This window comes from Suncus etruscus, chromosome 12 (genome assembly GCF_024139225.1).
Source record: "Suncus etruscus isolate mSunEtr1 chromosome 12, mSunEtr1.pri.cur, whole genome shotgun sequence".
In the NCBI taxonomy this organism is placed as follows: domain Eukaryota; kingdom Metazoa; phylum Chordata; class Mammalia; order Eulipotyphla; family Soricidae; genus Suncus; species Suncus etruscus.
In genome coordinates this window covers 25,154,508-25,442,865 of record NC_064859.1, presented here as the reverse complement: position 1 = coordinate 25,442,865, position 288,358 = coordinate 25,154,508, and the positions used below count along the sequence as shown (strand labels likewise).

General features: G+C 41.4%; 4 protein-coding genes, 1 non-coding gene and 1 pseudogene across 7 annotated transcripts in view; 1 reads left to right on the top strand and 5 right to left on the bottom strand.

Annotated features, from left to right (window-relative positions):
• Window positions 1-2,713, bottom strand: part of GFPT1 (glutamine--fructose-6-phosphate transaminase 1) — a 51,851-nt gene extending 49,138 nt beyond the window's left edge. For both annotated transcript variants that reach the window (XM_049785049.1, XM_049785048.1), the window contains exon 1: window positions 2,678-2,713. In XM_049785049.1, the coding sequence (XP_049641006.1) occupies window positions 2,678-2,684 (7 nt within the window). In that variant the 5' untranslated portion in view covers window positions 2,685-2,713. The remainder of the gene's footprint in view (window positions 1-2,677) is intronic.
• An 8,290-nt stretch (window positions 2,714-11,003) lies between these two features.
• Window positions 11,004-37,866, bottom strand: NFU1 (NFU1 iron-sulfur cluster scaffold). 2 transcript variants are annotated; one of them, XM_049785100.1, is made up of 8 exons: window positions 37,795-37,866; window positions 34,457-34,557; window positions 24,674-24,809; window positions 21,926-21,992; window positions 21,446-21,560; window positions 18,426-18,486; window positions 16,266-16,440; window positions 11,004-11,353 (listed from the first exon to the last, which is right to left on the bottom strand). In XM_049785100.1, the coding sequence occupies exons 1-8, from the start codon at window positions 37,854-37,856 to the stop codon at window positions 11,309-11,311; spliced, it is 762 nt and encodes a 253-aa protein (XP_049641057.1). In that variant the 5' UTR covers window positions 37,857-37,866; the 3' UTR covers window positions 11,004-11,308. The 2 variants fall into 2 exon arrangements, with proteins under 2 accessions (XP_049641057.1, XP_049641058.1); XM_049785101.1 differs by lacking the exons at window positions 24,674-24,809; window positions 37,795-37,866 and having other exon boundaries at window positions 34,457-34,466.
• On the top strand, window positions 28,944-29,847 carry LOC126024558 (SAP domain-containing ribonucleoprotein-like; annotated as a pseudogene).
• Window positions 37,867-58,585: 20,719 nt separating the features above from the next.
• Window positions 58,586-63,265, bottom strand: LOC126024642 (uncharacterized protein FLJ45252-like). The gene is made up of 2 exons (XM_049785083.1): window positions 61,450-63,265; window positions 58,586-60,609 (listed from the first exon to the last, which is right to left on the bottom strand). The coding sequence occupies exon 2, from the start codon at window positions 60,497-60,499 to the stop codon at window positions 59,477-59,479; it is 1,023 nt and encodes a 340-aa protein (XP_049641040.1). The 5' UTR covers window positions 60,500-60,609; window positions 61,450-63,265; the 3' UTR covers window positions 58,586-59,476.
• Window positions 63,266-69,214: 5,949 nt separating this feature from the next.
• Window positions 69,215-255,402, bottom strand: AAK1 (AP2 associated kinase 1). Its single transcript, XM_049785043.1, is given in 22 exon segments — window positions 69,215-70,703; window positions 71,587-71,697; window positions 74,069-74,179; window positions 76,041-76,142; window positions 76,858-76,959; window positions 88,220-88,315; window positions 95,192-95,296; window positions 98,976-99,133; window positions 100,546-100,775; window positions 111,169-111,366; window positions 115,983-116,315; window positions 116,317-116,351; window positions 117,962-118,116; window positions 122,786-122,865; window positions 125,534-125,637; window positions 130,711-130,843; window positions 131,502-131,583; window positions 132,452-132,573; window positions 141,639-141,781; window positions 143,773-143,881; window positions 160,621-160,739; window positions 255,240-255,402. Coding segments are annotated over 22 exon segments (2,886 nt in total). The 3' UTR covers window positions 69,215-70,608.
• A 23,814-nt stretch (window positions 255,403-279,216) lies between these two features.
• Window positions 279,217-279,345, bottom strand: LOC126024905 (small nucleolar RNA SNORA17). The gene has a single exon (XR_007500984.1). It is a non-coding gene; the product is annotated as a small nucleolar RNA SNORA17 (small nucleolar RNA).
• Window positions 279,346-288,358: the final 9,013 nt, after the last annotated feature.

The window sequence follows — 288,358 nt, the reverse complement described above, 5'->3', positions numbered from 1 at the left end:
CCTATTTGGTCCCTGAACACTAACTAGAGCAGCACCCAGCACACAGCCTAGAGAGTTGTCATCGAGCCCAGCACCTTTGTTTGGCTCAGTCACCTCACAAAAAAATAAATAAATAAAAGATATGGGAAGGAAATAAAGATGAACCTAGATACTGGGAATAACTCAGTGGTTAAAAAAAAACAAGCGAACAAAAACCCAACATGCTTGTAAGTAAGCTCTCAGATTCTTAAGTATCATCCCACTTGCTTCAAGCACAATACCCCACACACACACACACACACACACACAAGAGAAAGTATGCAATTTCTGGCACACAGTTACCATGTGTGTAAGGATACTATAAACTAAGTGTGTGAGCATAATAAGCAAGCTTGTATCCCCAGGGAGCTCAACTAATGAATACAACTCCTGGCAAGAATATGTGCAACAAAACCAAGTATGCAGGCCTTCACAAATAGCACTATCAAGTGTGTGCCTAACAGTAACAAAAGAGGGGGCCTGGAAAGGGGAATGAATATTTTTCTTAAAGAGCAGAGAGGCTAACAACTTGTGTTGCAAGCAGCTGATCTTGGTTCAATCCCCAAACACTTTCAGGAGTGATCTCTAAGCAGAGAGTCAAGAGTAAGTCCTCAGTACTGCCAAGAGCAGGCCAAAACAAACAAACAAAAAGCAACTACAATTCTGGCCTGACTTAAATAAGCAAGTCCTTAGAAATGCCCTCAATACCAATACTTCATTTATTCTTTATCAACTGTTTCCTGAGCAATAAAATGTGGAATGGGGATGCTGGCTGTGCAGAAACTCTTAATAATCTCCACCCTAAAAATAAAAGCCTTGTATAAATGTTGACTCCCCATTTTTCCTGGAACAGGATGAAGAAATGACCAGCAACCAAAATCCCACACACCTGAATGGGCTACACCTCTTTTTTTTTTTTTTTTTTTTTGGTTTTGGGTCCACACCCAGCGGTGCTCACGGGTTACTCCTGGCTCTGCGCTCAGAAGTCGCTCCTGGAAGGCTCAGGGGACCATATGGGATGCTTCGGTTTGAACATAGGTCCATCAGGGGTGGGACACATGCAAGGCAAATGCTCTACCACTGTCCTATTGATCTGGCCCTGGAAATTGGGTCAAGAACAGTTAATTACCACGGGTGGCTCTCTGGGGATTAACCTATTTGCAAATTCTCTAGCACATAGCTTCAAACTCAATTCTGTGTTTTGCAAAACCACTCTACTCACTAGACATAGCAAAAGCATAACTGATTCTAAAATCTGCTCCATTCTAATAATTTCAATAAGCTATTTATAAGTGTTTGTATTTGTGTGTGTTTTCTAATCTACTCTAAATTTAAACCTGCTCCTCAATTTCAAAAGATAAAATCTACATAAAGTTAAATACAAGGAAAATAAACACTAATGAATACAGCCAACTCTTGCTCTATCTGATCTTCTTGCAAAAAACTACAGAGAAGTTTCTCAAATAGCTCCAATTCTCATTATCATAGTTCCCCTTTAGGATTTGCCTTCCAGAGGTAATGTCGTTAACAAAATTTCAATGAACTAAAAATACAAGTCTTTTTTTTTATTGGTAATGGGCAAATATATCAGCTCTGAAACAGTAATATGATCCCTTTTACTAACTTGGTTTTGTCTGTTTTGGGGGGGTGGGTGTCAAAATTTGGCTGTGCTGACGTCTTCCTCTTGATTTTTCCACTCTGGGATCACCCCTGACAGTGCTGAGGGGACTATATGGGGTACCCGGGATTGATCCTGGTTCTTTGCATGAAAATCAAGTGCCCTATGGGCTGGTATTATGATTCCATGTAAAACATGTTTAAGTAATACTGAAACAACCAAGTCTCATGCCATAATAAATAAATAAGTAAATAAAAAAAAAAAACTCTAGGCATTAACTGTTATAGAGCTTGGAACAGTTTGATTCAATGGGATGTAATCAAGTTAATTGAATCGAATCAATTTCTCATAGCTAATATTATGTGAATGCACGAGCATGAAAGGATTTACTGTCTGTCCAAAATCAGGGTCACTTCTGGGCCTCTTTCACTAGAGAATCAGTCCAATTGCCAAGTTATTGATCAAACCCTCAGGTTATGGTGGCATGTCCATTCTCAAGGCACTGCCGAAGCCTTACCAATGATGATTTTGCTATTGGGCCTGCTTTTAATAAATAAAAAAAGAAGCCAAATAAGAATAAATATTTCTAGAAAAGAAGAATCCAGCCGATGCCAAAGTACAAGTGGGTACTTGCAATGCTTTGCAATGCAGCTGACCTGAGTTCAATGCCCAGCACCTTATAGAACCCCGGGATCCCTGAGTGCAGAGCAAGGTGTAGTGAAAAAATAAATAAATAAATAAAACCCTTAGTACCATCAGATGCAGGCCCCCCGAAAGAACCACCACAACAAAGGAAAATCCGAGGTCAGTTCCAGGGGGGTCCCACCCCTTGTTCTACAGGTTGTCTGTCTCACTATGCCGGAGGGGGGGGGGAACCCAGCCTCTGCACTGCACCCCCGATTTCCCTGAGCCCTGGATCCATTTTCCCTCCTTTTGCTTCCCTTCTGGGCGCAGAGCAGACCCCTGGACCCTCCGATCGCCCCAGGGGCCAGACTCCCATCCCGCTGCACCTCGCAAAGGCCCGCCCCGCGCTCCCCTTACCGCACATGATGCAGAGGGCACGTCTGAAGAGCAGGAGTCGAGGTTGCAAGCACGCACACCCGTGAGCTGGGAGACAACCTGAGCGCTTGCGTGGGGTCGGGATTGGAGGCGCGCCGAGCCTGGCGATTGACTCCCTAGGGATGCGACCGACGGCCACGCCAAGGACTGTCTGCTCAGCCTCCGGGGCTCGCCAGCAACGGCCTCTCGGCCCCGCCCCTCGGCGCTCACCGCGCCGCCGCTGCCGCCCTGCGCCGTTCCATTGGTCCAGCTCCACGTCGCTCAAGCTATAATCCCGCCTTTCTCTCGTAGTTACGCCCCGGTGTCACCACGCCCATCGCGTCGCCCCGCCCACGACCACGCCCCCGAGCCCGCGCGTGCGCGGTTCGGCTGGCCTGCTGGCGGCGGAGACGTGGCACCGGTTGGTGGCCGCACGCATCCGCTTCAGGTTCCTGGAGGAGCCGCCCCGGCCCTCCTCCTTGGGCGAGCCCGGAGAGGCGCCGCGGGGCAGGAAGGAACCTAGTGACCCCCCTGGGAGTGACGTCAAGATGAGGGAAGAGGAGAATGGATAGAGGGGGGACTGTTTGCCAGGTAAATAGGAGGAGGCCTATTGACTTAAGGCCTGCAGCTCCCCACCGGAAGTGGCGCTCGGAGGTAAACTCAAGCAGGAGGAAGAAATTCCTTGGAACAAGCATTTGAGTGAAGGACAGTCGCACCACATCGACCTGACTGAATGGATTGGGGTACCCAAGCCCTGCACCCTCTGCACCGCGCCCTTCAGCTTCAGCCTGCATTTTTTCATTTATTAAGGGAGACATTTCAGTTCCCAAGTTAGATCTGCTTGGCCTCTCTCAAAAGTCCTGGATATCTCTGCTCCATCTCGCTGTGGACTCCACAACCCTCAGGAGGACGGAAAGGAGGGGCCACTAATGCTCAGGCATTCAGCATTCGTGCACCAGAGCCCTGCATGCATGGCTCAGTGGGTTCACCACAAAGAGCTTGAGGGGCACTGGAATTGCCTGGAACTGACAGACATGACAGTCTGCCATGTGACTCACAAGGGGATGACTTCGAAGAATGAATGCGCCCTTCCTGCCAAGGCACTTCATCCCAGGGAGGATGTTTCTGAGAATCTGAGAGTTTTTAAGAAGACTGAAATATAATGCCTTTAGTCAAACATAGATGGTTATCAGCACCCTCTTCTGGACTCGAGCCTAGAATGAAGGAAAAACTTGAGAACGGGTTTTCTGGAAAACTTCACAGCTTGAAATGAACTTCTGACCCCAGGTTCTGAGGTTCTGTCTCCACTCCCAGAAATCTGTAGTTTCTTTCTCTATTGCATTTTGCTAAACATGTGGCTCTTTGTGGAGTTGTCACTCAACTCTGAGTTAAATGCAGCCTCCTCCAGGATGACTCTTGCTTTCTCCATAAGTACTAAAAGGCAAACAATAGCCTTCTTTCAGCTACCTTCTCGAAAGCTGTGTGCTTGGATATTATTACTACTACTTTAGGGACAGTGGCCCAGTCAAGTCAGATCCAACTCCGGCCATGTGGTACTCAGGCCCTATGGAGCTGGGAGCCTGTCAGCATTCCAGAGCCACTGTGGTACACCAGGGTAGATAGAGAGTGGGGACACATAGAAGGGGAACTCATGGCCTAGAACATGCTAAGCATGTGCTCTACCCTTTTTATATTTCTCTACGAGAATTTCTTGAATAAGTCTTTGCATACCCAGCACAAAGTAAAGATCAAAATGGTTTTCCTGAGGTTTACAGATAATAAAGCAGGTAGGGAACTTGCCTTGCCTACCAACACAGGTTAGATCCCTGGTTCCCCATATGATCCCAAATCCTGACAAGGGTGATCACTGAGCACAGTGCCAGAGTAGCCCTGAGCATCATTGGGTATGATTTAAAGCAAAAGATTTTCAGTGACTGAAAAAAGGCATATTGGACGGGCTGAAGAGATAATACAGAAGTTAAGACACTTGTCTTCTGTGCAGCCATCTCCAGTTCCATATGATCTCTGACCACAACCAAGAGTGGCCCCACTGGGGTTAGCCCAAACAATCCCCAAATCAAAAGCTATACTTGAGGCCAGGGATGTAGCTCACTAGAAGAATGCATGTCTTGTACAAGTAACACCCTGGGTTTGGCCCCTGGTTTCCCCCATGCCCCCAAAATAAATCTGTGTGTTTGTGGGGTTGGAGAGATCATATAGTGGATTAGGTGCTTGCTTTCCTTGCACACAGAGGTTCAATCCCTGCTTCTGCGTACGATCCCCAGAGAACTGTTAGGAGTGATCTCTGAGTACAGCCAGGTGTGACCCACAAACCAAAAAATAACATATTTTTAGCAGATTTAATTTTTTTATGCCTCGTTAAATGAACAGGTGAACAAAGATCTTTTTAAGGTTTTTCTTTAGTTAGAGGGGAAAATGTGTTTTTAATTACTGACCTCAAAGATTTAAAAATGTATTTTCCTCCTGTAAGTCCTTTGATATCTTAAGTCCCCAACATATCCATAGTAAAGTTAAAATACAGGCTGTTCATTAGTAGACACATTCTTCAGTTGTATAATGCCCTGGGTTAATCCCTGACATCACTCTTAAAAAAAATAAAGAGGGGCCGGGAAGGTGGCGCTAGAGGTAAGGTGTCTGCCTTACAAGCGCTAGCGTAGGATGGACTGCGGTTCGATCCCCCGGCGTCCCATATGGTCTCCCCAAGCCAGGGGCGATTTCTGAGCTCATAGCCAGGAGTAACCCCTGAGCGTCAAACGGGTGTGGCCCAAAAAACAAAAAATAAAAAAAAAATAAAGAAGAACCCTTTCTTCAAGAAACTGAATTCTTAGTGGCTGTACCTTTTAGCCTCAAAATCTTCATCTGGTAAGTCCTTAGTGATCTTACCAAGAAGTCCCAAGGTATGATTTCAATGCTTGAATGACACCTTTGTGCATTGTCAGGAAACCTAATTTGATAAAGTAATAATAATAATAATAATAATAATAATGGTACACCAAAGTGCTCCTGCTTAAACTCTAACCATCTGTGTACCCCTTACTTTCCTGCTTGCCTCTCATCACAAAGACCGATTTATCTTACCCGTCTGCTATTTCCAGCTATATTGAAAGGTACATTTAAACCAACTAAGAGGAAACTTTGAAAATCAATATTTTCCCAGACCAGCCTTGACCAACATCGCTAACTCCTACAAACAAAGAGCCCTCTGTGTGGAGGCGGTTGTCAAGATATTGATACAGAAGACTCTTGTTAGTCTAGTTCCCGTGGACATGGAGTTTAGCTTTAGCTGGACTTTTGTACAGGATTAGTATTGTCAGAGCCTGTGACTCAGCCTCTGCCTAGCCAATGGGCCTTTTCAGTTGCCTTTTCTAAAGAAACAAACCCACGATTGAAATGGCTTTATAAGATTTTTCCCCTCTTTTCCCTTGTTGTTGCCATGACCAGAGGGTCACACATGTGTGCTGCTAGCACTCTTGGTGTTGGTGCTTGCTCCAGTTGCTTTGGAGTTCACACCCCTCCTCGTTAGTGTCACAGTTTGGAGCACAGTGCTCACTGGGGGCCATACCTCTTAGTTGTTGTGCTTGTCCCCAATGGGCTGTGCACCAGAGCTCACAAAGTCAGTGACGCCAGAAGTCCCAGATGACAGAGCCACAGGCACTTGGCTGGGTTCATGGAATCATCATGGGATCAGGCTGATACCTTTGCATTTCCAAGTTCAGTACTGCTAGCCACTGAGCCATGTTCAGTTCCCCTATTCACATAACGATCTGGGGTTTTTTTGTTACATTTTTTCTGTTTTAGGTGCCTGAGATGGAACCCAGGGCCCCATTCATGCAAAGTCAATAATTGTTCTTTCATTGGCCACAACCCCAGTCCAACCATAATTTCTACCAGGTGTTGGTTTTTGACTTTTACATTTTTTTAGTAGCGCTAGATGTTAAACTAAGTAAACGTGTGAGGCATGCACTGTTCACTACTGAACCATATCCGCAGCCCTGTTGCCTTATTTGTCATTTTTCTTACCTCTATCTGAATATATAACAAATAGTAATATGGATATTACAGTTTTAAAAATCAGGATCAGGTCACAAATACATGTAGGCATAGAAATGTTGACCTGGTTGAAATCCCAACCTCACAACCATTGAGAACTGTAGCCTTGAAGACCGCCCCGGTACCCAGCAGGGCCTGAGCAGTACCACATCCTCAGGCCCTAACACTGAACCACTGACCCATTTGGCTGAATATAATGGGGAGTTGTCCATACATACTTCCTTAGCACTGTTTTCAGGTTTTGATGGGGAGAGACTCAGAAGCAGGCAGATCTGGAAAGTTTCCTTGGCTGATGATAGCAGACAAGAAAGGGCCAATTTAAGCATGTGGAACGGAAGACGGTAATGCAGAAACAAGGTATAACGGTTGAGACAGCACTCAGATATTTGTAATCATTCTGGATGTTTCTCAGAGGATGAAATTTTTTGTTTTTGTTTTCTTTTTGAACCACAGCTGGCTATGCTCCTCCTGCACTCAGGAATCGGATCAGGCGATACTCACACCTGGTGTTCAGGTGACCATATGAGATGCCAGGGAGCAAACAATCCATGTTCAAGGCAAGTAAGTACAAGGCAAATGCCCTACTGGCTGCAGGCCTCTCCACCAATTTTGACTAAAGCAGATGGCCCTCCAAGTGAGGGTGGATTTTTCAGTCTGAAGAAGTTAGATGGCAACACACTCTTGGGAATGCTCATCTCCACCTACAGGTAGAAACACTTAGGAGAGGGATGTGGACTCAATTCCCTTACAGCAGAGTATAACCACATCAGAAGGCTCTGTGCAGGGTTGGGCCTTACCGCCCTGGTTTCCACTTTAGCTGTGTGTATGGAACAAGTACTTTTCCACCCTGTGCCCCATGAGACCAGTGATAGGATTCAATTACTACATAACGACAGTCCTCAGAGTGGGGTTTGTCACCTAGGGAGAGCTGTGTAAGTTTGCTAGTTTATGTATTTTGTTCCTCATCATCCAGTACAGTTTCATCCTAATTTTGCTTTGAAAAATTTCCTCTGAGTCTCAGCTTACTCTCAATTATCTTAGTGTCAAATACCAATTAAAATGTCCCATATTTTTAAAGTGTTTTCAAGTCTATTTCATGTTAAAATGCTATACATTAAAAAATGTTATACATTTTGAGGTTTAATATTTTTTGGTTCTGCTAAACTCAACTAAATGTGAACGATCTTTTCCTTTCTTTGGAACTGTAGAAGAGAAAGTTTAATAGGATTTAAATAATCAGAATTTAAATAATATTAACTATTAAACTATACCTACTAAATGGTTCAATTAATTTTTATTTATTTTGGTTTTGGAGCCACACCTAGCTGTGTTCAGGACTTACTCCTGGCTCTATGCTCAGGGATGATTCCAGGCAGTGGTCAGGGGGACCTGATGGGGTGCCAGGAATCAAAGCCGATCAGTGTCATGTAAGGCAAACTTTACCTGCTGTACTATGTCTTGGGTTCCTCAATTAATTTTCAAATGTTTGTTTTTATTTGGGGGTGGGGTGGGGCCACACCAGTGACACTCAGGGGTTACTCCTAGCTTTGCACTCAGAAATCGCTCCTGGCTTGGGGGGCCATATGGGGTGCCGGGGGGGATCGAACCGTGTCCTAGGCTAGTGCTTGCAAGGCAGACATCTTACCTCTAGCACCACCGCTCCAGCCCCTAGTTTTTGTTTTTAAATTGGCATTTAGTGTGCTAAACTCCAAGTATAGTGGTTAAGGCTTTGCATGTGGCAGATACAATTTCCATTCCTAGCACCGCACGGGTGTCCCAAGCTTCACGTAGATCAAAACCCTGATCAGAAATGGAGAAACCCCCAAACACCAACAAGTGTGGTCCCCAAACTCCAAAATAATTTAATTGGTATTTGGTACTGTTTACCACATATAAAAACATAACCAAACTATTTACCCAGTCCTCTACAATTTACTAGGTTCTTTGTTGGTTGTCAGAAGGCAATTTAATAAGGCACTCCCTAAGATGACGGAATAACTGACTGTTGTCAGAATAACTGACCGTTGCCAGGTGGAAACAGGGAAACCTTTTCTGAAACAGTATCCTCAGGATATGGGTTATTCCTGAGCCTGTTCAAAGGCTAATAATGTCTAAAAGGATCCAGGCCTTTTTTCCCCTTCTCCTCTGCCACACAGTGGACAGGCTTTTCATCAGAATTACAAGATGACTGTCATGGCATTGAACATCTGTCTTCATTCAGTGTACAAAGCACAAAAAAAAAAGGATTGAGAGCAGAGCCCCCCACAATCCCACAAGTCTTCCTGAGAAACTGGCAAAGAGAAATGGGGTAATTTGCCAGTGGCTGGTGTCACTTCATTATAAATCTTTTCCTGAAACAGGTTTATCTGCCTAGCTTCAAAAGGCACTTCACAACTGAGAATTAAGAGGAACACTCTTAATTCTCTTAGGTCTGTCCTGGGTCAGCCCAACACCCTACCACTGTGCCATCGTGGTCTGATCCCACTATTCATTTTTCTGATGTTGTCTATAAACTGTTACCTCAGATATGATACAAAAAAATGAGGGAGAAGTCTTATTTGCCATATGGGTTCTCTAAAAAGGCAAAATCCCTCATGGAGGAAGTGGAAAAAGAACCAAAACAGTCTTTCATCTATTTTCCCAGATTTTGTTTCATAAGGTAAAGCCTGAGCATGCTGAGATAGTTTTTCTCAATTTAGCATGCTGTCTCTGCATTCTAGAATTTGTTTCTTTTATGTTTTGGGGGGCCAGATTTGGAACTGGTCAGAGGTTATTACCTGGCTATTACCTATCTGTGCTCAGGGAACTGTGCAGTGCAGAGACTGAACTTGGTCCAGTTTTCACCATGCAAAGCATGCACTCAACCCAATAAACTCTCTCTGGCCTTGAAACGTAATTTTTAAATTTTTTTTATTCAAACCATTATGATTTACAAATTTATTCAATGTTGGGTTTTATTTATTTTTGTTTTTGGGTCACACCCAGCAGTGCTCAGGAGTTACTCCTGGCTCTACACTCAGAAATCGCTCCTGGCAGGCTCAGGGGACTATATGGGATACTGGGATTCAAACCACCATCCTTCTGCAAGCAAAGCAAACACTCTGAGACAGATTAATCTACCTAGCTTTGAAAGGCACCTCCATGCTCTCTCTCCGGCCCCTAATGTTGGGTTTTAGACATACAATGTTGCAGGACCAAACCTACCACCAGTGTCAACCTCAAGATTTCATTGTTGAATCTGTGGCCTGGATATTTAGGGGGGTTTTTTTGTTTTTGTTTTTTGTTTTGAATTTTGGGCCACACCCAGTGGTCAGGGATTACTCCTGGCTAAGAGCTCATAAATCGCTCCTGGCTTGGGGGACCAATTGGGACACCAGGGGATCGAACCGCTGTCCATCTTAGGTTAGTGTGTGCAAGGCAAGTACCCTACCACTTGCGCTGCCACTCCAGTACCTGGGTAAGGTGTTTGTTTTCATTGGTTTTTTTTTTGTTTGTTTGTTTTGTTTTTGGGCTTCTGTCCTTTCTTAACACCTCCAATGCACCTTGGCCCCTGTACCCTGTCATTTCATATTTGTCTTCCTCTTCTTTCAGTTTCTTTCCTTCTCTTCACTATACTTGGGCCTAGAATGTTCTTGACAACCTCATTTAAACCACTGCATTTTTTTTTGTTTTGTTTTTTGTTTTTGGGCCACACCCGGTGACGCTCAGGGGTTACTCCTGGCTATGCGCTCAGAAGTCACTCCTGGCTTGGGGGACCATATGGGATGCCGGGGGATCGAACCACCGTCCGTCCTAGGCTAGCGCAGGTAAGGCAGGCACCTTACCTTTAGCGCCACCGCCCGGCCCCTCCACTGCATTTTTTGATGCAGAAACTTGTTTTTTTCTTTTACTAATTCTTTTTTTGTTTGTTTGTTTTTGTTTTTGGGTCACACCCAGCAGTGCTCAGGAGTTACTCCTGACTTTATGCTCAGAAATTATTCCTGGCGGGCTTGGGAGACCATATGGGATGCTGGGATTCGAACCACTGACCTTCTGCATGTAAGGTAAACGCCATGCTATCTCTCCGGCCCCTCTTTTACTAATTCTTACCATTATAATTTTTTTCTGTTAGTGAAAACGTGTAAGCTATTATACTTGAAACTTAAAGAAAGATAGCATTTTTAACTAGAAATGTTTAAATTGTTTTGCTTTTAAACAAGGTGAAAATAATTTCAAACAGTGCATAAAAAGCTAGGCCATTTTTAAATATTTTTGGAAGTATTATTATATATAAAGAACATAGATGGGAGAGAGTCTATTTTAAACTGCTTCACACATTATGCAAAGAAGAACCCATGAGAAATGAAGAACAAACATAAAAATATCTCTGGATAATATCCACGTGCACAGATGATTCAGGTTGTTATAAATAACTCATAGGAGGTAAAGCAAACATGCAATTTTTATACATCAGCCTGAAGTAAAGTGCATATTTTATTAATCCTCACGTTCTTTACAGACTAATAATAAAAGTTGGTATATATTATCAAGTCCAATGCTGAGCTCAAGGAAAGTCAAATGATTTTAAGATGAATTTGCTTCTTTTTCAGTTGATTCATCATCCATAACCTAAAGCACCCAATAAAGAACAAAAAGAATTTAAAATAAAGAGATTAACTCTGACTTTCCTTATTTTAACATTATTTGCTTATGTGATATATTCTCTAATACTGCAACACATATCAAGCCAATAAAAATAAATGTCAGCAGTTCTCAAAATATAAAGTTTATATCATACTTGATATCTTTTTTTTTTTTTTGGATTTTGGGTCACACCCAGCAGCACTAAGGGGTTACTCCTGGCTCTATGCTCAGAAATCGCTCCTGGCAGGCTCGGGGACCATATGGGCTGCCAGGATTCGAACCACTGTCCTTGTGCATGCAAGGCAAATGCCTTACCTCCATGATATCTCTCCGGCCCCACTTGGTATCTATCTTAACAGTGTAAAAAAACTGATAAAAATACTGGGACCAGGGCTGGAAAGATAGCATGGAGGTAAAACGTTTGCCTTTCATGCAGAAGGATGGTGGTTCAAATCCCAGCATCCCATAAGGTCCCCCCGTGCCTGCCAGGGGCTATTTCTGAGCATAGAGTCAGGAGTAACCTCTGAGTGCTGCCGGTGTGACCCAAAAAAACAACAACAACAAAAAATACTGGGACCGGAGAGACATCATGGAGGTAGGGCGTTTGCCTTGCATGCAGGACGGTGGTTTGAATCCCAGCATCCCATATGGTCCCCCGAGGTTGCCTGGAGTGATTTCTGTGCGTAGAGCCAGGAGTAACCTCTGAGTGCTGCTGGGTGTGACCCCAAAACCAAAATAAATAAATAAATAAAAATAAAAAAACTGATCTCTCTCTCTCTTTTTATTATTTTGGGAGTGACACAGACACAGACAGGCTACCATTTGAGCCACATTCTTTGCAAAGCATTTAGGGTTTTGTTTGTAGCTTTTTTTTTTTTTAGTTTTTGGGCCACCCCTGGCAGTGGTCAGGGGCTACTCCTGGCTCTGCATTCAGGAATCACTTCTGGCAAGCTCTTGGGACTTTATGGGATGCTGGGGACTGAACCCAGGTTGGCTGTGTGCAAGGCAAACACTCTACCCACTGTATTATTGCTCCAGTCCCATAGTTCTTTTGATATGTCACAAAAGAAGCTTCTAAGAGCAGAGTTAGCTAGACAGAAAAAAAGACAGTAAGTTCAATAATCTGAATCCATAAATAAACAGAATCTGTAATTTTATCTTCTCAAATAAAAACTAATTTTAATAATTAGAAAAATATGAAGACTTTTACCCCAATAAGTTAAAAAAAATACTCTCAAGAGGAAATAGCTCAAAGGACTGGAGTGCATGCTTTGCCACATGGTGGATGCCTAGGTTCAGTTACAGATGGTCCCTGAGTACTGTCAGTTATAAAACCCTTTCCCTAAAAAAAGAATACTTAAGAAAGAGCAATTATGGGGCTGGAGAGATAGCATGGAGGTAGGCATTTGCCTTGCATACAGAAGGATGGTGGTTTGAATCCCAGCATCCCATATGGTCCTCTGAGTCTGACTGGAGCGATTTCTGAGCGTAGAGCCAGTAGTAACCCCTGAGTGCTGCCGGGTATGACCCAAAAAACAAAAAAAACAAAAAACAAAAAAAAAAAAAAACAAAGGAAGATTAATTATGTTTCTCCATCATATCTGCTACAGTGAAATATCAACTCAAATTTGCAATCTGACTGCACAAATTTGCATCAGCTCTTCTACCCCAAAATGGAAAAATGGCTCAATGGGTTGACCCATTGAGTCCCAGGTTCTATCTCTATTACCACATGTTTTTGAGCACTTGGAGGAGAGTACTAATGAGTAGGCCCCTAAAACAAAATTTAAAAAAATAATACTCTGAGTAAGTGGATAAAAATGTCAATTCAGGGGCTGGAGAGATAGCACAGTGACAGGGCATTTATCTTGTACATGGCTGACCCGGATGGACCCGGGTTCTATCCCCGGCATTCCATATGGTCCCCCAAGCCCTCACAAAAATACTAATGAACTAATCATAACTCTTGTGTTCAGGGGACAACATGGGATACTAGAGATCGAATTCAGGTTCAGCTGCATGCAAAGCAAGGGTCCTACCAGCTGTACTATCTCTCTGGCCCCTAATCCTAATTTTTAAAGGGGATATTTACTTTTTTATTTTATTTTATTTTTGGTTTTTGGGTCACACCGGCAGCACTGAGGGGTTACTACAGGCTTTATGCTCAGAAATCGCTCCTGACAGGCTCAGGGGACCATATGGGATGCCGGGATTCAAACCACCGTCCTTCTGCATGCAAAGCAAATGCCCTACCTCCATACTATCTCTCCAGCTCTACTTTTTATGAAATTGTCACTTAATATCCAATCTTGGCAACATCTAATCTAAATTTTGTCAATTCATAATTTAGGAAGACTATCCTCAAATTTGGAAAAATATTTTTTAATTTATTTATTTAGGTTTTTGGACCACACCCGGTGGGTTCAGGGGTTACTCCTGGTTCTGTACTCAGAAATCGCTCCTGGTAGGTTCAGGAGACCATGTGGGGTGCCAGGGAATGCCAGGGAATGCCAGGGTCTGTCTCGGGTCGGACTTGCAAGGTAGGTGGCCCTACAGCTGTATACTCGGGCCTCTGGACAAATATTTCTAAATATTATGCAATACAATACTATTTATTATATGCAAACTATTGCAAACAATACTATAAAACAAGACCAAGTACACACAAAGATTAAGTACTAAGAATCATAAAGCTAAAAGAGAAACACCCAAATTATTTTGGTCAAAGTATAAGTCTTAGTTCCAAACAAGGGACAAAGATCTCAAAGAGAAGATAATATATTGTACCAAAAGGATACATTTTAATACTATCCAGATAGAAATGAGTGATTTTTCAAAGGACCTATGAGATGTCATCCTTAAAGGCAAATAATCACCTGTTTTTATTTTATTTTTTTCAATTTTCTAATTTTAATGTATTCTTTGCTCCATACTACTCAGTTAAGAGTCACTACAGTTGGGGCTGGAGAGACTACAACTAGTAGGGTACCTGCCTTGTATGTGGCCAACCTGGGTATGATCAATATATGGTTCCCTAAACCCCACCAGAAATAATCCCTGAGGACATAGCCAGGAGGAAACCCTTGTCTCCCCTTTCAACCCTCCCCTCAAAACAAATAAATCACTGCAATTAGAGTAATTATTATAGAAAAAGTGCCGTGCTATATCTGTTGCAGAATATAGCAAGGAATCTTGAGGCAGAAAAATGTTGACAACAATTCAGTACTCTGCTGTATAAAAAGTGATTTCTCATGAATTGCTTATCTGCATGGGAGGGGCCAGAGAGATAGTATAGCAGGTAGGATGCTTGCCTTACATGCAGCCAACCCAAGTTTGATCCCCAGCATCCCATATGGTCCCCTAAGCACCACCAGGAGTAATTCCTGAGTGCAGAGGCAGGAGTAAGCTCATTATGTCCCCAAAACAAATAAAAACAAAACATACAAAAATAGAGCATGGGAATAGGGCCAAGAAATGTGGCTCCAAGGTAGAATACATACATAGATTACAGGGGGGAGGGACTGGACTCACTTCTCAGCATCACATGACCCCTATCCCCTAACATTGCTAGGGTATAAGTCAGGCAGCCCTATATACCAGCATGCAGGAATGGCCACTCAAAATAAAATAAAGTAAAATAAATTAAGAGTAAGTAGGGCCCGGAGAGATAGCACAGCGGCGTTTGCCTTGCAAGCAGCCGATCCAGGACCAAAGGTGGTTGGTTCAAATCCCGGTGTCCCATATGGTCCCCCGTGCCTGCCAGGAGCTATATCTGAGCAGACAGCCAGGAGTAACCCCTGAGCACCGCCGGGTGTGGCCCAAAAACTAAAAAAAAAAAAAAAAAAAAAAAAGAGTAAGTAATAATGATATAGGAGAGCTCTTTCATTATAAACCTAACTGGTCTATAAAAGTGCACAAAATCTTGGCTTTCATAAATTTTCTACAACAGCAATAATATTCTTTTTTTTTTTTTTTTTTTTGGTTTTTGGGCCACACCCGGCGGTGCTCAGGCGTTACTCCTGGCTGTCTGCTCAGAAATAGCTCCTGGCAGGCATGGGGAACCATATGGGATACCGGGATTCGAACCAACCACCTTTGGTCCTGGATCGGCTACTTGCAAGGCAAACGCCGTTGTGCTATCTCTCCGGGCCCACAATATTCTTAATTTCACTTGCATGAAAATGTACAAAGTGGGGAGAACTTGGTATACTGTGTTTATGAAGATTAAATGATTAAAAAAAAAAGATTAAATGAGTAGATACTTGTATAAATGTCTCACAGGTTTTATTTCACTGTTTTTGTTTTGTTTTGTTTTTGTTTTTGGGTCACACCTGGCAGCACTCAGGGATTTCTCCTGGCTCTATGCTCAGAAATCGAGGTTTGATCCCCCAACGTCCCATATGGTCCCCCAAGCCAGGAGAGATTTCTGAGTGAATAGCCAGGAGTAACTCCTGAGCATCACTGGCTATGGCCAAAACAACAACAACAAAAATTTACTTACTGTAAGAGAAGAGAAAGAAAGAAATACATGTTTGGTTTTCTTGGGTTTTTTTTTTTTGGGGGGGGGGTCACACCGTAGGTCACACTCAGCACCGCTCAGGGGCTACTCCCAGCTCTATTCTCAGAAATCACCCCCGGCAGGCTTGGGGGACCATATGCTGGGATTCTAACAACCGTCCTTCTGCATGCAAGCAAACACCTTACCTCCATGCTATCTCTCCAGCCCCAGAAATACATGTTTGAGAGAGAAAACATAGCCTTCTCCAAAAGAAGCCTCAAATATGTAATAACTTTATAATTATTATATAATAATTTATTTATCGTTATAAAATAATATAATTTATAATAATTTAGTTATTTTAATATTAAATCAAACTGTCATATAATTATGATATACCTGTTGTACGCCTTCTACTTCCGGAATATAAAACTGCAGCATGTTCTGAATGCCATTTTTCAGAGTGATGATTGAACTAGGACAGCTGGTACATGAACCCTGGAGTTTCAGTTGTACAATACCATCTTCAAAGCCTTTGAAGATGACATCTCCTCCATCTTCCTGCACAGTTGGTCTGCAGTGATATGGATATTTGTGATGGACTTAACAATTTTATTGAAACTGTTTAATACAGCTTATATTCCATATTGGTAAAATTGGAAGTTAGAGCTCTTTTTACAATAGTGAAAGTATTTTAATTTTATTTATGTTGAGATAAAGTTCTAAAATTTACTCATACAAATATTTTTTCTCTTATTATTCATTTTGGTTTGGGGACCATTCCTGGCAGTGTTCATACTTCTGGCTCTATGCTCAGGGATCACTCTTAAGCCATCTGAGGCATCTCTCTTCAGTCCTTCATATATATATATATATATATATATATATATATATATATATATATATATATATATATATATATATATATATATATATATATATTTGGTTTTTGGGCCACATCCAGCGATGCTTAGGTGTTACTCCTGGCTATCTGCTCAGAAATAGCTCCTGGCAGGTCAGGGGACCATATGGGATGCCAGGATTTGAACCAATCACCTTAGGTCCTGGGCCGCCTGCTTGTAAGGCAAACGCCACTGTGCTATCTCTCCGGCCCTGTGTCCTTCATATTTTTAAATCACAGTGATTACCAGTGATATCTATTCATTTACTTGTTTGGCTGCGCTTAAAGAAGATAGACACATACTGGTATTCTTCCAGGCAAACTTTGCAATGAAAAGTTTCACTACATTATTGGGGCCAGAAATTGTACAGCAGGTAGAGTGCCTGCCTTGCACAGTAGCAGACCCAGGTTCAATCTGCAGCATCCCACCCCCAGCATCCTATATGGTCTGCCAAGAGTGATCCCTGAGTGCAGAGCCAGAAGTAGCCCTAGCATAGCGGCCGGGTGTAGCCACAAAACAACAAAAAAGTTTCACTTTGAACTATAGTGTCAATGTAGAGAAATACATAAATCACATATATAATCAATTCTATAAATTTCACCAAGTGCAGATATTTGTTCTGGACTAAGAACTAAACACTAGCATTCCATGAGTCTCTCCAATGCTTTCTTCTATTTATTCCTGTCAATCATCAGTTCCCATTATTCTGATTTCTGTAATCATGGGTAATTTTTAATTAATTTTTAAACTTTTTTTGGGGGGGGGGAGGTCATACGCGGCAGCACTCAGGGGTTGCTCCTGGCTCTATGCTCAGAAATCGCTCCCGGCAGGCTCGAGGGACCATATGGGATGCCGGGATTCGAACCACTGTCCTTCTTCATGCAAGGCAAATGCCCTACCTCCATAGTATCTCTCCACCCCTTAATTTTTATAATAACTTATAACAAACTTTTGAGAAACAGTATGAGTTGTGGGTTTGCTCAAAGAAGTGGATGGAGCATGTGTTTCACATACTTGTGGTCCAAGTTCAATCTCTAGTGCCACACGGTTCTTCAAGAATACCGTCAGAAGTAGATATTAATAACAGCCAAGCTGGTCCCCCACAATGCACATGAACAAACCCAGAGTATTTATTCTTGATTCTTGTTTCTTTTGTTTTGGGGTCACAAAGCATTTTAAAATACTGAACAGAGCAGAGATAACTGAATAGGATGAGCACAAACTGTCAAGTAAGAGGCCCAGCTTTGTTCGCCTATTACCACAGGAATAACAAGCACAGTAGTGAATGTCCCCCTGAAAAAAGTCCCAAAACAAAAAAAATATATTAAATGACTGTAGGGAATGTTAAATTCCAACTAGACATGGTTAACTCTTAAGGGTTAATTTATCCTTTTTGTTTTGGGGCTATATCCAGCTTGCTCAGGCGTATTCCTGGCTCTGCTCTCAGGAATTTCTCCTGGTGGTGCTGGTGAACCATGTCGGATGCTTGGGATTGAACTTGTGTCAGCTGCATGCAACAAAAGCATATAATACATAACCCATTTGTACTAGCTCACCAGCCCCAACTTACCTTATTTTGGAATGTCACTGTAATTTCACAAACAATCAAAAGTTTACTTCTATTGACTCTTTATTTTTAGAAAGGATTAATACATACCGTATTCTAGTATCTAATAATTCCTTAATCATTGCTACAACTTCATCATCCTCTTCAGATGCTAGAAAAAAATTGTAAATAAAATATATCAATAGTAGAAATAGTGTAAGCCATGCAGGCACAATAAAAGATAATGATATTAAAAATGTTTAATAACCCAGAAAATTAGACAAAGAAGATATTAACTAAAATCTCAAAAATATATACAACACAGGGCCAGACATAGTACAGGGGTTAAAGCCCTTGTCTTGACAGTGGCTGATTCTATTTGATCCCCAGCACCAGGAATGACCCTTGAGTAGAGGGTAGGAAAAAGTCCTAAATACACTCAGTGTATGACCCCAAAATCAAAAAAAAAAAAAAAAATCATTTTGACTGGTATGATGGGGGCTCTGGGCAGGACAGCTAGCCATAGGACCCCTGGGCTGACCACTTAGTCCAGGCGAGCATGATTTCCCCCACACCAGGCGGGTCTTCAGGGCCACGCCTGGTTAATCGGGCCCTGGGGGGAGGGGGGGAGAAATTCCTCCCTAGGCATCCAGAAACTACAGAACCGCTCGAGGGCTCACGCCCCCGCGCGTACTTCATGTACTTCATGTATTCAGAATATTCCTTATTCTTATGTTATGTTTTCCGTATACAGAATGTTTATTTTGTATTCTCCCCTTTCCCATACCCGTACAAAGCTCTTTTTTACTCCTTAACTCTCTAACCCCCTCTCAAACATCACTAACCTAGTTACTCTTTTTAACTTCAGTAGTGTACAATCCTAATCACAGTCCAAAGCTGTGCATTGTGTGTGACAACCCCAAACTTTTTTAAGATACATAAAATGGACACGTATTTCTTTAGAATATTTTGTGTTTTTTCTCTGACAGATATAATTCTTACTAAATGTTGTCTTATACAGTGATGATTCTAACCACTTTTTATCTTCTCTTTTTGAGCTGTTTAACAAGGAATTTTGGTGGAAGAGTCCCCCAGTTTAATGCTTATGATTGAACCATGTCATGGGAATCATTGTAATTGTTCTTATGGCCCCCATATGCGCCAATAACAGCATGTGGCATTGCTTCTTATTTGCATAGGCACATTAAAATGGGAAAATAGTATAAATACAAATAAGATCCTATCTAATAGAGATTGGAACACACAAATCTTGTAGTGCAAATGGACCTTACACCCTGAACATTGACATAACGACCTGGCACAGACCTCAGAAGAAAGGACATATTCCATTCTCCCCTGAACCAGGAAAGCCATCCACGAAACATCCAGGCTGGTCTATAACATCACCTGGAAGCAATCCTCTACCAAGGAAGACCTACACTGCTCAGACTTCGACCTGCTCAAAAGAGACTTCCCTTAACACTGAGAAGACTTAACAACAACAATGACCTGCTTACAGGACAGGGCTCCCTGCATTGCCCTTTGATTGTGAGGTGAAAGGAGAGGATGCTCCACATCCTGACTTCAATGTAAGATATGCAGATTCCAGGATCTTTAATACAGAAACATGATACCAACAACAGAGACTGTGTGAAAAATAAAAGTGTGTTGGCACTACAGACAATGTCTTGGATTGGACGATCTAGCTTGCCTGGAGCCTAGACTTGGTCTTGTGCCAGGAAACTTCAGGGGTCTGGTCTCTTTGTACTTAGGCCAACGTTATTTCTTTCCATGTCCCTCATATTTTGGTGGGCCTATGCAAACAACAATTGCCACTCTAACACCATTTTTACTGTGCTCCTTTGACTCTAATCCTTAAAAAGAACTCACTTAAAATTTGAGGTTAACTTAAGCTAATATGCATGTATATGGAAATGTAAGAAAATACTATGCCTGTAATGTTTAAGGAGTTACGTAAGTTTTATGGCTTTAGATTGCCATGTGTACTGTTAAGAAATATTATAATGTGTTACAATCTGGGGACTTGAGGGACAAAGTAATTGTACATGGATTCTGTCTTATTTATCTTAATGTTCTTTGGCTGAAATTTCAAAGTTAAGATATCAGCAAGGGGACTTCTGAGAATTATGTTATGGGTGATTGTCCTTCCACTGTAACTTTACCTTGTCCTCTTTCTTTGCACCCTTGTTCTCATAATTAAAAATAAAAATTAAAAAAAAAAAATCAAAAAAAAAACCCAGAAGGGGCTGGAGTTTTCAACCCAGAGATCCATCTACCAACTTGGCATCCTATTCAATTCTATGGCTTTTAAGAGACAATCACACTAAAGATACTGAGAGGAAGGTTAATAGGTGATGATCCTATTATTTTCTATATGCTTGACAACCTATTTTTATAGTAAATTTTAGTTTTCTATAATAGTTTATATCTTGATTTACCCCAATTGCTGGGTAAAAATAATACCTATGAAGTTTGGTCCTCTGATCAGTGCCAAGGCCAAATACGGATTACTTTGTTTTACTGTGTCCCACACTACAGTGCTTTGTGAATAGCACTTATCTGTACAAGCTGAAAGAGTACAATGTGAACTCCTGCATCAAGCAAGTCTACAAGTGCCAGTTTGCCAGAATGTTCTGACATTTCTACCACAGTTAATTAGGTAGTTAGTGTCATCACACATTTAATAGCATACAGAATATACAAATACAACTTTCATATGTATCAGGAAACCAAGAAATTCATATAATTTGCTTGACTGCAATAATCATTTTATTGTGGTCTAGTAATATCCAAGATGTGGATATCCAATATCTTTAGCAATAGCTAAGATTTTTATCATAATTGATAAAAATTATGTATTTCAAGACTTCTAAAATCAAGACTATATGAAGAAAATAAAAAGAGGGGCCAGAGAGATAGCATGGAGGTAAGGTTGTTTGCCTTGCATGCAGAAGGACGATGGTTCGAATCCCATATGGTCTCCGGAGCTTGCCAGGAGAAACCCCCTGAGCACCGCAGGGTATGACCCAAAAACCAAAAAAAAAAAAAAAGTAAAAAGATAGTTAAAAAAAAGATAATTAAAGATTAAATAAATATTAATTACTTAATACCTGCATCTCCTGAAGATGTTTCCTCAGTTACCAAGGGTAATCCAGATGCAAAAAAGTCCATGATTGTTGCATAAATATCTGGTTTCAGTAAGTTCCAGTCTAGTTCTTCACTTTCCTGTAAATATTGGAAGGAAAATGCTGCATTTTCTACCCAACAAAAACAAACAAAAAGTATTTTTTATCCTTCTACTCTGTATATTTTGCACTGTTCCATATTTTGCTTTTACTAGACATCTAGAATCATTTCGAAAAACATGCATCAATACCAATCATTCAAGAACTTGGCTACTTTCAGAAGGTACAAATGTTCATTTCAGCTTGAAAATTCTATTAAATAAATCACATTGAGAACTACTGAGAAGCAAACTTAATTGAGGTTCTTTGTAACTGTGTATGGGAAATACATAAAAGTAAAATTTGGAACCCAGGATTCAGAATTAGAAGTATTTCATGTCTTATTTTAAATAATCTTATGAATACCTTTGTGACAGTGATGAAATCTGGTCCAAAGAAAACACTTTTTACTCCTTCAATCCTAAATAACTGCCTGTAAGTAAGAAATGAGATAATAAAATACCTTATTATAGAAAAGTGTGACCATAAACAAAAGTAAAGAAGAAAAGAAGTCATTTTCCCATGTTTATCTCTAGTTCCAACAGTTATTGCATACTAAGCACTGCACTACAGACCCAATGAACAAGACAGACTGACTTTCTTTTTTGTTTCTTTGTTTGTTTTGGGGTTGGTTTTTTTTTTTTTTTTGGATTTTTCTTTTTGGGTCACACCCCAAAGCACTCAGGGGTTACTCCTGGCTCTATGCTCAGAAATCGCTCCTAGTGGGTTCGGGGGAACATATGGGATGCCGGGATTTGAACCACCGACCTTCTGCATGCAAGGCAAATGCCTTACCTCCATGCTATCTCTCCGGCCCCGAAGCTGACTTTCATTTAGCTCAGTGGTTTTTATACCAGTGGACTGGTGAAACTAGATATATTTCACAGATCATTACTACTGTTGTAAAAAAAAAAAAAAAAGCACTGTTGTAGAAAAAAATTTTTTCTGTCAAAAAACTCGTTTTGTTTAGTTGAAGATGAATTCTGTGAAAACAGGAAATGGTTTACTTTCAAATGACTAACTTGACTAAATTACTTTTAAATAACTACCGTATTTTTCATACTATAAGAAGCACTTATCCTCCCATAACCCCCAAAAGATGGGGAAAATATCTGTGTGCCTTATGGAGCGAATGCCGCCTGTAGCTGAAGCCTTAGTGCAGGGGAGGAGAGCAGATAAAACCACTTGACATCCGCAATGTTATGCCCCCTTTATTGCGCAGACATACCACATAATAAGAGCAATCAGGTTAATGCACTTTCACCATTACATATAGAGTTTTGGGGGCCGGGGAGATATCATGGAGGTAAGGCATTTGCCTTTCATGCAGAAGATCATTGGTTCGAGTCCCGGCATCCCATATGGTCCCCCGAGCCTGCCAGGAGCGAACCCCCCCCCCCACTCAAAAAAAAAAAAGCACATATAGAGTTTTCGTTTAAGACTATTGATTGCTGCTGCGACTTTATTTTATATTAATGAGAAAAAATATTTTAAAATGTTTTTTTTATATTCTGATATTTAAAAAAAGTTAGGTAAATGTATTTAACCAGCTGTGAACTGGTGTACTGTAAATATACTTCAGCCTTGCAGGCTGGTTGTTCCCAGCTGCCATCTCCTGATGTCTCATGTTGCACCGTTTGCTTTAGAATATTTTTTTCTTGTTTTCCTCATCCAAAAACTATGTGTCTTATGGTCAGGCACATCTTACAGTGGTAAAAAAACAGTAACTTGACTAAATTGTGTAAACTTTTAAGTTTAGAGGAGAAGGAAACTGGCTCAGAAACCTTGGGAATGGTCAAGATGAAACTGTATAGTTAAACTCTCTTGCTTATTATAACTGCTACAACAAGGGGCTAGAGCAGAGCTCAACTAATCAAGCATGTGTGAGACCCTAAATTTAATCCCCAGCAGGACTAAGCATAGACACTAGATGTTCTAAGTACTCCTAGGGATGATGTATATTTCTGGAAAAAGAAAAACAAAACAAAAAAACAAACAAACAAAAAAAACCCTGCCACTGGTAGGAGATTTTGCAACTGAACACCTGACCATATTAATATCCAACTAGTTAAGTGAATTTCTTTTTGTTTTACATTTTTATTATAAAATATATGAACTCAGTTCATTGAGGTAAACAAACTACACATATAAAGTAAAAATGCCGACTACAGAAATAATTACTAATAACAGAAAGATTACAAAAAAGCATACCTAAACACAACCTAAATACATACATATGAATATTCCCTAGACTATTAAATTTTTGGGGTTTTTTTGTTTTTGAAGGAATGCACATTAGGCCACACACACCAGTACTGAGAGGTTGTTCGTGGCTGTGTGGTCTAGAATGACCCCAGGTGGTGCTAAAGAAAGTAGGAAGCAGAATCTGAGCCAGCCACATGCTACTCAAGTGTTCTACCTCTTGTACTCTCTTTCTGGCCTCTAAAGTAGTGTTTTCAAAGCCACAAATAAATTCTAAAATAATTTATAATGTAACCAGGCCTTTCTCTACTAAAACAAAATAGAATATAAGTAAAGAATAAAGAAAGCATTAATATGGATCCTGAGCGATAACACAGTGGTTAGGGCATTTGCCTTCCACATGGCTGACCCAGGCTCGATCCCCAATATCGCATATGTTTCCTAAGCCTCCAGGAATAACCCAAGTGCACCAGATGGCCCAAATATATTATACATTATAAAGGTAAAAACTGTCCCATAAAACATATGTGTAATACTTGCATATATGTTTATTGGGTGGTAATATAAGAAATTTTGCTGTGGCTTATATTAAGCAATATCAAAAGCAAATGTCCTAAGGTATATTCTCAGAAGTGGCACATTTAGATCAAAAGAAATGTGTTTTTATTAATTACAAATTTTAAAACGATGTGCCAGAGATCTCTCAAATACAACATGTTTTAGAAGTTTCCTAATATTGGCTTTCATTTTTTTTCTCTCTTAAAAAAGATAAAGTATTTCTTATATTGAAAACAAAACAAAACTAAGCCCAGGAGTCATAAAAAATGTAAGATCTAACTATGGCTACCTTAATCCTAAAGTCAATTATTTATTTTTCTTGGTAAAAGCAAATGATAAATATTAGCAATATACCTAGCCAGAGGGGAGCGAAATGATGCAGCTGGGGTGGGGAAATCCATGGTCCTTGTCTCAAGAACTGGTTTTCCAGGAATAAACTTCAAGCTGTTGGGATTTGGGGTGTCTTGTGTTTGAATAAACATGCATCTCACTAAAAGAGAAAAAAAATAAAGTTATTCCAGAAAAAAATAGTACTTGGAAGTTTATAAGCTATGAAGTATGCATTTTTGGAGAACCAAAATCTGAAAAATTTGAATAAAAGAAAAATAAGGCATGACTGTCCAAGTAAAGTAAAGCACTCAGGGGTAATTCTTGGCTCTATGCTCAGAAATCACTCCTGGCAGGCTCCGGGGACCATATGGGATGACGGGATTCAAACCACCAACTTTCTGCATGCAAGGCAAATGCCTTACCTCCATGTTATCTCTCCAGCCCCTAAAGTAAAATAATTTTACTTTAAAGTAAAGAATTTTTAAAGCAAGCAATTTATCAGAATATCTAAATTATGTTGAATGGTGTATTGGCATACATTAAAGAGAAATATTTTAAGTAATGACAGTAAAAATCACTGATAGTCATAAATTATCATTGTGATATTAATATAGTAAAATGTCATCTTTCCAAAGAGGTAACATTCTTTAAAGAAAATTAATAATGATAATGTTTATTATCTGCTTAATTATTATAATCCAAGTACCAGTGAAGTGCTTTAAATGTGCTAGCCTTTAACCAGCCTATGAAGATACTATTATTCCTAATTTATAAACAAAGAACTTGGCCTAGAAAGCTACTGAATAAGGGCCTATTAACAAACATTAAAAAATAATGTGACTGACCAAAAAATATTTTTCCTATTTTAGAGAAGTATACAGAAATGCATCGACAGCTGCACATGTATAACTAAAATAACTAAAATCGGAGTACCACAAGTCCTAGAACATTATTTCACTGTAATTTTGTTGAGAAAAAAAATTATATTCAAAATGAGGGTCCTCTGAAGCTATAGCCAGCCACAAAAAGCCTATAGAAGCTTGTAAGTTTATTCACTCCTCCCACCTTGCATTCTTGGGCCATTCCGAGAAAATAAAATGTCAGTTTGTACTGTAAAGTGGTCAAGGCCTCCCTGTTATGAAGGCCATTCTGTTTTTCAGCCCAAATGGTATCAGACCTGATAAGGGGTGGGAGGACAGGAGTTAGGACGTCTTTGAGACATCACTGTGTAAGGGATTGACGCAAGGAATGAAAATGAAATTGAACCAATCATATATACTGTGGAAGTTAAACTGTTTGTGTTAGCCAATGAAATGCTTAGCCTGCTAAAGCCTGTTAACCCTATATAAACTGCTGTTAGTTAAAAAAAAATGAGGATCCTGTCTGTATGAAGTCACACCTACTCCCCACATGCATAAGTCTCCTCCAAGGATTCTGGTTCCCACCCACACCCAAAACATGCTTTCAGGAGCATCATAATTGGCCCAGGCTGTGAGCGAGGGTGTGTATGTTCTCTACAAGGGATGGGCTTCCTGTCCAGGCCTTGGGTTCTGAACCACTAAGATAGAAGAGGCTGAGTTGGAAATGAATGAGTGAACACAAATTGTTTAATATTAGAATTGAGGAGAGGGGGATCGGAAAGATAGCACAGTGGTAGGGTGTTTGCCTTAGATGCAGAAGGACGGTGGTTCAAATCCCGGCATCCCATATGGTCCCCCGAGCCTGCTAGGAGCGATTTCTGAGTGTAGAGCCAAGAGTAACCCCTGAGCACTGACAGGTGTGACCCAAAAAACAAAAAACAACAACAACAACAAAAAAGAATTGGGGGAGGGTGTTATTTAGTAATTTGCTGATGCTTTTACCAGTAAAAATACTGATGAAATATTTTTATCAATTAGGATACGGTGAAACTGGTTTCATCTTTTTTATAGATTATTTCATTTAAAGTCAGTTTCCAAGATCCTACTGATAAAGTGAACTGTAATTAGCATACACTGTTATATGGTGCTGAGTATTCTATATGAATTACATTATTTAATCCTTACATTCTTCCAAGGAGACACTGTTTTTAATATCATAAAGGAAAAACTAAAGTTCAAAGTTAAGTGAGGGAGCCAGAAAGATAGTACAAAGGGAAAGGTGTTTGCCTTGCACATGGCCAAATTGGGTTTGATCCAACCACCCCTATCTGATCCCCTGAGCAATGCCAGGAGTAAAAACCCCCGAGCACTGCCAGGTATGGCCCAAAATTTAAGAGAAAAAGAAAATTCAAGTGATAAGAGTCAAGATTCAGATTCAAGCACAATCAGTTTTTCAGAGCTGACTTGCTTAACCACCACAGATTGAGTAAATGTCAAAAGGCAATAATTTTACAGATTACATTTGCAAAGCATAGCATGAAAGTGTTTTTCTTTTTCTTTTTTAAATTCCTGTTGTTAGTTGTGGAGTCACTCCCAGTGGTATTATATGGTCACTGGAGCTAATCCTACCAGTGTTTTCAGGACCACAAAGTGCTGGGGACCAAACCCAGGAACTCACACCTGCTGAGTATGTACCCTACCACTAAGCCACATCCTAAACCCTGGAAGTACTCCCCCTCCCCTTGGCCGGTAGAGATTTGGGCCATACCTGGAAGTGTTCAGGAGCTACTCCTAGTTCTGAGCTTGGAAGTGATCCTTGGCAGTGCTTGGGACAACATCCGCTATGCCTGGAATTAAACCAGGGTCATAGCATTTAAGGTCAGCATCTGAACTTCTGCACCATAGCTTCACCCAAGATGCTTTCCTTAAAAATTAGTAAGAATTTGTCATTTGACAATTGAGCCTTGTTAGTTTTTTTTGGTGTTTTTTTTTTTTTTGCACCTCACCAAGTAATTTCAAGTAACATGTTGAGTGATTTCCTTGGTGAAGTGGAAACTAAACTCCCAGATATTTTACTGAAATTCTTGTCCTAGTAACTTTAGATTTGATTCCGGCACTTCATGGCCCCAATAACCAAGTTCATTTTTTTTTGGTTTTTGGGTCACACCCAGCAGTGCTCAGGGGTTACTCCTGACTCTACACTCAGAAATCGCCCGGGCAGGCTCGGGGGACCATATGGGATGCCAAGATTTGAACCACCGTCCTTCTGCATGCAAGGCAAATGCCCTACCTCCATGCTATCTCTCCGGCACCTAACCAAGTTCTTGATTAGAAATATTTTTACCTACACCCAAAGAATTCTTTTTAAAATCTGTATTGCAGGGGCCGGAGCTATAGCACAGTTGTAAGGCATTTGCCTTGCATGTAGCCAACACAGGATAGACCCTGGCTTGAATCTCAGTATCCTATATGGTCCCCAGAGCCTGCCAGGAGTGACTTTTGAGCACAGAACCAGGAGTAACCCCTGAGTGCCACCGGGTGTGACCCAAAAAACAAACAAAAAATCTGTATCACCAATTTTTTAAAAAAAAAAAAGGACCATCACTACTTTTAGTAAATGAGGTTCTCTTGAGCCCAGTTAAACCAACTATTTCTATGACCTAACAAAATCCCTGTACACGTTTTACATTCTATCAGTATCTGAAGAATTAAATGTGGCCTTTTCCTTCTCAATCCATTTGAATAAAACTATACACGCATAAAGAAAACTTTTCAGGGGCCAGAGAGATAGCATGGAGGTAAGGATTTGCCTTGCATACAGAAGGTCGATGGTTCGAATCCCAGCAACCCATATGGTCCCCGAGCCTGCCAAGAGCGATTTCTGAGCATAGAGACAGGAGTAACCCCTTGAGTGCTGCCGGGTGTAAACCAAAAACCAAAAAAAACAAAACAAAACAAAACAAAACAAACAAAAAAAACAACTTTTCAGAAATACTTAAAAGTAGGGGCTGGAGAGATGGTATAGTAGGGTGCTGACATAGAGCCAGGAAAAGCACTGAGAACAGCTAGGTATAGCCCTCAAACAAAGAAAAATACTTGAAGGCATAAGTGTTATTAATTAATTAATTAATAAAGCAGCAGTTACCATGTCTGCACCCGGCCAGCTCCACAGAACTCACTCTGTTCTTGAAAGAGATATAAATCAAGCCGTGAAAAATCATGGGTACGGGGCCAGAGAGATAGCATGGAGATAGGGTGTTTGCCTTGCATGCAGAAGGATGGTGGTTCAAATCGCAGCATCCCATGTGGTCCCCCGAGCCTGCCAGGAGCGGTTTCTGAGAGTAGGGCCAGGAGTAGCTCTTGAGCACTGACAGGTGTGACCCAAAAAAAAAAAAAAAAAAAAGAAAAAAGAAAGAAAGAAAAATCATGGGTACATGGCCATGTATCTGAAAACTGGCAATCTTGAGAGGGTGTGCCAAGTCCCTACCCTGCCAAAGTCACTCCTGCTGCTCCCATCAACCTTAATCACTGCTTTGTCTACGGCCCTGCTTCACCACTCCTCTAGGTTTCTCTGCAAAGACATCTATCTGACCAAAATCTGGGTCTGGGGTAACAAGATAGTGATGGAAATGGTGGAGCTCCATAAATTAAAGAGGTTACTTCTGGCTCTTCATTAAGGAATTACTCCTGGTGGTGCTTTGGGGGTCATATGAAATGGTAAAAATCAAACACTGGTTGGCCACCTGCAAAGCTTGCTGAGCTGAAGTAGGAATGTTCTGCTCGTGGGCTGGAGACCAAAGGAATGAAACAAGATTTTATTAACAGTCTCTAGGCATATCTTGAGAAGCATGCTAAAGAGGAGGCAAATGAAGAAGATGTACTGGGAGATGAAACAGAGGAAGAAGAACCAAAGCCTTAAAACTCCCAGTTAAAAAGGAAGACCTCTGAAAAATGAGCTGAAGTGGCAGCAGAGAAGAAAGTGGTGAAAATTACATCTGAAATAACACAGACTGAGAGAATGCAGAAGAGAGCTGAACGATTTAATGTACCTGTGAGTTTAGAAGGTACGAAAGCTGCCCAAGCAGCTAGACTTGGGATTTCTACAGTTTCATCTAAAGGACTATCATCTGACTCCAAACCTCTGGTTAACCTGGATAAGCTAAAGGAACAAGCACCAAGATTTGGTTTGAATGTTTCTTTAATCTCCAGAAAGTCTGAAGATGATGAGAAGCTGAAAAAGAGGAAGGAGCAGTTTAGGACTGTCACAGTTCTGCTGGAACCACAGAAGATAGAGAGGCAAAGAAGAAACAAAGAGCAGAGTGCTTTGGAATTGGCTAATGAAAAGCTTTTGCTTTATATTCTCCAGTGTTTTCCTCTCTGATTCTTCTTGGTCATGTGCCTAGGTCCTGCCTCATAGTGCGGGAATGTGTACCCCAGGTACATCTGTGAACTTAGGCAGCAATTTAACTTACTGCTGTTTCAACTTTCAGTTTGTTATTATTTTTAGAAAAAAAATTATTTTGCTTGTTAATAAAAAAAACCTGGTATTTGATATCAACATTTGGGTTGATATCACCAGGACTTTTTTTAGAGTTAGTGTCGGTACCCCATGCCCTCGCCTTCTTGTACTTCCAGACGACCTGACATCAGAAAATATGCCCCACAACAACTGTAGAAACTGTATTAGAATTACTGGATAGACTAAAAGGAACCTTTCTCACTATAGTTAAGGCCATCTACCACAAGTCAATGGCAAATATTATTCTCAATGGAGAAAAACTAAAAGCCTTCCCTCTAAATTCTGGTACAAGACAAGGCTGTCCTCTCTCACCATTCCTATTCAACATAGTACTGGAAGTACTTGCTATAGCGATTAGGCAAGAAAAAGATAGCAAGGGAATCCAGAAAGGAAAGGAAAAAGTCAAGCTCTCCCTGTTTGCAGATGATATGATACTCTACTTAGAAAACCCTAAAGACTCTACCAAAAAGCTTCTAGAAATAATAGATTCATATAGCAAAGTGGCAGGCTACAAAATTAACACACAAAAATCAATGGCCTTTTTATACACTAATAATGATAGGGAAGAAATGGACATTAAGAGAACAATCCCATTCACATTAGCGCCACACAAACTCAAATATCTTGGAGTCAACCTGACTAAAGATGTGAAGGATCTATACAAAGAAAACTATAAAACACTGCTCCAAGAAATAAGAGAGGACACACGGAAATGGAAACACATACCCTGCTCACGGATTGGCAGGATCAACATCATTAAAATGGCAATACTTCCAAAAGAATTGTACAAATTTAACGTGATTCCTCTAAAGATACCCATCACATTCTTCAGAGAAGTGGATCAAATACTTCTGAAATTCATTTGGAACAATAAACACCCTCAAATAGCTAAAGCACTCCTTGGGAAAAGGAATATGGGAGGCATTACTTTCCTCAATTTTAAGCTGTATTACAAAGCAATACTTATAAAAACAGCATGGTATTGGAATAAAGATAGACCCTCAGATCAGTGGAATAGGCTTAAGTACTCAGAGAATGTTCCTCAGACATATAACCACCTAGTTTTTGATAAAGGAGCAAGAAATCCTAAATGGAGCAAAGAAAGCCTATTCAACAAGTAGTGTTGGCACAACTGGTTAGCCACTTGCAAAAAAGCGAACTCAGACCCCCAGCTAACACCATGTACGAAGGTAAAATCCAAATGGATTAAAGACTTTGATATCAGATCTGAAACTATAAGGTATATAGATCAACATGTAGGTAAAACACTCTATGACATTGAGACTAAAGGCATCTTTGAGGAGGAAACAGCACTCTCCAAACAAGTGGAAGAAGAGATAAACAGATGGGACTATATTAAGCTGAGAAGCTTCTGCATCTCAAAGGAGATAGTGCCCAGAATACAAAAGCCACCCACTGAGTGGGAGAAATTATTCACCCAATACTCATCAGATAAAGAACTAATATCCAAAATATACAAGGTACTGACAGAACTATACAAGAAAAAAAATCTAACCCCATCAAAAAATGGAGAGAAGAAATGAACAGACACTTTGTAAAAGAAGAAATGCAAATGGCCAAAAGGCACATGAAAAGATGCTCAACATCACTAATCGGCAGGGAGATGCAAATCAAAACTACTATGAGGTACCACCTCATGCCACTGAGATTGGCACACATCACGAAGAAGGAAAACAAGGAGTGCTGGCAGGGATGTGGAGAGAAAGGAACTCTTTTTTCACTGCTGGTAGGAATGCCGTCTAGTCCAACCTTTATGGAAAGTGATATGATGGAGATTCCTCCACAAACTGGAAATTGAGCTCCCATACGATCCAGCTATACCATTCCTAGGAATATACCCAAGGAACACAAAAATGCAATACAAAAATCCCTTCCTCACACCTACTATATTCATTGCAGCTCTATTTACAAAAGCCAGACTCTGGAAACAACCAAGATGCCCTTCAACAGATGAGTGGCTAAAGAAACTGTGGTACATATACACAATGGAATACTATGCAGCCGTCCAGAGAGATGAAGTCATGAAATTTTCCTATACATGAATGTACATGGAATCTATTATGCTGAGTGAAGTAAGTCAGAGGGAGAGAGAAAAACACAGAATGGTTTCATTCTTCTATGGGTTTTAAGAAAAATGAAAGACATTTTTTACAGTATTTCAGAGACAAGAGAGATGAGGGCTCGTAGGTACAGCTCATGACATGAAGCTCACCACATAGAGTGATGAGTGCAGTTAGAGAAATAACTACACTGAAAACTATCATAACAATGTGAATAAATGAGGGAAGTAGAAAGCCTGTCTTGAGTACAGGTGTGAGTGGGGTGGGGAGGAGGGAGATCTGGGAAATTGGTGGTGGGAATGTTGCACTGGTGAAGGGGGTGTTCTTTTCATGACTGTAATCATAGAACTATAATCATATTTGTAATCACGGTGTTTAAATAAAGATAATTAAAAAAAAAGAATTCCTGGACAATGAGGCCCTGAATATCGCTGTGACTTATTTCATTTAATACTGTCATCCCAAAAGGAATATAACAATTAGATGTCAACATGAAGCTGAAGTCACTTAATGTTCAGAAACAAATAAAATAACAGAACAGTGAGCTAGCAACAAGAGCTTACTAACCTGACAATGACTTAACCACCCCAATTTTTCAAAAATTTGCTTATTACTGTTCCTTTATTTTTTTGTTTTTGGATCACACCCGGCAGCGCTCAGGGGCTACTCCTGGCTCTACACTCAGAAATCGCCCCCGGCAGGCTCAAGGGGTCCATATGGGATGCTGGGATTTGAACCACCATCCTTCTGCACGCCTTACCTCCATGCTATCCCTCCGGCCCTGTTGCAAGTCAGCTCCTGAAGAGGTTTACTGATGAAGGGATGGAGGATGAGGTCTTTCCCCTCCAGCTCGGAGCACGCATCTGCAACCCTGTCCAGCCGATGGTTCTGAGGTGAAACGGTGGCGGGTAAACAGCTCGCAGACAGTCAGGCTTGTGGAAATATTAGCTTTATTTGGTGGACAAGACTGAAGTCCAAAGTCTCAGCCTCAGTTCCAGCAAAAAGCCCCTCACCTTCCACAGACCCTTGTTTTTATCCCCCAGAATCAGGTACCACCCAATGGTGGGATCAGATACCACCCAATGGTGGAAGCAGAATCAGGTACCACCCTAGGGTGGGGGCAGAATGTCAAGTCACACTCTAGGGTAGGGCACAACCACTGATCAGGGTAGGGTCAGTAACATAATAATCCCATAAAATGTTTACATACACAACATGGCCCTACTGTTCCTTTCTTCCTTTTTTCTTTCTATTTTTTTACTGAAAATATTTTATTGTCATTTATTAGCAAACAAGAGAATACTTAAATAATACTAGGTACTAGGTTTAGAATACCTCATTCTATTTCTAAAACTGATCTTTTTTTTTGACATTTATTTTAAATTTTTTATTTTTAATTATGAGACTAATGATGCAAAAAAAGAGGACAAGATAAAGTTACAGTGGAAGGACAATCACCCATAAACAGAGTTCTCAGAAGAAATCCCCTTGCTGATGCCTAAATTTGGAACTTACAGTCAAAGAATATTATTTTTCTTTCTATTCTTTTTTAAATAATTCACCTCTCACTTACCAGGAAACAAATGTATTATACTCAACTATGTCAACTATGTGATATATACTCTTTTTTTTTTTTTTGGTTTTTGGATCACACCCAGCAGCGCTCAGGGTTTACTCCTGGCTCTATGTTCAGAAATCAGTCCTGACAGGCACAGGGTACCATATGGGATGCTGGGATTCGAACCACCATCCTTCTGCATGAAAGGCAAACACTTTACCTCCACGTTATCTCTCTGGCCCCACAATATATACTCTTTAAATAAATTTTATTTTTATTATTATTTTTTGTTTGTTTGGTTTTGGTTTTTTGGGTCACACTCGACAGGGCAGCGCTCAAGGGTTACTCCTGGCTCTATGCTCAGAAATCGCTCCAGCAGGCTTGGGGAACCATATAGAATGCCAGGATTTGAACCACCATCCTTCTGCGTCTAAGGCAAAAGCCCTACCGCTGTGCAATCTCTCTGGCCTAGCCCCTTATTTTTATTTTTTTGAACTTTCTCCAACGTTCTTATGAAGGACATGTACAAGTCACAATACTCAGAATGACCAACGAGACTGTTTGCTGCTGCAGTCCTTAAATAATGACAATAATAAAAAAAAGAACAAGATGGAAGTAATTATTCATCAAAAATAATTTCAGCTAAGTGTGATGGTTTAAGAAGAAAAGTTGTTTTTATAGGCATCTGAATAGAAATTCATCTTTCATAACACATACAATTTCATGTTAAATATTTTCATAAGCTCGTAAAATAATTTTCTCTAAAATTAAAAGAAAAAGAAATGCTACCTGTGTGGCGTATGGCTTCAGGTCGTGGGAAAAGTGGCCTTTGTACAAACTGATGCAGAGACTGTTTCCTAATGGTGTTTAGATTCATCATATGACAGAATCTACATTAAAAAAGAAACAGAAAGGACACTAAATGATAACATTTTAAGCTCATGTCTCAGATGTAAAATATATAATAATAACTTTCTTTTTTTTGTTTGTTTTTGGGTCACACACAGCAGCGCTCAGGGGTTACTCCTGGCTCCATACTCAGAAATTGCTCCTTGCAGGCTCAGGGGATCGTATGGGGTACCGGGATTCGAACTACCGTCCTTCCCATGCAAGGCAAACGCCTTACCTCCATGCTATCTCTCCAGCCCCATAATACCTTTCAAACTTTCATTTTCCATCCACAGAGCTGCTTCTACTTCCTTAAGGCCAACAATATATACAAACCATTAGACTGTGCTTGTGGTCAAACCTAGTAGTGCTACTTCTGGCCCGGTGCTCAGGAGAGTGTCCTGCCCATTGCAGGGTGGTATCTAATATGTGAAGCAGGAATTCAAACCAGAGTAAACAGGATGTAAAGTAAACACCATAACCCCTTAATCTCGTCTGCCCAGCAAACAATTAATTAAAAAAAAAAAAACTGTGTTCAGGTAGAAATTAAAGCCTAATGACGAAGGGTACAGAGAACAGTACAATGTAATAAATTTACATTAGTTATTAATAATCTTGGGGTCGGAGCAGTAGTACTAGAGGTAAGGGTTCTGCTTTGCAAGCACTAGCCTAGGACGGACCACAGTTCGATCCCCCAGCATCCCATATGGTAACCCCAAGCCAGGAACGATTTCTGAGCATACAGCCAAGAGTAACACCTGAGCTTCAACAGGTATGGCCCAAAAACAAAACAAAACGAAACAAAAATAATAACATAGATTCTAAGATTTCCATCAAGGAAACAAAGCACTACAACTTTACCCACCCTAAAAAAAATAATGTTCAGGGGCTGGAGAGATAGCATGGAGGTAATGTGTTTGCCTTGCATGCAGAAGGACGGTGGTTCGAATTCCAGCATCCCATATGGTCCCCCAAGCCTGCCGGGGGCGATTTCTGAGCACAGAGCTAGGAGTAGCCTGAGCGCTGCCAGGTGTAACGCAAAAACCAAAAACAAACAAACAATAATAATAATAATAATAATAATAATAATGTTCTTTTTAAACTAGGCAAGAGTCATAAGGTTCAAAATTCAAAAGAAAAAATAAATACAATGGAAAAACTCCCCATTTTCTGTCTTACCAGTAACTGTTTCCTTGAGAAAAGATAATCTCCATTATTTGTTTTGACTATTACCAGAATATATCAAAACTTTGAACAGTTTACCTAGTCTCCAAAGTACTAAATACATCAACAATATATGGAAACTTTTCGATTGGAAATTGGGCGAAGGCTTAATCTAGGCCACTCCCAGCTATAGACTCAGTCATGGTGAAGCCCTCCACTCCCTTCCAGCCCCAATGTTCTCAAACCCCAGGGTCAACCTAGTAGCTGGGCCTGGCAGCCACAATGTCACCCACAGCCCCAGGAGATAATGGGATCAAGGATGTGCATTCACAGGGCACCCCCTCCACCCCACCTCAACCTTTACTCCAAAGGTGCTCCAAGCCCCAGGATCACACTCTGGCCTCAATAGCTTAGCCCCTTAAGCTCTCTCTCCAGAAGATCCTTGATTAGAAATATATTCCTCCAGTATTGGACTCCCCACCACCTCTTTTGTCCCCTAGTATCTCTCCTCAGCACTTAGCCAAGACTGCTTTGCTGGGCCCTAGTTTTGAACTGTCATACCTGCTCCCTGAACTTGGGGCTGAGGAGTCTTTGGAGTGTCCCCCAGGTCCCAAGAGCTGCTCAGTAGCAATTTACCCACAATCAATACATAAAAAAAGGACAAGACATATGCCCTATGTCCCTTCCACGGATCCAATCAAAAGTGCATAGCAAAAGAGAAAAACCGAAAATCAGAAACAAAAATACAACGAAGAAATGTGCTCAACTAACCCATGTAAAGTGCCTAAAACAAGGCCAAGCTATGCAGTCATTCAATAAATGCTGGTTACCAGCGTTATGTAATAAGTGCCTCTTCGTTATCATTGTGATTGAATGTTGTTTATGGTTTGCTTGATACATGGAAAGTGCTTAGCTACAGTCTGAAAACATTTTTATCTGTAGCTCAACTGCCGAAATTTTGTCTACCCAGGAATGCACACGGACTGGGGTTAATTCCAATGAAAAGGATGCAGGATCCTTTCAAATTATACTCTGGGAGAGGGCTCTTTAGGCTGGGCTGTGGACCACAATAGGGCAGACCCAGGATCCAGCCTCTTAGCACCTCACAGTGTGGCTCAAACACCAACAAAAGCCATTCTGGCAGAGATGCACTAACCTTCTAGAATAACCTTTATAATAGTAAAGATGAATTAAATTATTCAAGGAAGAGATGGAAAAATAGTACAGCAGGTAGGGCAGATGCCTTGCACATGGCTGATCCAGATTCGATCCCTACCACCCCTTGTGATCCTCAGTCAAGAGAGATTCCTCCTGGTGGAATCACTCAGAGGGAGTAACAACTGAGCACCGGTGGGTGTGGCCAAAAAATTAACATCCCCCCCCAAAAATAGTGTAAAAGATTATTCAAAGAAGACTACTCAACTCAAGACATTAAAGGGAGACATAACAAAACAAAGTCCTCTGTAATTATAATCTATTGTAGAACTATCTTTACATTTCATGTGCATCATTGGCATGAAGAGATCTAACGGTTCATGCCCTTTTCTCCCCTAGTTGCATAAACGATGTGGGAGTAGCACAAAAAAGTCCTCTGCAATTATAATCTATTGAGAAACTATATCTTTACATTTCAGGTGCATCGTTAGCATGAAGAGATCTAATGGTTCATGCCCTTGTCTCCCCAGGTTGCAGAAGATGTGTGGGGGTAGCACTACCCTCCAGTCTCAGGGCCCAAGCAGCTGAACTTGAGGGACACTTGTCACTTGGGGTCCATACTGAAATGGGGTGTGTGTGTCTTGGGTGGCTGAAATCTCAGGATGGGGAGCCTCAGAGCAGTTCCATCCACAGGGTGCTGGGACCCCAAGTGTCACTGCCCCCGCCTGGATAGGGAGCTACCTGGCCTAGTTGCCCACCTGGGGGCTACCACCCCACCTACGACGCCAGGGCCAGCTCGAGCTCCATCGGAGGAGCACTCGGGCTCTCCACTCGAGTTGAGCAGGATCGGCGAGGCGGCCACCACCTTGCAGGCTAAGCCCACTGGCACCCCACTTTGGAGCTCCAGCGTCGACACCTACCGCCTGCGCAGCCCCCGGGCCGCGGCCGCAGCTCCCCAGCCCAGCCGGGACACCGCCGCCATGTTGGTCAGAGTGCGCAGACGCGGGAGCGCACCCAGGTTCAGAGCGCTCGAAGGCTCGCGCAAGCGCAGTCTGGCTGGCCCTACGGACAGCGCCCCCTACCTGCCTAGATGGGAGCTGCTGTGGGTGAATAGGGCTGCCTTGGATCTGGCTCTTAATTTTATCCTTCCAAATACTTTTAAATTTGGGGAGGTTAGGGAGCAGGAGTCAGGGGGTCTCCGGTATATTTGTAATGTGAGAAAGTGTGTAGCTATTCCAAACCACAGACTGAAGACTGAAAACGTGAGATCCACAAACTACAGCCACCAAACTTTAGATTTGTTTATTTATTTATGTATTTATTTATGTATCTATTTATTTATTTATTGCTTGGCTTTTGGGGGGAGCCTCACCCCATGATGCTCAGGGGTAACTCCTGGCTCGGTGCTCAGAAATCGCTCCTGGCAAACTCGGAGGACCATATGGGATGGCAAATGCCTTACCACTGTGCTATCTATCTCTCTTGCCCCACAGCCACCAAATTTTTATTGTGCTTGGCAAGGTGGCTGGCTTCCAGGGAGGGCAGAAGGGAACTTGACATGGATAGTGGGATTGGGTGTTAGAACAGTATATGTCTGAAATTCAACTCCTAACGTTGTAAATCTTGGTAGCGCCACCGCTTGGCACGCAGGACTCAGCATAGATGTTTTGGGTTCTCTCATTGCATGACTGAGCCTGGGTTAGGATGCTTTTCCTTCCTCCTAAACTTGCGCCTTCTTCTCTTTTAGGTTTCTGTTGTGCCTTCTGGGCTCAGTCTCTGTGGGTTTCTAGAAAGGAATCCTCATTGTCTCCGCTGGGTTGGGGTGGACCTGTAAAAATCTCATCATAGAATGGGCTTGGGACTGAAACCATCTTTTACCAGCCTAGGGTGATACTCCCCTTCATGCAGTCATGATCAGTCTGCAGTGGTCAGCATTGATCAGCGATGTTGACCAGTTTCTAGACCAGAGTTATAAAAGCCCCTTGACTACTCTTTTGAACATTCGTGGGGTGTTCGGCTTTCTTTGGGACGGCTGTTGTCTAAGTGTGGGCTGGGACTGTGACAGTAACTGGTAAGGGCCGGAGGCTGCTAAGCAGTGTCTACTCAAGGGACTAATCAACCGAGAGGGGAGAAGGGTGCAGAAAGAGCTTTATTATCAACAAGCCAGCTAGTACAAAAACCATTGGTGAATTTGACTCCTAGAGAACCATCTTGCCTGCAGAGTCGCAAGAAGTAGCTATGTAGGAAAAGAACAGAAAAGGGTATGTTTAGAAGGAGTGGTTTTTAGGCTGCTAGGTGCCAGGAGAGGGCAAGAGTCCTAGATGCTTACTGCATATATCTGCAAACACAAACAAATTGTTTCTTGTTTTGTTTTTGAGGGGGCCACACCCGGTAATTCTCCTAGCTCTGTGCTCAGAAATCATTCCTGGCAGGCTCGGAGAACCACATGGGGTGCTGGGGAGCAAGGCAAACACCCTACCCACTGAGCTATCATTCCAGCCCCAAACAAAGCTTTCTGATTAAGAATTGAGTCTGCAGTTGTCTTCCTGCTTTGAAGAAAATCACTGCTTTGGGATTTTTATTTATTTACTTTTTTGGGGTGGAGAGAAGGTATGATGAAAGAAACTTTTCCTTCCTTTCTTCCTTTCCCTTCCTTCCTTCCTTCCTTCCTTCCTTCCTTCCTTCCTTCCTTCCTTCCTTCCTTCCTTCCTTCCTTTCCTTTCCTTTCCTTCCTTCCTTCCCTCCCTCCCTCCCTCCCTCCTTCCCTCTCTCCCTCTCTCCCTCTCTCCTTCTCTCCTTCCCACATCTGGTGGTGCTCAGGAATTACTCCTTGCTCAGTACTCAGGAATTATACCTGATGGGCTTTGGGAATCAAATGGGATGCTAGGAATCAATCCCAGTGGGTTGCAAGGCAAGCACCTCACTTGCTGTTCTATCTCTGCAGCCCCCCCAAACCTATACATTTTCAACAACCCCAATGCTGAAGATTATTGCCGACTTTTAATTTCGACTGTAGCTCTTAATTTGGGGGGGGGCTGGTTTGAACAATATGAGAATATTGGGAAATGAATTCTCATATCCCACTGAAAATAGTCCACTGAAGATAGGCCAGGCATCTAAAGGGGAGGCTGGGGGGGGGGCAAGCTGGGGAGCACAGTGGTAGGACATTTGCCTTACATTTGGCCAACCTGGAGCAGATCCCGGTTTGATTCCTGGTATCCCATATGGTCCCCTCCACAGCCTGCCAGGAGCAAAGAGGAAGAGGAGGAGGAGGAGGAGGAACAGGAAGAGGAGGAGGAAGAGAAGGAAGAGGATTTTCCAACCATCATTCTGTTTCTACCCCCACCCCCAGAATGTATACACCTTCCTTATAGTTTTAGTTTTTTGCCTTACTCACTTTAAGATTGTAGAACCAGGCTTCCTGTGTCCCACTGAGCGCAGGGACTGCTCTGACCATGACCATCCACAATGACTATGTTGCTGAACTTAACCCTTTATGGTTTTGACCTTTCCTAGCCTCTAAAAGCACCCATATTGACGAGCTCTTCTTCCCTCTAATCTCTTCTTCCTTGGCTTTTCTGATACAACACTGGCATGTTTTGTTTTTTTTTTTTTTTTTTTTTTTTTTTGGTGATGCTTTTCAAATTATTCTTCCTGTTTCCTTTCAGGTGAAATTTATTTCACTGGAGCCATAAACCCTGAAAATGCTTGGGCAGATAAGATATGATTTGACATCAAATGATTGCACTCATATGCAGGAGGTCAAGAAAAACATAATGTGGGGCCGGAGAGATAGTACAGTAGCGTTTGCCTTGCAAGCAGCCAATCCAGGACCTAAGGTGGTTCGTTGGAATCCCGGCGTCCCATATGGCCCCCTCTATGCTCAGAAATCGCTCCTGGCACGCTCGGGAGACCATATGGGATGCAGGGATTTGAACCACCATCCTTCTGCATGCAAGGCAAACGCTTTACCTCCATGCTATCTCTCCAGCCCAACCCCCCCCAAAAAAAACAAAAAAGAAAAAAAAGAAAAGAAAAACATAATGTGAGAATATTCAATTACAACAGAAATGAAGGCCAAGAAAGTTTTCCATAAAGGAGGGAGTGAAGTTAGGACAGAGAAGGGACTATTATGATAATAACAATTAAAAATGAACACTGGGGGGTCGGGGGCATGAAAAAAAATGAACACTGGACAAAAAATGGATGCTGAAAGAAGATAAAGTGATATGCATGATATTCTTTAAGCAGCAGTATTGCAAATCACAGTGCCTAAAAGGGAAAGAGAAGAGAGAGAGAGAGAGAGAGAGAGAGAGAGAGAGAGAGAGAGAGAGAGAAGTGCCATCCCATAGAGGCAAGATGGGATAGTGGGTGTATGAGGGAAACTGGGACACTGGATGTAAAAAGTGTACACTGGCAAAGGATGGTAGTTGGAACACTGTATGACTGAAAAGCAACCATCAACAACTTTGTAAGTGCATCTCTCATGGTGGTTAATTTAAAAAAAATAGTTAAAAAAAGAAAACATGGTCTAAAAAGAAGTAATCCTGCCAGCCAAAGGCAAGACTTGAAAATGAGATGTCAGCTCAATACCCTCAAGAGAATTGAGAGCTAGAGAGTTAGCTCAAAAAGATTTTAAGCATGGAGTGGCCGGAGAGATAGCATGGAGGTAGGGCATTTGACTTGAGTACAGAACAATTAGTGATTCAAATCCTGGCATCCTATATGGTTCCCTGAGCCTGCCAGGAGTGATTTCTGAGCAGAAGGACAGGAGTAACCTCTGAGCACTGCCAGGTGTGATCCAGAAATAAAAAAAAAATTTTTTTTTAAGCATGTAGAGGCTTGGGTTCAATCCCTGGCACCATGTGGTACACACACACACACAACTGGGTGCACCTCTGGCTATAGCCCAAATTTCCCATGCTCCCCAGGTGTGGGGAAGAGAATTCATTAGAAAAATGAATGAGAAAGACCACCTAAATTCAAAGTCATGTCTCAATATGTACAGCAAACCCCAAGTCAAGGTAGCCACATGAGATTCTGTGTAGAATAGTATGTACAAGATAATGTCTTACCACCTCTGGCATTTTCCAAATTCTAAAGAATTGGTGAATGTGAATTCAATTTCTACCCAAGACTGCACCAAACCAAATCCCTCATCCCTAGCTCTGGCAGTTCACGAGACACAAGTTGACATGGAGAAAACCTATCAAGATCAATGGATGAGGGGCTGGAGAGATAGCACAGCAATAGAGCGTTTGCCTTGCACGCTGCTGAACTGGGGCAGATCGGGGTTCAATCCCTGACATTGCCATATGGTCCCCCAGCCTGCCAGGAGCGATTTCTGAGCACAGAGCCAGGAGTGACCCCTGAGTGCCACTGGGTGTGGCCCAAAAACAAACAAACAAGAAAGAAAAGCTCTCATAAACCACAGTGTCTAAAAAAATAAAGATTAATAGATGAAAACAAGACTTTTAAGGTGTGGGGTGTTATTGGAGCAGCTAGTGAGAAGAGTGCAGGCACTAACAGAGAAGCAGAGACTGGATCCTCCTGAAGCATTTGCAGCAGCGCCATCTAGAGGGCATATGAGGAAGACCATGCCACTTGGCTTTCTTGGCCTAATTCGGCAGCAGGCAACAGAAGCAGTTACTAGAGAGCAGTAAGGAATGATGCAAACATGCAATTCGCTGCAACATAGATAGAATTGGAAAATATATTAAATAAAGTCATCCAGAATAAGGATATTACATGATGATATCACTTATATGTGGTATTTAGAATAACTGCATGAACAAATGCAATGGTTTAAATGGGGGTTGTCAAGGGTAGAATAAAAATAAAGTCCACGAGTTCGGTGAGACTTCCCCAGGCACCGTGTTTCTAACTCCTCAGGAAGATGGGTCTTATAAAACAGGGTACAGAGAAATAACACGCCAAGCAGTCAGAAAAAATATTCATTAGAGTCGGCTCACTTTATTTTCTCATGGCCTTTCTCTGTCATGTGCAGCCTACCTGCCATGTGTTTTCTCTCTTGAGCCCCAAAGCCAGATTCTTTCTTTATTATCCAAAACCTCAACCACTAGGGTTGGGGAAGGCCCTTAATCCAGGTGGACTTCTATATACCAAAATAAGAGGTTAGGGAAACAGGAATTTGGGAGGAAGAGCTACAGTTGAGAACACTATAGGTCCCAGAATACAGTGAGGAGAAGGAAAGAAATTGAGTGGAGGAGGAGAAAGACAAAAATGTAATGACAGGGGACAGGATATCCAAAACCAGAGTCAACCACAATGAAATCATGAGCCCTAAATTTTAACAATCAACTTTAAAAAGGTGCATGTTATGATGGTAGACTGGGGAGGGGATTGGTGGCATGGCATAGTCTCTGGGAACAGGAGAGAGGTTAGAGGTGAAGTGGAGGGAGGTTGACTTGGTAGTGAGATTGGTCCTGAAACATTATATGTCTAAAGCACAACTATGAATAATTTTTAAAATCACAATGGCTGGGGCCGGAGAGATAGCATGGAGGTAAAGCATTTGCCTTTCATGCAGGAGGTCATAGGTTCAAATCCCGGTGTCCCATATGGTCCCCCATGCCTGCCAGGAGCAATTTCTGAGCCTGGAGCCAGGAATAACCCCTGAGCACTGCCGGGTGTGATCCAAAATTCACACACACAAAAAATAAATAAAATACAATAAAATAAAACCACAATGGTTTAAATTAAAAAAAAACTTTAAGTTTAAAAGGTAAATGATTGTCAAACAGGATCTACCTCAAATGTTGGTGGGAGCTAGTTCAGGTATTTTGTAGAATGCCCTTCATTGGGATTTGTCTGATGTTATGTTCTGGCTTTGAATAAGGCAAAGCAATGGTAGTCAGTGTTCTTTTCATCACACTGAACCATATAAAGAGCCCACACTACTGGGACTGGAGAGATAGCATGGAGGTAGTAAAGCTTTGGCCTTCCGTGTAGAAGGTTGGTGGTTAGAAAATCCCATATGGTCCCCTGAGCATAGAGCCGGGAGTAACCCCTGAGTGCTGTTGGGTATGACTCAAAAACCAAAAAAAAAAAAAAAAAAAAAAAGAGCCCACACTACTGAGGGGACTTTCACTGTTGATGGCATGATGGCAGCCATGGTCATTGAACTGGATATTGTTGCCACATGCTTCTGCTGTGGCCTGACTCCCCTTCACATTCCCCTATGCATTGCCCTTGGTTTATTAAGATCCAGAAATCAAAGGACGAGACCACACAAATTGGAGTAAAGTTTAAACTTTATTCCGCCTGCCAACAGCTCCTAACTGATCGGTCAGAGTTCTCTCCCATGAGGGATGAAAGAACCCCACCCAAGGTCACAAATGGGATTATATAGAATAGGGATAATAGGGAGGTTCTAGTTTTCTGATGATCTTTAAAATAATTGGCTCTTGTCTAGGGGTGCCTTCCTACTGCTCCCTTGTCCTTCTCTGGTAGGCTACCTGGGATGGCCAGGTAGATTGAGGTGGGATCTATGGAAATAGGTTTCTGGAGCTCCAGTATGTGGCTCATACCATGTGGTCCTTACAAAATGTTGTTTCTCCATGCTCAGAAGAAGCCTGCCATGTGGCTTTTACAAAATGGCATCCCTCCTTGTTCAGAATTCAGGTCCCATCAGGTTCAGTGTGTGAATTCCTTGAGAACTGGTCTACAGAATTGACTTTTTCATGGTGGGGGAATGGGGTGGAGGTTTTGGGGGTACACATTTGGGTGAAGAGTATGGTGTTGGAACATTGCATGCATAAAACTCTGTCCTTAAGTTTTGTAAATCATGATGCCTAAAATTTAAAAAAGTTTAAAAAGAAGCAAATTGTGGAACCAAGTTCTATTACTTTTGGGATAGGAGGAACTACACAGTGAGATTTATTGCAGGATATAGGTCTTTTCCCCATTTATTCAGTTATTTATTTTTTTTTTTTGATTTTTGGGCCACACCCGGTAACGCTCAGGGGTTACTCCTGGCTATGTGCTCAGAAGTTGCTCCTGGCTTGGGGGACCATATGGGACGCCGGGGATCGAACTGTGGTCCGTCCAAGGCTAGTGCAGGCAAGGCAGGCACCTTACCTCTTGCGCCACCGCCCGGCCCCTTATTCAGTTATTTTTAAGGGGCATTCTCAGCAGTGCTGCAGGATGCTGGGCTACTCTGGGCATATCTCAGAAGTGAGACTTTGATGGTCTAATGAGCAGTCCAAATACGGTCATATTTCATATGAACTGAAAGTGCCATTAAATTATTAAGAAAATAACTTAGGGCCAGAACAATAGTACAGTAGGTAGGGCATCTGCCTTGCCTGCACTAGCCTAGGACAGACATTGGTTCGATCCTCCAGCATCTCATATGGTCCCCCAACCCAGGAACAATTTCTGAGCACATAGCCAGGAATAATCCCTGAGAGTGATCTGGTATGGCCCAAAAACCAAAAATAAATAAATTAAATAAAAAATAAAAAGATAACATGGGGACTGGAGTGATACTACAACAGGTAGGCTCTTGCCTTGCATGCAGTTGATCCAAGTTTGATCCCCAACATTCCATATGGTCCCCGAGCCTGCCAAGAGTTATGTCTTGAGCACAGTTGAGTATGACCCCAAAACAAAAACAAAAAAAAAAAGAAAAGTAACATTAAAAATCATCAGGGGCACCAAAAGATAGTAAAGGGGAGTAAGATACTTGCTTTACATATAGCTAATTCTAATTTGATCCCCAGCATCACAGATGGTCCCACAGCACCATTAGAAGTGATTACCCCCCCCCAGGGCCCGGAGAGATAGCACAGTGGCGTTTGCCTTGCAAGCAGCCGATCCAGGACCAAAGGTGGTTGGTTCGAATCCCAGTGTCCCATATGGTCCCCCGTGCCTGCCAGGAGCTATTTCTTAGCAGACAGCCAGGAGTAACCCCTGAGCACTGTCGGGTGTGGCCCAAAAACCAAATAAAAGAAGTGATCCCCACGGGGTCAGAGTGGTGGCACAAGTGGTAAGGCATTTGCCTTGCAGGTGTCTAACCTAGGATGGACCACGGTTAGATGCCCCTGCACCTCATATGGTCCCCCAGTCTGCCAGGGGCAATTTCTGAGCACATAGTCAGGAGTAACCACTGAGCATAACTGGGTGTGGCCCAAAAACCAAAAAAAAAGTGATCCCCGAGCAGAACCAGGAGTAGTCTCTTAACACCCTATGTCCCTAAACCCTGCTGTGACACACCCCCCCACCACCACACATACACACCAAATCATCAGGTAAAGTACAGTTTCTAGGGAAGGACTGTGTGCCATGCCACAGATAACCCAATTGCTAATGAGTCAAGTCATTAAGATTGGCTGTCTAGGGGCCAGAGAGATAGTACAACAGTAGGCTGTTTGCCTTGCATGAGGCCAACCCAGGAGAGACCTGGTTCGATTCCCGGTATCTCATATGGTTCCCCAGCCTACCAGGGGCAATTTCTGATAGCAGAGCCAGGAGTAATCCTAGAGTGCCACTGGGTGTGGCCCAAAAACCAATCATCAATCCAAAAAAAAAAATTTGGCTGTGTAGGTTTATAAGGAAACCTCAGAACAATCTGGAATGGCATTTAATGTTCTCATTTTATTGATGAAGAAACTAAGACTCAAAGAGGCAGCCAAGACATCTATAAGTTCAGGAAAAATTCATACAGCTTGGAAATTATAGAAAAGGGATTTAAACCTAAGCAGTTTTGCTTTGCTTTATTAGTACATTAGATCTGGTGCAAAGAAGTCATGCACTTTGCTACCAAACTCCATCTCCACCCAATCCTAACCCGGGTTGTTCACCACCTGTCGTCAACATCAGGCATCCATTGCCTTTTGTTGCTATTGTTAGATCTATTCTCAGAAATCTGATTTCTTTCATTTTTCTATACCTCCTCCCAAGAAAAAACCCACATTGGTGAATCCAGGATTTCATATATGTGTGCAAGGCAAGTGCTATACTGCAGAGCCACATCTCTTGGCCCCTTGTCTTAGAATTTTGAAGTGTAACTTTTAGTTTCTGGATTCGCTTCCTATTGCTGCTGTAACAAGTTCTCACCAATGTGGCTTATGGGCTGGAGGGGTACCTATTTGTAATTCTGTATGTCAGCTTTCTATTCTGTACAATGGAGACTTATAAAATAGGACTATCAGCAGAATCACTTCCCTGTTATGTTTGAAGGTTTGTCAACTAGAGCAGAATTAGACAATGGTTCCAAACTTATCTGAGAAGTCATAGCCTTTAGGGCTGGAGAGCTAGTCAGGCACTTGCTTTGCAAACAGCTGACCTGGGTTTGATTCCCAGTATCTCATATGGTCCTCAGCACAGCTCCAAGAGTAATTCCTAGGTGCAAATCCAGAAGTAACCCCAGAAAACAGCTGGTGTGGTGGTACCTGATTCTGGGGGATAAAAACAAGGGTCTGTGGAAGGCGAGGGGCTTTTTGGCAGGAACTGATGCTGAGGCTTTGGACTTCAGTCTTGTCCTCCGAATAAAGCTAATATTTCCACAAGCCTGACTGTCTGCGAGCTGTTTACCCGCCGTTTCACCTCAGAACCATCGGCTAGACAGGGTGGCAGACGCGTGCTCCGAGCTGAAAGGGAAAGACCTTATCCTCCATCCCTCCATCAGTCAACCTAATCAGGGGCTGATTTGCAACAGTCCCCCGAGCCTGCCAGGAGCGATTTCTGAGCCTAGAGCCTGGAGTAACCCTTGAGTGTTGCCAGGTGTGACCCAAAACCAAAAAAAAAAAAAAAAAAAAAAAATCCTTAAATCACATCTGCTAAATCCATTTTCTACAGATTGTCATCCATGGGGACAAGAGTGTAATGACATAAACATATTGAGGGGTAGGTATATTTTAGCTTTCCATAAAGACTGTTGGTTGTATATACTTGTGTTTCTAATTTTTAACACTATAGTGCAATTTCAGGTGGAAATTGGGCCACATCCAGTGGCACTCAGGGCTACTTCCTGATCTGTGCTTGAAGGTCAATGCTGCAATGCATTGGGGATCATGTAGTGCTAGAGAGGGAACCTCTGCCTTCTGTATTCAAAGTCTGTGCACTAACCCATTAAGTAATGACTCTGGTCAAGTACGATTCCTTTTTGTGCAGTAGTGGAGAAGGACAAGCAGTGCTCAGGAGGCCCAGGGATCACTTCTAGTAATAAGTGGCCAGTTGAATGGATGATTTAGTGCTGGGGCCTGAGAATGTTATAGTGCAATTCTTTTTTTTTTTTTTTTTTTTGGTTTTTGAGTCACATCCGGCAGCACTTAGGGGTTCCTCCTGGCTCTACGCTCAGAAATCACTCCTGGCAGGCTCAGGGGACCATATGGGATGCCGGGATTCGAACCACAGTCCTTCTGCATGCAAACACATGACTTCCATGCTATCTCTTCAGCCCCATATAGTGCAATTCTTTACCATCCTAAATATGTCATCAAAACATTTACTTGAGGGTCAAAGCAATAATAGAGGGTAGAGTGTTTGCCTTGCACAGCCAATCTGGGCTCAATTCCCATCATCCCATTTGGTATCCCAAGCACCACCAAGAATGATTTTTGGGTGTAGAACTAGGAGTGAGCATTGCCAAGTATGGCCCCCAAAACAAAAAAAGCAAACCACAAAATTTATTTGATGTTTTATATTAGTTTGATACCTTGGGGTTAAAAGCACATCCAAATAATATTGGAAAACAATAGTAGCATCTAAGATAGGAAGTCTGCTTAGTAAGTGATATCTCTTAGAAAAAGAGGTTCAGTAGTCAAGTGTGTGCCTCATCTGTACATACTGAATTTGATCCTCAGGATTGCAAAAAAAAAAAAAAAAAGAGTATATAAGATGACCCTCCAAATTGAGTTCTGGTCCTTTAAAAGGATCAATGAAGCTGGATTATTCAAGGACTTTATCTGGCATGGAATCACTCGGTTCTTTCAAATGTAGGGGTCAGAGTGACAGCACAGAGGTAAGGCAAATGTTGCCTTGCAGGCGGCCAATCTAGGACCAACCCAGGTTCGATCCTGGCATCCCATATGGTCCTGCCAGGAGCGATTTATGAGCTCAGAGCCAGGAGTAACCCCTGAGCATGGCTGGGGATGGTCCCCAAACCAAAACCAAAAGTCTCCTCTATCCTTCACTGCTCACTCAGCACACTGACTGCATTTGTTCTTCTTCCAAGGTTCTACTGCTGAGCCAGTCAATGCTTGACCTTTTTCTCCCCCATTTAACCTCTGGGTAGCATTAACACTACTGACCCGTGGGCCACAGCTTTTTGTGTTGTTCTTTGGGCCACATGTAGCTGTACTCGGGACTCTGCACTTAGGGACCATCCCTGATGAACTCGGGACAATCTGGGGTGCTGGAGATAGAACCAGGCAGGCTGTATGCAAGGTTGTACGGTCTCTAGTCCCTTATTTTAACCTGCCCTTTACAGTGGATATTGGTCTTCCTTTTTTTTAAACCATTTCAAATTTTAGCAATATCTTTTTATTTCTTGTAAAGCTCTCTACATACAAAAATATGAATTTCTAAAAACCAACTTTTTTTTTTTTTTGGTTTTTGGGCCACACCCGGCGGTGCTCAGGGGTTACTCCTGGCTGTCTGCTCAGAAATAGCTCCTGGCAGGCACGGGGGACCATATGGGACACTGGGATTCGAACCAACCACCTTTGGTCCTGAATCAGCTGCTTGCAAGGCAAACGCCGCTGCGCTATCTCTCCAGGCCCCAAAAACCAACTTTTAACTTAAACTTTCACTAATCTTTTTTGGGGGAGGGGTGAGGCCATACTTGGCGGTACTCAGAGTTTATTCCTGGCTCTGTTCTTAGAAATTACTCCTGGCAAGCTTGGGGGACCATATGGGATGCGGGGGAACAAACTTGGGTCTGTCCTGAGTCAGCTGTGTGCAAGGCAAATGCCCAACCACTGTACTATCACCCTGGCCCTATAACTAATCTCATAATTTTTTTAATTTTTTACTTTGAGTCACACCTGGCAGTGCTCAGGGGTTACTCCTGGCTCTATGCTCAGAAATCGCTCCTGGCAGGCTTGGGGGACCATATGGTATGCAACAATTCCAACCACCATTCTTCTGCATGCAAGGCAAACACCCTACCTCCATGCTATCTCTCTGGCCCAATAATCTCTTAATTTTTCTAACTCTGTGCAGTTAGCTATTTTGAATTTTACTGAACTTACTAAAAAAAGGTAGTATTTGTTATAAACTGAATGAAGGTTTAGTGTTTACGTTTTAATTTTGGTTAATCTCTAACAAAACTGTGATGAATTCCCCTCAGATTTCTCTAAAGAAGTATGTCTTGGAAGATAGGTCAAAAGGTCCTCTTCAAAGTTTCTACCTTAACTGTATCTCACTTTGGGAATTTTGAAAGGTATGTTTTACTCCAAACACCTTCACACTGGAGAACTGGGAATGCTTGGGGAATACTCTGAAGAAAAAAGGGCTCCTTCCATGGGAGATGACACATTAACTTATGCCTTTAGAACTCAAGACAAAATGGGAAGGATTGTGCCTCACTAAACTATATACTTGGGACTGGGTAGTGCATTTGCCTTGCATCTGGCTGACTCGAGTTTGATTCCCAGCATCCAAATGGTGGTTTCCTCAAACCTTCCAGAAGTGATTCCTGAGCAAAGTCAGGAGTAAGCCCTAAGTATCATTTGGGTGTAGCCCCAAACAAAATCAACCAACCAAATGAAAATCCCAAACAAAACTAAAACTGTATGCTTAATGACTTTTCCCTGGGTTCAACTGAGTGATTCCTCCATCAGGCAATTCTATAAAGGTGAAGTGAACAACAGAGAGGGAGACTTGCAAAGGAGAGGCAGCCCAGGGAGCTGAAACTCCCAACTCTGACTGTCCAGGGAAGAGGGAGGGGATGCATAGTGGGTGAGCCCTGAGCACCTCTGTGTGGGGCTGAGGCCTGTATCTTCTGAGCATTCTAGGAGGAAGTATTTCCCCACAGCAGCTCATTCCAGGTAAGACTGAACTTTTGGTTCATGGTAATTTGAAACAGACAAAGCAAAAGAACTCCAGTTGTTAGAACTAGGAAAGCTATATATTTAAAGATAAATAAATGTGATTTTAAATCTCGAGAAAATGTGGGCAGGGCCAGAGAAATAGCACAGTCGTAGGGTGTTTGCCTTGCACTTGGACGTCGAGGGATGGACCAGGTCTGATCCCCAGCATCGCACCTGAGCATGCCAGGAGCAATTTCTGAGTACAGAGACAGGAGTAGCCCGAGTGCCTCCAGGTGTGACTCAAAAACAAAGGGAGGAGGGGGGAGAGAGAAGGGAGGGAGAGGGGAGAGAGAGAGAGGGAGGAGAGAGAGGAGAGGAAAGAGAGAGAGAGAGAGAGGGAGAGAGGAGAAGGAGAGAGAGAGAGAGAGAGAGAGAGAGAGAGAGAGAGAGAGAGAGAGAGAGAAGAGAGGAGGAGAGAGAGAGAGAGAGAGAGAGAGAGAGAATGTGGGCAATCTTGACTTTTTTTTTTAACTCATACTAAACCAGAACCCTGGATAGTATAGTCTCTGTTGAACATTATCCCTGTGAATTTGATACATTAACAATTCTTGGGGTCTGAGAGATAGCACACCAGTAGGGTATTTTGCACGTGGCCAACACAGGATGGATGGTGGTTCGAATCCCGGCAACCCATATGGTCCACCCATGCCTGCCAGGAGTGATTTCTGAGCATAGAGTCAGGAGTAACCCCTGAGCACTGCTGGGTGTGACCCCAAAACCAAAAAAACAAATATTTTCCATGAATCATGAATGGTTAGCTCATTAAAACTCAAAAATTACTATTTGTTATTGTATCAAATTTGGAGGTAATAAGTGGATAGGTTCTTGTTAAGTATAACCTACTTTCCCCAAATTTCTATTTTGTTGCATATGCTAACAATAACTTATTTTCAGGGATTAAAAAATAAACACTGTGGGCCCGAAGAGATAGCACAGTGGTGTTTGCCTTGCAAGCAGCCGATCCAGGACCAAAGGTGGTTGGTTCGAATCCCGGTGTCCCACATGGTCCCCCGTGCCTGCCAGGAGCTATTTCTGAGCAGACAGCCAGGAGTAACCCCTGAGCACCGCCGGGTGTGGCCCAAAAACAAAACAAACAAACAAACAAAACAAAACAAAAAAATAAACACTGTGGGACCAGAGAGATAGCATGGAGGTAATGCATTTGCCTTGCATGCAGAAGGTCGGTAGTTCAAATCCCGGCATCCCATATGGTCCCCCGACCCTGCCAGGAGTGATTTCTGAGCATAGAGCCAGGAGTAATCCCTGAGCGTTGCCGGTGTGACCAAAAAAAAAATAAATAAATAAATAAATAAAATAAACACTGCATTTTCATGTGAAACCCATTCAGGTAACAGAGTTCACAGGCAAATTTACATAGCATGGAACACTGTGCTTTTTCTCAGATCAAGCCTCATGGCACCATTATCTTGTATTATTTAATTTATTTCTACACATAACATCTGGAATGAAAAAGATGTCTCAGGGAATAACACCAGCAGTGGAAATCAACTGTTAGATGTTCCTTAAAACTTAAAAAATATAAAACTCAGCTTTTTATTAAGACAAAGATGCTTATGGAATTCTTCAATCCTAGAAAGGTGTAAAAAATACGAATTCATTTACTTTTAATTAGGTCCATTTTAATGAAGTGTACAGTTTACAACTCAAATCATTATTCATAAAAACTATCAGATACATAAGAGAGATCACACAGAGTGCAATAACAAAAAATCCAATAGTTTGCAGATAAGAGGTATTGCAAAAAACATTAAGATTGACTTTATAAATGTCTTTTTTCCTTTATCTCTATGTTCACAGGCCTTGAGATTGTGTGCACATACTGCTATATGAGATCTGATGACCTCACTATTTCTTATAGTTGGGTCAACTTCTTCATTCAGTCAACTCAAAATAGTCAGTAGAGGGAGTTTATTTCTTTTCCATGGAATGAACATGGTTCTTGGTCTTTCATTGGTTTCTCCCCCTACAAATCAATCTGGAAGTTTCTTCTTTCAAAGTAACATCGTTTAGGCCTTGTGATAGTCTGGTTACTTCTGGTTTCCCAATACTACATGAGCCAAGGGTTCAAGACAAGCCCCACCTTTTTGAATGAGAAGAATGAGCTTCTTATAGAAACTAAGCAATGGCCAATTTCTTACCTTTGTCTAGGACAACTCTGGTTCTTATTCATAGTTGTTAGCAAAGGGAACTGAATGGATCCATGCCAAAAATCTACTGTCACCTCTTGGTGGTCTTTGGATGCCATTATTAGATCTAAAAGTATACTATGGCAAGAAAACAAGGACACAGACACACAGATCCACACCACATGCACATAATTCCTATTCCTCAGAAGTGAATCTCTGGAAGACTCAGAGAACACAACTGATCTGCTATTTTAGAGCAAAAGAGCTACATTTTCTTTGAGCATTCCCAAAGGCTCATGATTGGCAAGAACCATTTCCACTATTTCTTGCCCAAAGGATTCAAACTGATCCCTTTAATTTGTGCAAATGATTCTATTACAAGGCAATGCAGGTAGCATGATTTAATTTCAAGAGTAAATATTATGAGTTGATAGAAATCAATTCAAAAGTGTCATACATATTGAGACTATCGGGTCAGAGTGAATTTCTTATAGGATTTATGGAAATATACAATTAAGCCTTCAGTGATCTAGTTGGGTTTTTTTTTTCTTTTTTCCTTTCTCTTCTTTTTCTTTTTTCTTTTTTTTATGGGGGGAGGTGGGGCCACACCGGCATTGCTCAGGAGTTACTCCTGGTTCTTTGCTCAGAAATCACTCCTGGCAGGCTGGGGGACCATATGGGATGCTGGGAATTAAACCTGTGTTTGTCCTGGATCAGCTGCATGCAAAGCAAACACCCTACCGCTGTGCTATCACTCTGACTCCACTCGTTTTGTTTTCCCTTTGTGGTACTGGGTTTAAACTAGGGTGTCACTGTGTGCAAGCTTTGCATGCCACAATTCCATCACACATAAAACTGCCTCTGCATTCTGGTAAACTCTGGGGTCAATAAAGCTACACCTGGTGCTATTCAATGATGTTATGATACTGGGGACTCACGGCTCTATCAAGGATACACTCTATTACTTGAGCTAACATCTTAATTCCAATTCGTTTCTTATTGTCCCTTAGAAATACATAAGTTAAACCATTTCATTCTTATTTGGAATTATTCCAAGATGATGAAGTTACCTAGAACTGAAATGAAAGAAATTCTTTATAGCAATATAGAAAGCATATAAAAACATCAATCGTTTGATCAGACTTCTCCTAAACCACTTTTTGGTGTGGTTGTAACATGGGAATGTCAGGTAAGGATATGAAATGGGCACAGAATAAGAAAGGTGAGTCAGGAGGACTTGAAAGATTAGGAAAAAGGTTGGAAAGAACTATCATTATTATAATGATTTGATCTTGGGCACCACATATCAGAGGTCTATTTCCTAATAAAGACCATGGTGCAAGGAATCAGGTAACACCAGAAAGTCAAAAAGCAAGTTGGCAGCAAGACATTGCAGTAGGAAATTCTACTCCTGAGCAGTAGTTGCTTTTAAATATCTATAGATTTGTTTCTAGCAAAAAACAAAACAAAAAAAAACGAAGGACTGAAGATATATTTCAAAGGACTGAGCACATGCTTTTCATCGAGGAAACTCGGACTCTGACCCAGGTCCCCTGAAGACTGTCAGGAGCAATCCTCAAGGATATAGTCAGGAGTAAGACCCTGAACATGAATGGGTGTGCCCTCTCCCCACAAGAAAGTAATAAAAACCACAATTCCCAACCAGAACATACTATTTGTTTTTCAAGTATTTTGAAATGCTTCCTTAAGTGATCTTCACAAGTCACAGGCTTGCAAATGTTCTGGTGGGTTAAAGTAAGACAAAACTACAAGTAGTAGTTGACAGACTTTGGAAAAACATGAACTCAATGACATTATTCCATTTACAATTGCAACTTTAATTCCATCTTGAAGGAGATAAAAAAGGGGCTTAAAACTGCTACTTTAGCTTCCACCTGGAAGATGAGGACTTTAGTAGTATCTATGGGCATTTACAAGGCACTCCTGCATCCTCAGTAGCTATGATTTTTTTAGTGGGCTTCATATATACCTTTCATAAAAAAATACTATGGGTTCCACACTGTGCAGATAAAGACATGGCAGGGAATAACATCTTTTATAAAGAGACCCAGATGACTTAATTTTCAGTGTACCCTTCCTTCTGAAGAGTAAACTGGATTTTAGGCTTTACTCTTAGGGATCATTCTTAGTGGTCTTAGTGGACCATATAAGGTGCCAAGGATCTAACCCTGTTTGGCTTCATGCAAGGCAAGCACCATATCCATTATATTATAGCTCTGATCCCGTTTTCTACTTTATATAATGCATATATATTATATGATCTGTTTCCTTTATGAAATCTAATATAACATGACTGAATTTATATTGTCTATATAATGACACTAATGATCATACATATTTTAAACAAGGCTGCAGTAAGTTACTTTCAGCAAAATGTCCAAAGAGCTGAGAACACTGATATCCATATATCTTTTAAAACTTACTGAATAAGGGATCAATAAGATACTGGTATTTTTTTTTTTTTTCGAAAAGTTTATAAGTCTCCTTGGTCAGGTTAAACTCAGGCCTAATATGGACTTGTAAATACATATGTACCTGCCTTCACACATGAGATGTTTAATGCATCAATGAGTGGGGAGAAATGATCAGCTTTATGGTTGAAATTCCCTTAGGTCCTGAGGTCCAGGATTTGCCTCAGCGTCCAATTTTGCTCATTCCATTCACCAACATAAGTATTTGAAGACTGGGAAATGGGATGAAAATGGGTGTGGGCCTCAGACATAGATCAAATACGTTTTTGACTCACATTAATTCATCATTAATTCAGTAGTGCCTATTTGGTAATCAATGTAGAAGCTTTAAGAATTCATCGGTGCATGTTGTGGTCGTGTATTTTATGTCTAAACATAATGCACCACTGAAATAAGTTCTTGCAGTTCCTTACAAAGATGTAAAACAAATAATGCATAAATGAGAGTTAAAACAGTGCCATAGAGATAGAACAATGGATATCGTGCTTGCTTTGCATGCAGTCCACCCAAGTTCAATCCCTGTCATCTCATGTGGTCCCCTGTGCACTGCCAGAAGTAATTCTTGAGTGCAGAGCCAGGTGTAACCCCCTTGTGTATCATGAGGTGTAGCTTCAAAACAACAAAAATATTTAAAAAATTCTTTTTAAAAAAGAATCTAAAAAGATAAAAAAAAGAGCAGCATTTTGTTCATTATGTATTTTCTTTTTTTGTTATTAACCTATTGTAGTTGTTGAAAACATACTTACCACTAATTCAAAACATTCTGAGAAACCCTGATTCCCTTGAAACTTAAAGTTCCAGATTTCCACATTCAAGATGGCCTCTGACAAGAATGTTATTTCATTAAATGATGCATTTACACTACATGATCAAAAGGAGATAGGTACAGAATTGGCTATTAGTAGTTAATAAAATCCAAAGGTCAAGAAATTTTCATACTTCACTTAGCACGTGTTTTATACATTTGCTATTCAAAGAAGATATCTGGAATCTCCTAGGAGAATTTTTAAAAATGGGTCAAACCTATTTTTGCCAAATGATTCCATTATGTAATAAAATCATGATTTTCATTGATCTACCATTAAAGAACTAAAATGATTTATAAGAAGGATTTATAAGGATAAGAAGGCTCAAATAATCAATGGAAGGACAGATGGGGGCTAATTCAGAGGCACTCTTGAAGACATGAAAGAGTAAATTAGAATAAACTTCCACCTTAAAATTTTTTTTCGGGGGGGGGGGGCCGGAGAGATAGCACAGCGGCGTTTGCCCTGCAAATAGTCAATCCAGGACCAAAGGTGGTTGGTTCGAATCCCGGCGTCCCATATGGTCCCCCTTGCCTGCCAGGAGCTATTTCTGAACAGATAGCCAGGAGTAACCCCTGAGTATGGCCAGGTGTGGCCCAAAACACAACAACAAAAAAATTTTTTCTGGGGGTCAGAGTGATAGCACTTTGCCTTGCAAATGACTGACCCAGGACATCCCATATGGTCAGCTCAGCCTGCCAGGAGTAATTTCTGAGTGCAGAGCCAGGAGTAACCCCTAAGCGTTGCCAGGTGTGGCCCAAGTACAAAAAAATAAAACAAAACATAGAATTTCTGGTTTAGGTAAGAATTTTCTCATAATGTTCCTATAACTGCAGCTCAGGACTTTAGGAGCCTTAATTGTAATTTTCAACCTTTTATACACCTGCAAGAGCAGTGAAAATACATGGAAATAATTCTCAGACAGGTAAGGCAGAAATAAGCAACACTGTTTATACTGAAGACCAGTATATGATTTAAGAATCATTGGAAATCTGTCCTAAAATCAAACCTGGAAACAAGATAGGAGTACCAAGGTCCATATGCCTTAACCAAATTATTCATTCCATTGTAAGAGATGATTTTGCATACACAGTTACACAGAAAAATAAGAAGTAATAACTTATCTTAGAATAAACACTCATCAACCAAAGTGAAACACTGGTTCAGAGATAAACTAAAAAAAATCACTGTTGGCAGCTCTTGTGCCAATTAAGTTTACTTTTCAGGCACTGCTCAGGGGTTACTCCTGATTCTGTGTTCAAGGGATCATATGGAATGCCGGGACTGAAACTGGGGCAGCAGTATGCAAGGCTAATGCCCTACCTGCTGTACTATCTCTCTAGTCCCTTAAGTTTTAACTTTTTAACCTGGACATTCAAAAGAGAAAAAAGTGAAAAAAATCTTGAGAAGACAAAGGCTACATTTTATAGCCTGAGAACTCTGAACTTCAAATTTAAAGACAACTAGAACTCACCAAGTGTACTACAGTTTGGCATTCAGGCTTGATTCTTGGATGTATTTCCAATAATTCTTAAATCATGAATCTGGTTTGATAAGCAGCTTTCTCAACTTTTCCAGCTAATGAAGAAATCATTAACATTTGTTACAAAGCACAGCCAGCTTTCAAATTGAAACTCTGTGCAGCAACTCTTTTTATTAAGAGGTACTTCTCAGCCAGAAATCTTCTCATTGAGAAGTTTCCGTTTAAGGCACTAATAATAAAGGGTATGAAAACAGGTAGGAATAAGTCAGATATTTCCACAAACAGAAGACACTTCAAGAACACAAATCAGTCCTCTAATCTGGCCAACTCTAACAAGTAAAGAGAATAGAGGTTTTTCATGGCTAGCAGATTCAACTCTTCCATTTCCCCAAACTTATTTACATGTCTTCTACTTAATTCCCTTGAGGCAACAAAGAATGATGGTTTGTTTGAAAAACAAACAAACCAAATAAATCTAGTTTAGGACCTGGTCTTATGATTAATTCCATAAAGATGGTATATAGCATGATCAGATCTAAGATTATTGAGTACTTCTTAAAATGAGTCAGAGCCAGTGGGATTGAACTGTAATGAGGTGCTCTTCTATACTGGATAGAGGGAAAAATGCAAAAGGGTAATCAATTTTTTCACGACCAGGCATATGAAATATATTAAATACAAAATCTAGAGGAAAAATATTTACTTTGAATCCTCATTTTCAGTAAGGTTTTCCTACAGCTTCCAATGAGTTCACTTTTGCTGTCACATTGAATAAAATCAGGTTCAAGTCATGAGATAAATGCCAGTAAGTGAGTGATTGTGGAGGTAGGCATGGTAGGACAGGGTTTACTGAACGGGAAAAGGCTCCCTAGGCATGAGTGCAAGTGAACATGGGAACACTCATGTGTGGACACAGACACACATCATCTGTGCACAGACTGATTTTCAAAGCATGGATGTAGGGAAGGTTCAACACTATTAGACATGAATACACACATCACAACTGTTTGCAGTTATCTGTAGGAAAGGATTTGAAATACACTGCACCCCACAGACACTCATGTACGAGGACCAATCTTGCCAATACAGACTTAGAAATGAACCCAGAGAATCCTTCCAAGACTGCTGGTTTTACAGGAATGATTCAGAGTTGCAGGATTACACACCTCCTAGTGATGTGCAGGACTTTAACCTTGCACTTTGTTCCAGACACATCATCCCCTTTTCAAAGTTTTAAACCAAGTCCTAGATTCATCAATCTTAATTCATCAATAGGCATGACTTAACACAGCTTCAGGAATTAAAATAGCCCCTTTGGGGTTTGAAGTATTTCTGGATTTTAACATTATGTGGGGGTGAGAGGGGAATGCAGGAAGGAAAGGATTCTGGATAAAGGTGCAGATGGAAATGCCCAAAAGTTTAAAAATCAATATAAACAACAAAAAATGAGTTTAACTGAAAGGGATTCAACCAAAGAGAACTGAGTTTGTGACAGACAAGGTTTTGCTCTGATTCAGGGTATTAAAAATAATTGATCTACTTCTTCTAAGGAAGGCTCAGCTGGGAGTGGTACTAAGGACAGAGTAGGAACAGAGGACTAAGGCTCAGGTGTTGCTCCTAAGGTTTCTGCTTGCCTGATTTGGAAGGGAAGGGTGCCAAAGCAAAAGGATCAGCAGCTGGCAGCTCCGTAGTCCGGGAAGAAAGGGATGTGATGGAAACAGAGCCAGCTATTGACTGCTTGTTGGTTTGCGAGACAATTTTGTAGGCAGCAATGGGCTGGGCTTCTGGACTTGGCTCATCTTCTGGGCTATAGTGACGGGAATATTTGGATAAAGACTGGGGGAGGAATGGTTTGCCCATCATAGGGCCTGATGCAGCTTCTTTCTGGGGCTGAGGTCCTTTGTTTCTGTCATTCAGATGGCCTGCAGATTCTAAGGAGGGGCCCCGGGAAGAGATGTTGTCAAGATGGTCTGCTGTCTGGTGGGAATGGGAGGGGACATTAGACGGTTGGACAAAGCCAGCCACGGAATACTGAGCTCGGGCTGCAGTGAACGCAGCTCTCTCAAGGTCTGACAGCAGTGGGGCATCATCTGTCTGGCTGAGGCGGCTGGCCTGCACCAGCAGCTCTTGAGGGATGCTCTGGGCAATGCCAAACTCCTCAACACTTTTCTTCTTGGTAAAAGGTGCTCGCAAAAACACATCGGCCTCCTCTGGCTGGGAAGCAGCCACACTGCCCTTGGTGACAAATGGGGCTTTGGAGAATATGTCCATATCATCAGCTGGAATCCGTGTGCTCCTAAATGGAGCAGTGGCAAACACATCAGGCTCACCAAGCCCATCAGTGGAGAGTGGTGTGAGGGTCAGGAACTGATTCTTTCCGTCACCTTGGCCTCCCTTGGCTGACTCAATGGAGACTTCTGGATGTGAGAATGGGGTGATGCCTTCAGGCTTCCCCTGCACAGGAGGCCTGCAGCTCTCCTCCTCTTCTTCAGACTCCATGAGGAGAGGTCGAGAGCCGCTGCAGTCTAGCATGTCCCCCTCTAGGTCAGTGCCTTCCTCTTCACTGCTATGAAATGAGCTGTTGCCTGAAGGGTCATCTCGGGCCAAGTAGTCGGATTCAGAATTGTTCTGGGTTTTCATGTCAGATACTCTGGATGGGTCTGGATACAGGGCAAGGCCTTTAATGCTTGCTGATTCTTTAAAGTGCTTTACAGTTATTACAGGACAGGGGTTGGGTTCTCTCTGGAGACCTAGAAAAGCACAAAATGCAGAATTAATGGCTGAGTCAGCACGACTCTCCTTGGCACATGTAATGGTCAATCCATGGCAGAGACATTGTGGGGTCAAATGATAAGATGTTGAAACACGGAGAAGGGGACAAACAGAAAAATAAAAGTCAGGCAAGAAAACTGACACAAAGTGGAACACAACCAATCACTGGAACATGAGAGCACAATGTGAAAGAAAGGCGATGAAGATGTTAAGCATACAGACATTCAGCAGAACTAGGGAATACTCCTACTTGCGGGGCCAGGCACTGACACCTGCTCTACCTGGCACTGGCTTGTGATGGAATGAAAACAAACCCACTCATCTCCATAGAGAGCACAACAAGTCTGGATTATGTAGAAATGCCATCTGGGGACAAACTCAATTCAGTGCCCAACTTGTGGTCATCTGCTCCACACGGCCCGTGTCTGAGAACAGACCTGCTCCCTACCCCTTGAGAAGCAGCAGAATGTGGTCGGGTCGCTTGATACATGCATACTGACTTGATGATGCACATCATAAGCACTGCTCAGAGAGTGCAAGAGTGCCCCAATTTCAAGTGCTGAAGGCACTTTCTAAGTATCAGATCACCTTCATCTGGAGTTGTCCTGGAATTGTTTTCAATCTTCTAAGGTAGCAAAGCTCTCCTCTGCTTAAATGAATCCTTTATACATTTCTTTAAGCAGTAGGAGTACATGGCATGGGTAATTACAGAAGTATTTGCAAATTCTAATAGGTTAAACTATTTCTAGGTAGAGGGGCCTCAGGTTGCACTGGCTTTAAAATCAAATAGACAATTATCAGAATGCAAGAGAGCTTACCTTCCAAGAAATATTAGCAGGTTAGAAGTATGTCATTGGGCACATGTTAGCAAGAGGGCAGGAAAAAGGCATATGTAACTAAGCAAGAAGAATCCAGAGAGAGGGTGGTTGGGGAAGAGGAATAATTTCATCTTGGGTTTCCCAACCCACCACAGTCTGAGAACTAGGTGCAATGATTGGGAGTCTAGAGTTCTCTCGAGCCCCTCCCCATCTTATTCTCTCCCCTCCTAACCATTAGCTAATAGAAACATCGGTTAAAAAATTATCCCCTGCTAACATTTTACGTTTGAATTAAGCACGCAGCACACAACAGAGGCAGCATCAAAATCAGTTTATTGGGAAACCAGTCACTTTTAGAGACATTACATTGTAAAGAGATGTAGAGAGAGCTGAACATTTTAGAAGATACTGTACAAAAATACTATGTTTCTCTGAATCCTATAACTTTTTAGCAGTGCTTTTCTTTTAGACAGTTCTGACCTTAAATATTGTTTTTAGAACAAAAAAAAGGTGGGTTTCCCCTCATTTTATTTCATTCATTAATACTCTGGATGCATTCAGTGAATTCCAAATTAAGAGTCTTTAAGTTAAATTCTGTACTAATGCCAAAGGCCTTCTGAATAGTATGTGAAGATATGATTTTGAAGAGGATACATTTTTCCTTGCAATACATCTTTAATATACACACCTATGTGGTGGTTAATAAATTATTAGTTTGCTGAAAGGAAATAAATAGAACACCTTCTCCCTTGCAAAATCTGTGCGAAGACATAATCCTAATCTTTCAGGTAAGCATTAGATCTGTCACAGTGATTCTAGGAGAAAACAAAGTGAAACAGGGGCAGGGGGTGCAGGAGGGAGAGTTTTCCAAAATAAGATTTGCCAAGCAAAGCAGTAGGTAAGATCTTCTGGGCTCTTTTCTAACACAGCAGCAGTTGAACGGAGTTTTCAGTTGCCAAATCTAAGGCACAATTTCTTGTCTTCCAAAACTATCTCAAAAGTTGAAGTTATTCAAGCTGGTTCCATGGGAGAGGAAAACATCTCACGAGAACAAAGTAGTGGTAATTTTAAGTCAAACCAATGACCAACTCTGGCATTATATAAATAAATAATGAAATGAGCACTAGTTTGACAGAAGCATTAAAGTGTTGGGGAGGGGATTTAATTTAATTCGTCAAACCAATTCATGTGTATAGCCTGCCAAAAAGCAGCTGCCTACAGAACCAGGGCACCTTAGATGCCAGTAGTTAGATTACATTTCAAGAAATGCAAAGTAGCAAGTAGGGGGTGCCATCATCAGAGCTGGACAGGATGGAGAAACATGCTTAACCTATCAAAATTATTATTGTGAAAAAGTGGGTTCTTGATCAAGTCAACTGGAAATCTGTCAACTCAGAACATATCTATGACCTGGGTGGGGGATGGGATGGGAAAATCATACTTGAAATTCCAACAACTTTTAAAATTCACAAAGTCACAAAGATACTATAACATCAAGTTTGAAGGGAAAACGTGTCTCCTGTCCTTCAAAACAAGGCCAGACCTATTTCAGATCTCTTTCAGCAGGAATCTGCTTTGCAGGATTGGAAAAGTACATTTAAAGGATTCTCCTGAGATGGCCAAGTCTCTCAACCTTTCCATTCTTTTTAGAGGAAGTGCTGTGTGACCGAGGCAGAGAACAACCACCCTGTGCAACTCTCCAAGACTGGCACTCTGGAGACCAAAGGAATGCCGGTGGAATATGGGGAAAGCGCAGACATCCACTTTCCTCTCAGGAAATTTGGTGGTGGCAGCACAAGAAACAAAGTAGTCAAGAGAAGGACGAAGATTCTAAATAACTAGTAAACAGAAGATAGACATTAAATCGTTGTTTGGCAGTTAGACGTCTTATACTTTTCTCCTTTTGGGGGTAGGTGCGGTGAGAAATAGACTGTGTTCAAGTAGGGAAAAACATGAGTATTTTTTAGGGTTGAATATCTTTCATATAACACAGAGATGTACGAGGCTTGTATTTGTCAAAGAACATGTTTCCTGCTTACCTAGTAATGAAGGGTTTTAGCTGTCTATTTCATCTGCCCTTTGGCCTAGTTTCTTTGGTAACCAATGCCCATGAAAGGAAGATGCCTTGCGGACCTCAGAGCTCAGTCAAGTTACTCCTAGCATGGGGGAGATTTTGTGGAGGAGGCTTAAGCCTTGGGACCAGGCCAAGTAGGTCTTTTTCCTTATTGTGAAGCATATCTTATTCTAATTCCCTCATGGGTTCTCTTTGTTTTGATGGTAACATGCAATGTCAATGAGGAAGCTGAAAACACAGTTCTTCTTTCTCTAGCTGATCTTGGACTATGTGACAATTCTAACTAGGGATCATTCCATTTTTGGTCTATTTTGAGGCTCCATATAATGTAGTATAGAGCTCACGTGCTTCAGGGAAAAAAAAAGTTGCAAAAATGTATACAATAACTTGGGCAACTAACTATTTTAACTTTAAAAGCAACCAAAAGTGCTAAATGATTTAAAATAGGTTTTACTCTGGAAATTTTATCCAATATTAAGAGCAGAGCTCATCAGTGTGCTTTAAAAAAAAAAAATCAAAGTCTAAAGATGTTGAATAGATATCAAAAAAATTGGAATTTTTAATTCCCCACAACAAAAGCTTGGATAACAACCACAGAGAATATTGAGGACATAATGCTTATCAAAAAGTAACTGCAATGTAGATTTGGGGAGTATTAAGAAATCTCAGAGTTAGGAAATAGAAAGGCAAACATCTTTCTTTCTTTTCTTTTTTTTTGGGGGGGGGGGGAAGGGCCACACCCATTTGATGCTCAGGGGTTACTCCTGGCTACGTTGCTCTCAGAAATTGCCCCTGGCTTGGGGGGAACCCATATGGGACACCGGGGGATCAAACCATGGTCTTTTTTGGCTAGCGCTTGCAAGGCAGACACCTTACCTCTAGCGCCACCTCTCAGGCCCCAGCAAACATCTTTTCATAAGAAATCCAAAAATTCTGGAGCCGAAGAGATAGTTAACATGAATAGGATTTGCCTTGTTAATTGGGCTGACCGGGATCTATCCCCAGCATCTCATTATGGTCTCTTGACTGCCACGAGTGATTTCTGAGTGCAGGGCCAGGGATTAACAGTATTAACACCTGAGCACTATTGGGTATGGCCTCCCAAAAATATACCTCCAGAAATTCAGCACCACCCAAAATCCATATATTCTTGGAGCCAAATCGAGGTATCAAGAAATAGTATGTCCATACTAATAACTTCGCATGACATTTTTGTTTGGATTATCAAGCTTAAGTTCTACCATATATTGTACAGTTGCATTAAAACTCCATGACTGGAGGAATATAGGGATTAATTGATGGGAGCCAACACACACTAATGATGCGGTGCCTCTCCAGCCAATGGGACAAGCAAATGAGAGCTCTGAGTAAAAAATGCTGTTCCAGGAGCTGGAGCAGTCTGCCTTTCAAAGCACTAGCCTAGGATGGACTGCAATTTCAGTCCCCTAGCGTCCCTATGATCCCCAAGCCACAAGTGATTTCTGAGCACATTGCCAGGAGTAACCGTGAGAGTCACCGAATGTGGCCAAAAAAAAAAAAAAGTGCTATTCTAGGGGCCAGAGAGGGTCTTACAGGGGGGAAGGTGTTTCGCCTTACACATAGCCAGCTCGAGTTTAATAATTCCTTCACAGATCCAGAAGTAAACCCTGAGCACTGCAGTGTCTTCAAAAAAACAAGCAAACAAATAAAACAAAACCTGCTGCTGCCAAAACATTTAAAAAACCTTTAATCAAATTGTCCTAGGCATAGTAAAGATGAATTATAGAGGGTAGCTGCAAATTAAGGGTCCCTTTTATAACCTGTTTCTAGTTATAGTGAATATAGGTTCACAGAGTTTTGCTCTCTCTGTCAGGTGAAACCAGGGTAGCTGTGACTCAATAAAATGTCCTGAGTGTGTTGTTCGTGTTCCTGCACTATCCTCTGAATAAGTACTTCTTGTCACTCTACAATGTGTTTAAATGCTTTGGGCAAAAATGAGCTTTCAATTTAAGAAAATAGTGACTACTTAAGTTAGTTACATCTCTGAACATCAGTCATGCTCCTGTTTGAACAGACAAGTCTTTATTCCTTTGTACGTTCACAGAAGAAATTTGCTTACAGGTTTGTTTTTTATACAATATTGTGTAGCAAGGTTCAAATTTCACATTTTTTTATTCTGAATAAGATAGCCTATGGATCTCTCTTTGCTTTCTCTTATGGGGACAATAGGAAAAAAGACCTGGGACAAATAGACATTCCTGTGACAGGGGCTGTGCAATATGGCAAAATGAGCTACTGACAGGAAAAGGGCAAGAAACTACAGCCAAGTGGGAACCCCAAGAAATATATTTCATCCTAGAAACGACCACAATTTTGATAACTGCACAAGTTCAGCATTACCCACAGAACCTCCTGCCTCCACCTCAGCAAAAAGAAACCCAGGAGAAACAAAATAGTATCTTATTACAGTCGATCTGAACTGGAAACCATCTGGGATTCATTTTGAAGGAAGAAACCCAAGCATATCCAAATTCAGAAACATGAGTAGTGTAGAGAAGAAAACAGCTAACTTTGTATTAGCAAAATTACAGTCTCAAAAGAGAAAAATATAACTTTTCTAGCAGTATCTAGACTCTTTCAATGAAGGTTCCATTTTAAATATCCTCATGAGCATTTTTAAGTTCTATCTAGCAGTCTTTAATTTGCTTAAGTCAATACTGTGGACAATCCTGTCATTTTTATCCCTAAGCTCTAAGTTAGTGGCTAAAGGATCATGATAATCATATACAGAACATGAAAATAAAGGCTCTATAAGACATAGATAAATATCATGAGATCTTAGCTTTGGTCCAAGGTACTTATAGTGTATATTTATTCAACTCAACTCTGAGATTAGACCCCAAAGTCTCCTTCTTCCCACAGCAATGTTAAAGGGAAGTTAGGATCCTGATCTGGTATATGTTAGTTTGAGGCAAAATGATCAATTTTCTGTTGGAACAGTAGGAAAAATATTTAAAGCAAAAGTGATATTTCATCCTGAGAAAAGCAAGGTCTTTTCTTGGATTGGCTCTCATTAATGGTAATTTTAGTTCTGTGATACAAATTCAGGAAGAGCCAACTCCAATATTAAGTGACATCAGATATGTGACAGTCTCTTTCAGAGGTATTTTTAAATCCGTATTTTTCAGTTTTCAATAATGTTTAAGAGATTAAAATCACAGAAATTCCCTTATTGAAAGCAATAAGGAAATTATGGCTAATCATTGCCACTTTCCATCGCAGGGCTCTGTCAATTATTCTTTCTATCATCTTAAAAAGTAACTGCTTTCATTTTAGGAGAGTGATTTTGGATTTTTTAAAACAACTAAATATTACTCAGACCCATAAGAAATAGAAAAAATATAACAAAAAGAGAAAATAAAAATATATTTTCAGATGCATATGATTTTCATATACCTTATCATTTCCTTAATGTTATTTCCAGGCAGAAGAGTTTCAAAAGGAACTTAAATAGTGGCAGCATCATTAGAGTAAGTATTAGCGTTCCAAGTAAAACCAGATGCCTTCGAAGGAAATAACACTCAGCTGAATGTCAAAATTCGGATATGACAGCTAAAGGACTCATTATTCATAATCAGATTTAGAATAGTCCATTTAAGCCTTATCTTCTCTGGGCCTCTGTTTTTAAAAAAATATTGGGATTCAAATTTGATGATCTAGTTGACCAAATATGCAAAGGAGGGAAATGCCTGCTCTGTATTGTTTTCTGTTATAGCCATATAGTTGAAACAAAAGAATAGTAGGAGCATATGCTTACATTTGCCAATTTTTAAAATGGCAGATCGTTGATTATGCATTTTAAGGAAGTCTTATGTATCTGAAGAAATCTAAAATCTGCTGTTGTTTTTTTAAGGGAGTTATAAAATAGAATTCAAAACAAAAGAACATGTTGGGTGGGGGGGCGTGAGGGAGAGAGTAAAAGAAGAAAAATCTTTATCTGAACTTTTGCAATAATTTAAGCTCCCACTTAATCTAGAAAGAGTAACTTGGTTAGTAAAAGCCACTATAACTCTCTAAAAATTCTCAGAATACTGCTACAATAATACTAAGAACTAAAGAAAATAAATGAAGAACATCAGGATTACCTAAATCCCTCATAGTCCTTCCTAGGCATAATATATATGTTAATATATATTTATTAACTGAAAAACTCTATAAATATTAAAGATGATCTATTCCAAACACTTCCTTAAATAAATAAGGAGTATTTGCTATGAGGTGTAACTTGGCCATGGCTGGCCATGGTCAAAATGGAATTCCTGGTGGCCCCTCTCAAGGACCTCTTCTCTAACCACCTTTCCCCAGGCCACCTCTTGAAAAGTTAAGCAAATGGAGTAGAAATGGATCTGGAGGATCCCTCTTGGAACTCAATGACTAGTTTCATAGATCTAAACCTTATCAGCACACCACACTCATCTCAAGCAAATAAGGGGAAAATGCTATACACCAAGTCTCTCAGCACACATTGCTCAATTGTATCCCATCACAGAAAAGTATCTTTCCCCTTTGAGGAACTACTGCTGAAGAATTAACCCAATAAACTCATGTCATTATCTCTCCTCCAGCTTCTATCCAGTATCTGGCTACTATTTCATTAACTAACTCCATTTAGATTTATCGGGAAAGAAGACTAGATGATATATCTCAATGTATTTAGAGACAACTATTTTCTAAACTGTAGTTTCATGGTTTTAATTAAAGAAACTAAATATTTCATTATATTTTTAACACTTATGAAAAAATTAAAATGGAAAACATAGGCATAAATATTATTTTAAAAATAAATATTTTCTCCATTAGTTAATACATTCTTTTGGTGTGCAGGAAAGAATACAATTCTACTCAGTAATTTTCCTGTCCATAAAGGGGTAAACAAGTCCATTTTACTTCTATTCAATTGCATGGAAAAAATTGTTCATGGCTTTTTTTTTTTTTAATCTTCTGCAAGATGGTCATGTTTCCTTTTTTTTTTTTTTTTTTTGGTCTTTGGGTCACACCCGGCAGCACTCAGGTGTTACTCCTGGCTCTCCGTTCAGAAATCACTCCTGGCAGACTCAGGGGACCATATGGGATGCCAGAACTACCATCCTTCTGCATGCAAGGCAAACGCCCTACCTCCATGCTATCTCTCCGGCCCCTGTGTTTCCCTTAATTCTGGAAATGATCTATTATCCTAAGAGAAGACTTTCCCTAGCTCATCTAGTTCCAGTTGGCACAGGAAATATTTAAAGTAAGAAGGAAGACTTTGAGACTTATATTTTATCAGTGATGCTTTTCAAAATCTGCTCTCATATTGCAGGGGTCAAAATATGACCTCTCAAGTGCAGTGTGTTGCAAGTGGTTGTTGTTCAATTTTCCTTTACCCACCCCCCTAAAGTGCAAATAGTAAAGAAGAAGAAATAAAGGTGTTTAGATAGAGATACAAGTATGCAAATGGACTTGGAAGTGTTTTGGTTTTTTTTGGTACAAATCTGATCAACTAAGAATTTCCCTTCTGCTCACGGAAAATAACACTAAAGGAAGAGAACAACAATGGGGTTCTCTATGTCCACCACTTCAAAAGGGTGACTTTTATAAAACTGTTTTCCATGTAAGAAAGAAAAATTACACTTCAGTGAGTAAGTACATATAGAGAGGGGTGACCATGAGGCATATTGTCACATCAGTGCAGGGTCCTTTATTTATTTTATGAACAATAGACTAAGTTTAATAAGGAACTATGCTCTGTTTGATTTTTTTAATCTAAGAAGCCAAGGAAAACCAGTGGACAAATTTCATTGGCTGCAGCTTTCAATTCAAACATCCGAGAAAGGTTAAGTAGCCACAGTCAAATTGGGCCTAGTTTGTCAGCACACTTATTTCGAATTATCTGAAAATAAACAACATGCTTATTCTACAAGACAAAGGACCTGCTGAAAGCGTATAGCAACACACAAGTCTACTCAAAATGATTCCATATGTTACACTGTAGGATCGTTGTGTAGTTATACAAGGGAAAGAGTTCAAAACCCTGTACAGACACCTGATATCAGACTTGAAACGCCAAGTGGAAACAGAACTATTCAGCGTCTTCATTTATACACAATTTACAATATTTGATTCAAAATAAAAATCACAAGAAAAATACATCTGTTTCTGCTACAATTCCTTCCCCTTTCCCATCCACCCCCCCACCCCCAGTGAAAAGTCTTCTAATAAAAGGTATCATATTACCACCATTGTCTTGTTTTGGTCTAATTCTGAGTTCCCAGCTTGGGGTAGTTAACATGAAAGGAATGGCAATAGTTGGGATTTATATAATATACACATTTTATCCAGGGATCTCAAGTACTTGCAGTCATGTCTCCAGATCTGAGAAATCACAGTTCAATGGAAGCCAAAATGCTGGACGAATGCTGGGCAGGTGGTTGCATGGGGCGTAATATCCCTTGGCTAAGTCAAGGTCAAAGTTTGGTTCGCTACAGCTGGGCTCCATTTCTCCTTTCAAATATATACCATCAGTCACGTTTTACCCTCTCTTAAACCACCCACCTAGCTCCAGGCTACTGCCTAGAGTTAAGACCAACTGAAGAAGCCACGTCCTGATGATAATGCAACAGGATATAAGCAAAAACAGAGAAATACATTCATCAGCATCTGGCCAAAGGAGACTAGGGTAGGCAGGACTGATTAGGGAGGCCATTCCTAGCAAGAATGAGACAATGGTCAATTCACTAGTTTTAGTTACAGTTAAGCTTTTGGTGGAGTTGATTCCAGCAGAGGTGAAGCTCATGGCATCTAGCGCTTGATTTAAGATAATGCTATTGAAGAAGGGTAATGGAAAACACAGTAAACTAACAGGAGGACTGGCCAAGAAATATCTGGAGGGCCATAGTGATTTTCTTTCCTTATCATTTCTACAGGAGAAGGCAAGGGGTAGGAGATAAGGGTTAGAGGGCCCCTTATTTGCAGATTTTTAAATCATTTTTTTCTGATAATTCCGTAATGAAAATGTGTATTACGGTATGAAGGTTACAGAACTGCATCTGCTACTGGGTCACGTGAGGCTACAGGTCTATGAGCTGATCCACCAGCAGTAAAGACCTGGCTAGGTTGGGAAGACTGGACTCAGAGCTCCCACTGCTGTTTCTAGAATGCCCACCTGGAAGCGGAGAGATAGGAATTCAGTACAAAACACAGAGGGTTAAGGTTTAGATGTGCAGAGCAAGCAAAGGAGATAAAACAAACAATCCCCTAGAGAAGCAACAATTTACAATATGCAAACTCTTACATGTTGGTTCTTACATTTATCAGTTAGCTTTCCACCACCACCACCCCCAAAGTTCAAACACTGAGTGCATACTAACTAAGGCAGGGCCCCTGAGAAGAGGATGTTATTTTCAAATTCCTACGTTTTAGATCTGAAATGCTGACTATAAACTAGCTTCCTGGTAACACTGAGTTATTTCCTCAAACGAGTAAAAGAAAACAAATCTGTCATTTTGCTTTGGGGAAGATTTTCAGTTCACTATGATTAATAAAAAAAACCTTTTAAAATACAGATAGGTAGTCCTACAACTGCTCAGGCAAGTTTGAATGGTTTTAAACCATTATTGGAAAAAAGTATGCCCACAATTGTCCAAAAGATGCAAATGTTATAAAAGCACCACAATTTATCTATTTGGGGAAAATATTTCATACAGATTGTAATAATCATGATTTAAAAAATATTTAACACTCTTCCAATACCTATGCCTTCAGTTTTTCATTGATTTAAGAACACTATTTTCTTGATACTTCATAAAAAAAAACAGCTTTAGTCAAAGCTAATTTCTGTTCTAATAAACCCCATAGGAAAGCCTTCCAATATCTAAATCAATATTTTAGCTGTATCAGTCTCTCTTTTCCTGTGCTCAGAGAGCTGTCCAGTATCTCTAATTTCTTCATTAAATATTGATGCCTCCACACCCTTGTAGATTAGGTACATTACTAATTTTATGAAAACTGATGTCAAGCTCATCTGTTTTCCCCGTTCTCTTTCTTACCTTGTGGGTTTTTGGTTATCAATACAGGAATAGGATCAAACTCATCTTCTGCCACCTTGTCCGAGCCCTCAGGGATATCAAAACCTGAGATGAGATTACTATCTTCTGCAGCTTAATACAGAATGCAAGTACATAGGCAGAAACAATAGAAGGAGAGATTAGCAAATCAGAGAATAAGAAAGAAGCACCAGAGTTCCAAATGTACAATCATGAAGTTTTTTTAAAGGTGTAATTGCATATTTTTGTGACTTGATATAAAAGCAGCAAAACTGGAAAATTTAGGAAAACAGAAAGAAAATGTTTTTAGAGCTGGCATTTTTGGACTATAAATGACTAGGGAGGGGGTTACTGAAAGCAAGATACACAGGCGGTAAGACAACTGACAATAGTAACTGTGAGGATTCTCTAATGGAGTAATCCATGAAAGTCAATTTTATTCTATTTTTATTCTATTTTGAGCAAAGGCCCTGATAAATAATATTCACAAAATTAAAAAATCAGGGAGAATAGGGAAATAATCAGTTGCTTTTTATAAAGTAATTACTATATATGAAGCAAACAGAACATTTTAGAAAGATGTCACTTCTCTGAACAAGAACTTCCAATAAACCCAGATGCCTCTGAGATCACTGGGTCCTAAGATCACAGGCACTAGATTTCAAACTGAAGTCTGACAGAATTCTTCTCCATTCTAATTAAAGTCTACCAACCAGCAAGTGCTAGCTGAGTACCTATTTTTTTAAGTATTGCTTCTCTGTAATTACACATTACTGCTGGCATATTCCTGCCAGACATAATTGGCTAAACAGGTATTTTCCCCTTAATATACTTGACAAAACATAATCATTTTAATGCCACTGGAGGCAAAAACAACTTCGCCATTACCACTGCAAACCACAAAAGATTTTTAGTCATCTCTGAGAGGGTTCCTTCTCAAATTTCCCTTAGATAGGCTTTCCTACTCTGCATTCTTACACCCTCCAGAAAATCACTCTGACTAGCAAGAACAGAGCAACAAGTGCCTATGTACAGTAAGCCAGGCACTGTACCCAGCTGTCACAAACTCTCTAGACAGCCGACTTTCCAACCACTATTAATCCAAAATATAGTTGATGAGGCAGAGAAATCCAATCCTCAGTCATGACTTCAAGGTTAAAATCTGCAACATTCACAAGTTTAATTTTCAAGGACTAACTTCTGAGGAATGAAGTCTGCTTGTTTACTCTAGCAATCACGAACTAAAAACTGTAAGTCAGATTTGATGAAACAATTTTTAGCTCTAAGGCCAACAAGACTGATATTATAAGCTAGTGAATAACTTAAGCACTGACTTGAACTGATTGCCAAGACATGAAACTCTGGCTTTTTTTTTTTTTTTTGGGCCATACCCTGTGATGCTCAAGGGTTACTCCTGGCTATGTGTTCAGAAATTGCTCCTGGCTCAGAGGACCATACAGGATACTGGGGGATGAACCAAAGTCCATCCTGGATCTTCTGTGTGCAAGGTAAAAACGCCCTACTGCTGTGCTATGGCGATAGCCCCAACTCTGGCTTTAAATAAGATAACAAAATATGGGCCCGGAGAGATAGCACAGTGGTGTTTGCCTTGCAAGCAGCCGATCCAGGACCAAAGGTGGTTGGTTCAAATCCGGTGTTCCATATGGTCCCCCGTGCCTGCCAGGAGCTATTTCTGAGCAGACAGCCAGGAGTAACCCCTGAGCACTGCCGGGTGTGACCCAAAAACCAAAAAAAAAAAAAAAAAAACCAAAGATAACAAAATAGCTGCACTCCAGGTGACTGCCAGAAAGCACAACACAAACAACCTGTGCTCTAAACTCTACTAAAGATTCAATGCTCAGGGAGCCTAGGGCTACTAGTGTCACTACACTGTTAGAGTTTATGGGGATTATGTCATGGTAGGATTTGAATCCAGGACTTCCACATGTCATACATATGTTCCAGTCCTTTGAATGATCTTGGCCCTTATTAAAGACCATACCTGGTGGCACTCAAGCATTATTCCTGGCTCTACACACTCAGAAATCACTTCTGGAGATTTGGGGGACCATATGTGATGCTAGGGATTGAACCTGGTTGTGTGCAAGGCAAATGCCCTACCTGTTGTGCTTTCTCGGGCACCCTTTATTAAAGATTCTTAATGGGAGCCAGAGAGATAGCTCAAAGGGCTGGAGGCTGTACTTCACAGTGAGAGCAACAGGCTTGATCCCTAGCACTACATGACTCTCCAAGCACCAGAAAAGTGAACCCCAAGTACTACCTTGTGTAGTGCAAAAGCAAAACGGAACAAAAAGAATTCTCAGAGGAAATATAACCCAAGGATAAAAGTAACAACTCAAATTTTCCACATAAAAAGGTGGTTAAATAATTTTTCATTAGCAAAGAATCTGGTAAGAAAATTCTCTGGAGTTGTTCAAATCTCTTGTAATGATACATGTAGGTCACAGAAGAGGAAAGCATTTACCTTGATGGGCTGGAGCAGAGATTGCTATGGGGGCAAACTCTTCCAGAAGATCAGTGGTAGGATTAGAAAGCAGAGAACAATCAATCAGGGAATCTTCCCCGGTGAGAGAATCTGAGTCCAGATTGACAGCATCCCAGGTCAAGGACGGCATTAAATGGCACATACAACAATATCACAAGATTAGATCTTAGCCTTTGAGCTACTGCATATTTATATTATACAAACAAGTCACAGCGAGAGAAAGAAAAACCAAGAGAAATGCATTAATATTCTTCTGGATTTCCATCTATAGATACATCTATTTTAATATTGATCTTATATTAATACACAAATATGATTGAATTTTGAGTTCAACATTGCTGGAATGTACCTGGATACCAATAAAACTTTAACAACTCAGTTTCCCTTTGTGAGTAAGGGGAAAGGAATCACAGTTAAAGAGTTCCACTTAAACTTTTGTATGTTCATGGAAAACAAGTTATGCGTAATGATAGCCCTGTCCCTGGCATATTTGCAGAATATGGTGTGATTAATCAGTAGTTTCTAGAACTCGACCAAAGTCCCCTACAATGCAGAATCTACAATGCAGAATAAATTTGTCTCTTGATAATATTCTTTAAATCTAAGTTGTTCCTTCACATACTTAGTTTGCTTTTAAGCACAGAGGAAAGGCAATATTCAGACCTCTAGCATTTTAACACGATTTGTTTTCTGGTAAGTTTTCTAGTTAATATTCATCAGGAGAAGAAACTGTATTGTAAAAAAAAAAAAAAAACTGTATTGTGGTGGCCAGAGTGACAGCACAGTAGGTAGGGCATTTGCCTTTGCACATAGCTGACCCAGGTTCAAGGCCCAGCATCCTTATGGTCCTCGAAACATGCCAAGAGTAACTTTTGAGCACAGAATCAGGAGTAACCCCTAAGCACTTCCAGGTATGGCCCCCAAAACAAAAAACAAACAAACAAACAAACTGCATTGTCTTCTATGTTCTTTATAAAACCCTGGATGATCCTATTTACTTATTTTTTTATATTTTGGGGGAGAGATCTATATCAAGTAGTGTTCAGGGCTTACATCTATACATCTATCTCTATGCTCGGGGATCACTTTAGGCTGTAATTGGGGAGCCATATGTGATGCCAGAGCTCAAAGTGTGGTGAGCTGTATGCCAGGCAAGTGTTTTACCTCCTACACAATGTATCACTCTGGCAGGAAGGATTTTATGTTTTCATACTTTCTAGACTTTCTATTGTTTCTGTCCCAAATTAGAAATTCAGAGGCTTTAATCATTATAGAATTAATAAAAGTAAAGGTTATCCAACCTGTACTTCTAGGTACTCATCAAGGGAATCTAGAAATAAAGGTGGAAGCAATACCGTACCCTGGGAAGATTTCAACTTTGCTACTTAATAGTGTGTGTGTGTGTGTGTGTGAGAGAGAGAGAGAGAGAGAGAGAGAGAGAGAGAGAGCCTGGTGTGTGTGTGAGAGAGAGAGAGAGAAAGAGAGAGAGGGCAGCCACCAGGGTGGTGTGTGGTGTGTGTGTGGTGTGGTGTGTGTGTGTGTGTGTGTGTGTGTGTGTGTGTGTGTGTGTGTGTGTGAGAGAGAGAGAGAGAGAGATGAGAGAGGAGAGAGAGAGAGAGAGAGAGAGAAGAGTGAGAAGAGGGGAGGGAGAGAGAGCGAGAGAGAGAGCCAGACAGCCACCAAGGAAAGAATTTTAAATAAAGAAACAGGAAATTTCACTTCATAAAGAGCACGGTTTGAAAGAGTACTCTGTCTCTGGGGAGGAAACACTTCATACCTAGAAGCCAGACTGTACCAATACAAAGTCCCCATCGGACAGAGAACTAACTTGTTCTGGCTGTAAAGCAAGCTTACCCAGGAATCCTCCACACAGTGGAAAGACTAGCCTGGAGCGGGGAGGGGCTCACCACACTGACCAATCCATGTGGCTTGCCAAGAACCCCCAACTGACCTGTCCGGTTCGAGGTCACAGATTCCGTCTGAGATGGGAGGCGCTGGGGCACTGGAGGCTCCAGTCCTGGTATGAGACTCTCAACAGCAATATCAGCTTTTTCTTTTGTAACCCAGCGTGAACCGAGCAGAGCGTGAAGAAAGGAGAGCAAAGGTAAGGGAGAGGGAGTCAGAAGGTCCCTTAGACAATTCTGGAAAGAGTTTCTGACTGCTGATTTCTAAACACCAGTCTCAGGGGGAGAAGGAAAGTCAGTAAAGATACTTCATGTCCCGCCGCTCTGAGTGTCAGGGCCTCACCCGCTGAGCATGCATGTGCCATCTAAACCAGAGGCTTGTCTTGTGATTCTGTTTTCAAAGGTGAAAACAGAATGTGAACCTCCCAGCAAAGCTCCAAAAAAAGACACAGGGCTGAAAGGTCGCTTAAATATCTCCTCGTAATTTTGCTTTCCTTAAGACATAAACTTGGGGGTAGACATCCTTGGTGCCTTACAAAGGCCACTACTCCAACTAAAAAGCCCATCCCACAGAGCAATTACCTTAAATTCTCCTGGGAATCTCAGAATATCAAGAAAAGCAAAATAAACAGTGTTGGACCTCTGGAAGGTAGTGGAAAACACTGCCTTCCAGAGGTGCATTTGGGGTTATTAACAAACACGATTAAAAAGTGTTGGGTTTTTGGATTGGTACAAGGCACTGTTGCAACACCAGGAAGCCTTGTAGCATTGCTGCTCCTCAAAAGGGAAATTTCCTAGGGAATCTATTATTTGAAAAAGAACATAAAGATCATGCATGACTGAAGAAACATATGATGACTTTACCGATTACAGCATCGGAAGTGCTACCAAAAGGATCTGTCATAGGCAAGAGGTCGGGGAGCAGAAGAGAAGTATCAGGAGATTTGAGTCCCTCAATTAGTTTTTCTAGGTTGGGCAGAGAGGTAAAAAGAAAGCAAAAATGCAATGAGATATTAAAGCATGATGATTACTTTTTTGATATAAACACATTTTAGAGGTCAAAAATTTGCATAGATCCATCATAAAAATATTAGTATTTTGTTTAAAATGGGCTTTTAAAGTCTATAATTTTAAAATTATCATTTCCCCCACTGAAGTAGTTATTTTGTAAGGCATTCAAGAAGCTACCCTAGGTTTATTTGTTTTAAATTTCAGGTATAATTTACATGGAATGAAAACCACCAATTTCAAGTGTTCAATTTGAAGAATTCCTACAAATATATGTATATATTCACCAGAGAGGCTGCACAGATTAATGTAGTATATATTCATCATCTCAAAAAAAGGTACCTGTCAAAGTCATCCTCTAAACCCGAGACCCACTCAACAATTTTCTCTTTATAGCTTTGCCTTTTCTAGAATTTTCTATAAACAGATTCATATAATAAGTGCATTTTCTTTCTACTACCCTTCACTTAACATGGTGCTTTTGACATATTTGTAACTTGTTTTGGTTTATTGTTGAGCAGTGTTATCTTTTATGAATGTAACAGAATTGATTCCTTCAGTTGATGAACACTAGTTCCAATTTTAGCTGTAGAATAGGAGCTGATATAAACATTTGTGAACAACTCTGTGTACTCATATTTCTCCCTGTGCTTAGTCTTGAACCTGCTTTTTGAACTTATATTATAAATGACTTATGACTCAACAAGAGAATCAATTAAACACCATCTAAACTTGAATAATCCATTAACCTTAACAATCACTTTTTGTTTTGTTTTGTTTTGGGGCCACACATGGCAGTGCTCAGGGATTACTCTTTGTTCTGCATTCAGGAATCACTATTAACAATGCTCAAGGGAACACATGGGATGCTCAGGATTGAATCATGCTTGGCCAATGTGCAAGACAAGCACAATAATCACTGTGCTATCATTCTGACCCCTCAACAATCACTTTTTAATCTGCCACTAGAGCCCTGTAATATAATTCTAAAGTTCACTCCCACCACCAGGACTTCTGGGGGGCTGCCTAGACCTTAGAAACACTAGCAAAACCCCAGTTGTCAAATGTACCATGATCTTGGCTACAGGCTCAGGCCCCAAAATCTCTCCTGCCTAGGATCATAGAGGAAAGAGGAAGAGCCTGTGGCCAACATGGAACCTGTACTTCAGGACTGGAAGCCTCTGCCTGTTAAGTGCAAGCTCCCTCACCAGGTTCTGAGGAGTTAGTACCTGAGATCCCAAACCACAGGGTCAGGGGTGGAGTGTGCACAGGTAGCCTGCCTTTTCCACTGTCACCAGCATGTTCTAAGCAGGAGAAAATGGGAGAGAACAAGATGGGAGTGGGAGGTGGGGTGCCAGGAAGACAAATGTGTTGTTTCTGTGTCAATAAACTTATTTGAAGTTGAAAAACTAACCAGGATATATATATATATATATATATATATATATATATATATATATATATATATATATATATACACACACACACACACACACACACCACACACACACACACACACACACACACACACACACACACACACACACACATGCTTTGGAGCAATTCACACACTGCAGGAAAAGCCTTTTTTTTTTTTTTTTTTTTTTTTTGGTTTTTGGGCCACACCCAGCGTTGCTCAGGGGTTACTCCTGGCTGTCTGCTCAGAAATAGCTCCTGGCAGGTATGGGGGACCATACGGGACACCGGAATTCGAACCAACCACCTTTGGTCCTGGATCGGCTGCTTGCAAGGCAAACGCGCTGTGCTATTCTCTGGGCCCTTCTTTTTTTTTTTTTTTCTTTTTGTTTTGTTTTGTTTTGTTTTTATTTTTGGGCCTCACCCGGCGGGTGCTCAGGGGTTACTCCTGGCTGTCTGCTCAGAAATAGCTCCTGGCAGGCATAGGGAGACCATATGGGACACCAGGATTCGAACCATCCACCTTTGGTCCTGGATCAGCTGCTTGAAAGGCAAATGCTGCTGTGCTATCTCTCCAGGCCAGGAAAAGCCGTTTTTATATTTGAAATCAATTTAGCAGTTTTTGAAATACATAGTATATAAATGATCGAAATTACCATATGATAAATTTTTCATTTTTTGGGAGGGTCACACCTGGCAGCACTCAGGGATTACTCCTGGCTCTACGCTCAAAAATCGCCCCTGGCAGGCACGAGGGACCATATGGGATGCCAGGATTCAAACCACCGTCCTTCTGCATGGAAGGCAAACGCCTTACCTCCATGCTATCTTGCTGGTCCCATGATGAATTTCTTACCTAAAAAATTTGGGAAAGTAATATGGGTCACACTTAGGATTTATTCCTGGCCCCTTGTTTCAGAGGTCACTCTTTTTTTTTTTTTTTTGGTTTTTGGTTTTTGGGCCACACCCAGTGGTGCTCAGGGGTTACTCCTGGCTGTCTGCTTAGAAATAGCTCCTGGCAGGCACGGGGGGACCATATGGGACACCGAGATTCGAACCAACCACCTTTGGTCCTGGTTCGGCTGCTTGCAAGGCAAACACCGCTGTGCTATCTCTCAGGGCCTTCAGAGGTCACTCTTAATGTTGCTCAGGGGAACCATATGGAGAGCTGAGGAATATAAAACTGGCCACAAGCATAGCAAGTACCTTAATCTCTCTTCATCTTCTTAATACTTATTTTATACCTGTTTTCTACTGAAGGAAGGAGAAAAAAATGAAGTTTTCAATGACAGGGAAATAAACAGGGTGCTAACCCTGTTTTATAGTATCTGACAACTTTCTGCACACTTACAAAAATAAAACGGTATTTCCCAAATGCCTATTTATTTTATTATTCTGAATAGTTTTTTTTCTCCCAAATAAACTTTCACTTAAAAAATGTAATTATTGGGGCCGGAGAGATAGCATGGAGTTAAGGCATTTGCCTTTCATGCAGAAGGACAGTAGTTCGAATCCCGGCATCCCATATGGTCCTCTGTGCCTGCTATCGGTGATTTCTTTTTTTTTTTGGGGGGGGGGGGGTCACAACCGGCGGTGCTCAGGGGTTACTCCTGGCTGTCTGCTCAGAAATAGCTCCTGGCAGGCATGGGAGACCATATGGGACACTGGGATTCGAACCAACCACCTTTGGTCCTGGATCGGCTGCTTGCAAGGCAAACACCGCTGTGCTATCTCTCCGGCAATTTCAGAGCATAGAGCAACGCGTAACCCCTGAGCGCTGCTGGGTGTACCCCCCCAAAAAAAGTAATTATTTGATTTATTTAATTTACTTTTAGTAAATTTTAATAAAATTTTTATTTAATAAATTTAATAAAATAAAACTTTTAATAATTTGTAATCCTGAGAAACAATGGATTAAATAGATTCCAAACTACTTGTTTTGCCTTTGCAGGGTTTTTTTCTGTTGTTACTGTTTTGTTTTTTTAATTTTGGGAGGCATATCTGGCATTGTTCAGGAGCTACTACTGGTTATGTGCCTCATAGGTCCTTTTTGGCAGTACTTGGGGGGATTATGTAGAGCCACAAATTGAAATCCATAGCTTACTGCATGCAAAGCATAGACATCGCTTGACTGAGCTATGTCTCTGGCCCCATAAAACAGTTTTAATTTAGTGTAAAATCTTAGACCAGGCCAAGACAATGGCTCAAAGCACTGTGAGCATGCTTTGCAAGAGGGAACTTGGGTTACATCACTGATACCACCTGGTTCTCTCGAAGCAACCTGAATAGCCTCCAAATAATGGTGGGTACAGTAACTTCGTACAAGACCACATTAGAGTAACACTGCTATAAGCACATTATCTGATCCATATATAATTTACACATAGAATATATACCAAACCACCGGAGAGATAGCACAGCGGTGTTTGCCTTGCAAGCAGCCGATCCAGGACCAAAGGTGGGTTGGTTCAAATCCCGGTGTCCCATATGGTCCCCCGTGCCTGCCAGGAGCTATTTCTGAGCAGACAGCCAGGAGTAACCCCTGAGCACCACTGGGGTGTGACCCAAAAAGCTAAAAAAAAAAAAAAAAAAAGATATATTACCAAAACCCAACAAAACAAAATCTTTCTGAACCAAAACCTTGTTCATGCTCAACTCACTGGTGGCATCTAAACATATTTTTTGGGGGGTCACCACCCCGTGACACTCAGGGGGTTATTCCTGGCTATACGCTCAGAAATCACTCTTGGCTTGGGGACCATATGAGATGCTGGGGGATAGAACCGTGGTCTCCATCCTAGGTTAGCGCATGCACAGGTGCCTGCGCCACCACGCCAGCCCCATGAAGATAATTTAACTTTAAAAATACCCAACTTTTTTTTTAATTCAATCCCCCCGCCAGAATGTTGTAAAATGGCTACAAAGTATTAATATGTCTGTAGAAATAAAGTTACTGAATATTTTTAGTCACCAAGTGACTAGTTCTCATCTTACTTTAACCAGCCTTTCTTCCCCAGCACCTACTGCTAGAGTAATCCCAATTCTGAACAACATTTTATAATTGTACACAAATCATGGGAATTAGATTTTGTGGAAGTGATAGCAAAACTTTCAGGGGATCTGGGCTAGAGCAACAGCACATCAGGTAGGGCATTTGTCTTCCACGCGACCAACCCAGGTTCATTCCAGCATTCCATATGATCTTCCAAACCTGCCAGGAATGATTTCCTAGCACAGAGCCGAAGTAACCCTTGAGCAATGACTGTTATGGCCCCCAAAAATTACAAACAAGCAAACAAAAATATTTCTGAGATCATTCTGCCTAAACTATACAAATCCTCAACTACAACAAACTGACATAGTTATGAGACCCAGTTCCTAATTTTGTAATGGTTTCTTCCTCCTAAAAAACATTTTAAGTTAGCTAAGTCAATGATCTTTTCTAAGCATCATTTTTTTTATCACATGTAAATAAAGTACTACTTCAATATATTGTCAGATTAAGTGATGTTATTTATCAGAACCTAACAGCGTGTGTGGTGTATGTATGTATGTACCGTATTTGCTGGCATTATAAGACAACTGGGCGTATAAGAACGACCCCCTAATTTTGCAGTAAAACATAGGTTTAGGCCTATATTCGCTGTATCAGACAGACGTCCCTGTGCTGCATGGTGCTGCATGTGTTCCTGTGCTCATGTACCACAGTGAGGCCATCACAACAAGCAAAGGTTCAAAGGTTCTACTGTAATAGGACTTCCTCTCTGACTCTGGCCAATCTGAGCAGGCTTTTGACAGTGTAGATTCGGGTCCAGAACATTGTCTATTTGCAATGCATAAAAAGCCTGCTTGGATTGGCTGAGTTAGAGAGGTGGCTCCGAACAGCCTTGCAGTGATTGGTGCAGGATTCGAGTTGGAAAATTTGTTTTGTGGCAATATTCAGAGCAATTTTTGTTTAGCGGCATAGTTGAAACATTTTCGAGATATACTCGGCGTATAAGATGACCCCCCGATTTTCAGGTGACTTTTTTTTGTTTCAAAAGTCGCTTACACGCCGGAAAATACGGTGTATATATATGTATGTATGTCTGTCTGTCTGTATATGTATGTATATGTCTAAATGCTTGACACATAAAAAGATAATTATTTAAGTAGAACACTATGGGGTGTCCAAAACCACTGATGATCTTAATTATAATAGAAAAGATAGCATTCCATATTTTACTCAGAAACCCTGGTATGATACCAGAATAAATCGAACATTGGGGGGGGGGGTGGCTATACCCTGCAGTGTTCAGAGGTTATGCCTGGCAAGCTCAGGGGACCATATGTGATGCTGGAGATTGAAACAGAGTTCGGCTGTATTCAAGGCAAATGCCCTACCTTCTTATTATTGGTTGGACCCCTAAACAGAACTTCTTGAGTGAAGTGTGAAAGAAAAGGCAGCATGATCTAATAGGAAAGAAAATATATTAGGAGACAGGAACACTGGGTTCTGTCAAATTTTGTATAGAACTTTTGGAATACCAAAGAAGTTTTCTTACTAATAAGATCAAAGTCTTATCTATCTTGATAAAGAGTAATTAAAGGCTGAATGATAAAAATTAATCATTCATGAATGAAAAGATAGTACAAAAGTTAAGGCACTTAAGTTATGGGCAAACTCAATTTGAATCCTAACTGAATCTGAACATCCAAACACCTGTTAGCCCTTGAGCACTGCAGAGTGATCCTCACCAAAACAAAGGCTAGTCACCCAAACAAATGAGAAAAGCAGGCTGTAAAAAACTTTGTGCCTTATTATATATTACAAACTTTGATACCACAAATATCTATATATCTATTCCTAATGTGAGCAAAAGGAAAACTAAAGAAACATAAAGCATATGAGCACCAATAAGACTCAACAAAGCTATTACTTCATTTGGCAGCCTTGTAAGCATACAAATATTCATAGCTATGATGGTTCTTATTTTTCGCAGATTCTAAGAAAATTCATGATGCTACAGAAACAAAAAAGTGTTCCTTAAAAAAGAAAACCAATGTTTAACTAGCAGATAATTATAGATTTCATCCATCATTGAACAATCATTTTGTTAAGAACATCTACTTTAGTGGTTTTCAGCTATGCAAAGATTCAAACTTTATAAAAGAAGAAATTGTCATTGTGTTCAAGGGCTGTCAAAATCAGGACTGTCCACTGGGAATAAAGATCCAATGCAGCTGAAACATTTTCTATCTTTATCTCATTTATTAATTTACTAGGAATTCTCAATCCACGATTTCATCTCAATCCACGATTTTATCTATCCCATGAGTTGCTCCACTGAATAGGCCTTAACATCGCCAAGTTTGAAAAGAACACAACTCAAAATCACCTATTAGTAAGAGGCTAGCATCTTCAAATCTTCACAATCATTTATCATTTATATAACTAATATAGTTATACTAATAGTGCTAAGGCCTTATTGCTTATGCATGGAGTGATTAGCACTAGATATACCCACCAGTCAGTATGATTTACAGGCTCAAAAGAAATACATGTAAAAGACATTTTAAAAGCATAACAATGTGGGGGGAAGGCATAACAATTTGAAGTAATTAAGGCATAGAACACAGAAGAAAGAATTTTCATGATTCTTAGTAAAATAGAGGGCACAGTGTGAAAGTGAATATTCATGCGACATAAACCGGATTTGAATGTAAGTAGAAGTGGGAGTGTTACCATGCCACTTGCTTTGCAGTTCATTGGGAGGAGACGCATTGGCAATTTACTGAGATATCAGAAAACTTTTGGCCTTCAACACACTAAAGAAGGCCATTATGATTTCTTGAATAATAAAGGTGCTGTGTATCTGAGTGTGCTATATCTGAATATTAAAATAAATGACTGAAAATATACCACACTTGGTCTAGAGTCTGCAGGGTACACACCATGGAAGGCTGGGATGGAGCTAGAGAGCCTGCCAAATCTGGCTGCTTTCTGGCTGCAAATCCCAGGCTTTGGCAGCTTTTGGCCACGGTGAGTAGTTCATTCATTTAGGTGAATGAAGAGAGCATGACGGTTTAGCTGAGGGCTGGCTCACATGGAAGGGGATCAGGAGAGTAGTTCAGAAGCAAGGGAAAGAAATGGAAGGTTTAGAGCCTTCCAAAGCCTTCAGCCTCATTTTTTCACATCAATCATTCCTATCCAGTCTGCAGATAAGGACGTTGACTAAGTGCTCTCATCTGGAGAATACCGTGGTGAATGAGAAAAGACTGTCATTCCCTCTGAAAACTGACATTCTGATGGGAGAAAGATGAGCACAATTATGGTATGTGCTATGAAGAAAAAAGCCAAGCGGGTCTGAGATGTGATATGCATGCCTCAAATACGCTGGGCTCTGGATTCCATCCCTGGCCTTAAACTCATCTAAAAGTTTAGAGTATAATTGACTGGACCACAGGGACCTCTCTGAGAAGGATCCTTTAACTGAGGCTAACTTTAAATGACAAGGAACAAAAATTTGTCTGGAAGAAAAGCACTCCAAGACAGAGAGCAAATAAATGCAAAGGCTCTGAGTAGAAATAAGTTTAGCATCTTAGAAAGAGAGACATGGGGAAAATGCCATGATTTCAGATTAGAGAGGGTGCTCAGGGCCAGATAAGTGAGTCCTTTTAAGGTTATGATAAAAAATAACTTGGCAATGTTGCAGCTAGAGAGATAGCAATTAATCTAGGCTTGATCCCTGGCATCAGATAGGGAATTGCCAGAGCTCACCAGTAGTGATTCCTTAGTGCAGAGCCAGGAATAACCTCTGAGCATCATTGGGTATGCCCCTCAGAATGTGCATTTTATGCTAAATGATTAGGGAATTTATGAGAGCAAACATATTTGAGTAGTTTCAACAGGTGAATAAAGGCCTGAATGATCAGAAATATGGTAAGACAACACCTGGAATCCTAAATGGCCCACTTTAATAGAATGTTTCCTATTAAAATTAAAAATGCATCATTTCACTGGTATAAAAGTATGTGCCAGCCAGTAAAATACTATGCAGACCATTAAAAATGGAAGTCATGGGGGCCGGGCGGTGGCGCTAGAGGTAAGGTGCCTGCCTTGCCTGCGCTAGCCTAGGACGGACCGCTGGTTCGATCCCCCGGCATCCCATATGGTCCCCCAAGCCAGGAGCGACTTCTGAGCGCATAGCCAGGAGTAACCCCTGAGCGTCACCGGGTGTGACCCAAAAAACCAAAACAAAACAAAACAAAACAAAACAAAAATGAAGTCATAATTTTTTGCTTATACATGGATGAGATGGGGGAATATTATGCTTGAGTGAAATGAGTAAGAGAGAGGGAATAGTATGAATAATCTCATCATCGCTGGGATTTAAGAAAAATTAAAAGACAGTTTGGGGATGATATCCAGAGACAATAGAAATGAAAATCAGGAGGACCATTCCATGGTAGGAAGCTTGCCTCAAAGAGCAGAGAATACAGTTAGAGTTAGAAAAGTTCTAATATAGAAAAGACATTCCTAGCACCCCTTCATTTACAGTAGTACAACCCACAATGTCACACACAAAAAAAGAAGGGGAGGGGAAGGGGGGCAAGTGAGACAGAGTGTGAGAGGGAGAGAGGGAGAGAGGGGGAGAGAGAGAGAGAGAGAGAGAGAGAGAGAGAGAGAGAGAGAGAGAGAGAGAGAGAGAGAGAGAGAGAGAGAGAGAGAGAGAGAGAGAGAGAAAAGAAAAAGCCTATCCCAGAGGCAGACAGGGGATGGGAGAGAAGAGGGCATAAACACAAGGGAGGGTGAGAGGGAAATTGTTGACATTGGCGGGAAATGGGCACTGGTGAAGGTTGTTAGACATTGTATGCCTGTAACTTAATCATGAACAATTTTATCTGTGGGAAAGAAAAACTGTATTATGAACAACCTTAAAAAAAATAGTGTGTGCCAGGAACACTAGAAGGAATCTGCTAGAAGGAGAGAAATATGGAGGACTAGGCGATAGTAAAGATGGTAATGAGGAAGACAGGATGGCTTGAACCCTCTACAAGTCCCATGTAACCAGTGGTGGAATCTGGAAGGATCTGGTGCATATCACTGGATCCCTACCCCAAGACCACAGAGCTCCTGTTTTAGCTGCACAGCCATTTGTTTTATCTTCTGGCCTATGTGAGAAGGTCCCTTTTCCAGCAACTTCGAACAGTTCATAGACTAGCTGTTTGTCCAAGAGTCAGAAAAGAACCTGACAAGGGCTATCAAATGGAGAATTCCTCACTGATCCTAAAACTGCCCCAATAGGAAGGGAAAAGGTCAAGGCCTGAGCTTCCAGCCCATGCCACCTGCCAATCATCACTCAAAGGTTGTGGGGGGTGGGTTAAGTCACAGGCAGCTGTGTTCTCCTGGGGAACATATAGGGTGGCAGAGATTAAAATGGGGGGCACCTGTGTGCAAGGCAAGAATGCCTTAACATTATAGTGCCTCTCAACCCTATTGTTTAACATACTGATTTTTTTTAGTTTACTTATATCTATATAAAATAACATGGATACTACTTTGATTCAGCTAAGTGTTTTACTTCCCCTTAAAAGAGATCAACAGATTGTCTAAAGAAAATGACTGTGTACAGCTTGTAACAGTTTGTCTTGGAATGTAGAGAGTGAAACATCACTTGCCACTCACAGTCCTTCAGGCATCTTGAACATCTTGGGAAAAGAAAAACCTTAAGACCAAGACTAGTATGAACAAGATGACTGCCCTTTCTCTCGCTCCTTCTCCCTCTCTCTCTCCCTTCCCTCCTCCCTTCTATCTCTTTCTTTCTCTCTCACTCATAAAAGTGGTTTCTTTACATCTCATCTTGCTATGCTGCCCCCCAAAAAGAATGGGGAGAAACAGAAAGAAAAAAATCTTCAAGCGTTTTTGAATTCCAAATGATAAGTATAGAGTAGGGCCGGAACAGTGGTACAAGCCGTAGGGTGTTTGCCTTGCAAGCATCTAACCTAGAACAGACTGTTGTTCAACCCCCCTTCGTCCCATGTGGTTCCCCAAGCCAGGAGTGATTTCTGAGCGCATAGCCTGGAGTAACCCCTGAGCATCACCAGGTGTGGCCACAAAACAGACAAAAAAGAGTGCTTTAAAACCTGTTCCAATAGGAATACCTTTTTTTTTTCTTCTCATTTTAAATTTGTTGAATGGCCTACTTAAAACGCAGGGTGGGGAAACCAGTAGAGATTTTTCAATGCATATAGTCCAACTTGCTCCAGGTTTTCAGAAAGTAGTTAAGCCGAAAAGGGAACCCAAGTCTCCTGATTCACATTCCCTATCAACTTTTATTATATATTTTCACCTAACAAAATAAAAGCTTAATTCAGGAAAGTAAGAATTGGACCGGAAGTTATTCATAATCTATTTCTACTATCACAACTATTAGCATCTTATTTCTTCTATCACATGCTTATAGTCCCCCTCCACACCACACAGTCAGAATTGTATTGCAATAATGTTCTTTGAAAACACAGGCCCTTCACATTAGTATAATATAGATAAGTATATTTAAAAAAAAACCCTGTACATTGATATAATGTGGTATACAATTCACTATAACCTAATCTGATTTATTTTTCTCTGCTAAGGACTCATATTCTCAAAGAAAAATTCCCCCATCTTACTGACCAGCAATACAAGTACCCAATAGCACCTATTACTAGGGCCTTGGGTTCAGATCCTGTTGAAAGTCTTAATACAGAAGCTCTCAAAAAAGCTGCAGTATATAAGAATCAAGCTGTGCTTAACCTCAGATCCATTCTATTTACCTACCTGGTGCATCAGGTACTTGAAGAGGAATGAAAGGATCAGATACGCTTAAAAGTGGAAGGCTAGAATCCACAGTCTGCCCACCCTTCCTTTTTTCAGCTGGAGATGGTAGAAAGGAAAGGAAAGGTCAAGGAAAAAAGAAAAGAGAAAAACAGAAAACATCAAGTAAATCTAGAGGAATTGATCATTGACTCAACAGCTCAAATTTAAATCTTAACACAGAAGCAAAAATCAGAGGGATGTGTGGCTATGATCCAGTATTCCAGCAAAATAGCTGAGATATACAGCTTGCTGCCTACAACATATTCTGTGAGGCAACTTATGATAAATTTAGGCTATTCATACATAAGAAGTGTGACTTCTCCCCTGGGTACTGTGGCCTATAGTCATATGCTCCAGAACCTTGACAGCCATTGCCATACATAACACAGATTTTGGCATGTAAATAAAAACCACCTATTTTGTAATCAAGCCTATATACACAAATATATATATATACATACATGTATGTATGTCAATGTAACATTATCTTCTTGATCCTTAAGTTATTACTCCTATTATATTAGTCCTATTTTATCACCAAATGTTGAATCTAGGGCTAAGGAGACAGACAGGAAGAAAGAGAAATAGATATCTTGCCAACAGCAAGATTAAACAAACCCTAACCTTTGGACTTCATTAAACATACGCATGGCATTTACTGGATACTTAGAAAACATATATTTACAGAAATCACATATTATTAGAGTATAAAAATATCTAATCAATCTTTCTTATTATTAAGGAAAGAAAGAAAAATAACCTAGAAGTTAACAGAGCAGGCAAAGGTCCACCAGCAGCTGAGAACACAAGTCGACTGGTTTCTACTTAATTATTTTTGAATTGCATTTGGTATTTTCTTCATTTGCTCACTAGTTAAAATATATTCTTCAGCCATATTAAAGTGGCTTAAAGTTTTGAATATTCTGAAAGAAATTATGGGATCTTCTGAACACAGAATCCTGTTGAATATACTCTAAGCAATCACCCTACCTGGTGAGATCTCTTACAGCTCAAGTACAAAATCATGGATACTGATAGAATTCTGTAACCAGACTTTTAGTAATAACTTGACAGGTTTGCACACATATTCATTTCTGTGTGTACATCCAGTTCCTTGCAATTCGCTCCTAGGTAGAGATCAAGAAGGAGCACCAGCACAGTGACACCCAACCTACTGATGCCTCCTATCCCTGACCCTTAGAAAGCACGCACCTCTTTCCCAGTTGCTATCATTTTACCATAGAGAAATTATGAAAATGAACTTTTAGCTAAGGTTCTTTAAGGGCAGACTGAGGAAGAAAAGGGTGAAATCACTATTCTTTTGGGAGGAAAAAGAGGGACTTCGAAAGTGACACTCTGGGAAATCACACTCTTTAAATCTAAAATATTTTTAATGATACAATGAAATACATTAAAATAAATTATAAGACTATACATAATAAAATAAATTATAAGACTATAAAGTACACTTCTAAAAAAATGCAGAAATAAAGCCACAAGTGGCTAAAAACATATTGTGAAGTTTCAGCAATGCTTGGCTCTTGAGATGGGGTCTTTATTTTTAAAAAATTTCTGTGGCTTTTAGTTATATATACACAATTTCACAAATGAGAATAACTTAGAATCAGAAAAATGATTTAAATAAAGACATGTGTCAAAATAATTTTCATCAAAAATTTTTTTTGTGTGTTTTTTTTGGGTCACACCTGGCATCATTCAGGGTTTACTCCTGGCTCCATGCTCAGAAATTGCTCCTGGCAGGCTCGGGGGACCATAAGGATTCGAACACCATCCTTCTGCATGGAAGACAAATGCCCTACCTCCATAGTATCTCTCTGGCCCCTCATCAACATTTTTATCAGCTTTTACAATAAAAGGTTTGAAATAAAAAAACCAAGGGAATATAAATAGCTGTCCCCCTGAACTTTGTACTTATTAAGAACACACACACACACACACACACACACACACAACACACACACACACACAGAACACAGTAATTTGGGGAATTTACAGATAATGCTTTCATTTCTAAAGAATTGAGGTGTCAAAAATAACAAATACCACAGGGGCCAGTGAGGTGGCACTAGAGGTAAGGTATCTGCCTTGCAAGCGCTAGCCAAGGAAGGACTGCGGTTCGATCCCCCTGGCGTCCCATATGGTCCCCCCATGCCAGGGGCAATTTCTGAGCGCTTAGCCAGGAGTAACCCCTGAGCATCAAACGGGTGTGGCTGAAAACAAACAAACAAACAAACAAACAAAAAAAACAAATACCACAAACCAGAAAAACATAGCGAATATGAAAATACTGAAAATGCTGAATACAATTAAGAAATTGTGAAGGCATTTTTCAGTATCTGTAAAACTTCCTATGATATGGTTATGACAATGCTTATGGACCTTTGCCATTTACATTGGTAAAACCAAATTTCTATCCTTAGTTACACATCAATCCTTCTCATACATTCAACCAATCTGTACTGAGCCAAATATTGTACAAAATGTCATGACTCCCTTTCCAGAAAACTATATCCTACTTAGGATAATGGTTTATCATCAGTATCTACATAAAGTTAATGTTTTGCATATCAATGCATATCAAATTTCAAGTATCATGAGCTTGTCTGGAAAAACTAGAGTTTAAGAATTATAAGTCAGGCACCAACAACAGCTAAAGTGCAAAGAAGTTTCACCAAATCATGGAGAATGACTCAGGGGTTGGACGGACTGGTATGCCTGGAGCCTAGAGTCGGTCTTATGCCATTAAACTTCTGGGGTGAGGCCTTCTGTAATCAGGCCAAGGATTTTTTTTTCCCGTTTTCCCTATATTTTGCTGGGCCTCTGCAAACAACAATGATTGCCACTTTTACACCTTTACTACTGTATTTTTTAAACACTGGCCTTTAAGAAAGAAAAGAAAAGCAGCTTACTAAACTTAAAAAAAAAATAACTGTAGGGGCCAGCGAGGTGGCGCTAGAGGTAAGGTGTCTGCCTTGCAAGCGCTAGCCAAGGAAGGACCGCGGTTCGATCCCCCGGTGTCCCATATGGTTCTCCCCCAGCCAGGGGCAATTTCTGAGCACTTAGCCAGGAGTAACCCCTGAGCATCAAATGGGTGTGGCCCAAACCCCCCCCCCAAAAAATAATAATAATAACTGTAGTAGAATGCCTATCTCGAATACAGGCAGGGGATGGGAAAGAGGTATTGCGGGTGGGAGGGAATGTTGCACTAGTGAAGGGGGGTGTTCTGTTTGTGACTAAAACCTAACTATAATCATGTTTGTAATCATGGTGTTTAAATAAAAATTTAAAAAAAGAGAGAAGAATTATAAGTCAGAAAGAGAAATTCTGCAAATCTAAAAAACTGTCTTTGAAAGATAATTAAAAACTCTGGCATAAGCAAAAAAAAAACCCTCATGAATGCATACAATTAAAATCTATATATCCAAAGAAAATATAAATGTATTACTCTATTTTATAAAATCATTTTAATTCTTCAGATGACTTTCTAGGAAAGTATCACTGGTTTTGTGTTACGAGTCGCAGAAAGTCTGAAACATGAAATTCTTGAACCAGAGGATGAATGTCCCAGCTCTGTGGTTTACCAGCTACATGGCTTGGGAAAGGCACTGTTTATTGTTTTTCGTTTTTGTTTTGAGGCCACACCTGCTGGCACTCAGAGGTTACTTCTGGCTCTGAACTCAGGAATCGTATGGGATGCCTCGCATCAAACCTCAGTTCTTTCTCTTGCACAATATATGATCCTCTGAGTACCACTAGGACTCACCACCAGGAGTACAGAGCCAGGAGTAGCACTGAGCACTGCCAGGTCTGATCCCCAAACTCCAAACTTCTTACCGACCCCATCCCTCAGGCCAATTTAGAAAATGGTGAATGAGGGAAGTAGAAAGCCTGTCTCGAGTACAGGTGTAGGGGGGTGGGGAGGAGGGAGATCTGGGAAATTGGTGGTGGAAATGTTGCACTGGTGAAGGGGGGTGCTCTTTACATGACTGTAATCATACAACTATAATCATGTTTGTAATCACGGTGTTTAAATAAAGATAATTATAAAAAAAAAGAAAATGGTTGAGAAAGTGCTAATCAAAAACAACTAATTAGATTAGAAAAAACACTAACATTCCTAAAGAAAGCAAGTAAAAAATACAAATAAAGTTACTGGTATGACTTGTGCCAGATTCAGTGGAAAAATTAAAATGAAAGATATGGCTATAAAGAAGTCCTAAGCTGAGAGTGAAAACCAGGGTTATTTGGTATTTGGGTGAGAGAGATAGGTAATGAAGCTTATTAGAACCTCAAAAGTATAAAAAGGCTACAACGTGGATAGATCTGGAAAAAAAAATTTTAGGGCCACACCCAGTGGCACTTGGGCTTTATTCTTGGCTCTGCGCTCTGAAATCACTCCTGGATCCAAACAAGTGAAAGCAGAGATTAACAGATAGGAATATATTAAGCTAAGAAGCTTCTGCACCTCAAAGGAAATAGTGCCCAGGATACAAGAGCCACCCACCGAGTGGGAGAAAGTATTCACCCAATACCCATCAGATAAGGGGCTAATCTCCAAAATATACAAGGCACTGACAGAACTTCATAAGAAAAAAAATATAATCCCATCAAAAAATAGAAGAAATGGACAGACACTTTGACTAAGAAGAAATACAAATGGCCAAAAGGCACATGAAAAAAATGCTCCACATCACTAATCATTAGGGAGATGCAAGTCAAAACAACTATGCGGTACCACCTCACACCACAGAGATTGGCACACATCACAAAGAATGAGAACAAGCAGTGTTGGCAGGGATGTGGAGAGAAAGGAACTCTTATCCACTGCTGGTAGGAATGCCACCTAGTTTAACCTTTATGGAAAGCAATATGGAGATTCCTCCAAAAATTGGAAATTGAGCTCCCATACGATCCAGCTATACCACTCCTAGGAATATACCCTAGGAACACAAAAATACAATGCAAAAATCCCTTCCTTATACCTATATTCATTGCAGCACTATTTACCATAGCAAGACTCTGGAAACAACCAAGATACCCTTCAACAGATGAATGGCTAAAGAAACTGTGGTACATATACACAATGAAATATTATGCAGCCGTCAGGAGAGGTGAAGTCATGAAATTTTCCTATACATGGATGTACATGGAATCTATTATGCTGAGTGAAATAAGTCAGAGAGAGAGACGCAGAATAGTCTCATTCATCTATGGGTTTTAAGAAAAATGAAAGACATTCTTGCAATAATAATTTTCAGAGACAAAAGAGAGGAGGCCTGAAAGTTATACCTCACCTCATGAAGCTCACTACAAAGAGGGATGAGTTTAGTTAGAGAAATAACTACATTGTGAACTAGCCTAACAATGAGAATGTATGAGGGAAATAGAAAGCCTGTGTAGAGTACAGGCAGGGATAGGGTGGGGAGGAGGGAGATTTGGGACACTAGTGATGGGAATGTTACACTGGTGATGGGTGGTGCTCTTTACATGACTGAAACCCAAACATAATCATGTATGTAATCAAGGTGTTTAAATAAAATAAAAAAATTAAAATTAAAAAAAAAAGAAATCACTCCTGGAGAGGTTGGAGCAATAGCACAGTGGTAGGGTGTTTACCTTGCATGCAGGCAACACAGGACAGACCCTGGTTCGATTCCCTGGCATCCCATATGGTCCCCCTGAGCCTGCCAGAGCAATTTCTGAACACAAAGCCAGGAGTAACCCCTGAGCACTGCCAGGTGTGACCCATACCCCCAAAACCAAAAAAAAAAAAATTGCTCCTGGCAGGCTTGGGGGACTATATGGAATGTCAGGAATCGAGCCCAGGTCCACCCTGGGTCAGGCATGTGCAAGGCAAACACCCTACCACTGTGCTATCTCTCTGGCCCCTGGAACTGGAAAATATTATGTTAAATGAAGTAAGTGGAAGAAGGATAAATACAGAATGATATCTCTTATTTGTGGTATTTAAAATGACTGCATGAAGAAATGCAATGGTTTAAATGGAGTTGTTGAGAATACTCTAGACCCCAGAGTATAGCAGGAAGGAAAGAAATTGAGTGGAGGAGGAGAAACACAAATATGAAGAGATGTGGGAGAGGGGTCAAGAGGTCTCAGGTAAATTGATGATGTTAAGAAAGTCCAGAACTAAATATTCAAGCCAAAGTCAACGACAATAAAATCATGAAACCCAAACTTTAACAATCAAAACTTAAAATGGTACTATTATGCAGGCAGGCTGGGGGCAAGGTTGGTGGAATGGGATGTACTTGGGAACATTAGTGGCACGAGGTTGAACTGGTGGTAGGATTGTCCCTGAAATATTGTATGTCTGAAACCCAATAAAATATTGAAAACAATAAGAAGGTTAAATGCTACTAACAGCATACAGTATCCCTGTGTTATTTCTTAGTGAAAAGACCAGGGGGATGTCCTTTTGTATAAATTACTAGGATGCATTTTCTTACTAGTGCTTTTTAAAGGTTTCATATAAAAAGATAACCCCCTCCTGTAAATGCACACACACACACACACACACACACACACACACACACACACACAGAGCGCTTAGTAGCATCTAATTCTTATTCTTATTATCAAGTCATTCCAATGAACCTGCACAATTAGAAGAGATTAACAGAACACGGTTCTTCTCATTTAGAAATATTTTCTCAAAACATGTTCTGTATATCACTGGCAGGTTCTGCTATCATTTTAATTTTAATTTTAATTCAAAGTCACTGAAATTTTTCTTGATGACTGGATTTTCTATAGAAAATCTTTTGAATAAAAGATGATGTATGAAACCACCATGATCTGGGGCTTACCGAAATGCTTACGTTAGCTGTGGAGTGGAAACAATGCAGAGGTTAGTAAGAGTGAGTTCTGAGTATTAGTGTTTGCCATACTAACCAGTTCCAGCAGGAAATGAGGAAGGAGCAAAAGCATCACCTTGGGTTGTCTGAAAGCCAGGAATCAAACTCTCAGCTGAGCCACCAAGCTTATCAGAGTGTTTGCCTGGAGGAAAAAAAAAAACAACACTCAGCTTATTTCAGCAGAACTTAGAGAGCATGCATGCACAATGAGGATGAAAGGCATCTCTAGCATTGACTTTCAAACTTGGGTCCCATTACTGTACCAAGACAACAGCTCTAAGCCTGCATCTAGTTATCACAGAAAGTGAGAGAATGGCTGACAAAACAAAGTTGTTTTGTTTTGGAGGTCATACCCAGTAATGTTCAGGGTTCACTCCTGTATCACTGCACTCAGGAATCATTCCTGGAAGGTGCAGGGGACCATAAGGGATGCAGAGAATCACAACTGGGTTGGCTGCATGCAAGACAAATGCCCCGCTCACTGTACTATTTATTACGCAGGCTCTAAAAAAGTTTTAAGAACCAAAAAAGAAAGTCCAACTAGGTAAATAAACCTAATGTTTATTAAATTGTACAATAAAAATAGTTAAAAGGTTCTGGAGGATAGTTTAGGTGGCAAAGAGATGATACTGCCTTGCAGGCATAAGGTTGAGAGTTTGATCTCTTGGGTACGGCGAACAGGTTTTGAACTGAAATAGAGGTATATATAAATTACTCCCAAAATTTGAGACTTTTTTAGAGATGATCTTCCAATGGCTCTGTAGCCAGATACTTGTGAGCACTAATGCTGAAGTGAAAACATGGAGAAAGCCAGAAACAATCCCTGTCCCAACTAGTACAATTATGCTTGAGTCCCAATGAGCACCTCAGCCAAGTGTGTGAGCTGCACAGCCAAGGGTACTTGGCTCAAAAAGAGCAACATAAAAGGGAAACATAGCTTAGAAAAAAAAACAGTAAATTAAAAATGTTAAAATAAAGGACTTTAGAAATAGGCTAAGATGATAATTTTTAATGTGTATATCTTTTTTTTTTTTTTTCGGGCCACACCCATTTGATGCTCAGGGTTTTCTCCTGGCTAAGCGCTCAGAAATTGCACCTGGCTTGGGAGGACCGTATGGGACGCTGGGAGATCGAACCACAGTCCTTCCTTGGCTAGCGCTTGCAAGGCAGACACCTTACCTCTAGCGCCACCTTGTCGGCCCCTAGTGTGTATATCTTATAATTAAAGGCATTAAAAAAACTTTTCTGAGGCTCTTTGATTTACAATACTGTTAACAGTGGTTTCACATGTACATAATTCCAACACCATCCCCCTCACTGGGTACCCACTTCACTCTCCCAAGTCTCCTATTTTCCCTCTTTCACATGCCACCCTGAATAACTCAGTTTATGTGGATTAGTTTTCTTGCTGTGTTGCCAGTGACCCTTTATTGCCACCTGGCTGTGTATCTTTAAGGTCCACATGAGAGAAATGATTTGGATCTATCCCTTTCCTTCTGTCTGGTGTCACTCAGCATATCTTATAGTTCTGTCCATTTCATGGCAAACTGAAAAATTTTTTTCTTTCTTAGAAACAATAAACTAATTAAATCAATAAAAGTGATGCCAGAGCTGAAGCCCAAAAGTGCAGGAGTAGGAGCACATCTCAGAGTAGATGCCCCAAACCCTTCCTCTGTTTGTTTCTTCTAATTCTAAAGCATTTGGTGAGTTCTTTTCCATATGGGAAATAGTTTTGGAGGGCACATGAGCAGAGGGTGGTGATGGCAGCATGAGATACTATGAAGTGCAGCCCCAAAGAGAAACTGAACGTGAAAGTCAGCAACTGAATGAGGAGAAACAAAATCATCAAAATAGACTCAAGAATTAAGACTTGGAAGTCATTAAACTGAACCCCAAAATTCTAGCATTAAATATAGCCTGTGAAACTCCTTTGTTTATATAGGGCTCTCTTTACTTTGTCCTTGAGAAATTTTGCTCAGAAAATTCCCTTTGTAGGGGCCCGAGTGGTGGCGCAGTGGTAAGGCATTTTTGCCTTGCATGTGACTGACCTAGGACAGACCATGGTTTGATCCCTGGCGTCCCATATGGTCCCCCAAGCCAGGAGCGATTTCTGAGCAAATAGCCAGGAATAACCCCTGAGCGTCACTGGGTGTGGCCCCAAAACAAACAAACAAACAAACAAAAAAAAAACAAAAACAAAAACAAAAAATTCCCTTTCCTTTGCAAATCAATCTTGTAATTGTGCCACTGGTAAGAGCCTGCAGAGAGTTCCAGTGCCACCAGGTGGCGATAGGGCCCACTCTGGTAATGGGTTTGGTAAACAAATAACACAATTTGACAACTGGTTGTCAAAGTTAAATCCTCTGCCTTCTCATCAGTTTAAAAAGACAAAAAAATGAAAATAATAAATAATAAATAAATAAACAAACAAACAAACAAATAAATAAAATAAAAATCTGGCTCAAAGGGCCAGATTTAGGGGCATATGCAGGACTCCCAGGCTTTGTTACCAGCACAGATATGTGGGCCTACTCACCCCACAGGCAATAAAGTAATGAACATAGTGAAAATATTAACTAGGGGGCTGGAGAAATAGCTTGGAGGTAAGGTGTTTGTTTGCCTTGCATGCAGAAGGATGGTGGTTCAAATCCCAGCATCCCATATGGTGCCTCAAGCCTGCCAGGAGCAATTTCTGAGATTTCTCAGCATAGATAGAGCCAGGAGTAATCCCTGAGTGCTGCCGGGTGTGACCAAAAAAAGTGTGTGTGTGTGTGTGTGTGTGTGTGTGTGTGTTAGCTAGGGGTCGGAGAGATAGCATGGAGGTAAGGTGTGTGTGTGTGTGTGTGTGTGTGTGTGTGTGTGTGTGTGTGTGTGTGTGTGTGTGTGTGTGTGTTAGCTAGGGGTCGGAGAGACAGCATGGAGGTAAGGTGTTTGCCTCACCTGCAGAAGGATGGTGATTTGAATCCCAGCATCCGGTAAGGGTAGAGCCAGGAATAACCCCTGAGCCAGTGGTGCTGGGTGTGACCCAAAAACCAATTAAATAAATAAATAAATAAATAAATAAATAAATAAATAAATAGCTAAAATGCCCCAAATACCATTTTCTCAGTTTGATATTCCTCTTGTTTGATAAAGTTCTTGTTTTATTCTGGGGTACTTTTTTGAACTGTATCATATTGCTGAATTTTTCCCAGGGTGCCTGCTATTTTTAAGAATGTGTGTTTGTGCAATTGTGTGTGCATGAGTATGTGTATATGTGTTGTGTGTGTTGTGTGTGTGTTTTCTGTTTTCAAAATTAGACTGAAAGTGTAAGGGTAGAAATGACAACACCATTTCTTTCCTTTTTCCCATCTGTGGTCACTCAACATCACTATACAACTCTCATTATAGGGGCCGGAGTGATAACACAGTGGTAGGGCATTTGCCTTGCATGCAGCCGACCCGGGATAGAGCAGGGTTCAATCCCTGGAATACCCTAGGGTCCCCCAAGCCTAGCAGGAGAGATTTCTGAGTGCAGAGCCAGGAGTAACCCCTGAGCGCCACCAGGTGTGGTCCAGAAACAAACAAACAACAACAAAATAAAAACAACCTCTGATCACAGTGAAGGAGATTCAGAATCTGGTAAAGGCAACTCAAACAGACCAGCAGCTATGACTTTCTGAAATAATAAGGCTGATGAGACATTACTGTGAAAAATGCCTTTTGATTTGTATTCACAGTTCCAAATCAAGCCTTTGAAGGAAAGTCTGATCCAGGCCTGCATTTACCATGTACCATCCCTCCCTAGTTGGAGAATTACAAAAAAGACATCAATTACGCACCTTCCCCCAGCTTGGCAAAGTCCTTATTTAGCAGTTCTTCAGCTGTCAGTTTGGAGAAATTATCGTCATCAAATGGATTCCACGTAGAACTCTCTGATGGATTATAAACATTTTGCTGAGAGGTCCGAGGGGAACCCGAAGGAGTGGTGGTTGCTGACCTAGGTAGATTCCCACCCCCACGAGATAAAAACAAAAACATAAAAGTTGAACAGAGTCAACCTCTTTTTTTATTTCATGAGCAAATTATTTTCTGAGTCAAACTATTATTTTCCATAGCATTTTCCTAAAAATGCTTTCCACAGTAATGGAACACTTTCCAGATACTCTTTCCCACTGAGTGAAATAAATGCCACCCTTTTCTTCATGACTCACTATTGCCCACTACTTTAATCTCTTGTCTCTCCTGAAGAACCTTTCCATGCATAACCCCAAAGTAATCTGCTGTTAGGCTTGTCTTTCCTGTGATAACCATTGTCACTTCCACACAAACTGATGCCTAATCAGACTGCCGCCCATCTGTCAGGATCTAGCACTCACAGAATTAAAGGTCACCATTAGTGGTCAGCATTATAACTAAAGAGAAACAGATCATTAGGTGATGTATTATTACCTAATATCTTCTGAATTCTCTCTTAGCATTTCCCTAATGACTTAAAGATTTTTCAAGCATTAAAGTGCATGATTCCAGGAAAGTTAAGGTCTGAAAATGACTTACTCTGTGTTCCCTGAATTCTACTTTATGACGGGCACAGAGTTAGATACTGGGTTTTCAAAGATTAAGATATGATTTTCCATTTCCACACTCTTGGAAGTACTCATAGCTAGGACAGTTATATATACAAGCAAATATTATTACAGCATGTTATATATATATATATATATATATATATATATATATATATATATATATTAAAAGTTCCAGAAAAATTTATACAAACTACCAGAAGGAAGATCAGAAAAAAGGTAACCTCTGGCATACATTTTAATGAAAAAAAAATTTTTTTTTTTGGGTCTTTGGGCCACACTCCTCGCTATGCGCTCAGAAATCGCTCCTGGCTTGGGGGACCATATGGGATGCCGGGGGATTGAACCACAGTCCATCCTAGGTTAGCACTTGCAAGGCAGACACCTTACTGCTAGCGCCACCGCTCCAACCCCCAAAAATACTATTTCTTAGATGCACAACAAGGACAGTAGCAGTTACGGACATGTCAGCAGCAAAGACACTCAAAAACGAACACTGGTAAGTCCATCAGTATGATCCAATGGGTCTTTGTGTAAAAACCAGTGATTTTAGATATTACCCCACAGTCACAGGGAAACCAAATGAAGACTGTCAATATAGATAGACTAGGCCAAACCAAGAATCTAGTAAACATTCTATAGAGCAAAGACTTAATAAGAAAATAGAAACAGTGAGGCACAAGGAAAATTATGTCTTTGAATCAGAATGGCCTCAGATTCACACATGTCTACATACAGCTACATTCACAGGCAAAGGCTCACACAGGAAAGGCGATAGCAGCCCTGGGCACAAATATATGAAGAATAAAGGGGAAGCACCACATACTTGGACTTATTGAGACTGGCTTCAGCTGCAGCTGCCTGGAGCAGCTGGGTGGATTTGCTGGCAGGTACCCCAAAGACTGCACTGTGAGTTACGTCACTGAGAATCCGCCTGTGCCCAGTGCGCTGAGTCTTCGGGGATGATGGAGGCGTGAGAGATCCAGATTTCTGCCCTTGGACAGCAGGGGGTGGAGTAGTTTGAACCTTTGGCTGTTGTAGTACTGGGGCTTGAATCTGCAAAGAAGAGAGAGAAAAAGGGGAGGGGAAAACATAAATAGGCAAGCATCACCAAAACATCACGTGCATGCTAAAATGGAACTCTAATAATAGATTTTCTCAATACTAAGTGGAAAGGAAAAATCAGCTTTGGCTATATGAGCTGAAATTCTGAGACTGATACCAACATGGTATTTTGCTAATACTTTTGTGTAAATGTCAATCTTCACAAGAATGATAGACAGGATATCTATAAGCAATTCAACCCAGAACTCATGACTGAAGAAGCTAATCCCTATCTCTAAAGACCTAGAATGTCTTCAAAGGGACCCTATCTGCTTCTGGGGTCACAGAATGTGTCTGTGTTCATTGAGAATGCCTCTGAAAAGTGTTATACTTCTCTCCTACAATCAGAAGTCAATGAAAACACACTTCCAGATAAACACCTTTGAGCTGAATGATTGCTAAGAGATCCTGGATACTTTAACAGACATCTAACCACTAGTTTGCAATAAATTAGACTAATGGCAGAGCATTTTCTTCCATTAAGACTCTTTAGTGTGGCAATCCTCAAGAAAATGCCTAATACTGGGCCGGAGAAATTAACATTTCATTTTCTCATTTTAGAAATGATGTCGAAGAATTCAGTAACCAGAGTAAAATCATAGTAAGTCTTTGGTGATGGACTGATCTAATAACATAGAGACTTGAGATGTGGGCCATTTTCCAAGGTAGAACAAGCTGATACCACAGAAAAAAAAAAGAGGAAAATGAGCACAAGTAACATTTAGGCCATTGATCTTTCCCCCGATTTTGTCAAACCAGAGATACCACAATTTAAGACCATTACATTCCTGAGGTATATAACTTTCCACTATCTAGGCCCTCATTTCTGATTAAATCAGCTGCTCTCCAAACTGCAGCTCAGCACCCCTATTCTGTATCAAGTAAGGAATGGTCCTGTTCAGAAATCAGAATGTCCAGCTGCCTACATCAGGATACTGACGGTTGGTAATTTTCTTATACTAACTCAGACTTTGAGTTTTACTGAGATGGGCTACATGCATGAGTGAGTATATAGTCACTCACCAATTCAGGGACACAATAGAAGGTACAAACAACAATAGAACTTGGATCCTAGGTAGCAGCAGCCAGCAGCATGCTCTGACCAGTGTGCCAGGGCCACAATGTCCTGTAGGCTCCCAGGCCATTGCAGCTGCAGTCAATCTAATCAACACACAGGAACTGGAAAGGCTTTAAGGGCAGGACTGTAATTGCTCATGGAGTTTATGACAGTCATTATAAGGATGCTACAAGGGCGAGAACATTTCTTTGAAATATCTTTTTTTTTCTTTTTGGTTTTTGGCCCACAGCCAGTGATGCTCAGGGGTTACTCCTGGCTATATGCTCAGAGGACCATATGGGATGCCGGGGATCCATCCTGGGTCAGCCGCATGCAAGGCAAATGCCCTACCGTTGCACTGTCACTCCAGCCCTCTTTGAAATATCTTAATCAGTGGTTTTTAGTCTTTTAGTCCCTGCAGACAGAAACGAGTCCACAAACTCATGCTCAGGGTTTACTCCTTGCACTGCACTCAAGAATCATTCCTGCAAGTGCTCAGTGGGATATAAGTGATGCCAGGTATTGAAGTTGCCTCAACACATGCGAGGCAAGTGCCCTACCAGCTGTACTATTGCTGTGACTCCCTTTCTTAGGTTATTTCAGGCAGTTAAAATCTCAATGGTAAGGGTCATTTTCCCTTTACAGATGACTAAGATGCTGTAGGGTGAAAAAAATTAGGCAGACAAACAGGCCATCGGTCTTCTTTTGAACTCTGAAGAGTCATTTTCACCACAGGTCAGTGCACCCTGAGATGAGTGTGGCTGCTCTGTTTCACTTTGCATCTGCATATTTCTTCTAGTCAACGAGCCACACCACAATATGTAAAAAAACAACACACCACCCTACAAAAGTCACAATGAGAAAGCAATCCAGAATTCATCCTTAGTGAATGAAGATAGTCATTCTGAAGATCCAACTAGTATAAGCCATTTATATAACTTATCTGATAGACACTTTAGAGAAGAAATGTTTAGTTTGAGGAACTCAAAAAAAAAACCATGAAATGGACAGCCAGTAAGACGTAATAGGATATGAGAGTAGACTAGAATAGAAACGACAAACTGAAAAACTTGGTAGATAAAATAAAAAACTCATTAAAAGGCCTCACTAGCAGAGTAACAGCTGATGAAGAAAGAATCAGTGAGCTTGACAAAAGCAGAAGATGGAAAAGAGTCTTCAAATAAATAAAAAAGAAAATAGAAAATATGCTCAAAATAAGTGATAACAAAAAAGATGACAATAGAACTTTGGAATAAATTCAACAGAAATAACATAATAATCATTGGGATACAAGAGAGCCAGGAAGAAAACCCCCATGAAGAAGCAACAGTCAAAGACTTCATTGCTGAGAAGTTCCCAGAACTGAAGAATGCATGCACCCACATACTGTATGTCCAAAGAATACCAGCAAACAGAGACCCAAATAAAAACACTCCAAGGCACATTCTAGTTACAATGATGAAAACTATAGAGATAAAATACTGAAAGCAGAAAGATCAAAGAAGAAAATTACAAAGGAACATCCTTAAGATTTATAGCAAATTTGGGGCCAGGAAGGTGGTGCAAGAGGTAAGGTGTCTGCCTTGCAAGCGCTAGCAAGGACGGACTGCGGTTCAATCCCCTGGCATCCCATATGGTCCCCCCAAGCCAGGGGCGACTTCTGAGCGTGTAGCCAGGAGTAACCCCTGAGCATCAAACGGGTGTGGCCCAAAAACCAAAAAAAAAAAAAAAAAAAAAAAGATTTATAGCAAATTTATCACAAGCAACCCTTAAGATCCGAAGTCAGGGCCGGGCGGTGGCGCTGAAGGTAAGGTGCCTGCCTTGCCTGCGCTAGCCTTGGACGGACCGCGGTTCGATCCCCCGGTGTCCCATATGGTCCCCCAAGCCAGGAGCAACTTCTGAGCACATAGCCAGGAGTAACCCCTGAGCGTTACTGGGTGTGGCCCAAACCCCCCCCCCAAAAAAAAAAAGATCCGAAGTCAGTGGTGGGATATTGTGAAAAATTAACTAAACGAATACCTCAATAAGAATACTTCACCCAGTCAATCTCATTCTGGTTTGAAGCTTCATAGATAAGCAACTTCATGGATAAACAGCAGCTAAGGAACTTTACAAAACCAATTTTAAAAGAAGATGTGATAGAGGTACTTTTAGGCGAGACAAACTCTACAAACACACCAAACTTCTACAAAATGATGGCACAATAATTTCTCTCAATACACCAATTAAAAGACACAGAGTAATAAAATGAGTAAGAAAATTGAATCCAACTGTCTGTTGCCTACAAAGAAACACATTTGAATAGTCAGAGGAAATACAGACTCAAAGTCAAAGGATGTTAAGTAAATAACTCCCTTAAAAAGGCTGAACCAACAAAAAAGAAAATAAAAGTGGGCGGGGGGGGGGAGAAGGAGAGCTGGTATGGCAAAGTTTTGTGGCCCCCTCCCTTTTGCATAGGCACAGTAAGGATTGCAGAAATTAGAAAGGGAATTCCCTTGGTCTGAGATACAGGGTTTCTCAGCTCTTGAAGCATACTGTCATGGGAGCAACTTCAGGCTGCAGACATGCTTATTGACAAACCCCAAAGTCTTTCTATGATGCCTGGAACTGTTCTGCTCAGTTGGGATGACAAAACCATTCTTCTGTAATGAGATCTTGGTATTTGCAGAGATCATAAGATGAAATCTAGGATAGACTCTTTATGGTTCTAGAAGTTCTGTTCCATCACGGTTGTTGTAGTCAGTCTTCTGTAATTAGTCATTTTGATTTTTGCAGAGATCCTAGGATGAAGGCTATGATATAGACTTTCCTTATGGTTCCAGAAGTCCTGCTTCTTCACAGTTGTCAAAGTCAGACCTCTGGAATTAGAGATCGTGGTTTTTGTGAGAATCCTAGGCCGAAACCTAGGCTAGGGTCTTTCTTATTAATATCAGGAAAAGTTCTGCCCAGTTATGGTTGTCAGAGTTAGTCTTCTGTAATTAGTGATCCTGGTTTTTACACATATCAAAGGACGGAGTGTCTTCTGATTTCATCTTACCATTAGGTGATGAGGTAGGGCATCTTAGATCAAGTTGTTGCTGTTTCCTCATTGTCAGAATGTCATATAAAAAAAATGGCTAGACCATATTAATATCAGAAGACTACACTTAAGGCTTCAAAAGTTTATGAGACAGAGAAGGTCATTTCTTAATAATCAAGGAATATGTATATTAGGAAGAAATAACACTCATAAATGTATATACCCACAGTGAGGGGCCAGCAAAAATACTTAAAATAGGGCCCGGAGAGATAGCACAGCAGCGTTTGCCTTGCAAGCAGCCGATCCAGGACCAAAGGTGTTGGTTCGAATCCCGGTGTCCCATATGGTCCCCTATGCTTGCCAGGAGCTATTTCTGAGCAGACAGCCAGGAGTAACCCCTGAGCAACGCCGGGTGTGACCCAAAAAACAAAAAACAAACAAAAAAAAAACTTTAAAATAATTGCTAATAGTCTAGAAGAAAAGATATCAATAGCAACACAATAGTAGTCGGAGACTTCAACACTGCTCTGTCACCTCTTGCTAGATCAACCAGGCTACAACTACAACAAGGAGAGGCTGGAGTGACAGTACAGTGTGTAGGACATTTACCTTGCATGCTGCAGACCTGGGTTCAATCCCTGGTATCTCATATGGTCCTCTGAGTAACCGCTGGGAACCACCAGGTATGGCCTAACCCCACCCCTCAAAAAATACAAAACAAAAAACAACAAAAATGTAAACAAGGATATATTGGTTTTGAAGGAAAAAAAATAGGAGAGGAGCTTAGTGTATATATACCTATGTACATATTTATAGTTTCATATCAAAAGCTGAATACACATTCTTCTTCAATGCACATGGAAAATTCTCCAAGGTAGACTACATGCTTGGCCACAAAACATACCTTCATAGAATCAAGAGAATAGAAATTGTATCAACTATCTTCTCAGACCATGATACACTGAAAATAGAAGTAAATTACAAACAAAAATAGAGAAACAAATTTAACACATGGAAATTAAACAGCTCACTACTAAACAACCAGTGAAACAGAAAGGAAATCAAGATTCCTGAAAACAAATGAGAATGAGAACACAAATTATCAGAATTTGTGGGACACAGTAAAAGCAGTGTAAAAAAGAAAATTTATAGCTTTGCAAGTATTCAACGGGAAGGATGAAAGAACCTATATAAATACTTATTAGCAAAGCTTAAGAAATTGAAATATGAACCTACATAAATAGTTATCAGCAAAGCTTAAGAAATTGAAAAAAAATGAAATAGTTATCAAACCTTAAAATTAAAATAACCTACATAAATAGTTATGAGCAAAGCTTAAGAAATGGAAAAGTGGGGCCGAAGAGATAGCATGGAGGTAAGGTGTTTGCCTTGCATGCAGAAGGAGAGTAGTTCGAATCTCGGCATCCCATATGGTCTGGATAAGAACTGGGTGCTGAAAGAAGATAAAGTGATATGCACAATACCCCTTCAGTAAAAATATTGCAAATCACATTGTCTAAAAAAAAAAATAGAGAAAGGCGAGAAGGAAATGTCTGCCATAGAGGAAGGCAGTGGGGAGGTTTGTGGGGGGGGGCAGGAGGGAAACTGGGGACATCAGTGGTATAAAATGTGCACTGATGAAGGATGTAGCACACTTTATGACTGAAATTCAATCATGAACAACTTTGTAACTGTGAAAAAAATTGTACTGTAAACAAAATTGTAAATGACGGTATTTAAATAAAATAATTTGTAAAAGTAAAAAAAAAAAGAGAGAGAGAGAGAGAGATTGCAGGGCATCCTTTACTTTCCCTCATTTGCTTCTTTATGCAAGTCTTAGCACAGGTCTTTGGGTCCCTGAGAAAGGAGTAAAGTCAAAGCTAGAAGGTGTCTGCCTCATGACCTGAAGCATGTTCTGCTCCTATTCACTCTGTCCTTTAACTGACTATTCCTGAACTAAGGGGATTCAAGTAGTTTTCTGTCCAAGTGACAAGAAGAAAGTTCCTAGTTCATTCCAGAGAGAAGGGCACTTTTCCTTTTTCCAATGTTTATGGAGCCTAGGATTGAACCTAGGGTGTTATAAGGCAAGTGGAGAGTGGAGAATTTTGTTGAGGGACAGTGGAGGAGAAGCTCTAGTAGTGGACAGCAGCTGGTCACTGTCACCTTGAATCTACAACAGGAATTTTAGGTCCTTAGCCTAGCCAGCAATCTGTGTATCCTGGGTAATCACTCTTTAGCTAGGACCTCAGATCCCAATTATACTAAAGTGATGACAGCTGGGGCCGGAGAGATAGCGTGGAGGTAGGGCATTTGCCTTGCATGCAGAAGGTAGGTGGTTCGAATCCCGGCATCCCATATGGTTCCCTGAGCCTGCCAGGAGCGATTTCTGAACATAGGCAGGGGTCTCAAACTCAATTTACCTTGGGGCCGCAGGAGGCAAAGTCGGGGTGATCCTTGAGTGCAAAGTCAGTAGTAGGCCTTGAACATTGGGGGATGTGACCCAAACAACTAAAACAAGCAAAACAAAAAAAGATTCCTCTAGGGCAGGGCCACAAAATGTTGTACGGAGAGCCGCAAACGGCCCACGGACCACGAGTTTGAGACCCCTGGCATAGAGCCAGGAGGAATCCCTGAGCGCTGCCAGGTGTGACCCAAAAAAAAATTAAAAAAAATTAAAAAAAAAGAGAGATGACAGTTGTGTCACCCAGAATTTTTAAATTTTTAAATTTTTGAATATCCTCATATAGTGACAATTTTGCCTCACTGGATTTGTTATTTGACTGTTTGATTTCCCCCCTTTGAGATCTGTTTTATTAGCAATACTGGTAGAAGAATAAGAATATCAATGTATAGGTTTCATGTTTGTACCAAGTTACGGAGAATGTTGTACTTTATTCGTCAGCCCCCAGATGCATCAACAATATCTTGTGGCATTGCTTCTCTTTTGCATAGGCACATTAAAATGGGGAAATAATACATACGCAAACAAGTTCTTATCTAATAGAGATGGGAACATAAATTTGGTAATGTAATTAGGCCTTTTACCCTGAATACTGGCATAATGATTTGGCTCAGGTCTCAGAAGAATGGGCATCGCCCATACACACCTGAACAATGGATACCATCTATGGAAACAACCACAATTGTCTTTAACATTACCAGGATCCAAGCCTCTACCAGGGAAGACCTACCACTGCTTTGGCATTGACTTACTCCAAAGAGTGCTCCCAACACCCAGACAACTCAGCAACAGTCTGCATGCAGGGCAGATCGCTCCGCATTTAATGGTATGCTGAAACTAGAGGATGCTCCACATCAGCCTGACATCGATGAAAGTAATGTACAGAATCCAGAGTCTTTAAATATAAGAATCTGATACCAACAACAGCTAAAGTGTGAAAAAGTTTCACCGGGACCTTGAGAATAACTGGAGTTGGACGGACTGGTTTGCCTGGAACCCAGAGTCTGTCTTATGCCAATAAACTGAGGTGAGGCCTTTTTAATAATCAGGTCAAGGATTTTTTTTCCATTTTCCCCATTTTTCTGGACCTATGCAAACAACGGCGATTGCTACTATCACACCTTTACTTTTTTTTTTTTTTTTTTTTTTACTTTTTTCCTTTAAGAAAAAAAAAGTACAACTTATTGAACTTAAAAACAATTGTAGTAGAATGCCTGTCTCGAATACAGGCAGGGGATGAGAAGGGGGAAGGGGGTAATGTTACACTGGTGAAGGGGGGTGTTCTGGTTATGACTGTAATCCAAATATGATCATGTTACTTAAAAATATATATTAAAAAAATGAATGAGGGGACTGAAAAACCTGTCTAGAGTACAGGTGGGGGGGTGGGATGGAGGGAGATTTGGGACATTGGTGGTGGGAATGTTGCACTGGAGATGGGAGGTGTTATTTACATGACTGAAACCTAATCACAATCATATTTGTAATCAAGATGTGTTTTTTTGTTTGTTTGTTTGTTTTTTGTTTTGTTTTGTTTTGTTTTTTGTGTCACACCCGGTGGTACTCAGGGGTTACTCCTGGTTGTCTGCTCAGAAATAGCTCCTGGCAGGCATGGAGACCAAATGGGACACCGGGATTCGAACCAACCACCTTTGGTCCTGGATTGGCTGCTTGCACGGCAAACACCGCTGTGCTATCTCTCTGGGCCCGTAATCAAGATGTTTAAATTAAAAAAAAAAAAAAAAAGACTCCTTTTCCACTCACAGCAGAAAATCACCTCGTTAAAAATACAGAGTGGTAGTCTATCACACACCTGCAGACTGAGTTGTTTCCTAAAGGTGCAAAGACATCAAACACACCCTTAGCTGAGTCTTACAATCTATTTACATCCCCTGTTCTACTCTGAAGAAATGTAGGTTCATCTTGGTTAAAGAAAAGTGACAAACGCTAGTAGAAGTCAATCCACAGAAACCAGAATAAAAGTACATTAGGTAGGGACACTTGCCTTGCACATAGCCAACTCAGGTTCAATCCCAGGTACCCCATCTTGCTCCCTGAGCACCACCAGGAGTGATTGATTCCCAGGCAGTCAGGCTTAATCTCTCAGTGTTTATTTGAGTGTTGCACAAACAAGCAAACCAAAAAGAAAGAAAAACAAGAAGAAAAGAAAAAAATCTGCAGAAATGCATTGCCTTCCTTTTCCTCCCTTCATCTAAAGATTGTATTTCCCTGAGCAGTAGAGTAGCTATGACACTATCTAAATGCCTTTTCTGGGGGCTGGAGAGATAAGCACAGCAATGGGTATCTGCCTTGCATGCGCCCGACCTGAAAGGAATCTGGTTCGGTTCCCGGCATTCCATGTGGTCCTCCAGCCTGCCAGGGGCAATTTCTGAGTACAGAGCCAGGATTAATCTCTGAGCGCCACTGGGTGTGGCCCAGAAACCAATCAATCAATGAATCAATAAATAAAAGTTTAAAAAATATAGGGCCCGGAGAGATGACACAGCGGCGTTTGCCTTGCAAGTAGCCGATCCAGGACCAAAGGTGGTTGGTTCGAATCCCAGTGTCCCATATGGTCCCCCGTGCCTGCCAGGAGCTATTTCTGAGCAGACACCAGGAGTAACCCCTGAGCAACGCCGGGTGTGGCCCAAAAACCAAAAAAAAAAAAAAAAAAAAAAAAAAAAAAACCAAAGCCAAAACAAAAAACCATATATATATATATATATATAAAAATGCCTTTTCTATTACTATACAGAAAAAAAAAAACTCTAGGAATAGAATCAAAGGTACTTATCAGGTCAAATGTATAATGTCCCTAAAGATGCTGACACTGATGAGGCCTATCAGGAGATATGGACATCGAATGCTGGGTGCTACCCACAGCCAGCAGACAAAAGTGGACATACCCATTATTTATATTGATAAGATGGTTCAGACACAATAGGGCTCTCCAGTGCCAGGAAGATTAGGCCATACAAACTGTCGCAGGCAAGCAAGTCCTAAAGGATACTACTATGCAGCAGACATAATGAGGTGACAGCAGTGTCCCACACACAGCACTTTCAAGACTTAGGTTAAAAGTGGGAATTAAAAAAAAAAAAAAAAAAGTGGGAATTCACAGGGACCGGAAAGATAAGGCACTTGCCTTGCAGGCTGCCAAATCCACTTCAATCCCTGGCATAGCATATGGTCCCCTGAGCACCAAGAGTAATTCGTGAGCACAGAGCCAAGGCAGGAAAGGCCTTAATGGCTAAATTAGCCCTGGCAGAAAAAAGACTGAGCTCTACTCTGCCTTATCTCTTTGTCCAAGCAAAACTGGCACAGATCGAGACAAGAACTCTCCTGTCATTCCAATTTTAGAGCAACAGATAAGAATATCCACCTTTAACAATAGTCTAGAACCATCTTCGTAAGAAAAATTTTTGTTTGTTACTACAAATTGGACAATCTGCAATGATGCCCAGGGGTTTTACTCATGGCTTGGTGCTTGGAAGACCAGGTGCCAGGGAAAAAAATCTGAGCTCCTGCAAGCAAACCATGTGTTCCAGCCCTTGGAGCTCTCTCTCTCTCCAATTCTAGAATGAGCTTAAAATAGAAAAAAGAAAAATCTTCCTTTAATAGAATCTCTAATGCTGTGCTTCAGAGCTCAAGGAAAGATGAAATATTGAAAGGGCCATAGTGGGGAAGTGGCTTCGTCTATCCACAATTATCCAAACCAGCTGCTACATTTCCCCTCTTGCCCTTTCCTTGGTCCTCGCTGCTGTGCTTCTCTTTAGTTTTTCTGCACCAAGCCCTGACTCCTTCTTACCGCTGACTCCTGGCCTGGAGTGGGCTGTGGGACTGTGGTGGGCTGTGCTTGGGGCTGCTGTGTTGCGGCCGCTGAGGTCTTCTGCTGCTGCTGCTGCTGCTGGTGCTGCTGGTAGAAGTTTTGAATCATCTGCTGCTGACAACTTCCTTGGGACACCACAGGGAACTGAGCAATCGCTGGTTGTTGGGCTGCCTGAAACTGCAGGAGAAAGTGTTTAGAAATGAGAGGGTCAGCAAAAGCCTATTTCAGAACAATATTCCATAAAAGGTCAGTCTCTGGGCAGAACTTTATGGGCAGAACTTATCCTAGGATCAATAAAAAAGACCCTAGTCTAGGCTTTGGTCTATGATCTGTACAACAACCAAGATCTCTAATTCCAGAGGTCTGACTGAGACAATTGCAACTGAGCAGATCTTCTGGAAACATAATAAACTCTATAAAACTCTATCTTAGGCTTCGTCCTAGGATTGGTGCAAAAGCCAAGATCACCAACTACAGAAGACTTGCTTAAAACAACAGTGATGAATAGAATTTCTAGAAACGTAAAGAAAGACTCCATCCTAGGCTCCATCCTATGATCTGTGCAAATACCAAGATCTCTAGCTACAGATGCCTGATTTTATCATCCACGATGGGAGTGGAAAGTTTCCAGACACCACTAATGGACCTAGGGGGAGAGTAAAAGAACATGTATTGGAGCCTGTAGTTGTATTCCCATGACAGTATACTTCAAGGGCGAAGAAACCCTGTATCTCTTAGGCCAAGGGAATTCCCTTTCTAATCTCCCCAATATTTACTGTGTCTATGAAATAATGAATAATAAAAAGAAGCACAAATTAATTTTATTTTTGGGGGTTTTCATTGTTTTAGTTGTTGTTTTTGTGCTATTGTTTTGTTTTTATTTCAGGACCGTTGTATTCTGTGATTGTTGTCTTTATTGGTATGGTGCTTTTCTTGGTTTTTTGTTTGATTTTTTTTTTTTGTAATGTTATGTTTTTCTTCCTTTTTCCCCTTTCTTCTCTTAAATTGATATTTTATAGCCTTAAGACTTTCTCCTGGTTTTTTGCTTATTTGATTTTTTTTGCCCCATTTTATTTTTCTTCCTTCAAACAGAACCCACCATAACTTGAACCATCTTGTTCCACCTCACAAACTGATGGGGAATAATCGAGGGTATCAAGGCCAAACAGTTGTATGAATATTGAGTAGAAATAAAAATGATCAGACTTAAACACCAAATCCAAAGCCAAACGATAACAGAATCCATACCCAATCTACAACAAGCTAGACACAGAATGGGACTTACTTATACTAGCAGCCTAAGGGGTGGCAAAAAAGGGTCAATATGGGATGCATGCTGGGATCAGGGGGTGGAGGAAGGACAACATTGGTGCGGGAATGCCCCTGATTCAATGTCACATATGTACCAAAAAATATTACTGTGAAAGATTTGTAATCCACTTTGGACAAAATAAAACTTAAAAAAAAAAAAGGTCAGTGTCTCGGTAGCAACTGAATAGAAATCTGCAGCCAGATGCAAGGGGCAGGTGACAGTCTTTCAGCCTGGCTGGAGATGTCAAGGTTACAAGCATCCCGCACTGCCAGGCTTCCTCACTGTGCCAGGTTGCACAGTAGACAAGGCTCCCAGGTGAGCTCTTGAGGGCATCTAGCTTATGGGATACTGTGCCATCCACATAGCTGAGTACTAATAAATAACTGTATTTATATCTTATTTATGATAGTCTTACCTTATCATTTTTATATAAATATCTGCTAAGCAGGTGAATAAAAGATTTACCCTCTATAAAGGGATTTGGAAAGTAATCAAGACTAAAATGCTTCCCTACATGAACAGAACGAAGCAATGGAGACACAGAAGAGAAAAATTGAATTGGGAGCCTAGCTATAGTCACGGGAAAACCTTTCTGAAAATTATTTCCCAATCATTTCTATTTAAACCATATTGGGCTTATTAAACTCTTCCATCTTTTTTTTTAACTAAAAAAAAGTATGGGGGGGGGGGCTGTGTTGAGCCTTCCACCTCACTGTGTGGACTGGGTAGTTTCATGCTTGGACCTGGTGATATGTGCTGCTCAGTCAAGTAGTGTTGGGATCAGCAGAGGCACACCAAAGGGTTGCATTTGGAACCGTGTGGTACCATGGATCAAATTGGGGGTCTCTACATGCCGGGCATACGTTTCAACCCTTTGCACTGTCTGGCCTCCAACCTCTTGTATTATTTAAACACTCAATATATTTCAGTATATTTCACAATTACTAATATTTATCTTATACTAGGTAATTGTTTTATTTATGTTCTCTTAGAAAGTTTCCAAGGAAACACTGGTAGAGGGAAGTTGATACTGGTGGCAGGATCTGTGCTGGAACATTGTATTCTAAAGCCCAACTATGAAGAACTTTGTAAATTACAGTGATTAATAAAATAAAATCTTAGACAGTTTCCAAGGTAGAGGTACTTCTTATGTCTCTCTATTACCCACTACTAAGGATTTTATGCTAGATAAAGCTCAAAAGGGCCTATCGTTTTTGTTACGAAGAGTTAGCTGAGAAGATAGTTTGCCCCTGGGGGGAAGTTAAAGGGATAGCAAAGAATTAAATATAGCTGCCTATTTATAAAAATAATGATAGAAGAAATCCAATGCCTTAATACGAGGAGAACAGATTGAATAAAACAGGTAATACCTCTTTAAAAGAGAATGCCTTTGAGTTGTAACAGGAAATGAAGGATGCCACAACAATTGGAATAGAAGCTATAGAATTTTTGCAGATTTAATTTGGAACTATACAAATGCTTTAAACCCTTCCCAAAGCAAAAACCAAACCAAGATTTGAAAATAAAAAGCACTTGAAAAACAAAGCAAGATGTATCAAGATAGCAAGCAAATTCCCTATAAAACAAAGTACGGTATCTTCTTCTAAGTAACAGTTAAAAAGGCAAAGAAAATATTAAGCTGGTTTCATTAATCACATTGTTATGGTTATCCTGAACTCTGAGTCAACTTACGTAATTATGTTCACTGTTAGAAATCTCGATTTTTAGGTGAGAAAAAAAACCCCACAAAACCCAGAAGTTAAACAAAAATTCTCAAGACCAGCCTGAATAGGAATATAAATATAAATTCATGATAGACTATTAACAAAATACATTCCTGTTTTTCTTAAGAAACATAGAAAATCATTTGAAAGTAAATATGTTTAGCAACTAGACTATCATCTCTATGTATCATTTCCATAACAAAGAAAAGAGAGCTCCATCCATGGAGAAATGGCTGATTCCAAGTGAAAGCAGAAAGAGTCTAGACTGGCTTGTTACACTAATGAGAGAAAATGTGAAACAACTGATATTACAATCAAAGAACCCAGGAAACAAGAGAAGAGGAATCCTACTGGCCAGGCTGGGAAAACATGAGCATCAAAATATGCAATTCTGGGGCAGAGCTCAAAGGACTAGAGCGCATGTTTGCCTGTGGGAACCCTGGGTTCTGTCCTCAGTACTATGTATTCCCCAAATACTGCTGGCAGCAACTAGCAAGCACTGAGACAGGATCAGCTTGAATACTGCTGACTGAAGTCCTAAAACCAAACTAAAAGAAATCAAAACAAGCAATTAAAAAACAAATAAAGGGGCCAATGAAGTGGCGCTAGAGGTAAGCTAGAGGTAAGCCTTGCAAGCGCTACCCAAGGAAGGACCGTGGTTCGATCCCCCGACATCCCATATGGTCCCCCCAAGCCAGGGGCAATTTCTGAGCCTTAGCCAGGAGTAACCCCTGAGCATCAAATGGGTATGGCCCAAAAAACCAAAAACAAATAAAATAAAATAAAAAAACAAAAAGTAATGTCTGGAAATATATTCAGCATGTTAAAAAAAACCACTATGGATTCAAAACTGGATGCAAAATAATATTCCATCCAAAAATGGAAAGAAGAGATTAACAGAAACTTCCTCAAAGAAGAAATATAGATGGCCAGAAGGTACATAAAAAAGTGCTCCACATCATTAATCATCAGGAAGATGGAAATCCAAACATCAATGAGATTATCTCACATCACAGACACTGGCACACATCACAAAGAACAAGAACAACTAGTGCTGGCAGGGATGCAGGGAGAAAAGAACTCTTATTCTCTGCTACTGGGAATGCTGACTGGTCCAGGCTTTTGGAAAACAAAATGGACATACCTCTAAAAAGTAAAACTTCCATATGACCTAGCAATACCACTTTTAGGATTATGATCTAGGGGCCCAAAACACAATGCAGAAAAGGTATCTGAACTCCTATGTTCATTGCAGCACTACTCACAATAACCAGAATCTGGAAAACCCAAGTGACTCAGAACAAATTAGTGGATTAAAAAAAAAAAAGTAGCACATCTACACAATGGAATACTATATGGCTGTTAGAAAATGGAAGTCATGAAACTTGCTTATACATGGATGGATATAGAGAGTATTATGCTGAGTGAAATGAATCAGAAGGAAAGGGATAGACACAGAGTGATCACACTCATCTATGGGACAATAAAAATAGATAGTATGCTAATAATATCCAAAGACAATAGACACAAGTGCATCTATCTGTTCATGGTAGGAAGACTGCCACAAAGAACAGGGAAGTACTGTTAGAGTAGAGAAGGACCACTTGACAATGGTAGTTGGAAATGATCACTCTGGATAAGAACTGGGGTCTGAAAGGAGATAAGTGATATGCATGATACCCCTTCATACAAACCACTGTACTTAGTGGGGCTCTGTCATAGAGAAGGCTCAGAAAAGCCCATCACAAACCACCCACCTGCTGAGCCTGGGCCTGCTGTGGCTGTTGCTGGTAAAACGTGCCCGCTGGCTGCTGGGGCGGCTGTTGCTGTGGCTGTGGCTGCGGCTGCGGTTGTTGCTGTTGCTGCTGCTGTTGTTGTTGTTGCTGCTGCTGCTGCTGCTGTTGCTGCTGTTGCTGCTGCTGCTGCTGCTGCTGCTGCTGCTTAAGGAAAAGTTGCTGCTGGTGCTGGGGAGTGGCCTGGGCCTGGGTGGGCAAACCCTGGACCTGCGAGGAAGGTGGCTGTGGAGTGGGCGGAACCTGCGACTGCTTGGGCTGAGGTTGGCTGGCTGCGGGCTGTGTTTTAGATGGGGGGGGCGCTAGGTAAAAGGCCAGGCTGACTGGTGGAGCCTGCAAAGAAAATAAATGTCCATAAGGGCTCGAGAGAGAGAGCAATAAAAAGAGGGACAGATGTGGCTATTTAACCCCAAGATCCCTGAATTCCTGTCTCTGAATCCGAAAGTATCTTCTCGTTTAGATATGAGTTTTTGTAGTCTTCAAAAAGTTTCAGTACTGGGCCAAAGTGATAGCACAGCAGTAGGGCATTTGCCTTGCATGTAGCAGGTCCCAGATGGACCCAGGCTCAATTCCCGGCATCCCATATGGCCCCCCAAGACTGCTAGGAGTGATTTCTGAGTGCAGAGCCAGGAATAACTCTTGAGCACCGCCAGGTGTTGCCCAAAAATTACAGAATGAACAACAACAACAACAAAAAAAGCTTCAGGACTAAGAAGGAAGCACAAAGGGGTGGGTTGCACTAGATCTTGCATTACAGAAGGGTCTCACTTTGATCTTTGGCACAACATGGCCCTCTGAACACCGCAGATGTTGGCTTGGTGACCACTAAGGCTACATCACCAGGGCAAGGCATTGCACTATCATGCCTGCATAGCCAGGTAAGTATTATGCATTCTCAAGTAAGCATTACTTGAGAAGCTGAGAGCCTCTTCATCTTAAATATATATGTGGACATACTGTGGTTTAATACTTGCCTCTTTCAGAAAGACTTCCTTAATTCACCAATTCAGTTCATTACTCAGCATTCAATTTAAGTCAAAGTACTTTAAATCAGCCTTCTGAGTATTTGCACCTAATGGGCCTCTGATGGTGCCATATATGAACACAATTTCTGCACTCTGAGGAATATTGCAGGACAAAGGCATTCATTAAAATTGTTTTGTTTGGGGGCCACACTCTTAAGTCCTTAGAGGTTACTCCAGACTCTGCACTCAGGCTCTGGGGACCATATGGGTTGCAGGGACTCAAAGGTAGGCTGTATGCAGAACAAACACCGAACCAGGCCCTGCATTCTTAAAAGTGATACATGTAAGTCATACAATCCCAGTCTAAATATCTGGCTGTAAGTTGTTGGCTACTAAATTCACCCAGAATCAGCATCTTGTTAGTGGCTGAAACTGAAGGTTGAACTTACCTACTTGGTAATTTAGATATATCCACTTTAGAAAGCTAAATATAGTCCTCTCATTCAAACAGAATACCCAAGTTAAGTGATGACTGACCCTTTAAGGGAGAATTATGAAAGGTACAATTCTTGGGCCCAGGACACAACCTAAGTGGCAAAGCACATGCCTAGCATGAGTAGGGCTGAGTTCAATCCCGAGTGCTTCATGGCCCCTGAGCACCAGTGTACAGTCCTGGTGGCTCCAAAGCACCGAATTTCCCTGTGCTCACCAACAGGCTAAGCATCACTGGCTATGGTGCCTAGTCAAAAGGAAAAAGAAAACAATTCTGTGTCAAAAAGGTGAATCTTGAGGGCTGGAGAGAGAGTACATACTAGTGATAGGTCAGCACACAACCGACCAGGGTTCGATCCCCACCATCCCATAGGTTCCCAGCGTCACTAGGAGTGATCCTTGAGTACAGATTCAGAAGTAACCCCTGAGCATTTTATTTACGCTTAAAAGAGAAGGTGCAAGCTCTAAGCCAATCCAATTACTGACCTGCAACCTGTGGTGGGGGCTGAACAGTGGCCCTCTTTCGAGGTGTCAGGGCAGGCTGAATGGGAAGGATTCCTGGGTTTGGCTGAGTCTGCCCAGCCTTAGGTCTCTGACGAGGTGCAATTGAAGTCTCTGTGGTGGGAATGGGATCTGTCAGTCTATAAAAGAAAAAGAAACAGAAAAGATTCATGTGTAAGGATGGAATAAGTAGACCAAGTGGGTTAATTTTCCTCTCATGCTAAATTTTCAGATCTATTTAATTGATAATTCCCAAAGGATATTCCACAGGATATTATATATCAATGATGTTACAAGTAAGATTACCCAGGCAAATACATTTCAATACAGAAAAATTCTTTTGGGCAGTAATTATGTCCTAAAATCCCATCTAATTTAGCATGATCTACTACAAGGTTTCATCTTTTCTTTTATTTTTTAAATTTTATTTTACTGAATCCACTATTACCTACAAAATCCTTCTCAGCTGAATTTCATATATACAGTGAATCAGAGCCATTCCTACCACCAGCATTGACCTCCCTCCACCAGTGATCCCAGAGTACATCCTATACCACCATCTTTTGTCCCCTGGCCTGCCAGTATAACAGGCCCGTTAAGAGTTTAGATTGTTAAAATTTAGGTCTCAATTCTATTGTTGTTGACTCTGGCTGGGATATTTAGTTCTGACCATTTTTTCTCCATCAATGCACCTGAGACCACTTGATCCCTGGCCCCCATCCTTTCTTAAGGTTTCATCTTTTCTTACTGTTGCATAACATTCCATTATGTACACATAGCAGTTTCTTTATCCATTCACCTGTCATTGGACATTTAGCAAGCTTTAATATGTCATTCTAACACTTATAGCCATATCTAACCCAATTTAATACAGAGTGGATTAGTATGTGGTCTCTTTGCTTTACATAAGCAAGGAGCATCTGCTGATGGCACTAAAGCCCAGGTGTAATTTCACTCATTTACAGCCATTCAGGTAGTTGTGTTACTTTGCAAATCACATCAGTGCATCCTTTGAAAACTGTACATCAGGGAGCATGGCAGAGATTAAGGCCAGAATAATCCAGCTTCATAAATACTTCCAGATTATATCTAACATGAACACCATGAAATAAAAAACAGGAAGCAGGGCAATGGCTGCATCCAAGTTATGTCCACTGTGTACTTTGAGCTTTTTTCACATGCACCCCGAATGGATGCTCTTGAGCCGAGTGAAGAGCTTAAAATTAAAAAAAGCTGTCATATTTGGGGAAGGCTACAGTATGGAGGAGGGAGGTGGGCTGGGAAATAAAGTTATTAAGAAAGGGGTAAAAACTATAAAAACCGAGGGTGAGGACATGACAGGCTTACATAAAAGTCAATCTACATGAAATACAAAATGATATGTGTGGTTTTTTCCCCTCAGAGTAGCATTTTAAAAGCAGTTGGGTTTGGGATTCTACTAGATTTGAGCTCTAGCTCTCTTTGAATAAACTAGATATTGCACATTGCCTCTTTCAGCCTTGAGTACCCTGTGTATAAATAAAAGAAAATAATCTGCTTCTGAAAGCAAATACAAATGTCAAAGGCATTGATGACAGACTAAAGCACCATTGAATATTGGCTGGAGAGTGCTCAGAATGTTTGTTTGCATAGACCTCAATTAGCCACAAGAAAATCCAGAGGACTTGGCTCTCACTTGTCCTATTAGCGTGATCTTGGGCAAATCACTAAATACGTAGAGGAGATAAGAGAATAGACAACAGAATCCTGGTGGTTTTACTAATCACAGGTCAGCTAACTTTTCCAATACAAATTCGATTCTAAGTCTCTCATTGTTTCTATGTAAAATGAGAACAATAACTTTATGATCTTATTTTAAGGGGGGAAGTGATCTTATGTATAGTGCATTCCTAGGACAGTATCTGGTACATAGGATACCTCAATTCACAGTGATTCCTTTAAAAATAGAATTAAGGAGACCAAGGCAATAGTGTAGAGATTAAGGTACTTGCTTTGTAGGAGGCAGACCTAGATCTGATCCCTGGCACTACGAGTGGTCCCCTAAACCCCACCAGATGACATTGTGCCAGGTGTAAGCCCTGAGTACCACCAGATGTGGCCTCCGAACAAAACAAACAAACAATTAACAACTGGAGACCAGGCCCAAGAAATAAGAGGAAAAGTCTTACAGGTGAGAGGCCCAGGGTTCAATCTGGGCACTGCATTGTACTTAACACCACCAGGCCTGAGCACAGGTGGCCAGAGTACGGTACTGATGAGAGTGACACCAGATCCTGGAGCAGCCTTCCAAAATAAACAAATAAGATAAAAATATAAGGACAAACCTAAATCTTAGAATCATGGAGCAAATGTGGTAATGCAAATGAAATAGTTGTACATTATAGAGAGGACAGATGGGACACAGTCTCTTGCTTGTAAAGTCAGTATTTCTCATAGCAATACTGAAGTCCATGCAAACCAAGAGTTTAGACACTACAGTTGATAACAATTTCATCTTCACTGAATATTTAATGTTCACATTTGTCTTTCCCATACTACACAACAAAGTATAGTTCAAATGTTAGTTTTTTTCTTTTTTTGGTTTAGTTGTTTTTTTATTCTAACTTTTATAAATGTGTGTGCATTGTTAGAATAGGGATAGGAATTCTGACCATGTCTCAGCCTAGTTCAAGATGATCATTAACCCAAAAGACTAAGTTAATTAAATCAACCCCTAGAGGTGAGCATGGGAAATGGAAGCAAAAAAATCAACCTACTACAAAGTAACATGGGTAGTTTAGGAGTCAGTCTCTCTCTCTCTCTCCTCTCTCTCTCTCCTCTTTCTCTCCTCTCTCTCTCTCCTCTCTCTCCCAGAGGTGAGCATGGGAAATGGAAGCAAAAAAATCAACCTACTACAAAGTAACATGGGTAGTTTAAGAGTCAGTCTCTCTCCTCTCTCTCTCTCTTTCTCTCCTCTCTCCTCTCTCTCTCCTCTCTCTCTCTCTCCTCTCTCTCTTCTCTCCTCTCTCTCTTCTCTCTTCTCCTCTCTCTCTCTCCTCTCTCTCTCTCTCTCTCTCGTCCCCAAAACCAAAATCACATTACTTTTATTTATTTATTTTTTTTGGTTTTTGGTGATGCTCAGGGGTTACTCCAGCTATGCACTAAGAAACTGCTCCTGGCTTGGGGGACCATATGGGATGCTGGGGATCGAACCCAGGTCTGTCCTGGGTCAGCTGTGTGAAAGGCAAATGCCCCACCACTCTGTTATCGCTCTGGCCCCAAAATCACATTACTTGAGATATGCATCTGAAAATGTTCTATGCATGCAACATTCTTTAAATATTAGGAAATTAGATGTAAAAGTTATTTTACTGTTTCATTCAAATTCACGCACTCCTATCTAGTATACTGTGATATTTGCTGATAACTTTCCTTGCTATGGGAGTGTGGTAGAAAAGGGGCACGAGCATCTCTTGAACAATCCTTTGAGGTTCACTGGGAAGACTTGGCAAGCCTGAGAAAAGACCATGGAGATCTTCAACTACAAAGAGTAAGAAAGATCAAGTTTGGGCCAGAGAAATAGTAAAGTGGTAGGGCTTTTGCCTTGCATGCAGTCGACTCGGGAGGGACCCGGTTTGATTTCAGATGTCCCATATGATCCCCCAGTTTTTCAGGAGTGGTTTTTGAGTGCAGAGCCAGTAGTAACCCCTGAGTGCCCCTGGATGTGGCCCAACAACCAATTAATCAATAATAAATGAAGTTTAAAAAAAAAAAAAAAAGATCAAGTGCATTGGTCCTGTGCTTCTGAAATCCATAGCCAGGGCCACCCTGTGGCCACATTCTCTGTAAATTGCTCCCAGTTCTCACATCCCAGATATAGGGAGATGAAGGGATGCAGTTTCTTTCGATTAAGGGTTCCCCTTTCTCCCTGGTGGTGACTCTGTCTCCTGGACATCTCTGGTAAACCCTCTTCAAACTATGTAGCACTTTCTTTTTCTCTCTTTTTTTGGGGAATAGTGGTGGTGGTTTGGGCCACACCTGACACAGTTATTTCTAGGGCAACTCCTGGCTCTTTTGTAAGGGGTGATCCCTGGTAGTGCTCAGGGAATCATATGATCTGGGTAAGACACATGCAAGGCAAGTGCCTTACCCGGTACCATCTCTCCAGACCATTGGAGTTTCCAGGTCATTTCTACCCAACCTTCTCTTCCTTCTGGAAGGGTGATATTTACTCACTGCCATTTCTCACTTTAATTTCTTTCTTTCACAGAGATATTTCCCCAAACACAATCCTAACTGCTTTCATCCTCTCCTGATATCTGCTTTTTGAAGAGGTTAGGTCTTCTTGGAAGACCCTCAGAAACCACACAATATAATTAGCAAGAGCTAGCACAGAAATGTCTCTTTGCTTCATTGACTTGGTGCTTTGACCTGTACTTTTAACCTACGATGGCTAGTCAGGGAAAGTAAGAACCAAAATGAGGTAGAGGCTTAGGGTGGTGAGTGAGGCTGAACAAAGGCCAAGACATAGGCTTAGGCCAATTTATTAATCACACTACAGCATCCTCTCTGAATATCCCTGCACCTGCTCCCAAGCAAAAGAAGCAGCTGTGGAATTCTTGAGACTCTTTCAAATGTAGATCACTGTATTTCATTATAATCCTCCTTCCACTCCCAAAGAACAGCTTATGCATAGAAAGACAGAGCTGGCTTTCCTTCTCTGTGCAGCCTCTAGTTATGGCTATTTAAATAATCAAGAAATACAAGGCACTCTTGCTTGCTACTCAGACAGCCAAAACGAGGAAGTGAGCTCACAATGGTACTTCTTACCTGGCCTTTGGCTGGGTCTTTTTTGCAGCTGCCTCACTGGCTTTCACTGGTTCAGGAAGCTTTGCAGGAATGGGAGAGTTCTACACAATTAAAAGAAAGTTTTTAAAAAGGAATTCACACATCTCTTTGAGAAAGACTAACTAGCATGACTGATCTGATAGAAATATATACTGGAAGCTTCAGAAGTCATTTCCAGGCTCAGAGATAAGTTAAATGTCTCACACTAAACTCAGACCCTTGGGGAGGGGAAGTACTGAGAGTAAAAATGAGCCACCTGCACAGCACACGCTCCATCATCTCAGCCCATACCAGGCAACAGTATACCCTGTGGAATTTTGGTGCCCTTCATCCTAGCATGGCTGTGCTGTTTGGAAAGAATGGGAAGAGATGCCTGTAATCTGTACTACTAATCAAGCTCTCAGCTAGCTCTTTGGGAAGCCAGAGCACACTAATGTGCCAAACCAATGTATGTTCGATCTTCCAGTCAGAAGCTGGGAGATCCACAGCCATAATGTGTCTGGTTGCTGAGTCAACACCTCATTCCAGGCAGGCGAGACATGCTGCAACCCAGAAGATGAGCAGGGCTCCTTCCTGTAGTTTTCCCCACCACACCCCTATCACCACCTCCTGGGGTAGCACTGGCTGCCACAAGACCACTGCTCCCCAGTACTGAGAGCAAGAAGTCAAATGACCAGGACTTGTGACTTTTGTTCCTAGTAACCAGTTACCTGTACAAATGCCTCCCTCTGCCCCCATTTTTTAGTTTTTAGGCCACACCTGGCATCACTCAGGGGTTATTCATGACTCTGAGCTTATAAATTACTCCTTGCAGGCTCGGGGGAACATATAGAGTGCTGGAGATGGAATCCGGGTCAGTTGCACGCAAGGCAAATGCCCTACTTGCTGTGCTCTGGCCCCCATTCAAAAGCTTTGAATTAAAATTCATGGTACCTAAATTGATGTTGGGAAAGTGAGGTAGGCAAAGAAAATGCAGCTCTGTTAGGTTATCATCCAGTAGTCATGCTTTTAATGTGGAAAAACCGGTAAGTGAAATACTACTAACAAAAATTACTTTTAGAACTGGAGAGATAGCATGGAGCTAGGACGTTTGCCTTGCATGCAGAAGGATGGTGGTTTGAATCCCAGCATCCTATATGGTCTCCCAGCCTGCCAGGAGTGATTTCTGAACACAGAGCCAGGAGTAGCCTGAGTGTTGCCGGTGTGACCAAAAATAAACAACAAAAGACAAACAAACAAACAAAAAAGTACTTCCAGGAGGTATCTCCCATTTCCTTTACGTTTCCAGGGCTGAGATACTGCCTAGCTCCTCTCACCCCTTTTAGCATTCTTCCCTTGGATGGGATAAAAAGTAACTCATTTCACTGATAAGACAGGGAGGAAAAAGTGAGTTTCTCTGGTTTTGCATTTACCCTCCTTCCCTTTGGGAAGAGCTTCCTCTCAGGACTCAGGCATTCACTGCCCAGTCAAGAGGATCTAACATTGGGGAGCAGGATTGGTCTGGCTCCATTCTCTCAATCAATGTGATCCACAACAATGGAACATTCTGAGCTCCATCAGACTAATTAGCACAGCTGATTCTGTGGGAGTGGAAAAGGCATATTATTTATCAGGACCCAGGTCCCAATCGTGGTATCCAAAGTTCAACACGAGAAGAATATAGTTAGAGAACTCCAGATAAGAACATAGTACCTTTTTTTTTGGTTTTTGGGCCACACGCGGCGTTGCTCAGGGGTTACTCCTGGCTGTCTGCTCAGAAATAGCTCCTGGTAGGTACGGGGGATCATATGGGACACCGGGATTCGAACCAACCACCCTGGTCCTGGATCGGCTACTTGCAAGGCAAACACCGCTGTGCTATCTCTCTGAGCCCAACTTAGTACTTATTACAGAACCATAACATCAGTAAAGAATTCTTCAAGAGCTGGATCATTTCAAGGTATGACTATAAAAACATGCTAACTATAAAAAGGATCTTTCCAACTATTATGTTCTGAAAACTGTGAATGCAGAGTTTAGGATTACTTAAGTGTAGAAACATTCTAGTGTTCTAACATACACATATAAGTGGGAGACTAAAGAGAAGGAACACAAGTTACTGTTGAACAACAGCAGAAGCAAATATCAAGAAAGCTCTGCTATACTGAAGGGGGCAAAGAGCATGGAGCTCATGGTCCAGGAGGCATGGAGAAAACTCCTAGGTCCTACTCCAGAAAAAAACACCTATGTTCATCCAAGAGGCATGTGGCTTGGTGAACTGTCAACAAGGTAAGAGACCGGTGAATCTCCACTCAGAAGTGTTCAACTCGGGGCCGGAGAGATAGCATGGAGGTAAGGCGTTTGCCTTTCATGCAGAGGGTCATTGGTTCGAATCCCAGCGTCCCATATGATCCCCCGAGCCTGCCAGGAGCGATTTCTGAGCATGGAGCCAGGAGTAACCCCTGAGCACTGCCGGGTGTGACCCAAAATCCAAAAAAAGAAGAAAAAAAAAAAGTGTTCAACTCAATCTCTAAGGCACATTTCCTACAGTGTTAGGGCCTCTTTTAGAACTGAACAGCACAGGAAAATGGGATTCTCATTCCAGAAATATTTTCAGTTTTAGCTCTGCTTGAGTGTCCTAACCAGTTAAAGGGAACATCATAAAGGTATAAACAGCTGGTTAACAGCCTCAAAGATTCTAAATGACAAGTTGATTATGTTTACTTCCCCTAATAAACCTCTTTCACGTACCTGTACATTGGGAACTGGGCATTCTTTCTTGAGTAGTTTAAATGAGAAGTAGGAGACTTGGTAAATATCTGGCCTTTTGTCGGGGTCTGGTTCCAACATATATCCTAAGACAAATGTGTAAACTTATTTAATAATGCCCTAACAGTTATCACATTAAGTAGGAAGAATATCATCTCTATGATCAGATTTCTTGTTTTAAAATGTGTAGTAGTTTTATTTAAATTTCCCATAAAAGTCAATACAATTTGGCATACATATTTAATCCTTTAAGTTCTCTTACCCAGAAGCAACAAAGTTTTAAAAACTTTAGCAAAAATATAATGAATCCTATACACCATGCATTACACAACTCTAATGCAAGATCTCTATAGCACCTTTATTGTCAGTTACTTAGAAGTTACTAGAGTCCTTAGCTTTAGCTATTTTGCCAAAAAGAAGTTTATTCTTTTTAATAAAAAGATGTGGTTTTTGGATCACAACAGGTGGTATTCAGGGGTTAATCCTAGCTCAGTGCTAAGGTCACTCCTAGCAGAGCTTGGGGTACCATACAGTAATGGATATCAAATATAGGGCTCCCACGTGCAACATGCTCTTTGAGCTATCTCGCTGGCCCAACCCAAGAATTTATTCTTGACTATAAAAATAAAACTTAGGGCTGAAGAGAGAGTACAGCACGTAAGGTATTTGCTTTACATACTGACAACCTGGGCTCAATCCCTGACATCCTATATGGTTTACCAGGAGTGATCCTGGAGCACAGAGGCAGAAGGAATACCTGAGCACTACAAGGTGTGATCCCTCCCAAAAAAACAAACCACAAAAAAAAAAAAAAAACCAAAAACAAAACAACAAAAAAACAAGAAAAAAAAACACTCACATTTTATTAACTTATTTATTCTCTTGATTTTTTTCAATCTGGAAAAACTATGACGTAAAAGTACATCTCTGTCTTTACCATAAACTATGAATTGGCCCTTTAAACTTCTGCCTATTCTCAAGGATACAGAGAGAACAGGACTCTCATTCACTCCTGGTGGGAATGCAAACTGATCCAAACTTTTTGGAAAACAATATGGATATTCCTAAAAAAAAAAAAAAAAAACCCTAAAAATTGGGGCAGGAGCAGTGTCGCAAGCAATAGGGCATCTGCCTTGCATGCGCTAAACTAGGATGGAACGCAGTTTGATCCCCTGGTGTTCCATATGGTCCCCCAAATCAGGAGCAATTTCTGAGCACAAAGCCAGGAGTAAACCCTGAACATCACTGGGTCTGCCAAAAAATAAAAACAAAAACAAAACAAAACAAAAACAAAACTTAGAAATTGAGCTCCCATTTGACCCAGCAATGTCGTTCCTGGGAATATGTACCCTATGGATCCAAAAACACAAAGCAGAAAAGGCATCTCCACTCCTATGTTCATTACAGCACTATTCAAAATAGGCAGAACCTGAAAACAACCCAAGTGCCTGAGAACAGAAGAGTGGATAAAGAAACTATGGAACACTTATACTATAGAATGTCATGCAGCTATTAGGAAAAATAGAAGTCATGAAATTTGCTTATACAAGGATGAATATAGAGTACTATGCTAAATGAAATAAGTCAGAAGGAGAGGAATAGACATAGAATGATGGTGCTCATCCATGGGATATTAAAAATTAGTGTAATAATACCCAAAGACAATAGAGACAAGGGCCAGGAAGTCAAGTCCATGGTAGGAAGCTTGCTACAAAAAGCGGAAAAGTGTAGTTGGGACAGAGAAAGGTCCACTATGACAATATAGTTGGAAATGATCACTCTGGAGAAGTACTGGGTGCTGAAACAACGTAAAGTGGTATGTAGGATACCTCTTCAGTAACAATACTATAAACCACAGTGCCTAAAAGGAGAGGAGGAGGAAGAGAAGAAGGGCATTGGTGTCAGGCAAAGTACACTGGTGAAGGGGTGTTGTGTGACTAAAAATCAACCATGAACAACTTTGTAACTCTATCTCACAGTGACTACATTACATCAAAATTTTATTTTAAAAACATCTGCCCTTTCTGAAGCAGAGGGAAAAGTCTTTTATAAGTTACATAAATATAAAATAAATCCCATGTTGTGAAATCATCCCACATGCCATATTTCCACCTTCAGGCAGATGGGTCTAAAGAAGCAGGGTAATGGCAAAGGATTAATAAGCCAAGCCAGGCAGGAGAGAATCATGGAGTCAGCTTGCTTCTCATTTCATGGTCTCTGTGCACCAAGTCAAACTGACTTTTCTTTATTCTCCCAGTACAAATTTAACCTGGCAGGGTAGGGTAGAGTCAGAGACAAAAGTACCTATCCAGGTGGAGTTTTACAAGTCAAAGGGCTTAGTGAAAAGGAAGTTGGGGGAATGCCTTTGTTTCGGTTTAATAGCTGGGTGTCATCTTATAATTTCACCCTTTCTGTTCAAACAAAAAAAAAATGAGAGAAAAGCTACAAAAGTTTTGTTCTACTGTTTTCCTCCAGAGGTGCGAACCCCAGATCAGACAAGAATATGGAAAAAGATGACTGTACTGAAATGATGTATGCACAATCTAATGATGCTTTTTACAGCTCACCACCTCTCTACTGCTAAAAGAATTTTTTTCTTTTTATTTCCCCAACTTTTACTGTGCCTATGTGAAATAGCAGCCACTTTTATAAGTTCTGATCTGGGGTTCCCACCTTTGGCAGAGAATAGAACAAAACTTTTGTAGCCTTTCTCCATTTTTGTTTTGAACAGAAAGGGTGAAACTGTAAGATGACACCCAGCTATTAACCCAAAACAAAGGCGTATCCCCTAACTTCCTCTTTCCTTTAAATTTATTCCTTTGACTTGTAAAAGTCCATCTGTATAGGTACTTTTGTCTCTCTCTTGACCTTCCCCCCTCTTGGTGAATTTGGACTGGTTTGGGTTGGCATGCAAAGACCATGAGGTGAGAGGCAAACTGTCTCCATGATTCTCTCCTGACTGGTTTAATAATTCTTTACAGCTACCTTGCTTCTTCAGACCCATCTGCCCGAAGATGGAAATACAGCATGTGGGGTGATTTCACAATGTGAGATTTATTTTACTTACAAACACACAGGTACACATAAAAACAGCAAAGAAGAAAACTTATTACTTAAAGGACCAAATGAACAGTTTGGACACAAAATTTGGAAAGGATCCATGTGAAGAAGCAGCAGAACTTGAGCTGGTCCTTGAAGTCAGGATAAAAAAAATTAGTCAGTGTAGCAGAGAAAACAACAATCCAGGTGAATGAATAATCTAAGCAAGCTGGGACTGGGAAAAAGGCAATAGAATGCCTTGCTGCCAGGAAACGGGAGTCAGAAGGATAGGGCAGAGTTTTGTTAGTGAGTCGGGAAATTAGGCTGGCTGGTTGGATAGAATCAGAATAGAAGGATCTTACATGCCGTGCCAAGAATTTGGGTCCTACTGTAGGGCAGTGAGGATGACTGAGCAGGGACAAGGATAGAGTGGCATTTTATAAGATTAATCATGTGCTGAAGAGGTGCAGGATAATTTAAAGAGAGAGAGGGGATGGAATAGTATAGGCATGAGCTGAGAGCCTGTAGGAACTATGGAGGCAGAGAAAGGAAACTGAAGAGAAGACTAAAGAAACTAATGCCCCTCAGTAAATGACAGACTCCTCTTTCTTGCCAGCTATATATGAAGAGATCTTAAATGCCAGTAACCCAGGGCTTGAATGGTAACATCACTGATAGAAAAGGAAAAGCAAGGAGATTCTTGAATTGGGAATAAAAGAGACAGGAAGGGCAGAGACAATGTATTTTTAGACCTGTAAGTTTAATTTAGAGGGACAGTAGATTTTTCAGAGTTTGCAGAATCAGTGTTAGAGAGTTGTTTTTCCTAAAGTCAATGTGCTGCACAAATTTCACCAATTTTGCCATATTTTCTTCCAATTTAATTTGAATAGCTGCAATTCTAGAATAGGTTTTAATTCCTCCAAAATTCAATAATTATTGCATGCCATATTCCATCCCTTTAAACCCTTTAAACTCTCCTCCCTTTTTAAAACAAATATATAAGGAACTGACTGATAAAAGTGGCAATTATGTCAGTAATGGTATGCTACCTATCAATTCTTAGTCCCAGTGTCCTCATTTGGATAAACTATTAAGGATTTTGAGAATTAAATGGGGTACAAGTAGCACCTCAACATACGTCAGATACTCTGCACCACATCTGCTGCTTCTATTTTCTCCCCGTCCCTCACTGAGAACCCAGTAAGGAGCAGGGGAGTTGTTTGGATTTATAATTCATAATGTTTAAAACTTGGATGTGCCATGTCTTGGCCAATACAAAAAGAAAAGTCTGTTTTTCATTTGTTGGGCCACAACCAGCAGTGCTCAGGGGTTACTCCTGGCTCTGCACTCAGAAATTGCTCCTGGCAGGCTTGAGACCATATGGGATGCCAGGGATTGAACTGGGTCAGTCCAGGGTCATCTGTGTGCAAGGCAAACATCATACCGCTATCGCTCTGGCCCCAAGAAAGTCAAGTCTGTACTGTAGAGTCTTAAGACATGGATTTGTGCAAAGATAACTTACTCTACCATTTGTTATCTGGTTAGTGAATATTAGTACATTTGCTTGCTACAATGTACAAAAGAATAAGGACTCTTTAAAACATTTAAAACAAAGCACTGAGTTTAGATGCTTGTTATCAAATCCAGTGATTAACCCTAATGAGAGGAAAACCTACTTCCAGAGAGTTATATGGTCTTAATTATGTATTCATTCTAGCCAACGCATCGCAATCATTTTAATTTAAGTTTCTTCCAGTTTTGCAAAGATGAATATTTTTTATCACTTGATATGAGTCAGCTGGGCTCCTCTGGTACCACAGCTTTCAGCGACTTCAAGAAAAAAGAATGGTATGCTAGTGCTCAAAAGACAACCAGGATTTTGGCTTATGTCTGATTCAGGTGTGAAAACAGTTTCAAATTCCAGCAAAAAGACCCTTCCTCTTACTAGACAAGGTTACATAACTTTTAAATGACCAACAATTATCAATTGATTTCTTTTAGCTTTACATTCAGCCCATTAACTTCTGGAATCTAATTTCTTTATTCTCCTGTTCATCACAAAAATTAGAATTTTTTTTTAAAGAAACCACAACATAAGACTAGGAACTTTATATACTTACTAATCAGGCAGTGCATGTCTTGGGAATATCGAGAATTATCAGGAATCGTGAAGTTTCCATCACAAATTGCCACCTGACTTTCTCCAAATGGCAAAGTAAAGTAACATAATTTATACAATAAGCATCCAAGAGCCTAAAAAAAAATGCAGAATGTTACTTGTAGTTCATCTAGTCTAATTGTAAAGAGAAAAGTACTGCTATCATTTCACTTGCAGGAGATACTAAAAAAACAGATAAATAATATAAATACAAACTTGAACTTGGAAACAATAGCACAATTTAGTTATTTACACTACTTCTTACACTATTTCTACATCAATACTAAACTGTGCTCCAATAAAGAACAAGTATTTCGGGGCTGGAGAGATAACATGGAGGTAAGGTGCCTTCCATGCAGAAGGACAGTAGTTCAAATCCCAGCATCCCAGATGGTCTCCCGAGCCTGCCAGGAGCAATTTCTGAGCGTAGAGTCAGGACTAACCCCTGAGCGCTGCTGGGCGTGACCCTCCCCGCCCCCCCCCCAAAAAAAAAGAACAAGTATTTTCAGCTGTTAAATTCTAACAAACTAGTAACATGTGAAAATTGTCTAAATAATGGGCAGTCACCAGAGTAATTTTCACAGAAATCTACAGTAATTTTCTTTGACATGCTTCAAGCAGTGATGGTCCAGAATAACCTTAAGAGATAAGTAGATAATGATACAGTGGCCTCTTGTGTTTTTATTGGATTAAATTTGGGATTTTCTGTTAAAGGTTGGTATCTAAGATGTGGATAAGTTAATTGACACCTACCCAAATGTCTGCCTTCGTAGTGATGACTTTGCCACTGTACAGGTTGACCATTTCTGGTGAGCGATAGGACAACGTTGTGTATCTACAATCAAGAGATTCATTTTTTTCATTAAATATATGTCAGTGCTATAATAATAAATGAGGGGCAAAAGAAATATTTTTTAAAATTTAATGTAATATAGTTGCTTGGGAGCAATCTATATGAGAGAGTATTAAGTATTAGTGCAGGTCAAGAGCGAAGCTGTCCTTGGCCACACATATCTCTGGTTCTGCAGCATCTTCCTATCCAAAGGAATGTGGGGCACCCAGGCAAAGGCATTAAATAAGTCCTACAACTTGGTGTGAATCCTCAAACAATTCTGCTTCGTATTATCTGACATTATGTTTTGTTATTTTTTTTAATGCAATAACCCATTTCAACATGACTCAACAGAGATGTAATTCTGGCTTAAATGCTCTGTGGACTAGAATGAAAAATGAAAAGATTTGCTGTTAGAATAAAGCCAGAACAACAGTCCTCTTAACTTTGGCTACTGAACAGAACATGGTATAAATAATCACATGTTCAGACAGGAGTAGCTGGATGTCACAAGTATGAGACTTGTGCTAAAACATCTCCTGAGCCAAAGGGCTCTGTGGCTTAGGCATCCATCAGGGCAGTGCAGAACTTGCACAGGGTTGCAGAGCTCAGCTTTTTAAGGTTCCATGACATAACTCAAAGCATCTATTTACAATCAGTCCTGAACACTGTCAGAGAACTTATAAGATTCTTCCATTGTACTTTGCTGATCAATGATTATGAGTAGTCTATCTTATCCTTCACTTAAAATCCACTGTTAATAGGATGATTTGAGATGAGGGTAATATCCATTGACATCCTCATTCACAGAGGAAAGTAAAGATACAGGTCTGATAAAGGACAAAAATCCAAGAAAGGATGCAAAGCTTACTTCTTAATCTCATCTTCCACTGCATTCACTCCTTCAGCCTGAGGATTCTGGAACTTGTTAGTGGCACTTCCAAAGTCACACAGGACATAGTGGCCTCGGTCATGCAGGAGGATATTTTCAACCTGTAAAAAGTCATTTCAAAATAATGCACAGGAAAGTTTGGTTTTCAATTCCATAAATAAAACATTTTAATTATATTAATGTGCACAGGAAAGTGATTCTCCACATATCTGTCTATGTCATCCTGTAGAATAGATAGAGGTACCCAAATAGGAGTAATGTAAGAGGGGTATGCAAAACAAAACCCCACAAAGACAGCAAGATTCACATGCTCCTGAATTTCCAGCCAGTCATATCTCTCACCTCTGAAGAAAAAAAACAAAAACAAGGGCCGGGTGGTGGCGCTAAAGGTAAGGTGCCTGCCTTGCCTGCGCTAGCCTTGGACGGACCTCGGTTCGATCCCCCGGTGTCCCATATGGTCCCCCAAGCCAGGAGCAACTTCTGAGCACATAGCCAGGAGTAACCCCTGAGCGTTACCGGGTGTGGCCCAAAAACCAAAAGAACAAAAACAAAAACAAAAACAAAACAACCACCAAAGATATTTCTGACCTTTTCAAGCTATTGCAGCTTTGCACATGGCCTTCTTTCAGTTTAGTTAGATCCTGCCCTGTGACCACTGAGGCTCCTAAAAAAATTCCCTTTTTTTTGTTGTTTTGTTTTGTTTTGGTTTTGTTTTTTGGGCCACACTTGGCTATACTCAGGAGTTACTCCAGGCTCTGTGCTCAGAAATCACTTCTTGCAGGCTTAGGGGGACCATATGGGATGCTGGGAATAGAACTACCATCAGTCTTGGGTCAACTGCATGCAAGGAAAATGCCCAAAGGCTGTGCTCTTTCTCTGGCCTCTCCAGTTCTTATCTTCCAAAGTACTCTTTAGGTCCCCTTCAGATGCATGCCACCCCGTTTCCATGTTCCCTAACAATCTAATTTTTCTATGATGCCAATTATTTGACTAGTCATCCTAGGTGCATGGATGATTTCTTTACTACACAAGGTTAAGATTTTCAAAATTGATAAACATTTACTGTGTTTTAGTTACTTCTCAAAGTGATAAAGGACCCATAGACAAACAGATAGTTTTTCTGCTAATGGTTGTTTATACAAACTAATACTTAATAAATGAAGTTGAGTAGTAGTATGTACTAGAGAAATCCTGGTATCAGAGAACAGTGAAATAATCCCAAAGTAGCAGGCAATGGTGTATTGCGAATGACTCAACATTTGGTATGACATACAATGCTATGCTGGAGTAAAATGGCAATTCATGGGTCAGAGAGAGTGCAAGGTGTAAGCCATTTGCCTTGCATAAAGTGGACCCTGGTTTGATTCCCCAAAATGATATGGTCCTCCCTGACCCTCCTCGTCTCCCTTCCCCACCATGCCAGGAGCATGCCAGCACAGATCTATGAATAACTCTGAGCACCAATGTGTGTGACCTAAAGTCCCCCTCAACAAAAATACAACCCCAAACTCTTCTAAGATCAGTAAGTTCATCATTTCCGATGTCTTTTGTCTTTGGCCTTCCAGAGACTTAGTAGGCCCTACTATTATTACTACACCAATTCTTTTCAAAAACCATCTGACAAGCCACCATAGTCTCTCATTTCATTTATTTCTACACATTCTACTAATTCTTCTGGAAATTACATTATATGGGCTGGAGAGATAGTAAAGCAGGGAAGATGCTGGCCTTGCACATAGCTGACCCAGGTTCGATTCCTGGCAACCCAGGATCCCTGAGCCAGGAATAATCCCTGAGTACTGGCAGGTGTGATGCTCCCCCCACTACCAAAAAAGAAAAAGAATACTATGTTATATATTTGATAATCTCTGCTAAATCAAATAATTACACCTTTGCTCCAAGTAGTTACCTAGTTTACAGTTTCTTATTATTACTTAGAGTCTCATGAGTGTCATTGGGCAAGAAGGTGCTGCTAGTTAATTTATAACCCTGGAATTCATCTGTAGAAGACCTGAGGTTAAAGTTTATTTTTTTCCCTTTTATTTGGCTTTTGAGCTGCCATGCTTGACTGTGCTCAGGATTACTCCTGGTTCTGTTCTCAGGGATCATTCCTGGCAGAGTTCAGAGGACCACATGAATTATGTGCAATTCCAGGAACTGAGGCAGCTCAACTATATGCATGCATCTTCATCCCTGTACTATCTCCCCACCCACACTATTATTTTTATAGACAGAACATGCTTTATACACAGGCATTAGTAAATAATAATGATTTTTAATACTTTATTAAGGAGTTAGAGAGAGGTAAGGTACTTGCCTTGATATGGCTGACTTGGTTTGATCCCTGGTTAGGTTTCAGCTATGCAGTACTCAAGAGTTATACTATATCTAAGCTGGTTCCCTTCCTCAACTTGCCTTTTTCACTCCCACAAAGAACTTAAACACCATAAAGAACTAAGAAAAGTGAAGAAAAATAAAAGAAAGGGTATGTAAAAAAGTAGACAGAAGAATGAAAACATCAATACAGGGAAATCTTTACTAAGCAATAAAAAAAAAAAATCAATGTAAATGAGAACAAAAATCCCTCACTGGTGACCTTGCAAATCTGCTTACGGGAGCCAATGAAATTACATAAGTGAAATCACTTGGCATTAGCCACTTCCAGGTGTTGCATGCTCTACCACTGTCCCTGACATAAACAAACAAGCAAACAAACAACAACAACAACAAAACAGTGAAAATCAAGGCCTAGCTGGCCACTGTAGCCACCTTCTGGGTATATTTGTCTGCCCATCTATATGTCTGTGTGTCTACTTGCACACACGCACCTTCTTGCCTCTCAGGAATCATCTCAAATGCATGACTTAAAACCAACATCATAATAAAATTGCTGGGAATATATTTGCTGAGCTTATTGCTCATCTTCCAGGTAAAGCTGACACTATTTCTGTCATTGCTGTTAAGAAGCAAGTAAAGCATGAAAGTCCAACTGCATTTCTGACACCAACAGAACATGGCATTGGCACTCATTTATTTTAAAAAGTACAACTGAGGGACTGGAGAGATAGTACAGGTGTTAAGGTACTGGCCTTGGACATCTGACTGGTTCAATGCCTGGCATCATATATGGTACCCCTCGAGCACTGCACAGTGTGATCCCTGAGCCAAGGGGAAGTCCTGAGTACTGTTGTGTGTGTTCCATGCCAAAGGGGGGAAAACCAAATACATGTGAACATCTACTATAGCCAATGTACTAGGTAACATTAAACAAGAAATATATGGGGCCAGAGAGATAGCATGGAGGAAGGGTGTTTTTGCCTTGCATGCAAGACAGTGGTTCGAATCCCAGCATCCCATATGGTCCCCCGAGCCTACCAGGAGCGATTTCTGAGCGCAGAGCCAGGAGTAACTCCTGAGCACTGTCAGGTGTGACCCCCCAAAAAAAATTGAAATAAAAAATAAATAAAACAAGAAATATAAAAAGGGCCAAAGAGATGACTCAAATGGTTAGAATACATGCTTGTATGTGTTATGGATTCCATGATCCCTGAGCATTGCTGGATGTAGCCCCAAAACTAAGAAAAGTAACTGCTTGGTAGTATAAACATTGTAGGGGAAAAAATAGACAAGTTAAGAGAGGAAAGGCTGAGGAGGGTTGTATTCATGGACAGCACGGCCTGGTGAACAGAGCAGCTAGGGCTCTGTGTGGGAGCAGGTTGTTGAAGACCCCGAGAGGGAACTTGCCAGCAATGCCCAAGGCACAAGGACAGGCCACAGGGTTAGAACAATACTATCCTAGGCACAGACCACCCCCCAAGGAAAACTGAAATCCTACGACCGGACATTTATACTAGTGTGTTCATGAATGAGGCCAGGAGCTCATGGAAGCTTCTTCCTTTGGAAGAAGTGAAAAACTTAGATAAGTGAAATTCTAATAGGAACAAAGGCATATAGATGGGGTAGAGGAAAAAGAAATGGAATTAGCACATACTGTGTGCTGGATATTGTCCTGTGCACTTTTCTTTTTGTTTTCCATTTGTAAAGGAGCCCACCAAGTAGTGCTCAGGATTTACTCCTGGTGGGACCACATGGGGTGCTGAGGATCAAACCCAGGTCAGTTGCATGCAAGGTTCCTGTACTATCTATCACCCAGCCCTTCAGTGCACCCATGGGAAACCATGTCACTCTTACTATCTTGTATTCTTCATATTATCTCCACTTAACTAGTTATCAAGTTTGCCAAAGGTTGAAGGTACGTAGGGCAGGATTTGGATGAGGGGGTATGCCTGCTAGGATGACCCCATCACCCACTGCACTAATATGGGCAGTTAGAGACCAGGCACAATTCCAAGAGCCCCCCCCCCCCTCAAAAAAAAAGCAAGCAGGAAAGAGAGCAGAGAAGCTTATAGTGGAAAGCCACAAGGGGGTGGTCATTGCAGGTACAAAGATAAGTTTAGCCTGAGATGGAGGAGAGAGAATAGGAACAGGAAGTGTGTAGACAATTGTGCAGGTGTGAGAGTCTGGCGCCAAGAGGCATTAAGCAAGATTAGGATGGTGGATGCCCACTTCTGATTGCAGAATTTGCATAATGACTTTGGCTTTGGCAGGCAAATGCTGAATGCTGCTACCAGTGCTTCCAGTCTTTGCATCCTTGAGCTCTGTGACAGCTCCATGCCACTGACCTTATTTCCTAGCCTGCCAGCTTATATGGGTTATTAGAGTTGTCACTCCCAAACTCAGCTTATAGCGTCAGCTAAAAGGTTAAAAAGCTACCTCTTCCTGACCTCTTCATCTTGATATTATTCCAAACAGTCAGGGCTTTGAGACAGAGCAGCCACAGAGTTTATTACCACCAGGGATTTGGGAGGATTAGATGAATACAGGTTTTCAACCCTGTGTTTCTAAAAAAGGGGACAGCATCTTCATGCCATTGTACTTCATGAGATCAAAATACCTCTTATGACAAAGGGAGGCAATAATAATTATTTTCTATTTCACTACATTTAATCCTTTCTCCTCCTTTAGCATGTCATAATGCAGCAAAACCAACCAACTAACAAAACTGGAGTGGGACTAGAGCACCAAGACTTTTAGCTCTGATTTGGTCCTTTATTTGGTCCCTGTAGCATGTTTCAGCCTTGAGTTCAATCCTGGCATGGCTGATTCAAAGTATTGTGCCAGGAAAGATCCCTGAGCACCACTGAGAAGGGCATACTCCATTATGAACAGTCATCTTCAAAAGAAATAAATGAGGCTTATGATTAAAATATTAAAATCAGAGGCCAGAACGATAGCACAGCAATAGGGCATTTGCCTTGCACGTGGCTACCTATGATGGACCTCAGTTCAATCCCCACTATCCCATATGGTTCCCTATGCCTGCCAGGAGCAATTTCTGAGCACACAGCCAGGAGTAACCAGAGTGTCACCGGGTATGGCCCAAACCCACCTCCAAAAAAAAGTTAAAATGATGTATCTGAGGACAGACTATCAATATAGTTTGCATTAAGTTCCTTTTAGAACACCAGCTACCAGCAGATAGGGCCAATTCTCAGTATTGCCCATAGGCCATCTGAAAGAAAGGCCAAGCTTGCAAGGAAAAGGGCAAGAGGGACCTTCCTCTGTTTCCCCTGGAACTGTACACCCTCTACACAGGGCAGCGCTGGGTCACAAGGGGCCCCACAGCTGGCCTGGCCAATCCCTGCATCCCACTGACTTGTTCACTATGCTGCCTCTGAACAATATGAAAATCCTGCTACAGAAAAGCTAAGAGAAACCAGCAATCAGCCTGCACACTCTCTAGTCAGCAGAGTAAAGGGCTTCCTGGTGCCAGCTTCCTCGAGACAGTGGTGGCAGCTTCCAGCATGAGCTTGTCTAAGAATTGCTGAGGTCTGGCCTGCAAAGATGGAGCCACAGCACAAGGAAGGTACATGGACTTTCTGCTCAGGCCTCAGTAAGTGGGAGCACAGCAGGAACAATGAGCACATGATCCTGGTGATCTATTCACAGTGAGCTGTGACTATGTTGATGACAGCACAGGGATAGCACAAAGTGGAGACTTGGAGTGTTTGGGTAGTTTTCAATTCAGACAAGTAGAAGTCAATAGGATAAAGGCAACGACTTCTCTGTCAATCATAATTTACACCCCGATTCTCTGGTCAGGGTCTGAGAGAGATGGGCAAAGAAAGGCTCCTGAACCACTGCTGGCAAACAGGCCACATGATGACCTGATGCCGTTGGCCAGAGAATGCAACACTGAAGAGGAGAGGGGGGTCTGGGGAAGCCAGGTTGGGGAGGGGAGCAGAGCTTGATGGCCTCTTGTTCATGCTGAGCCCTCCCTGTCACACTTATCTCCTCCAAGTTCACTTGCTAAAACAGCTCCCAGCCAAGTCAGTTAGTAAAGAAGGGCCTCGAGCGCCTGCTGTGTAAGCTGTCTACTACTCCTTATCCCAGGTCAGAAGCTGAGGTCTTCACAGCTAACTCCTGCCATCCACCACCTCACAGCAGCACTAGGAACATCACAGGGCTTTATAACTAGGAATGAGTCCACTGGAGAGATACAATTTGCAGTTATGAAACATTGGTCCTTGGAGCCTCAGGTAAACCCATACAAGTGTCTTTAAAGGGATGTTTTGAATGAGAACATGGAGAGGCCTTTCTGAAAAAATGCTCAGGGGCCTGCTCTGCCTTAGCAGCTCCTTGCTCCATCAAGACCCCCTCTGGACATCATGTACCTGCAAGGGGCCTGTGGACTGAGAGGGAGACACCCTGTTCAACTGAACAAGAGCCCCTAATACCACTGGTGCTGTAGTTTCTACACCACAGTGGCTGAGGCTGAATAGAGGAACAAGCTATAGAAGAATCAGGAGGTGGCATGAGGTCAAGAAAGGGGAGGCTGGGGCTGGCGAGATAGCATGAAGGTAAGGCGTTTGCCTTTCATGCAGAAGGACAGTGGTTCAAATCCCAGCATCCCATATGGTCCCTCGTGCCTGCCAGGAGTGATTTCTGAGCATGGAGCCAGGAGTGACCCCTGAGCACTGCCAGGTGTGACCCAAATCCCCCCCCCCCACAAAAAAAATAGAAAAGAAAAGAAAAAAGAAAGGGGAGGCTCCTCCAACAGAAAAAGGCCACAGGGACAAGAATAAGACAGGAGTTGACAGGGGCAGGTGATTGCCCTTTGTATCTGACAAGACGGAGGACAGTATCTGAGCCCATCTCACACGCTGCTGACAACAACACTGGCTCGAGTCACACCGTGAGTTCTCTGGGGCTCAAGTGCCAATAGGAAATCCAGAACCCACTGGCTCCGGGTGAGCAGAGGGCCCAGAGCCCACAGTCACAAAGCACTGAAGCAGTGCAGCTCACAGACTAGCGCTGAGCACACTTCTCCCACATTTCTTCACCTCCCGTAAATTTCTCCAAGGTGGGCTGGGAGTAAAGAGGGCAAAGAGGGTAGGTTCAAAAATGTCAGTGGCATTGCTTATTTAGAAAGATAAGAAAGTCCAAGAATTTCACCCACTGTTCCAGGCACCTAGGACTGAAGTGACATTCACACTCTAGCAGTAGCCTGCAATCCTTCTGGTCCAGTCCGTGGCTGGTCTTAAAGGCCAGCCCTTATCTCCTTCCCTTTCCTCATACTGCTGGTTCCCTTCAATATCTGAAATATCCTTCCTCTTCTTAGTGAGCCTCCATACTCCCACCTGTCCCATCAAAGCCTATTTTTCTTACTTTTCATTATTATTTTTGGGTTTTGGGTCACACGGCAGAACTCAGGAGTTACTCCAAACTCTGTGCTCAAAAATCACTCCTGGCAGTGCTTGGGCACTACATGGGATGCTGGGGACCAAACCCAAGTCAGCCTCGTGCAAGGCAAATGCCCTAACTGCAGTACTATCACAAGGGAGGGCCCTGAAATCCTACTTTCAAGATTCCAACCATCACTATTTGATCCCAAATAAAAAATGTTCTATACACCACCACCACCACCACCAAAAATGAAAAACAAAAAAAAAGTAGTTCTATATTATAGCATCCCTTCATTAGAAGTAGTACAAGCCACAATGTCAAAAAAGGAGAGGGAGGGGGGGTAGGGGGAGAGAGAGAGAGAGAGACAGACAGACAGACAGACAGACAGACAGACAGACAAGACAGACAGACAGAGAGAGACAGAGAGAGAGAGACAGAGAGAGACAGAGAAACAGAGACAGAGACAGAGACAGAGAGAAGTAAAATATCTGTCCCAGAAACAGGAGGGGGAAGGAGGGTGGGAGGGAAGAGGGCATGGAATCATGGAGGGTGAGAGGGAAACTGTTGACATTGGCAGAAAATGCGCACTGCTGAAGACTGTTATATATTGATATTGTATGGCTGTAACTGAATCATGAACAACTTTATCTGTGGGGAAAAATAGTATAAACAACTTGTAACCAGGATGTTTAAAAAAAAGTTCTAGAATTGGATACTGGCGATAGCTAAATAGCCTTGTTAGTACTAAAAGTCACTGAACTGTACATTTTAACAGGGCATACTTTTTGGTACTTAAAAAAAAAAGAGCTAAATAACCACCCACAACTGCCACTTCATCAATGGTCCAGTTTTACCACTCAAACATGGAATCAGTAGAAATGTCAAACTGACCAAAACTCCAGATATGCCAGTATTTGGGTTGACATCTCCAGGATTTTTTTTGAAGTGAGTGCGAGATCCTCCCTCTGCCTTCTCACACTTCCAGAAGACCTGACAGCCAAAATTATGCCCCACAAAAGCCGCAGTATCGGCCACATTGCTTGGATCTGCTGGACCATGTGACAACTAATTGTTTTCACTACTTTCACCCCAGCAGGAACACACCTATTTAGATATCAATGTGGATTCAAAGCCACCTAATGTTCAGAAACATGCAAGGTAATTCCCTACTCACTGTGCTATTGCTCTAGCCCTGTGTTCTAGCATTTGATGATTATAAAAAATTATAAAGGCTATTAATGAAATTAATATGTTATTATATTATTATTTTCTTTTTTCCTTTGTATTTTCTCTTCCAAGTGGAACTCTCTATCCACATAGAATTCTGGAGTATGTCTTACACCTACAGCCCTAGCCCATTCCAGGAATACAGAGAATATAGGATGTGAGGATGCACTTATGAAAGCAGTGGGCTCTCTACCTTCAGATCACGATGGATGATGGGAGTTTTGCACTGATGCAGGCGGGCAACAGCTTCACAGGTGTCACAGAATATCTGAAGCACTTCATTCTCTGTGAAACCCGTCTGTAGGCGCTGGTTCATCAAGTTGACCACCTGGCCTCCTGAGAGAGGGGAACAAAAGTTATAAATACTCAGACTCATCAATGACCCAAGAATAAATGTTTAAGGGCCAGAAAGATAGTGTAGTGGGTATGGTACTTCCCATGCATGAGGCCAACCCTGGTTCAGTCCCTGGGACCCCATACAGTTAGTTCCCCAGCTACTGCCAGGAGTAAGCTCTGAGCATACCAAGTGTGCCCCAAAACAAAAATTAAAAAAAAAAATAAATGGATGTCCAAAGGATCAGTGATCCAAGTTGATCTAGGATTAAAACCCTGGAGCTTTGGTTCCAGTCTAAGCATTGTTTTCTTACAGCCCTATAGAAGTCTCCTCTAAAATATAAAATGTGGTTCTTTTACTTCACAGAGCATCCCAGGAGATAACCCTCATTATATTTCCATTAGTTACTAGCAAAATAGACAATATGGTCTTTTAAAGTGGTTGTTTGCACAGTCCATACTGTATCTGAGACAAGACCCTGGTTTTAATATGCTAAATCTTTTATTAAGACTCAGAAAGGACACCAGGATCAGGAAGAGGATCCATTTCTAGTCTTTAGGACCATCTGTACCTCTTGGTCTGCATATGTTTAATATTATATATATATATATATATATATGTTAATATAACATTTAATATTTAGGACCAAAAGGCTGATAACCTTACTTACAAATTATCCAACCCTAGGATACTCCTAAATTGTCTTTCTATAACCATCTCACTATCCAATGAGAAGGAGCAGGAGGAAATAAACTGTCAAGTTCAAATATGGTTGTATTTAAAAAAAATAAGGGCATCTCTATTATTACATATGTAACTTACAGTGTTTCTCCACAAGGAATGATATTAGTGCAAGGGTCTCAAACTCGTGGCCCGCAGGCAGTTTGCGGCCCTCCGTACAACATTTTGTGGCCCTGCCCTTGAGGAATCTTTTTTTGATTTGTTTTGTTTTAGTTGTTTGGGTCACACCCCCCAATGTTCAAGGCTTACTACTGACTTTGTACTCAAGGATCACCCCGACTTTGCTCATGCGGCCCCCAGGTAAATTGAGTTTGAGACCCCTGTATTAGTGGAACTAAGGGTGATTACAAACCAAGGAACCAAACAGAAAAACAAGCTTATAAGTGGCAGCTCCTTAGGCCCCAAAAGCCAAACCCAAACAATAGTTGTATGAATGGCGTACAACTCTGAATAAATCTATGCGGCTGTCTTGATTTCCTAAGAAAAATGTTGTTTGAAACTTGAAGCTGTCAAGTACCTAACTTCACTGTTCACAGTAGAACCATTTCAACATAGTCTTACTAGGAATCACCACTCTCTGACAAGGAGAGGAAGAACATTTCCACTGGATAAAAAAAGACTCTTTTACCCATAACACAAGGATGGAAGGAACATAGGCAGGAGGAAGAGAGAGAGGAAGTGGTATTGTTTTCGTAGGCCATCTAGACTTGGGGCTTTATTATGTGCCTTCATCATTTGTTTGTTTTGTTTTGTTTTGTTTTGTTTTTTTGAGCCACACCCAGCAGTACTCAGGGGTTACTCCTGGCTATCTGCTCAGAAATAGCTCCTGGCAGGCACGGGGGACCATATGGGACACCGGGATTCGAACCAATCACCTTAGGTCATGTGTTGGCTGCTTGCAAGGCAAACGCCACTGTGCTATCTCTCCGGCCCCTCATCATTTGTTTTAAAGCATCACAACGAACACATTTATTTTCATTTTCATTTGTATACATGCAACAAATCCTAAAACTAACGGGAAAAAAGTCAAGTTTCATCTTATCTATCAGTTGGAATTGCTTGTGCCATCAGTTCTTTACACTGTAGTAATAATAATCAAAAGATAACTGACTTTGTATTTTTAACCTCTGCTGAAAACAAAAGTTTCACGTCAAAAATAAATGTACAGCACACAAAGGCACATGGTCTCCATGTCCGTAACAATCCAAGCACTCAATAAGTGAGTGCCAGAGGGTCTGGTTCCTGAACTCACCTCTGCAAAAGTCCATCAGAATGAGAACTTCCCAGACATCGCCACTACTCACATTGTTGATACTGGAGTCGATGTAACCCACAATATTTTTGTGCCCTGACAGGTCTCTCTGGAAAGAAGAAATGAGAAATCTATGATCAGTATTTTAGACATCAATAGCCAATCAGTTGCAATTGCACTGAGAGTTAAATACACCAAGTTGGCATGAAGAATGTTGAGAGGTAAAACTAGGAGGAGAGGTCAAGAGCAGGTTTCCAGAGGCCTCTGTGATTCATGATGGGATCATCAACAGTGAGTGTACAAGTGCATCAGACCACTACACCCTCCTGGACGAAGTTTTAGAGCCAAAAGCATGTTGGGTGCCTAATGGCTCTTCACAACCGTGTTTCATGTAAACTCAAAGCAAGGAGTCCCAGCTCCAAATAAGCTGAGATGGGGTAACAACAGTCACAGCATGAATTATTTCAATGTGTAAATTCTCAATTCAGAAAAGTGAAAGTAGCTTTCTAGGTTATGAAAGAGAACATAGGTGAATTCAACTTGCCTTCTAAATTATTCTTTTGTTTCTCTCCCTATAGGACATATCTGAAAAGGGTGTAAGTGTGTGAGTTAGAGAAAACAGACCCGACTTTCTCCACAGGAAAGCAAAGATGAGCCAGACAAGCTGGTGATGTCTGCCCACTTACCATTCATATATGATTATTAAAACTACAAAAGCAAGGGGCCAGAGAGGTGGCGCAGTGGTAAGGCATCTGCCTTGCCCGTGCTACCCTAGGATGGACCGCGACTTGATCCCCTGGTGTCCCATATGGTCCCCCAAGCCAGGAGCAATTTCTGAGCGCATAGCCAGGAGTAACCCCTAAGCATCACCAAGTGTGGCCCCAAAACCAAAAAAACAAACAAACAAACAAACAAAAAAAACTAAACAAAAACTACAAAAGCAAATCATAATATCTTAGAAGAAAAATAAAAGAGAAAAGAATGGGTCAGAGAGAAAGCAAAGGGATAAGATCTTGCCTTGCACATTGCCGACCCCAATTCCATCCCTCACATCTTATTAGGTATTGGTAGCTATTGTGAAGGAAGAGCTGGGAGCAAATGCTGAGAACTGCTGGGAGATAGGAAGAAAAAAGAAAAAAATGAAGGAGAGAAAAGGAGGAAGGTAGGAGGAGAGTGAATGAGGGAGAGGGAGGAGAAACTAGAGGAAGAAAAGAGGAGGAAGAAGAGAAGGAGGAGAAGGAGAAGAGGGAAGAGGAGAAGCTTCTAGAATTCTCAAATTTTATATTTCACATATCACCCAGATCTATGCATCTGAAAAAATAAGCTGTCTAAGCCAACCAACTGTGATGTGAAACTTGTCATGTTCCCAGCTCTCTGGTGGGAACAGCACATGAACTCTCAGGCTGCTTGTGGAATTCATTTAGTCAACAAATATTTACTGAGTACCTCCTATGTGTCAGGACACATTAGGCACTGGCAATGTCCTCACATCTCAAACCTCTGTAGTTACTTCAAAATCTACACAGGTAAATTCTGTAACAGTGGCCTTCAAGTTCAAGGCCATAAAGACTTAGGAGAAGAAAAGGCAATAAAACTGAGTAATAGAATTTTTGCACAAATCCAAGGCAATACTTTAGATGATGATGAATATCCTTTTTTTGGGGGGGGGGTCACACTCGGCAGCATTCAGGGGTTACACCTGGCTCTATGCTCAAAAATCGCTCCTGGCAGGCTTGGGGGACCATATGGGATGCTGGGATTCGAACCACCGTCCGTCTGAGCAAACGCCTTTCTTTCATGCTATTCCTCCGACCCCGATGATGAATATCTTAAGCCATACTCAAGGATCCACTCCAGGTCCTGGACTCAGAGTCCACTCCTGATGATACTTAGTGATCTGGGTGAGATGATTTAAAACTTAAGAGTCCTGCAGTGAAGGGAGCCATGAGAGCAACATCTGGTAGTTCTGGGAGTGCAATCAATGTTAGGAATTAAATGTCAGGCCATCACGCATATAAAGCATGTGCTCAAACCTTGAGCCAGTTCAACTGCTCCAACTGTATTTTTATGTTTAATTAATAAGCATGTTGATGCATATTTAATCTATATTCTTTTAATTTTAATATCTTATTTATACAATTTGATTACAAACATAATAGTAGTTGGGTGTCAGTCATATAAAACACACACCCCTTCACCAGTGCAACATTCCTATCACCAATGCCCCAAATCTCCCATCTCCCTACCCGCCCCCTGCCTGTACTTGAGACAGGCTTTCTACTTCCCTCATTTATTCACATTGTTATGTTAGTTGTCAGTATAGTAATTTCTCTAACTATACTCACCACTCTTTGTGGTGAGCTTCATATTGTGAACTGGACCTACCAGCCCTCATCTCTATTGTCTCTGAGAATTATTACAAAAATGTCATCTATTTTCTTAAAACCCATAGATGAGTCATACTACTCTGTGTCTATCTCTCTCCCTCAGACTTAATTTCACTCAGCATAATAGATTCCATGTATATCCAAGTACAGTAAAATTCCATGACTTATCTCTCCTGACGGCTGCTTAATAGTCCATTATGTATATGTTTAATTATGATGTTATATTATTTTAGTTTAAATCAATTGTCTTTTTTTTTTTCGTTTTAAGGAATTATGTGTGGATTATCACTGCCATGTAAATGACCCAGCTTCAGAGCTTCATGACTAATTTCAAAAGAGTTGCCAAGCCCAGATGATGAAACTCACAGGTACACCAGTCTTTGGGTTTGAAAACTCTGAAGTAGCCTTGGGGCTAATTCCTGGCAGTCACACCAACAATCCACAAGTTCCACCATAAAAATGTCCCAACTTCACAATTAATCTCTGAAGAGATGCTGAGCAGACAAAATTCCCAGGTATATCTGTTTGGGGACTGAAAACTCTGGTGTCATCTCATAGAGGAGATGGACAGCTTCTCTCCACACCACTCATGCTGTACTTTGGGAAGGGGTTGGGCCAAGATTGTCCCCATTTTACATTGGCCCTGGAGCACAAGGCTACAGATGCAGCTATATAACACTTCCCAATTCCACAATACTGACAGTCCAGTAGGAGCACAGCAAATTAGATAGGAATATAGCACAGAAGTCAACTAAGTCAAAAAACCTAAAAAAAAATTCAACTGGCAACTGTTGATTCAACTGCTCAGTAAATCCTCAATGACTTTAGTAAGCCATTTGTGAGATATAACAATTTTCACAAACATTCTTTTATTGAATAATTCTTTATAATCCACTTACCATTTTGGTGTAACAAACAATATAAAATAAATTGTTTTGTGACTGCCATTATTTTATGCAGTGGGAGGGAAACTGGGAGAATGGTGGCGGTAAGAACATGCTGGTGGTGGGATTGATGTTGGAATATTAAATACTGAAAACAACTGTTAAGTACAACTTTGGGTTTTCTTTTTGTTTATCTTGTTTAGGGATCACACCCACACAGGGCTTACTCCTAGCTCTGTATTCAGGGTTTACTCCTGGCAGAGTTTGGGGGCCCATAGAGTGCAGATGGGTTGGTTGTGTGCAGGGTAAATCACTCGTGTTCCCTTATGAACTACTCTGTAAACCAAAGTGTTTTCATAAAGCTTTAAAAATAAGTAGGTGGGTAGGTTAGAAAACAGGTGGTGATTTAATGGTTGCCAAAGAAAATGCAGCAGTTTGAATCACAAGAATCACCATCATACTAATTGGAGATTGGACTGTTTAAAGTAAGAGTGTAGGGGCCTTAGTGACAAGCACAGCAGGTAGGATGTTTGCCTTGCACATGGTCAATCCGGGTCCAATCCCCAGCATCCCATATGGTTCCCGAGACTGCAAAGAGTAATTCCTGAGTGCAGAACCTGAAGAAACCTCTGAGAGCTATCGGGTGTGGCCACAAAACAAAAGATAAAATAAAATGAAATGAAATGAAATAAAAATAAATTAATAGTGTAGGGCCAGGTGGTAAAACAATGGTCTTGCATGTTTTGCAAGACCTGGGTTTGATGGCAAGCAGAAAGAAAATAGAAATGGAAAATGTGTTCGGACTGGAGAAAAGGCAATTTGATCTGTTAAGATCTACTAGCTTGTTTTAATAGAAAGCAAGATCAGGACAGAACAATAGTACAGCAAGTAGGATACTTGTCTTGCATGCAACCAACCTAGGTTCAATCCCTGGCATCACATATTGTCCCATGAAGCTGGCCAGTATGACTAAGCACAGAGTTAGGAGTAATCTCTGAACATTGCCAGGTATGGCCCCCAAACAGAAAAAGGCTAGATCATCTTTGAAGTAGAAGGTAATGAGAAATAAGCTTGATGAGAGAAATAAGTCTTAAAGCAATTGCACTGGATAACAGACCAGAGAGATGACAAAGCAGAAAAGCAGCCTCTTGAGTTGCAAGTTTCTCCAAAATAGAAAATGATTGCAGTGCTTTAAAGTCCTATCCTTCCCTCTGCTTTTCAGTCTCATCAACTCTTGAAGGGCTGAAGCAGAAAGAACTGGAGAGGTTTTGAAAAGCAAATGAGCAGATCATAATCATATAAATGTCAAGAAGTGATAAAAAAGACTAATGATTCTTTTCTTTTTGAGCCACATCTGGCAGTGCTCATGGATAAACCCTGTTAGTACTTAGAGGACTACATTGTGTGTTGGGGACTGAATCATGGTTAGCCACATACATGGTGTACCTTAACCCCTATACTTATCTCCCAGGCTATTAAAACAGATGAAACTGCTGAGTTGGAACAAATAAATGGAATCAGAGATGACTGTACAAAGCAAATAAGTAGGGAAGTGAAAGACCAGTACTGGATGGATCCGCTTCTATGTGAATAATTATATCTTAAGTAAATATAAATAACTAACGCAGTTAAGTTGGCCAAAACTAACAAAACTCACTCCAAGACTTGGTGAAAATGGTAATAGTTGCCAGAGAGAAAAAAGAGAAAGGGAGGAGGAAGGAATGTTAGAGTGTCTTTCTGGTAGTGAAAGGGTACCAGAACTTTTGTGGCAGATGCCAAGAATCCTCTGAACAACCTGGAAATTCTGTGATACTGTTAACTATACTCTGAAAAAATAAATAAACTAATATTCCTACACTGAACCATTTGGAAAAGAATCAGCAAGGCTAGAGAAAAAAACAAAGAATGTACCAAAACACTTGGAGGAGAGTCACCAGAGGACCCAACCTCAGTACTGACTCCTGTAGCCATGACACATGTGTGCCATGGTACCCTGGTGCCATGGTTTGGCAGGGAGAATTTGGTGGGGCCATAACAATCAGGGCTCAGGGCTTAATCCTGATTCTGTGCTCAGAGATTACTCCTGATTTTTGGAAAAAGTTTTTGTGATCACCCTTTGGAGCTGGAAGGAAATGGGCCCCAAATCCTCTACCATTGATTTATTCCTTCAAGTGTGGGCCAAAGAGGGCTTAGCTATTAATAAGGGTGTTGCTCTCAGGTCAGCTACCATTGGGCTGCCAGGATTACTACAATGGTGCTGGGAGGAGTGTGATCATGTAGTGTAAGGAAATACAGCCGGGTCTTCTTCCCTATTGTTCTGGCCCTTTGAACTCTTTCTCTCTATCGTCCTCTTCAGGGGCTTAACATTCTCTACACTGGGGGGCTGGACCAATAGCACAGAGGTAGGGCCTTTGCATTGCATGCGCAAACTCAGAATGGACATCCCATATGGTCCTCCTGAGCCTATCAGGAGTGATTTCTGAGTGCATAGCCAGGGGTAACCCTGAGCATCACCGGGTGTGGCCCAAAAATAAAAAATAAAAAACAAACAAAAAAGCTCTACACTGAGCCCAATAAATAGTACAGTGACTAGGATGTTTACCTTGCAAACAGTCCATCCTGAGTTCAATCCCTGAGCATCTAACCTAGATTTCGTATTTTGTTCACACATTTCTAGAAAGTATCCTCATACAAAAAATAAAATCTAGAAACTGGATATATTGAACTCCACCAAATTTCCTATTCAGAAGCCTTCCCAAAAGAAAACATGATGCTGATATGACATGGCTAGTTCTTACTCAACCTCAGATTTATGGGATCCTTTATCAATTCATCCAACTAACTACAAAACAGCTTACATTCTAATCTTGCATTTTAAAGTAATAGGAATAATATTACAGAAGAATATTAGCTAATTTTTCTAATCCAATCCTCATCCCCTATCTTTCACCCTAATTTACCCCTGCTTTCTTCCTTCCTCTCATTCTTTCAATGTTTCTTTCCAAGCAAATTCAGACAATACATATTATGCAAATGCAAACCCTACTCCAATCCCCTACTCTTTCCTACAAACCATCATTTTCAATCTGTCTAGTTTCTTACTCCTGATCAATCCTGAAGTCTCTACTCTGCTTTAGCTCCCTTCTTTTCTGAGGATTTCATCAAAGACCAGGCAGCTCAAGCAGAGGATGGAATCCATTAGGGCCAAAAGATGTAAACATAGAACAGTCCACACATCCAGCGCCTGAGTTCTTGCTTGTCACAGTTCTTGCCTGCCTTCAGGCAAACTTCAAAAGCCACCTTCCAACTTGTCTATCAGAAACCAGAATTGCTTTGGATTCAACAGGCTACATGCCCCAGTGGTATCAGACAGGCAAATAATGTAGAGCATTCCAGAGTTTGGGCAGCAGAAACTCATCTTTCCTCTACTGGAAGTACAGAAGGAAATCTGCTTCTTTGATTACTAACATATGACAGCATATTATAAAGAAAGTCCAGTGCATTTTCCAATTCCTTTCTCAATTCTTTTAGTTTTGTTTTAGACTGTGCTTATAATACTGTTAATAGTAATGTATGAGGAATACAATGTTCTAACCTCACAGCCACCACCAGAGTGCCAGGCTCCCTCCATCACAATCCTTAAGTTCTTTGACCTCCTCCATCCAACATCTCAGCAAGCTCAGTTTACAGGGACTGTAACCACTGGCAACTTTTTATTACCTTACTATGTTTCCTTATATTCCGCATATGAGAGAGTTCATTACAAAGGGTGCTCAAAGCTTACTCCTGGCTCTGTATTCAGGGATCACTCTCAGTGGGGCTCACGGGACCATATGTAGTGTTAAGGATAAAAGCAAGTACTATACTTGCTCCACTATCTCTCTAGCCCCAACTAACATTAGATAAAAATATTCAATGAAGGTCTTTCAATAAATGGTGCGTTAAAGACCCCAAGAGATAACAAATTAAGATCACACTGAATCAACTAAATCCCCAGTGCTATATGGTATCAAACTTTAAGATGACAAAAATATATTTTTCATACATAATTTTTATTCATAGTCCTTTTCAGGAATGACTAGTCTAGTCTAGGAAGTTCCTAGCAAATGAATAGTAACCACTCATCCTATGTTTTGTTAATAATATCTTTATTTAAGCACCATGATTACAAACATATTTGTAGTTGAGTTCAGTTATTAAAAAGAACACACCCCTCCACTAGTGCAACTGTCCCACCAATGCCCGCCAACTCCCTCTTCCTCCACCCCTTGCCTGTATTCGAGACAGGCATTCTATTTCTCTCACTCATTACATTGTCATGACGGTTATTAGTGTAGTTATTTCTCTAACTGCACTCATCACTCTTTGTGGTAAGCTTTATATTGTGGGCTGATCCTTCTAGCCCTCATCTCCCCCCCCATCATCTTTATAGTCTCTGGATATTATTACAATGATGTATTTTATTTTTCTTAGATCCCATAGATGAGTGAGACTATTCTGTATCTATCTCACTCCCTCTAACTTATTTCACTCAGCATAATAGTTTCCATGTCCATCCGTGTATAGAAAAATTTCATGACTTCATCTCTCTGATGGCTGCCTTCTGCATGAAAGGCAAACGCCTTACATCCATGCTATCTCTCCGGCCCCATCTCCCCATTTTTTGATGGGGTTAAATGTTTTTTCTTAAGTTCTGTCAGTACTTTGTGTATCTTAGATATTAACCCCTTATCTGATGGGTACTGAGTGAATAGTTTCTCCCACTCTGTGGTGGCCTTTCTATCTAGTCACTATTTCCTTTGAGGAGCAGAAGCTTCTCAGCTTAATATAGTCCCATTTATCTGTTTCTACTTGTTTGCACAATGATGTTTCTTCCTTGAAGATGGATTTAGTGTCAATATCATGCAGAAGGTCATTGGTTCGAATCCCGGCGTCCCATATGGTCCCCTGAGGCTGCCAGGAGCAGCTGGGTGTGACCCAAAAACAAACAAACAAACAAAAAATGGGGAGAAGATATAAACATGTTCTTCTATATACTTTATGGTTTTCGGGTCTGATATCAAGGTCTGTTTGTTTGTTTGGGGGCCACACCTGGTAACGCTCAGTACTCCTGGCTATGTGTCCAGAAATCGCTCCTGGCTTTGGGGACCATATGGGATGCCAGGGATCTATCCCAGGCCAACCTCGAGCAAGGCAAATGCCCTACAGCTGCACCACCAACCGCTCCAGCCCCAATATCAAAGTCTTTAATCCATTTGAATTTGACCCTTATGCGTGGTGTTAGATTGAGATCCAAGTTCGCTTTTTTGCATATAGCTGACCAGTTGTCCCAGCACCACTTGTTGAAGAGGCTTTCCTTGCTCCATTTTGCTCCATGTTTCTTGACTCTTTATCAAAGGTTAATTGATTGTATGTCTGGGAACATTCTCTGAATACTCAAGTCTATTGCACTGAGGATCTATCTTTATTCCAATACTATGCTGTTTTAATGACTACTGCTTTGTTCATTTTATGTTAATAAAGGCAATTTACAAGAAACACCAGAATGAACATCTTATCATAAAAGGGAGTTGGGTGTAACTTCCAGTCATACCAGCCCTCAACTCCAGAGAAGGTAGAAGGTCTAGAAGTGGTCCTCAAACTATGGCCCGAAGGCCACATATTGTATTTGTATCTGTTTTGTTTCTTCATTGCAAAATAAGATATATACACTGTGCATAAGAATTCGTTCATAAGTTTTGTTTTTACTATAGTCAGACCCTCCAATGGTCTGAGGGACAGTGAACTGGCCCCGTTTAAAAAGTTTGAGGACCCCTAGAGAGGTTGCGTCTCAATTGTCAATAGGCAATTAATCAATTATGCTATGTAATAAAGGTCTCCAAAAAAGTCCAAGAGAGAGGGTCTGAGGACTTTTTGGACTGGAGACCTAATAGGTATGTAGGGAAAATAGTGTGATTGGGTAGAATGTGGAATATCCATAAATTTTCATATAATTTGTAATAAATTCGTATCTAGTAGTAAATTCATTTCCTGAGTTCCTTGTACTTCTCTAGCAAATGAATAAAACTGAGGAGAGTGTTCTGGGAATGCCTGACTGAGAGCCAACTGATTAGAGGCACAAATTATAGTATGGTTTTGCCAAGAGCCCCTGAAATCTGAATTGGGAACATGGGAACCTCCAATCTGTAGCTAGTGAGTCAGAAATCCAGGTGGCAGCTCAGGCCTATTGCCTGTCTCTGGACGTCTCTGGACAGTTTGGGGAAACTGTCATCTGTAGGCAGCCAAGTAGGAGGACCCTGGGCAATGAACTACACAGAACCTGTCCAGGAACTGTCACAGAGCCAGTCCCAGGTGGAGATGACTCAAACTATCAGCTAACAGCCAAAAAAGCTAGAACCTATCAGGAGATAGTTAAGCAGGAACAGGTCTGATAAGACCCAGAAAAAGATCATTAGAGATGAAAGCCCTTTTTTTCTAGACAAGATCCCAGCAAAGGCTTTTGGCAGCACAGTGAGCCCTAAGCTAAACAAAGGCAGTCTAGGAAAAACAACAACAAGGGCCTAAGCAATAGAACATCATGTAGGGTGTTTCTCTTGGATGTAGCCAACCCAGGTTTGATCCCCAGCATATCATATGGTCCCCCGAACATTGCCAGGTATGACCTCTGAGTACTGCCAGGTAAAAAAGAAAAAACACACATTTCTATCTCATTCAGTCTTCTCCTGAAATTCTTTTCTACAATAAAATTCAAGAAACTTGGAACCCAAGTGGAGGTTGGAATTGAATTCTTTGAAAAGCAGGAACTTCCTAGACCTAGGAACCACAGCTCCTGGGACAGAGACCAGCAGCACCTCCAGCAGGCTCAGGGGTATTTTACAGCTGTCTTAAGCAAGGCTAGTAGGATCTGATCAACTGTAGTAAAAGATGAGCAGATGTATTGATCCCAACTTCCCTCAGTGCTCAGTTCTCGGAAACAATCTGATGCTCTCTCAAAATGGAAAGTGCAAGAATGGAGCTGAGTTTCTGGACACCCAGCAAGTGTCTGAGAATTGTGCAGTATGAAAGAAAAATACCCACAGACCCAAATTAGAAACTGAAGTACAGAATGCCTGTCTTATATAAAAATGAACTAAAAGTGTATGGCAGGCTTAAGTGTAAGATATGCAACTACAAAACTTCTCAAAAATTAGGGGAAAAAGATCTTCAGAATCAAACATTAGGGAAGGAATTCTTACAACTGCCACCAAAAATAAGGTCAAATTAAATACTCAAATGAAAACAGCTGTACAGGAAAGGCCTGATCAGTCATCACAGTCCACTGGGAGCTTCAGCAGGAAGAGTGAGTTCTTAAATAATCCTCTGAAAGCTAATACTAATATAACTAACATATTGCCAAAAACTTACTGCCATTTTGGAAGAGGGGAGGTTAAGAACAATGTGAGTATCAGAGGTGAAGAGCATTCAAGGAAGAAAAACTGAAACATTAATTTCCATAGTATATAATGTTTAACAAGGAGAAAATGATCAAGAACTAGAAATACCAGCATGTTACTTAGAAATACATCAAATGAATATATCAAACATGTCAAATGAATCAACTAAAAATTATTACTTCTGGGGTTGCTTAGGAAATAGCACAAGAGATCATACTCAGGGAATTACTTGACATTTTTCTAACAAGCTCCACTCACTATTTGAGTATGTAAGTGAAAAAAGAAAAAGAAAAAAAAATAACACAACACACCCCAAAAACCTGTCTCCCAATTAGTGCACGGTGAACTTGAAGCCATCTAATTTAATGTCCAATCAGTTTCATTCACATGTGAGCTCCAAGGGTTGTCTTTTTTTTTTTTTTTTTTTTTTTTGGTCACACCCAGCAGCACTCAGGGGTTACTCTATGCTCTACTCTATGCTCAGAAATTGCTTCTGGCAGGCTCGGGGGAACATATGGGATGCTGGGGTTCAAACCACCATCCTTCTGCATGCAAGACAAATGCCCTACTTCATGCTATCTCTCCAGCCCCTCCAAGGGTTGTCTTAGTTCACCTAATCCCATGCCCACCTACCATAAAGTGAGCAAAGCTTCTGTTTGTGATCTAATTAGTGAGTGGGGCTGCCTTTACCACCGGAAAGTGAATGTCCTAGGCAATTCAGGAATATGAATCAGCAGAAGCAAAGACAGGAAATGAAGTTAAACACTGGGCATAAAAGGGAGAAGCTGTCATAAGAAATATCCAGAAAAACCCTTGGGTGAATAGACAGTGTTGTTAAGTCTATGCCATATGACAGGAGTGGGAGGACACTATCTCACTGCAGACAGATTCACATGACCATGACTAGATGCACAGGAGTCCGGGGGTTTTGTGGCTACAATACTTTTTCCTATTTATTTATTTATTTATTGGTTTTTGGGCCACACCCGGTAACGCTCAGGGGTTACTCCTGGCTATGCGCTCAGAAGTTGCTCCTGGCTTGGGGGACCATATGGGACGCCGGGGGATCAAACCGTGGTCCATCCAAGGCTAGCGCAGGCAAGGCAGGCACCTTATCTCTAGCGCCACCGCCTGGCCACTTTCCTATTTATTTTTATTATAAAAAATAAATTTATAAGATTTACAATATTGTTCATGATAAGGTGTTGTGCAGACATCATTCTAATAACACACCCTCAACCTCCATTAGTGTCCTCTTCCCACCACCAATGTCACGAAGACTTTCCCCTCCTTGTACACAACCCAAGCAAGCTGAGTTCTACAGACCAACTCCCATTCCTGTTGCCTTTGGTCATTTGTTGCTCCCTTACTACTTTTCTTTATATCCCACATATGCAGAAGTTCATTCGTCTGTCCCTTTTCTTCTCGCTTTACTCAGGATGACACTCTCCAGATCCACCCATCTAGCAACAAACTGAATGATTTAGTTTTTCTTATAGCCACATAGTAATATTGTGTGTGTGTATGTATATATATATATATATCACAGATTCTTTATCCAGTCATCTTCCTGGACACTTGAGTTGTTTCCAGGCCTTGGCTATTGTGAATAGTGCTGCAATGAATATAGAAGCGTGTCTTTTCAAAATTGTATTATTGGGACCTTGAGACAGATGTCAAAACGTGGAATTGCTGGGTTGCATGGAAACTCAAATCTTAGTGTTGTTTTTGTTTTATTTAAGCACTGTGATTTGCAATGCTGTTCATTATTACAGTGTGTCCACCATTGAATGTTCCTCGCCAATCAATGTGACCTCCACCACTAGTCCCAATTTCCACCACCACCCTGCTACCTATCCTGCCCCGTAGCAGGCACAAAATAATCTAGTTTATATTGCATTTGTTACAACAAATGGCTAATAGAATTATCAAAAAAATACTTAAAGTAAAAGAAAGTTTGTAAAAATTGTTATATCTCACAATGGGTTTATTAAAGTTATTGAGGGTTTACTGGACTGTTTGTTGCAAGCTGGACCTACTGTTTTTTTGTTTTTATTTACTGTGTTTCATTGATTTGTTTCTATGCTACTTTTTTCCATCTAATTTAATGTCCTCCTATTGGGCTATCAGTATTGTGGAATCTGGAGGTGTTATGTGGCTATATTTATGGCCGTGTGCTCCAGGAGCTTCCAGACTGGGAACAGTTCTTGGCCTGGCCCCCTCCAGAGGGGGACTCAGTTTTCTGCCTTATGTTTCAATGACCACTGTACCCATGTTTCAATGGACTTATTCCTCACATCTAAAATCAGTTAAGCTGTGAAGCAGGGCTGTTGTTTACATGGCAGCAATGGTAGGGTGGCATTTCTTATTTTTTTGATAAGTGTCCATTTGTTTATAAACAACTTGAACCAATCAACATTCCTGTCAGCAATGTTGACTAAGGATTCCTTTTCTCTAAAATCCACACCACCAGTTATTTTCATTCTATTTTATGTGTCTTTATGTGTCTCACTGCTATTAAGTGGTAACTATTTGTTTTGAGTTGCATTTTCCCGATGATAAGCTATGAAGGGCATTATTTTATGGTTTTTTGTTTTTTTTTACTGGCTATTAGTATGTCTTCTTTAAGGAAGTTTCTATTAGTGTTCTCTCCCCATTTTGGAATGCAGTTGTTCTCTGGCTGTTAAATTTTATAAATGTTTTATAATCTCAGATAATAACTGTCAAATGAATGATGAATAATTTCTTCTAGTCTGTGTAGTACCTTTTTATTTCAGTTATTGTTTCTATTGTGATACAGAAGCTTCTTAGTCTGATGTAGTCACTTTTATTTCTTTGCTTCCATTTATTTGGCCAATGGCACTGAGTCATTAAACTCTAAATCCAATGTTATGGAGGGTTCTGCCTATGTTTTTCTCAATACAATTTATGGACTCAAGGCCTTTAATCCATTTTGAACTAATTTTTGTGATTGGTGTGAGACAGGACTGTGCTCATTATTTTTTACAATATTTTTGACATTTTTGGGACAGATTTCCCATCATGACTTATTAAAGAAGCTTTCCTGTTCCATTTTATACTCTTTGCTTCATTGTTGAAGATCTGCTGTCCACATAACTGAAGATCTATCTTTACGTTCTCAAATCTATTCCAATTGTCTGAATCTGTCTTTTAGTTCCCCAGTAACACAGTGTTTTATTTACTCTAACCTTATAAAGTAAATTAAAATTGAGGAAGGAGAAGCCTTTCATTTTGTTTTTCCCTAGGATAGCTCTGGTTATTTGGGAAGTGATTTAATACTCCATATAAATTTCAACAGCATTTGTTCTATGTCTCTTAGACATTTGTTCTTATGTCTCATGGGGGATCATATGGGATGCTGGGGTTTGATCCACCGCTTGTCCTGGATCAGTTGCGTGCAAGGCAAATGCCCTACTGCTATGCTATCTTTTCGGCCCTAGAATAGTCTCCCATCCAAATACTAACCAGACCAGACCCTGCTTAGCTTTCTGAGATCAGACAAGAATGGGAACATTCAGGGTGGTATGGCCATACGATAAAAATTCTTAGTAAAAATGCAATAGAATGACTTTTCTCAGTATAATTCAGCCAGGAGCTGAAGCCTGAATGTAGGGGAAGAGAGCAGATAAAACCACTTGACATCCACAGTGTTACGCCCCCTTTATTGCACAGACATACCACATAGTATGAGCTATCAGGTTAACAAACTTTCACCTTTCACCATCACATATAGAGCTTTCGTTTAAGACTATTTGATCGCTGCTACGACTTTTTTTTATATTAATGAAACATTATTTAAAGATATTATTTTCCAAAAACCAAAAAAAAAAAAAAAAAAAAAAAGGGCCCGGAGAGATAGCACAGCGGCGTTTGCCTTGCAAGCAGCCGATCCAGGACCAAAGGTGGTTGGTTCGAATCCCGGTGTCCCATATGGTCCCCCGTGCCTGCCAGGAGCTATTTCTGAGCAGACAGCCAGGAGTAACCCCTGAGCACTGCCGGGTGTGGCCCAAAAACCAAAAAAAAAAAAAAAAAAAATATATATATATATTATTTTATTTTCTGATGTAAAAAAAGAGTTAGGTAAATGTGTTTAACCAGCTGTGGACCTGTATTTTAAATATACATTAGCCATGCAAGTTGGTTGTTCCCAGCCACCATCTCCTGACAGCTTCTCGTGTTGCATTTATTCAATATTTTAGTACACCACTTGCTTTAGAATTATTTCTTGTTTTCCTTATCTAAACACTATGTGTGTCGGGGCTGGAGAGATAGCACAGTGGTGTGGCTTTTGCCTTGCATGTGGCCAACTCCAGAAGGATCCGGTTCAATTTCTGGCATCCCCTATAGTGTCACAGCCAGTTAGACGTGATTTCTGAGTGCAGAGCCAGGAGTAACCTCTGAGTACTGCTGAGTGTGATCCAAAACCAATCAACAAATTAATAAATAAGTAAAATTAAAAAAAAAATTTTTTTTGGCCACACCTGGTGATGCTTAGGGGCTACTAGGGATCAAATCACAGTCCTTCCTAGACTAGTGCGCACAAGGCAGACACTTTACTGCTTGCACCACCACTCTGGCCCCAAGTTTCAAATTTTTTAAATATAAAAAAAAAATAAAAGCTATGTGTGTCTTATGGTCAGGCGCATCTTAATAGCGCAAAAATATGTTAGTTTGCTCTAAAAATTTAATACACTACCCATCTCTTCTTCAGTCATGATCAACTTTTTGTTTTGTTTTGTTTTGTTTTGGGATCATACCTGGTGGTGCTCAGGGGATTTGCCTGGCTTTGCACTCAGAAATCACTCCTAGCAGACTTGGGACCATACAGGATGCCGGGGATCCAACCTCGGTCTGTCCAGGTTGGCTGTGTGCAAGGGTGTTTACCCTACTACTGTGCTATCACTCCAGCCCCAACATAATCAACTCTTAAGTATAATCTTATTTCTTTTTGAAATTACTCATTAACTTAAAAAGAAAACTGGCTTGAAAAAAAAAAAAAAAGAAGAAGAAGAAACTGGCTAGCCTGTCTGGAGTACAGGTGGGGGTGGGGTGGGCTGGAGGGAGATTTGGGACATTGGTGGTGGGAATGTTGCACTGGTGAAGGGGGGTGTTCTTTACATGACTGAAACCTAATCACAATCATTTATGTAATCAAGATGTTCAAATAAAGAAGGAAAAATAATAATAAAAAAAAGAACTTGTGATCTAAAAAAAATAACAAAACTGGCTTGTTTTTGTACCATGCCAGTGGTATTCCTGGCTGTGTTCGCGGGTTCTGCTTGTGGCGCATTATGTGGTGATGGAATTCAAACTGGGTGCTGGTCAAATGCAAACCAAGCATGTAATACCCTGTACTGTCACTCAAACCCCTAAAACTTTATCCATACATATTTCAGCACGTTTCTAAATTGCAGAAACTATTAAAATAACCTTAATCTTGAAACCTAAATTACCATACTTCTAAGGATTCAAGTTATAATTAATATGTAATAAAACATACAGATCTTAAAATGTTAAGATTCGTCTTGGTTTTGTGCTTAGAAGTTGCTTCCAGCAGTGTTCAGGGCAACATGCAGGGCTGGGGACTGAACCTGGACCTCCTGTATGCAAAGCATGTGCTCCATCTTCTGAGCTTTCTTTTCAGTCCTGAATTGGATTCTGAAATTATATAGTCACTACCCACAAAGTTATTACAAGTCTCCTTTTTAGTTTCCACACTCAGATAACTATTTTTTGCAGCAACCTGCAGGTAGCAGGTTGATCTAATTTTTCTTTTTTGAGGGAGCCACACCCAGAGGTGCTCAGGGGTTACTCCTGGCTCTGCCCTTAGGAACCACTCCTGGAGGACTCGGGACTATATGGGATGCCAGGGACTAGAATCTAGGCCAGCTGTGTATAAGGTAAATGCCCTATTTACTCTGGTGATCTGGTCTTTGTTTTAAAGGGGCACTCCTGGCAATGCTCTGAACCCCAGCAAAAACTCCAGTCCTCTGAACTATCTCCCTGCTCTAATAAGTATATTCTGAGTTCTGTTGTCACAGATCATACTTACCTGTTACTGGACTTTTATAAATGATTTGTACCCCCAACCTCACTTTAAACAAGTCTGAAGAACAGTCTTACCATGATCTGGATTTCCCGCTTGCACACCTGGAGATCATGCTCATTGTTGACAAACATGCGTTTCAAGGCACATTTCATTCCATTGCTGGTCCTCACCAGAAATACGATAGCAAATCCACCTGCAGAAGAAGCACATAAACCAGCTCTTTTAAATTAGGTTCAGAAAGTCAACCATATGACTAAGATGGCTGCAGGTTGCTACTGTCATTGTCAATGGTCCAGATGTCATCATCAGCCAGTCACTGGGCTGGGCTGGAGTAGAAAGCAATCTTAGATTCTGAAATTCAAAGCACTTATAGACCCTGAGGGGCAAGAGTAGAAAAACTATCTCTACACAAATTATCTCAGGAAAAAAGAAGAATATTAATTGCCTGGCAAGGAACCTAGAGAGACAAAGAGACAGTGGTTAGGAGGATCAACTCCACCTCAATCACTGTCTGATGTACTTCCAGCTCTTGCTGAATTCTTCCTACAAGAAGTCCTGCAAAGCCAGGTGTTATATTCCCTGTTCAGAGAGTAATTGTGAGCTGAAGGAACAGAGGCTCAAGGAGATTAGATTCCACCAATAACTTTAATTGTAGGTCCAAACTTTAAACAGACAAACCTGGAAATTACTTCAATAATTGTTCTAAGAATAGTTGTAATTAATTTTTTAAATCTCCACCTCTTCCTTTTATCTTAGCCATTCCTACTTACCCCCATCTCCCAATTTAAATCCAATAATTAGACCTCATGGACTCCTTTCTGCCTTCTTTACCTTATTGGTTGTTATGAAGACACAAGAAACATAGATATGAAAATGCCTCTCTGAACAGAATACATGCATGACTCCATTATCAGGCAGACTTTTTAAGGTTCAAGCTAATGTCCTTCTGTAAAAAGGCAGTTCATGATTCAGTAAAAGAATTTCTATAATTCTTTTTTTGTTTGTTTTTGTTTTTTGGGCCACACCCATTTGATGCTCAGGGGTTGTTCCTGGCTAAGCACTCGGAAATTGCCCCTGGCGTGGGGGGGCCATATGGGATGCCAGGGGATAGAACCACAGCCCGTCCTACGCTAGCGCTTGCAAGGTAGACACCTTACCTCTAGCGCCACCTCGCCGGCCCCTGAATTTCTATAATTCTAACAGAAATTCTTTAACAGCTCTGGATTTGTTATACCATAAATGCTCCAAAAAATATCTTAGAATTCCTAATCTTGCCCTTCTTGCTCACTCTAGGAGATATTCAGTGGCACTGTTAATGAGGGTTACAAAGATAAGTGGTTTGGCACAAAATTGAAGGCTTTAGAACAAGCAGCATTCATATCTGATACTTAGACATCTGCCTCTGTGTACACCTGCACATCTAAAATTATACTGTCCTGGATACTGACTTCGTGTGGCAACAACAACAACAACAAATTGCTGGGTATTCTTCAGCTGGACAGAGGAAAACACAGAGGAGAATCATTAATGCATGGCTGGAGTTGATATTATTGCACCATATGGAGGCTAGCAGCCATATACAAAACGGACAGAGGTAGCCCAATAAGCAGAGGATTCTGGCCTTTTCTGAAAATTAAGACTTGGTTTAGTCCTTTATAAACCTTTAAGCCCAAGGGTACTTGTCAGAACTTGTCAATCTCTTGCATCTCTGCTATAATTATCCCTTTCCAAGCAGGTTTCTATTTCCTCTAACCAACAAGGTCTTAATCATAAAGCACTATTACATGCTTCCACTAAAACAATTCTGTTGTAAGAAATCTTTATGGTCTCAAAATATCCCAAATCTTTGTTTTAATGATTTATGAGATTCTATATATTTCCAGTCACTGTGCTGCTCAGTATTCATATAAGCAACTAAATGCCCCCAATATTTAATTTTAACTATCTCGTCAACTTCAGTATCTCACTTACAACTCACTCTTTTTTTGTTTGTTTTTGGGTCACACCCAGTGGCTCTCAGGGGTTACTCCTGGCTCTGCACTCAGAAATAACTTTTTTTTTTTTTTTTTTGGTTTTTGGGTCACACCTGCCAGCACTCAGAGATTACTCTTGGCTCTATCCTCAGAAATCACTCCTGGCAGGCTCGGGGGACCATATGGGGTGCCGGGATTCGAACCAATGACCTTCTACATGAAAGGCAAACACTTTACCTCCATGCTATCTCTCCGGCCCCCAGGAATAGCTCTTGGCAGGCTCCGGAGACCATATGGGATGCTGAAATTCGAACCACAGATCAACTGCATGCAAGGCAAACACCCTCCTGCTGTGTATCTCTATGGCTCTCCCTCTAATTTTTTTTTCTTTTGGTTTTGAGGTCACACTTGGTGGCTCGGGGGACCACATGAGATGTCAGGGATCAAATCTGGACTGGCATGTCAAGGTAAATGCCCTACCCACTGTACTATTGCTCTGGCCCACAACTTCCATTTTCTTGTAATATAGTAAAGCTAATTATAATGTTCAGTTATCAGTTTTAACTCTAAAATTCTGAACATTTACTATAATATTTTTATACTAGCATACACTGATAAGCAGAAACCTTATCATATACATAATTATAAGATGCCTGTTTTTCAAACTTTAGTTTATAGGTAATCAGTGTTTCTTATCATATACGTTCAATAAAGTATCATTTATCTTAATTTTCTTTCCTCAAATGGCTAAAACTACAATATTTTGTTCTTCCTTAAATAAGACACCATAGTATAAATGGTAAGATTTCTGTATATACTGATCACTGGTCCATGTATTCATTTTATAAATATTCTAAATTTTCTAAAAATCACAACACTACAGAATCTACAACAGCAGTGCTCCCCAAAAGAGCATGTTTTCGACAAAAGTGCAAAATCTGGGGACGAAGTGATAGCACAGTGGTAGGGTATTTACCTTGCATACAGACGACCTGGGACACACCTGGGTTTGATCCCCAGAATCCCATATGGTCCCCAGTACCTACCAGGAGCAATTTCTGAATGAAGAGCAAAGAGTAGCACCTGAACCTCAAAACAAAAACAAACAAACAAGTGCAGAATCCAAGCACTTCATACTAGAGGTGAAGAACTGAGCTAGGAGTCGGGCATCACTTGTCTTCCTGTTGGAAAAATAAGTGCTTTCCTTACCCCTCACATAGAGAAAAACTGTGCAAGAGAAAACTGTGTCCTCTGGACAACAAGGAGATAGCTGTTGGCAGGACAGATGCAACTTCCCCAGAAAAAATGTCTGTCTCCTTGTGTTGTGGACAAGGCACCTAAAAAAAAAAAAGCTAGGTGGCCTGGCAACAGGTGGCTGTTGTGGTAGTTTGAGACATCTGCCACCAGAGGGGAGCAGAGCCTTTCTCACCAGGTAACAAGCTGACCTTCCAATCCTGGACTGAAGAAATGGGTCAGAGGCCTCCTACTTCATGCTGGCAAGCACAAGTGGATAAAAAGAATCAGCCCAGATTCTAAAGGCCTATGATCACCATAAATCTAAAGGCGAATCAGTGAGTCACTGGGCCTGAAGAGGGCAGACATGCTTTATTAAACATGCATGACAAAGAGAAGCACTGTTTGCAGGTAAAAAACTCTTCAATTTGGTGTCCCTGATCAAGAGATCAAAATCAAAGCCTGGATAGACTTGTCTTCTTAAAGATGTTGGCTACTAATCCTATATAGCTGAACAAATGGAGATAGAAACTTCTGGGTTAGGATGGAGATGGGAGATTGCACTCTGCAAGACACAGGCTGGAGTATCGCTGACCATATAAATGGAGAAGAGTCTAAGTCACAACTAACCAAGATGCAAGCAACTATAAAATGACTGCATTTAGCTACACAATCCTTGCAGTTGTAGTAAACTCTTTTGCAGAAATGTGCAGTGCGACCATTATGATACTTTCTTTATAAACAGCAGATATTACTTTTTTTAAAAAGAGGGTAAGTTGCTTGTACAGTGGCGAGAATTATTGTGTGAACTATGCTAAATAGTGATGCTTCTTACAAATCAGAATGCCTACCAACATTTTGATTAAATAAAAAGCTAAAGCTGGAGCTGGAGCGATAGCACAGCAGTAGGGCGTTTGCCTTGCATGCGGCCCACCCGGGACAGACCTGGGTTCTACTCCCACCATTCCATATGGTCCCCTGAGCCTGCTGGGAGCAATTTCTGAGTACAGAGCCAGGAGTAACCCTTGAGTACCGCTAGGTGTGGCAAAAATAAGTAAAATAAATAAATAAATAAATAAATAAATAAATAAATAAATAAATAAATAAAAAAACTAAAGACATCTATATCTATACTGGATGTTTCCAAACTTTATTTGACCTATATATCCCTTGTCAGAAAGTAAAAAAAATTACTCGATGCAAACTGAAAAATCTACCTTCTTTAAGCAAACAGAAAATACATCCAAGGCTAATAATAACTCCTCTGAATTGTTCTAGAGCAGTGATGGCTAATCTTTTTTGAGCCTGAGTGTCCAAACTGCGGCACAATGCCCGGTCCTCCCAATGGCTCTATTTTACAGGGCACTGCACACTGCACTGTTTAACATTAATTCTGAAAAAGAGGCCATGGGGAAAAATGGCGAGGAAGATACCTTCAAGGAAGAGAAAAAATTACTTTAAAAAATAAAAAACAGGGGCCGGAGAGATAGCATGGAGGTAAGGTGTTTGCCTTGCATGCAGGACGGTGCCTTGCATGCAGGACGGTGGTTCGAATCACGGCATCCCATAAGGTCCCTCAAGCCTGCCAGGAGCAATTTCTGAGCATGGAGCCAGGAGTAACCCCTGAGCACTGCCAAGTGTGATCCAAAAAAACAAAAATAAAATAAAAAAATAAAATAAAAAAATAAAATAAAATAAAATAAAGTAAACTTTTTTTTTCGGGGGTGGAGTGTCACACCAGCTGCACTCAGGGTTAATCCTGGCTCTGTGCTCAGAAATCGCTCCTGGCAGGCTTGGGGGACCACATGGGATTCAAACCACTGTCCATGCTGGATCTACCTACTGCTGTGCTATCTCTCTGGCCCCTAATGGAAACTTTTTTTTGGGGGGGGGGGGGTGTCACACCCGGCAGCGCTCAGGGGTTACTCCTGGCTCTACGCTCAGAAATCGCTCCTGGCAGGCTCGGGGGACCACATGGGATGCCGGGATTTGAATCACTTCCTTCTGCATGCAAGGTAAACACCCTACCTCCATGCGATTTCTCCAGCCCCTAATGGAAACTATTTTTAAAGAAAAAGAAAAATAATCTGTGGCTTTAAGTTGTTTTTCCGTTCATTTGTTTGTTTTATATGGTCCTATCACTGTGAGTCATACAATGAAACTTAAGCCACACATACAAATGCAGGCAGGCAGTTTGTGTGAAGGGCCAGGTCTGTGCAAGTCTTGCATCTTCTGGACAGAGGGACACAGCTGAGGGTGACATTACCTTAGAGCACAGCAGGCCAACTCCAGCCTGAGCTCAGGGAAGCACCTCTCCCAGAACCTGTCCTCTCATTGATCAAGGCCAAGAGACACCCTGCACCCCCCTTTACCATCTGGGGGAGGATTAAATGACGGGCACAAAACCTAGCAACACAAGGAAGGTGTGATGCATGTGGGTGTTCCCTGCTGCCCCTCCCCCACAAGAGCCCTGCGCTTTTAAAACATACCTGACAGCATCAAGTTCTGGATCTGGACTAACTTTCTGAGGTCAAAGACACAAACCCAGTATCTATTGTAAGAGCCAGGTAGATCACCTCAAGGAGAGAATTGGTTCAGATGTAACAAAAAATATAAGACGGGTGCTGATGACACATATTCACTAATGAGAAGCTTGTGGGGAAGGTTGGGGACCAGAAAGTAAGAACCCCAATTCACAGGCCAACTACTGCTCAACTCAGTTCTAATTACCGAGGAACAAGCTGCTGAGTTTTCCCTTTTCAGAGTAAAGCTGAATTAAAAATAAAAATAATAATAATAATAATAATAATAATAATAATTGGCAAGGACAATAACCAGGGTTACTCCTGGCTCTGCACTCAAGAATTACTCCTGACAATACTTGGGGGAATCAAATGATACACTGGTGATGGAACCTGGGTTGACCAAGTGCAATGCAAAGATATATACTGCTCCAGCCCTGATGCTGAATTTTCAAGTGAAATCTTCTCAGTATTAAATCCAGACAGCCTCTCCTGCCTCCCCCCTCAAAAAAATAAAAAACAACCTTTAAAAATGTCTTAATTTCTGTACAAGTTCAAGAAACCCATTTCTAGGCTAAGGATGAACCAAGCAGCTCCATTCCAGTCTTTATTTGATTTCTGTTGATATTACTGTCTCCGCTTGAGCATCTAGGAAACTGAGGCATAGAAGAGTACCTATGTGGCATCTCAAGTACTGCCATGTGGGCAGGACCAGGGCTAGCATCTGCCAGGTCAACTCAAGACCACCCTACAGTCCATCCTCTCTTGCCACGATCTGTCCCTTCAAAGGCAACTGCCATGTAAGGGCATCTCCATAACCAACCAAGGAGAAGAGAGAGGGCAACTGGCACAGACAAAATCCTGGTGGTAAAGCTAACACATACCGGGCAGAGAGGGCAAGCCCTCTTCCTGAGGCACTACTTCCTGTAGGAACTAACCATCGGCCTTATTTTACAAGGCTGGTGAGCTCCCAGAGAAAGAAGACCAAGATTGATGACAAACACCCACCTAGGGTTCATATACAGCAAAGGCAGCTTTGCCAAAGGTTTCTGAAGGAACAAAAACTTCCAAAACTCTAGAACAGATGGCAGGGAGCACAACAAAGATTTCACAGGAAAAAAAAAAAAAAAAGGTCAATCTGAAGCATTTGTCAACATTAATTTCAGTGGGGATTTGGGGTTTGTTTTTTTAACGTCAATCGCCCCTCACTTGCTCAAATTAAAAATCATCATGTGCTAATTCCTTCTGGGGAACATGCCGAAGCAGTCCTTTCCCTAGGCAGAAAGAACACCCAGATTTGAGGGGAGGGGAGGAGTGACTTGAGGTCTTCAGCTTCCCACTTTCCCATTGGGAGCTGTGAGCACAAACTCTATCAGTGGCAAAAACATTAACAGAACCTAGAGCCTGGGATGGATATGGGGCAGAAGAGGAAGGACTGGAGAGGCCTGGGAGGAGGACTGATAATTGGTTCTTCTTTCCCAGAACAACTGGTGGGTCATCTGACTCTCTAGGCGGGATTGGCAAGAGTGTTCCTCAAAAGACATATCCATGTACCTGGATGTACCCCCACACCAACAATGAGAATAACTATACCCAGAACAGGAGGAGCACATGGGTCGGTCTGGCCTACCTCTGTCTCCAGGACCACTGCCCCAGTATTGTGACTATTGGGAATGAAGGATGGGGGTTTCGGGTTTGGTGGTGGGGCTCCCTGGCACAGAGAAAGCCCAGTAGACAGGTATCTATAGACTCAATCTCTGCTCCCTAAGATCCATGACACAACTCTCCCAGGTCACACTGTGAGATTTTCTGTTCTGTAGCTCATAGGGTGATCTTTCAGAAACAAAAACTGAGCTTCACACAGCAGTATGCACTGTCTCAGTGGCTTGCATGCTCAATTTCTAGTTGTGCGTACACACGCGTGCGCGCGCACACACACACACACACACACACACACACACACACACACACACACACACACGAGACTTCCCAGGGCTCTCTGTTTCAATCATGATAGTCTTTATCGTCTACAGTGGTGCTGCCTGGGCTGCTATATCTCACGGATTTTGTGCTCTTCTCCTTTTGTCTCTGGCAGTTGCTTCAATTTAGGTTTCAGGCTGTTAATCCCATGAAGGCGCCTTTCTGTTGGGTCTTGAGCCCCAGTTCTTTATTTAATTTTATTTGGGGCCTCTTAAGCTGTGTACAAGGGATTGTAGGGCTATTCCAGTACTGTTCAGGTCCTGAGGTGTCATGAACATAGGGGCTACTTGGGTGGTACTCAGGCTCTCCAGGGCTCTACCTGGAGAACTTGGGGAACCTTGTGCAGTATCAAGATTCAATCAGGGTCTGTGCTTGTAAAGCACCATCTCTTGGCTCTCCCAAGGCCACCCCAGTCCTTGTGATTAGTAGAATCTCTCGTTACTTAGACCACCCACCCTTTTCCTTCGGGATGAAGCACAAGTATGATGCAATATCTAGGCAGGTGAGTCTTTGTTTGACACCTTGAGCCCTGTTAAGGCGCAGGGACAATGACTCACTCACTGTGACCTCTGTCACCCGGCACTATGACATAAAACATTCAAGCATTTGTTACACAATGCATTCACCTGGTGCCATAAAGAATACCTCAAACCCAAAACAAAACAATGAAAACTGCTCACCAGTTCAGCCCTTTAAGAAGGCAAGAAGTGATTGGGATGGAGGGTTATTGAGATAAAAGCCATTTGATGACTAGGCTGTCAGCCACACAGAGAACATTCCTGAGGGCTCAGCCCAGCAAAGCTGAGCCAGGCCAGCTAAGACTAGAGCCCACTGGACATAATATGCTCAAGGTGCAACTTTAAGAGGCACTTGCCAGAAATCCCTGTGCAGTCAGAGTGATACTTGTCCTACATGTGATCCCTTCTTCCAAACATAACACTTGAGCTGGAAATGAAAAAGCCTCTCCAGATAAGAAGGAAAAGAAATCAACATGCCGTGCTCAACCCTGCACCTGCCCTTACCTGAAGGAGTGCAGAACCTGTTGGCCATGAACTAAACTGGTCCCTATGCTACTGGTACCAGCAGCCTCTTAGCAGGAATCTACACCCCATTCCAGCACCTGTAGACACTTCAGCTCTGGCTCTGGTCACTTTCAAGACTTGATATGTATGACAAGTCTACACACTCCAAGGGAGAATTATGGTTTTATTTGTTGTTGTTTGTTTGGGGGCCACACCCCTAGGCACTCAGGGGTTATTCCTGGTTCTGTACTTGGAATCACTGCTAGCATGCTTGAGGGACCGTATGGGATGCCAAGGATAAACTCGGGTCGGCTGTGTACAAGGCAAACACTACCTGCTGTGCTCCGGCCCTGAGAATTGAGGTTTTAGCAGAGCTAAAGTCTGACAGTTTTTCCTCTCAGCTCACAACTGTTCATTTCAGACCACTCCAGTTTAACTTCATGCTTCAAAGCATAGTACATTGTTTTCTGAATTTACTGTTTTTGTAGCAAAATCAGATTAACTCAGCTGCAGAAAGAAAAACTTTTTCCTCTGGCATGGTGACTTGAGCACAGCAGCGTCTTCTGTCCTAGCCATGCTTTTATAATATATATGATTGATACATAATACAAATGGTTTTTGTTTGTTTGGTTGGTTGGTTGGTTTTTGGGTCACACCCGGCAGCGCTCAGTGGTTACTCCTGGCTCTACGCTCAGAAATCGCTCCTGGCAAGCTTGGGGGACCATATGGGATGCTGGGATTTGAACCACGACCTCCTGCATGCAAGGCAAACGCCTTACCTCCATGCTATCTCTCCAGCCCCAATACAAGTTTTTTTAATTCTTATGTTTCACTAGATATGGCATCAAAACATCACTGTTTTATTCAGGTCAGCCTGATTTGCCTTAAGCCTCCTTGTTGTGAAAGAAGCTGAACTCTAATCCTAGATCACAAGATGGCATTTTCTCGATTCTCAGCAGTGAATTCCAGATCATTCCAATTTCACTTCAGGCTTTAATCTTGCCTGGCGTCCAAGATCTCTCACCTGTACTGCCTAGACCCATCACTCACCAGGCACTACATCCTCGTCTTCACCCCGTTCTGTGCACCAGTGTCAATCTCTTCCCCACTGCAACTACTGCATCAACTCCCTACCCCCTTTACAGTCCTATCCCCTAATCACCTCTACAAAACTCATCCTGGCTACTCAATCCTTACACTCCTCTTACACTCTTAGATACAGAGTCCTAAATTTCTGTAGTCTGGATCTCTTTCCTAAAATTCATATCTCGTAATTCCTTAAAAGCGTTTAATTTACACAAATCCCTAACATACAGAACACCAAATATTTGTATTTGCCCCATTTTATTATGAAAAGTTTCAAAGATCTGGTAAAGTTGAAAAGATCATACTGTAAATATTTGAGACTTATTATCTAATCACAGGTTCCCAGAGTTACTCGATTTACTATCCCCTTCCCCCCCCCTCAAAAAAACCTACCTTCTTTAAGCAAGCAGTCAGTGTTCCTTCACCATTGCAACAGTGCACTAGAGGCTCCACCCCTACCCCTTCAAATATTCCAATGCCACTGAAGGTAGAAACACTAATCCCAAAGTTTCAGGAGAATATATGGAGGTGGGTAGTGATTTTAGGTGCAAGTAGGAGGTTACTTTCATTTTATTTGCTTAAAGAAGATCGATTTCCAGGGAAGTAGTATTGAGTGGGTTTGCTTCTGAAATGGGGTGGTATGCCAAGTTTGGGAATCTCAACATTAGAACCTACAGTTGTTAACATATTTACTATACTTGTCTTAATATATATTAAATCCTCTTTTTTTAATATTATAACATTTGTCCACCCACCCCCACCCCCTTCCAATATTATAACATTTCTTTTTCTTTTTTTGGTTTTGGGGCCACACCCGGCAGTGCTCAGGGGTTACTCCTCGCTGTCTGCTCAGAAATAGCTCCTGGCAGGCACGGGGGACCATATGGGACACCGGGATTCGAACCAACCACCTTTGGCCCTGGATCGGCTGCTTACAAGGCAAATGCTGCTGTGCTATCTCTCCGGGCCCTATTATAACATTTTTTTAAATTTTATTTAGTCACTGTACTATTAATGTCCCATTCTTACAGTGTTTCTACTATACACCCTTCACCAGTGTCTATTTCCCTCTACCACTGTCTCAGGGTCTCTCCGCTGAGCACCCCCTCAGCTCTCAGCCCTTCTTGCTACCACAATGAACTCGAAAGACCAGTTCAAAGATCTTGTTGCTGATAGACATTTGTTATTTCCTTGCTATGCTCTAAATGTCATATGTGAGAGATTTTTCTGTGTCTGTCCCTCTCCCTCTAGCTAAGTTTACTCAGCATACCACTCTTCAGATCCATCCACATAGCAGCAAATTGCATGATTTCATCTTTCTTATAACCAAGTAGTATTCTATTGTGTATCTCTCTATTTGGACACTAGGACTGTTACCAGATTTTGGTTACTATGAATAGAGCTGCAAGGAACATAGAAGCACAAATGGCTTTTCTGAATAATTTTCGGGTTCTTGGTGTAGAGGTCAAGAAGTGGAATTGCTGTGTCAATGGAAGCTCACTTCTTAGTTTTTTGAGAAGCAAAGATATTTTATTCCAAAAGGGATGCCAGACGATAGTCCCACTAATAATGGATGAGGGTCCCTTTTCCCAACATCCTCACTAACACTGGTTGCTTTTGTTCTGTTAAATGTGTGCCGATCTCACTGCCAGGGAGTAGTATCTCATTGCACTGAATTGCATTTCTTTGATGATCAGTGATGCAGAGCATATTTCCATGTTTCTATTGGTCATCTGTATGTCTTGCTTGAGGAAGCTTCTTTTTATGTCCTCTCCACATTTTTGGATGAGGTTGATTATGATTAATCGCTTTATATGACTTGGATGCTACTAAGCCTTTTTTTCAAATGAATGAAGGGCAAATATTTTCTCCCAGGGTGTGGGGTATCTCTTTATTCTGGTCATGTCTTTTGCTATGCAGAAGCTTTATAACTTCTGATGGATTCCAGTTGTCTACCTTTGCTTCCCACCCATCTTTGTGACCATCAATTCATCTTATTTGGGATAAATTTCCAAGTAAGTTGAAGCCTTTATTTATGCATAGCACCCTAAATCTCTCTCACTCTCTCTCTTTCTCTTTCTCTCTCTCTCTCTCTCTCTCTCTCTCTCTCTCTCTCTCTCGGTTTTTGTAGGGTAGAAATAAAACTCATTTACAGAAAAATACAAAAATAAGTATATATTCAGATAAATTTGGACCCATGCTTATATATTCATGTAACATAAACCAAAACCCTCAGTGGCTTTTAATCCCACCCTCCTCACTTCCATAGAGGCAACATTTTAGATTTTTTTAAATCTATTACTAGTTTGTCACCTTTACAACGTTGTGTAAATGGATTGTGCCATTTGTGCTTTCCTTTTTTGTCTTTCATTCATCTAATAGTTATACTATTCAATATATCATCAGTTTGTTATTTGTACAGCTGACCTGTTTTTATTTGCTCTAACACATAGACATTTAGAATCTAAAGCTACTGAGAAGAAAATTCACAGTCTATACAAGTACTTTAGTCTCAGATGATTTTACTTCTCTTGGATAAATACCTAATACCCACTAACATACTGTGAGCACACCAGGACCCCCATCCCTGATCTCCTGGACAAGAGCAGCCTTAGTAAAACCTGGAGTCAGAACAGGCTGGCCGTGCCAAGTGCAGCAGTGTCTTCAAGAAGTTAATCTCTGCTATCTGAAGAGCCTGTGAAAAGAGATCCAAACAACAGAAAATAGTAGGATCTAGTCAAAAAGCAGGGTAAGAATTAGGAACTCTCCTCTGCATAGATACATACCATTAACTTTTCTTGGGAAAAAAAAAGTTGTGCTCAGAGGGCCTGGGGCCACCTCTGGTCAACTGTGTCAGCAGTTCAATGATGCAGTACTTCTCAGGATGCCAGGGACCACCAGGGTTAAATCTATAATCTGGGTCAACAGGCAAGGCTTGAGAGGCCACATGGTGACAGGATTGACCCTCTGTACTCTGACCCTTACCATCCACAGTTGTTGTTAACATAAGAAATTGTAGAATTGGGGCTGGCGAGATAACATGGAAGTATGGCGTTTGCCTTGCATGCAGAAGGACGGTGGTTCGAATCCTGGCATCCCATATGGTCCCCTGTGCCTGCCAGGGGCGATTTCTGAGCGTAGAACCAGGAGTAACCCCTGAGTGCTGGCAGGTGTGACCCAAAAATCAAAAAAGAAAGAAAAGAAATTGTAGAATTTGGTCAGAGTAATAATATATAAGGTAGGATAGGGTGTTTGTCTTGCATGTGGTAGACACCGGTTCTATCCTTGATAATCCCATATGCTCCCCTGTGCCTACCAGGAGTAATTCACGAGTGCAGAATACTAAGTACTGTTGGGTGTGGCTCCAAAACAAAAACAAAAAAAGAAACTAACATTATTCACAACAGCCAAAATCTGGAAACAACCTAAGTGTCCAAGAACAGGTGACTAAAGAAAGTTGGTACATATACAAAATGGAGTATTACTCAGCCATAAGAAAAGGTAAAGTCACGCAATTTGCTGCTATGTGGATAGCTATACTATTGCCAGTTGCTTAGTTGTCCTTCAGACAATGACATAAAACCCCACTGCGAGATATGATTATTTTTACAAAATTTTAATGCAGTTTTTTGTTTTCTATACTCTGTTATCATTTAGTTTTCATACCTGCTGAAAGGCAGTTTTGGGGAGAATGGGAATCTGATTAGCTAGAATGGAGGAAATATTGGTAAAAAATATTTCATTGGTAGTGGGATTGGTGTTAGAATAATTAATGACAGAAATAACTATTATGAACAACTCTGTAAACCACCATCAGTGTCTAAAATAAATTTAATTAAAAAATATAAAAGAGGGGGCCGGGCGGTGGCGCTGGAGGTAAGGTGCCTGCCTTACCTGCGCTAGCCTAGGAGACGGACCGCGGTTCGATCCCCCGGCGTCCCATATGGTCCCCCAAGCCAGGAGCGACTTCTGAGCGCATAGCCAGGAGTAACCCCTGAGCGTTACCGGGTGTGGCCCAAAAACCAAAAAAAAAAAAAATTATAAAAGAATTGGGGCCGGAGCGGTGGCGCAGGACATAAGGCATTTGAATTGCGCACGCTAGACTAGGACAGACCACGGGTGGATTCACCCAGTGTCCCATATGGTGGTCCCCAAAGCCAGAAGCAATTTCTGAGCGCATAGGCAGGAGTAACCCCTGAGGGTCACCGGCCAAAAATGGCCAAAAATATACAAAAAATAACTAAGTAAATAAATAAATGAAGATCAGGAGAACTGCTCTTCATTCATACCCGGCAACGCTCAGGGGTTACTCCTGGCTCTGCGTTCAGAAATTGCTCCTGGTAGGATCAGGAAACCATATGGGATGCCAGGAATCAAACCAGGGTCTGTTCTGGGTTGGCCTTGTGCAAGGCAAATGCCCTATCACTATGCCATCACTCTAGCCCCAATTTTTTTTCTTGTTTTTTTGGGCCACACCTACTGGCCCTCAGGGGTCACTCCAGGCTCTGAGCTCAGAAATTGCTCCTGGCAGGCTTGGGGGACCATATGGGATGCTGGAGAGTGAACTTGTGTCGGTCCTGGGTTGGCCACGAGCTAGGCAGGCACATGAAAGTCAAACACCCTACCTCAAGCTAGGTGAACTGTTCTTGAACAGAAAGCTTGTCAGTGGGGTGGGAGTTGGGGTGATAAGTTAGGGAAGGGAACACTAGGACAATGGTAGGGGCAGAAGGCCTGAAGGCAGGTTGTGGGGAAGATAGGAGGGAAACTGGGGACACTGGTGGAGGGAAGTATACACTGATGAAAAAATTGGGACTGAAACATTGTATGCCTGAAACATACAACCTGAATGCCTGAATTACTTTGTAAAGCTGTAACTATGGTGATTCAAGAAAAATTTTAAGTCATAGCAAAACTGAGGAAGGGAGGGAGGGAGTAAGAGGGGGAGGAAAGAAAGGAAGAAAGGAGGGAAGGAGGGAGGGAGCGAGGAAGAAAAGAGGTCAAAGCATGTAGATGAGAGCTGGAGAGAGAGGGCTGGAGCACATGTTTTGCAGGCAGGAGGCCACGGTCTGATGCCCAACACCTCAGGGTCCTGAGCACCAGAAGGAGAAAGCCCTGAGGACCACACTGGGAAAGGCCCCTGAACACCACCATGTCTGACACAAAATCCAAATAGGAAACAAAAATACAAACAAACTGTGGGTGGAAAAACAGAAGGTGGGTCCAGAGAAATGGCCCAAAGGGCTGAAGTACATGCCTTGCATGTGAGAGCCTTGGGTTGGATCCCCAGCACTGCACTAGAAGCAAATCCCAGTAATGCCAATAAACCAACCAAATCAAAACAATGTGACCTCAAAACAAAAACCATAAAGAACTATTTAGGGTCCCATCAGCTGTTTTTGCACACATACTACTTTCGAAAGTATATAAGATGGACTTGGATCAAATCTGTAGAAGCAGGAGCAGCTGTCACAGTCAGGCCTACTGGACAATTTCCTGGGTTTCAATTCTCATTTTATTAGTTTGTAACTCTCTGCCTAACTATCACTGGGTCCTTTGTATTCCGTTGACAGTTTCAGTGATCATTTGCAGTATCCAAATGATCTGATACTTAGGGTGGGATTTTGGGGGGCGGGGGGCTTTGGGGTGATCTCAGAGCTTACTTTTGAAACTGTATGCAAGGACCACTCCTGGTGGTGCCTAAGGAACCATAAAAGGGTGACTGAGATTGAACAAGGGTCAGCTGTTTGCAAGGAAAGTGCTGTTCCCCTGAATGATCTCTCCAGCAGGATCTAATACTTTAAAGCACCAGCAGGGACCAGTAAGTGCATCCAGGTGCTCTGAGCTTCTATTGCACAGAGTCCTTCCAGTACCTCAATTCCTCTACTGAATGGCTGGTGGCTCGCAAATGTTTATAGTATAACTGCTGGTCATTTGACAGGTTATTCCTTGCTTTTCTAAAAAAGGAATTCCAAACGTATGTGTTCTGATTCTCCTCATGGTTGAACCAGAAGATGAAGGACCAAAAGTCTGCAATTCAAACCAGTGCTTTCCCATTCAAACATTTAAATTGAAGAGAATGGTTGAAATAACCAAAATAAAATCAACTGTGAATAAGTACCAGCTTTTACTGATTCTGGAGACAAAGGATCCTTGCTGCTCTGACTGGCATTGCCAGCTTCCCTAAAAGATTAGAGACCAAGAAGAGGTATTCCACGTCAACTCTAAAAGCCTGCTTCCGTCCTCTAGGCAATTCCAAGCCACATAATGGAGAGCTATAAAGTTGATCACCAGGACTTCAAGCCCCTGAAGCTCTTAAACAGCTGTCAGAAGAAGCTGAGACTCATAAAAGGCAGAACTGATTCAGATAAAATCCTATTGGGTGAGGCCATAGGAATACATAAAAATGATCTAACCTGGGGCCGGAGAGATAGCATGGAGGTAAGGTGTTTGCCTTTCATGCAGGAGGTCATCGGTTCGAATCCCGGCGTCCCATATGGTCCCCCGTGCCTGCCAGGAGCAATTTCTGAGCCTGGAGCCAGGAATAACCCCTGAGCACTGCCGGGTGTGACCCAAAAACCAAAAAAAAAAAAAAAATGATCTAACCTACAGGCCCCTCGTTTGACTTGTTGAGCCAGTATGGAGAACAAAGCATCCATGTCTGAAACCTAAGGGTCATCTGGTGACCAGCAACCTACTAATACTCCAGCATGATTCACACACAAAACTTGAAGAATGCGGGAGTTAGGAGATATCCCAGACTGCTGGAGCACAGGAGAAAACAAAACAAAAAAACTCAGGGAACATATTACTAGCAAAGTTCAAAAATTCCAAAGTTGAATTCCAAAATTCCAAATTTACCTAAACTTGTGTATACTAGTATGATCAGAAATACCCACTCCAAGATTAAGCAACCAGGCCAGGAATGTAGCTCAGTGGCAGAGCATTTGCCTTTCATGTATGAAGCTCTGAGTTCAATTCCTGGCACCGCAAAATTAAACAAGCAGACTGGGATGCATATTTTTATTGGTACCTAAAAAGCTCAATAAAGAAAATGACTCAACTTTCTACTGGAATCTGTTTCAGTATTAAAGAAAATGACTGAGGTGATAATAATTACTAGTTGATAGAACCTTCAACAGCTCCTCTACTCTGTGAACTGCTAGGCCCCAATATTGCCTCACTGCCTCTACCGCACACAAACCTAAACAAAAGGAGGTGGGCACCCAATCATTGTGGTCCTTTTCTAAGAAACAACAAGTAGGGACAAAGACAAAACTGTGCTGTTCTCTCAGTTTCCCCAAGAACTAAACCAGCACTTAAGTTCTAACCTTGCAGTTCCCAGACTTATTTCAGAAATTGGAAGGCTTCACTAAAGAATGTAAATTATTAACTGATTCTCATACTTATTTCTAAATGTAAGGTTAAAGAATAAATTGAAAAAGCACGGGCCGAAAAATCCTACAAATGACAATGAAATAAAAAGCAAGAGGCGAAAAACTAGAAGAGGACTGTTAAGTCCAGAAATCAGGATTCAGCACCCAAAAGACAGGCAGTAATGTAAATGCAAGGGGCTTTATTCCAGCATGCTGGGGTCCAACCTCTCCTAAGAAATGAGGACCTGAGAATGGCTCACAGGTCAAATATAAAGGGTACATGCGGCTCAGTTCAGGGGATTCCCACCTCTGGTTATTGATCTTTTAAAATTATTGGTCCTTAGTACAAGGTTGAGCTAGGATTGGTTGTAGTTCAAATGTAGCATCAGACAGACAGCTGGGTGGGCTGCGCGCACCCAGATCCAGGGTGTGGTGTCATCTGGCTATCTGTCCATTGCTGCAGACCCAGGGTGCCATTGTCATCTGGCCATCTGTCAGCTGCTGTTTAGCTTTTATGGGTGTATTTCCTGGCATTTACCCCTAGGATCTGGTTCCAGGAGCTGGCTGTTCTGAGCCTAGTCTTTATGCCTTAGAACTGCAGCCTAGGGGTGGGAGTGGTGGCACAGGCAGTAAGGCGGTTGCCTTATACATACTAACCTAGGATGGACAGCGGTTGGATCCCCCATATGGTCCCCCAAGCCAGGAGTGATTTCTGAGTGCATAGCCAGGAGTAATCCTTGAGCACCACAGAGTGTGGGCCCCAGAAAAAGAACTGCAGCATATCATGGCTGCATTTAAGCTAACAGCAAAACCAGGTTTACAGTAGTTAACTTCCTCAAGCAAGCAAAATACAGAAGCCAAAGTAATGTTATCTCTAAAGGTATACCAGATCTTAACATCAACATTTAGATTACAGTTAATTCTAAATCTTAAGATACTAACAGGACCTTCTTAGAGTCATCTCAGAACTATTTCCAAAGATTAATATGAGGATTAAGGCACAACAATTAAGCACAGACCTGAAAAATCAATCCCAGATTCTTATGAAAACCGTGGATAAGACTTTGAAGCAATATTCAGGCTTGGTTCCTAAAACCAGAAAAATTCTTTACTTCGTTCAGTATTTCTAGGCCACAGAAGAGCAGCATGAATTGGTTTGATTCACTTCAAATCCCTACAAATGTGCTGGTGACAATGGATGACCAATGATCTAATGTCATTAAAAAGCAACACTGAAGCATATATCAGAAGTCTACACTGAAGACAAGTCAGGCAGGAATGAGAGGCCTCTCAAGGAATGTCATAAGACCAGGAGTCACGTAAGAGTCAGGACTTTGTTTCTACTAAAAGAACTTGAGCATGACAGAAAAGTCTGCTGGAAAAGAAAAGAAGGACTTTGATTACATGAACAAACAATATAAAGACAAGCAAGAGTGAGAGGTGCTTTGAGGATATGATAGGAAAAGAAAGAAGACAATTAAGAAAACAGCACAAGCAGCTCTACTGGACACTGGAAATTTAACAGCTCTTGACCCTTACCCAATTTTCAGTGTCCTTCCCTGGAGTAATATAGTGATACAGATGGTGACGTTTGTAGCAGACTCATCTATCACAGCATCTAAATCTGCTCCCACTGATTTCCAAAGAAGAGAAAATGAAAGAAAATGTTCTTTCCTCTTAGTTAAAATGGTGCTTCTACCAATTAAATTATATACATATCTATATGTGCATACGTAGATATATATATTTACGATTGGTAGAAACAGCATTTAATTTGGTACTTTTACCAATTAAATTATATTTTTATGTATATAATTGGTATAAGTCCATTTACCCCAAAGGTAAATTTTAGATTAGATTGAACAGAAATGCCAGCCTAGAAACATCCATAGGCAAAGAACTGGAGAGAGGCCAAACCTGGCAGGGTTTAGGGGTTTAATCCTAGCTCTGTGCCCAGAGGTCACACCTGGTAGTGCTCAGGTAACCATGCTGTAACCAAAGCAACTGGGATCAGTCTCAAGTGAGGGAAGCATCTTCTACTTTCTCACCAGCCTCCGGCATTTTTGATCCAAGCAGATACTCAAGATAATGATGAAATTTTAGTTTGAGAGGAAGGGGGTTTAAGGCTACACCAGGAAGTGCTTGGTGACATCGCCCATCTCCGTGCTTCGGGGAGGGGAGGAACACCCCTAGGAGTGATAAGATGATCATGTGCAACCTGGGATAAAACCCAGGCCTCCTATGGAAAAATATGCATTCAACCCTTTGCGTTAAGGCCCCAGTCTCCCAATGATCAAACTTTTTTTTATTAATTGATTTAAGCACCGTGGTTACAAAATTGTTCCTTGTTGGGTTTCAGTCATAAAATATACACCATCCTTCACCAATGCCATCCTGCCACAGATGTCTCCCATTTCCCTCCCACCCACTCACCCCCACTCCAGCCTGTATCTCTCTCTCTCTCTCTCTCTCTCTCTCTCTCTCTCTCTCTCTCTCTCTCTCTCCCCTTCCTTCCATCCCTCCTTCCTTCCCTCTCTTTTTGGTCTTTTTTTTTTTTTTAGATCATTGTGAAACCATTGTGAGACAAGTCTTTCACAGTTGTATTTCAGGCATTTAATGACAGTGAATTAGGGCCATTCCCACCACTAGTGTTGACCTCCCTCCACCGTGGTTCATGGTTCCCCTCATGCGTCCCATACCTGACTCCAAGCTCCCAGGACTACTAATGTAACAGGTCCATTTTGTGGTTAGCTTGTTGTAGTTTGGGTCTCTTGATTCTATTGTCATTATATCTCTCCCTTTTGACACTGTGGTTTGCACTATTGTTAATGGAGGCTGCCTTAATGATGAAATTCTTTTTTTTTTTTTTTTTTTTTTTTTGGTTTTTTGGGCCACACCTGTTTGATGCTCAGGGGTTACTCCTGGCTAAGCACTCAGAAATTGACCCTGGCTTGGGGGGACCATATGGGACGTTGGGGGATCAAACCGCGGTCCTTCCTTGGCTAGCGCTTGCAAGGCAGACACCTTACCTCTAGCGCAACCTCACCAGCCCCTGCAATGATGAAATTCTTAAACAAGTTATTCAGAATTGATGGCTTCCATATCCACAGGTAAAAAGAGAAATTCATTCAATGAAACTTATTAAAATTTCACTGGATCCAAAGAAACAAATCATTACCAACATTTGACAATATCTATTGAGAATAGAAGCTTGGGACTGGAGCAATAGAACAGTGGATAGGGTGCTTGCCATGCATGTGGCTTCAGTCCCCAGCATCCCATATAATGCCCTTGCACCACCACTCTGGCCCAAAGAGCATAAAAATCTGACACAAACTTATTTAGAAAAATAACTCATTAGACCATGTACAAATTCTTATTCCCCCATATTCCCTATAAAGGTAAAATTAATAATAATAATAATTATAATAATAATAATAATAATAATAATAATAATAATAATAATGAGAAACCAAGAAGGGAAAGCTGGAGATCTGTCCAAGATCTCAAGGTCATAAATGTTGTGGTCACCCCATGTTACCGTGTGGTTCCTAACACACTCATATTGCTATAGTTCATTAGCTGGGCAGTGCTCAGTTCTCAGTATCTCCTCTATGAAGTGCTTTCTTCAGCATATTAACCTACCCTGAAGCAATATTTGTTGGCTTTTACCTGGGAACAATATCAAGTTACAAAAACCATGGTGTCTCAAGAGTACACAGAAAGCCCTACTTATTTCTCTCAAGGCCTCAAAATTTACCTCGATTACCTTGAACGTCCTGAGAAGTTAACTTCAATTCAATATGTGGATGATGAAGTCCTTTGTTCCAAGCCTGAGATTCTTGACAAGACACAGAATATATCCTCCAGCAACTTACATTTGAAAGGCAAAACATGTCCAAAGAAAACCTATAATTCTATTTAACATAAGTTAAAAACCCAGAACATATCATTTCAAAATGAGGTCTTTTAATACAGAATGGTCATCAGGATCTTAGATCTCCTGACACAAAAACATAAGAGAAAACCAGAATTTTCCAAATTTGTGTGCTACTGTAAACACTAGATTCCCTAGTTCTCAATGTTAGCTCAACCTTTACCTTAGCTATGAAACTAAAAGAATAAGAACAGTCAGAACCCCCCCCCCCCAAAAAAAAGAACTGGAAAGATAGCATGGGGGTAAGACGTTTGCCTGGCATGCAGAAGGACGATGGTTCAAATCCCAGGATCCTGGTGCCCCCCCCCCCCCCGAGCCTGCCAGGAGTGATTTCTGAGCATAGAGCTAAGAGTAACCCCTGAGCGCTGCCGGGTGTGACCCAAAAACAAAAAACAAAAAACAAACAAACAATAAAAAAAGAACAGTCAGAGCCTTTAAACTGAACCCAACAACATTAAAAAATGAATATGGGGGGCCCGGAGAGGTGGCGCTAGAAGTAAGGTATCTGCCTTCCAAGCACTAGTTCGATCCCCCCAGCGTCCCGTATGGTCCCCCCAAGCCAGGAACGATTTCTGAGCGCTTAGCCAGGAGTAACCCCTGAGCATCAAATGGGTGTGGCCCAAAAACCAAAAAAAAAAAAAAATTAATATGGGGGCCGGTGAGATAGCATGAAGGTAAGGTGCTTGCCTTGCATGCAGAAGGGCAGTGGTTTGAATCCCGGCATCCCATATGGTCCCCGAGCTGGCCAGGAGCAATTTCTGAGCATAGAGCCAGGAGTAACCCCTGAGCACTGCCAGGTATGACCCAAAAACCAAAAAACACAAAAACAAAAACAAAAAATGAATATGGAAACTAAAGAAAACTAACCTGTCAGCAATTAAGGCATCCCAGCTTATCATCTGCTCTTGTCCTTTTATCTTATTTTCTTCTAGGATTTTCCTGTCTCTTTTCTTTCCTTAACTTAGATGCAATAGGTCAAGCCTGGCTCTTCTACTTCCAGATCAGACAGACCCAAAGGAATTCACTGTATAAAATTAACTGACTTACTCTAGATCCCTAGAGAAAATTTCTCCTATACCTAATGTTGACTTTATAATACCTATAAAGAATTTTTATTTACTAAAACCCAAAGTAAACTGATATACTAAAATCTCTTCAGTGTCCATTCTTGAATGTATTCCTTTCCTTGAAACTCACTAAGTAGCACACATCACATTGACATTTCAGAAAACAAAAACAAGCGGCAAACACCTACACTGACAGCAGATATAAATTTGAAGTGACATGATCTTCAAATTCTCTGGAAGCAAAGAGGATTTGGAGGTGGGAGGGTGCAGTCACCATCCAGTGATGCTCAGAAAACCATGCCATGCCAGGAATCAAACCTGGCTTTCCAATGCAGATTATCATCTCTAGTTCTTTGAGCTATCTCCTTGGCCCTAGAAAGAAGATGTTGAATTCTGCTGGATCATCTATTAAAAATGGAAAACAAAGGCCAGGGAGATGGCTCAAAAGTTGGACTGCATTTCCAGTATGCATGAGGCTCCAAGTTCCTGTACCACATGACAAGAACTACCAAGGTCGAACCCAGCACTACCAAGACCAAACACCAGATCTATATAATCCTATACTATTGAACCAAGTACAACTAGGAGTGAATTTCAGTCTCAGAGCTCTGAAGAAAAATAAGCAGCTGCCTTGCTATAAATCATTTTGATCCCAATAAATTGTCAAGTCTAAGAAAATGGGGCAAACCTAGGCAAACATCTTAGAAGCAAAAGGAAATAAGTGAGCAGACAAAGCAGTAATTCAAGTAACAGTTACCTCAATCCTAACATTCTTTTTCTCTTCCATAATAATTTGACTAAGACTTTGCTTAATTTTCAGAATACAGTTAGAGAAAAAAAATTAAAACTCCAAGGGGCAGGGGCTATTTTTTTTTCATTGTCACAGAAATTTATGGATCAGACCTAATCAATGTTTAACCGTTTCCCTGCCTTTTCTGCAGCACAAGATATAAACGACTGGATCCCAGAAGAAATATTCCAGGGAAAACAATATTTTTGGAAACATTTTTATGGTTGCACAAAAGGGGTATTCCATTGTTGAATGTGGCCTAAATATAACTTCTTGCAAAGGCCTCTTCAAAGGCCATTTCAAGTTTGACAAGTTGATTTTACACAAATGCCTCCTCCCTCAAGGTTACAAGATGGATTTGTTTTGATTTGTATGTTTCTCCAATGGGTAGAAACATTCCCAGGCAGAAGAGCAATTAGGGGGCTGGAGAGATAGCATGGAGGTAGGGTGTTTGCCTTGCATGCAGAAGGATGGTGGTTCAAATTCCGGCATCCCACATGGCCCCCGAGCCTGCCAGGAGCGATTTCTGAGCGTAGAGCCAGGAGTAACCCCTGAACGCCACCGGGTGTGACCCCAAAACCCCCCCCCCAAAAGACAGCAATTATGAATGCATGATCAAACTGAATTTTCTAATTAGAAACAATCTAATGTTTTATATAGAAAATTCTAGGAATTAAGAACTTAGATACTGGGGGCTGGAGAGACAGCATGGAGGTAAAGCATTTGCCTTTCATGCAGGAGGTCATCGGTTCGAATCCCGGCACCCCATATGGTCCCCCGTGCCTGCCAAGAGCAATTTCTGAGCCTGGAGCCAGGAATAATCCCTGAGCACTGCCGGGTGTGACCCAAAAAAAACACACACACACACAAAAAAAAAAGAACTCAGAAACTCTTAAACTCATGTTACAGTGCTCATAAAATCAGATTAATATAAATTATAATAACCTAAACTATCAAATTGCAATTTAAAATTTAATAGTTGCTCTATGTGTTCAGAAAATTTGACAAAACTTTGGCTCTTTTCTTTTCTTGGCATCTCCAGTATGTTTTTTAGTTATTGTGATACTTAATGGCTGTATTAGTTTGCATATATACAGACAGGAAGCTCTCTAGGCAGTGCGGATTAATCCTCATGCAGAGAGTGAAATTTAAGCCAACTAAGGGACCTCACAGCCATCAGTGGGTGTCCCAAAAAGATTTCTCCAATCTTACTAACTTTATGCTAAAGAGCATAATGTAAAATTATTCAGCTATCTGGAAATAAAATTTAAATTTAAGATGTGAAGTGCAACTAACTTTCTGTACTTTACTGAATTAAATACATTTTAGAGGACTTAAATCCCAATCCTCTTGAGTATGTGGAAGCTACTTACTTGTAACAGACTGGTCATGAGTAACTGATAGTTTAAATACAATCACTAATATGACTTGAATCTTACCAAGAAAATCTTACCCTGAAATAAAGTGAGAAAATAACAGTAAAGTCAACTCAGCTGTGTTTTCTCCCTGCATAGCAACACCTGTATAGCATTAAAAAACTTTAAGGCCAGCTCTTCCCAGGTATGGGGTTAGGGGACACCCCATGCCGGTGGCATTCTCCTTAGCTTGGGGGGTGCTGGGAGGCTTGGCAGGCCTCCAGCCGTTCTCCTATTTCCCCCTGGACTCTAGGCCTTTCCTGGGGCCAGCTCAGGTGGCCTGGCCTGAAGTGGATTCCAGGTGGACTCTTTTAGGGGTCCTCAGGCTTCCCCCCCTCCCTACTCTATGGGGGAGAAGCATGGGGAGGGGCCGGGCAGATATCTGGCTTCCGGTTCCTTGATCCTGAAGGCCAGGTATGGGGTTAGGGGATACCCCATGCTGTTGGCATTCTCCCTAGCTTGGGGGGTGCTGGGAGGCTTGGCAGGCCTACAGCCATTCCCCTATTTCTCCCCTTTTCTCCAGGCCTTCCCTGGTTGCCAGCCCAGGTGGACTCTATAGTGGTCCTCAGGCTTTCCCCCTTTCTCTCCCTACACTAAGGGGTGGACACATGGGGAGGAGGATGGGCTGATGCAGCACTGGTGTATGTCGGGACATTCACTGGTAATTTTTTCCCCCATTGGTCTCCATTTCAAAAACCATATATATTCAAACTAAAAATGAGAGGATGGACTCTCAGGCTGGGAAGAGATAAGTACTCTTCTCCTACTTGTTTACTCTTGGCGGCCTCTTGGTCTCTACCTTCTTTCATTTTGTAACTGTGTTTGCTACCCTACTAAGTTTCTGATTAGTTCCCACTCAAATGCATTTCCCTATATTGAACTGCGGGGAGTTATTTTGCAGACTCCAAAAGGCTGAATCACAGACCAAAGTGGTGTCCAAGGTTCAGCACGACTATTTCTTTTTTTTTTTTTTCAGGCCACACCCGTTTGATGCTCAGGGGTTATTCCTGGCTACGCGCTCAGAAATTGCCCCTGGTTTGGGGGGACCATATGGGATGCTAGGGGATAGAACTGTGGTCCTTTCCTTGGCTAGTGCTTGCAAGGCAGACACCTTACCTCTAGCACCACCTCGCCGGCCCCAGCACGACTATTTCTAATGACATAAAAGGAACATGCATATCTCCTTTGAATATTGTAGATATATTCCCTCAACCGCTATAACTATTATTGAATATCCCCTTAAACGGTGACAGTTGTGTCCACTGTCTTAAGTTAGATTGTTTATTTTCCCCAGTTTGTATCTTTTTTTCTCTTTGTGAACTGTTCAATAAGGAATTTTGGTGAAAGAGTCCCTCAGTTTAATGCCTATGTTTGAACCAGGTCAAGGGGATTGTTGGACTTGTTCTTGTGGCCCCCTTATGCACTGAAAACGCCACGTGGCATTATTCCTTGTTTGCATAGGCACATTAAAATGGAAAATACTATACATACAAATAAGTTCTTATCTAATAGAGATAGGAACACACAAATCTTGTGGTGCAATGGGATCTTACACTCTGAACATTGGCATGATGACCTGGCACAGGCCTCAGAGGTTTGGGCATTCTCCATTCACCCCTGAACCAGGGAAGCCATCTATGAAACATCCAAAGTTGTCTATGACATCACCTGGAAGCAATCCTCTACCAGGGAAGACTCTACTGCTGCTCTGATATCGATTTACTCAAGAGTCTTCCCTTAACACTGAGAAGATTTAAACAACAACAACCTGTGTACTGGGCAGGGTTTTCTGCATTGCCCTTTAATTGTGAGTTGAAATTAGACGACACTCAGCACCATCCTGACTTCAATGTAGGATATACAGATTCCAGGATCTTCAATACAGAAACATGATACCAATAACAGAGACTGTGTGAAAAATAAAACTGTATTGGAACTACAGACAATGACCTGGATTGGACAAACTAGTTTGCCTGGAACCTAGAACTGGTCTTATGTCAAGAAACTTCAGGGGTAGGGTCTTCTTGTATTTAGGCCAAGGTTTTTCCTTTCCATGTCCTCATACTTTGGTGGGCCTATGCAAATGATAATTGCCACTCTAACACCGTTTTTACTGTGCTCCTTTGACTCTAAACCTTTATTGTTATTTTTTTTTTTTTTTTTTTTTTGGTTTTTGAGTCACACCCGGCGGTGCTCAGGGGTTACTCCTGGCTGTCTGCTCAGAAATAGCTCCTGGCAGGCACGGGGGACCATGTGGGACACCGGGATTCGAACCAACCACCTTTGGTCCTGGATCGGCTGCTTGCAAGGCAAACACCGCTGTGCTATCTCTCCGGGCCCGACTCTAAACCTTTAAAAAAAAAATCCCACTTAAACTTTTGAGGTTGACTTGAACTGTAAAGAAGGAGTGCTATTTGCACACACCTAGTGTTTAGGGACCAAAAGTAGGAGATAAAGTATAAAAATATAGAGGCTTTTTGTTTCCTTAAAAAAGAAAAAAAACTTTTCCAGGGAGCTGGAGAGATAGCATAGAGGTAAGGTGTTTGTCTTTCATGCAGAAGGTCGGTGGCTCGAATCCCAGCATCTCATATGGTCCCCTGAGCCTTCCAGGAGCGATTTCTGAGCATAGAGCCAGGAGTAACCCCTGAGTGCTGCTGGGTGTAACCCAAAAAAACAAAAACAAAGCAAAAAACAAAACAAAACAAAAAAAAAAAACAGGGAAAAGAAATATTTTCCTAAGAAAGACTGGCAGTGTGTGTTCACACAAATGCCACGTAACAAGTATAAACTTCTACATTAATAATTTTCAAATATTAACTCTTTCCATTTTATTTAAATAAAAACCTTTTAAGTATAGAATAATTATTTTATAATCTTATGCATAGCTAAATTCAATTAAAACTTGCAATTATGAGAACCGGAGAGCTAGCATGGAGGTAGGGCATTTGCCTCGCATGCTGAAGGAAGGTAGTTAGAATCCCGGTGTCCCTTATGGTCCCCCGAGCCTGCCAGGAGCAATTTCTGAGCATAGGGCCAGGAGTGACCCCTGAGCACTGCTGGGTGTGACCCAAAAACCGAAATTAAAAAAAAAAACAACTTGCAATTATGGCAAAAATTTTGCTTCTTTTATTTTTCTTATTATATTTCCCAGTCTCAAATGACTATACCTACCACTCCTTTATTAATTACTTATAAAATACATTCAAATATTATGACTATAAGAAATTTACCTTGCTTCATAATAAGTTTGAAATAAAAAATGCTATCATGCTTTGACTTAATTTTTGTGTTATCATTTCAGAGAGAATTCTATCCTCCCAAAGAGAGAGGACCACTTGCAACAAGTAATGATGCTCTCAGGAGAGAAATTACTAGAAAGTTTCTTTCCAGTATTAGGAACTCCCACCCACTATGTAGAGACCATCTAACTCACTTCTGTGATTTAAATTAAAAAACAAATATGTAAAATCAAACCTTCACGTCAGACACCTTTGCTGTGCTTATCACTTGCAACCATCAGGTGTAGTTGAACAAACAAATGGGATTTAGACCTAAAAGGCAACAATTGTAGGTGCCTTTTCTCAGCCATAATGAAATGCTCTTCAGGGGTACTACTCACCTAAGATACTCATCTTCTGATAAATACTAGTTGCCCCCCTTGAATGATGATTCTGTATATCTCAAGAAGAACTGGAAGAACCCTTGTTGCAAATCAACATGCTTCACTACTAAGTATTAAAAGAACATGTCAACATATCTTAAGTGGTTGACACTAAAGATATTTTATTTGGAGATGAAGTGAAAATTTCATAATTTACAACTAGATGATTGTGTTTATTGAAGTTGTAGCCACCTAAAAAATCCCCTCCTGCCTTAATAGAGGGAACCCCATCAGGCTGCAGAGAAGATAGAGCGAGGTTCAGAATGTACAATGAAATTTAATCCCAGCACTGCCTGACTCCCAAGTACCTCAAGGTAACCCTGGTGCCCCCCAGTACCAAGCACTAAACCTAGTTGACCCAGTATCACTGAGAGTAGCCCCTGGTTCCCTTGAGCACTGATCCTCAAACTTTTTAAACAGGGGGTCAGTTCACTGTCCCTCAGACCATTGGAGGGTCTGACTATAGTAAAAACAAAACTTATGAATGAATTCTTATGCACAGTGCATATATCTTATTTTGCAATGAAGAAACAAAACAGATACAAATACAATATGTGGCCTGCGGGCCATAGTTTGAGGACCACTGGTAGAATCTCCCTATAACCTCCAAAGAAAGTGGCCTATCACATTCTTGAGCAGCAAAACTATAGGGATCTGAATCTTGGTTCCAAATTTCTCATTTAAAGGATACCAGGGTTGGCGAGATAGTACAGAAACTTGGGCATTTGCCTTGCAAGCAGCAGTTTGATCACAGGTATCAAACAATGGTCCCTCGAGTAGAGAGAGATGATCCTTTAGTACAGAGCCAGGACTAAGCTCTGAGCACAACCAGCTGTGGCCCAATCCTTCAGCCCCTGAAAAATGTACTTAACCTAGAGGGGATATGTGCAGTCAGGGGATAAGACTCATTGTTATTGATAAGGGAAATCCTCTCTATTTTAGAAAGGTGCAGGTTCAGTTAGAGAGATAGCTCAAGAGGGTTGGAACATGTACTTTAAATGCAGAAGACTAAGGTTTGATTTCCAAGTATCATGCTGGGAGAAGTCTCCAAGCGCTACTGGGTGTGACCCAAAAAACAAAAGAACTATACAAGTCTAGCATGCTTCTCCCAATAATGAGTTCTTCCTTCTGTGGATGGAGTTCAGTAATAAAGACAATAGTTCTGAATAGACACCTATGCTGTAAACAGGGCAATATAGTGGACAGACTTAACCATGAAAGGTACCACAACTTTAGGACCTGGCCGGTTATTGGAGGCTCTGTGGAAGTCAATGGAAAGTTCTACAGAATATCTACCGAGATCTGTTTGGGATGACATCTACACACTTCACTATGGTCAGGGTAATTCAACATGTCTGAGTTCAAACTCATTTTCATTCCATAATAAACCCAACAGCCACAGATCTGGTGGGTTCACAAGGTCTTGTCATCCAAGGCAAGCAACAGCACTTTAGAGAAAACAGGAGTAGGACTCAGGGTCCTAAATCCATTTAAATTTGAATTTGATGAGGAAAGACATTTGAATGAAAAATAATTCTTGTCTCAACAAAACATTTAGAAGGATTGTTATTTAAAAAAAAAAAAGGCAAGGGATAGGAAACAGCTTAGAAAACTAATGACACTTTGTGGGGCTGGAGAGATAGAATGGAGGTAAAGCATTTGCCTTGCATGCAGAAGGTCAGCAGTTCAAATCCTGGCATCCTATATGGTCCCCTGAGCCTACCAGGAGCGATTTCTGAGCATAGAGCCAGGAGTAACTCCTCAGCGCTGCCAGGTGTGACCCAAAAAACAATAAATAAATAAATAAATAAATAAATAAATAAATAAATAAATAAATAAATAAATAAATAAAAAGGTAAAAACTAATGACACTTTGGTTAACTGGCAGATCTGACCTGATAAATCATGACAAATAATAATAGGACCTAACTGTGGGTTTGTTAATCATGCCAATTGCACTGGAAACTTAAGACAGACAAAAAATGGGAGGGGGGCACTATATCTGCTATTGAGGCACAAAGCATCCACATGTGAAATACACTGGTTCCTCCAAGTATCTGTAGCTATTTTGATATTGGATGAAACTTTCACTGCTAAACTTTGAAAGCTCTGAGCCCTAGACTTCAATTTCCAGTAGAGCAACTGTCCAGTTGAACCATACTCCATGGTATTTGAAGTCTCCCAATGGTGAGTCAATAGACTGCATTTTTAAAAATATATATTAACTGGAAGCCCACTTCCTAGAGAACCAAGGGTTAATGGTTATGCCTTTATCTTAACATGGTGCATTTTCATATTGTCTGAAACAAATAATCATATAAGTAAAAGATTATATTGCTTAGAAGGGAAAGAATTTTTTTACCACTAAAATAATAAATGTGGGGCTGGAGAGATAATACAGCAGGTAAGGCACTTGGCTTGCACACAGATGACCTAGATAGGACTCAAGCACCTGATATGGTCCCAGGAGTAATTCCTGAATACAGAGCCAGGAGTAAGCCCTAAGCACAACCAGGTGAAACACCAAAAATAAAATAATAATAGACTTCTGCTGAGGGATATGGCTCAGTGGTAAGATCATCTGCTTTGCAGATATGAGGCTGTGAGTTTGGTCTCTGGCACTGCCTTATATGGTACTAGTGACACCACTATGACTTCTAGTGCCACAAGAAGTATGCAGAGCAAAGTATATATGAATATTGCTATTAAAAGTGTACAAGCACAGAGAGCACCATGGCTCTTGTGTGCAGGCATCAAAACCAAATGTACAGCCCAGACATCACAATCATCACAAAGGAAAGGGAAGGGTGGAGAAAAAACAATGGCTCTGCAGTGGAAGGATATAATATTTAAAAAGTTGAAAGAGGGGACAGAGCGGTGGCACAAGTGATAGGGCATTTACCTTACATGTGTTAACCTAGGACGGACTGTGGTTTGATTCCCTGGTGTCTCATCTGGTTCCCAAGCCAGGAGCGATTTCTGAGTGCATAGCCAGAAGTAACTCCTGAGTATCACCAGGTGTGGCCCAAAAACCAAAACCAAAAACAAACAAACAAAAAAGACTGAAAGCAAAGGACTAATAGTACAATAGGTAAGTACTTGTTTTGCATGTGCCAGCCTTGGTTTGATCCCTAGAATTCCCTAAGGTCCTAAGCCTGAGCCTGCCAGGAGTGATCCCTGAGGACAGATCCTGGAACAAGACCTAAGCATTGCCAGGTGTGGAGCCCTCCCCAAACAACAAAAAAATTAAATAAAATCAAGTATATACTAGTTCAGGTAGATGTAATCTCACTTCCCCTTTGGTTTTAAGATCAGAAATGATGTGGAAAGTGCCCCAGTAAGGAACAGGTGACCAATGATGATAAGCCATAATGATCAACAAGAGCAGGCATAAATGCAACTAGGGATTGGTTATGACTGAGGTGATAATTGTCACAAAAAAACAACAACAACAAAAAAAAAACCGGATCCCCTACCTGGTCAAGTAGACAGAACAACCTGAGCTTCAGCACAGACCTAAAGTCAGGGCAGGTTTGCCTTGCCCAGTACCTGTGGTAAGCTATCCTCTACTATAGTCAACCAGGCTGGCCAAGGATGTCAGCAAAAGGACAACTAGACAAAGAATACTTTTCCCTCTCATCTCCAAGACATTCTTTAGGACACAGGATGGTGATCTACAGCATCACTGACATTTCTTCAATTAAGAGAATTCAGCTATCTAGTGTAACATACAGAGATCTGTTTTTGCAGAGAAAAGCCAGAAATCCCTGTCAAACAACTATTTTTTCAACCCTTATTTTCTTTTTTTTTTTTTTTTTTAACAAGGGATATAGGATTCTATCAGTTCTCACAAAGAAAAATCTGTTGGGTTGTTCCTATGTTTGAAATCTCATTCTGATTAGCTAATAAACAAACTCCTTGTCTACTTCCCCACTGGTTCCTTTTTTCTTTTAGTTAAAAGAATTAAGAACATATATGCTAGACCACTGAAGAGGTGCACAACAGAGGAGTTAGACCAGGTATCAGCATCCATGTGATCTTTCCACTTGGCTCGGAAAAGACCTAAGAGTCAAGACATTGCTCCGGAAAACAAGTTCAGTGAATGACAGCAAAAGAAGTTGGGGCTGGGAAGCAGAAAAGGAACTACAATAGTGGAATCCATATCTGGGTCTTTCTGAGAACTGTAGTGATGGCCTCTCCCAAGTTTCTTGATCATAGTGAGATCAGACCTGACCCAGAAGTCAAAGAATTGAAACTTCACTAAAGCAGAGATCATGCATCTCCAGCCTGGATGTCAAATGAATATAAGCTCATCAATTAGCAAGGACAAAAAAATATGTACCACCCAAAACAAAACCAAGAAATGTAGGCTCAAGAGAAGGGTGACTCTTTCAACAACCTGAGGGGGTTAAGGGGTACCTCAAGAAAAGCCTGAGAATGAAGCTACACAGGGACAATCCAAAGTTGCTTCTAGCAATATATCTGAAGATCAAGAAAGTGCATACTCACTCAGGAACCAGACTGGGGCACAGAGGAAACCACGATGTTGAGGGTAATTAAGAGGCTTATGCCAAATAAGGACAGGAGGTAGATCTTCCAACTGGGAAAGAAGAGGCCAGTACTAACCAAGCATCCACTAAAACTCTTGTTGGATGTTTTGGGGCTACACCCAGCAGTGCTCAGGGGTTATTCCTGGTTCTGCGATCAGGAATTACTCCTGTGGTACTTGGGGACCATACAGAATGCCAGGGATTGAATCCAGGTCAACTGCATATAAGGCAAGTGCCCTACGCACTGTGCTAGCGCTCCTCTACTAAAATTCTTAAAAACTGTGTTCAAATAAAAATAAAATGAGGGAAGAAAAAGGAACAAGAGACATTCCATAAGCCCTATCAGCAAATAGTCCATTTTATGACTACCCATATCTTCTGGAAAGAATGGTAGTTGGCACATGCTGGAAAGCAACAAGATAATACATATAAAAGGACCCCAAAATATTCTGACCGTCAAATTTCTCTTCTGGAAATTATCTTAAGAAAATCATCTGATATACCGTATTTCAACCAAAAATCGGGGGTCGTCTTATACGCCGAGTACATCCCGAAAAATGTTTCAATATGCCGCTAAACAAAAATTGTCTGAATATTGCCACAAAACGAGTTTTCCAACTCAATCCTGCACCAATCACTGCAAGGCTGTTCGGACCGCCTCTCTAACTCAGTCGATCCAAGCAGGCTTTTTATGCATGTAATTAGACAATGTTCTGGACCCGAATTTACACTGTTAAAAGCCTGCTCAGATTGGCCAGAGTCAGAGAGGAAGTCTATTACAGTATAACCTTTGAACCTTTGCTTGTTGTGATTGGCTCACTATGGTACATGAGCACAGGAATATATGCAGCACATGCAGCACAGGAACGTTCTGTCTGATACAGCGAATATAGGCCTAAACCTATGTTTTAACTGCAAAATTAGGGGGTCATCTTATACGTCGGCAAATACAGTATTTGCAAAATGCATAACAAAATGCTCAGGACAGGAATAAAAAGCTATAAATAGCCAGGGATGTAGATCAGTGGTAGGACACTCATCTTACAGGCATGAGGAGGTGGGTTTGAGTCCCAGCCCTGCAGGATTCCATGAGCTGTACCAGGTACAACACCCAGAGTTCCCAAGCTCTGTGAGAAGTACTCAGGAAACAAAACAAGTTATAAGCTTGAAATGACAACTACTCAAATGTTAATGAAAGCTGATCATTAATATAAAGTGATAGAGTGCAAAAGAAAAGCTGGAGCAATAATGCAGCAGGCAGGGGCTTGCCTTGCATGCAGCCATGGACCTGTTTCTAATCCCCATCCCTGGCACCACATATGGTGGTACCTGGAGCCCCACCAGGAGAGAAACCTGAACACAGAGCAAAGAGTAAGCCATGAGCACAATGGGTCTGGTCCTAAAACAAACAAAAAAAGAGTGCAAGAGAGACCCTGTATTTGGTCCTGATACTAAAAACAAAGATTCACTTCGCCCCCAAAATTACCATTTGTTCATACAAAAGAATATGATAGGGTTGAAGAGATGGCTCAATGGGTGTGAGTTACATGCATTGCATATAGGAGGTTCCTTAAACACAACTGGGAGTGACCCTTGAGCACAAAACTGAGAATAATCCAGGGGCACTGCTGGGTATAGCCCAAAAGAGAATATTACATAGCCACTTATCTATTTAATATTTTAAACATTAAAATGTACACGGCATATTAAATAAAAAGAATGAGGCAAAGTTCCAGGTTCATTAAAAACACAAATACATAAAAACACATATGTACAACAAGACTAAAAGAAAATATAAAAAAAATGCAGACTTAAAAAAAATCTAATGGTTAAGATACCTTTCAATAGTGGGATTACAAATCATTACTGTCTTCGTCCTTTATCTATTTTGCAATTTTTCTTTAATTACCATATTATTATTTAGCAGGAAGTTAAATTTTGGAGCCATACCCAACTATGCCCAGGGTTGATTCCTGGCTTTAAGTTGAAGGATCACTCCTGGAAGGCTCAGGGGACCATTATGGGATGCCCAGGATCAAACCTGGGTCAGCTGTGTGCAAGGCAAGCGCCTTACTCACTGTATTATTGCTCTAGCCCCCCTTATATTTAAAAACAAGCCAAAACAACAAAAAGAACCTCCTGTAGTTATTTTTGTTTGTCCTGTACTTATTTGTTTTTTTCACTATAGGGATCGTCCCATCAATGCTTGAGGATATGGAGGCTATACCTGGCGTGCCTGAGGGGACATGTGGTACCAGGGAACAAACTCAGGTCCTCACACATGTTTGGCATTTGCTCTTACCACTTGAGCAATCTCCCAGGGACCCTAGTTGTTCCTTTCAAAGAAAAACCTGCCCTTCAAGCTTGGAAAAGTATGTGAAAAAGAGAAGTTCCCTGTGTCCGGACAATGGCACCACTAGGAGAGTGGACCTTAGGGGAAAAATAGAAAATAAAAACAAAAAAGGAGTCTCAAAAAGTCCAGGAGTACAGTCACACACACAGCCCCACAATTATACACAGGTAGAACCTGTTCTACCTTTAGTGCAGAACTAAAAGAGGATGCATTCTAATATGGAAAGTAAGACCTCAACATGTAAGAAGAAAACCAGTTTAGCAATCAAGATAAATATTGGGAGTTGGAGAGAGTTCAATGGGATGAGACCATATTTTGATTACAAGAGACCAAGTTTGATACTTGGAATAGTAGCCCCCATGCACTGACTGATATGGCCCAAAAGAAATAAAAAAGGTAGATAATATTTAGGGAGAAGAGATTAAACTTTAACAAAAAAAAAAAAAAAATGGGCCAGAGTGGTGGCGCAAGGAGTAAGGCTTGCCCACACTAGCCTAGGATGGACCGTGGTTTGATCCCCCGATATCCCCCAAGCCAGGAGCGATATCTGAGCGCATAGCCAGGAGTAACCCCTGAGTATTACCAGGTGTGGCCCAAAAACAAACAAACAAACAAAAATTTTTAAAAATGATTAAAATCTGGAGATTAAGCCCTGAGCCCCATATATGCAAAGCACATACTCTTATTACTGAGCTATATTTCCCAGCCCCATAAATATTATTTTAATAAAATGTTATAAATAAAAATTCATGTAAAAAATCTATAATGAACAATTTCCCAAAAAATTTTCTGGCCTCCAAGTGGTGTTCAGAAGGTCAAGCGAGAGGAGAGGCTTAAAGGCACACTGCCAGTGCGCTCGACCATGCTTGGGGGACCAAGCTGTGCTAACCCCAGGTCATGCTTAACCCCTGTACTATGTCTCCAGTCCCAAAGTTTCAACTTTTTAAAGATAAGATCAATATTGCTTTTCCTTTTACCCCCAGGCTCCAATATGGCAGGACACAGCACTGTTACTGACCCTCTATTTAAAAGTCTGGCATTTTGTTCCTCGTAGATCTTTTGCGTTAACTTGCTTTTCTGTTTACTGTAATTCAGACTGGGTAATTTCCTGGAAAATTTTTCTACCCTTCTATTATGGTTAGAGCAGTGAGGTGAACTAGTGCTTGTCTAGTCTGAGGGCAGTTCTGAGCAGGAATCAAAGAATGATGATGAGAGGGGAGCAGTCAATTCAACACACACCCAGCTCCTCCACTACTTGAGCCCAGTCTCTCTCCCCAAGGATTTTCCAGGGTTAACACACAAAGATCCTTTCAATCAGGAACTATACAATTTACGATGACTGACAACCCAACCACTCAGCCATGACAAAGCATCAGTCAACAGAATTGCTTTTTCAAAATTCTCGTGATAATACAGCAGGCAAGATAAAGTCTAGTGGGTAAGAACCAGGTTCAATTCCTGGTACCAGATATGGTCCCCCATGCCTGCCAGAAGTGAACCCTGAACACAGAGTCAGAATTAAGCCCTAAACACCACTGGGTGTGGCCTCAAAAACAGAAAAGCAAAAAATTCTCATGGTAACAACTATGCTTGAGCTTATTGGCAGTATAAATACATGATATCCAAAAAAAAAAAAAATATATATATATATATATAAGACAAGTGACAGGGCCTGAGAGACAATGCAGGGATTAATAGGCATATCTATCCTGGACTCAATCCCTAGCATCACATGGATCCCCAAACATACCTGGAAGTCCCTGGTACCCAACATTGCAGGGCCTGAGCAGCATTGAGTCTTTAGTCCCTAGCACTGAACCCCTAACTTGTTAACTGAGTATTGTCAAGAAAAGGCCCCTCCCAAAAAAAAAAAAGCAATGAAGGAAAATGAGTAATTAGCAAAAAAATTTTATCAAGGCTTGGCTCTGCCCAGTGACCTACATGCCATAAAAGTCCAATGCCTAGGAAAAATGCTTTCTTGAATCAAGCCAGTTATCACAGTGGCATCACTACCCTGGACAGCAACCTGAAAAATTCTTCTAGTTATAACACAGTAATAATGGGAAGGAAACATACACACACTTCACATGGCCTATTCCCTATCAGAAAGTCCTGCCTTCCAGCAACTTTAGCATAAATGCATCAGTTTAGGCAGCATCCAGAAATAGCACAGCTGAGATTCAGCTCCACACAGAGCATTTCATATGCATCCTCCTGACAATTCTGATTCAAAGAATCCTTCCATCTGAGAACCACAGAGTTCCCTCCATGGTGAGCAGAACCACATAACCTAGGACATACCCAGTACCCTGGCCTGAACACAGCCAATTCATTTCCTAGAGCCCGCTCCAAAGCATGCTTCCAGAGGCTTCTCCAGCAGTGTCACGGGGTGTTCTCATCCAACTACCTGTCATCCTTCCAGAGAGTCAAGTCCCATCTTACTAATAAGGAAGCAAAAAATTGGCTCAACTCCTCCCTTGTTGACCTTGGGTTTTGGGGACTTTAAGAGCAAGCCGCTCACTGTTGTGTCAGGAGGAACTAAGCTACTTCATAATGCAACCCTCCACACTAGCTGTTGGGGAAGAACAACGGTGCTTCAAGGCTGCTCCTCTTGTTCCACTCTAGGTAACACCCCACCTTAGGGAGAGCTGCTTTAAGAAGATGGGAGAGTGCCAGGTTACCCATCAGTGTGGCCCATTCAGCACCTCATCTCTCCCAGCAGAGACCATGTCTGAAGCCTGCAGAACAAACTAAGGGTGGGATTTCAGCTCCAAAACTTGAGTTATTTTCCTTCCTTTCTGGCTCTAATCCACTTCTTCTGTCATCACATTCAACCTAATTCAGTGCCAAAGTCAGGCCACATTGCATGAAAGGATACCAGGTACCCTTTGGCAAAAGATCTCTCCTCCCTAACTGGGTTATACCTTGCAGTTCTCAGGGACTTCTTCTAGCACAGTGCTTAAGGAGCACTTTGGGGGGGGGGGGGGAAGGTTTCCCTGTGGTACTGAAGATCACACCCACGCCTCCTATCTGCCAATCATGTACATACCATTGAGCTCCTTTTGGCCCCTTAAGCTTACCTGGTTTCTACATGGACATGAGGGACCCAAACTGAGGTAACCTTACATTGCAGGGATGGGGTGGAATTGAGGGGTGGCGGAGACATAGGGAATGGTGGCAAAGGTGATCTTATTCTTAAATTCTCCTTGTGTTACCATCCTGGGCAATCTCTTTATCATCATTTTCACTTAAGCAGGAAGGAAAATTCAGGTTCCTGGAAATGGTTTCAGTAGGGTTGGGAAGAGCTTGGGGGGTCCTGGAGGAAGAGACAGTTGTCTCCCACTGCCTTCTACCAGCCTTCTCTCAGTTTTCACACAACAATGAATTACCATGAGTCCAGGGTTTGAATAAAGAAAAAATGCCCATCAGACTAAATCAGGCCCTCCATATAGCCCAATAAAACCATATTTATCAGAACTCTGAAGTTCTGATAAATAACAGTATGGAACTGTTTTCAGTAAAAAGTTGGACTTCTCGGTGTTTCTCTGAGCACTGAATATGAAGAGATGCTGACTGGCCTGAGCCCGTCCCTCTGCAATTAGTGATTCAATCCTTAGGAAACCTGAGAGTCCAACGCTAAGCACAGGGCAAGCCTGGCTCAGAGACTATTCAAATGCAGTAAGATCCTATTCCAGGCCTACCACCCCCAACTTCTATGGATCTACACAGCACAGTCAACGGCTTCGGTTTCTAAATATATCCTCGGGCAAAAGTATTTTTCCCAGATCTCCACACTGAAAGGGTCCTTACTTCTTCCCTTTCTACCTAATCTAGCAACTGTTGTTGAGTGCCACCCAAAGTCCTGACTACATCAAGTAAACCTCAACTTCCTTGCCTCTTCTATAGAATCCATCACTTCTTGCTAAAGGACTTTGTATAACCACCACCACCCCTGTCTGTCCACAACTTCTACCCTGGCTCCTTTCAGAAGCATTAAACATGGTCCAAGCATCTCTGATATTAAGAACTGGAAGGGAAGGAGAGAGAGGAATCTCTCCAGGAGCCTGAGACATGGCTTCATTGTATAGCTCAGGCTTGACAAGTGTGAGGTCCCAAGTCTGACAGATTCTGAGCACTGCCTGAGCACAGGAGAGCAATTCCCACAAGTGTGACCACTGACACTGAGTAGAGCACATGGCTTCCTGTATACCACAACGAAAATGAATTAGAACTGAAGTCAAGTGTGCAGAAAATATTAGCAACCTTTCCTGATACAACTACCAACTACCTCCTCTCTTTATCTGGCAGACAATATTAATTTCCATATCTTCTCTTTCCACATTCTCCATCCCAGTCACACAGGAACCACTTGTGATCTGGCCTCTGGCTTCTTGAGAGCTCTTGCTTAGGCTCAGTCTGCTGGTGACACTTTTTCCCAATCCTAAGGAAAGGTCATCACCACACCTGCAACGATCTGCCCACTTCTTGCTCTCTATTAAAGTTTTTTTGTTTTTGTTTTTGGGGGGGCCCACACCCGGTGACACTCAGGGCTTACTCCTAGCTATGCGCTCAGAAATTGCTCCTGGCTTGAAGGACCTTATGGGGCGCTAGGGGATAGAACCACAGTCTAGACACAGTCTGCCCTAGGTTAGCGCATAGCAAGGCAAACGGCTCTACTGTTTGTGCCACTGCTCCAGCACTTTTTTTTTTTGGTTTTTGGTTTTTGGGCCACACTCGGCAGCGCTCAGGGGTTACTCCTGGCAGAAATTGCTCCTGGCAGGCTCGGGGGACCATGTGGGATGCTGGGATTTGAATCACCATCCTTCTAAATTCGAGGCAAACACTCTACCTCCATGCTATCTCTCCGGTCCCCTCTTGTAAAGTTCTTAATCTCTCCCTCTTTCTTCCTTAAATGTTCTTGCTTCTTCAATGTTCTATCTTGAGTTAACCTACTCCTAGGTGAGCACAGCCATCAAGCATTTATGCATCCCTTAGTCATAATTTTTGAGTCTGGAATATGGCTCAGTGGTAGAGTAGAAACTTAAGAAGGCCCTATAAAACACACACACATTTCACTCATTATCTTCAAACTCAACGTGCTTAAACTAAAATCAAGCCCCTTGTGAATCCCTCAGTGTCTCCCAGTCTTCCTTTCCTTAGCTCTGTACCACCGTGAATATAACCACCATATATCCCATTTTCCCATCTTCAATTACTCCCTTCCCCAATATCCAACTACTTACCAGCTCACTAAATTTTCTCCATTTTACTCTAACCTGTTTACTTGTTCTCAAATTCACGTCTTACTTCAGATCCATCTCATTTTTCTACTGGAACATTATAATTTCTTAGGGCACTCTCCTAAGTGAGTACCATGATGGATGATCATGATTGATGGGACCAGCAAGGATATTTGACTTAAGCATGGATTAACTGGATTCTGCCTCCTAGGAAAGTAGGATGTGTACTAGAAAAGTATATTGTGTAGACAACATAAGCCCTAACAAATGGAAGAGAGAACTGAAGAGGAATATCATGAGCCCACTTGACTAAATAGAGAAAGAACATCTGCCCACAATGAAAGCAAAGGTGGACTAGGAACCAGGAGAATGAAAAGCAATGATACAAAAGAAACAAGAGCAAAGAAGCAGAGGCTGCCTGAGTCCTGTACTCTCAGGTTCTAGCAGTGACCCCTTCCCATACCTTTTGGATATCTTCCTTTTCAAGTGCAGCTAGCTGAAGTAGGTAAGAAGTCTGTGTCTTAGGTAAATAGTATGTAGCTACAGAAAGTCTTGATTAATACGTGAGAATCAACTCACTTCTCGCTAGGTCTCAGCTCCCCTACTAATAAAACTAGAAGGCTGAATAAGCTGAGCTCTCTAAAAGCAGTAAGCATTAACATACTGCCAATATCATGCAGAATAAATTATTTTTCCATGTTCAGAGGCTTGCGAATGATGGTCACTTTCTTCTCAAACAGAATAAAATGTGTATTTTGGCAGTGTGGGGTTTTTTATGTATTTTTTGTTTGTTTGTTTTTGGGTTTTGGGCCACACCCAGTGACACTCTCAGAAATCACCCCTGGCTTGTGGGACCTTATGGGGTACCGGGGATCAAACCAAGGTCCATCTGCGTGCAAGGCAAATGCTATACCGCTGTGCTATAGCTCTGGCCCTTGGGAGTGTGTTTTTAATAATGGATTTGTTTGGGGTTTTTTTTCCCCAACCCCTTAATCCAATTGTTTTAAAGATGCTGAAAGAACAAATTAAGAACAAAATTATTTTTAGCTCAAAGAAAGTGTTTTTTCTTCATATCAATTCTCAATCCATTGTAAATGCACATTTCACAAAGATTTCCTTTCCCTAAGAGATAATATAGCATGTAAGGATCTTGTCTTGCACAAGTTAACCTGGGTTTGATTCCCTAGCACCCCATATGGTTCCCTGGGCCCCAGCAGGAGTAATTCCTAAGTGTAGACTCAGAAGTAAGCCCCCAGCATCATTAGGTGTGCACCCAAAACAAAAAAATTAAAGAAATAAAAGTATTTCCCTTTATAAAGCTCTGAATGAATAGAGTGCTCTGTAGTTTAGTAGTTCTCATTTGGCACTCTGCAGGTGGGCCAGAACTTTTTTTTAAAAGGGCTGTTTCTAAACAAATTTTGAGTCTTTCACTATTCATTCTTATATTATTGCAGAAAAGGCTAACTTTACAATGCCACATTGACTGCAGTACACTAAGTGATTTAAAAAAAAAACAACCTTGGTCCATTGAATAGGCTACAGATAATTCTTAAGTCACTAAGTATCGAATATACAAAGTACATATTACATCACTGATACATAGTAAAAAGCTAAATGCTAATAAAGAGTGATTCAGTAAGCTTGGGTGGGGCTCTGCAATTTTGTTTGTTTAAGCCTCTCAAGCAACTACTGTACCCCAAAATTGTTCCAATATCTTTGAAATTAAAATGTTAAATTATAGAATACTGAGAATACTTAAAACAAAATAGTATGTCTTATTTTACAAACTTCTGTGCATGTCTATTTAAACAAATCCTACCAGGCTTTGGAGAGCAGTGGTATGGAACATGGCTAAAAAAGAAAACTGATGTATGTATATCTTAATTCACTTTTTTTTTTTTTTTTTTTTTTTTTGGTTTTTGGGCCACACCTGGTGATGCGCAGGGGTTACTCCTGGCTATGCGTTCAGAAATCACCCCCGGCTTGGGCGACCATATGGGATGCCAGGGGATTGAACCACGGTCCTTCCTAGGCTAGCGTGTGCAAGGCAGATATGCCTTACGCCCTGTGCCACCACTCTAGCCCCTAATTCACATTTTAAATGGCTATTTAAGATATTAAAAAGAAATTATTTTGCCTGGTGTCTGTTCCTGGCTCAAGATTGACAGTGAGGCAAAACAAGAAAGGCTATTGGGAAGAGAGTAGCCTTTGGGTACAATGGGTAGGGAGCTTACCTTGCACAAGGCCAAATGCGGTTTAATTCCTAGTACCCCATCTGGTACCCCCAAGACCCATCAGAAGTGATCCCTGAGTGCAGAGCCAGAAGCCCTATGCACAGCTACGTGTGGCTCCTCACACTGACAGGTATGATTCCCCCATCCCCAAAAGAAGAAAAAGGAAAAAAGGCTACTAAAAGGCCATTTCAGAAACTGGGTCCAACAAGAAATGGGGGGTAGTAAGGCAAAGAGAAGCAGCAGCTCACTTGTCAAAACACAATTTTCTGTTGCAAAATCTCTGCAAACTCATGGAGAAAGAAGGATGGTCTGGAGCTCTTCACACTCTGCACACTTTCAGAAAGGGCCCACACTCTGGGGACCCACATCACACCCTGAGGGTATGTCCATACACACCCCCTGTCATCAAACACCACTAACACTGCCACAGAACTCCTGGCAACATTTCCAATCAATTTCTGTCAGAGAGATACCAAAGTGTGAGAGAGAGAAGAACGGGCCAGGAGCCAGGAGCCAGCTCTGCTAATGACAAGCTTTGACCTTGTGTAAGTCACTACTTCTGGGGCCTCTATTTCCTTTCTGTCAAAGTGTGAATGTGAATCAACGAAGAAGAAAACCATTTGACTTTTATCATTCTTTGATGATTCTTTTTTTTTTTTTCTTTGGTTTTTGGTTTTTGGGCCTCACCCGTTTGAAGCTCAGGGGTTACTCCTGGCTATGTGCTCAGAAATCACCCCTGGCTTGGGGGGACCATATGGGACGCCGGGGGATCGAACCGCTGTCCATCCTATGCTAGCGCTTGCAAGGCAGACACCTTACCTCTAGCGCCACCTTCCCGGCCCCTATTCTTTGATGATTCTTTAAGGAAATAAAGCACACCAAAAAGAGCCAGAGACATAGTACAAGGTGCATGTCAACCTGGGTTGAAGGTCCAGTACCATTTTGGTTCCCCAAATCACCAGGAACACAAAACCAAGAGTAAGCCATGAGCAAAGTGGCACTAGAGGTAAGGCGTCTGCCTTGCAAGCGCTAGTGTAGGACGGACCACTGTTCCATCCCCCGACCTCCCATATGGTCCCCCCAAGCCAGGAGCGATTTCTGAGCGCATAGCCAGGAGTAACCCCTGAGCATCAAACGGGTGTAGTCCAAAAACAAAAACAAAAACAAAAAATCTGTACACAAATCTGAACTATCAATGCTTAACAAAACAAAACAACATAGGTTTCATAGGGAGGATGGGTGTGAGCAGGAGCAGAAAATAAATTAAAAGATGACCTCTGAAGGGAGGAAGGAGAATGAAGATGGAAAGTCGGGACTTTTTTTTTTTTTTTGAGCACCACATGTCAATGGTATTCCAGCAACACACTGAGAAGCAAGTGTGCAAGCCCTACAGGGACCCCTCCATCAAGCACTACAACCTGAATGTACATAAGCACAAAAATCGGTGTCAAATACCCACTAAAAACAGTGGCAAAGGGAAGGGGAAAAGGAATAAAATTTAAAAAAATTTAATTACACATTTTATCTATGTAAATATGTTATATGTAATATATTAAAATATATTTATATATTTGTTAAGTGGACATTTTCATCTTTCTCATAAACAGAATAAAATGTCTCAATAGATTCTCTAAGTAAACTTTGAGTCTCTGACCAGATTCTAACAGCCGTCTTTGCTTGCCCATGGCAGCACCTAATATGTGAAACCTCTTCTGTAGAATAATTAACCTTCTACTGCTGTTCTCCAGGCTAATGGGTAACATCTGCTTAGAGGCTCAAAGGCTGCTCCATCCCTGCCTCACAACCTACCAACCTACTTCAAGAAAGACACCAGTGTTTCTAACACTAATAGAGAGAGGAAGGAGAGAAGGGGGCAGGGAGCTCCCTTAACAATTTAGCATCCTTCTTTTTAAAAAAAAAAAAAAAAAACTCTCAGGGACTCCTAACCAGGCAGGCATGACTGCTAAGCAGATGGCAGGCCTCATAATTAGGCCATTACATAATACCTTCCTCTAACCAACTCCCCACTCTTCACTCAGAGACCCGATCTGTGTTGATGAGCTTTCGGCTAAGGCTACTCTAATTCTAATTAATTTTGTGCTCAAAAACACAGTAACCTCATGTTTTAATCAAAGAAAATAGGGTGCGAGAAGTCTGGGGCTCCTTTAGCTAATTTTGAGTAGTCTAGACTTGTTCCAGTATCTCCCTTTCTTAGTGGTTTGAGTTCCCACCCTGTTATGCAGATTCATGCCAATCCTCAGTTACAGATTCCACTCCAGGACCCACGGGTGACTGTCATACCACATGACTCAATGTCTACAGGAAACTCTATCACTTTTAAGTATCACATCAGACTCTCAACCCATTACCAAGCCCAAGAGTTACATAAGGCTGTAATAGTAACTGCTGGACTCAGTAGATCCCAGGTCAGCATCAAACTAGCTTAAATCTCTGATTTCCTTTTGCCTTCAACTCCAGATGACTCATTGTAGAACCTTCCATCTCATCCCCAATGCAGCTTTCCCTGCTCTAGTTTGGCTTCTCCTGTGTGATCCATCTCTTAACTCTCACAGAAACTGCCAATCTTAACAATCCCTTCATTTTTAGTTGGAAACCCAAACTGGGGTCTTACCTGCTATCAGTATAGTCTGCAGTCTGAAAAAGTTATTCATCTCTTTATTTCTAATTTTGTCACTATAAGAAAACTGAGTCATCATTCTGAGAATCAAAAATCTAAAGGTGCGGGGCCGGGCGGTGGCGCTGGAGGTAAGGTGCCTGCCTTGCCTGCGCTAGCCTAGGACGGACCGCGGTTCGATCCCCCGGCGTCCCATATGGTCCCCCAAGAAGCCAGGAGCAACTTCTGAGCGCATAGCCAGGAGTAACCCCTGAGCGTCACAGGGTGTGGCCCAAAAACCAAAAAAAAAAAAAAAAAAAAAAAAATCTAAAGGTGCATCCTAGAATCGTAAGAAAGATTTTTTCCTAGACTTCGTCCTATGATCTGTGCAAATACCAAGATCTCTAGCTATAGAGGCCTGATTTTATCATGCATAATTGAGCAGAAAGTTTCCTGGCACCAGGGGTGTAAAAATGAGCGTGTACGGAGCCTGTAGTTGTTCTCATGACAATATGCTTCAAGGGTGGAGAAACTCTGTATCTCTCAAGCCAAGAGAATTCCCTTTCTAATTTCCCCAATATTTACTGTGCCTATGCAAAAAAAAAAAAAAAAAAAAGGTACAAAACCTTACCACAACAGCCCTCCTTCCATTTTTTTTTTTTATTTTTCTTGTGGTTATTATTTGGTTGTTTTTTTTGTAGTTGCTGGGTTTGTTTGTTTTGTTATGTTTTTCTTCTTTTTCCCGTTCTTCTTTTAAATTGATATTTATAACCTCTAGACAGACTACTCCCAGGTTTTTCTTTCTTTTTTCCAATAGAACCACATAACTTGAGTCATCTTGTTCTGCATCATAAATTGGGAGTGGGGGAGGAGGAAATGATGGTACCTGGACCAAATAGTCATATGAATATTGAGTAGAAATAAAAAATGATGAGACTTATTCCCCCACACACACACCTTAGAGATCTGTTTAGTACAGAATTCTAGTAGATAACTCTGTTTAGAGCTCATGTCAGAAATTGGTTAAGGGGATTGTTGGGCTTGTTACTTCGACCCCCACATACACCAGTAATACCTTGTGGCACTGCTCCTCTCCACACAGGCACATTAAAATGGGGGAAAGTTTACATATGCAAACAAGTTCTTATCTAATAGTGATAAGAACACACACATTTTTACTGCATTTTATATAGGGCCTTACACCCAAAACACTTGGCATAGTGACTTGGCTGAGACTTCAGCAGATCGGACATTGAATCATGGACATCATCTATAGAAACAATCACGGCTTTCTACCCCATCACCAGAAATTTAAAAAAAGCTACTAAGGAAGGTCCTACTACTGCCATGGCACTGACTTACTCCAAAGAGGGTCCTTACGACACCCTAACAACTTGGTAACAGTAACAGTCTGCTTCTTAGGACAGAGTTCTCTGCATTGCTACTAAATTGTGAGATAAAACCAGAAGACGCTACGCATCTCTTGTTCTTTTCCAGTCCTATGTCACTTCTAGATTGATACATCAAACTCATGATTTTTATAAAGTCTACTGGAAAAGATCAGAAATCAAATCTAACTTTTATTCATATTTGGGGATTTTATGGGAGATGGGGAAACTATGCTCAGGAGGCCATGAAGTGCCAGTGATGAAACCAGGGTTGACTACATGTACTCTCTCCAGTCTCCAAAAGGCATTTATTCAAAAAGAAAATTTAGACTAAATCAAAACCTTTGCATATGCTGTGGTACAGAGTACAAGAAAAAGCATGAGCATTAGGCCCGATGGTTCTATGGTTGAATTTCTAGCAAAAGACTCACTTCTGTAACTTTCTTTGGGAGGGGGTGGGTTTTGGGCCACACTCAGCAGTGCTCAGAGGTTATTCCTAGCTCTGTGCTCTGAAGACTCTCCTGACAGACTTGAGGGACTATATGGGATGCAGGGAATCAAACCGGAGTCTGTCTAGGGTTGGCCATGTGCAAGGCAAATGCCCTAACATTGTGCTATCACTCCGGCACTCACTTATGTAACTTTGAGAAAGTATGAGAAAGTAGCCTAACTTCATGTTAGGCTAGCCTCAGTTGTTACCATCTTTTGCAGATGTGGAAAGGCTCCCCCATGTCTTTTGGGGAGAATCAGCAAAGAAGAAGCAACAAAGACAATCTGAGCATACTACGGCTTCCTCCCTCCTCCCAAGACTTGGAAGGAAGTGATCCCTACCCTCTGGCACATTCACTGCCCTGAGGGATCTGGGGAAAAAAACTGAGGGTGGCAGGGGACACAGTCCACAAAACACTGTAGGATGACTCAGAAGACTGGGAACTAATTAGTAAGCACAGCAAATCAGTCAGGTTGACAATTTACTGGCAGCTTCTTCCAAGCATTGGTATATGTGTGTATATATACATATACCCTTGCAGCTTCTCAGGCCTTTTTGCAGGTGAGAGGCTTAAAGCTGAACAGAGAACAAAGCAGTCAACTGAAAAGCTACAGGCCTGTGAATGCAACTCAAGATGCGTGGCTAAATACCAGGCTAGTAATGAGGCATAAAGGCTTGGGGGAGGCTTCTAGAAAGGGATATATGGGGTTTTACAGGCCACTATCAGTGTTTTTAACAGAAACCATTTGCACAGCTTGGAGTATCTCAGACAGGGACTAGCAATGACAAAATTCAAAGGGTTTCATGACACCGATAAGGTCAGGAAACTTTGCATTTAGAAACTATGTGGACTTTAAAACCTCTGCAAAGGACTGGAAAGTAATTTTTCTTTGCATTTTCCGAGTCACCTAGAATAACAATCAATGCCTGTTAAAGTGCTGAACAGAAAAATGTAATATCTGGCTTCTGAGCTTTCTGGGCCTTAGTTTCCCCCCAAGAGAGAGTTAGAAACAAAACCTCCAAGGCCACATTCATTCCACCATAGTCTATTCCTAGTTTCTCAGTCCTAATGCCATCTCCGAATCATCCTGGAAGCTTTTAAATAGATGTCCTGTTCCTTCTCTGCCACTACCGAATCACGTGAAGGCTGCAGGGCAGCCAATATTTTAATCTCACCCATAAACCACCACTCTGGTCCAGGAGCATATCACAGCTGCAGACATAGCCAGTGACGTAGCCAGCACTGATTAGTGCTGTCAGGAGGAACTGAAGACACTTTCCTTCACATGGCCCAGCCTATGGAATCCACCAGGCTGCTGGAGTCTGGATGGATGCCAAGCTTTTCTTGGGTGTGATCAACTGATAAGTCTATGAATATGAGGAAGGTGGTGCCTAAACCCCCAGATCAACCTCATTTAGGCTGATCTTGATTTTCTCAATAAGTGAGGCAAGGGCCAGAGAAATAGCACAGTAGGAGGGCGTTTACCTTGCAAGCAGCCAAGCCAGGACTGACAATGGTTCGAATCCTGGCATGCCTGCCAGGAGAGACTTCTGAGTGCAGAGCCAGGAGTAACCCCTGAGCGCCACCAGGTATGGCCAAAAAAAAAAAAGATGAAGTGAGGCAAGTGTTGGGGAGATAGCGCAGAGGGTTGAAGGACATACTTTGCATGGGAGTCCCAGGCTTGATCTCCAACACCTCATAGAACCCCAGCAAGTTGGGAATGAACCCCCCCAAAAAAAGGGAGAGTAAAATGAAAGTCTCTAGAGGCCAGACCAATAGTACAGGAGGTATGGTGTTTGCCTTGCATACAGCAACCCAGGGTCGATTCCCAGCATCCCATATGGTCTCCTAGACCATCAGGAGTAGTCCCTGAGCACCATCTGGTGTGCAAAAAAGAAAAGAAAGTTGTGGTAGCATAGTTTAAACAAAGAAAGAGAGAAGTGACTGGTTACAGTTGTGTGCTAAGGACAACAGCAATCTTGGGCCAAGGATGGCATCAGGAAAGCTTCAAAATGAAAGAAGTGAAGCCCCCAAATCTTGTTCTTATACAGAAAGGCAAAGAGACAGAGTCTTATCTCAAGCATCACCTCCAGAAGTATTGCTCAAGTCAAATCCTCAGGGTTGTGGGTTTGTTGGTTGGATTCCTTAATCACAAGTGAGCCCAGCAGACAGTTGGCACTGACAACTAATGCATCATGCATTCAAACACAGAAGACTGACATGAGGTTGGCTGAGCTCGTTTCTCTTGCCTATCTGCCCAAATAAGGAAGTCCTATATTTTCTTTGTGTTTGTTTGTTTGTTTTTGTTTTGGAGCCAGAGCCACATCCAGCAGTGCTCAGGGATTACTCCTAGCTTTGCACTCAGAAATTATTCCTGGAGGTGCTAGGGAACAATATGGACTGCTAGAGATCAAACCTGGGCCAGTCACACAAGGCAAGCGGCCTAACTGCTTATACTCTACTTTTCTCTGGTCCAGTAATTTGTATTTTCTTTTTTGTTTGTTTGTTTTGTTTTGAGGCCACACCTAGTGGCGGCTCAGGGATCACTCCTGGCTATGCGCTCAGAAATCGTTCCTGGTTTGGGGGACTATATGGGATGCTGGGGATCTAATCCAGGTCCATTCTGGGTCAGCCATGTGCAAGGCAAACACCCTACCACTGTGCTATCACTCCAGCACCAATTTTGGTTGTGGCTTTTGGTTTTTGTTTTGTTTTGTTTTGTTTTGTTTTGGTTTTGGGTCACACCCAGCAGCGCTCAGGGGTTACTCCTGGCTCTATGCTCAGAAATCGCCCCTGGCAGGCTCAGGGGACCATATGGGATGCCAGGATTCAAACCACCGTCCTTCTGCATGGAAGGGAAACGCCTTACCTCCATGCTATCTCGCCGGCCCCATACTTGAAATTTTTTTTTTTTTTTTTTTGGTTTTTGGTTTTTGGGCCACACCCGGCAGTGCTCAGGGATTACTCCTGGCTGTCTGCTCAGAAATAGCTCCTGGCAGGCACGGGGGACCATATGGGACACTGGGATTGGAACCAACCACCTTTGGTCCTGGATCGGCTGCTTGCAAGGCAAATGCTGCTGTGCTATCTCTCCGGGCCCAATTTTGTATTTTCTAAGGCAAACCAAACTCTTCCTGAAGAGCAGAACATTAGAGCTGGATTCAACTCTTGGTGTTATACTTTGACACTCTGGAGCAATATGACATTTCCATTTATGAAAAAAGTAAACATAAACTATGCAACAGAGGTCATATCTGTGAGGGAGAACATGCCCAACCACAAAAGCACTCAACAGATGTGCACCTCCTCTCACCCTCTCCTTCCTAGATAATAGCCATTAGATGAGTGGATGGGCATCTGTCAAAGCCTGGGATACCTTCAGAGAAATTCTGGTTACTAGCTAGGATGTAGTACAAAGGTAGAATACATGCTTCACAGGAAAAAGCCGTTATAAAAACTTTTTTTTGTTTTGTTTTATTTTGTTTGGGGGGCACACCTGATGATGCTCAGGGATTGATCTCATTCTTTTTGATTAAACTATATAATTTTGTGATTCTTTAGTGCTAAGATTTGTTTACTTGCTACTAGTTACCTGATTTTTGCCCATGTAGCCTCAATGATGGTCTCCTTTGAAGAGGCTGGTTTTACTGAGTTCAAATTTATTTTTTATCAAATGGCACATCTGATCTGTGGACCAAGGCTTGCTACTGTTGGGATCAATCCAGTACTTTATGTGGAAGATTATTTTATAAAGAATTCGATCTGGGCCCCCCAACACAATAAATAAGAAAATTGCAACTAAAGAGGCTGCTTCTGATTTTTGTTTGACTTATTTTGAGTTCATATCCAGTGTTGTTCTGGGAACCATGCAGTATTAGGAGCAAACCCAGGCCCAGGGTTTCACATTCAAAGAATGTGCTCCAGTCTTTGAGCTACCTATCTCAATAGCACCAGCCTCTGGATTTTTGTTTGCTTATTTGTTTCTTTTTAGCTTTTGGCTTTGGGGTCACACCCAGCAGTACTCGGGTTACTCCTGGCTCTGTGTTCAGGGGTCATTCCTGGCCATGTTCAGGGACCATGTGGGCTGCCAGAGATTGAATTGAGGTTGGCCAATTTGGGCCAACTAGTGGGAGAACCTACTGTGCTATCGCTCTGGTCCCCAAGCTTCTAGTTCTTAAAACACTTCTGTTGTTTTTGGATATCTTAGAAAAGGTCAAGTAGGTCTTCACAGACATAGAAACATTATGCTCATATGACATACACAAATGTAAGTGTTCTCTCAGAGCCAAACCACAGTCATCACTAGTGCTACTCAGGATAGAGAGTTTACCTAAAAAATCAGTGTTTTCATGGAATGAATGTCTGGGTCAGAGGGGTGAAACTGACCATGAGAGAGCCAGCAGATCAGACCAAACAAGGAGACACTAAAAGAGATGTCAAGGTCAAGAAATCAACTAGTTGGTCTGCCCAAAGTTAGTAGGGTACTTGCCTTGCTCTAGGCCATCCCAGGTTCAATCCCCGGCACCCACACCATATAGTAACTGAAACAGTGCCAGGAATGATTCCTGAATATAAAGCCAGGAGTCACCCCCAAGTTGTGACATCCTTCCCCCAAAAGAAAAGAAATCAACCAGAGAGAGCCCAGACTAGCAGCAGACTTTTAACACTGTTTGACTGTAACCACAAGCACAGAACACAATTATTAAAACCAGAAATTAGTCTGTGGTCCTAAGGCCTGAGATAAGAAACTAAATCCTAGGAAGACAAGAAACATAAGGACACTTACAGGATGTGAACAAAATGGATGCAATTCCTCAACCAAACAAAAGCAAAGAAATGCTGAGTTTGACAAGATGGATATTCAAGAAAATACAAATTGAGGGGCCAGAGTGGTTGTGCAGTGGTAGGGTGTTCGCCTTGTATGTGACTGACCTAGGACAGACTTCAGTTCGATCCCCCAGCATCCCATATCGTCCCCCAAGCCAGGAGTAATTTCTGAGCCCATAACCAGGAGTAACCCCTAAGAGTCATTGGGAGTGGCCCAAAAACAAAAACAAACAAAAAGAAAATACAAATTGAGCTTCCATGTGACCCAGTAATATCACTGCTAGGAATATACCTTAAGAGTATATTTACCATGTAGAAAAGCCCTCTGCATTCCTTTACTCTTTGTTTTATTTTACTAAAAAGCAATAGTAATATATACAGTTTCAGGCACATTCATCAGCAAGAAACTAAAGATCCTGTTCTTTTTGATCAAAGTATTCTTTTTCTTTTTCTTTTTTTTTTTTTTGGTGACTTTTGGGTCACACCCGGCAGTTCTCAGGGGATACTTCTGGCTCCATGCTCAGAAATTGCTCCTGGCAGGCACGGGGGACCATATGGGAAGCCGGCCCCGATCAAAGTATTCTCGGGGGTTTAAAAGTCATTAATCCATAACTTTTGGGGCAGAGCAATAGCAGAACGGTAGGGCATTTATTTGCCTTGCACACTTTAGATCCAGGGTGGAAGTAGGTTCGATCCCTGAGTCCCATATGGTCCCGAGCCAGGAGTGATTTCTGAAAGCATAGTCAGGAGTAACCCCCTGAGTGTCCCTGGGTGTAGTCCAAAAACAAAAAACAAAAAATAATAACTTTTGTATATATTATCATCATACAAATTAAAATGCTATGTTGAACTTTTGTTAAAATTTTTTTCTTATTTTTATTTAAATATATCTTTAAGCACTGTGATGGGTTTCAGTTATAAAAAAATAACACTCTCATTCACCAGTGCAACCTTCACACCAACAATGACCCCCATCTCCCTCTTCTCTTACCCCCTTCCTGTATACGATTCGAGACAGACAACTTATTTACCTATTTTTCTCACTCACTACTATTGGCATGATAAGTGTCAGTGTATTTATTTCTCTAACTGCACTTACCATCTTTGTGGCAAGCTTCATATCGCAGGCGTTCCTTCCAGCCCTCAACTCTATTCTCTCTGGGTATTATTACAATACTGTCTTTTATTTTTTTCTTAAATCTCACAGATGAGTGAGACTATTCTGTGTCTATATCTCTTCCTCTGACTTATTTCACTCAGCATAACAGTTTCCATGTCCATTTATGTGTAGGAAAATTTCATGACTTCATTTTTCCTGATGGCTCTGCATTTCTATGTTCATTGCACTATACACAATAGCCAGAATCTGGAAACAACCTAAATGCCTAAGACCAGATGAATAGATGAAGAAAGACTGTGGTAAGTCTATACAATGAAATACTACACAGCTGTTAGGAAAAATAAAGTCATAAATTTGCTTAAACATGTATAGTATTATGCTGAGAAAAATTAGTCGGAGGGAGAGGGATAGACATAGAATGATCACACTCATTTGTGGGATACATATGTGTGTGTGTATATATATATATAGAGAGAGAGTATGGTAATATCCAAAAGAGATGAAGGCAGGAGGATAGGTCCATAGTAGGAAGTTTGCCACAAAGACCACTATGACAAAGATATTTGGAAATGATTACTCTAGACAAGAACTGGGTGTTGAAAGGGGATAAAATGATATGAAGGATACCCCTTCAGCAACAACAGTATCTAAAAGAAAAAGAGAAAGGAAGGGAGGGAGGGAGAGAGGGAGAGAAGGGGGGAGAGGGGGGAGACAAGGGGGAGGGGGAGAGAGAGAGAGAGAGAGAGAGAGAGAGAGAGAGAGAGAGAGAGAGAGAGAGAGAGAAGAAAAACATCTGCCCCAGAAGAAGGCAGGGAGAAGGGCTAGAGGAAACTAGGACACTGGTGGCAGGAAATGTGTACTGGTGATGGGTGTTGTACATTGTATTACTGAAACTCAATCATGAACTTTGTATCTGTGAGGAAAAAATACAAACCAACTGTACCATGAACAATCTTGTAACTATGGTATTTAAATAAAGTAGTCAATTAAAAAAATAGAAATTTTGCATTTAAAAAACTATGGGTCTTTCAAAGAGAATAATCCCCTAGCAAAACCAGCCTTGAGCCTTTGGGGTCAGGTAACACAGCACCTGGACTGGGATGCTCAGTCTCAGTTCTTTTTTTGTCTCAAAGTAACTTCTATTTGATCTCTACAGAAGAAAGCAAAGCAATATGATGAAAAGAAGATTTAGGTGTAACTGGTTCTAATAAAATCACCTCTAGGTCTAGCTTTGCCAGGGCAGGGTTAGAGATTTAAAAGGAACAAAAGAACAAACAAACAAAAACCAACCTCAGCGTGACTGTTCAATGTGTTTGACAAGCAAGAAGTCAAATGGGCAAGCAAGCTGAATGCACCATCACCCAGGCTTTGAGCTCAGCTAAAAACTAGGCTTTGTCTTCAACACTAGTTGAGCTATGCTCTGTGGTTTCCACACTGGAAGAAGCACACCAGCTTCCTGGTCACTCCAGTGCATACTGGAGCCTGCTCCTAAAACCCCACTCTCAGCTGTCATTGTCGCAAAGCTCTGAGCAGCAGTTGTACAGAGGATTAAAGCAGAGGGCACTGGGGACTTAGGTCAGCAGAGGAGCCTGAGAACAAGAGAGCACACCCTTTCCAAGAAGGCTACAGAGAGTAACTTGTAGGATCAGAGTCTGCAGACCCACCCCCAGAGGGCTATTACGCAGTGCCTGCCCTTCCTGGAGGACAACGCCAGGGCAGCAGTGATTCAGCACAAGCAATCTTCACCAACCTTGCACACTGCTTACTTAATATAGCTGGCTTAGATATCTCAATACTTCACCAGCAACATGCTGCACAATGCAGATAAGATGGCAAATCAAAAGCGGTTTTTAGGTTTACATGTATTCTCCAGCGAGGAATTTTTATACCTAGTGATAACACTCCTTGCCTTACGTAAGTAACTGGATGGCACTGAGCAAATCTGGACCTCTCCAAATAGTTACTGCACAGTACTAAGATATCCTGATCATTGTAAAGCCCATCAAGGTGAAATGAGATCCTTTCCCCTGTCATCCCAACTCAGAATCTTCTTCCACCAAAACATAGTCATGATGGAAAGATTAGGCAAGAAGCAATGCTACATAAAAAAGAGGGAGGAGTGCATATATTTAACTGGAGTACATAAATATTTAAATAAAACACAGAGATTATCAAAGTGGATAAAAAAAATCAGGTCCACAATAAGGATGTGACTCAGAAGCAGTGCATGTGATTTTCTTATGCTGCATAGGTGCAGGCAGGCTTAGTATCAGTAAGAGGAGGTGGAGGTGGAGAGAACTCCCATAAAACAAAATCTAACTATGGGTTGCCTAAAAAACCTAATTAGTTCAACTAAAGAGTAAGAAGGCACTGTAACAAGAAACCAAAAAACAGAGAAAAGGCTCTTAAAAATGTCTGCAGGGGCCGGTGAGGTGGCGCTAGAGGTAAGGCTAGCCAAGGAAGGACCATGGTTCGATCCCCCGGCATCCCATATGCCCCCCCCCAAAACCAGGGGCAATTTCTGAGTGCTTAGCCTTAAGTAACCCCTGAGCATCAAACGGGTGTGGCCGGAAAAACATACATACATACATAATAAATAAATAAATAAATAAATAAATAAATAAATAAATAAATGTCTGCAACCTGGGGCGGGAGTGACATATAGCACAATGGGTAGGAAGTTTGCCTTGTGCACAGCTGACCTGAGTTCCATCCTGGCATCCTCTGACCTTGACAGGAGTAATTTCTGAGCACAGAGCCAAGAGTAATCCCTGAATGCAGCCCAGTGTGGCTCAAAAGAAAAACCAAAACCAAAAGGATGCAAGAATGCCTGCATACTTGCATAGAGGCACAGACAAAAAAAAAAAAAAAAACCTAACTGGTCGGCCTCCCCATCCTAGTGCAGAAGTCAGCAGCAAGAGGGAGGTTCCACCACTAACTCTGCCTTCTCATCCTGCCCTGAGCTTTGCCTTTGTCGTTTGCCAAAAAAGATGTCCACCCTGCAAAGAGCCTATACTTTATTTTGTGCGTTTTGGAGGAGGGGCAAGGAAGAAGACTAGGGTGGCCACACCTGGCAATATTCAGGGAAACATGCAGTGCCAAGGATGAAGTTTGGGTTGACAACATGCAAAGCAAGTGCCTTATCTCCCATACAAGCTATAACTGCCAACCTTTCATATTTTTACCTAGGTTCCTTTCTCACATCCCTGCCAATCTATCTTTCAAGGCTGATTGATCATCACTAGAAATCTTCCTCGGCTTCTTTTGGCAGTGGGGAGCATGGGGTGAGGAGTTCACCCAGCAGTGCACCCTAGCTCTGTGCTAAGGGATCATTCCTAGCAGTACCCAGGGGATCATGTGGTACTGGATATGGAACCAGGGTTGGTTGCACACACAAAAAATTGTCTTAATTCCTGCACTATTTCTTGGTCCCACCTGGTTATTTTCTGCTTCACTTATCTCTTCTTTCTGTAATTTCCACTGCTTCTAAATTTAAGGACTGGCAATTAACCATATATCACCCTGCATTTAATTTTTCCATATAACATTTTGCAACTGGATGTACTAAAAACTGCTTCTAACACTCCCACAACACTGCAGCCTCTCCAATACATATTTGGAACAGGAACCTGTAGAAAACTGTTTGATAAGATGGATCAGGTAGCAGAAGTTGTGCTTATTTACAGAACTGTAACTCAGAGATTTTACAATCAGCATCTTAAGCAAAAGCAAAGATAAAGGCTTCAGGCTCAGAGACAATACAGACAAGCCAAAGATCCAAAGGGTACTGGGTGAAGGGACTTGAGGTTCTAAGAAACAAAATTAGGAATCCAAAGGTTAGAGTTAATCACTATTCTCAAGTTGGTAACTAAAGTTAAATGAACTAAAGACCAAAAGCAGCAATTATAAAGAAATAAGTGGCTGATATGCCTATTAAACTGAGTGGGGCTCCCTTTCTCTGGTTTGACCTCCTGATTTCTCCTACAAGGGTAGCAAAGGTCTGTAACTCCACTTTGAGCTTCCCAGCCTATTACCTCAAAAAAGATGATAATGTTGAAATTAATGAAAGCTTGATGAGAAATAAGGTATTGAAGTAGCTTCAAAGTATCACCCCACAGACCCTTATTAATTACAAAGTGAAAAATAGTAGCACAACAATCCAGAAGTCTGGCAAATGCTACTCTAAATCAGGTAACTGGCATTAACCACCAATGATACAAAGTAGAACTCTTAAGCCCCTTCCCACCCTAAAAACACATGATGTAAGGATGAATATTTTTAAAACCCATCACTATGCTAGTCTGGTCAAAACAGCAAAGCTATATCCATACTCGGGAAATGTTGGATTCATCCTAAAGAAAGGACAGCTACAAAAAAGGAATTGGAGAGTTGCCAGAGATGATGCAAGATAAAAAACAGTTCTGGAATAAAGGAGATTGGAGAAACAAGACAACTTTGATCCAAGGTTATCTCCTGAGCAGGAATCTTCTGTTATAATGAGTAAAAATGGGTAAAATGTAAAATCTGAACAAAAATAGTATCAAAGTTATTCTAACTTTGGGGAGGGAAGTAATCAAAACTAGAAGAACTAGGGTTTGTTGTTGCTGTTTAAGGAAACAAACAACACACCTAAGGGTAAAGAATCTCTGTCATAGAAATAATATAGCAGGTATAGCACTGACCTCGCAAGCTGCCAATCCAGGTCAGATCCCCAGCATCCCATAAGATTCCCACAGCTGGACAGGAGTAATCTCTGAGCACCACTGGGTGTGGCACAAAAACAAAACCAAAAGAAAGTCTTTGTAACTATCAAATGGGCCTAGCAGTTAGAAGAAAATATCAGAAGCAAAAGTCAATAGAGCAAAATATTAACTAACTAGCCTTAGCTGAATGTGATTAAAGGATATGAAGGTTTTTTAATACTATTTTTGAATTGTTTAAATAATTCTAGTTACTTATAATATTCTTGGTATTTTTTAACTTATTTTTTGTTCTTTTTCTTTTTTAATTTCCCTTTTTTTTTTTTTTTTTTTTTTTTTACTTTTTAATAAAAAAGATGAGTCCTTTTCACTGCAGAGATCTGGGGTTCAGATGGGTCTTCTCTCTTTGGAAACGGGCTGCAATAATGACCAGAACGAAACAGAACATGGGGCCCTGCATTTCTGGATGCTGAACACGCAGCCTCATGTAAACAGACCTCATAAGTGAAAAAAAAGAAAAAAGAAACTATAAATTAATCTCATTTATGAATAAAAATGCAGAAATAAATCCTAGCTAACTCAATCTGACAGAATATTAAAAGAGTAACAGTGCATGGTTGAATCAAGTTAGTTAAGAAAGCAAATGAGGGGCCGGGCGGTGGCACTAGAGGTAAGGTGCCTGCCTCACCTGTGCTAGCCTTGGATGGACCGCGGTTCGATCCCCCGGTGTCCCATATGGTCCCCCAAGCCAGGAGCGACTTCTGAGCGCATAGCTAGGAGTAACCCCTGAGCGTCACTGGGTGTGGCCCAAAAACCAAAAAAAAAAAAAAAAAAAAAAAAAGAAAGCAAATGAATATGGATTAACATTAAAAAATTCATTAAAATAATTTGCTATGAAATCAAAAATATTCAATAAGAAGGTATATTCAATATTTAAACACCTTTACCCAGTTTTTTCAATTTTTGTTTTTGTGTTCAGGAACTGCTTCAGTGATTCTGATTCTAAGTGAACCGTACAGAGCTAGGGATCAAACCCAGGCCTCTCACAAAGAAAATGGGCACTCTGGTGAGCCCACTTGTCCTAGTTTCTAGATGTTTCTTCTTTCTATGGGATTCCCTTAATCTTTTCTGATTATAAAACTAATTACAATTATTGTAAGATGCTCAAACAATGCAAAAGTAAAAAAAAAAAAGTGGACATTTCCTAATAATCTGAAGTCTTCCAAGTATGAAGCATATTTCTAGGCAGATAGACAAGAAATCAGTGAGAAAGTCTGAGAAATCCCCTCAGAAAGAAAGGCAGGCTCTGCCCTCACCACAGTCTCTACTAACTTGAGGGCTCACAAGCAGAGCACTAATCGAACGCAGGATGCTGGCTGGCTCCCTTTTTAAACTCTTCCTCCTTCCTACTGAGCAAGCACCAACCACTAGCAGTCCAGAGAAGCTCCCATCACCAGGCCCCTCTAACTGTCCACCCTCAAATATGGTTCACTATAAAAATAGATAGGAGGATTGAGAAAAATAAACCAAGACTTTGAGAGAGAACGTTTCTGTATAAATGTCAAAAGGAAGAAGAAATTAAATGAATTAAATATATCTTGAGCAAAAGAGTCAAGACTAAAATTCCTCAATTGCTTTGGGAAGTACACACTATATGGGGCACATTTTTCAGATACGGTTTTGTGAAACTTCTCCGATATGTCAGGGTAGTTTTCCTGAAATCAGGGAGACCAAGTTATCAAGTAATGGACAGAAGCAGCAGGAAAGTGGGAGACCCATTCAGTGAGGCTATCCTCTACCTGTGGCTGGAATATAAAGGCCTTTTTCAATGTAAAGGGCACACAATCCATCAAGAAACTGACCTACTCCAATTCCAAATAACTTGCCCTGCAAAAGGCAATAATCCTTCTAAAACCCTTGCTAAAGTCTGACCTCATCCCTCAGAACAACCAGGGCTCAAGGTTACAGTAACCCTACTCCTTGGAATTAATTTGACCAACTTATTCAAAACAAAAGCTGCCTTTGATGCACTTCAATGCGCTGCCACCTCCCAGAGAATCAAATATTAAAAATTAATCAGGTTGACAAGGCACCATTCAATGTCAAGCATCTTTAACCAGAACAGAGAGCTCTGGACTGGCTGGAAGGTAATGCTGATCTTTGGTTGTCATGAACTCCCATAATTTAGATAGAATATCTACTAGGTTACATCATCCCTCTTCTAGTCATGTATAATTTGGGTGGTCAGCTCTGAAATGGCAAAGCAGCACAGCTTCGATTTGGCCTCACAACGTGGTTCTTTTCCAAGAACCCCAACATAAGATACGTAAATAATAGCTTATATAACTACAACACAATATCAAAACCAGGCAAGTGACTGAGACAACTGACAGACTCTATTCATATTTAACCCAATTTACATGTGCTATGTATGTCGCATGCTCAATTGTGGTACTTTTATAAGATCACTTTTGCTGGGAAAAATGGTACTGTCCCCAATGTCAGTGCATACAGTATCTGGGGCAGTGCCAGGGACTAAGCTGATTACCTCATGTCTGCAAAGCAGATACACCATCAGTGAGCTATCCAAGTCCATAGAAGAAACATTATAATGGTGTCCCACTGCCTTTGGAATAACATTCAGATCTCAGCAGGGTATTAAGACTTTCACGATAAAGTTGACATCAACTGAATACTTTACGTTGCAGGAGGCCCAAGTTCAATTCTCAGCACCACATGATGCCCTGAGAACTGCCAGGAGAAACCTCTAAGTACAGAGCAGAAGCAGGCCCCAAGAAGCACCAGGTGTGTCCCAAAATTAGTAAATTTTTTGTTTGTTTTGGAGCCACAACCCATGACACTCAGGGGTTACTCCTGACTATGTGCTTAGAAATCGCTCCTGGCTTGGGATGCCAGGGGATCAAACCGCGGTCCATCCTAGGCTAGCATGGGCAAGGCAGATGTCTTGGCACTTGCGCTACTGCTCCGGTCCCAAGAAATATTTTTTTTTAATGAACAGAAGAAAAACAAAAAAAGAGGAAAACCTGCATATGTGCTAGGAACCAGGAAATTTGCCATCCCACCTGCCCAGAACTTTGAGAAATTGCCACAGATCTGGTCAACTTGGAACAAGACCAAAGAAAGACTCACCAGCTTTCTACAGAGAAGCAATACGTTCCAGTAACAAATGCAGGCAGCACCAACAGACAAGGGCAGCACACACAGAAGTGTCAGAGTGTATGTGTGGGTACACGTCAAAGAGCCTCCCTCCCTCCCTCAAGGCCAGGGTATCATCGCACCCAACCTCTATCTCATTGATCACCAGGCCTGGCAGGGGGAGTGTCACTGAAGGCCTGTGTTCCGGACAGCATGTGTAACTTTGGTCAACCTGAAATTCCCCTTGCACCGTCATTTTGCAATGAAGAAGACATAGAGATAGTCATCTCTCTAAGAATCTGTCTCCTGTGAAATTACAATGAAGGCTGTTGCAAAACTCCTTAAAACTATTTGGAGAAGGGGCTGGAAGATAGGACAGTAGTTAGGGTATGTGCCCAAACCAGTTTAATCTCCAGCACCATATGGATTCCCAAGTATTGCCAGGTATGGCTCTGGAGGCCCCTGAACATTGCCGGACATGATCCTGGAGGGGATCTGTCAGGGTAGCCCTGGAAGGCCCTGGTACTGCAGTGCCTGCATGCTCAAGTTTCAGTATTAAACAGTAGGCCTGCTTGACTAAGTCTTGCCAGGAGTGACCTTCAAGCCCCTCAACACTGCATGAGAGGGCCCTCCTCCCAAAAATATGTTTGCAAAACAGGGAGTCTATTTAAATTAGATAAATTTAATATAAATTTATATAAATATACAAATTATACTTTTTTAAAAATGTTATTAAAACTAAATTTTCTAAAGGCAGAAAGATAGTACAGTGGGCAGAGCGGTTCATTGCCCAGCACCCCATTTGGTTTCCCAAGCTTCACCAGGAGGGATCCCTGAGTGCAGAGCCAAGAATAAGCCCTGAACACCACTGGGTATGGCTCAAAAACAAAACAACAACAACAAATGGAGCAAATAGAACACTCAATGATTCAGACACGTGTCCTGCATGCACAAGAGCCTAAATACCATCCCACAACTGCAACATGGTGAACATGTTCCCCTGAACACCATTAGGTATAGCCCTGAAGTTACCCGACACTACTGAGCTGAATACCACTGTACTGAGGGCCACCACACTGAATGGTCTGACCAGACAGGAACACATATTTTGTGTTCTGGATGCCTGAGTTCAATGCCTGGTCTGGAATGATCCCTCAAGAATGACCAGGAATGACCTGTCCCCTTCAACATGAACCTAGGAGCCCCTGAACACCACTGGGTATAGTCCCAAAACAAGAATATAGGAAAAAAAAAAAAAAAGAAAGAAAGAAAAAAGAAAGCCTAGGCTCTAAAGATCAGAGAACGGGTTTTACAAGCACAAGGTCTAAGTTCGACCACCAGAATTGTATGATTCCCCAAATACTGCTAGGAGCAACCTCTGAGCTTAGAGCTGAGATAAGCCCCAATAACTGCTAGGTATGTCCCAAAACAAACACGTGCTATCTGAATAAACACTGAAAACATTACAATAGTTAAATAAGTCAGTTACCAAAAAAGGACAAATATTGTGCAGCTCTGATTATATGAGGTGCTTAGAATAGACAGAGACAGAAACTGGGTGGGAGTTGCCAGGCACTGAGGAAGGAAAACATTGGAATTTTTTTTAAAGGTTTGAGCTTAAGGTCAGCAGCCCCTCTACCCACTCTAAGACTTTGCAGCTTCTGGCAATTTCTCTCAGAAATAAAATGGAGCAGTCACATTAGCCAATCCACGAGGCTAAGGTAAATGAAAGATTTCCAGAAAAACAATAATCGCACAGAACATTAAAAAATTAGCTCTTTCTATTATCATGAAGATGACTATATGAATGGCATCTCTGACTCCTATGGATTTAAAACTGGAAAAGGTCTTTCAATGTATTTGTCAATCAGCACCTAAGAGAAAAACACCAGCTTTAACTTCTGCTTAGTATTTCATTCATAAAGATCCTTTTTACCATTTCTCTTGGCCATTGCCCCTTTCTCTAGTCAACTATTCTTGAGCTGAACTCTGTGCTCTATGGATTTTAACCTGTAAGACTCACATGGTCTAGGAAGCAGGGCATTCACTGTAAGAAATATGAACTGCATATTTATACTAAGGAAGAAGCTCACTGGAAAAAATATGAACTGCACATTTATACCAAGGAAGAAGCTATAACCGGTTTATATAAAGCAACTCAGTGGCCAGGAATGTAGCTCAGTCATGAGCAATGTTTCATGTGTCCTGAGTGCTATCTCTAAGAGGAGAGGAGTGTGAGGGGAGGGAGAGGGGTGGAGAGGGGAGGAGAGGAGAAGAAAGGAGAGGGGAGGGGTGGGGAGGGCAGGGAAGGGGAAGAGGGCAGGGGAAGAGAGAGGAGGGCAGGGGAGGAAAAGGGAGGAGAGAGGAGGGGAAGAAAGGGGAAGGGACAGCAGAGGAAGGCAGGGAGGGGAGGTGGAGGGAAGGAGAAGGGAGGGAAGGGGAAGAGGAGGGAAAAGGAGAGGTCAGGAGAAGAAATTCAGGGCCAGAGAAGGTACTCAAAGGCTCATGCATTCTTCCTCATAAACCCCTTCCCCTAAAACAGGGGTCTCAAACTCAATTTACCTGGGGCCGCAGGAGGCAAAGTCAGGGTGAGGCAGGGCCACATAAGGGATTTCGCTTACCGAATATTAGCAATAAAAAATGCATTAGTAAGAAAAAAATCGCAAAAAATTGCATTAAACATTTGCATACCCTGAACGGAACTGCTAGGGGTATGTGAATATTTAATGCGATTTTTTTCTTACTAATGTGATTTTTATTGCAATTATTCGGTAAGCGAATAATTGCAAATACTGCGATATTTGAAGGCTGGTCTCGAGTTTGAGACCCCTGCCCTAAAAGAAATTCAGTGATTATCTCAAGTTAGTCAAAGACTCCAGACCTTTAGTCCTCCACTATGCCTATGATGTCAATCATTAAGGACTATTTGTACAAATGCTGATACTAGTAAGCCATTAAGCTTCTTCACATTTCAAGATTGAGAGATTTGCATTTTAATAATTCAACCATATATGATGGCATGAGCTTTAGACCTGGGGAAATCAGAAAAATTCAATAGACATGGAGATTCAGGATCCAAGGAGGCCCATGCCTCTTCCATTACAATAGCACCTGTAAGACTCTTGTCAAGATACAAGCAACAGGGGCTGGAGCAATAGCAAAGAGGGTAGGACATTTGCTTTGCATGTGGCTGACCCACATTTGTTCCCTGATATTCCATATAGTCCCCAAGCCCACCAGTAGTAATTTCTGAGCACGGTGTCAGGAGTAGCCTCTGAGCAGTACAGGTGTGGCAATAAATAAATAAATAAATAAATAAATAAATAAATAAATAAATAAATAAATAAATAAATAATGCGAGCACCAGAAACTAGAAACCACATTGGTGGCATTTGTGAAATCCCAGCAACTCCGAGAATCACATCTTCTTCCTACCCTATAGTCAAGAATCAAGATGTAAAAAGGTAGAAAGTCGAGGAAAGGGGCCGGAGAGATAGCATGGAGGTAAGACGTTTGCCTTTCATGAAGAAGGATGGTGGTTCAAATCTTAGCATCCCATATGGTCCCGTGCCTGCCAGGAGAGATTTCTGAGCATGGAGCCAGGAGTAGCCCCTGAGCGCTGCCGGGTGTGACCCAAAAACCAAAAAAAAAAAAAAAAAAAAATGAAAGTCAAGGAAAGAGCACTGAATCAGGACAGAAAACAAGCAATAGAATTATTTAGCAAATTCTAAAATTACTGCAGGCTAGGTTTGTAGCAGTATAGCACTTGCCTTGCAGATGTGAGTCCCTCAATATGATGTCTAGTGCTACCACATAAAAGAATAAAGTGCTTAAATTTCCTAAAATAGTATTGTTTCATATAATATCCATGATAGGAAGAGAAAAGTATTTTTATAATTTATTTTTTATAAATTTAATTGAATCACCATAAGATACACAGAAAGCTGTTCATGACTGAGTTTCAGACAATGTATAGCACCCTTAACCAGTTCACACAGTCCCAGTTTCCCTGCACGCCTCCCCACTCCCTGCCTCTTTCTTCTCTCTGTCTCTATCTCTGTTTGTCCTTTCTCTGTTCCCCCCCATATGAAAGCTCAATTTTTAATTTTTTGAGGGGTATCCCTATTGTTTTCCAAAATGGCTAGATCTGTGGAAAAATATTCTTAAAAAGCAAAGAATTGGAGTGAAAACATATAGGCAGAAAGGAGAGGAAAGAGCAAAGGCGCAGAGCAGGTTCCATGGTCTAAGCAAAAAGGAATCTAGGAATCTTGTCTCAGGAAGTCGGGCATGGTCAGTCCCTTCCTGGTGGAGCTGCAGTTTAAACTAAGAACTCTCAGGGAAGGTGACATACTATTAAGAAGCCCGGGTCAGGGACTTGGTCATGCTGCTTGCCACACACAGCAACTTGTCTCCTTCAACCCCATCACAGATTTTGCAGTTTACAATGTCCTAGACCCAGCAGCCTCTAAATATAATCGCACTTATCTGATGTAATAAAATGAAGAATCTGGAGCTAAAATCATTTGGATTATCCTGGCAAGTCCTAAAAGAATGGCAAAGGTCCTAAGGCTAAGTGAGATTGGGAAGATACATGGGGTATATATAGATTGGAGTGATGCAGCCTCAAGTTAAGAAATACCTGGAGGACCAGAAAGATAGCACAGCAGGTAGGGCATTTGCTTTGCATGCAGCTGACCCAGGACATAAGGTGGTTCCCAGCATCCCATATGGTCCCCCAGCCTACCAGAAGCAATTTCTGAGTGCAGTGCCAGGAGTAACTCCTGAATGCCACGGGCATGACCCAAAAAACAAAAAACAAACAAACAAAAAAAAAATGTCTGGAGCTAAAGGCAGGACCTAAATAGCAAGGAAGGACTGCACCCAGGGCCTTTTGAGAACACCCTACTGCTGACACCCTGAGCTAGGGTTTCTGGCCTCCAGAACTATGAAGAGAGAATTCTCTGTTGTAAGCACCTCAATGTGGTCAAGTAAAAACCCCAACCACAGCAGAAAAACAAAACTTTCATAGTACTCCTTCCTGGGCAGTAAAAACTGCATTTCTGGAAAAAACTGCAACTTACATACTATACCAAAAAACATCTCCTGTCAACTAATATTGCGCTTTTCCATGTACCCTTGAGTTCTGGTCTAGCCCATGTCACAGAGACTGCCCTAACACAGGCCAGAACAATCCAGTAATAATCCAGTCCTGCTAGGCAGCCAGCTCCTCCTCACTTGAGTTCTGCACCAGAGACAGATGGACAGTAGGGAGTGTGATCTTGCCTTTTAACCAAATCTAAAAAGAAAAATATGATTGTCCCATCTGGATAGCTTAAAATATAAAGATCGACCATGATAGCAGATGCTTTAAGAGCCAGCCTAGGAAGTTTCTAAAGGAACCTATAGCACTGGATTTCCCTAGTGGACTACAGGGCAGGAACAAATGCCATAGCAACTTTCCTCCTCTTCATTCCTGGCCATTATACCTCTCTTCAGATTTAAACCATAAAGTTAAACCATAAAATTGCACTTAAGGAAAGAAACCACAACACATGCAAACAAAGTACGGAGAAGTGTAGAGAGAAGAAATTATGACAGTCACCACTACCACAATATCTACATGTCTCCTCTTTCTACTAAAATTGTACCCAGGTGGCCATAGAGATGGTTCAATGTCCACAGCATCGGCCTAGCAAGTCTAAGTCCACAAATTCAATCCTACAAATGACGTGTCTGCAGGCCTGGGAGGGTGATTCTGGCAGCTCTACTCATTTTGACCCCACCCCACAAGTGATTTCAGGCCACAATACCTTTAAGTGTGTGTGACTGAAGGACTGAGACCCCAGTGAGCACCAATATCGAGTATGTGAGCATTGCAATTAATGGATAACCCCAGTGAACACCCCAGCTGACACACAAGCACCATAACTATGACATCACAACATTGACATCAATAGAAAAAAGGGGAAAGATAGGGGTGAGGGAGCCAGTAACAACACCACAATGACTTGAAGAATGAGGAAGTTATTTTGAAGATCAGATAGAAACCAATTTCAACTTGACAAGTTGGTAGTGGGAGTTCTCCATCTGCCTCCTCAGGGCCTCTACTCTCGTCCCGCTGACACAGAGCATTCAGTGGGGCTATTGTGACTAGGGCTTCAAAATAAACGTGCTGAATCAAAAGTTGAAATAGAAAAATGGCGATTTTATGTTACAGGTATTTTAACACACACACACTTTTTAAAACACTGGATAAGGGATGAGAGATACAGTGGGTAAGGTGCTTGCCGTGCACATGATTGACCTGGGTTCAATTTCCATGACCCATGTGGTCCTCTGAGCCCTGCCAGGCATGATTCCTGAACACTGAGCCTAGAATAAACCCCAGGTGTAGTCCAAAAACCAAAGAGAAAAACAATGACAAAACATTATTATGTCGCAGCTACCAGGATACTATCAAAAAAGTATTTTTCAAATAGAGCCAAATATAAAACTTAAGTCATAGAGCATTTGCCCTCCAAGCTTGAGGTCCTGAGTTCAATCCCTGGAGTGACATAAACAAGACATAAAAATTAACAAAAATGTAGGGCCAAAGCAATAGTGCAGAGGTAAGGCGTTTGTTTTGCACACAACCAACACAGGACAGATGGCAGTTCGAATCCTGGCATCCCATATGGTCCCCCGAGCTTGCCAGGGGTGATTTCTGAGCACAGAGCCAGGAGTAACCCCTGAGCGTCACCAGGTGTGACCCAAAAAACAAAAGCAAAAAAAAAAAAAAATGTGGGGCCAGAGAGATAGCACAGTGGTAGGGTGTTTGCCTTGCACATGGCCAACCCAGGGCAGACCCAGGTTCAATTCCCGGCAACCCATATGGTCCCCACAAGCCTTCCAGAAGCAATCTCTGAGCACAGAACCAGGAGTAACCCCTGAGTGCTTCTGGGTGTGGCCCAAAAAATAAAAACAAAAAAACAGAAATGTGAAGAAATTGGAATCCTCATACCTTGTTGATGAGCATATAAAATGATACAGTCACTGTGGAAAAATAATTTGGCAGTTCCTCAAAAAACTAAACATAGAATTACCATATGGCCTAGCAATTCCACTCCTAAGTATGCATTCCAAAAAAAATGAAAGAGAATTTTGTTTTTTAAACAAAATTCTTATATGAATGCTCACAGTTAAATTGTTCACAATAACCCAAGGTAAAACAATTCAAATATTCATAATAAAAATTATAAGCATAGAGGCAGAGAGATAGCATGGAGGTAAGGTGTTTGCCTTGCATGCAGAAGGATGGTGGTTAGAATCTCAGCATCCCATATGGTCCCGCGAGCCTGCTGGGGGCGATTTCTGAGCATAGTAGCCCCTGAGTACTACCCAAAAACCAAAAACATAAAAAAAAAAAAAACCATAAAAATTATAAGCATGTTAGTCAACCATAGAAAGGAATAGAGTACTGATACATGTTATAATATGAATGAACCTAAAAATATTTCTTTTTTGGGGGGTTTTTGGTTTGGGGGCCACACTTGGTGGTACTCAGAAGTTACTCATGGCTCTGTGCTCAGAAATCGCTCCTAGCAGGCTCAGTTGACCATAGGGGATGCTGGGAATCAAACCCAAGTCTGTCCTGGGTCAACCTCTTGCAAGGCAAATACACTACCGTTAAGCAATCTCTGACCATAAAAAAAGTTTCTAAGTCAAAGAAATCAATCAAAAAACAAATTCTCGGGCCCGTAGAGATAGCACAACGGCATTTGCCTTGCAAGCAGCCGATTCAGGACCAAAGGTGGTTGGTTCGAATCCCGGTGTCCCATATGGTCCCCCGTGCCTTCCAGGAGCTATTTCTGAGCAGACAGCCAGGAGTAACCCCTAAGCAGCGCCGGGTGTGGCCCAAAAACCAAAAAAAAAAAAAAACACACATCCTCATATTATATTACTTCATTTGTGAAATATACACACAGGTAGATTTATACATCCACAAAGTAGTTGGGAAACTTTCAAGAACTGGAAGAAAAGAAAAGGAAGAATAATTGCTTCATGTGTGCAGGCTACCCTTTAGGGTTAAAAAAAAATGCTTTGGACCTAAAGAGAGGCAATGGTTAAACAAATCTATGAATATACTAAATGCAACTGACCTGTTTACTTTAAAAGGATTACTTACACTAGGTAAATTTTACCCCAGTTGAAAAAAAACTACAAAGAGAAAAGTTAAAAGTCCCACATCACCAATGAACCACAAAATTCAAAAGTTAAAAGTTATTTAACTTCATCAAGAGAGATGAAATCATGAAATTTTCCTATACATGGATGTACATGAAATCTATTATGCTGAGTGAAATAAGTCAGAGGGAGAGAAATAGATGCAGAATATTCTCCCTCACCTATGGGTTTTAAGAAAAATAAAAGATATTTTTGCAATAATCCTCAGAGACAAAGAGAGGAGGGCTGGAAGGTCCAGCTCACGACATGAAGCTCACCACAAAGAGTGGTGAGTGCAGTTAGAGAAATAATTACACTGAGAACTATCATAACAATGTGAATGAGGGGCCTGGAGAGATAGCACAGCGGTGTTTGCCTTGCAAGCAGCCGATCCAGGACCTAAGGTGGTTGGTTTGAATCCCGGTGTCCCATATGGTCCCCCGTGCCTGCCAGGAGCTATTTCTGAGCAGACAGCCAGGAGTAACCCCTGAGCACTGCCAGGTGTGGCCCAAAAAAAAAAAAACAAAATGTGAATGAATGAGGGAAGTAGAAAGCCTGTCTAGAGTACAGCCAGGGATGGGGTGGGGAGGAGGGAGATTTGGGACATTGGTGATTGTAATGTTGCACTGGTGAAGGGGGAATGTTCTTTACATGACTGAAATCCAACTACAATCATATTTGTAATCAAGGTGTTTAAATAAAGATATTAATAAAAAAATCTGTTCAAATCCACTGTTCTAAAAAAAGTTATTTAACTTCAAAAGTTAAGTCTAATATTACCACTGAACCAGAGAATTCCGAATCAAAAATATATACAAAATCATTAATTGCTTAATTAAACATCTAAATCATGATTTCTCACACTGGGCATTACTGACTTTGGGTTGGAAACTTAAACCTATTCTACAGAGCAATCCTACAGAGCAACCCTAGACACTGCAGGGTAGACAACAGTACACATTACCCATGTAATGCTGATAACAAACACAGCCCTAACCAAGTTGTGACAAAATGTTTCCAGATATTGCCATGGGTGGGGGCAATATAACTCCCAATTAAGAACCACTGATCTAAATAGGAAATAGATTCTCCCAGCAATTATGAAGAATTTGTTCTATTTCAAGCACCTGTCAACCTGCCAATATGACACACTGTTTCCTGCCAGCTCCACCAGCCCCAAATAACCTATCTATGAATTTGTGGCACCCAACTCAAATGTCCTTCCTTCTAAACTCAGAGTCCCCACAAACAACTCACAAGTGCCCAAATAGACTGCTTTCCTTCTGCCTGCTAGCAATAGAGATTCACCAGTAGTCTTTATTCAACCTATGACCCACTATAGCTCCATGGCTCCATGAAGGGACAGGTAGAGGTAAAAGCAAACCTACCAGTTTAACAAGTAGGACTGAGCCATCCTGTGTCCAGGTCCTTACTCCCCAATCATGGTCAGTCAGGAGCAAAAGTGCCCAAAGGGCAAGAGAACAGAAAACTGTTGTACAAAACTGAGCTTACCTTGGGTTGGAGGTGAGGGTGCTGAGAAAAATGCATGTTCTGGCCATGGGTGCAGTGTTGGAAATTGGAACACTGCATGAAACTCTATCATTCACAGTGCTATAAAATCACTGTGCTTGAAATTTTTTTAAAAAATGTTTGCCCTCTCCCTAAAATTTTTAAGTTTTTTAATAAAAAAAATGAGAGAAAAAAGAAGCACACCCCCCACCATGGTATAGACAAAATGACAAGTCAAATAAGTGCCCATATCCCTACAAGATATACAATTAAAGTTGCCAGAAAATCCATTATCTCTAACTGTGGGGAACACAATCAATACAGGTCTTACTGTTTTGACTTTAATCTCTACGAAAATTCCAAACAAACCTTGAGAGGAGACATAGATTCTCATCTCATCTGATCCTGTGGAACTTTGGAAAAGTTGTTTAATTCCCCAAGAATAGACTTCTCTTTACCAACATGTGTTAGCTAGTCTGCATTCCAACTTTAGTACATGCATTCAATGCCTACTTCCTAAATACCTACTTGTTAGAAGCCTGTGGAAAAAGAAATAAAACCAATTCATACCCTTGAGGACTCCAGGTAAACCAAAGGTATCTAAGGAACTGCTGAGTAGACAAAGGGAGAAAATCATAGAAAGATGCAACAAAATACAGAAGTATGTGCCCAGCAATCTTGATATATAAAAGAACAAACACTGGGAACAGCTAACCATGTGTCAAGGAAGCTATTACCAAATGTGGTTGCCCACACCTGTGCTGAGTTCAATATTAGAATGTGGAGGAGGCCACACTTTATGGAGACTTTCCAGTTCTTCAATAACTGAAAAGAAGATGCAAAACATTTTCTCTCTCTCAGACTGAGTATCTCTACTGACACAGTCCAACCTTCTCCTGTTTCTGGAGAGTGCAGAACCAGGAGTAGCCCCTGAGCAACAGCAGGTGTGGCCCCCAAAAACAAAAACTAATAATAATAATAATAACTAAATAAAAATAAAAATAAATATGAGCATATAGTTTCCACGAACTAAATACTAAAGGCAAATTCACTGATCTCTACAGTGATCATGTGAGGACAGTTATCTTCTCAAGAAAAAAAGAGGTTTTTTAATTATACATATATAATCAAATAAGTGTACAAGTAACTTTTACATATAATATATAAGTAAAAAGAAAGTTTATTCCTTTCAGTAAAAGGAAACACAAAGCTGTCAAATATATGCCATAAACTGGTGTATCTAATAACAACAATTTAGCTTCATAATCTGGCCAGAAGATCTATGGCCCAAATTGCTCTGCCCAACATGCAGCATCACTCATCCTCCGATACCAGATTTTTCCTATACCTCGGATCCCAAGGCAAAAGACCTAGCCCTACTAAAATGAGTTCAGATCATTTCTCCATCCACACTGCAATCTCAGGTAAAAGTTCCTACCTCTTCAAGCTCAAGCCACTTGACCTCTATGACTTCCAATCCTCAATTTGTCTGTGTCTCTGTTCTCCTGCTCATTTCTCAACATTTAAGTCTTTGGCATTTTAGATTCTTGTTCAAAATCTGTGGATGATGTGTTCCTATCCTTCAGATTCTACGTTTATTCATTCCACTGACCAGAGGTCCTCTCAGCCCTCTTCATTCATGATCACAATCCCGATCTTTCTTTTTTTTTTTTTTTTTTTTTTGGTTTTTTGGGCCACACCCGGTAATGCTCAGGGGTTACTCCTGGCTATGTGCTCAGAAGTTGTTCCTGGCTTGGGGGACCATATGGGACACCGGGGGATTGAACCTCAGTCCGTCCAAGGCTAACGCAGGCAAGGCAGGCACCTTACCTTTAGCGCCACCGCCCGGCCCCTCAATCCCGATCTTTCAACACAAATTCTACATTCCAAAATATAAGTCACCTTCTGACATGCTTTCCCCACCTTCAAGTTACTTACCATCATTCTAGTTCTTCAAACTCACCTACTTTCCAAGATATAATATCATTCTCTCTCTTCCTTTCTCTCTCCCTCTCTCCCTCCTCCCTCACACTCTCTCCCTCCCCGTCTCATTCTCTCTCTTTCCCTCTCTCTCTGTCTGTCTTTATTATATTTTAGGTCACATTTTACAACAGTGTTAACATTTTTATGTAGACAGCTGCCCAGGCTCACCACCATCAAAACGCCCAAGACCCTCCAACAATGACCTTAGATCACTTGCAGTTCACCATGTCATTACCACGCCACCTATTCCTCCCTTGATTGGTATTTTCAGTTTTCTTATCTAGGACCAACTTTTGTTAGCACTTGATATTGTCTATTCTCTCATTTTATTTCTCTACATGCCACAGATAAGTGAGATGATCAATTATTTGTCCTCCACATGGAATATTTCTCTTAACAGGATATTCTCTGGTTCCATCCAGGTTTCAGCAGGATTTCATCTTTCTTATGGCTGTGTAGATTTCCATAGATTGTGAATATATACATTACAACTTTTTTTAATCCATTCATCTGTCTTTGGGCATTTTGAACTGTTTCCATATCCTTCCGAAAGCCCTCTAATGAACATGCGTATGTGCATACCTTTTCCAGTTAATGTTTGTATTTAGGAATAGATTGCCAAGAAGGTGAATAACTAGGTCATAAGGAAACATTCTTCTTACTTTTTGAGAATCTCCAGATTTTTTTCCATAGTGACCCCTGAGTGCCACCAACAATAAATGAAGATTCCTTTCTCACCATCCCCTTGCCAATACCAGTTCCAATTTTTCCCAATTAGTCTGCTATTTAGTCCTCTATCCCCATTCTGGCCCAGTGGTCTGCTCCTTTGATTTCTCTTACCCAATGTCAAATCCATTTCCTCTGTTCCTAAGGTTCTTGAGTTCCAGAAAAGAAATTCATGCCTTTCTGTACAACAGCATCTCTATCAAAACATAGATACCATGCTAGCCTGGGCCTATTCTTCATGAATAATTCCCTCTCACCCTCACCTCCTCTCAATGACTAACCCAAATGCCTGGTTATACACTCATTTATATCCATACTGGTCAGTTATCTCCTCCTGTCTCAATGGGATGGGCTCCCAATCTTTTTTCAAGGATCAGCTGTGATACATTCATTCATTCATTTAATCAAGTATTCTACTGAATGCCTACTCTGGTCCTAGGTATGTAAACAAAACAGAGATAATCATAAACAAAACTTTAACAAGCTAAAATAAGGAAATTACAGAGTATCTTAGAAACAGGGAAGAGAAAAGAGGAACATTGGGAAGAGAGGGACTGACATTTTTAGTAAGAGAGGGTTACCTAGAAGAGTATCACAGGCTGAAGAAACAGTAATGACAAAAGTGCTGAGCAGAGAATGAGCCTGCCCTGCTTTAAGGAAGACAAGGAGGCCAGTGTGGGCGAAAGGACGCAACACAAGAGGAAAGCAGTTAAAACAAGGAAGAAAAAAGGTAAGTAGGGGCCAGGAGCATATTACTTCTAGGCCTGCAAGAGGATCAGCAGCTCTGCTTTGGGTCAGATAGTTCTGCATGAAAAATTACAGGAAATGACTGTTACTGAAGGATCACCAAGTGACAGTGTTGAAGAGAAGACTAGGGGGCGGAGACAGAAGTAAAAAAAACCTAGTAAACGAAATAGCATAATCCAGACCAACAAGAGCTTAACTTGGATGACAACAGTAGGGGAAGTTGGAGGTGGCTGAATTGTGTATGTGTTGTAAAAGAACAATTTTCTGACTAATTTGGCCTGAAACCTGGGCCAGAGTGACAGCACAAATGTAGGGTGTTTGCCTTGCATGCTGCTGACCCACACGGACCTGGGTTCAGTCCCTGGTATCCCATATGATCCTGCAAGCGTGCCAGGAGTGATTCTGAGTGTAGAGCCAGGAGTAACACCTGAGTGCCACCGGAAGTGGCCCAAAATTTTGCCCTAGATATTCTGGGGAAATACTCAAGTGGTTAACTGAAAAAGTCTTTGGTCTGAGCATATGAAAAAAAAATGGAGTTAGTTATCGTAATATCTAAAGAGTCAGGAGTGGAATTCAGTAGAAAGATGGGCATATGCCACACATGTAAGGCCTGGCCCCAAAATAGACAGCCCCAATCCCAACCCCGAAAATGCCACTTCTATTAGGACGGTATGGGAGATAACAGTTCTAAAAGACATCTGAATAAAAAAAATGTAAATAAAATATTCATCACAGAAAGAAATAGAAAAAGGACAAACGTGCACAGGAAGAAAAAGATAGGAAAGAAGGTTGGAAAAAAAGAAAAATAAAGGACAACAAGCAATCTCTTCTGCAGAAAACAAATTTTTGTTAAATCAGTCTGAAGTTATTTTGTGAGATGTATCAAAATCTATACCATATGCATCTTTTGATTTAGCAATTTTATATTCAGGGACTTATTTTAAGAAAGTAAGCAGGTCAAGTACTCTGAAGGCTTAAAATATACTAACTGAAAATAAAATACTAATGCAGAGACCAGAGAAAAAAATTAGTACTACAGGTCGAATGCTTGCATTGCATACAGGTGATCTGGGTTCATTCCTCAGCACCCTATATGGTCCCCCAAACCCCATCAGGAATAATTCATGAGTGCAAAACCAAGAGTAAGTCCTGAGACTGCTGAGTGTCATCCAAAACAACAACAATTAAAATGCCACTAGCAGCTATCTTGGTAATGGCTGTAGAAAACCTAAATATCTAATAGTTTGATTAAATAAATTCCAATGCAGCATACATTAAACTGAGCCTAATGATGCAAATCGTTTAACATAGAAAAAATGTTGTTAGATATACATGCAAGTGAGAATGCAGATTTCAGAGAATAATGCAAAGTATCTTATTTTTATAAAAATCACGAGTCTCGAAGATACACACTAAAATGCTAAAATGTTATGAAATTATGAATATATGGGGCTGGGCTACGTGGGCTAGAGGTAAGGTGCCTGCGCTAGCCTTGGAATGGACCGCCGATTCGATCCCCCAGTGGTCCCATCCTGGTCCCCCAAGCCAGGAGCGAAATTCGAGGCACCATAAGCCAGGAGTAACCCCTGAGCGTCACGGGTGTGGCCCAAACCCCCCCCCCAAAAAAAAAAAGAAATTATGAATATTTTCTTTGGGGAAGAGTTGGGGAGGTTTCTTGGTCATGCCCAGCAGTGTTTAGAGATTATACCTGGTTGAATCTAGTGCTAAAGACTGAACCTGGGTTTCCTATATGCAAAAAATAATCCCAGTGTATTGAACTTTCTCTAGTTCAAAATTTCCAAGTTTGAGGGTAGGCCTCCCAAGCAGTGCTCAACTGTGGGGACCTGATCAGCAATTCTCAGCAAACTGAGTCAAGGGGTTCTGCATAAAGCCCAAGAATGCAAAACTGCATGGGTCCTGTGGTGCCAGGATATCTGTGTCACCCCAGCAATGCTGGGAGTCCTTCAGGGCCAGGAGGTGCCAGGCATGTACCCTAACCACTATACTATCTCTTAGCTCCTCAATCTTCCCAATTTTGTCTAATTATTTTATTGCTATGGACTGATTTGTATAAGAAAAACTTTATAAGACTTCTTGATTCCATTCCCTAAAATTAACCGCCCACAGATTATATCTGAAGCAAGCAGTCATGTCATTGTTTCAAGTCTTCCAGGCCCCAGTGGCAAATAACATCTGACAGTCTCCATCAGGGCTCTTGTGGAAGGTCCTCTTTATAACCATATAAAACAATAAACAGGGAATTATATTCAAATTTTAAAAAACTGAAAAATTAAAATATTATGATGATACCTAAAACATAGTCCTGCATTGAAAAGGTGACTGATAAATCAACATTAGACAAAGGAATATAAACACATTTAATAATAAACATCAAGTAGAAGTAGTAATTCATTATTTCTTCATAACTTCAATTTTTTTTTTTTGGTTTTTGGTTTTTGGGTCACACCCGGCGGTGCTCAGGGGTTACTCCTGGCTGTCTGCTCAGAAATAGTTCCTGGCAGGCACGGGGGACCATATGGGACACCAGGATTCGAACCAACCACCTTAGGTCCTGCATCGGCTGCTTTGCAAGGCAAACACCGCTGTGCTATCTCTCCAGGTCCCATAACTTCAAATTTCTAAACAGGATCTGGAGCATATGAAAAATAGTTTCATTGTGAATGAGGACCATAAAGTTCATGCACTGTGGCTCATGTACTTTGATCACAGCCCAGACCCTCTGATTTTGGTCTCTTTATTGCTCAAGTTGAGTCACTTAGTTTCTGAGTCCATCACAGATTAAAAACAGCAAATGAAAGAAAGGCACTAATTTAGGAAGGCACACACAAATACCAAGTGACAGCTGACAACCGACTGAGAAAAGAGCCAGAGATCACTATAAAGCACACACAAGAGTCAAGAAACAACCAGCCCTGCACCATCTTATTCAGGACCAAATGCTTGGACTGGATTGAGACATTTGAGAAATAAAAGGATTGTAAACTTTTAGAGGGGACAGTGACTTCACCATCACCTACTTTTCATTTTACAACATAAGGAAGCTGGTGGACAGTCGAAACAGTTTGTCCAGAGCATGAAGTGTGGTGGTCACCAGATAAGTCCAGATCACCAGTAACTTCCACCTATAATATACTGACTCTCTGCCATGTCAGGATGATGATCTCCAATCCCTGCCAGGGGTGATCCCTGAGCACAGAGCCATGTGGAAATCCTGAGCAGTGCCAGTTAGGTTTTGAGGAGTAGTAAAAGAATAAAGAGGTAGAAGAGGAAAGAGGAAAGCAAATCTCCCCTAATCTAGAACATGAAAGAAAATAAAACCTAAAAGTTCAAAAGAAATAATAAAGAAAAATTATTGTGGCCAGCACACTGGTTGATGTGAAGGGGGGCAGTGGGACACAAGCTCTTGAAGGAGTTGGCTAGTCAGTCAGTAGTTTGCATTTCATTCTAGATGTGCTTCTTTTATTTGCCTGGTCCTTACACACTGATGAAAAAAAAACCCACCTGATCCATAACCCACTGCTCTTTTCCCAAATTCTCTCCCATATGCTGTTCTTCCATCTATTGACACCATTATGAACTACCCAGTCAGGCCAGAAGTACAAGATTCATCCTCATTTCTGCTCACTTTCAACATAGAATTGTTAACATGGAATTTTCTCATTTCAGAAAATGTTAAGGAAAAGATGAAGAAAATAAATGGAATCTTTCACCTCTCTAATGATGACACCTTCCAGCATGGCTCATACATACAGCTAATGTTTACAGTCCAGCTCAGGAATGTTGTCTGAGTCACAGCACCAGTCTAAACCTTAAGCCTGCTAATCCACGCCACCACATCTCCTATCAAACTATCTCAACAGAAACTATACAACTTTAAAACTATGCCTGTGTTCAAGGTGACTCAGTAATTTCCGTACATAAGAAAAGACAAGCTCAGGGAAGGGAAGGGAAGTGACATAACCAGGGTCACTGGATATTCTACTTTCCTTAGCTCGGAACAATTGTTCATGTTTCTACACACCAATCTTTGAAGTCTTGAATGCAAAGACATCATTCCAGATCACTTTAAATCACTCCAAAATTGCCCAGGAAGTAGATAGCAACATAAAGAACAAATGAGTATGTTATACTGATTCTAATGCTATACTGATCCTAATTTTTAAAAAAGAAATTAATCATCTGGGGAGTCTTTAACTTTTCAACTAAATTCTCTCCTGTAGTTGGAAAGCCACTTAGAGCTAACTTTGAACAAGGTCTAAAGATCAATGAGCAAGTCACTAAATAAAATTTCTCTTTTGGGGCCATACCCAAAGGAGATCAGCAACTACTCTAAGCCCTGTGTTCAAGAATCACTCCCAGCACTGTACAGCAGGTAGGGAATTTGCCTTGCACTCAGCAGACCCAGGTTCCGTCTCCGGCACCCAAGATGGCCGGTCCCCTGAGCACTGCCAGGAGTGGCCCCAAAATCAGAAAGTGAAACAAATACTGGTCAGCGTCAATATCCAGGGTTGAAATGGCTCAATAGTAGGATACATGGGCCAGATACTACAAAACAAAGAAACAAACCAAAAAAAATTTAAAAAAAATATAAAAAAAAAATATATATACACACACACATATATATCATTGTCCTAACTTACTGTACACCAATAACCACAAGCTAAAATGTTGATGTATGTGTTGCTTAAATATAAATTCATTCAGTAGGAGATGGAGAGATATCACAGATAGGACATTGCCCTACATGCAGGTGACTCAAAATTGATCCCTGGGACCCCATATGGTCTCTTGAGCTCCACCAGGAGTGATCCCTTAGCACAGAGTCAATATTAAGGCCTGAACGACCTTCGGGTATGGCCCAGAAAAAACAAAAATAGAATAAACACATTCATTACGGCATAATATTTAAATGTTCTGGGAAAAGGCAATTTATTTTTTGCAGTGCTTGGGATTGAACCCTAGACCTCACACATGAGAATGCTGTGAACAGTTACAATATATCTCTGTTTGAGACTGACAATATGAAGTACCCACTTGGGGTTCAAGAATAGCTCAAGGACAAAGTACAGGTCTCACATGCATCAAATCCCAATACCACACTTTTTTTGGTTGCCCCAAGTATCCACATCACTGGACACTGTAATTGCTGAGAGTATAGTATTGCTGAAAGAGGCACCAACGCCCCCTAAGCACTGCTTGGAAAACCCTTCCCAAAAGGAATTCAATAAATGAACCTTCTTAATAAAGGGTGATTTGCATGATTTTTCTAGGTCTTTTATTTGCTTTGAAGTTTTTTTTTGTTTTTCTTTTTTTTGTTTGTTTGTTTGTTTGTTTTTAGGCCACACCCATTGACACTCAGGTATTAGTCCTGAGTGGTTACTCCTGGCTTGGGGGATTGAACCGCAGTCCGTCCTAGGCTAGCGCTTGCAAGGCAAATGCCTTACCTCTAACGCCACTACTCCGACCCCTATTTGCTTTGAAGTTTATGTTTTATTTATAGTGCCTAGGATTGAACACCGGGCTTCACACATGCAAGGCAAGTACTCTCCTACTGAGTCACAGCTCTGGCTCTTAAATCCTATTATTTTTAACTTTACTAAAAACCTAGAAATGTTGATCATTCTTATCATTATAATAAGGATACCAAATTATAACTATTATAACTATTATTGAAACAGCAATAAGAAAGGTCTGTCTCAAATCTGTGCTGCCCCAATGCTTGCCAGTGAATAGAATTAGTACTATACTAGTTTACTATATTATTCAAATCGTTTATTCTCCAGTACCATTTTAATACTGTTCAAATATAAGAATCCTAAACTGAATACAAACTAAAGACCTATACCCTGCCCCCTAAGAAATTAGATACAAATGAAACAGATAAATAGCCAAAGAAAATATGAAAATTCAGGGCCAAAAAAGTTAACACAACAAGATGGCAGACACCACTCTGTATAAGAGATTGGGTCAGGGCCAGAGTGGTGGCTCAAGCAGTAAGACCTCTGCTTTACGCTCGCTGAGGTTCAATCCCCGGTGTCCCATATGGTCCTCCAAGCCAGGAGCGATTTCTGAGCGCATAGCCAGGAGTAACCCCTGAGCGTTACCGGGTGTGGCCCAAAAACCAAAAAAAAAAAAAAGAGAGAGAGAGAGAGAGAGAGAGAGAGAGAAATTGGAGATTGGGTCACTTTGGCAAATGTGGTGAATACCAAGGTTAGGTAGGATAAAGTCAGTCAAGTTTTGGGGTTTTTGTTTTGTTTTGGTTTGGTTTGGGGGTCATACCCAGTAGCACTCAGGGATTACTCCTGACTCTGTGCTCAGAAATCACTCCTGGCAGGCTGGGGGGACCATATGGGATGCAGGGGATCGAATCTGGGTCAGCCGCACATAAGGCAAGTACCATATCCACTGTGACATCACTCTGGCCCCAAAGAAGAGTTTAGGGTAGATAGCTGAAGAGCAGGTGGTGTGAGCACTATGACAAAACTCAGGCACAAACTAAATCCCTGATTTGAGGGAGATAAGGAAGGAATAGGGCTGAATGACGGAGCAGACCTGTATTAGAACACAAGTATTTGACAGCAAAAAGGCAGCCAGTGCCAGGCATGCCTCAGGAGTAGAGAACCATTAGACTCATTAATAGCAATAGGATACGTTAGGGAAATTCCTAACACAGAGGTGACTTTTTGTGTTTTAAAGGTCCCCTGTGCCTGCCAGGAGCGATTTCTGAGAGTGGAGCCAGGAGTAACCCCCGAGCGGCGCCGGGTGTGACCCAAAAACAAAATAATAAATAAATAAATAAATAAATAAATAAATAAATAAATAAATAAATAAATAAATAAATAAATAATTGAGGGCCACAGCTGACAGTGCTCAGATGCTTACCCCTGGCTCTATGCTCAGGGATCACTCCTGATTATGCTCAAGAAACAGACCATCTGTAGTGCTAGGGATTTAACCTGGGTCAGCCACATGCAGACAAATGCCTTACTTACTGTCCTATACCTCCAGCCCCAACTTTCAAGAAGGAAGAAAGAAAAGAAACCACAATATTTATATATATATATATATATATATATATATATATATATACATATACATATATATGTACACTCTTCTCCTTAGGCCTCATCCTAAGGTTTGTAGCTATGCTGAGTCATGATATGTTATATATTACATATATGACTCATCATATATCATGTATGTATTTAGTTCCACCATACAGTTATACACACAGTAAAACAAATACTGCCCGATTTAAAAATAAAAGTAGCAAGTATTAAAATTGCTACCTGGGGCCGGGTGGTGGCGCTAAAGGTAAGGTGTCCCATATGGTCCCCCAAGCCAGGAGCAACTTCTGAGCACATAGCCAGGAGTAACCCCTGAGCGTTACCAGGTGTGGCCCAAAAAAACCAAAAAAAAAAAAAAAATTGCTACCTATTCAATGGGTACTTTACTAAGAGATTTCTGTAATTTCATCTCATTCTGATAACCATTTGCATATTTTATAAATGAAAAGCTTGGGTCTTAGTAAGTGATCCAACATCACAGGGACAAGCCCAAGATTTAAGCCAAGGGTTACCTGCCTCCAATTCCCAAGCACCACCATATGTAGTGCTAACCTTGCTAATCTTCCCCAATCATCATCACAGGACTCTCTTCATACAAGGGGGACAGAAAAGGAACAACAGTACTGAATATCAAGTTTCACCCAAATCACCAAGTTTTATCTCCTGGTTCACACAAGATTTCTCCATAGCTACAAGAACCGATGGAATTTATTTCTTCTACCACTGCCAACCTCTACTATCAAGGTTCCCGGGTTTCTAAAAATAGTTCAAGACAAATGGCTAAGGAATAGGGTTCAGCTACCCCCAGGGGAAATTAAACCAGTCTAAGATAATCAACACTTTCTGAACCAACAAAATTCATTGACCAGGGAAAATGATGAGTCAGGGTACTAGCAGGAGTCTGGTCTGCAAATCGGGCTCCAGTCCTCCAGAAGAGCACAAATAGGGGGCCTATGCCCTTGTCCTTCTCCTGGTCCCCAAAGGATAATAAATCTCATTTAATTCTCAGGTTCATGCTCAGTTCCAGAGGGACAATGATCTACTCTACTCTAAAGGTCCCAGGACAACAGTTGCAAGCTTCCTTAAAAACAGGCACCGAATAGATGTGTGTGGCATTATACTGTCTTCTCTGAGATTCAGAGCTAGGGGAAAGGCATTATTATTTAAGATCATTATAACTACAAATGATAACCTAACATCAGTGCTTTGCCTGGCTTCTATTATAACAGGAATGTCATAAACTCTTTCAACTAATAATGTCAGTTTCTCAGAAATAATAAAAGTAACAAAGCTTCAATGGGCACTGCCATGCATTGTCTATGGAAATTAGTTCAGAGCACAAGGAGAAAATGAACCAGCTCAAGCGAATTCCCTCAAAGCAACACTCAAATGCAACTTCCGGTTTTTACACTTTGAACTTTGTTCCAACTCCAGGAACTCACACTCTGCCAAGGTAAAAGTCTTCTCAGAAGACCAACTCTTTCTTAACAACTGCCCGCAATCCTTGGAACCAGAGCAGTGGCGCAGTGGTAGGGCGTACGCAGCTGACCCAGGACAAACTTCAGTTCGATCCCCAGCGTCCCATATGGTCCCCCAAGCCAGGAGCAATTTCTGAGCACAGAGCCATGAGTCCCTGAACATCACTGGGTATGGCCCAAAAACAAACAAACAAACAAACAATTGCCCACAATCCAGTAACAACAGAACTGTGCTTTTGTATGCCTAGACAAAATAATGATGAAGATAACATTTTTAAGATAACATAATATATATTTGGGGGGCCCAAACACTGCTATGCTCAAGGGTTACTCCTAGCTATGCGCTCAGAAATCGCTCCTGGTTTGGGGGACCATATGGGATGCGGGGGATTGAACCGCGGTCCGTCCTAAGTCAGTCGCATAAAAGGCAAACGCCTTACTGCTGCACCACAGGGCCAAGATAACTTTTTTTTTTTTTTTGGTGGTTTTTGGGTCACACCCGGCAGTGCTCAGGGGTTACTCCTGGCTCCATGCTCAGAAATTGCTCCTGGCAGGCACGGGGGACCATATGGGACGCCAGGATTTGAACCGATGACCTTCTGCATGAAAGGCAAACGCCTTACCTCCATGCTATCTCTCCGGCCCCAAGATAACATATTTTAAGAAGATAACAACAAAGGGAGAAAAGTAAACAGAAGTAAGTGCCGCCAATAGCATTGTCTTAACATTGATCATTCCTCCATGACTCAAAAATCACAGAAATGGACCAGAGAGTTAGCCCTACTGGGTGCAGCTCATGGTTGGCATGCAGGAGGCCCTGGCTTACTCCCCAGCATCTTGTGCCCCCTGAGCACTGCCAGAAGCAACCACCAAACACTGGGTTGAGAAAAATCCTTGACACTGCCAAGTATGTCCACAATATAAAAACATATAAAATCATACAAAAAAATTTTTGTATTGTTTTCTTGGTTTTTTGGGTCACATCCAGCAGCACTCAGAGGTAACTCCTGGCTCTACAGTCAGAAATCGCTCCTGGCAGTCTCAGGGGACCACCGTCCTTCTGCATGCAAGACAAGCACCCTACCTCCATGCTATCTCTCCAGCCCCTAAAATCATACAAAATTTGAAAAATAAATAAATAAATAAAAAGGCTTCTTTGAATATAAGCAAAGTATGTGATTTAGTGATAAGGGTATATTTTCCACTCAAAACTAGCAAGATATTGTAAAACTTCAATTTTTCTAAGAATATAACATATAAATATGTTTCCTAAAATAAGAATCTCAAGTAAGAGAGAGAGAGAGAATGAGAGAGACTCAATTAAGAACAATCCATCATGAAGCCAGAAACACAGTAGAGTGGGTGTTTGCTTTGCGTGTAGCTGATCTGTGTGGTGTCCCCTGAGCAGAGTCAAGAAAAATCCCTGAGTACCACTAGGTATAGCCAAATAAATATATTAATTAAACCATCTCATGGAATCTTACAATTTCAGTTCTTACTGTCTGTCATCACTTTAATCCCTCCAAAACTTAAAGACTATATAAAATATCCCCAACATTTCAATTGCTATTGTTTGGTACAGTCATTTCTTGTTTATTTTGAGTATCATGTCAACGAGGAAGGCAGGAGTCAAGTCTTCCATTACTTCTACTATATACCAGAGGATATACCAGCTGCTCAGTAAACCTTACTACACCTGTTTTGACAGCCATATCTTTGATACTATATATTATAAATACATCTCTTCACTTCATACAACACAACTACACAGGGATGTTCCTACCTTCCCACTGAGAATGGTATTTTATGAATGATGAAACAGTGGCACACATTAATGACTTCCTCAAAACCATCTTGACCAATAATGAGAGAACTTGAACTATGATACATGGGAGTTATACCATAAAACTTAATTGCAATTGTTAGATTCTAAAAATAAAAACTCTTTGTGTAAAGGTTTAATAATATCTTTTCCAATAGCACTCATCTTTTTTGTTTTGTTTGAGTTTGAGGGGGCCACACTCAATGACTTTCAGGGGTTTACTCCTGGCTAAGCACTCAGAAGTCAACTGCTCCTGGCTTGGAGGACCATATGAGATGCCAGGAGATCGAACGGCGGTCTGTCCGAGGCTAGGGCAGGCAAGGCAGATGCCTTACCGCTTGCACCATCGCTACAGCCCCTCACATAGCACTCATCTTTAATATCCCTTCCTAACAGAATCTCCCTGTGAACATTTTAATTCAAAAAAATAAAAACTGGGGCCGGCGAGGTAGCACTTGAGGTAAGGTGTCTGCCTTGCAAGCGCTAGCCAAGGAAGGACCGCGATCGATCCCCCAGCATCCCATATGGTCCCCCCAAGCCAGGGGCAATTTCTGAACGCTTAGCCAGGAGTAACCCCTGAGTATCAAATGGGTGTAGCCTGAAAAACCAAAAAAATAAAATAAAATAAAAATAAAAACTTTCACAACATTTTGCATTGCTCTGCTATTATGCAAGTATCGGGAGAATTTCCGAAAGCTCTGAATCCATATTTAGTCAGTGGTGGAGTACTGTAACAACTGCTGTCAGATAGGGTCTACAAAGATTTACCTTCTTCTGTTTACTGACAATATTTCTGGAAGCCACTTTTCTGTACAGAAAAAAATATCAAGTTTTTCACCATAATAGTATGGTTAATAAGGATTGCAGATTCATCAAGTCTAGAGAAATGAAGTTTAAAATTAGGTAATCAGTCTAAAATCACAAAATAAATGAGACCCTTCCGAGCTGTCCCTGGCTCCTCTTTCTCATGCTCTCTCTACCACCTGTGTCATGTCCCACTGTGTCTCACTGGAACTAGATAAGTCTTAGGAGACAGGAGTGCCACAGGCATTAAGAATATAGGATGTTTAGCAGTACCTTTTACCCACTAATGTCAGTATTATTTCCCAGCCTGAGACAATCAAAACTATCTCCAGGGGTCAGGGATTAGAGTGCATGCTTTGTATGTGGGAGGTGAAACCATAGGGTCTCCCAGCCCTGGATGGAAAGATCACCAAGCAATGAGCCAAGAGTAGTCCCGGAGCACCACCAAATTACCTCCAGACACTGCTAACCATCATCTGTGGGTAATCAGTCCTGACTGAGAACCACTGCTCTAAACCAGACCTGCAAACTTATACACAAAAACCACAGTGGGGCATAAAAAGAAAGTATGAGAGATACTTACTTTCATCTTTAAAATAAGACTTTAAGCAGGGATGTACAGATCGCTAAGCAACAGAGCTCACGCCTTACTTGTGTGAGGCTCTGGATTTGATCTTCAGTACAGGGAAAAAATGGGATTTTTAAAAATTAATGTTTAATATATGGCCCCCACTAGTGCTCCCATCAGTACTTGCATCTGCCACAAATCTGATGAGTCAGTCATGCATCTCACACAAATCTGATGGAGTCCTAGGAACAGTGGCAAGGACCATGGCACAGACTGAGGTGATTTGAAGTTCATGTGCTCAAGTAAGCGAATTAACTGATTACATTTGTTTTAAATAAAATTAACCCTCATAATACAAACACGGGACTTAAAAAGATTCTGTAAAGAAGGCTTGGATTAAAGACAATGCAAGCATAGAAAAACAACAGAGCCTTCATTTCTATTTTCGGCTTAATCTTCATCAATCACATAACAATGTAGAAATGATAGCAATAAAACAAGCTATGCCAAGAGTTCACCAAAACTTTATGCAGATTATTTTTAATATTCATATCTATCCTCCTCAATGATGAATTTCATTCTAGTTATTAACTGTGCCCTCAACTTCCAGATATTGTAGGACAAGATACAACTTATAAACAAACAAGCACAGTATAATGTCATCACATGTTTAGAACAGATAGTGCTACTCCAAATCATTTATAAACTCTGACTCTAATTCAGGGTTTCTCTTTTTTTGGGGGGGTCACACCCGGCAGCACTAAGGAGTTACTCCTGGCTCTAGGCTCAGAAATTGCTCCTGGCAGGCTCGGGGGACCATATGGGATGCCGGGATTCGAACCACCATCCTTCTGCATGCAAGGCAAATGCCCTACCTCCATGCTATCTCTCTGGCCCTTAATTCAGGGTTTCTTAATCAAGGGCCATATGACCTCTTGTGGGACCCATCATATTCTAAGGGGGCCACAGTGAAAAGCAGGAATGGGGGACAGAGACCTGAGATGTAGTACAGTGGTACAAGTGTTGTCTTGTACATGACTGAACTGGATTTGATCCTAGTACCTCATATGGTCATCTGAGCACCACCAGGAATGATCCCTGAGTATAGAGTCAGGATTAAGTCTAGAGTACTGCCATCAATAGAGACCCAGTAGGTAAGATAGAAAGAAACTAAGTCAGGTAGTTGGGAAAAAGAATAAAAAACACCACTAGAAACAATACCACCCAACAGCACTTTCTGTGATAACTTATCCTTATCAAAAATGATAGGCATGAAGCTACTAAGTAAACTGAAATGTGACTATTGCATCCTAAGAATTAAATTACTGATTTTTTTTTCTTCTTGGTTTTTGGGCCACACCCGGTGACACTCAGGGGTTGCTCCTGGCTCTGAGCTCAGAAATCGTTCCTGGCAGGCATGGGGAAGGTGGGGACCAAATGAGATGCAGGGATTCGAACCACCATCCTGGATCAGCTGAATGCAAGGCAAGCTCCCTACCGCTGTGCTATCTCTCAGCCCCTAAATTTCATTTTAGATCATTCAAATGCTCACATGTGGCTAGAGGCTACAGATGACAGCACAACTTTGAACTCTAATAACAGGCTACTGCTATCAACACAAACAGCTTCCAACAAGCAATGAATTTTCCTGCCTTTTGATCTCTGGCTGCATTATGCACTCTGTCTAGGATGTTCTCTTGACTGTTTCCATATAGCAACGAGTTTTTTGTTTTTTTTTTTGTTAGGGAGTCACACCCAGAAGCGGTCAGGAACTATTCCAGGATCTGTGCTCAGAGGTCAATAGTGTCAGTGCCGGTAGTGGGCATCATGGAGTGCCAGGAATGGAATCTGGGGCTCCTGAATGCAAAGCATGAGCTCCAGAGTTTGAACCATCTCACCAGCCCCAGCAATGAGTCTTGAACATCACCTTTCTCTTTTCTTACCTTTCTATCCTTCTATTCAAAAAAATGAACTGCCCCCTTCTATCTATGCCAGCCCTTCTTCACTCTTCTACCACACTTAAGAGCTATGTTCCCAAGTGCCTGAAGACCTCTGATTGTGTTTTCACTCAGATAAGAGAGTACCATTTCTACTATAAGCATGGTTTGGCTATTTCAGATGACAATCTCATTTGTTTCTTCTTTTTGTTTTTTGTTTTTGGGGGGCCACACCCAGTGACGTTCAGGGGTTACTTCTGGCATGTGCTCAGAAATCGCTCCTGGCTTGGGGGATGGGATACCAGGGATCAAACCGAGGTCCATCCTAGGTCAGCTGCATGCAAGGCAAACACACTACCACTGCACTATCACTCCGGCCCACTCCTTGAACCCCCTCAGGTTCAAGCAACATTTTTCATTCAAAGAGTGCATAAATGAAAAGAAAAAAACAAAGAGAGCGTAAATGAAGGTTATAGTGATGATATTCCTTTTTCTGGAGAGGCTACTTTTGATACAACAAATTAAATGACTACTCTAGAGCTGAGAGCTGGGTAGAGCACTTGTTTTGCACACAAGTTCGATCCTAGGCAATACATATGGTTCCCTGAGCACCACCAGGAGTGATTCCTACACACAGAGTCAGGAGTGAACGCCTAAGTATCACCAGGAGTGGCCCCAACTATTTACACATAGATATAAATTGAATTTAAAATTTTTAAACAACTGCAGTGCTGAATTCATGTGTATTTATTTAATGGATCCAGCTTTTCCTGTGAACTCTACATGGAGTTTTAGCTACTGAGGTACAATAAGTCCCCCAATTCAAAGCCCATGTGAAACCATTTCACTCACTTCATTATCCATCATTAAAAAATGAACTGCTTCCTCGGAACCGACAACCAAAGGCTTTGACCAAGCAATTGTTTATTCTGGATTTCATGTCTGAATTCTCGATTTAGCTATATTTAGCAAAGCTATAACCGTCATCATGCACAAAGCCAGGAAGAAGACACCATTCACAAACCACCCCCTGAAAATCTGCAGTTACCACTGAAAAACTAAACTTCCCAGCAGGCAACGACACAGAAGTGGGAGGATCAAATCAATGGCTGTTTCAGGAAGGAGTCCTCAGGTGCTAACACCCTCTCTGCCTGAGCATGCTCCATAATCTCGCTTCCTTTTCTTTTATCCTTTCTTTTTTTGGAGGGAGTTGCTAGTTGAACTTTTTTTTTTTTTTTGGTTTTTGGGCCACACCTGGCGGTGCTTAGGGGTTACTCCTGGCTGTCTGCTCAGAAATAGCTCCTGGCAGGCACGGGGGACCATATGGGACACCGGGATTCGAACAAACCATCTTTGGTCCTGGATGGGCTGCTTGCAAGGCAAACGCCGCTGTGCTATCTCTCTGGGCCCTAGTTGAACTTTTTTTTTATTATTTTATTTTATTTAAATATCATGATTACAAGGTTGTTTATATAATACAGTTTTGTTTTGTTTTGTTTTCACGGATACAAAGTTGTTTATTATTGTCATAAAATTTTCTTCCTTTTCTTTCTACCCAACATGCCTAGGCTCTGGTCCAAACATCCTCATGATCTCCCACTCCTCTCCAATCAAGGCTAGATTAGTCCCCTACCTGCTTCTGCTTCCAGCCTTCTGGGAAATCTTCAGAACTTCTCCTTTTCCCAAACACTAGCCACTGCCTTATGCCACATTTAATGCTAGGTTGAGAGCCTGAGGAAAACAGTATCTCTCAATAGCCACAGAATAGTCATCCCAAGACACTCAATAAAGTGAATGGCAAGAGTTGACTCGCCAACCCCCAACATTACTGGGCCTGGACCCCAAGTCTGGGAGCAACTGGAAAGAATTTCAATCTACCACTCCAAGTCCTTCCCTTGATCCTGGGGACTAACCAAAATGGTAATACTAGACCAATCAGTATTCCCAGAACCCATGACTTTTCTCACTATGCCATACTGTTTTTGCTATTCTCTCTGCTTAGAAAGTCTTGAGTAACACTCATCTAGAACATCTGCCGGGTCACCTCCATCCAGTTCAAACAGCACTTCACCTATAAATCCTTTCTCTCCCTTCCCTCCTCCCACTGCCTCCCCTTCCCCCTCCACCCACCTGCCTGCCCCCCCTCTCTCTCATCCCATCATCTCACCACCTACATGCACCAAGAATCATGCCAAACACTTTCCTAGGATTTATTATTTGTTGTTTCCTGAGTTCCATAACAGTCAGGTCAGGCCCTACTCATCTTTCTAGTTATCTCAGGAATCTAATACAGTAGTTTCTGCAAAGAAGACATTAATAAAATACCCCCTAAATGAATACATATTCTTATCATATCACAATTTACAGTAAAAACAGGTTTAATTTAGAAGTTGTAAGAGGTGAGCAGGGGAAATATCTCTCTACAGAAAAAGATACATATATTCAGAGAGAGAGAGTAAAGTGAGAGACAGAGAGAGAGTGAGAGAGTGAGAGAAGGAGAGAGCGAGAGAGAGAGCAGGTTCTTTAAAGGTGAAAAGCCTCAGTACACATCCCAGTGTTAAAGTATGTAAAAACACAAATGAGATGTGTACTCTTACATAGACATGCACATGTCATGGGGAGGATAAGGGCAACATGTGCATGGGCTGGAAACACACATGTGCTTTGTATATTTCTGAGTCTCACTACCTTGCACTATAGATAGAATAAAGTAACACAGTTCACTGTGATGAAGACTGACTCAGTGGTTCTCATTAGCCCTGGATTCCTTTCATATCATTGAGAAAGCTGTTTTGAAGGGTCACCTTACAACTGATCCCAGAACAGAACTTAGTTCTGGAATGCTGTCTTTTTTTTGTTTTGTTTTGTTTTGTTTTTTGGGTCACACCCGGCAGTGCTCAGGAGTTACTCCTGGCTCTATGCTCAGAAATCGCCCCTGGCAGGCACGGGAGACCATATGGGATGCTGGGATTCGAACCACCATCCTTCTGCATCCAAGGCAAACGCCTTACCTCCATGCTATCTCTCTGGCCTCTGGGATGCTGTCTTAAACAAAGTATGTATTTGGCAAACCTCTGAGTGTTAGGGAGTTGGGACCAATACAGCATCTCAGTCCTTCTTTGAGCATGGCTACAATCTTCTCTTGAGCTCATTCAGGAAGCTTAAACCAAAACTTTACTTGATATCACATGGCCATCACCTCCAATATGACTTGGCTTCTCATCATGGTATCTTCACTCAAGAAGCTAGAGACAATATTCTCCCCTGCTCCAAACCCAGAAAAGGTCTATATCTGTATTCATGACAGAGCAGAGGTTCTAACTGATCTGGCCTTCCACCTTCTTCTCAGGAAAATTACTCAGTGTCCCCCTGGAAATCTACCTTCCTTAAAGCCAAGAGAAAGCACCACCACCCCCCAATTGCACTCAGGCTCCCTCCACATTGTCCCAGCACCTTCTGGGAGTAACCAGAGTAGATCCCAGAACCACATAAGTCCTCTGAATGATGACTTAGAACCTCTGCTTCACAAACATGGGGCTGCATTATTTAAAGAAACCAACTAAGCAGGAGTGTCACTACTATGAGAGGGTAATCTGGGCAGTTTCCTGCACTTCTCCTGGGGGTTCTGTTATGCCTCAATATAAAGCACAGACTAATATATTTAAGAAATTACCTGTAGGGGCCACAGAGATAACACAGCGGTAAGGCGTGTGCCTTGCACGCAGCCAACACAGAATTCCATATGGTCCCCCAAGCGTGCCAGGAGCGATTTCTGAGCACAAACCAGGAGTAACCCCTGAGAATTGCCAGTTGTGAACCAAAAACAAAACGAACAATAAAAAGAAATAACCAGTGGGGTGTGGTCCTTTCCTCACCTGTGTGTAAAGTGCAGCCCGTGAGCACTCTCTGAAATGCCTGACACTGCCAGAGATAAAAGTCAACTTTGTTGGCTCCAGAGAACTGATGGGGTCAGATAACCAGGTGAACACCTGGGGACTTAAGATTACCCAGGCCATCTTCCGATCCATGGAGGAACTGGGAAGTTCTCTGTCCAAACATGGGACTCTGTCCATCTGCAACTAGGAGGAAGGGTCAGCTGCTGTCTGCTGAAACCTATCCAGACATCACACAAGGCCACAGGCCCCCTTTTCTGTGCACAGACATGGCAAAGCAATGGCAAATGTGATTCCTCCCCTCTACTTATCACCAGAAGTGTGGTTACCTAACTCAGAAACACTGCCTCGTTTCATGTAAGTCTGCCTCATTTCCAAACTTTAGTCGACATCAGAATCTCTAGGAACTTGCCTAACCCCCTGCCCACAGTTAATGGCATGAGGGCTGAAAATTTGTTTTCTACAAGATCCCAAGGTGATGCCCCTGATCAAGCTCCACACACTGAGAAGCCCTGCCACAGGCAACACGCTCAAGAGTGGTTCAAAATTCTTTTTTCTGTTTATTGGGGGGAGGGGGTAAATACCTAGAGATGCCCTGTGCTTACTCCTGGCTCTAAAGTCACTCTTGGCAAGGTTCAGGGGACCATACAGGTGCTGGGGATTGAATGTGGGTCAGCTCCATACAAGGCAAAAGCCTTAACCACTATAATATCTTTCTGGCCCTAGTTCAAAATTCTTATTCAAGGTTTCTATGCTGGTTGTGTAGATTCAGGATATGAACCCAAAACTGCTTGACTCAATGCAGATGGTGCTGGCTCCCATGTAACTAAAGACACATATGTCTGCCCTGGGTTCCCCAATTCACTGTCAAGTGCTTAAAGGCAACCATCACTTTTTAGACCTCCCTATCTCCACCCCCAACCTGCCAGTGTCTTTGCACTGGGCAGGCCCTACATACATTACACACTGACTCTTAGGTAGCCATATCCTTCTGAAAGTCAAAGATTTACAGTGACAGAACACATAAAGAGAGTGGCACTGCCATATTCAGTTTTGTGTGCATCTTTATCCAACCTGTCATCACACCTGGATAACTCCCACTCACTCTTTATTTAGTCACTTCCTGGAAAAGTAATTTTGGGCTCTCGAAAACTGAGGGCCACAAAGCCTTGAACTTATCTCCATGATAGCTCTACTACATTTGGTTTTCCATCTCTCGAAGTCATTTGTAAACTTCAGCATCTAGTTTAATATCTCCTCCACAGGCATTAGTCCCGTGTATCCAGGACACACTGGAGCCCCTCCTAAATGGCTTGATGAATGAACAAATGCAATGCTGCAAGCCTTAGCTCCACAAAATATCATCATGCACAATGCCAAGTGCTCAGGGATGAATGCTGTGGTAGAGGAAGCGTTGGCAGCCAGGCCGATTTTGCCTTTCATTTTCCCACCACTCCAACTCCACTTCCAGCAGCACTTGCTATGGTGAGTCAATATTCTTGCTGGGCACAATGACACTGGTCTGTAAGGCCAGCGGAGGCCATTCAGCGGGGACACATGGAGCTGTGCTCCCTCTTTCCTCCCACTCTCTCTCACACACTCTTTTTTTTTTTTTTTTTTCCATTTTCCATCCCTCTGCAGTCAAGAGCTTTGGCACTGGGAGGAAAAAGGCAGATCAGATTCAGGGTGCAGATCTGGCAGTCAACATAGAAACATCTCCCATCCTGCACCAAAGCCCACAGGAAGATCCAGAAGACAGAAGACAGTGACTCAGGCCCCTGACTGCGACCAGCAAGAGCCACACTGTGAGAGGACAGTCATTGGCGATTTTTTTAAATAGGGTTATATATTTTTTAGAGCTTTAACAAGAACCTCCCCAAAGCTGATCCCTATGTATCCAGAGCTTATACAAGCTGAGAACCAAACATAGATTTTTTTTTTCCTCCAGCATATTCACCTTGACAGGCACGTCCTCAACCCAGGTCAGGACCCTGAGCTTGCAAAAGGCTTCTTGCTAATAAACTGTCCTTCCACCACCTCCAGCATCATGTCGGAGTGATAGAAGCTAGAAGCCTTCCTTTTCTTCCACCCTCTCGGTGGATCACACAACCTAGGGCACTGTGGCCCCATGCAATTAGTTCGAACAGCTTCATGCCATGGAATTTGCTGTTTTTACTAAAAATAAAAGCACAGTGAGCAAGCGATGGGGCTGTGGAAAGTATGAGTTTGGCATAATTATGAAGGTCGAGGCTAAGGTTACCAAATGAGATAGGTAACCCAGAAACCATGGGTTGATAAAGACATGCATTTACATATCAATCGCTAAATAGAGGTATACACACTAGGGAATTCATACAGCGAGCTAAAAAAAAAAAATCTCCAACAGATGAAAGGCAAATCAGATAACCACTCTCAAGTCATTCTTTTGGATAAAATATAAATAAGAACCAAAACAGGAGGGAAAGGGGCCTACCGGACAGAATCCAAAGCAGCCACATTCGTTGGCTCTAATTTTTGCTATCTTGGCTGTATCCTGGGGCGGGGGTGGGGGGGTGGGGGGTGGGACACGACATACAGCTGGGTCAGAAAACAGATCTAGTTAAATTGAACAAGAGATTAGGATCTGGGGCAGGAGGAAAGCACACCCTCCAGGTACAAAAATCCTGTCTGACTTCCAATGCCGGGAGCATGGAAGTGGGAAAGTTGGGCAGCAGGAAGGTGAATACCCTCCTTTTAAAACCCCCTGCCCCCCATCCTGGAGCCACCACATCCTAGCTCAACTTTGAGGCCAATGACAAGCCCCCCTACCCTACATTTGACGCAAAGATCTACAGTTTCACACCTACGTTTTCTCCCCTGATCCTCCTAATTCAGGCAGGTAGACACAAGAACCGTCTGGTCCTTTATAAAAAAAAAATTTTTTTTCCTTAATAAAAGGCCAAACCGAGGTAAACAATTCCTAGCACACCCCTCTTCCCCCCCCCAAAAAAAAAAATTTTGGTCACTTTCTTTCCCATCTGGATTCAGAATCTCTCAAGGACAATGACCCCAACCAAGGAGGGGAATAGGACGGGCGACGGAGAGTACAAGGGGTCCAGACCCCATTCATCCATTCAACAACTGGTCACCGAGAAACTCGCTGCATCCGCAACACCATCAGATAGGGGTGACCCCCCCCAAAGACACCCCAGAGTCCCGCCGTACCTTCTGCCAGCACCTCATCCACGGTGACCTGCTGCCTCCCGATGCCGAAGACCCTCCCGATGTAGCCGCTGCCCAGGCCCGACGTGCAGCCCCCGCCGCCGCTGGAACCCGAACCTAGGACAGAGCTGCCCTGTTCTCTCCGGGAGTCGAAAAACTTCTTCATCTTGCGATTCGGATGCGGGAATGCAAAAAAAATACCGATGTCCTGGGGGGGGGGTTGGTTTTCTTTTGCAAAAATAAATAAAATGCAATGAAATGAAATGAAACGAGAGATGCACCACGGATTTATGACCTGCGGGGGGGGGGTTGGTTTTCTTTGCAAAAAATAAAAAAAAAAAATAAAATAAAATGCAATGAAAGGAGAGATCCACCACGGATTTCCCTCTCCCTCTCCCTCTCGGGGCTGCTCCAGCTGGGAGAGAGGTGCCACCCGAATGCGGCCGTGGATGAGGGATGAGATGACGGGCCTGAGGGAGGATGCCGATGCGATGGGGGGGGGGGGGGGAATCTGCGTGGTCTTGTCTGTCTGTCTGTCTGTCAACCGTGCGTTGGTCGGTCCCCTCCTCTTCCTCCTCCTCCTCCTCCTCCTCGTCCTCCTCTTCTGGAAAGCGAATCGTGTGAAGTTCCAACCTGTGATGACAGAGGGCAAGGAGAGAAGATGAATCAGGAACACACTTGAGAAAAATGCAAGCGAGCGAGCGAGCAAAAAAAGCAAGGTATGTCCTCCAAGGGGTAGAGGGAAGGAAAGGGGGAAAAAAATGCATGGAGCATTTCATCATCAATGCATTTATGATGAAATGCTCCATGCATTTATTTCCTCGGGGAAGAAATAATAAATTAAAATTAAAAAAAAAAAACCTCAGGCTGAAGAGAGAGAAAATAAAAGGAGGCCCTGCACCCCCAAATAAAAATTAAAAAATGAACCTAATACCCAGGGGCTTGAGGGGGAGGATTTGAGGGGGACAACAGAGAAGGGATCGGGCCCCCCCTGTGGCAGCCCCAAGCCGCATCCTAAGTGAGCAGCACCTGAGGGAGCTAGCCTAGCACCCACTTGAGACGGCGGCGCTGCAGCCGGCGCCCGGGCCCCCCTAGCAGCCCCGCGACATTGTCACGGCCGCCCGGCCTGCGACGCGGAGAGGAGAGGCTGAGGCGAGGCGAGGCGAGGAGGAGGCGAGGCGGCGATCGGCGCCCGGCCGCCCGCCAGCCACAGCTGATGCCCCGAGCGCCCGGCGGAGAACTGAGGCGCCGCCCCTCGCCCCCGCGCGCGCGCGCTCCCGCCCGTCCGCCCGCCCGCCTGGTCCAGCCGCCCAACCAGGAAGTGAATCGCCGCCGGAAGTGACGCAACGCGGCCGTCGCGCGCTCCCCGCTGCGACACAGGCCCAGGAGTTGCTGGTGCTGCTGCTGCCGCTGCTGCTGCTGCCGAGGATGGACACGGATTTCAATCGGGGAAATGGAACTTGCAGGGCCCTGCAGAGTTGGTGGTGGTGGGAGGGCAACGATGTGCGGTGCTAGAGCGCCCGGCCCCCGCGGAGCATCCTGGGAAAGGGAGTTTGGCGCAGCCCGCCCGACGGGTTTGGACTACGACTCCCAGGATGCTTTGCGGCGCCGGCACTGCGGCGCGGCTGGCCTGCTCTGCTTGCTTGCTTGCTTGCTTGCTTGCTTGCTGCCCAGGTGCTGCTGCTGGGTGGGGTGGGGTTTTTATGGGGGTTATTTTAAACCCTGCTGCTCAGGGAAGCGACAGGGTTTTGGGGATTGGGAGGGTATCCAGCCTGCTACTTGGCCCATCTTGCTGCTGCTGCTGCTGCTGTTGCTGCTGCTGAAGAGCCATCTGATTTGGGGAGTTGTGAGATTTTTTTCCAAATGGATCAAGGCGACACCTGAAGGACGCAGATTTGAAAGCCAGTCATTTTTGGAATTTATCAGTGTCCCCATTTTTGGAACTTATCAGTGTCCCCCTGGGCAGAAGATGCCAGACTGAGGGTGATCGGAAAAGGGTGCTTGCTGTCTGTAGGTGCAAGATTACACATTACCCCAAATACAGATATTTCTTTCTCCTCCAAGATGTGACTGAGAGGCCTGCTCGGTGATTTAGGTGCTCTGAACGCTTAGGGAAGTGTCTCGTCAGGGAATCTTACAGGCCACAAAAATTTAGAAATAGAAAGAATGTGTGCAGGGAAAAAATCCTATAGCGCCAACAAATACGGCCTTTGAACTCCGAACCCAAATTTCGGAGATTGTCTGCTGGTGATTCTTAGTTATTCCAAGCTTTGCTGACTTTCACTAATTACCCCCCACAGAAAATCCTCGGTAGAACGTACATAAATATATGAGAATTGTATATTCTCATTTAAAGAATTCACTTGATTTATTTTACCCTGCTATGCCCTTACTACCTAGGATTGATGTAAATAATATCACTTAGCAAAGTATTTAGCTAGTAGTCTTCACCCCTATATAGATAGTTAGATGATGCGGTAATACCAAAAGCTGAGCCCTCTTCAAAAAAGAAAGAAAATCTGATATTTTTCTAAACCCTGAAAGATCAGTTACTATCTCACCTCCACAAGGTTTTTTTCTCACCTCCACCTACTGTCCCGAATAACTAATTTTCAACACCCCTCTTGGCTTGTGATTTATTCCAGAATGTTCTCAGCAGTCATTTGAGAAGAGTAGTGAAGGTGCTGGGGGTGGGAATGTTCTTTCTCTGATCTCTATATTGAACTGAGATTCAGAGCTCTGGCTTTGCTCTTTATCACGCCTCCTCCTTTATCCTTTTTTCTTCCTTTTCTCTGCCCTCTTTTCATTACAAGTTTTGCCTTTGTGGTTAAACTTCTTGTATTGGGGGCCACAGAGAGAAAGAGAGTACCACTAGTAGAGCACAGCAGGACCATGTGTCAGACCTAGATTCCCTTTCAGCATCACATAGGGGTGGAGATCCCTGAGTGGAGAGGTAGGACTAAACCCTAAGGACCACAGTGTGTGGCCCCTCAAAGTACACAAACACTTCCTATGTAAGGACAGTGTCTTCCTGAGGACATTATTTTACAAATTCATACAGCCACTTCTAAACAGAAATGCAACCCCTTCTGGCATGTTCCCTCAAAGCAAACCACCCCCAACGATTTCCCCCTCATATATGCTTTGTATTTTTCAAATTCGACTATCTTTTGTGCAGTCATTTGTAAACAGCTTCACCATCTGATGGAGAGTTCCCTTGTAGGTGGCTTGAACTTCAGACATTCCCAATTGGCCAAGGTGAACCATCTGACCTTCTCTCCTGCCAGTGCAGAAATGGGGATGGTGCCCCTGGATTGCACTCTGGCAGGGTGAAACCAGAGAAGGGAGGCATATTACATTTCCATGACGTCTTATCTTTCCATCAGTAACTTGTCACCCAGGCAAAGTTTGTCATCCCAAGCAAGCTGTAGCAAGAGAACTAGGGACTCAGCTCACTGAACCATTTTCCTAAATTACTCCTGCCATCTTCTTTTGCTACTTGATATTTTAGAATACAATGACTAATGGGAACAACCCCAAGTGGTGGTACAGGTGGTCATTTCTGCACCTTTGGTGACCACCCTAACTCGCTCCATTTCATACACTTAGTTATAGTGTTTATCGGGGTCATACACAGTTTGTAGCATTTGCACATACATAGTTGGTGCACCAGAGACAGTTCTGGTGTTGAGGCCTTAAGAAACTCAAAAACAGGCAAAATTGCTATGCTGGGGTGAGCTCTCATCTCATGCCTACAAGACAGGCACTCAGCCACAGCCACATCCCTGGCCCCTGCTTTGTTACTTTAAATTATTAAATTATTATAATTATTTAAATTATTAAAAATTTCCCCCTTTGAGAATAGCATTCCCCTTCCCCTTGTGTATGGACTGGAGCCTTTGTTGAGTCACTGGAGGTGAAGCTAATCAGAATTATGTTGGTTCTGTTTCTTTCCAGGCACCCCTCAACCTGTAGTTCTGAACATAAAGTTCTCCATAGTTCTCCATAGTTCAGTGATTTGTTTGTTTGGGGGGGTCCTTCCAAGCTACATAGTTCAAGGGACTCTCGGACCACTCTGGCTAAGCAGGTCTAATGAAAAGTTCAGTGCCTGCCTGTACCTAGTAGTGCTAGAGGTCATCAGGGTTATATCTGGAACTGCACGTGGAGATAAAACTCAGGGCCTGGTATGTGTATAAAGGTGTCGGTTCCAGTCCCTTGAGCACAAGATTTATTTTGTTGTTTGTTTGGGGCCAAACCTGGTGGTGCTCAAGGATCATTCCTAGCAGGGCTTGGGAACCATATGGGGTGCAGAGGATCAAACTTAGGTTTCCCATGAGCAAGGTAAGCACCTATATGCTGTACTATCACCATAGCTTCATGTCTGCATATTTTTATAGCTCAAGAGCCATAGACCCTCTGTAAAATAAAATCCATGAGTTGTGAGATCACCCCAGTCACCAAATATCTTTTCTTATTTAAAAAAATGCATCACATAGGTGATATAATTGATTATAATTTGTTTTAAGATAAAGGATAGCTGGGGCCGGGCGGTGGCGCTAAAGGTAAGGTGCCTGCCTTGCCTGCGCTAGCCTTGGACGGACCGCGGTTCGATCCCCGGTGTCCCATATGGTCCCCCAAGCCAGGAGCAACTTCTGAGCACATAGCCAGGAGTAACCCCTGAGCGTTACCGGGTGTGGCCCAAAAACCCAAAAAAAAAAAAAAAAAAAAAAAAAAAAGATAAAGGATAGCAAAGTTATTGAGAAAAAGAAAAAGAAAATAGAAAAAAGAAAAATAAAAAGGATGAGAAGAAAAAAAGAGAAAACTCAGTAGCAAGTACATTTGTGGAAATTATTGTATCTCCAATAAAGTCATTAATACAATAGCAGAAGGTTTAGTAAGCTCTCTTTTTTTTTCAAGATAAGAGATTTAAAAATACAATAAAATGTGTGTGTGTGTGTGTGTGTGTGTGTGTGTGTGTGTGTGTGTGTGGCAGTTGTTGTTTGCATAGGCACAGCAAAATTTGGAAAAAATAGAAAGGAAAAACCTTTGGCAAAATACAGGGAGTCCTTAACCATGAAGTATCCTGGCATAAGACCAACTACAGGTTCCAGGTATGTTAAGTTATCTAACCCCAAAGTCTTTCTCTGTGGTCCCAGTAAAAGTTCTTCACAATCACAGTTCTTGCTGTCAGTTTGCTGTAGTTAGAGATCCTGGTTTCTGTACAAATCCTTTGTCAAAGTCAGGGTGATCTAGAGCATCTTCTTGTTTGATCTCACTATTAGGTGGCAATGCAGAGAACCCTGCCCAGAGAACCCTGTTGCTGTTACCAAGTCTTGGGTGTCATATGAACCCACTCTGGAATAAGTTGATGCCAGGGCAGCAATAAGGTCTTCCCTGTTAGAAGTCTGATTCCTGGTGCTAGTGTAGAAAATTGTGCTATTTCTGTAGATGGGGTTCAAGGTTCAGGGGTGAATGGTCAATGTCCAATTTTCTGAAGTCTATAAACTAAATCACTATGACAAGTGTTCAGGGTATAAGTCCCCTGTGCAATATAAAATTTATGTGTTCCTATCTCCATTAGATAAGAAATTATTTGCACAAGTAAGATTTCCCTCATTTTAACAAGGCACCGAATTTCTAAGTCCCACACAGACAGGCCTGAAGAAGGAGGGTAGTGGTGAAAGATTAATAAACCAAGCCAGTCAGGAGAAAGTCAAGGAGTTGGTGGCTTCTCATGGCTTCTCTTGTGGTATCTGCTAGTGTACCAAGCTAAAGCTCTCTTGATTAACCCATTCCCAATTCATCAGGAGGGGGAAGATTGAGAGAGAGACAAAAATACTTATCCAGATGGGCCTTTACATATCAAAGGGAGAGTTAAGAGAATGAGAAAGATGAGTGGAACATCTTTATTTTGGGTTAATTTCTGGGTGTCATCTTACAATCCTCCAGGATAGATACATACTTATTTGCTCTCTGCTCTTTGATTCCATTAAAAATATTTATCAAGCATCTATCATTGACTTTTTACAAGAGTTTGCATAACAATGAAAATAATAAATACATCACTTACCTACAAGGAACTTTGGAAAAGCAGAGATTGTGCTCATAGTTTTCGTTGTCATTATTTGAGTTAGGACTTAGAACACTACTTAACTAACAAAAGAACTCTTTGGCCAAAATCAGGTTAGTTTTCTTTTTTTTTTTTTTTTTTGGGGGGGGGCCACACCCAGCAATGCTCAGGGAGTACTCCTGGCTGTCTGCTCAGAAATAGCTCCTGGCAGGCATGGGGGACCATAAGGGACACCGGGATTCGAACCAACCAGCTTTGGTCCTGGATCGGCTGCTTGCAAGGCAAAAACCGCTGTGCTATCTCTCCGGGCCCAGGTTAGTTTTCTTATACAAGTTTTGTTTTCGTTTCACTTTTCTTATTTATCTTATTTAAGTTTATAGGGACAGAGTGTATTTTAGGCTACTTACAGCAGCGGGTTATTCTTGTGTCAGTACTCAGGGGTCATTTCTAGCAGTGCTTAGGGAACCATACAAAGTGCTGGCGACAAAACCAGAAAGGATTGCATAAAAAACATAGTAAGTACCTTAACCCCTGTGTTATCCTCTGATTCTAAAAAGCTGCCTCAATTTTTTAAAGGATGCCTGGGGTTTCTGCTGTATTAAGTGGTGCTCAGAAACTATTCCTTCCTCTATGCTCAGGTGTCACTCCTGGTGGTGTTGAGAATTCAATCAGCATACAAGATGAATTTTAACAGCTATAATACATTAGGCAAGTTTTGGGGTTTTTTTTTTTTGTTGTTGTTGTTGTTATTTTGGTTGTTTATTTTTGGTGTTTGGTCATACCTGGTGGTGCTCAGACCTTATTCCTGGCCTTGGAATCAGGAATTACTCCTGGCTGGCTCAAAGACTATATGGGATACCAAAAATTTGCCTTAATTCCTACATTATCACTCCCTCTCCAGTCCTGTTTTGTTTTTATTTTAATGCTGGATCAAACTCAGGAGGAAGGTGCTCTACCTCTGAGTATTATCAGTCTTTCTTTTTGTTTGTTAACTGTTGTCAAGTTCATTCCCAGCACTGTTCAGAGGTCCATGTGCACTGAAAATCCCACCTAGAATTTCACATGTGTAAGGTAGATGCTGTGTCACTCGAGCTACATCTCCAGTTGCCTGATTAGAGTTAGACATTGGGCTCTGTCCATGATTGTTCTGTCTGGTTTTAGCGAATCCTAATGAGTCATTTTTAACTTACTGCTTGGGATTTGGTCAGTCTCAATATTTGATCAAATTCCTCACCCCTTCCCCATACTTTCTATCTCCTCTTGCTTGCCTACCTTCAAAAAGAATCCCTCCAAGAGAGAACAAAAATATCTGCCACAGAGACAGGCAAGGGAGGGGCAGAAGGGAAGGAGGGAGACTGGGGACAGAGGTGATCGGAAATATGCACTGGTGAAGGGTGTTGTATATTGTATGACTGAAACTCAATCATGAACTTCATAGCTGTGTACCTCACAGCGATTCAATTAAATAACTTATTTATAAAAATAAAACATCGAAAAAAAATCTCCAAGTCACTCTAGCATGAATTACTATATCCCAACCCTTACATTTCCTCTCAGTAATTTCTTCATCCTCTGACCCCACCATAAATCTTAGCTATAAATCTCTATTCTGTTTATATTTCAAATTAGTCAAATAAGTCAAAAAGACTTATCACCTCTAATACAAAACCCTCATTTGTGATCAATGTGATGTACCATCATTTCCCATATCACAGAAACAAATAGAAAAAAAGGCTTTGTTGGCATTAAATCATCTTAAGTATGGAAGAATTTCTACCATGGATTGGAGACCAACTTCAGAGAGAGTAGGGGTGGGGATCTGGTTTTATTCCCACCTGAGGAATGACACAAGTTTATATATATATCTTAGCTAGCTGTTCTTATTATGTGATTCTTACATTTTTCTCATTCAATAACTATTCTTCATATTTGAATTATTCTGAAGACACAAATACATGGTTGATATTCTTTGTCCTATTTTCTTTTTTTTTTCTTTTTTGGTTTTTGGGCCACACCCGGCGGTGCTCAGGGACTACTCCTGGATGTCTGCTCAGAAATAGCTCCAGGCAGGCACAGGGGACCATATGGGACACCGGGATTCGAACCAACCACCTTTGGTCCTGGATCGGCTGCTTGCAAGGCAAATGCCGCTGTGTTATCTCTCCGGGCCCTCTTTGTCTTATTTTAATAAACTACTGAGAGATATTTTATACCATTATCTTTATGTTTGTTTAGTCATCTTTCAGATAGAAAATAATATCAAAGTTTTAAAGGGGTGCTAAAAGATGAGCCCTTTGGTCTTTTTGCAGCCATTAAAAGTGACTATTAATAAAGAATGGCTAAGCAGGGCCAGAGAGATAGCATGGAAGTAAGGCATTTGCTTTGCATGCAAAAGGGCGGTGGTTCGAATCCCGGCATCCCCTATGGTTACCCGAGCCTCCCAGAAGCGATTTCTGAGCACAGAGCCAGGAGTAACCCCTGAGCACTGTCGGGTGTGATCCAAAAACCAAAACCAAAACAACAACAACAACAAGAATGGCTGAGTATACAGAATTACACTACACTTTTTTTTCTTTTTGGAATACACCTGAAGTACTCCGGATACTATGCTTTGTAAAGAACATAACCTGGGGCCAGAGAAGATAGTACAGTGGGTAAAGCACTTACCTTGCTGCTGACCCCCCCCCTTTTTTTTTTGGTTACCCCGGCTGTGCTCAGGGGTTACTCCTGGCTCTGCACTCAGAAATCGCTCCTGGCAGGCTCGGAGTACCATATGGGATTCCCACCGTCTGTCCTTGTCAGCTGCATGCAAGGCAAATGCCCTACCACTGTGCTATCTCTCCGGCCCCTGACCCACATTTTTAAAAAAATGGTTTTTGAGGGGCCGAAGTGGTGGCTCAAGGGTGAGGCATCTGCCTTGCCCGCACTAGCCTAGGACGGACCGTGGTTCGATCCCCCGGCGTCCCATATGGTCCCCCAAGCCAGTAGCGATTTCTGAGCACATAGCCAGGAGTAACCCTTGAGCGTCACTGGGTGTGGCCCAAAGACAAACAAACAAAAAAAGGAAAAAAAAGAAAAAGAAAAAGAAAGAAAGAAGGAGGGAGGGAGGGAGGGAGGAAGGAAGGAAGGAAGGAAGGAAGGAAGGAAGGAAGGAAGGAAGGAAGGAAGGAAGGAAGGAAGGAAGGAAGGGAAGGAAGGAAGGAAGGAAGGAAGGAAGGAAGGAAGGAAGGAAGGAAGGAAGGAAGGAAGGAAGGAAGGAAAGAAGGAAGGAAGGAAGGAAGAAAAAGAAAGAGGGGCCGGGAAGGTGGCGCTAGAGGTAAGGTGTCTGCCTTGCAAGTGCTAGCCAAGGAAAGATCACGACCACAGTTCGATCCCCCGGCGTTCCATATGGTCCCCCAAGCCAGGGGCGATTTCTGAGCGCATAGCCAGGAGTAACCCCTGAGTGTCAAACGTGTGTGGCCCAAAAACCAAAAAAAAAAAAAAAACAACAACAAAAACAAAACAAAACAAAACAAAAAACAGAAATCACTCCTGGCAGGTTCAGGGTACCATATGGAATGTCAAAGATCAAAACCAGGTCAGCCACATGCAAGGCAAACATCCTACCAGATATGCTATCACTCTGGCCCATGCTGGTCCACATTTGATGCTTGGCACCACATACGATCTCAGATTGGATAGATAGATATAGATATAGATTATAGATATAGATGTAGGTATAGATATAATCTATATATATTATATATACACAACTCCAGGATATATATATATACACCAGGATATATTTATCCTGATATATATATATATATATATATATATATATATATATATATATATATATATAATCTGAGGTTCCTGTATGAAAACACGTGCAAACAAGTCCTTTGGTCACTCATTTATTCAGTCCCTGAGTTCCCTTAAGTATTTATACATCTCCTCATTGTACTCTAATATTTATTATTAAAAGTTTGGAAGAATTGTTTTATATTTTTGTCCCTTTGCTGAAAATGTTTGCATAGAATTCTTTATCCTTAAAATTTTAAATGTATGGGACTGGAGAGACAGTAAAGAGGTTAAAGTACTTGCCTTACAACACTAATAGGAGTCACTCCTAAGCACAGCATCATGAATAACCCCTGAACACTGCCAGGTATGGCCCCCCAACCCCCCCCCCCAATTAAAAACTCACCAAGACAGATCTAGGTTTCTTTTTTTTTTTTTTTTTTTTTTTTTTGGTTTTGGGTCACACCCGGCATTGCTCAGGGGTTATTCCTGGCTGTCTGCTCAGAAATAGCTCCTGGCAGGCACGGGGGACCATATGGGACACCGGGATTCGAACCAATCACCTTTGGTCCTGGATCGGCCGTTTGCAAGGCAAACGCCGCTGTGCTATCTCTCCGGGCCCAGATCTAGGTTTCTTTTGACTTCACTATTCTTGCTTCGAATAATTTTCTAATACATAGTCAAGTATGTCCTATGATTATTATTTGATTTAATTTTTCTTTTCATGGAAGGCTTCCAGCAGTGCTCATGATTCTTGGATCATCCTCAGACCTCCTAATTCTGATTTTTATAGATATAATCATGAATGGAAAGTTTCTGTAATATATATATTTTTTATATGTGGTTTTGGGACCACTCTCGGTGACGCTTAGGGGTTACTCCTGGCTATGAGCTTAGAAATTGCCCCTGGCTTGGGGGACCATATGGGATGCTTGGGGATCGAACCACAGTCTGTCCTAGGTTAGCCATGTGCAAGGCAAATGCCCTACCACTTGTGCCACTGCTCCGGCCCCTTTTATAATACCTTTTTATCAGTAATTCTTTACACTCTTGATTCATAAATTTAAAAATTCATAAATCTCTATCTGAAATTATTTCATATACTTTTTTTTTTACTTTTAAGCCATACCCAATGACACTCAGAGGTTACTCCTGGCCCTGAGCTTAGGAATCACTCCTGGCAGTCTTAGGGATCATAAGGGGTACAGGAAATCAAACCCAGGTTGGCCATGTGCAAAGCAAAAGCCCTACCTGCTGTATAATTACTTTGACCCCCTTTTTATTTTATATTCTTTATAATTTTGATACCATACCCAGACATGCTGTAGACTCACTTTCAGTAGTACTTGGAGTACCATACAGCGCTGGGGACTGAATCTAGGCCTTCATCATGCATAGTATGTGCTCAATCAGTTGAGGTATCACTCTATCCTCTCAAATTACTTGTATTTTTGTTTGTTTTGTTTTTTTGGTTTTTTTGGGGGTCACACCCGATGACACTCAGCATTGCTCCTGGCTCTGAGCTCAGAAATCGCTCCTTGGGGAGGAGGGAGATCTGGGAAATTGGTGTTGGGAATCCTGCACTGGTGAAGGGGGGTGTTCTTTACATGACTGTAATCATACAACTACAATCAGATTTGTAATCGCGGTGTTTAAATAAAGATAATTAAAAAAAAAAAAGAAATGGCTCCTGACTCAGGGGATCATATGGGACCCTGGGAGATCAAACTGTGGTCCATCCTAGGTCAGCCACGTGCAAGGCAAATGCCCTACCACTGCACCACAGCTTGGGCTCCTATTTGTATTAATTTGTTAACTTTACATTTCATTGGTTTCTTTAAAATTCTGTCATCAGGTGTCAACCCACCCCCATCTTCCTGTGTAACCTACCTGAGGGTAAGACCTGCCCATTTCTGGAAGGGGTTTTGGGAGGTATCAAGAGGATCACCTCAGGGGCAGGAAGAGGGTTTGGAGGATTGATGCTGGGAGATTCAGCAAGAGAGAGCGGGCAGGATGGAGATAGAAGAAACTTGTTAAGATTACAGGGCCGGGCGGAGAGATAGCACAGCTGCGTTTGCCTTGCAAGCAGCTGATCCAGGACCAAAGGTGGTTGGTTCGAATCTCGGTGTCCCATATGGTCCCCCGTGCCTGTCAGGAGCTATTTCTGAGCAGACAGCCAGGTGTAACCCCTGAGCACCGCCAGGTGTGACCAAAAAAAAAAAAATATTATAGGGCCGTGGAATAGGCTGCTTAAATGGTTAGCCTAGGTGGCTAGGGCCTTAATAAAATGTCTCCTGAAACCTGTCTCCTGAAACCTGTCTGTGGATCATTTCGCCACGGCTATCCTGAACCTGCAGACCTGGCTGGCTGGAGGGAGTTGTAGGTGTGTGGCCTGGGCTGGCAAATAAAGGCCCCTCCATCTATCCCCATAACCATCCAGCCACATCCAGGGCTGTTATTCTACAATCAGGGACCAAAGAGATAGTAAGTGGGTAAGATAGTTGCCTTGTTCTCAAAATAACTATATTCCATCTTTGGCAATTATTATGACTCCCAAGTACTTCTAAGAGTGATCCCTGAGCACAGAGACAGGAGTAAGCACTCAGTACAGCTGGATGTAGTCCCAAAACAAGCAACAAATCTGTCTTAGATCTGGGAAGATACTTCAAAAGACCTAGAGTATATGCTTTACATGCAAAGAACCTGAGTATTACTATTGGCACTGCATGGTTCCCAAATACCACAGAGATCAACACAGAATCTTTTTTTTTTATTTAAACACCTTGATTACATACATGATTGTGTTTGGGTTTCAGTCATGTAAATAACACCACCCATCACCAGTGCAACATTCCCATCACCAATGTCCCAAGTCTCCCTCCTCCCCACCCGACCCTTGCCTGTACTCTAAACAGGCTCTCCATTTCCCTCATACATTCTCATTATTAGGACAGTTCAAAATGTAATTATTTCTCTAACTAAACTCATCACTCTTTGTGGTGAGCTTCCCGAGGTGAGCTGGAACTTCCAGCTCTTTTCTCTTTTGTGTCTGAAAATTATTATTGCAAGAATGTCTTTCATTTTTCTTAAAACCCATAGATGAGTGAGACCATCTGCATTTTTCTCTCTCTCTCTCTGACTTATTTCACTCAGCATAATAGATTCTCTGTACATCCATGTATAGGAAAATTTCATGACTTCATATCTCCTGACAGCTGCATAATATTCCATTGTGTATATGTACCACAGTTTCTTTAGCCATTCGTCTGTTGAAGGGCATCTTGGTTGTTTCCAGAGTCTTGCTATGGTAAATAGTGCTGCAATGAATATAGGTGTAAGGAAGGGGTTTTTGTATTGTATTTTTGTGTTCCTAGGGTATATTCCTAAGAGTGGTATAGCTGGATCGTATGGGAGTTCAATTTCCAGTTTTTGGAGGAATCTCCATATCACTTTCCATAAAGGTTGAACTAGATGGCATTCCCACCAGCAGTGGATAAGAATTCCTTTCTCTCCACATCCCCGCCAACACTGTTTATTCTCATTCTTTGTGATGTGTGCCATTCTCTGTGGTGTGAGGTGGTATCTCATTGTTGTTTTGATTTGCATCTCCCTGATGATTAGTGATTCGACACAGAATCTTTAAGCTCACACAGTTGAGCTGAGTTTACTGGATGTGACTCCTAGGTCCCCCTAAGCACTGCCTGGAAGGTCCAATAAATAAATAAAGTCTAATAAGTTCTAAAGTCAACAAAAAGGTAGAGTTCCACTCTTATTTAGCCCAGTTCGTGTTCTCATCAAGTATAGAGGAAATAGACATAATGCCTTGTCTTCAGATGGTGCTTCTAGCAATGCTGAGGGGCCGCCAGGGCTTCACCAAGTAGTTCTGGGGTGTAGGAGGACCAAGTGGTACTGGGGATCAAACCCAAGATCATGCACACAACAAGGCATGTGCTCTATCATTTGAGCTACATCTTCAACCCCAGAAATAATGTTCATTTTTAGAACAGTTGTGAATATAATGAATCTTGATAAGGTGCATTTTGTATAACGTGATTTAAATATATTTTTGTCAAAACTTTGGAGATGCGGATTTCACCCAAGTCATTTATAAAAATGTGTCATTTAATCTAGTTAGTAAACTAAGTCTGTAACAATGGCCTTACAGGGGCAGAGCTCTCCAACACTGATTAATTGGGTTAGACAAAAATAATAACTCTTTCACACTCTGCTTGGCAAGAACTGCTTTGCAGAAGCGGTGAATATATTACAACTGTTTTGTGAAAAGAAATAATGGATAGAGGGGCAGAAATAATAGTACAGCAGGTAGGGCACTTGCCTTGCACATTGTTGACCTATGTTTGATCTCTAATACCTCATATGGTCCTTCAAGTACCTGAGTAATCCTGAGTGAAGAATCAAGAGTAAGCCCTGAGCATCAATGGGTGTAGTCCCAAAATAAAAACAAACAAATAAAACAAAAATAACAGATACAAAGTCACTGGCTACCATGCTACCTTCTTCCTGCTTTCTTTAACCTTCAGAATAGCCAAAACAAAACAAAGAAGTCTAAAGGTTGGACAAGTTCTGTTTTTGTTTATTTGGTTTGGGTTTAGGAGTTATACCCAGCAGGACTCAGGTCTTATTCTTCTTTCTGCTTTTAAAAAGAAAATCATGGGGCTGGAGAGATAGCATGTTTTGCATGTATTGCATGCAGAAGGTTGGTGATTCGAATCCCAGCATCCCATATGGTCCTGAGTCTGCCAGGAGCAATTTCTGAGCATAGAGTCAGGAGTAACCCTTGAGCACTGTCGGGTGCGACCCCAAAACCAAATAAATAAATAAAGAAAAGAAAAGAAAAGAAAATCACTCCTTGGTGGGGGGGTGTGTGTGGAGCGGTGGTGCAAGTAGTGAAGCATCTGCCTTGCCTGCGCTAGCCTAGGACAGATCGCTGTTCAATCCACCGGCGTCCCATATGGTCCCCCAAGCCAGGAGCAGTTTCTGAGCGCATAGCCAGGAGTAACCCCTGAGTGTCACCAGGTGTGGCCCCAAAACAAACAAACAATCGCTCCTTGGGGCCGGAGAGATAGCAAGCATAGTGGTAGAGCATATGCCTTGCACGCTGTCAGCCTTGGACCAACTGGGTTTGCTACCCGGCTTCCCATATGGTCACCAAACCTGCCAGGAGTAATTTCTGAATGCAGAGCCAGGAGTAACCCCTGTGCATCTCCAGGTGTGGCCCAAAAACCAAGAAAAAAAAAAGAAGAAGGAAAAGATCACTCCTAGTGGGGCTCAGAGGACCACATAGTGTGCCAGGGATCCAATCCAGGTAGGCTGCATGTAAGGTAAGCTTCCTACCCACTATACCATCACTTTGGTCCCTGTGCAACTTACGTTTTAGGAGAAAATACATAGAAGTTACATCATCCAGGAAGCCAAAAATCTACTGACTTCAAGGTCCCCATCCTATTTATCTCTAAATCTACTTTCTATAGTACAAAACAGGCAAGATAGACATTTCAAGACCTGTGTAAATATTATATGTATCTGTGTAAATATTCCCTTCAACAGAGAACCAGGGACATATTTTGGATTATTCCAGTTTTCACTGTCTTCTGGCTGCAGAAGAAGCCTTTTCTTCTCCTCTTTTATTTTTTCCCCCAGAGGGAGGCATATAGTGCTCAGGGCTTACAATAAGCTCTGCACTCAAGAGATTACTTCTGGCAAGGCATAGGGGAACGAATGGGGGCAGGGGGGCATGGGGTATAAAATCTCATTGGCTACTTACGAAGCCAGTACCTTACTGTACTATCTCACCAACCCGTTTCTTCTTGCAAAAGCCAGTGTGAGGTTTGGCTTTTGGTGCACTTGACAATAGGCATTCATTTAACTTTAAGTTATATTATTATTAAAGAAAATGGACTGAAAATTGGGGTAAATTTAATAGCAATACAGACATATATAATGAAAGAAATAAAGATAAAATCAACATTCTAAACACACACATTAAATATCTGGAGAGCCAACAATAAAGGAACCAAATCAGTAATAAAAGAAAAGAAATAATAAAAGTCAGAACAGTAATCAATGTGATAGAAACCAAGTAAAAAACACAAAGAATCAATGAAACCAGGAATTGATTTTTCAAAAATATAAACAAGATAGACAAACCATTGTGAAGATTCACAAGTAAAAACGAGAAAATGCTCAAATCAATGTGATCAGAAATAAAAAGGGAGAAATTACAATGAAAGCCACATAAATACAACATCATGAGAGTTTACTATGAACAACTTTACTCTGTTAGAAAACTTAGAAGAAATGAACAGATTTCCAGAAATATATAATCTCCCCAAACTGAATGAGAAGGAAGTAGATAACCTAAACAGGCGAATCACAAAGAAATTGAAACAGTAATAAAGAATCTCTCCAAGAATAAAAGTTCAGGCACAGATGGGCTTATGAAAGAGTTTTATCAAACATTTAGAGAAGATTTGCTGTCTTTGACCATTAAACTCTTACAAAATGTGAAGAAATGGGAACCTTCCCTAACACCTTCTATGAAACTAGCAAAAAGCTGATACCCAAAGCTGACAGAGATACTATCAAAAGAGAAAATTAGAGACAAATATCCCTTAAAAACATTGATGTGGGGCCGAAGAGATAGCATGAGGTAGGGCGTTTGCCTTTCATGCAGAAGGTCATTGGTTTGAATCCTTGCATCCCATATGGTCCCCCGAGCCTGCCAGGAGTGATTTCTGAGCATAGAGCCAGAAGTAACCCCTGAGCGCTGCCTGGTATGACCCCCCCCCCCAAAAAAAAAAAAAACCAACAACAAAAAAAAACATTGATGCAAAAATCCTGAACAAAATCTTAGAAAAGTAAATCCAACAGAACATATAAAAACCATATATCAGGGCCGGACGGTGGCGCTAAAGGTAAGGTGCCTGCCTTGCCTGCGCTAGCCTTGGACGGACCGAGGTTCGATCCCCCGGTGTCCCATATGGTCCCCCAAGCCAGGAGCAACTTCTGAGCACATAGCCAGGAGTAACCCCTGAGCATTACCGGGTGTGACCCAAAAATCAAAAACAAAACAAAACAAAACCATATATCATGATAAAGTGGATTCCATCCTGGTACTACATCAGTAAATGTAAAGATAAAAATCATATCGTAATATCAATGAATGCAGAGAAAACTTTTGACAATATCTAAGACCTATTCATGATTAAAACCCTCAGCAAAGTAAGAGTGGAAGGAACCTTCCTCAAGATAGTAACAGTCATCTATAAGGACTCCTTATCTAATATTATTCTGAATGGTGCAAACGGAAAGCATTCTCACTGAGATCAGGCACAAGACAAGAATGTCCATTTTTGTCATGCTTAATTAACATAATATTAGAAGTCTTAGCAAAAACAATCATGCAAGAAAAAGAAATCAAAGGTATTCAAAATGGAAAGAGGAAGGCATACTAACTCTAGTTGCAAAAGACATAATAATATACATTGAAGACCCTAAAGCGCTCCTAGAAAGTAAAAACATAAAAGCTCCTAGAAAAAATAAATCAATACAACAGAGGACTACAAAGTCAATACACAAAATTGGTTACATTCCTTTATACAAAAAATGAATAAAAGGTAAAAGAGATCAAAGAGTCTATCCCTTTTTAAAATGTTCAAAAAACATCAAATGCCTAGAAATGAACGTAACAAAAAAGGTGAGAAATCTATCCCATGAAAACACTTAAGAAATAAATTGAAGAGCTTAAGAAAATGTAAAAACATTCCATGCTCATGGATTGGAAGAATCAATATTATCAAAATGAGCATCTTACCTAAACTACTACTATAAAAATTCAATGTAATTCCTATCCAAATGTAGACAACAATCTCCAAGGACTTAGAACAGTCAATTATAAAGTTTGTGTGGAATCATAAACGACCTCAGATAGTCAAAACCTTACTGAAAATCAAGAAACTTGGAGGCATTTTCATCGCCTAACTTGAAGTTGTAGTATAATACAATTTAGTGTCAAAAAGTATGGTATTGGAATAAAGACTTTCAGACCAATGGCACAGAATAGAATCTCCAATGACAAATTCCCAAGTTGATGGCCAACTAATTTTTGTCAAAGGAGCTGAGATCATGAAATGGGATAAAAAGCCTCTTCAAAAAACTGTGTTGGAACAATTTGATTATCATATGTAAGAAATTAAAGCTAGATTCCTATCTCACACCTTATAAAGTGGATCAAGACTTTAAAGTCAGACCTTAATCTATAAAATACATTGAGGAAAACATAGATAGAATGCTCCAAGACTTATACCTCAAAGGAATCTTCAACAATATAAAGCCAATGGCAAAGGTTACAGAATCAAAACTAAACAAATGGGACTACATTAAGCAAACAAACAAACAAATAAAAAACCTGCATGGTAAAAGAAACTGGGCTAAAACTAAAAGATAGCTGACTGGGAGAAAGATAAATGGGTAATAACTAAAATATACAAAGTATTCTTAAAGATTAACCTTCCAAAATCTAAAAGCACCATTAAAAAATAAAGAGAGTGGGGTCAGAGAGATAGCACAGCAGTAAGGGAATTTGCCAAGCATGCAGCCGAGCCAGGATGAACCTACATTCAATCCCCAGCATCCCATATGGTCCCCCAAGCCAGGAATGATTTCTGAGCACAGAGCCAGGAGTAACTCCTGAGTGCCACTGGGTGTGGCCCCAAAAACCCTCTCCCCAAAAATAAGGAGAGGTAATGAACAGACTTCACTCCAAAGAAGACCAACAGATGGCCTACAGGCACAGGAAAAATAAAAGCTCCTCATCACGTATCATTAGTGAAAGCAATATTAAGACAACAATCAAAAATACTGGGAACAATCTGTGTGGCAGGGATAAAGTGAAAAAGGAAGGCTTGGGGCTGGAGAGATAGCATGGAGGTAAGGCATTTGCCTTGCAATCACAAGGATGGTAGTTCGAATCCTGGCATCCCATATGGCCCTCGAGCCTACCAGGAGCGATTTCTGAGTGTAGAGTCAGGAGTAACCCCTGAGCGCTGCTAGGTGTGACCCAAAAAACAAACAAACAAACAAAATAAAAGAAAAAGGAAGTCTCGTCCACTGCTGGGGGGAGGGGTGTTTTGTGGTTCAGACCCTTTAGAAAACAGTATAGAAGGTTTTCAGTAAACTCAGAATTGAACTGCCATATGACCCAAAAATTTTGCTTTTGGCTATCTATCCCCAGAAAAGAACATTCATTCAAAAGAACATATGAACACCACTATTAATCGCAGCACTCGATACAATAGCCAAGAATTGGAATCAACCTAGATGTCTAAAAACAGATGAGTGGATCATGAAGATGGAATATATATAGTGAAATACTACATACCTCTAAAGAATGATGCAATCATGCAATTTGCTGCAACATGGATAGAGCCGGAAGGCATCATGTTAAATGAAATAAGTCAGAAGAAGAAGGATAAATACAGAGTGATATCATTTATATATGATATTTAGATCTACTGCATGAGGGAACACAATGATTTATATGGGAGTTGTCTTGAACACTCTTGGCTCCAGAGTATAGTGGAGGAGGAGAAAAACAGGTATGAAAGGGGAGACAGAAGTCAAGAGGACATTGGTACATTGGTGTTGTTAAGGAAGGACAGAACTAAATATCCAAATCACAGAGTAAATAACATTGAAATAATAAGATCCAAACTAACACCAAATTTAAAACTGTGCCTGTTATGATGGCAGGATAAGAGGCAGATGGAAGAGAAGTATGGGAAGGACTCTGGGAACATTTGTAGAGTAAGGTTGACAATGGTGATAGAATTGGTGCTGACAGCGGCATTTGCCTTGCAAGCAGCCTATCAGGACCAAAGGTGGTTGGTTCGAATCCCCGTGTCCCATATGGTCCCCTGTGCCTGCCAGGAGCTATTTCTGAGCAGACAGCCAGGAGTAACCCCTGAGCACTGCCGGGTGTGGCCCAAAAACCAAAAAAAAAAAAAAAAAAAAAAAAGAATTGGTGCTGAAACACTATGTCTAAAACTCAACTATGAATAACTTTGTAAATCACAATGATTTAAATAAAAATTTAAAAAATAAAAAGCAAACAGGCAATTCAGAATACTTTGAGAGGAAAAATTTAGCTTATTTTCTTCTCTTAGTTTTTTTTTTTTTTTGGTTTTTGGGCCACACCGACGGCGCTCAGGGGTTACTCCTGGTTATCTGCTCAGAAATAGCTCCTGGCAGGCACGGGGGACCATATGGGATGCCGGGATTCGAACCAACCACCATAGGTCATAGGTCCTGGATTGGTTGCTTGCAAGGCAAACACCGCTGTGCTATCTCTCTGGCCCCTCTAACTTAGTTTTCAATATAAATATATATTTATATGTTTCAAGAAATATTATAAAGCATTGAGAAGTAAATTATATATATATATATATTTGGTTTTGAGTCACACCCGGCAGGGCTCAGAGGTTACTCCTGGCTTCACGCTCAGAAATTGCTCCTGGCAGGTTCTGGGGGCCATATGGGATGCCAGGATTCAAACCAATGACCTTCTGCATGCAAGGCAAATGCCTTACCTCCTTGCTATCTCTCCGAGAAGTAAGTTATAAATACCATTATTAAAAAGCAATCAAGATCAAAACAATGTAGCTCCACTGTAATTAGTATAACCATTTTATGTTATAAAACAAAATGAAAATAATACATTATTTTTATTACCATTTTTTGCTTTTTTTTTTCTTTTGGGTCACACCCTGTGGTGCTTAGGGGTTACTCCTGGCTCTGTGCTCAGAAATTGCTCCTGGCAGGTTCAAGGGACCATATGGGATGTCAGGATTTGAACCTGGGTCCATTCTGGGTCAACCGCTTGCAAGATAAATGCCCTGCCACTGTGCTATCGCTCCAGTCCATATTTATTACTTATTTTGAAGGAATGGACATGTAGCTAAAGTTACAAGTAAGTTCTCAGGAACAGATAAAAGGCAGTGTTAAATATGTATAGAACATAAGGGCTTGGCTTTTCAGAATAGCTAAATAAATATCATATATAAAGAGTAAAAATCATGCTCTAGAGAAATAGTTCAAAGGGCTGAATGCTTACTTTGCATGTGGGAGGCCAAGACTCAGTCCCTGGCATCTCATGATCCTCCAAGTATAGCTGGAAGTGAACCCAAGCACTGAGTCAAAAGCAATTCCTGAGCATTGCCAGGGACTAACCTCCCTGTTCCCAAGAAATCCAACATAGAAATCTGAATTTATCTCAGTTATAGAATACATTCCTTACATCCATGAGGTCCTGATTTTTATCCCCAGCAACACAAACTTTCTATCTCTTCCCCTACTTTATATATATCATATAATCAAATAGATCATGTTAAACTTCCTTTGTAATCTCTTCTTTAGTTCTTTAGGCCAGCTGTGCTCAGGGCTTAGTCCTGGCTATGCTTCATGTATATTGTCAGGGATCAAACCCAGGTCATCTGCATGAAAGGAAAGACTCTTACTTGCTGTAATATCTCTCTGGCCCAGTGGAAATTTAATTCTTTAAAAAATTAAAAACTGGGCCAGAGTGGTAGGGCCTTTGTCTTGCACGCAGCCAACCCAGACAGACAAAGGTTGGATTCCTGGCATCCCATATGGTTCCCCAGCCTGCCAGAAGCAACTTTTGAGTGCAGAGCCAGGAGTAATCCCTGAGTGTCGCTGGGTGTGACCCAAAAAACAAATAAAAAGTTAAAAATTGTTGAAAATGAATTCACCTACTATCTATGTAATAAATATTATTTATAACCTCTATGAAATATGTAATAAGTATTACACTAAAATGTTGTGTTTTAATAGAAAATATTAACATTTAGTTGCATTAAATAATGTGAAGATACTGCAGTTCAAATAACTATCTTATTGAATGATTTAAAAAATACATTTAACTTGGGGCCGGCGTGGTGGCGCTAGAGGTAAGGTGCCTGCCTTGCCAGCATCAGCCTAGGACGGACTGTGGTTCGATCCCCCGGCTTCCCATATGGTCCCCCAAGCCAGGCGCGATTTCTGAGCTCATAGCCAGGAGTAACCCCTGAGCGTAATCGGGTGTGGCCCTCCCCCGAAAAAGAAGGGGGCTGGCGAGGTGGCGCTAGAGGTAAGGTGTCTGCCTTGCAAGCGCTAGCCAAGGAAGGACCGTGGTTCGATCCCCCAGCGTCCCATATGGTCCCCCCAAGCCAGGGGCAATTTCTGAACACTTAGCCAGGAGTAACCCCTAAGCATCAAACAGGTGTGGCCGAAAAACCAAAAATAAATTAATAAATAAATAAAATAAAAATAAATAAAAATTAAAAAAATACATTTAACTCATTGATTCACAGTGACTTTTAAACAAGTTAGGTAAGTTTTTAATTAGAAGTCAGAGATTCTAAAACACACAGATTACATTGGAAAGGTTTAGGGTCACAAGCTTATCTTCCTTAGTCTGAAGATCCTTTTCTTTCTGGCTAATGGTGCATCTTAGTGATAAGTGTTAAGAGTAGCCTAAAATAGCCTTAAGAAAAGCAGGAACAGCTATACTTACATCAGATAAAATAGAATTCCAGCCCAAAAAAAGATTTAAAAAGAAAAATAAAGACATTATATAATGACAAAAGTGTTAATCTGACAGGAAAACAACACTTATTAATATATATACAGCCAACACAAAAGTACCTAAATATATAAAGAAGATATTCACAGATTTAAAGTGAAATAAATATTGATAGCAAAATGGTATTAGGGGTCTTTACTACCCCATTTGCATCAATAGATAGTTCACCTACCCACAGAGAAAATCAACAAGGAGTACTGGGTGTAACAGAAGAACACTTAACTTACATATATAAGGTTTGATCCCTGACATTGTGAATAAACAGAAAGAAATTAAGTTAGAAAAAAGAAAGAAAGAGGACCTATTGGAGGATCCTGTTGACAGAACCCAGCATTTCACCCACCACACCCACTTCTCCTGGAATTTAAATGGTCCTGGGCCCATGTCCAATTTCAAAGGGTAGCCAATGTGTGCCAATGGACCCAAGACATTCTTAATCATCCTAGTGATACAGCTGTGGGAGCACATGACCAAGTATGCAGCTGCATAACATCTCCAGAGTTCACAGTACTGATTGTCAGTAGGAACTCAGAAAACTAGATGGGAAAGTTGTATAGAAGCTACTAAGCTCAATTAGTGAAAATAGTAGCATAGAAAGCTCAACTTGCACCTAACAGTTCAGCAAATCAATGGACTATAACTTCAATATTCCTATTATGAGGGAGCTGGAGAGATAGCATGGAGGAAGGACATTTACCTTGCATGCAGAAGGATGGTAGTTCAAATCCCGGCATCTCATATGGTCCCCCGAGCCTGCCAGGAGTGATTTCTGAGTGCAGAGCCAGGAGTAACCCCTGAGTGCTGCCAGGTGTGAACTCCCCCAAAAAAGTATCCCTATTATGAGATATATCTTGCAACAAGCAATATAAAGCCTGCTAAGGGAGAAGGTTGAAGGAGGGGTGCATGGGAAACTGGACACTGGTGGAGGAAAAGTCACACTGGTGGTAGGATTGGCATTGAAATATTAATACCTGAAATGAACTGTATTAGGAACAACTTTGTAAATCACAGTGTTTAAATAAAGTTTCAAACAAGAAGAAAACCACAACTCAAATCTAGGAGTTCATAAGATAGTGACTGTTTTGCAGACATCAAGATGCAAGTTCACTCCCTGGTACCCTCCCCCATACACTAAAAATGGTACAATCTCAGCAACATTACTACTGTGACCCCCTGCACCACAACCAATTGTCTGACCCCCACCCTGGTCATTGCCACAATGAAAGGAAGGAAAGAGGAAGACAAATGATAATTCAACAAAAAGTCATGCTTCACAGAAAACATGGAGGCACAGTCTTCTCATACTATCTAAATTTTTCCCTTTCAAATGAGAACTGCTTCCACCAGTGGGTATATCTTAGTTTTTATGCTGCCAGTCATATTACTACATGACATTTAGTGAAAGTTATACATTATTATTGATTTTCCTGACAAATTAAAATAAAACATTTTTTTTCTTCCCTACACCGAGGATCAAATCACTAACCCTTCAGAGTTCATAGGTCAGAACACTGGGTGTGGACAAATCTGTCCTCTCTCTGGCATCTAGGGACACAGCCATGGACACATTGGTCACATCCAATGCCTCTGGGGGCAGCTGAGATATGTAATATTTTTATTGAATATGAAATTTTTATTTGTACTCATTTTGATCAAATGATTAGGCCAGGGAGATATGTCAGGAGGCTGGAGTACATAGTTTGCATACCGGTGTCTCTGATTGATTTGACCTCTGATCCCCTGAGCATCACAACAGCAAGGGCAACCACAAGCACTGATCCAGGTGCAAAGTCAGAACACCACCAAGTGTGAACCCTTCAACAAATAAACAGTCAAGAATAACCAAAGGGTTCATTGCATAATATAAATGTGTTACCAGAGAAATGCAGTCTCCTGTCTGCATTCGGCCAACTCCAACTGTTCTCGAAAAAGATGCAAACCAAGCAGTAAAATAAATATGCATACACCAGTCACACACCTGATAGCTGGCAAGTTCCCACCCTGCTAAGCCATAATTGCTGCAGCCATCACCCATAATCACCATTTTGCCAATAGCCCTGCTTTTCCACTCTTTGGCAATTCTCTGCAAAGACACCAATCTGACCAAAACTCAAAGTATGCTGGTATTTGGGCTGACATCACCAGAATTTTTGTTGGAGTGAATGTGGGCACCTTCTCTCCTACCTTCTTGTACTTCCAGAAGCCCTGGTAGCCAAAAAAACATACTCCACAAAAGCTGCAGTATTAGCAATCGTACTTGAAATTTCTGTACACATTAGAGGCCACAACAGCTACATTTTTGGGTTAATGCTGTCATCTCCATAGGAATACACCAATTTAGATGCAAATGTATATTTGAAGCCACTTAATATTCAGAAACTAAAGAAATAACAAAATAATCAATTAGCAGCAAGAGCTTACTACATTTTCTTGTTTTTGTTTTTGTTTTTTTGGGCCACACCCGGCGGTGTTCAGGGTTACTCCTGGCTGTCTGCTCAGAAATAGCTCCTGGCAGGCACGGGGGACCATATGGGACACCAGGATTCGAACCAACCACCTTAGGTCCTGGATCGGCTGCTTGCAAGGCAAACGCCGCCATGCTATCTCTCCGGGCCCACTTACTACATTTTCTGATAACTTAATGATCTCATAAGATACAATAATTTTCACACATTTTCTTATTGCAATACCCTTTTTTCTTCTTTCTTTTCATATTTTGTTCTTTTTTTTTATTAATTTCACTCCCACTTACCTGAATACAAATGTATTATGATCAACTATGTGATACATGATCTTTAAATAAAGTAAATTATATTTAAAAAATGAAAGTGCTACTAGCAATAATCACAATGCTTAAATAAAAAAACTATTAAAATGTATTACTAGCAGGACCAAATAGATAATTCAGTGTGCTGAAGAAGCTGCCTTGCATGTGGAAGCTTAGGTTCCATCACCAGCATTGCAGGGTCCCTGAGCACAGCCAGGAGAGACCCCAAAGCACAGCTTGTCATCATGCTTCTTTACTCTTGTCTGACACAGAGTCAGTGTCCAAGATGATGAGTTTTGCTGTCTGAACTTCTCCCACTACCTGCCCAGATCCAGGGCTGCTGAGGAGGTCTGCCAGCCTTGTCAGATTCCTCACCTCACTCTGTAGCCAACGTGTTATGGAAAACTGGATGGTGTGTAAGAGGCTGACAGCAGGTAGTCAGAATTTTCTAGAATGTGGGCTTAATTTCAGATAAGCAAGACAATCTGGGCTCTAATCCAGTGAGAAACGTACTCTGCTGCCTTTTCCTGCTTTTTTTTTTTTAACATCTCCAAGTTTTTTTACACTCATCCACCCAAATAAAACTTCCTTTGTTCTGAAAGTCATTTTGACGACTGGCAAAAGCATCAACTCTAAGTTTTCTATTTTTATGTCTGTGTGTAGTCAATGGGAACACACTGTGACAGAAATGGAGAATTATGAATTATTAAAAGTAAACTATTGACATCTGTTTTTGTGCCTGGGCCAGTCTGTCAATGAAACATACCTTATGTGTAGAAGTAGAGGGGACATTTTGTGGGTCAGCTGCCTACCAAAGTACCCAGTGTTTTCTCTGTCTATTTTTAGTTTTCAACATTTAAATTGGTTACATTTGAGAACTGAAGCTTGTTTTTTTTTTTTTTTTTTTTTTTTTTTGGGTCACACCCGGCAGTGCTCAGGGGTTATTCCTGGCTCCAGGCTCAGAAATTGCTCCTGGCAGGCACAGGGGACCATATGGGACGCCGGGATTCGAACCGATGACCTCCTGCATGAAAGGCAAACGCCTTACCTCCATGCTATCTCTCCGGCCCCAAATAATTTGAGCTGATTTTTTTTTTTTTTGGTTTTTGGGCCACACCCTGTGCCGCTCAGGGGTTACTCCTGGCTATGCGCTCAGAAGTTGCTCCTGGCTTCTTGGGGGACCATATGGGACACCGGGGGATCGAACCGCGGTCCGTCCTAGGCTAGCGCAGGCAAGGCAGGCACCTTACCTCCAGCGCCACCGCCCGGCCCTTGAAGCTTGTTTTTTTTTTTAGAAAATTGAAATGTAATATATTAGTAAATGTTTTTCCTCTGAATTATTTTGTTTTATTTATTTATTTATTTATTTATTTGATTTTTGGGTCACACCCGGCAGTGCTCAGGGGTTACTCCTGGCTCTATGCTCAGAAATCGCTCCTGGCAGGCTCAGGGGACCATATGGGATGCCGGGACTCGAACCACTGACCTTCTGCATGCAAGGCAAACACCTTACCTCCATTCTATCTCTCCGCCCCCCTATTTAATTTATTTTTAATTTTTTTTTTTTTTTTTTTTTTTTTTTTTTTTTTTTTTGGTTTTTGGGTCACACCTGGCAGTGCTCAGGGGTTATTCCTGGCTCCAGGCTCAGAAATTGCTCCTGGCAGGCACAGGGGACCATATGGGGCGCCGGGATTCGAACCGATGACCTCCTGCATGAAAGGCAAACGCCTTACCTCCATGCTATCTCTCCGGCCCTATTTTTAATTTTTTAATTAAAAAAATGTTCAGAGGTTGCTCTTGGCTCTGCCCTCAGGAATCACTTCTAGCAGTAGTTGGAGAACCATAAAGGATGACAGGGACCAAACATGTGTAATTCACATGCAAGGCAAGCTCCCTACCCACTGTACTATTGCTCTGGCCCCCATTTTTCATTTGTTTTACATTGGGGACCACACTCAAATGTCAATATACAGAATTTACTTCTGGTTCTTTGCTCAAGAATTACTCCTGGTGAGCTTCGTGTATCATATGGGGTGCCAGAAATGTAATTTGGGTCAGTGGCATGCAAGGCAAGCAACCTAATCACTGTACTATCATCATTCCAGCTCCTTAAATCATTGTATTTTATTATGATTAGAATACTTAATATTAAGTCTTCTTTCTTTACAATTTTGGGGGCCACACCCGGTGACCCTCAGGGATTACTCCTGGCTATGATCTCAGAAATCGCTCCTGGCTTGGGGGACCACATGGGACACCAGGGAATAGAACAGTGGTCTGTTCTGGATCAGCCGCTTGTAAGGTAAACGACCTACCGCTGCACCATCACTCCAGCCCCTTTCTTTACTTTTTGTTTGTTTGTTTGTTATTTGGGTCACACCAGCAGTGCTCAGGGGTAACTCCTGGCTCTACGCTCAGAAATCGCTCCTGGACCATATGAAATGCCGGGATTCAAACCACCGTCCTTCTACATGCAAGGCAAACGCCTCACCTCCATGCTATCTCTCCGGACCTCTTTACACTTTTTTTAATGATTACTTTGTTATGGGGACATCCAGGGAGGATGCCCTAAACTTGTGGCACCAAGGACCTTACTCAGTAATAAGGGGCAGTAATTGGGATTGAATGCAGGTTTTAGGCAGGCAAGTGTTGGACTCTACTCTTGAACAGCATCTCTAGGCACAGAAATGTATTTCTGAGTTTTCAATTCCAGTGCATTTTGTCTCTCACATTATCAGTTCTTCCATACCAATTGGATATCCTGAAATTTTTATAAAATTTGACACCATCTCCAGGGGCAGAGCATCAGATACTGCAGGCCTCTCCGTGAGAGCTTTTAGGATTTACTCTGCAACATTTTAATTTACCATGGGACGGTACAAACGACAGTCAACATATTTCTTTACATCTTTAAATCTCCCAATACTTATTCATCCTAAGAAGCCTATTCTAATAAACAGTGCTTTTTGATCATCTGATATTCATCCAAATGAATGGCACCCACACCCTACCTACCTCTACAACCACAAATCTGACCTTACTCCTCCTACTTTTTATTCACTCTTTCTTTTTTTTCTTTTTGCCTCTGTTTTAGGGGGGTTTTGTGTGTGTTGCCAAGTATTTATATTCTTTTTTGTTTTGCTTTGCTTTGTTTTGGGGTCACATCCGGCGATGCTCAGGGGTTATTCCTGGCTCCGCGCTGAGAAATCATTCCTGGCAGGCATGGGGGACCATATGGGATGCTGAGACTGGAACCACAGTCTGTCCTGGATCAGCTGCATGCAAGGCAAATGCCCTACTGCTGTGCTATCTCTCTGGCTCATATTTATATTCTTTCTTCACTCTCTTGTTTCTGCAACGACCAGGGTTCATACTCTTGAGTTGTTGTGCACTCCCATACTTGTCTGCAGTACTCACACAGACAAGACAATTGCTCTTCTGCTGAGCTACATTCCTGACCTCTATAAATTTGATTTTACTGGTTTTTTTTTTTAAAGGGTTCCATGTTGAAGTGATAGAAGAGTGCTGGTCTCTTTGTTATACTTATTTCATGTCACATAATGCTCTAGAGATCCAAGTATGCAGTCCTAAATGACTGGATTATCCTGATTTTTGTAACAGAACAATGCTTCATTATATAGACACTGCAGTTTCTTTTGGCTCAGTCACTTAGTGAAAACTTAAATAATTCCCATATCTTGCTTACTGTTAATAATACCATCAGGGAAAAAAATAATATCATCAGGAACATGGTTGTATCTATCTTTTTGAGATAGTGTCATCATTTTCTTTACCTAAATCTTGTCCAACTTTGAAAAGCTTATCCAAACAAGATAGTACAGAGGTAGAGCCTTCATCAGAACTCTTTCCTGAGTTTAGCAAAACATACATGCATTAACGCAACTGTCAGGGAACCAGGCCACAATGAAACTCATGTTCCTAATGGCTCTAACAGTTCACATTCCCAGCAATGTGATACAAGGTTCACTTTCTCCACATTCTCACCAAAACTGTCTCTTGTGTTCTTGATACAAGCCATTCTTATAGGTGGGAAATACCTCACTTGCATTTCCTTTGTATCATAGTGCTTCATGATATTAAGCACCTTTTCATGTAACTGTTGGGTATTTATGTATCTTCTACCCCAGCCCACTTTCCTTCCATTCTCTTATTATTGTTTCTTTCTTTCTTTTTTGTTTGTTTGTTTGTTTGTTTGTTTTTTGGGTCACACCTGACTGCGCTCGGGGGTTACTTCTGGCTCTGCATTCAGAAGTCACTCCTGGCAGGCATGGGGGACCATTTGGAATGTTGGGATTTGAACTGTCTGTCCTGGATTGACTGCATGCAAGGCAAAAGCCCTACAACTGTGATATCTCTCTAGCCCCTCTCTTATTATTGTTTATGCAATGACCAGGATTCATATGTTTTAGTTGTAGTGCATTCCCATATTTGGCTGCAGTATACCGGACATTACATTCTTTGTTGCTGAGCTCCCAAATCGTGATCTCTTTGGACCTTCAGGCAGGGCTTCGACTACTGAGCTAGCTCTGGTACCACTTTGTATATTGTATGGGGGGTGGGATCACTTCTGGCAGTACTCAGAGAGCCCAGGCAATGCCTATAATGGAACCTGAGATTTTTGTTGTTGTTGTTGTTTTGTTTTTTTGGCCCACACCCATTTGATGCTCAGGGGTTACTCCTGGCTAAGAGCTCAGAAATCACCCCTGGCTTGGGGGGGACCATATGGGACACCAGGGGATCGAACCACGGTCCTTCCTTGGCTAGCACTTGCAAGGCAGACACCTTACGTCTAGCACCAAATCTCCGGCCCCGAACCCAAGATTTTTATGAAATTGGTCACATGAAAGGAAAATTCCTTAACCTCTGTACTATTTCTTTGACTCTTTAGAAAAATACATATTTTGGGCCCGGAGAGATAGCACAGCGGTGTTTGCCTTGCAAGCAGCCGATCCAGGACCAAAGGTGGTTGGTTCGAATCCCGGTGTCCCATATGGTCCCCCGTGCCTGCCAGGAGCTATTTCTGAGCAGACAGCCAGGAGTAACCCCTGAGCACCGCCAGGTGTGGCCCAAAAACCAAAAAAAAAAAAAAAAAAAAGAAAAGAAAAAGAAAAATACATATTTTGATTCAATGTTCATGTAAATGTATTTTATTTATACAGTATATATACATACAGTTTTGTTTGATTTTTGGCCACAAAAATCAAACCTGCTATGCTTGGGAGTTACTCTTGACTCTGCACTAAGGAATTACTCCTGGCAGGTATGTATGGGGGGGTCATATGGGCTACTGGAGATTGGACCCTGGTTGGCCATGTGCAAGGGAAGCATCTTACATGCTATACTATTTCTTTTTTTAATATAATTTTTATTTTGATCATAGTGGCTTACATATTGTTGACAATAATATTTTAGGTACTTATTTACATAAAATCAGGGGGGATTCCCATCACCAATTTGTTCTCCCTACACCTCCATTTTCGTCCTACCTCCCATATCCTCGCCCTCACCCCCAGGGCTGCTAGAATATGTGGTCCCCTATGTACCTATCCTACTACATAGTAGTCTTGCATCTGATTGGTCTAGGTGCCTCCCTAATTTCCCCCTCTAACTGGGAGGCAGGCCTAGCTAGTTAAATTTGCATGGTTTGGTTTGAAGAAGAGAAAAGCAGTAAACTGGGGTAAAAGTCTAATACTCCGAAAGTGGACAGAGTCCTTCTAGAGGCTCTTATCATCAATTTGAGGGGTGAAAGAGAAAAAAGAAAACGAAACATTCCATCAGTACAAAAAATAAGTGTCCAATATCCAGTGAGGACTCCAACAATAATGGTAAGCACAACAATGCACAAAAAAACCAACCAAACAAACAAAGAACCCGCCATGGTCTTGAGATAAGAAACATGACATAACCCATAAAGAAAGAAAAGAAAAGAAAAGAAAAGAAAAGAAAAAAAAAGAAGAGAAAAAAATAGGTATATCTGGGGACAACAGCTTCAATAACCACACACAAACAGAGAAATCGACCAAAAATAGGTAAGTAAAAATAATAATAATAATAATAATAATAATAATAATAATAATAATAATAATAATAATAAATGAAGGTACAAAATAATATATAAAAAGTAAACAATGTTTTGTGCTTTTTTTATTCCCTCCTGTCCTGGCACAGTAAATATTGGGGTCATTCAAAAAAGGAATTCACTTGGCCTAAGAGTTATGGATTTCTCCGTCCTTGGAGTATATTGTCAGGATCATTAACTCTCCTCGTGGTCTTTTGTCGTGTTTGGGAGACTTCTGTTCTGTTCTGGGTGGTACAATCAGACCTCTGTGTCTAGAGATGTCAGTATCTGCACAGATTCAAGGTTGGGACTTAAGATGACGTCAATCTTTGTGGTTCAGGAGTTCTGTTCCCTCAGTGTCATTTTAATCCATCTTCTGCGGTTGGTGGTCTTGGTCTTTGCACTGTACCTAGGATGGCACTTAGGATAGCATCTTTCTTTGTGCTTCCAGAAGCCAGATTCCATTACAATTGTCTCTGCTAAACCTTTGGAAGTGGGGTTCATGGTTGTTATGCAGGTCGTAGTTCAAACCCTAGACTAGGGCTTTTTTATTGGTCCCACGGTGTATACCGTCTGGTCATGGTTCTAGCAGCCAGTCATCTTGGCTTTTTGATCTACCAAAGGGTGACAAGTCTTCTGATTTTGTCTTATTTTTAGCTGGTAAGGTAGGGTAACCTGCTCTTAGGTCAAGTTGTTCCCATTTTCCTCATTGTCAGGACATCATATTGGAGCTGGGACTTGTTGGTGACCCTGCCGTATGAAGGCTGTCCTGGCTGGGATTTGTTTCTTGTAGTTGTCCTGGAGAACTGTGCCATTTCTATGTCTGGGATCCAGGGTTCAAGGCTGGATGGATGGTATCTAATCACCTGAGGTCTAAGTTGATTCCACATGACATTTTTTCGAGGTAGGAGATATCCCTGTATTGTAAACAACTATGAGTTCCCATCTCTAGTAGATAGGAGCTCTTTTTTGTATGTAAGATTTCCCCTTTTTAAAATGTGCCTTTGCAGGGGGAAATGGTGCTACATTATATTGTCGGTTCATTTGGGGGTGGACAAAGGGGAAAACAAAAACAGGTCACATACCCAGAGAAGGTAAAAAAAAAATATATATATAAACATATATATTTGTATGTATATATATAGTAATAAAAATATATGTGTTCACATATGTATATGTAGGACAGACAGATTTAAAAATATATAGTAAAAAACAAAACAAACAAAAACAAACAAAAAACAACGAAATAAAGAATTATTTAAAGGACCAAAGTGATGGAATAGACTACTTTACATTTGGGGAAAAGCAAGTAAAGAGGTGGTGTAATACAGGTCTTATGCTTATGTTGGAAGTACAGTTTTTCCCATTGTCTTTTGGGTTTTTCTTGTGGTGTGTGGGTTCCCAGGCACCTTTCCATCACGCCCCCTGACCACCTTCAGATTGGCAGAAGGTTTGCGGCAGGGAGGTCCTGGAAGAGATCTTGCATTGGGGCTACTTTTGGGAGTAAGACCAGTTTCATGTAACAGTCCACGTTAGGGGGAGTTGATAGGGAGGGCCGTACAGCATGAGTCCGCAGGGGAGTTGGCTGCCTTTTCTTGCAGGAGCCGAGGTGTGGGTTTGACTGGGTGTCCCTTCACTTGGGTGCTGGGTACTGGTTCGTTGGGGTAGGAGGTCAATCTTGTTGCCTAATAGATTAAGGACTGAGGGTGAAGAGTTTTAATATGGTGGGAGGTCTGGATGGATTGAAGGGTGGAGGGATAGTTGG

Excerpts from the sequence above, each read along its gene's own strand:
- NFU1 (XM_049785100.1), bottom strand. The coding sequence starts at position 37,856 with ATGGCGGCGGTGTCCCGGCTGGGCTGGGGAGCTGCGGCCGCGGCCCGG. Across the intron at positions 18,487-21,445 it reads AACATCTTCAGGAGATGCAG|CATCTGAAGAGGATGATGAA; the intron begins GTATTAAGTAAT and ends ATTTTTTTCTAG. Across the intron at positions 16,441-18,425 it reads TTATTAGATACTAGAATACG|ACCAACTGTGCAGGAAGATG; the intron begins GTATGTATTAAT and ends ATATCACTGCAG.
- LOC126024642 (XM_049785083.1), bottom strand. The coding sequence starts at position 60,499 with ATGAAAACCCAGAACAATTCTGAATCCGACTACTTGGCCCGAGATGAC.